This window comes from Strix uralensis, chromosome 5 (genome assembly GCF_047716275.1).
Source record: "Strix uralensis isolate ZFMK-TIS-50842 chromosome 5, bStrUra1, whole genome shotgun sequence".
Classification (NCBI taxonomy): domain Eukaryota; kingdom Metazoa; phylum Chordata; class Aves; order Strigiformes; family Strigidae; genus Strix; species Strix uralensis.
Genome location: NC_133976.1, coordinates 80,223,442 through 80,431,921, shown reverse-complemented (window position 1 = coordinate 80,431,921; position 208,480 = coordinate 80,223,442). Strand labels below are relative to the sequence as shown.

At 42.0% G+C, this 208,480-nt stretch overlaps 4 protein-coding genes and 1 long non-coding RNA gene across 16 annotated transcripts; 3 read left to right on the top strand and 2 right to left on the bottom strand.

Annotated features, from left to right (window-relative positions):
- Positions 1-9,886: 9,886 nt before the first annotated feature.
- POLR3B (RNA polymerase III subunit B) lies at positions 9,887-97,715 on the bottom strand. Of its 4 annotated transcripts, none has more exons than XM_074871918.1 (28): positions 97,589-97,715; positions 95,530-95,562; positions 93,062-93,118; positions 92,909-92,973; positions 92,335-92,410; positions 89,010-89,110; positions 85,297-85,388; positions 83,971-84,088; positions 82,854-82,962; positions 75,017-75,139; positions 73,423-73,539; positions 72,804-72,938; positions 67,165-67,326; positions 63,725-63,925; positions 62,482-62,644; positions 60,367-60,520; positions 58,269-58,343; positions 57,415-57,513; positions 53,713-53,840; positions 46,622-46,831; positions 44,599-44,757; positions 43,044-43,161; positions 41,209-41,351; positions 24,213-24,316; positions 23,130-23,296; positions 20,729-20,842; positions 15,286-15,459; positions 9,887-10,446 (listed from the first exon to the last, which is right to left on the bottom strand). In XM_074871918.1, exons 1-28 carry the CDS (start codon positions 97,691-97,693, stop codon positions 10,317-10,319), a joined length of 3,432 nt encoding a protein of 1,143 aa, XP_074728019.1. In that variant the 5' UTR covers positions 97,694-97,715; the 3' UTR covers positions 9,887-10,316. The 4 variants fall into 4 exon arrangements, with proteins under 4 accessions (XP_074728019.1, XP_074728020.1, XP_074728021.1 ...); XM_074871919.1 differs by lacking the exon at positions 97,589-97,715 and adding an exon at positions 96,865-96,982; XM_074871920.1 differs by lacking the exon at positions 97,589-97,715 and adding an exon at positions 96,493-96,513.
- An 892-nt stretch (positions 97,716-98,607) lies between these two features.
- Positions 98,608-115,218, bottom strand: TCP11L2 (t-complex 11 like 2). 8 transcript variants are annotated; one of them, XM_074871910.1, is made up of 11 exons: positions 115,108-115,203; positions 112,204-112,333; positions 110,050-110,219; positions 108,646-108,781; positions 107,566-107,686; positions 106,616-106,836; positions 105,541-105,677; positions 104,320-104,507; positions 102,814-102,995; positions 101,895-102,067; positions 98,608-101,305 (listed from the first exon to the last, which is right to left on the bottom strand). In XM_074871910.1, exons 3-11 carry the CDS (start codon positions 110,183-110,185, stop codon positions 101,067-101,069), a joined length of 1,533 nt encoding a protein of 510 aa, XP_074728011.1. In that variant the 5' UTR covers positions 110,186-110,219; positions 112,204-112,333; positions 115,108-115,203; the 3' UTR covers positions 98,608-101,066. The 8 variants fall into 8 exon arrangements, with proteins under 8 accessions (XP_074728011.1, XP_074728014.1, XP_074728010.1 ...); XM_074871913.1 differs by having other exon boundaries at positions 108,646-108,778; positions 115,001-115,140; XM_074871909.1 differs by having other exon boundaries at positions 115,001-115,139.
- Positions 115,219-122,756: 7,538 nt separating this feature from the next.
- On the top strand, positions 122,757-131,001 carry CKAP4 (cytoskeleton associated protein 4). The gene is made up of 2 exons (XM_074871908.1): positions 122,757-123,240; positions 127,865-131,001. Exons 1-2 carry the CDS (start codon positions 122,881-122,883, stop codon positions 129,194-129,196), a joined length of 1,692 nt encoding a protein of 563 aa, XP_074728009.1. The 5' UTR covers positions 122,757-122,880; the 3' UTR covers positions 129,197-131,001.
- Positions 131,002-146,130: 15,129 nt separating this feature from the next.
- LOC141943828 (uncharacterized) lies at positions 146,131-150,013 on the top strand. Its single transcript, XR_012629072.1, has 3 exons — positions 146,131-146,286; positions 149,021-149,172; positions 149,867-150,013. It is a non-coding gene; the product is annotated as an uncharacterized LOC141943828 (long non-coding RNA).
- Positions 150,014-155,820: 5,807 nt separating this feature from the next.
- Positions 155,821-205,503, top strand: NUAK1 (NUAK family kinase 1). Of its 2 annotated transcripts, XM_074871905.1 has the most exons (8): positions 175,765-175,794; positions 176,390-176,482; positions 180,455-180,575; positions 191,382-191,533; positions 192,821-192,886; positions 199,819-199,938; positions 200,241-200,373; positions 201,406-205,503. In XM_074871905.1, exons 3-8 carry the CDS (start codon positions 180,503-180,505, stop codon positions 202,557-202,559), a joined length of 1,698 nt encoding a protein of 565 aa, XP_074728006.1. In that variant the 5' UTR covers positions 175,765-175,794; positions 176,390-176,482; positions 180,455-180,502; the 3' UTR covers positions 202,560-205,503. The 2 variants fall into 2 exon arrangements, with proteins under 2 accessions (XP_074728005.1, XP_074728006.1); XM_074871904.1 differs by lacking the exons at positions 175,765-175,794; positions 176,390-176,482 and adding an exon at positions 155,821-156,146.
- The last annotated feature ends 2,977 nt before the right edge of the window (positions 205,504-208,480 follow it).

Here is a 208,480-nt window from a genome sequence, read left to right as displayed (position 1 = left end):
CCAGTGTCTGGGCGAGCGGTGCCGGCGTTGCTGACCGGCGCCGGGGACTCCCCCTGCGTCTCCCCGCGGCCCCGGGGAGCGGGAGGCAAGGCGGGGTGGGGGCCGCCCCGCCACCGGCCTGTCTGCCCGCGGAGAGCGGCTGGCCCGGAGAGCGTTCCGTGGGACCGGGAGCGGGGGGAGAGCGGGGCGGTGGGAGATCCCGATGGCCAAGAGAAATGAAGAACCAAAGGGGTGCGTTTTCGAACTCGTGTTCCCTTCCAGCTTCAGCCCGAGGATGCGAGGATCCCTTTTCGGGTTAGCACGTTGCGGGGGGAGAGGGGGGCAGGACGGAGGCTGGAAAAAGTTGCTTATTCTGCATGCGGTTGTATGTGCTGGAAGTGGAAGTAAAAGTGCAAAGCTAGGGCTCTGATAAAAGTGGCTGGTTTAGGGAAGGAAAAGCTGTGATTAGAATATGAATAGAGCTCCAGGAGAGGAAGAGAAAGGGGGATTATAGCTGAATTACTTTGACCATGGACAGAGCCAACGTTTTCCACTCTTCTCCCCCTCTCCCCTCCCTACACCCAGACTACCCCCCTTCCCTCTCCCCTTCGGCAACACACACACAAAAAAAAAAAACCAACCCAAAACCACCAACCCCACACAGCACAACAAGCGGCGAGGTTGCTGAAGAGGAAGCCCAGCGCTTCGCAGTGCCCTCGCGTCCCGGGCGGGCCGGCGGCGGGAGAGCCCCCGCCGCTCACCCCGCGGGACCCCGCCGGGGGCGGCCGCCCCAAACCCACCCCCCAGGCCGAGTTTTGGCGCGGGGAGCCCCGTGTGCCTGACCAGAAGGCCGGTAAAAATAATACCGGGGTGAGACAGTGCAAAAACCGAGAAGGCGGCCGATGGCGACTGAGAAGCGCTTGAGGCCGCGGCGGGGAGCAGAGGTCCGGCGAGGCGGGAGCAAGGCCCGGGGAGGCTGGCACTTCTCCTGCCTCTACTGCCCCCACCCCACCCCAAAAACAACCCCAACCCAAAGCAAGGGCTGTGCTTTTTCTCCCGGCTGCCATGGCTTTCCCACTGGAGCAGTCCCACTTCTCCCTTCCCTCCACCGCCCGTGTGCTGCCGGGCTGGCTCTGGCTCTGCTCCCGGTGGCACCGCACCGGGGACCCTACCGGCAGAGGAGCAGGGGGGTTGCAGGGCCGGCTCTGCGGCCGCCGCCCAGCCCTTCGACGGCGCGGCCCGCCGCTCCCGCCGGCCTCCGCCCGCGCCCCGCTCGCCCCCGCCCCGGCCTTCTCCGCCCGCGGTGCTCCGGCCTCCCCCGGCCACCTGCCCAGCGGCGGGTCGGGCTGCCGGGACCCCCCCGCCTCTCCGCCGGCGGGACCGGTGCTCCCTCCCTGTCCGTGAGGGGAACAGGCTCAGCCCCGCCGCCACGCCCCTGGGGGCCTTGCGGGTGCGTGTGAGGATATTTTTGATTGCCGCCGCCAAACCGGGGTCATTTCCCTGCCTTTCTAAGTTGTTGGGTTTTTTTCCCTTCCTTTTCCCCTAAGGTTTTACTGTGGGGTCGTGCCCGTGGGCTGAGGGGCCTTTGGGGCCTGCCTGCCCTCCTCGGGGTCGAGGGCCCTGCGGGGAAGCGGAAGCCCCGCGAAAACATGAGCGACATTTTGGGCCGTGAGCCGCGCTCGTCTCCGAGGCATTTTGAAATCAGCATAAACTTTAAAAAATGGGGAATGCTGACAGCGCTGCAGGGAGCTGTCTGTAAGCAGGGAGGTTACCTGGTGCTTGCATGGCTTCCAGTCGCGGCCCTGGCCCTGCGGCTGGTCGCGGCCCTCGGCAGCCCGGCGGGGAGGCTGAGGCACCCAGCCCCGGGCAGACACGAGCCCGCGGGCACTCGCCAACGCTGCCAGGAGGGCAGCGGCAGGCAGGGGCCTGACTTCTGGAAGCGTTGAAGACCTACAGTGGCAGCCGCCGCGTCTCCCTCCCAGGCACTCTGCACTTGTGGAAATCCGGCCTTCACCAGTTTAAAGCTTCGGAGAGCTGCTTCTGTGTTGTTGATGTCCCAGAGAGAAGCAAAATAAAAATACAGGATGTGTGAACGTAGGGATACGTTCTCTCTAGGGGGCTGAGAAGGATGGGATTTACCACAGCGTGGATGTCTAGAGGCTTGGGCTCTTCTTTGACATGATGCAGATGTACGTTCTCTATAGGTGATGATACATGGGCAGGGCCATCATCAGCACTTCTGTTAGACCAGAGGTACTTGCTGCAATCTGCTTACTCCCTGCCTCTCCAGATTAGTTCCCGTCCCCACATTGTTGTGGAATAGGTCAATGCTGTTGTCTTCCTGCTTACCTAATCCCCCATCAGTGGTGTACGTCCGTAGCTCAGTCATTGTTACTTGTTTGGGTTTTGCTTACCTTTTTAAAAAGCATCTCGTGCTTCTGGATATCCCATGTGACACTTAATAAAGTACTTTATTCCTCTGAAAGCGTGGAGCATCTCCTCCTGTGCTGCAGGTTGGCAGTCTACAGATGAAAGCACTGCAAGTCACTAGCCTTTTTTTTTTAATATGTAGGCTGCAGGATTTGATTTGATACAGAGTAAAGGGCAAGGATGCAAAAAGTATAAAACTGGGAATTTTCACTCCAGGTTCTTGCCTATGCAGAACATCTACAAGCCATAACATAAACAGTATAAACCTACACAGCATCAGATGGTGGATTTTTAGTGTAGAGGGACTCTTGCTATTGTGAAAAGACCACCACCTTTATTCAGAAAAGAACACAAATTTGTGCTGCTGCGTGGAGAGAAGAGCAGGGTCACCAAAGGAACAGAAGACATGTTCCAGACTGCATCTAAGCTGCTGAACAAGTGGATGTGACGCTGTCATATCCTTTTAGATGACCGACTGATAATGAGTTTCTTTTGATGGTTTAGCAAAGCAGAGGCAGAGTGAAAGTAATGACAGTCCGTATCAATTTATCACCCAGATAATTCGAGCTCTTTCAAAAAACACGTTTCTATGACTGTCTTCCACTCTGCAGTCAATTGTGCCAGTAGGCTGCGACCACACAAACTTTTCTTGCCATAAAAAGCTCCATATGCTGGTACTAGACTCTAACATCAGTATTTTGGGGGTAAACACCAAGAAGAGCTTTTTCAACAAAAGAGAACTGTTGGCACAGAAACAAAAAAGTATAAACAGTTATCTATTAATTTAGCTAGAATATCTGAGGCAACTTTAGGCTGAAGTTCTAGAGAAGTTTTCCCATGGACTGTCTGGGACAAGAGCCTGCATTAGTTTTAGGAATGAGCGTGAATGGCTTGTGAAAGGAGTCATGTAAAACAGTTGTCTGCAATACCAGGGATCTGAGTTCAATAACTCAGGGGATCCTTTCGAATCTGATGTATCTCTGCGCAGACTGTAAGATTGCTGGCAGCAGCCAAACACACAGTGACACTTCATTATTTTAGCAGTGGCTGCAGTCTGTGAGTGGTTCCATATTTTCTTACTTGCCTCAGCCAGCAGCCCCCTCCTCTCAGAATGAACCCTCACTTCTGTCCACCCTGCTTCCCAGCTCTGTTCCTCTCTTTCTGCTGTCTTCATCTATGAGGCAAATCCCATGGAAGAAACAGAGAAGGATCTTGTTTCTGTATTGGCTTCCCTTTCCCACTTGCTCATCTTTATTATCAGAACAGGAAATGTTAACTTTATTCTACATATATTATCACCCCCGAGGAAGCTATATGTATAGGTGAAAGACAGGATATGGAGTAAGCTGACAGATGTCTTCTGGAATCAACTCTCCCTATGTGCTTGGGGAGTGTGATGCTGACAGATGGAGGAACTGGAAGAGGAACATCAAAAGGCTGCCTAGGTAAACACGTGCACCGATTCCTTCAAAAGGCTTTAATTGACACAAGCACCAAGAGAAAGTGGCTAGGGCAGGCACATATGCAGGTATCTGGGAGAAAACGAGCAGACGAACTGAGGCATGCAAATGATGGATTGCACATGCACCGGGCAGGGGGTACCTTCTTTTTAGTTTGAAAGAAAAGTAACATGAATTGCAGATGGCTTGCTGTAACTGTAGACACGTCCGAAGCCGAGTTGTGTTGGGATGAGCGTAGGTCAGCCTTAAATGATCTCTTATTAATGCTTGTGAAAGGGAATTTGCTCAGCTCCAGTTCTCAGGTTCACAAAGTGCAGTGCCAGTGTTGCCAACAGGGATCAGTGGAAACATCCTTGTTCACACTGGTCAGCTTCAGTCTGCATGGAGGAAGGGAATTCACTCTTCAGGGTAGTATCAGTGTCCACAGGAGTCTAGAAGAAGCTCTGCCCCCAGGGCTGCTGCCCAGAACACTTGGCCTGCAAGGCTCTTGCTGACTTGAGTATGAGAAAAGGGCAAGCAGTCGTTGATTTCTGAGCTTACACCAGATTTAGCTGGCTTTTGTTGTGTGTGGCTGGTACTAGTTACCAGAGGATTTGTACTGTGTTGGAAGAAGAGCCAGCCCTAAAAGCTATTATAGACAACAGACACAGAAAAGATCCATTCCAGACTGCATCTAAGCTGCCGAACAACTGGATGTGAAGCTGTCATATCCTTTTAGATGAACGGCTGATAATGAATTTCTTTTGATCTCCCTGGAGCATGGAGAATTACCTTCAGTGCCTGCCTCTGGTGGGCAGGGTGAGGCCTGAATGCAGAGTTTAAGTTTCCAATTCACTAGGAGTTCAAGGGAAAACCATTTCCATTATTAGAACATAATTTTACCAAGAAATTAGAACTTTACTGTTTAGCACACCAATTTCTTTTCTTAGTTTTTGAGTTATTTTTCTGTTTATAGTGTTTTGTTGTTAAGTCTGAGCGGACACTAACTACCATGCACTGTCTGGAATGGTAAAGTGTATGCATAGGTCAAGTAGCTCCCCGAAACTCATGCTAACGAAAGACAAAAGGCTCCACTGCAGTTAGCAGCAGGGAATAGCTTTTGATTTGGAACTAACATGGTGTTTATATACTGACTGGGAGGAGGAGACAAAAGACATGCACAGTGAAGCTATTGGAAAAAATACATGGTCATTGGAACCACCTCAGAGGTACCTTTCTCAGGGAATACACAAATAAAGGGGTAACTGTAATCACAGGAAACATACAGTTGTTTGGTTTTTTCCCCCCCAGCAGCAAGATGCAAAGAGCAATGGACTGCTCACAAGCTTGGATTTTTCGGAAGATGGAACAAAGGCCCAAGTCCATTTGCAGGGTAGCCAACAGAAATTTTTGCTGTTGACTTCAAGACAGGAATAAAGCCATATAAACCACTTCTTTAAAAATCCAACTGCAAAAAAATCCCTATATTGGCTCTGACCTGGGTTTGGAGAGTTTAGCTGAGAGTTCTGGTGTTCTGGGACATATGTTCATAGGTATGGAAGGCAGAGAAGGTGTATTTGTCGCCTCCTGGGTCCAAATGGTGAGTTATTAAATGATTGCTGAGAGGCAAAACTGATCCACCGGCCAGTTCGTGCAGCCTTTGCTAACCTGGGAGAGTCTGACCGGGGCCACGTACATAGTGCGAAGTAAGGCTGACAGAGTAGCCAGTCCTTACCCCTGTGCCTCTCTACCCCTTCCCAAAGAGATAACTCCCCCACTGAAACTGGTGGGTCCAGGCTGAGATAGAAACATTTCATGAGAAGGATGGACCAAAGTCAGAACTTGGGTTCAAACATGCTCAAGTTTCTAGCAGCATGATCTAAAACATGGATCTATTTTCTGGGCTTCTGAGCCTTAGACACAGAAACCGGAATCCAGATCTTCACCGTGCCTTGCACACGTTAAGCCTCCCAGCACTGGTCCAGATAATAGCAAAGAGTCACCATCTGGCTGGATTTTACGGTTTGATGAAGTGCTCAGTTTTAAGGCAAGCACGTGTCTGGCACCTGGGGACTGCGGAGTCCTGATCCTAGTTTTGGCACGGGCTTTCTGTGGCCCTGGGCAAGTCACGTCCTCTTCAGAGGAGGGAATTCATCAAGTGCCCCATGGCCCTGCTGAATCGGCAGCGGGCTGTAAAACAATCCTCAGCTCCAACTGGAGGAGAGGCCGGCTGGAGGGGCCTCTCGGCAGCGCTGAGCCAGCCCTGTGCCACAGCCCAGAGACGCTGTGCTGGGACATGGCTGAGGAGGGCTTGTGCTCCCTGTACTGCTCCTGTGGGTCACTGTGGGAGGGCCGCAAGCCAGGAACGTCGTCTCAGGGCTTGTGCTCCCTCGTGCTAGGGCCATCCTAGCTCTCAAGAGCCTCGAGACAGAGAAAGGACAGACACATTTTCAGCCCCTCTGGCTTGGTTTTACAGCTGCACGACATGAGTTATTCTTACCATCGGGCTTTACAGGTGTGTTCTTGCAAGCCCATTGTCAGAGGAGCAGCACTACTCATGAGTTTGCCATTTGTTATCACTGACCAATGAAATAGTCTTCAGTCTTTTTAGGCTTTTAATTATGACACGCTCCCATTTTGCTATAAACCACAGATACTTTTCTATTTACCATCAGAAAACCCAAGAAAAGGCATACAGTAATTTCTCATCATCATAGGTCTATGTTTTTCATTGGTTCTCCTCCCTGTTTAAGCAACAAGTAGGGAGTCCAAAGAATGAAAAGCTCTTTGCTGCACGTTGAAGCTTCTTTGTAAGCAAAACTCTTAACAAGATACGGACATTACAAACAAAACCAATTGTGCTTAGTGGGAGCGCTTTACTTTCCACATCTTAAAATTATTAAATCTCAGTATGCCTATATTTCATATTATATCCTCTTTGCATGCCAAAATTGGCCAGTCTGGTTTCATTTTTCTTTATAGTTTGTTTTTCTAGTTTCTATGTTTGGAAACATTTACCTTAAAAAAAAACTTGTAAGGGTTATTATGTAAATGATTTGAAGTGAAGCTGTTTTTCTGAACTCTGAACAAGTGACCCACCTTGCCACAGTTCCAGAACTGGCTAAAAGACCTGTGCTTTGCTCTGCCCCGTAGCATCCTGCAGCCCAGCCCCAGCTCGATTCTGTTCTCACAACAGAACAGTAGAGCTGGACGTGTGTAGTGTCTGAAGGGGTAGCTTTTAATTAATATCTTGTTTTGCAGTGAAATAATAGACTTGGTTGCTGAACTCTAGGCCTTTTAATCCTAGCATTTAATCCTCTATCTGCAAAGTAATCGGCAACTTAAACATACTATATGGAGTTAGGTATCCCTTCCAGCAGCACACACCTCTAGCTTATCTCAGAAAGTGGACGGTATTTGACATTTCAGCTGGGACTAATGCTAGTGACCTTCATGCTGAATAGTACTTCTAGAAATCCCCTCCTGGACACTAACACAAGAGGTGTTTTCCAATAAGTTGCAGTGGAATGAAAACTTTATGGCAGTTTTCTAGCCACAGCTCCTTGTGCTAAAGCCTTAAGATTTAGTCAAGTCTTGTTCAGAATATTGTATCTCTTTCAGCAATTAGACAGAGTCATGGCAGGGTTGATTTGGGCAAGTCTAGTCTCAGCAGTACAGCCGTTATAGCTGACATAAGACCTCTTTGTGAAGGCATTCACTGTATTACAAAGGGGGGGAGGGGAGGTTGGCTAGGAAGATAATTCAAAGGGCTGCAAAGATGAGGCTCACCAGAGGAAAGTCGTGTGACAGCTCTGGGATTGCGAGAATGTATTTTACCTCATCAGTCCACACATCATAATTTTTCCTGGCTGCAGTAGGATTCCTTCCTTGAATTGCCATTTTGACCAACTGTATTCCAGGATCCATAGCTATTTGTTGTTTCTGCTGCTGGTTTTATAATGCTTATTCCATTGCCAAGAGATTACTTGCAGGTGTCTATTACGATGGAACATAGGTAGCCTCTTAAAGAGAGGCAAAAAGTAAAAATCAGAGTTTCAACTCAAATCTACACTCAAATAAGCCTCCAGTGTATGCACAGGCCTAAGTTAAACAGCAGTGATGGGTAAATGGAACTGATGTACGTATCACCAGAATAGCAGATAGTGGGTGACCCTCACTGCCAGACATAGCTAGTTTCTATGTTCTACTGGATCCATCATTGCTAAGGCTGCCCCTTTCTTCCTAAACTTCAGCTATCGCAGAGGATTTCCTTCACCCTCACAAAACCTTTCACCCCCACGCTTTCATCAGCTTGAGGTAAACTAGCTGCAAGGTTACCCCTCAGGGTCACTCACACACAGACCTGTTCTCTCAACAGGGTTACTCATGAGCACATTTGTTTGCTCCTCCTCCACCTCTGCTGTGTCTGCCTAAATTTCCACAGGTGTTAATTGTACACATAGCTCTAGTCTTTAATGCCCTGTAGCTCCGTCCATCTAACCTAGGAGACCATTTAAGAGAGGACTAGCTAGCAAGAACAACACCATACCCTCAGCGTCGTTTCCTTGATCCAGGTCAAAACTTTCCCCCACCAGCAGGCTGTAGCCTTTGAGGCTCACTCCCTCTGCTGGTGCACCCGAGCCTCAGTTTGGCAGTCTCAGGAGGCAAAGAGAAGGTTGATAATTTGGTTGGGGCTTTTGGTTAACTTCTTCCTCCAGTTTGAGGCAGTATGTCACTCTCTTAGAACTCTCTGTAAATAACCCATAGCTGTTCAGATCCTGGTAGAGGTGTTTCAGGAGTGTTTCCAACCCAAATGTGCTGTGTTGACATCTCTGTTGCCATACGTCCCATAGAAAAAAAAAAAAAAAAAGTAAACTCTTATCCCTTCAGACTCAATTTGTAAGCCCAGATACAAAACTACTAGTTTAAGCATTTTGGTGGAAGCTTAAAGAGCAAGCCTACTGGGGCTGATACATCCATGCTTCTTAAGCAGCTAAGAGAACAGCAGCAACATGACTGTAAGAACAGCGTCAGGATCGGCACGCGCAGGTCAGCCATACGAGGAGCCAAAGACTGTCTCGGGACTTCCCGATCGTAGGCAGTGTTCTGTATCCTCACTGATCTAGAGTGCTGCCTTTCTCTGAAGCACCTGAACATGCACATACTTCATCTCGACTTCAGTGGGACTACTCCTTTCCTTAAGAAGTAAACTATATGCTTCGCTGAGGAAGGGCTCAAGTGAGTATAGGGTACGAAGTGACTCAGTTCATCCACTGCTTTAGTTCTAGGCCTTAGACCTCATGAAAAAATTCATGTGTTCCAGTTCTAAATACTTCTTAAAAAAAAGTTTTAGCTATGCCCATATTTAAAAAAAGTTCTGAAGTCCTAGGACAGCATACCTAGCGTTTGCAGCCTGTTTTCAGGGCTTTGCACCAGTGTATTGTTAAATCCAGTATACTCAGTAAGAATTGAACGGATATCTGAAAGCTGTATCATGCACTTGCTCCACAGAATCACAGAATCATCTAGGTTGGAAGGGACCTTGAAGATCATCTAGTTCAACAATTAACCTAGCACTGACAGATCCCAACTACACCATATCCCTAAGCTCTATGTCAACCCACCTCTTGAACACCTCCAGGGATGGGGACTCCATCACCTCCCTGGGCAGCCCATTCCAACGCCTAACAACCCCTTCTGTAAAGAAATGCTTCCTAATATCTAGTCTTAAGATATTACTCTAAGATACAAGACTCCATATGCAGTCACGTCCCTTGAACTTCATGAAGACTGCGTATGTTTAGCTTAAAGTGGATTGACTGCATAACCACACCATTGCTTACACACAAATGCACCTGCATACTGAAATCTCACTCAAAACATCTGATTTCAAGTTCTCAAGAAAGTAGTTTCATTTCTCTAAGCCTGACACTAACAAAATTTTAATGCTTTAACAAAATGTTTTAGGAATAGGAAAATGGTTTAGACATTATAAGAAGGCTTTACCATCCTTACATAACCATTAACACATATTCAAGTAGTATTATTTAAAACCTTTATTAGTCTTTCGTATTACACTGGTCTGGAAAACGTTTTTAACCTCTGTGAATACGATGTACAAGCCCTAGTCCAGCAAAGCACTTTTCAAAACCGAGCATGGGGTTGTTTGAAGTGATGCAAGCGCTTTGCTGGATCATGGCCTTATTCCACAATTCCCACATGTCCTGTTCACTCAGACTAATCAAGGCTTTCAGAACTGCTCCTAGTGTATTCTACTGACAGAGTCTCCTCTGTCAACTTAAAAACAAGTAGGATCTGTAAGAAAGATTTCTTACACTGTCTTGCACTTCCCTTCTACCCACTCAGGTTTTAGTTATTCCTGTTCACCAAAAAAAAAAAAAATCTTCCAGTTATATATGCTGGATTTCAATTTCTGTAAAGTACTTTTTTCCATATTTTTCATCTTGTTCATTCATTGTACTTGGATAGTTTTAGCCTAGGTATGATGTTCATTGACTGCAGTTCTTGGAATAAGAGTTTACAGGCATAAGGTATGCGCAGAGAAGACACATGACATGATGATTTGCAGTAGTGGCACCTAGGGAAACAAACAAAAAGAAAGTCAGAGTTGGTGCATAAATGAAGCTCTGCAGAAAAAACCCCAGTTGCCACTATCTACTGGTTTCTTTGTCTGCCTGCATTTAAACATTAGGCTCAGTCCTAGAAAGAGCCAAGTGCTTGAGACACATTTTAGCGCTTAAGTCAGTCAAAAGTTTAAGCCCTTAAATAATCTGACTGAAGTCAATAGGAGCTTAATGTGAACCTGCACTTTTCCTGGAGGAGAATCACAATGCTCAGTAGCTAACAGGACTGACTTCTGCTTCTTCACCACCCACGTAACTGCCAACACAAACTCAGCATTGCGTAATGAGAGAAAGGAGGTGAACAAAACTTAAGTATTTCTGAGAACATTGTTAACGGTCCAGTTTCTGTCTTATATATGTCACAAAAAAGAGGCAGGAAGAAATAAGGTTCACACTTAGGTTTTTTTCCTCATATGCAGTTTCACCCTGTGATGTCTCAAATCAGTTCATATTCCAGAAAAGAGGCATCTCTCATCTTACCTCTCTCTATGTGAACAGCCAAAGTTTTAGTCAAGACGGGAAACAAGTAAAACTGCTTTCACACATATTCTTTGTGCTCTTTACTCAAATGATGATCTTAACATCATGGGGGAAAGGGTTTTTTGTCACATAGATATATTCTTGACCATATAAGGACTATATAGGCTGGTCACTCAGCCATCTTTCCAATATCAGGACTCAAATTCAGTAGTGGTAGCAGCTGTTTAAATGCTTTAATTTCATCCTCTGTGTACCCACAAAGGAAATCTTTCTTATAAATATCAGTTTCTAACCTCCCTATTTCCTCATTCTCCTGCATATGCCATCTTCTGGTTTTGGAGAGTTGAGAAAGCCAGGCCTTTGGGAACACAGAGTGACTCAGCATTTCCTAATGGTCTAACAAAGCTCTTTTTTGCTTCTATGTTTCAAATTTGTATTTCTGGCATAAAGTCATAACAGTCTGAAGATCCAAGTAAGGAGGAATTAGCAAAATTCCTACACGCTTCTGTGGTACAAAATGAGGCTGAGAGTCACCATTTACAATAAAGCCAGTGTCACTTGTTTTTATTACCAGTGAACTTGACCTAGAGCACATGGAAGTCAATGGAGGCAGGTCCAACAAAGCTGGTTAGTGTTAATAAGGTTCTTGGTTATGGGAGTTGGCATTAGACTTCCAGTTACTTTTTCAGACTCTGTAACCTCTGTTTTACAGACATACTTAAAGAGCATGTCAAAGAACTGGTAATTTTCCAAGAAAACTGTGGCTGCATTGACCTCCACATGCTCCATACTTGGGGTATTTATTTTTTTTTTTTTTAAACCAGGAGAGCTTTCAGCCAATGGTAGAGAAGCTTTAATTACATTTCTGCAGTTCATGATGAGTACTGAAGCTCCGCTTAGTCCCAGTAATTGCTTTGGCTTTGTCTAGATCTGACTACAGGCAGTAAGAAGGTAATAGACTGAACTAGGTGTTTCCCTGGAACATGCATCTCCTGTAGACACTGTTACATTGGGGAAATGTTACAGCTAGCATGCCTTTAAAACAGAATAGACCTCAAGTGCAGGTTTGCAACTACTCCCCTAGTGCAAATTTGCAGGGATAGGTACATTTTTGTGGTAGGACAAAGTGACCTAAGCAGAAGCCATTTTCTGATGATAACATAGTTGCTCTCAACAGAAGAAGCCTTACAAGGCCTGGAAGTCTGATGAGGCACTTTTCTGCTATGAGCAGATGTCTGGCATCTGATTACAGCTACTAGGCACTGAGGAGCAGAGACCACTCACCACACTCAGGCTCAAAGCTACACCATTCTGGGCCTGCTTTGTACTTGGATGGGGAGCACCTGGAAAGGTTAAGGTGCCATAAGCAAAAAGCACAAAGTTCTGTCAGAGATTACAGAAACCAAAAGACCATTTGGTACTAGGACTGATAATAAAACTGGATAGGAAAAGGCAACTATGCCAAGGCTGAATCTGGACCAGAAACAAAGTTTTTTTTCATGTATGTTTTAAAATGCTCATACTCTAGGCATCAGAATAACTTATCATCATCAAAAAAAGACCAAATGCTGCTCTTTGCATTCAGTGGAGTCCTGCCCCTGAGCACCTGTACAACAGCAAAGTTGGAAAATTTGTATAAAACTGGTACATCACAGTAAGTTTCTACTGTATTTTTTAATGGGGACAAATTCTGTCACTGCCACAACAGGGCCCTTCCCCTGCGACAGTACCAGTTCAGGCCCCAACACTGATCTGCTGTCACTATCTTGCAGAAAAACATACCCAGTGGCTAGTCCTTGTCTGGGAGGAAGGGCTCATCTTCCCTGAAACAAGTGCTCTTAATGCTGGCCACCAAACAATACGTTTCCAAAAGATTTCTTGTAGCAATGTCTTATTAATGTCAGAATAACTGAAAAGGCCCGTTTGGAAGTTTGTCTTAATGACTTGGTCTCTACTGTGATGCTCATTATAGGGCCACTTCCTTCAGCTACTGGTAGACACAGCATATCACTTAGCAGAAACTACCTCTTATTGATTACTCTCACACATCAGACAGCTTTGCACAGAATCAGATTGCAAGAATGTCTGGCTCTGTCTGAGAGAGTAGTTTCTTTCATGGTTATTTAAAAAGAGCTGCTAAACTTTGCTACAGACTTCAAAATATGAAATATATTAACACCACCTTAAAAATAAAATGCGATACTATTCCTAAAGTTCAAATCCCTAATTTTCTTCAAGGTGCCCTCACTTCCCGTGGTCTCTGAAAATCTTTAATGACTGCTCTGAAAGCCAACGTTTTATAAAAAAATAACTGAGCTACATCTGCATGTGAGTTTTTTTTAAGGCAGTGCTTTACACAGTTAGAAGTGGTTAGTTGTTTGACTTATGGCATGCCCTTCCTTTCAGACAACTTCCTTCAACTGTTATTTGCACTGCAGTAGTTTTAAGAGGCCTGGATGAGAAAAAGGCTTCACTTCTTACATACAGTGTACACACACTCAAGAAAAACAGGACTCTCAAAAATACTTACCGCACAAAAGCTGGTAGGCCAATGCTCAACTAAAAATCACCAACCACAGTAAGATGCACAGAGTAGGCCTTGTCTCTCCTCCGGATTTCGCATGTGTTTACCTACCTCTGTCTGAACTTCTGCTCCACAAGGAGCAGAACTGCTGCTGCTGTTAGCAGAAAAATGCAGTGCTTGGTTTCTGGCCAGAAGCCACACGCTTCAGAAGAAAGGTCTGACCAAGGGCAGAAACAGTAGCTGTCTCTTTTACACTACACTACAAACCGAGAATGTACCTTACTTTCCTACTTCATTATATCATGGAAAAGTCACTCTCAAAGCACTGAAGTGAATAAAGTCCGATTTCCTGCCTCTCCCAATAGATTGATATTAAGATCCAAGATGCAGCAAGTTTCCAACAATGTTCTTTCAAGGTTATTTAGAAATGAATCTTTCTGCTCCTCCTTCCAACTTCCCATCTTCCCCTGACAAAAATATTAGCATAACTTTTAACTTGAACTCGCACCGTTTATTTTTTCCTCCCTTAGCCATGGGGATTCCAGGTCACCTGTTTTCACAAAGCTTGCAAGAAAGTTGTATCTCAAATTCCTATTGGTCTGACAAGTCTGTTTTTCTTCCTGGCTAAAACAAAACCAAGCTAAAGCAAAACATTTCCCTCACCTCTAAAGAACATAAAAAGAAGTTCCCCTGTCTTCTAGTAATAGTGGTTTATTTCCAGCATGCTACAGGGCAACTTTAAATCTAGCATCTCAGAATGACTGTAGAGAAAAGATGGTTAGAGCAGAGCCCATAGTGTTACACATGGTGAGCTCCACATAGTTTTGACATCCGGTGTTACGCTTCCCCTACATGGAAAACCAGTTTGTTTGTAGGAGATAAACTCAGTACTGGCTTAGGACCCAGAGTAAGACAGCAAGACCATTAGCTAGTCTAGAGATAAGTTTCTTAGGGACAAGGCAGTTGGGCAGAAGCCAGCTGAATTTCCACCAGGCAGCTGCTTGTCTCTCAGGCTCCAACATGGGATTGGTGCATTTGTCTGACGCTTGGAAGCAAAAGGCATTTGGGAGAGGCACAGTCGAAGAAAGCGGTATGCATATGATTACGAACTCTACAGCTAGAGAACAAGAAAGCAGGAGATGTTGCTTTCTTCTCCCATTCTTCTGTGCTCACTTTCTCTCTTCAGCCTTGTGAGGTTCAACATGTGATTGTAGCAGGAAGATCTGTGACTAGCCTAGCTAGTAATCTCATTTCTGATGCCAGAAGAGTCAAGAATATTGTCATAGCTATTTTCTTCTTTTCAAAAAACAGATGATATACAGGATTGGGTGTTTGCTAATCCCCTGCAAGGGTCGGAAGGAAGGCAGCAGACAGAGCAAAAGTAACTTTTCGCACAAGCACAGCTGGCTGTGGAAGACAATACCTGTGCTCCCACAACAGGGAAGACTCCTGGCCCGTTGTCTACACACTCACTTTAGTCCTAACTTCAATCAGACCATAACAAAGAACCATCCCCTGTCACCACTTTTCCAAATACCAATTTTGAACGTTGACACTGGTTTTGATTAAGGCACATGGGACTGTTAATCAGTGACTGTGAGCACTTTAAAACTGAGAAGCACTATAACCAAGGGAAAGGTTCTCTTACATAGAGACATGTTTACTCTGTACCACTTTGCTTTATGCACCTGAGGTCAAGGGGTTTTTTTGAAATATGAAACATGTCACATGCACAAAGTGAGGAGGGGACACCGTGATTTACAAAAAGCATTACCGTTAGACAACTTACCAGCCAGAGTACCCCAGCAAGCCACACTGTCCACAAACATCCACTTCAAAGGCATCACTTGAAATCATCAGTCTCTCCAGTAAAAGCATGCTGGCTCCATAACCTATCAAACAATCCCGTTCCATCTCTCCAAGACGTAAACCTCCATCACGGGATCGACCTTCAGTGGGTTGCCTTTGAAAAAAATATTTGAAAAAAATGTATTAAGTATTCCAAAACATACATTCTACAACCATAGGAATGTGGGTCTTCAAACTGTAGGAACAGTACAGGATCAATGGACAAGAGCACTCTACAAATCAGAGTTGCTGATCTTGCAAATGTGTTATTCAAGCTGAAGCAATTAATCTTTGCTCCTGCACTGGCAGTATGATGTAGTTCTGTGAGTGGCAACTGCAGCGTCAGGCCACCACTCTTTACCTCACAGAATGTAGGAAGTAAGTGAAAACAGAAAGAGACCAAATAGTATCCAAGACAATCTGAACACAGATTTGGTACTCTTTTTTGATGATATTATTTAACATTATGACTGTTTAAGCCAATCTTTTTTTGTTGGACACAGTCAAAACTTTTAACCTCTTGTTTGTCATACTGCAATTTCATACAGTATCAGTTGTACTCTCATGTACTAGCACAATGCTGTAGAACTCTGGTTGCAAATATTAGAGTGAACCATGAAACCAAACCAATATTAAACTCCTGAAGCACTAATATATTGCATGCATTTTATCAAATATTTCCATCTTAGTATATTCCCTAAAACATGACAGCAAAGAGAAGGAATTAAAAAAATGTTATTTGCAATCATAAGAGGCTTCATTTCTCAGTGAAGTCCCATGTTTATGTGCTGTTTCTGATACCTGCAGCAGTGTAATCCACCTAGAATATCCAATGACAGATCTGGCCCATAACTTTTGGAGTATATTTTGTTTGTATTATTTCAAACAACTGAATTTGTTAAGCATACTAAATATATTAAAACCAAGTTTTTGCCAATTTATTGCAACTCAGCAAAAAGGATTTATAAAAGGCTTCAACATCTAATAGTATTTTGTAACAAGTGTAATTACCAGACCAAAATATCTTCTCATGATGCAAGTTTTATCTGTTTTTAGGGGAAAGTGGTTTCTCTTACCCTGACCACACTGGAACCTTAAAACTAATCTGCTTGTAATTCAAATAATCCTTTTCATTCATATAACCTTCTATTTTTCCCACTGTTGAGAGAATGGATAAAAGTTGTTTACATCCTGATTAAACTCTCTAGGGCCCCTTCCCCAGATGATGGCACCATCACTGTTCAGACATTGTTCTGAAGGACTAACCCTGTGGTGAATGCAGTTTCTCCTCTGAAGTCCCAAGAGGCAGATTTTAAAAGCAACTGAGACCTCCAAAGATACAGACATCTGCTGCAGTTCTGGAAGTGCCTGAGTTCCTTTTACCAACTGACTTCTGTAATATTAGTTAATGCACAAGCCTACTTTGAAAAGTTTCATCAGGTGCTGTTCCACAGAATGAAAGGACAAAATAGCTTTATAAATGTGAGCCCCAATAAAGTCTCAATCCAATTAAGGGAAGATAAAACTTCTTGAAAAATGATGGGGTCTCAACTCCAGCCCTTTTAAGAGTTGATATGCCATGGGTCTTCCAACAGATAGAGGATGAAGATTTCTAAGGCAGCTGAAATCCCATTAAAAAAACCCCACAAAAAGCCCCCCCCAAACAAAAAAACCCAGCTTGAGTCTTAAGCTCTTACGTGTTTTATTCCCACTGTCAAAGTGACCTCATTAAAAAACCAAAACAAATAAAATCCTCCCTCCCTAAAAAGTAGTTTCCTGAAGTACAAAAAATTTCAGTATTTGAGATTGGGCCTTTAGAAAGAATCTATCTCATGCTCCCTAGTTGATCAGATTTTTTTTCTTCCGGCTCACACGAGTCTGAAAATTCCTCACACCAAAGGTTGTTTAAAATGTTAAAACAGCATTTATAAAGCATTCGTGCTTCCCCTTTCCCACTATACACACGTATGCTGCAGCTGTTGCTCTGGGCAACTACTCCATTCTTTATCCTGAATATAACATTCTGAAAACAAGGCAGACTCTTGAAAATAAGATTGGGAACATCATTAAACAGAGATATTTTTCATATTTTTTAAAAAAAAGTTCTTAAAATTCTTAAATGCTAAATAAAATGCAGTGATTCTTCAAATAAAAAAATAAGGCCAAATGGTCTTCAACACTATTTAACTGCTGCATTTAGAAAAAGCATAAACCAGTTAACTTCAGCGTTTTTAAGCACATTAAGAATTTACTGGCATTAATTCTGCATTTTTTTGGAAGAACAGTGGGTTCAGCTTTATGGCCCTGTTGCTTACTTCATTGGCCAGTGAGGGGAAATAAGTCTACCCCCTTGAATAAGAGCAGGCCTTGTAGGTCTCAGCAGATCTCCCTTGTGCCCGTTATGAAAAAACAGTGGCTAACTCGAAATGGAGTCGTTGGCTGAAATACTGACCTCCAGAAGTGGAGTATTACCTAGAAAAATGCTGCCTGAAGGAGGAGAATGTACCATGCTCCCAAGAGCCCCAGAGTGCAGAGAGGAGCCCTGACCAGCGTCATCACATTACTCCCTTGCAGTATAATAGGAACTGGCATATCTGATAAGTTCAAAAGACATGCAGGTGGCAGCTCTGACAATGTCCATCAAAACAACTATGCATGCAGAAAGCTTATATTGATCTCTTGTAAGGAAAACTAAAAACAGTTTATCTATTAGAAAGATTTAGCAGGACTGGGTATCTAGGCAACACCATATATAGAACTATGTTTTAAATTAATTGTCAGCTACTCATGGCAAAATAAATTAAGTATTGCATTTCATTTAACAAATACCAATTCGGAGGGCAACATCCTGGTGGTTTTTGACTGTGTTGACAAAGACTGCTGCTTTGCAATTCTACAAAATCTTGTTTTAATCAAAACAGTATCTAGAATTGGTCACGTTCAAGGAATTCAAGTCTTCTGCCTTACTCCAGATGGAAATACAGCTTTGCTCTGTCAGTTAAGGTACATTTGATATATAATAAAATGCATTTCAAGACAATGACAGCCAAATTCCATGTTGGAAGCTGTTACAGGATTACTTTTAAAACCAAAAAACAATGTTAGAGGCAATCTACTCTCCAGGAAGTGCAATGGATGATAAAACAATAGCGAGTATGAAAGCTGGCAAAGCAGACTCTCAGTAGAGGCAATGGCAATAACAAAAGTTTAATTAGTTGAGGAGAAAAAAGAAAATTCCTAAAAGACTAGTCAAGAGGCAGCATAAACTGAACATTCATTAGCTTTCCTGAAAGTTAAATAAAGAGCCCTAGCTACGTAGTATGATGCTACTGACTGGAACAAAGAATTCAAAGAAAGTAAGGGGTGGGGGAAATCACATCACCTTCATCTTTACATGTAAACAATACCTCGACTTGGGATTTAGGTTTCCTTTAAATTCAGTATCTCTAAACAGCTGAGAAGTTGGGGAGACAATACGAAAACAGATCAAGGGATTTGGGTAATCTAGGAGCTCCAGTAAAGCAGCTGTGTCACCGTTAGCTAAGACAGCGAGTTTTCATTTTCACATGGAGCATCAATACAATGATTAACACACTGAAGAACAGAAAATGGGGCTGACAGTCCATTATTTGGGAATATCACTTATGTTCATATTGGCAAGCAGTCGTGGTAGGAAATAATGGTTGTGCTACACTTGCTCTTCTTAGTGGAAAAGTTCAGCCAAGAAGTACAAAAACTTAGTGATTTCTCTCCCAGTTCCAGCACTGGTATTTACTTCCATGGAAAGTGAGACAACTTCAGTTTGTCCTAGAGACAGCATGAGGTTGGAAAGCCAAAAGGCAAAGCAAATATGCAACGAAAAGCAAGAAAGATACTTCTGAATGAGGTACAGCAGAGACCTGCCCCTCCATTCTCTACTAGTACATCAAAAGGTGGAAGCTGCACCTATTAAAAGGACAGACTTGCTAACTTGTACAGGCAGACAAGGCAAGAGAAGTGGATCGGCACATGATAAGAGGCATAAACATAAATTAAGAATTAAAGAATATGAATCATGCTTGTTATAGGGAAGAATAAGGGCAAGATAGATGTGACTTTGTGCTTACATCTCAAAAACAGTACAAAAAGGACTGGTCAAAAAGAAGAGTACCACCACGCACCAGGTGAGGTATAAATGGTGTACATGATAGTCCAGAAAGACTGGCAAAGAACATTTGGAATAATCTTTGCTAGAATATTGAAGACTAGCTGGCAGTTAACTTTCTGGCAAGATTTAGCAAATAATCCTACTGTGATGGAGAGAGATGGACTAAACAATTCACTACAAACCTCCTCAAAGTAAAGCCTCTGGCACTGAAGTGCTTCTTGTGAGCCAGGAATATCAGCAATTTAGAACATGGGTGCAAGCAGCCATAGAGCTGAAATGCCAAAACGCTGGCTAGGCTTTAAGGAGGAAAGGTAAATAACATCAGTGAAAGCAGGGTGCTTCAAATTCTCCAAAGGTCCAGATAATATAAGCCCACCTCCAGGGGCTCATATTACCTATTACTCAGAGTACATCCGCTTGACTTCAAAATTCAATACCAGAAGATATCAACATGGTAATCAACCTTTTTGCTGGGAGAGAAAACCAAGTTCAGGCTTAGTGCAATGATCACGACTCCAAAGGAACTGAGGACATATCTTTAATTGGGCAAATAAAATGGAGATTTATTGTTGGTGCCTCTGTAAATTTTGCACTTTACTAGTGTGAAAGTGTTATTCTCCTGCATGGTATTGAACAATTGTGGACCAGCACATACAACCCTAAACTCAGTTTTAGAGTTGAATGGAAAGGTCTGCAAGGCAAAGTGCAGTATACCAGGGATGCACATTATTCTAATGCTTTTTTGCACGACACTAGGGCCAATGAATTTCGTTTGCCTTGACAGGTGAAGACATGGGCTACATCAGTATTAACCTGCTGAATACCAAAGGATGCTGAAATATTAAAAGAAATTTCTTCCTTCTACTCACACCTGATTTCGTAAAAGTACAAATGTTAAAGAAAAAAAAATCCTCCTAAAATACTTATGGTATGTACAATCTGACAGGAGACGCCCAGAGTGTGCACTGTGAATCAGCAGAAGGTATTTTTATCAACTGCTAACAAAAGTCTGAGAAGCAAACTCAGTTTTGCACCACACAGAGCACATCTGGACATTCAGAACAATCTCCTGCCACAGTCTACTGTGAGAGTTTTTAGTCTGTAACAGTATATTAACAGGTGGTTACATTTTGTGTCAAGTATCAAAAGGTAAACAAACTTAGTTTTATACCCATGAGTCAGCTGGGCAGACTTCTGAATATACATTAAGAATTTTGTGCTTAGCCTGTAACAATACCTGGTGAGCACTGCTCTGGGTCCTCGAGCTCTTGCATGCATTTTATCCAACACCATGTGCTTTAGTTTCTGGTAATACACCGGGCCAAAATAGATATATGCTTCCAGAGGCTCCCTGAAGGAATAAAAAAACCAAACCAAAACAAAACCAATATTCACAGTTAGCACATATTTACCTTGAGAGAGACAAGAGTGTGGTGTACAGGAGGAATCTGAAACAACTTGGGAATCATGAGTCCTAGAAAAATATCTTTGGGCTTTCAGGGCAATCTGTCTGAAGACCCCCCAGGGAACCCTTCTGAACACAAAAGCAGTACACTCCCAGCACCACATACTGCTGTATCCACTGTAGCGAGGAACAAGCTCTTGAACTCTGGCCATACGCTGTGCAGACATGCTGCTATAGCTGCAGGTACCTCTTTCAGCTGTGCCGTGTTAAGTCCTTCCTCTGCCTGTGCAGGAGTGTTTCAATAGTGTCATCAGTAACCGATAAAGACTGTAAACGCGTCAGACCCTGAAGAGTGACTTAATGTATTTCTATTTACATTGCTTCACTTTACATCATTCACACACAAACCAAAGGTAAGCATGTATGTAAACAAATACATGCAGCATAAATGCTCAAAACATCATTTTTATAGGAGCACTTTAAATCATTTGCATTTGCAAGGATAGATTAGCACTGGCACACTATGAGCTTGACAGTCTTCCCATCCGCTAATTCTCCCTGCGCACCACTTTGAAACACAACCCAAGACCCAGAGGGGTGAAAGTCGTCCCTGAGCGGCTGTGCATCAGCACGGCTGCCCCTGCAGCACTGCTCAGCAGCTGCATCCACAGGACAAAAATCGCTGCCCTGGCTGGCACAGGGGGCTCAGACGAGCCAGGTAAAAGGGCTCTTGAGAACCGTGTTTAGGCACTTGCATCAGCTTGGGAACATCTGTAATCAGTACAGAGGGTGTTACTCCATTCTATGAGCGGGTGTAATGGCTGAAGATTTCTGTGCTTAAAACACCCCCAATTGTAAGAACAGCGTAAGTGCCTAAAGATCAGAAAGCAACAGTTGAAAGCACTGTTATTTCCCAGCTATCATCTTCAGCACTAAGAACAATCAGATTTAACACAGACAAACTCAGCACTGACAATGATTTATTTTTTAAAAATGTATGTGCAATGTAAAAACAAACAGAAGACAACAGTATTGCACCTCCCATTCAGAGTCATTACTGACATGATGCAGTGTTACTCCAAACGCTGCCTATTGAAGAAACTAATAAAACTTAACTAGACATTTTGAATTTGCAAACTTCCACATTGTTATGCAATCTGCCTTCAAATTTCATAACAAACAGATTAAGCATGTGAAATTTGCTTGGAAGAATATCAGTATCCTAAAGTAAAGTCTCTAAATAGGGTACCACAAGGTTGGAAGTTTGGGGATGGGGATTTTTAGAGCTAGATGATTTTATTCTCCCTAGGAAACAAGATTAGTCAGATTTGTTAAAAGTTACAATGGTGTATGAACAGAAAGTGTTTCAAACACCAGGATACTTGATATACAATTTATGGAATATGGAGTAAGGAAAACAAAATCATCTCTCTGAAACAAAAAGCTAAACAGCATATGGAAGAAGTTGGTAGGAAAAGCAATTAAAATTAAAAGTATTAAAAAAAAAAATCCCTACAAAAGAGACCTAAACTTGTTCCTTGAAAAGAAGGGGATGGGGAGGATAATAAAAATAGCAGGAAGGTAGGATTAAGATACATTTTGGAAGGGCAGGCATGTGAAGCCATATGGCCTTTTCCTGTTCCTAAACTATCCTATGTTCTTTGAACTCTGTGTCTCAGAAGCCAGTCTGATCAACACAGCAGGAAGTTTGCAGATTAGAGTATTATGCCAGACTGAATCATTGTGTAATCGAAAGAAGAAAAAAAAAGAAAAAAGAGCACACACAAAATATTCCCAAGGAACAGACACCTGCCTCCAAATCCATATTTTACAGTACTATTAAAGTCAACATGAAAATGCTTATCTGATTTCAAGCATATATAAGATTTGCTGCCAAGAGAAACTTGAAATTTCTTAAAATCTCTCAAAAAGAAAACCTCGATTTTACCTTTTTCGTCATGCAGTAGAAGTTGGGAAATTTTTGTATGTACTACAAGGGCCATTCACATTACAACCGCACAAATACTAGTAATTCTTAAAATGTGGAGCCACAAAATACTTCTAAGAAAAAAAAAAAGTGCACCATTCTTCAGCCCCTTCCCTCCATCTCACAGAGCAGTTTGCAAATAAGAGAAAGTTCCTGAGCTCTGACACATGAAAAGATTTTCAGATGTGTCTCAACAGGATTTACCAACTCCCCTGAAATATCTAAATCTATACAGCAGATTCTTACCCAGTGATACCAGATGTTACGTAGTCTTTCCCTAGGTAGTTATAACCATGGCGAATAAGATCTTCACATACATCCTTAACTTTACTGCCTCCAAAAGCTGTTCCATAGTGAAATCTGCCATCAAGGACCCCAGCCTTTCCAGCCAGGAGTTCAATTAACTTTCCTACCTGTGAAAAGAAAAGCAGAGTTAACAGCCTGCTCACTAGCACGGGCACATTGCTGGATTGGTCACACAGTAAGTTAGCCACGCAAGTGTCCGAGATGGCAGCCTGGGTTATTGCATGCGATGGGAGGAGTGGAAGAAGCCCAAGAACAGGGAGTACTCCTCTGTGAAGGGGAAAAACCAGACTCATTGCAGCATCTGAGAACACCTTTAAGGTTCAAGAACACCTTTAAGGTCCAGAGTCAGGCAGCTCCATTTTTTCCAGTTGTCTGGAAAATAAGCAGGATCCAGTGTGGCCTTCTGCTTCAGGAAACAGCCTCAGAGATTGATGCGCTACACTGGAGCAGCAGGAACAGAAGGGAAGAAACTAACAAAGAAAAAAAGATCAGAGGCTGCATGAAATAATCAGTGGAGGTCCCATGTAAAGGCCAGGCCGTGAGGTATTTAGTGTGACCCTGCAGTACAGGTGCAAGAATTGCATCAGTTCCAGGGAGGAGTGTGTAATGTAGGAAGTTATATAGGTCTAGAACTGTTACGGAAGCTCCTCTCCAACCTTCACCTCAGTCTGCCCCAGCCAGCTTAGTGGGCACAGGCAATAGGGAAGGGAGAGGGAGAGCAAGAAGTTTTCAAACAGAAAGTGTGCAAGTGAGGTATTCAGTTGCTTTGCTATTAGCTTGATACAGAACAAAATGAGAATGATGCACAGCCAGCCTGCATACCTACTCCTTTCACAGTAGGATGTTTCAAAACATGCAAAACAGAGGGCTGAATACTTACAGGAGAGCAAGCGTGTGGCATGATGACTGGTGAATATTCTCAGTGAAACCATGTTTCAAACTTTTTTTTGTTTCTTCCAGCTAATCTACTTCACTTTCCCTATCAGGGGACACTGTCTCTTTAATTGTAACATAACCACTAACCGTCATACGCGATGGGAAGCCATGAGGGTTCATTATGATATCTGGACAGATTCCTGTATCACAAAATGGCATGTCTTCTTGAGGAACAATCAGTCCACACACCCCTGCAGAAGAGAAAACATTTCAATTCACAAATGGCAAACCACCAGCAGGGCTGACGCTCATCACCAGATTTTCTTTAGTGTTTTCCTCCTCCTCTCTTTCTCATGGATCACTTTTTACCCAGATTCATTACCATGACCAGTACTCACAACCTGCAGGCTAGAAGAGAGCCCTTGTGACAGGACTGGCAAAATTAGCATACCCTTACATAATGCTCCCAGTGATTTGTGAGTTAGCAAATTAGGGAAGAAAGCTTTAGATACAGTTTTCAGAGGCAACCAGAAACTTCTGACCAGTCAGACTGGAACATCTCAAGGGAAATCTATTTCTTAAAGCTGATGCTATAATTTCCTGAAAAAAAAAAAATTAAGAAATCGGACCTCTTACAGTATCTCTTTGGACATAAAAAATTATTGTTGATTTGAAATTTATCATATGTATCTTTGCTAAACACTACGAATAAAACCAAATCAAATCAGGACTTTGACAAGGACTTAGAGGAGATAAGTAGGGGAAAAGTAAAAAAAAAAAAACCACAAGATTTTTTCAGGTAGCATTCATTTGCTGAGCAAAGACTGCTTTTGATGAATTACAAAGCACAATCCACTCCCCCGATTGCTTATATTTTGTCAGTCCATGAACACAAACTGTACCTTTAAAAGTTTTGGAAACTTTTTTCAGTCTCCATCAGTATTTGATGTAAAACAAGCAAAACCCTCCAAATTCTAAAACTATTTAGGAAAGATTAAACTCATTTAAAACAGTCTATCATACATTCCAAAATTTTCCTTCCAACCCTTACAACTGTTTCTACAGTAAATTCTGCAGATAAAAATACTGCAGCTATAAATGACCAAGAGATCTAACATTCAAATTCAGGTGCTAAAATGCAGCTGCTTAAGCCCATACTCCTTTGAACCAAAGCTACTGTTTCAGTTGGACAATTTCTTCCAGAAGCCCTTAGAGCTGAAAAAGTCTGCAAGCTATTTGAGATCAGCCTGCTGCAACTGCCAGAGCACGCTTTGGGAACAGTCCTGGAGCGGAGGGGGCTCCTGGAAGACTGAGGGTGCTGGTTACATCCCTAAAAAGGCATCCCCCGACCAGCCAGTTCACAGGGGGATATTGGCGTCTGCTCAGGAGGGAGCTCCTCTTCCACTGTCCAAGCAAGACAGGGATAGGTGTATGGGACAGTAGTTAATAGAATGAGAATGGTTAAGTATGGGGGAAGGGAGCAGAAAAATATAGAGGATTGGAGCATCTGGGGCAAGGGGTGTGTGTGTGTCGTATTTAGTTTTAAACCTATTGAAACTAATTTTCATTGTTCTACTATGATAAATCAATAACATCCTTCTACCCTCCCCGCCAAGCAGCAATCACTCGCTGAAAATGAAAAAAAAAAAAAACTGCCTATCTCTTGTGTGCACAGCTTTTTTATCCTAAAATTGTATAAATAAATACTTTATTATATACATATTATGGCATGTACATTTTGCCTTATTCACATTTACTTCTAAGAAAGCATTAGGTTGCATCTGGACTTCACAGCACCTGTAAGCCAAAAATTAAATCTTAGCTAACTTAAAATTACTTTAGGCTCTGAAAACCTTTTATATGCCAAGCTGGTTCCCATAGCAGACAGCCACTGTGTTGTTTGTTTTGTGTGAAAGTGAATGATAAAAGATCCATGAAATCGACACAGAAAGGCAGAACAGCAGAAAGAACTGAGGGCTCTCCATCATAGCGGCTTCTACCCTCCGCTGACTTGTATAACAATGGGACCTACACACCCAACTGCAGATCTAACACAGCTGTGCATTTCATTAGATGAAGAGCACTAGTGACACAAGTAAATAATTAACTTATTCTGGTCCGCTGACTGTGGTTATGAGACCAGTCATAGCTGACAGATTTTAATACAAGTTAACACAAAGACAGCATAATGAGCTTAGAAGTTAAAAACAAAATATTTAGACAGAATCCAGCAATGTGAAGCTCACTAGGCCATTTATAAAGTTTCTGTTTTACAGAAGGGGGAAAAAAAAAAAGGGAAAAAAGAAAGCTATAAAACCTCAATTCTAAGCTTCTGTATTTTAAAAAGTCACTGAGTTTATAACAGATCTATAGCATGCCCATGTGTATTTAGAAAACAGGACAGAGACAAGCTGCTTCCTCCCCTATATTTTATGAAAGTTCACTCTTTCTCATAAAAAACTGTTAAAAATCTGAAAGGCATCTTTCCTATAATACACCACTACTTCTAAAAGCAAGTAACTGCAATTCATTTAAAAATGTAAACTTGATTTCATTTTGCAGTTACTTGCCTTCATAAGCTCTCCAGAGACTAACGCTTGCAGGTCTGCACTCGTAAGCTCCTGCATTTGCTACTCTGTCTCAGCCCCCATTGCTGAGCCAGGGCTTGAGCAGGGCAGTAAAAGGCAAGCCCAACAGTTCTGCATTGCTGAGCAGCTGCGAAAAAGTGATCAAGTGAATTAATCCATATAAGTGCAATTATCACTTGCAACTGGTTAATAAAACAGTAAAGGAGAAAAGAAGAGGCTGGATTTAAGACAGCCTCAAGTTCCAAATGTTGCACTGTCCAAGTATAAACTGTATTTCACAACTGAGCTGCTCAACTACTCCCCATCCAATATTCATAAATAGGACACAGTCAAACTAGTAGGTAACTTTGCTCTGTGGCTCTTACTACAGGTTATTAAGATTTCCTAACTGTTACTGATTTAGACATCACATGAAAATTGTTTCCCAGCATTCACACAGGACATACAAAATAATTTAGTTTCATTCATTTTTCTTCCTGTCACAATTTTTATATGCTGCATCTGAAATTTAGCAATACAATTTCAGATTAAATGCTACACTGCAACGGGCCTGAATCTGCTCTCACATATACACTCTGGAGTTCTCATCTAGGACCAGAATCAACTGTTAACCACAAGAAAAAGCTGCAACTATTTTTCCTGACAAAACAAAAAATAAATTTTTTTTTAACATGTGGACTAACAAGAAGGTTGTATGTTTGATCAAGAAAGCATCCAGCAGCTTGCTACATCTCATTTCTTTTCAATTGAAAACCAAATTGAATTCTAGAAAAAACCCTTTGTATATCAATTTCATAATGTCAACTTAGATGAAAAATTGTGAAAATGCTAACAAACTCTTTTAAGATATCCCTCTCAAAAAAAAAAGTGGATTAATAAGCATGGCAGTTTACTGCAATGATTACAGCTTAAATTAGAATCAACTTAAACGAGACCCTACAGTGGTTTAACATGCAAGTATAAAACAGCCATAGGCAGTGTTTCTCAATGCTATTGTATGCCAGCCAATAAATGACAGCCCTCTGACTATGCATGATGGCCCCCATCCTCACACATGCTATCTGCATCAATCCCTGCAGCATCTCAACACCCATGTACCTCCACAAGGCCCTGACAGAGCATAAAGACCCCCTCACCCCTGTACTTTTGTCCTTTAAGAGTTTCTTTTTCTAACCAGGAGAAATTCAGGTTTCCAGAATTGATAGGTGGTTGCTTTTACAGTTTGCTGACAAACACGAACATACACAGACTTGTAAAACAGCAGTTCAGCAGAGAGGGGGAAGGGGAGGGGGCAGGGACAAAACACAACAGTATGGGAAAGTTTTTCACCGGGCTACGGTAAGATGCCTTCTATACACACACATGCCAAATGAAAAAAAATCATCAAATAAGTCAAAACAACCTAATATAGAAAACTAATTACTGCCAGCAGGAGGGACATTAGAGAGCAAAGGAGACTAAGTGAATAGAAGCCGCAGTAATACCAGTTTCTATCAGCAAGATAAAAAGAAGTGCATTACTAAATGTGTTTGTTTACTTATTCTAATGATATGGTGGTAAAAGAGCCAAAAGTAACTTGAAAGGCATCTATTTTAGATTTACCAGATTTGCCAGAATTTAGAAATACTCTTGAGAACTAAGACTATGCTACATAACTAAGAGAAGCTATAACACAGCGCTGTATATTATGAACAAGTGACAAACGGATCTGCAAAAATTAGTAAGACTAAACAAAAATGTGCATCTGCTTCAGAACTCTCTAATTACATACTGTGGTGGCTAACTAAGCATAAAACAAGTGCAGAAGAAAAAAAGTGCTGCATCACATAAGCTTTGTTCAATATTGAATCATTCACTGATCTATCATATCACTTGCTACATCCCATTTGACATAAGAGGTAAAGAACAGAATTAAAATTAACAGATAAATAATGCATAAGTAAACTTGATTAGTTTTCTTATTAAAAACATCACTCTAAATGAGAGGAGGTGCTAGAAGACAATACAGTTTGTACACTGCTTTCCCATGAGCTGCTGAATGGTCTGATGTGATAAATTTGCATAGTCTGAAGCACACAAAGAGCTGATTAATTGAAACCCTTACAATGCTTCTGGAAGCAGCTATTGTAAAACAATAACCATAGGAACTTTACAAAATACACATGGCTGAATGAGTCAAGAGCTTAATAAAATGTGTGTTCAGGATACACTATTTGGAAACAGAATTAGAGATTTTTATTCTGTGCCATAAAATGCTAAATCACCCTAATTTCAGAGGTTCAGTTGAGGATTTACTGAAAAGGTCAGAAGGTTACCTGTTTGCTGCTTGAGATAAAAAATGCTGTAATTTTCTTAAGACAGCAAGCTAAGCAGCAGTTTTGTTAAAAATAAATAGAAAAATGGTGTAAGAAGTTTTAATGGCATTCTGACATCTCATTTTATCATATTCAACTTCTGCAGATAAAAATAAGGTAAGAAATTCCCGCATTTCCTGAAGCCTAATAACTACTAATCATCCCACATTCCTGCAGTCGATAACAGCAAATTCTTTTTAATGACACTTCAACCATTTAATTCCTATAAACCCACTGATGTTTTATTAGAGATAAAGTACTAAGTCTGACTTGTAACATGGGGGAAAAGGACACAAGTAGCCATTTAAAACTATATCTTACATGTTCTGCTTATACGTACTGTACAAGTGCCCATTAAAAGGAGAAAGATAAGTTGTTCTCAACTGTGAAGTTAAGCAAGCAGAAAGCAGATGCACAAACTAGTAAAAATTTTAAAAAGTAAGCAAGGTCAGACTTTGGTAGATAAGCAGTATTGTCATTAAGTTTATGTAGCTGACAATGCTGTGAATGGATTTTGTTTTGACACTGAAGAACATGGTTCATTTAGGAAAACAAAGACCATCTTTCATGAATTTAAACTTGCTTCCTTGTCTTTAGAGTTGTTTAAGTGCAGATACTTCAGAAAGGTTTAATCCTTTATCTTAGATCTTCAGCTATTAAAAAGCTTCTGTTTGCCAGTTCAAACAATCTCTTGCTTAAATACAGTTTTTCCACTCCTCAGGAATACTGTTCAGTATTGCTGCTTAGTTCTGTGATCTACAGGACCTTTGTTGGAGGTGTTAATCCTTTTTCACATGAGAGACTGAGAAATGTTCTTTCAGAGAAGTGATATATTGCTTTTTTTCACATCAAAGGAGCCCAACTTTTTCCTCATTGTGACTTGTAGCAAAGCAAGAGGAAATCTGGAAATATAATAATTTAGTTTGTATGGAACTCAGATGAAGCTTCTTTAGCTTAACAATCCTTTAGCCTTCTGTGCTTTGAAAGGTGACTTTGCTTGAAGAATGCAAGATTAAGAAAACAAAATAATTAACCAAAAAAGTTTCTTTATCCTTCTGGAAAATACATGATGCAATACAGTTAAAACAAAGTCCTACAGCTCAGGAGAAATCCTCCCTGGTAGGTAGATGTTTATTTGTGAGACAGCAGACGCTTAAGGGCTTTATAGAGTAAAGGGTCAGTCCCAGTCCCAAAGATCTTACTGCAACATCCAGTTCGAAGATGAATATTGAAATAGAGCAAAATATTTGCATTTCAGAACACAACCTGATGGCCTCATTTGTTTTTCTTCTTCTCCCCATATACTACTTTGTTGACAGGCTCTGAGGGAAAGGCTTGCTTTTACAGGCAGTTTGGAAGAAGTGTACTTAAAACATGGACTTGCACGAGAAGAGGGTGTGGTGGACAGGCCAGAAGTGGTGACCCTTGCCAATACCGTGTTGACATCCAAGAGGACACAAAGAAGGTAGCAAATACAGAGGCAATGGCATAGATCTATATTATTACAGAGGCCTACAGAATCTACCTACATATTTAACGAAAGGCCCTTCTGTAACAAAAGGCTAGAGCTGGTTTGTGAGATTTAATGTCATATCCCAGACAATTTCCAACGCTCTTATTCCGCTTCCTTCTGCCCCAGTGACAAAGTATAGTTTTGAAATACAAATCAATTTGGAATACAGGAAAAAGCCCATGAAAAAAATTTGAGAAACGTGATTTGTGCAATCTCTTATTTTGCACATATTTAATTACTTTAAAACTACTACTACAATTCCATGAAATCAAATCTCATCTTCATGTACTCCTCCTAGAAAAAAAAATTCACATAAAAGATTGACAATACAGAGAGAAATATGCTTTCTCTCCTTCTCAATGAACCAAGGTACTTGTTAGTTTAAGCTCATCATCATAGGTTTAAATGGCCCTATGATGGGCTTAAAGCTAACATTCACAAATTAAACTTGAAGTGGTAATCGCCTGCATTCAGACGAGATGAGAGAACGAATTCAGGGCTAATTAAAAATTCTCTCAATGGAAAATGTTTAACTGTTAGTATTACGATTTCTGCTTCACAATTGTTTATATTGCTCTGACGGATCCTTCCCCAATTTGATGTCAGGGAAGGATGATACTAGCTGTTTTTTAAACAGCTAGCAAAGGAGATTTTCTCTTTTCTTTTCATGCCTTTTCTCCAATTCTATCATTGCCTGTTGTATCGGGTCTGGCTGAGCCAGAATTGGTTTTCCCCTGTAGCAGCCCTCATGGTGCTGTGTTTTATGCTGGGAGCTGGCAGGGTGTTGATAGCACACTGGTGTTGTGGCTACTGCTGAGTAGTGCTTACACAGCACCAAGGCTCTTTCTGACATTTCCCCCCCCCCACAGTGGGACGGGGTGGGCAAGATCTTGGGAGGGGACACAACCAGGACAGCTGACCCGAACTGACCAAAGGGATATTCCATACCATATGACGTCTGCTCAGTATAAAGCTGGGAGAAAGGAGGAAGGGGGTGGGGTCACCCTTGGTCCTCCGAGGCAACCGCTACGCGTATCAAAGCCCTGCTTCCTGAGAAGGCCCGACATCGCCTGTTAATGGGAAGTAGAGAATAAATCTGTTTTCTTTTTTTGCTTCCGCGCGCGGACCTTTGCTTCGCTTTGCTTATATTAAAACTGCTGTTGTTTTACCCACAAGGGTTGTTTTGTTTTCCTATCTTATTTTCTTTCCCTTCTTTGCCCTATTGAGAAAAAAAGGGGAAAGGGGGGGAAGTGATAGAGCGACTTGGTGGGTACCTGGCATTTAGCCAAGGTCAAACCACCACAGTCTATTTTGGCGCCCAACGTGGGGCGGGACAACGGCAGTTTTATATTAATTGTGCTATAGCTATAGCAGTTAGTAAGCGACAAGCTCTTGTGCTGGTCACGGGTTTGTTTATTGCTCTGCTTATCTTTATTTTGCTAAGCTCGGGAACATGCTGGAAGAAATTGGGAACATCATGAGTGGTTTTATTCTGCAAGCTCCCGAAGTACTTATTAATCCTTATGTTAGCTCTTTGATACTGTTCATTAATGCTATTCGCCTATTGTGGGCTGTGTGGAGCTCGTTAGGTTTTTGGTGTAAGAGAAAGCAAATTTTGGGTGAGAGAATACCAAAATGTGCCCTGAGGCGGCCTGTCCCTGGGTGGCAGGGGGAGTGGAAGGATTTGGGCAGATTCCTAGGACGGTTATCACCTCCTGTAGCCTGGGATCTTACCCCTGAACAGGCAAGCAACCCCGCAAAACTGACACAACACCTGATAGAAGGGTGCCTTGTCTATCCCGATGAAAATCAGCAACTCCTAGCGCTGTACTGGGGCCTGGCCTATGCTTATCGAGCTGCAGTTCAGTGCTCTCAAAGGACTGTGGTGGAAACGGGAACTCAAACAAAAACAATAACAGCAGAGATTGCCCCAGTAGTAAAAAAGAAACAGGAATTTGCAGTCTGTGGAGACGGCTCCTTTCAAGTGTTAAAGCAAGATATCCTTTCAAGGAAGATCTTACGGGCAACTCCCCAGGGAAGTGGGCTACTGCGGATGAAGGTGTCCAGTACCTGAGAGAACTAGCAGTGCTGGAAGTCATCTATAGTGGTCCAGATAATGATGAAGCCCCTAAAAATCCAGAGGATGTCCTGTGCACACGGGCCATGTGGAGGAAGGTGATTAAAGGTGCACCATCCTCGTATTCTGCGGGCTTGGCTGCGATGTACTATCCAGAAATGGATATGGGAGAAGGACTAAGATGTACGCCAACTGTGGAGGCAGTCTCTTCCCGGCTTCAGAACTTTGAAGAGAGTCTTGGAACCTCCTCATCTCTACGGGCGAGTGCCTTAGATGTCAGGAGCACCCCAAGAAATCGGTTCTCTTCCACCCCAGTCAGAGGGAAAGGGAAACCTAGGCACATGACACGTGGAGAACTTTGGTTCTTCCTGCGTGACCAGGGGGAGGACATGAGGAAGTGGGACGGTCAACCCACCTTCAAATTGGAAGCTCGTGTACGTGAATTGCGAGGAAAGACCCCTGCCAAGAAGACAACATCCAAGAAGGTTGTTAATGTAGCTGGCGTGAAACCGCAAGAAAGTAATCAGCGATCTCCCAGATACAGGAAGACTGAGATCACCTCCCTTGGCTCTGATGAAGGAGTTTCCGGCCTGGCACAGCAAGGGTCAGACAGTGAATACTCTGACCAAGAACAGGAATAGAGGGCCCCTGCCTCCAGCCAGGAGGAGGAAAGGGATGATCGGGTGTATTGGACAGTGTGGATTCGATGGCCTGGCACATCAAATCCACAGAAGTACCAGGCTTTAATCGATACCGGGGCACAGTGTACATTAATGCCATCAAGTTATAGAGGGGCAGAACCTATCTGGATCTCAGGAGTGACAGGCGGATGTCAAGAACTGTCAGTACTGGAGGCCGAGGTTAGCTTGACCGGGGATAAGTGGGAAAAACATCCCATTGTAACTGGCCCAGAAGCCCCTTGTATCTTGGGCATTGACTACCTCAAGAGGGGGTATTTCAAAGACCCAAAAGGATACCGATGGGCTTTTGGTGTGGCCAGTGTGAACACAGAGAAGGTCAAACAGTTGTCTAATCTGCCTGGCCTCTCAGGAGATCCTTTTGTTGTAGGACTGTTGCGAGTTAAAGAACAACAGGTGCCAATTGCCATGAGGACCGTGCACCGACGGCAGTATCGCACGAACCGAGACTCTCTGGCTCCCATCCAAGAACTGATCCGTCAACTGGAGACCCAAGGTGTCATCAGTAAGACACATTCGCCTTTTAATAGCCCAATATGGCCAGTGCGAAAGTCTGACGGAGGGTGGAGGTTGACAGTAGACTATCGTGGCCTGAACGAAGTGACGCCACCACTGAGTGCTGCTGTACCAGATATGTTAGAGCTCCAGTATGAACTAGAGTCAAAGGCAGCCAAGTGGTACGCCACAATCGACATCGCCAATGCATTCTTTTCAATTCCTTTGGCAGAAGAGTGCAGGCCACAGTTTGCTTTCACGTGGAGGGGTGTCCAATATACCTGGAATCGACTACCCCAGGGGTGGAAGCACAGCCCCACTATTTGTCATGGACTAATTCAAACTGCACTGGAAAAGGGTGATGCCCCTGAACATCTACAGTACATCGATGACATCATTGTGTGGGGCAACAAGGCAGAAGAAGTGTTCAAGAAAGGACAAAAAGTAATTGAGATTCTTCTGAGAGCTGGGTTTGCCATAAAGAAAAGCAAGGTCAAGGGACCAGCACAGGAGATTCAGTTCTTGGGAATAAAATGGCAAGATGGACGCCGCCATGTGCCTATGGAGGTTGTCAACAAGATAGCAGCTATGTCTCCACCGACCAACAAGAAGGAAACACAAGCTTTCTTAGGACTTGTGGGATTTTGGAGGATGCACATTCCAGGTTACAGTCAGCTGGTGAGCCCTCTCTATCAAGTAACCCGAAAGAAGAACAATTTTGAGTGGGGTCTTGAGCAACAACAAGCCTTTGAGCACATCAAACAGGAGATAGCTCGGGCGGTAGCTCTTGGGCCTGTTCGGACAGGACCAGATGTGCAAAATGTACTTTACACATCAACTGGGGAGCATGGCCTCACATGGAGCCTCTGGCAGAAGGTAGCAGGTGAAACTCGGGGTCGACCATTAGGATTTTGGAGCCGGGGATATCGAGGATCAGAAGCCCACTACACTCCAACTGAAAAGGAGATTCTGGCAGCATATGAGGGGATTCGAGCCGCTTCCGAAGTTGTTGGTACAGAAGCACAGCTCCTCTTGGCACCGCGATTGCCTGTACTACATTGGATGTTCAAAGGAAACATCCCTTCTACACACCATGCAACCAGTGCTACCTGGAGTAAATGGGTAGCGTTAATCACGCAACGAGCTCGACTGGGAAAACCCAACCGTCCAGGAATCCTGGAAGAGATCATGGACTGGCCAGAAGGTAGAGATTTTGGAGCACTGCCTGAGGAGGTGGCTCGTGCCCAAGAAGCACCACCATATAACGAATTACCAGAAGATGAAAGGCGGTATGCTCTGTTTACTGATGGATCCTGTCGTGTGGTAGGAAACCATCGAAAGTGGAAAGCTGCTGTGTGGAGCCCCACAAGACAAGTCGTTGAGGCCACTGAAGGAGAGGGCGAGTCAAGTCAGTTTGCAGAAGTAAAAGCGATCCAACTAGCCCTAAAGATTGCTGAACGAGAAAAGTGGCCAGTACTGTATCTCTACACTGACTCCTGGATGGTGGCTAATGCCCTGTGGGGGTGGCTACAGGAGTGGAAGAAGACCAATTGGCAGCGCAGAGGTAAACCCATCTGGGCTGCTGCACTGTGGCAGGACATCGCTGCCCGAGTGGAAAACGTGGCTCTAAAGGTACGTCATGTAGATGCCCATGTGCCCAAAAGCCGTGCCACCGAAGAACATCAAAACAATGAGCAAGTAGACAAGGCTGCTAAAATTGAAGTAGCTCAGCTGGACCTGGACTGGGAGCGCAAGGGTGAGCTATTTGTAGCTCGATGGGCCCATGAAACATCCGGGCATCTCGGGAGAGATGCAACGTACAGATGGGCTCGTGATCGAGGGGTGGACCTGACCATGGAGGCCATCTCACAGGTCACTCATGAATGCGAAACATGTGCTGCAATCAAGCGAGCCACACGAGTAAAGTCTCCCTGGAACAGAGGGCGATGGCTGAGTTTTCGATATGGTGAGGCCTGGCAAATTGACTATATTGGACCATTGCCACGAACACGCCAAGGCAAGCGCTACATACTCACTATGGTGGAAGCAACTACTGGTTGGCTTGAGACGTACCCTGTAAATCATGCCACTGCTCGAAATACCATCTTAGGTCTTGAAAGGCAAATTTTATGGCGACATGGTACTCCTGAAAGAATCGAATCAGACAATGGAACCCATTTTCGAAATAATCTCATAAACTCCTGGGCAAAGAAACATGGCATTGAGTGGGTGTATCACATCCCTTATTACCCACAAGCGTCTGGAAAGATTGAAAGATACAATGGACTGTTGAAGACTATGTTGAGAGCATTGGACAATGGGGGATGGAAACACTGGGATATAAATTTAGCAGAAGCCACTTGGCTAATTAATACCAGAGGATCTGTTAACCGTCCTGGTCCTGCCCAAACAAAACCCCTTCATACTGTGGGAGGAGATAAGGTCCCTGTAGTACACACAGGGAAATGGCTGGGGAAGGCAGTATGGATTGCTCCTCCCTTGGGAAAAGGCAAGCCCACTCGTGGGATTGTTTTTGCTCAGGGACCTGGATGTACTTGGTGGGTAATGCGGGAGAATGGGGCTACTCAGTGTGTGCCTCAAGGAGATTTAACCTTGGGGGGGAAATAATCTGTGAGCTGAGTTGTATGTTGCAGGAAGTGATGGAGGAAGTAGGAACGACGAAGAGTGAACCAGATACATGCGATGATGACCCAAACCTAGCCGGTGCTGGAGTCCAACAGTCAAACATACTGCTCCTGTCCTGAACATCCACCTTGACAGATGGCAGCCAAGTCACTGAACATCTAGAGGAGTGAAGAAAGCTTACGGAATGAATAAATGAGTGTTATGTGGGACCTGGGCATGACGTAAATGGTATGGAATAAGGGGTGGAGATTGTATCGGGTCTGGCTGAGCCAGAATTGGTTTTCCCCTGTAGCAGCCCTCATGGTGCTGTGTTTTATGCTGGGAGCTGGCAGGGTGTTGATAGCACACTGGTGTTGTGGCTACTGCTGAGTAGTGCTTACACAGCACCAAGGCTCTTTCTGACATTTCCCCCCCCCCACAGTGGGACGGGGTGGGCAAGATCTTGGGAGGGGACACAACCAGGACAGCTGACCCGAACTGACCAAAGGGATATTCCATACCATATGACGTCTGCTCAGTATAAAGCTGGGAGAAAGGAGGAAGGGGGTGGGGTCACCCTTGGTCCTCCGAGGCAACCGCTACGCGTATCAAAGCCCTGCTTCCTGAGAAGGCCCGACATCGCCTGTTAATGGGAAGTAGAGAATAAATCTGTTTTCTTTTTTTGCTTCCGCGCGCGGACCTTTGCTTCGCTTTGCTTATATTAAAACTGCTGTTGTTTTACCCACAAGGGTTGTTTTGTTTTCCTATCTTATTTTCTTTCCCTTCTTTGCCCTATTGAGAAAAAAAGGGGAAAGGGGGGGAAGTGATAGAGCGACTTGGTGGGTACCTGGCATTTAGCCAAGGTCAAACCACCACACCTGTAATCTAACATTAATGTCAGTATCTGGTTCTTTACTGTATACCGAAGTTGCAAAATACTGAACTCCACCGTTCTTGTCAGTATTATTCTCCTTGGTGTCTAACACATGTATATTCTCCACTAAGCACATTTCTCCTTTCTCTCATTTATTTTAACACCTTCTCCCATAATGTACTACAAGCCAGTGAACTGAGAGCTTTACTACCAGGAGGACTATGTATCCTACTAGAATGTAGTCATTTAGAATATGATCACTCTCCCGATCCCAACTGATTACTACAGATCAATGTACTGGACAGATAACCAGCACATGCCTACAAGCTCTGTAACACAACTGTTGCAGTGTTCCCACTTGTATCTCCAAAACCAAGCTGAAAGGGACATTTGCTATTCTGAATAATTGATAGGTTTGGCTTATTATTATTACAGGTCCAAAGCACAGACCCATGGGGGATCAGTCATTCTATCTGCAATGCCAGGCGTAATTATGGGTGCCCTCAAAGTTCCCTACAGCATTTAGGATGTTGTTTTTCATTACGATGGGCTTTCCACAGGTATTTTACGTTGGAAAAAAAAATTGACTAACTTTCTATAGCTTTTGGGATATGAAAAAAAGTACCTCCAGATTCCAATACAGTGTGTATTAGTTGTTTCTACATTTGACCATGAATATGAGGGTTTGATGAGGAGCAAAAGTCTCATGAGATGTCTGTCTTTCAAGACCTCTAAAATGAGCTTTCTCTAGACTGAGGTGCTGTATGTGCATTTAGTGGTATGGAAGGCCCTCTGCTCCCTAAAGCCATACTGCAACCTGCCTGACACAATTCCGTTTCCTTCTGTCATTCTTCTACCTTTTCTCCTCTGATGGCTCTAGATTTGTGGAGCACCCTTCTGGGTTTTTGGTGAGATATGAAAATCAGTTCCATTTAAATCCTGTTCAACTAACTATTTCAACAGGTGCACAGCAATAGCTCAAACTAAGAGAAAAATCTTACCTGCTTAAATTTTTCATACAAACACCCATAAGTATTTATCATGATTAACCAAGAAGCTTCTTTAATATAATTTTTAGGCTTTTTAAAAAAAAATTCTAGTTAGAAAATTTGTCCTGCACAGTACTAATTGTATTGTTATATAATAACTTGCAGATAAAATGCTGCACGCCACTTAAAAGGATAAAGGAGTAATCAGATGAAGCTCAAAATATATGAAGAAATGGGCTTTGCTCTAAAAGCAGTCATAGGCTTAAAAGTACCACACACCTTCATTGTGTATGAGATTAAAAAATTATTTGAAAGAGACTCCACACAAAATCCTCCTGAAGGAAAATCTCGTGGAGAAAAGGAAGGAATGGGGCAGCTGAACCATTCCAAATGCTCAAGCCTTTCTGTTTGCCTCTGAAGGTAATGATCTTCCCTCTCACTTACTGAAACTATCCTACTGGATTTTAAAGGGAAAGTCAAGAACATACTGCTGCTTCTTTACTTTCTTTTTTTTTTTAACTGGTTTCCAAATTACTTGGGGACTCTGTGAGAATTGCTTCCTATTTTTAGATCAAAAGCCATTTTGAAAATGCAATCAGGAAAAATGTTTCAATACTTACCAGAAGAAACAATGAAAGGATTTCTTTAGAATACAGGGTTTCAAGAACCAGTTTTATGGGTCTAAGGAAATACATTGTGGAAGTAAGGTGATCTTGGAGAGAGCTGGACGTACTGAGAAAGCCTGTGTTGACTGTATTCCACAGAAAACACACACAAACTTGAGGCAACATCTGGTTAACAGCTGACATTATGATCAACTACTGCCTTTCGTACCCATTTCACCTCTTTTGATTGATAGGTTTGCTCTAGGTAGATGTCCTGATCATCAAACCTGGAGACTACAGAAATGAGGATTACTGTGGTTAGCTCTGCAGCTCATGACAGGGATGCCATCTTTCACTTCAGTTACACCTGGCCACCTCGTTGCCACTGATGGTTATGTACTTCCATAGCCAGAGAAGGTCATAAAGGACCTCAAGTTTGACTTCAGGCTATACATGTAAGTAAAGCAGTAAACAGTGGCATGGAGCATTATAAAAATGGCTTCTTGCTTGTGCCTGGGGTTCATCTGTAAGCAACTGCTCTTCATACCTCTTCCAATCACACAGGCACTGAATATGCTGGAGATGATTCTGTTTAAGCTTCATTTAAGAGAGCTCTAGAGCTGGACACTGCCTGAGTACTGGTGACATTTGTTGCAGTTTCATCCCTTTTCACTCCGTCAGATCTACATATGGATGTTGTGCAAGCACCAGCTCTCTGCTGACTAATGGGCATATTTGCCCACAGAGTTCTCTGGTTCTGCTCCAAGAATAGAGATGTGAACCAGCACAAGAGGGTCAAACCCAACATGATGCTGGGAGTAGAGTGGGACCGTGTCACAAAGTGCTGAAAGGGATGCTTTCAGGTAGCTCCTCCTAACAAAAAGCACTCTCTCTTTCATGTGTCTTCTGACAAAGAGAACACTGCTCACAAAAGGCCAGTTTGCAAGATGTCTCTTAGCTAGTATTGTAATTTGATGTATTACTGCAAAGTTCATTGACTACAACTAGTTTTAAGTATTAGTGTTTCAAATCTAAACAGTGTCCCCTGTTATTTCCTCAGTCCCCTCCCTCCGCCCTCCACACAAACCTAGCAGATACTTGTGTTACCAGATTTAAGAGGCTGGTGTGCTTTACACTCGATGCCTTGGTTCCAGCTCCTCAGAGATAAAAGCAAGGAAGTAAGAATTTTTTTGTTCCAGTAGTTAAGACAGTATCACATTTGCCCAGTAATAGGAAAGGAGTGTATGTGCTGCAATGGAAAGGATTTGGTAACATCAACCTCTTTGCCTCCCTACCACATCTGACAAGAGACAGCAATGTTCTCAAACCACTGAGACCTAAAAATGTAACAAGATTACAACATTCAGGTAATAGGTTTAGCATAGCACATACAGTAAGGCAGAAGGTCATGCTGAAAGTACTAAAAATCTAGATTTTCCAAGTGTACAGATAGATGAAAACATGTCAAAACCTGTCCCACATTGAGACCAGTGGGATCAAAACATGCTTTTAAGTCAGTTACAGTCAGACTGTTTTGTCACTTCTTTCTTAGCACCCCTCCTACACCCCCCAGTGCTTTGAGATTCAGAGAGGGTGGTCTGAGTCACGTTTTTTTGCCATTAAGGTCAAAGGGAGTCCACTTGTTTCTTCAACAGATATGGAAACAGGGTCCTGAATTTTGTCTTACTATTAACACTAGAGAGCTGCATGCCACCAAGAAGCTTCCTAGTAGGTACCCATTTTCAATTCTTGGTTTAAAGATCAGAGGTGTCCCAGATCATGTCCCAGGTGTATTTTTAAAAACATTTTCCACTTCTTTCCAGTCTCTGCTGGTGCACTCCTAGTTGCACTCCTGATTTGCCTTCTATTTACACCATGGCTCTGAACTATCTATCTGTTGTCTTGTCTTTAGAACAATATGTCTCCACAGATGATTTGCAGACATCCTGTTCCATCTCTGGTCTTTTCTGTCCATTCAGAACAGGCTCTTTCACACTTTCCTGCAATCTCTCTCTTGACAACCCATTGACAAACCTATCACCTAAAATCAAATTCACACTAGGAAAAAAACCCCAACCAACCTCAAAACCTTGTTCTTGTTAAAAATGGACTACTGTATTTTCCAGATTCGTAAGTCAACAGAGAGTTGTTTTTGCCGATTCCTCTCCTCAGTTTCAGAAACATCATTGCTAAATTAGGTGAACTTAACCAAAGAAAGGGATATGCTCAAAGCTGAACCAATCAATGGAAACATGCATGATGATATTATGTATGTATAGTAGGCATATCCAATGTGCATTTACTTTTATTAAATGTCTAGCTTACCTTTCTGCCCATGACGACTGCTAAATTTATCTCCAATTTCCGGACGTCTAGTTTGCCTCAACAACATTTTGATCAAGAAAGCATCCTCTGCATTTGATGAAATCATTACTTTTTCAATATAAGAATCAGTTGCACCTTTGTAGCTAGTACAAGAAGACAAAACATGAGTTTTACATCTATGAACCAAACACAAGTTACAAACAAGTATTTGTGTATTGGTAAGCTTCTGGCCAAACTGTAGTCTTCATGGAACTTATATATGGGAGACCAATGGAGCAAAGATTTTTTAAATCTATATCTATATCTATACCTATATCTATAAAGTTCCAGAGTATGGTATGTTTCTGGAAAAGAAAAGGCTTAAGAGATACAACAGAAACAAAGGGAGAATTAAGATGAAATTGTAAAGAACATGGTATATTTTTTTGTCACATGGGCTCTTCTTGACAGGAAAAAAGCTTCCTAGTATGTTGCAAATTTCTGGATCTTCAGTTAAACAAACAAAAGCGAAATAGAGAGTCGTAGTTGAAGAAAGGAGGTTAAGGAATATACCATGAGTATTTAAGAATAAAAGTAAGGTATAATTATCCTGACTGAAACTATTCATCAGGTGCACATGTGGAAATGAATCATGGGCAGAACTGAGGTACAGACAGAGATGAACTCTAGAGTCTGAGATGCAGAGATTTTGGAAGGAGAAGAAAAAAACCAAAAGCTAGCTAGGAGGGAAATTATTCTGGTATCAGCTTTTTTCTATATATTGCAGAATGAGGGCAGAGCAGATTTTAATACCTTATTTAGGAGATCATTTTTTCTCATTGTTCAGGTAGCTGAGATGGTCAAACTATGACACCTGAACTCAGAGCCCTGGATCCACGCCTTTAGCTGGCAGGATTACTTCTCTCCTCTTGAAAATTAAAATGTTGACTCACTTCTTTATTAATACCTTGTAAGAATAAACCTAGAGATTTCTATTGGTTTTGAAACACAAAGAAGTGCAGCAAAGCTAATTCTGCCTTTATGATCTGGGCACCAATTGCTTGCCTTGCCCTTGCTCTCTGCTAATTTACCAAACTGTCAAGGCTATTCCTGACAAAACAGTGAAAAAAACCTTCATTATTTATTCATTCATTCATTTATTTATTTCTACATTTAATGCAGAATTTTAATCTCACACCTCAGAAGTCCTCTCTTGTTCTTTCAGGACAGGATGGGAAAAACTCTTATTGACTGTCCTTTCCCATTCACCAGTGCCTTGGTAAAGGACATGTAACTGGAGTGACCAGAATGAGCTGACTGTTGACCTCTGAGATAGGAAGGCCTCCATTTCCTGGCCTCCTGCCTGGCAAAGTGAAGGCTGAGCACCAGTCAGCATTGGCCATTTTCTGTGGGAGCTGGTATGGAGGAGATGTGCCCCCTCACTAAGCACACGTGTTCTCTGCCTTCCCACTCATCCTGCTTTTCTCCTGTTTCTCCATTACTTCATTCATGAATGACTCCTCTCCCCTCCACCACTGTCTTAGCTCTCTTCTCGGTTTCTCCTGGGAACCTACTCAGCGATTCCTCTCTATACATACATCTACAGGAGGGTTCCTCCCTCTCTTTACAAATCCAGCCTTTCATTTGTTAGAATCTAACTTATTAGAGATTAAGTGGCCAAAAACTTCCAAAAATTACCTAGGCTCTGAAAAATCCTGTGAAGATTCAAGACCTAGAGAACTAGGTCTAATTTGCAGAGGGAAGTTTATTCTTTTGACTTTTCTAGAACTGAGTATTTTCTCAGATACCTTTCCTCTGTGTACCTTCCCCCACTATAAAGTTATGATGCAACATACGTTACTGGCACGTCTTTGTACTGTGGCTGCTGAGGCACACTACTTCCTTCCAGAGGCGTCTGGGTCACAGTTGGCATAGATTTGTTCACAAGGACTTGCTTATTTTCTACTTTTTCACCTATGAAGAACAAGAAAAAAAACATAATGAAAACATATCTGGTTACCTATGTTAGAAATACATTTTAAGCTTTAAAAAAAAGTAAGCTGGAAGACAAACCGGGAGGAACATGTCCAGGAAGTATGCCATGTTATTTTATTAAACGATGCACAGCAAGGCAATCATTAAACTAGCTTTTTTTGGTAAACCAAAACAGAACAGCTTGCAATCTGGGTGCACTATGAGAACAGGTATTCAACATACTCTGGGTCTAAAGAATACATAAAAGCATCTGAAGTCATCTGCGGTAAGTATGGACAAAATGAACAAGCAACACTAACTGACAAATTTTAGAAATTTACGTCTAAGTTCAGGGCATCACATCACTTCCACAGTGAGTTGTGCAAGACCACTTTCAGCCTCTCCTTGCAATTATTTTCTCCTATTGCTTCTGGTCCCGTACATCAGCTATTTTTCCCTCCATTCTTTTATCCTGCCCTTCACATAGAAAACCGGATCAGTAGCATGTCCCATGACACTAATGCACATCAAGTACCTGCCTCCCACCTCCTTCACAAAATTACACTGAACTTCAGTCTATGTCTCTTTTCTGTCCACATGAACTATTTCAAAGAGGTTTTTACCTACATGCTGAGAACAGCCTCAGTCTGGAGTCTGCCCCAGTCCTATCTATCCTAACACTTGAGAAGATTCTTGCCTTTTTCTTCTAATTAACTTTGAAAGCTCCATTGTGATGTGTTAAAGAGCAAAAGTGACCCAATTGTGTTGCTATAATGAAATTAAGTTTAGTGCCTTTTACAGCACCTTTTTTGTTAGATCCCAGCTGACCTATCAAGCTGTTTCCTAATTGAAGGATGACAGTATGGGAGGATTCTTTCTGAAATTTATTTCCATTGGAAAGTTATACACCTATCCTCCTCACTGAATGTAGTTGTATTTATTTTCTTATCTCTCTACAAACTTATTTCTAAAGTGTTAAAAACACAAGGTTTTACTTCCTCAAACAACTGCATTAACTGACAGCATGCTAGGAGGTTTTGATGTATGAAATAAAAATAATAAGGAATCTATCCTTAAAAAACAACAATGACAGAACATATGAGAGACAAAGAGTAAAAAACTACGGTATTAAAAGTTTGCCAGTTTGGGGATATAAGAAGAATACAAGTTCTAATGCTTCAATAGATTCACACTGTTAAGGACTCACTCTTCTACTTAAATATGAAGCCCCCTTCTCTCATGAACAGCAAAACCTCCAGACTGGGTACCACATTGCTTTCAGAAACTAACATTTTCTAATTCTCCATTACAATGCTGTCATCTTCAAGAAAAAAAAGATACACTAAATATAAAACAAGGTGCCCAAAAAATATTAACAACATTAATTTCTACTTCAGATTATGAACATGCCATGACTGAACATGTAGTTTGACATACCTGGAGAGCAGATACCATCAGCATCTAAAATTTCATGGCGCCAGATTGGTTTACGGGTAGCTGCATCCAACATTGGACCCATAACTTTATCAAATGTCTGGTTTGTGTAACGCTTCAGTGTACACTTGGCATTCTTGTATACAAGACACCTTCCAAAACCTAAAATGTAACACAAACTCATCTGCCTAGGAGTTCAAAAATTCTTTGTAACACGTTACCAGAACAAAACAAGAATGCTGATCCACCTGCTGAGCTACAGAATATAAATATTTTTTTTATTAGTTAGATTATTCATTGCCTTGAATATGCATAACATTGTACATGGATACCTAGTAGCTCACAATTTAAAAATCAGATCATGCATGCTACTTTTTTTAAGACATTGGACTATGGTCCAATTCTGAAGTTGTGCCAATCTGCTTCTATACCTCTGCACACACACGCACGCATCATTTCTCTTACCTTTGGTGGTCCACAGGGAGACATAACATAGGAGAAGAGACGGTAACAGGATGAGAACAGCACCTCTTCCTTTCAGGAGTTCTAAGAAATCTGAACTTTTACTCATGTTTGTGGCTGACACAAGCTAGACTACCAGGAGAGTACCAATTGAGGGTTTCATATAATCACCCCATTACTCACTTTTTTCCCAGCTAAAAGAATTCTGAATTACATATATTGTTATTAATCAGGTTTGGTTTGGGTTTTAGATGATAAAAGTAGCATCTCTAGAATTTCTCTCCAAGTACAGCAACTAGCCACAATACTAAACATTTTCATCACATTTAGAATTACAGACAGCCAAGAGCAAGGATTTCTAATAATCCTACATTATTTTAGTTCATTTGAAAGATGGTTGCAGTCACATACAGTACATCTATATCTTTAGATTATGTCAAGTAACTCCTGACAAGCACCACAGCTCTCCCTGTAAATGTTACCAGTCTACCAGAAAAGAAAACATTCCGTTTTAAATCATGCCTGTTGTTGTTTTAGAAAAGGAGGCATAAATTAAATGCGGCAGACATTAATGCCAAAGATACATGTCTAGGAATACTATTATTGCTGCCTAGCAACTAGGAGGAAGGGAGTGTGGGGGGGAATAAAGTGATGGAAGAATCTGATTTTGGCCACCCGACACTAAAACCAATTTGATCACACTGCACTATGTCTTCTCTCAAGGGAATTTATTTAGAAAAGAGAGAGAAGAGAGACTAAGTTTTCAGGCAACGCTCCTCCAACCCCAAGCAGCATTAACATAAAGTGCTGAAGAACTGTAAAGAGAGTGAGACAGGACAGACAGGCACAAATGTAGGTTTCACTTAGTTACCCTCTATTTGGTGATTATGTACTTTTACTTAAAATACACTGCACAGATTTTTATTTTCTTAAGGAAGTGGGTCATTAGTTTACGTCCGAGTAAACACTAAATTATTTTCCTTTAGACACTACTGTTATTTTCTCTCAGAAAGTAGGCAATACTGCTATTGCTCCCTCAGAGCATCAGGTTCACAATGACACAAACTGCCACGTGTTCCATTCCCTTCCCAAATACATTCAGGAGCCTAATTTCATCTATTGCTTTTGTTACTGGCAAAAAAAATGAGACCCCTCTGTTAGCAATGAACAAAGGTTCAAGTAACCACCTAAAAAGCAAGCCCAACAGAACAGATTATCTCTTACATTTTTTGTAAAGAAAATATTTTCAAAAAGGGACCATTTACACTTTTTTATTTGGGGTCAAAAGTTAGCAATTTTTTCGTATAATATCCATTCTCAGAAGTTTATTCGCACGTTTGCAACTTCTCCGCATTATTGAAAGCATGGAATTACAATCACTTGTCATGTAGAAAACAAACAAAAGCATTCAAAAGCTGTTTTGGAATTCAGTTTCTTAATTGGAGATGTACTGTTCATAACTGCAATAAGAGTTATTACAGGATAACACCACAAGACAACAAACTTACTAAAACATGTATTAGAACACACACTAGAGAAGTGGGAGAGAATTGATGGTTCTTACCTCTGTCCAAAGAGGCCTTGTTTAAGACAAGAGCATCTTCAATATCGTAACCACTGTAGCTCATCACAGCGACTGTGGCATTCTGACCAGCAGGCAGTTTCTCAAAGTCTATCAGTTCAATTGTTTTTGTTTTTACCATTGGCTTCTGTGGATAGGCTAGAAGATACATAAGAGTATCTATCCTGTTTCTTTGATTGTATCCAATCGTACCTGTACGTAAAAGAAAAACAGAAGTGTGTGAACATTAGTGAGTTTCCTAGAAATGTTTTGGCTAAAAAATTACCAAAATGAAAATTAACTAAATCCAGAAACCGAGGATTTTCATCTAATAATAGAAAATCTTCAAGAAAAGAAGGAAAAAAAAAAATCATAAGAGAGACCGAACAAAAACAACTTTACATCGTTATATTTAAAGATGTAAATGGGTTCTTAATTTAAGCTTCCAGAAATAATTATTGTTCTTAAACAGGAAAAACCTAAGCATCAAGACAAAAAGAACGACAACAAAAGAAATCAAAGTCAGGTCCTCTATGACTGAATGCAAGTAAGATCTCTTTTTTAATCATGGCACTGAATAAAACCGTGAGTATGAAGTTTGCTTTTATTATTCTAATAGCCATAGGTTTTTTTGGAGAGCTGAACTTCTGTTCCATAGACCTGATCCAAAATTTCATGAGAATCAATAGAAAGACTCCCATTGAGTTCAAGAGGAGCTGTGGATCAAGTACACCGTCTTCCACATCATATTTCCTTCCTTTTCTGGGCAATAATTAGTTCAACAGCAGCCTGTGTTAAAATGTCACAAAGCATGAACAAAGCATACAGTTAGTAGCAGCCAAGACTGATTTACTTTCTGAAATTAGAGGCATCATTGCTAGAAAGACTACAGTAGAAGTTCACTCACAATATATTTGTCTTTTTACATGAAATTAATTTTAAATTTACGGTTCAGAATTCAATCCTTTGTATAGACCTCCCAGCTTGAGACTGAATTTTTGGCCCTGTCCCATCAGACTGCCAAAGTGTCTTCTGAAATCTGAGGAAAAAATAATTAACACCCAGCAGGGAAACATAAACCGTTGTGTAGCAGAACAAAAGTTAAGGCAATCATACGTTATTAGAGTTTGCTGTACCAGGACTATGCTATGTCTCTAAGCAATTAAGAAATTATAGTCTGAAAAGTTAAAGTTTTAAGCACTAAATATTCTGCAGTACTTGTGCTTAGGAGGTAAATCTTTCAAAATGTTTCCATTTTCTTCAGCAGTATCAGAGACTGGCTGCTTTCAAGGAAAGGTCAAAGCAGGCAGTGTATAAATGAAGATTTCACATAGCCAGAATATAGTGCAGCTGAACACAAATGTGCTCTTGGGGGAGGCCAGTTTCATGTTTTATATGCATCTACTTGCAAAAAAAATGTATAGAAAATCAAGTATCTAAAACCAGTCATCATCACAGGCATTTCCAAAGACCTATCCTGTCCTTGGCACTAAGCTCTCTCTCTTAAACCACCACAGGTCTACCCTTTCCAAGGATGAGAACAGGGAGACAGCTCAACAGATACTGTCTGAAAATAAACTGTTACAACCAGCTCTTACATGCCTGGACTTTCCTTGGTTCTAGAAAGTGGATTTGAAGCCACAGGCACAGCATTTTCAAATGGCAAGGAAGATTGGTTACTTGTCTCTTTCTTTTGAGCAGTTGCTTTTCTGTCTCTTTCTTGAAGAAGTAAATTAATCATCCCTGAGCAGTATTTTCTGTCTTCAGTAGGAAGCAAGCTGGTGAGACCTGGATTCATCAACACTCAAGACCTTCCTGGTCACCATTTGAAAGCCCTATTACTTCTCTTAGCCTAAGTAATAGACATTGTTTTCATTGTACTTTGATAAAAAAAAAACCAAACTGGTTTTGCCATTATACAGCTAAGAAAATTTATTTCCAAATTTAAAACTTAGCAGTTTAGACCTTTATTCCCTCTTCACCTAGAATGAATAATCTGTGTGCTTTCAGGACAGGTTGTCTGCTGTAAAGCTCATCTTAACAGTTTCACGGATAGGTACATATTCCTGTTGTCGAGAGAAATCTTCTCCCGAGTAAGCCATGCCAACTTTCACTTTTGAAATGCTTGCAATCTTTTTCTCCCCTGAGATGCTTATATGCTGTACCTGCTATGGTTCACTGGTTAGGGGTGCTAAGACAGGATGAAGCCTGGAGCACCTGATCAGATTTATACCCCAGTAACAATCTGCGGTAGTTCGCTACATATCAAGGATTACACTTTTACATATTTCAGGTAATGCATATTATTTCTCTCTCAGATGCTTCACGTATTTCAAAGCTGGCATTTTTATCAGAGGTTCAGATAAGCCTAACAAAACTGTTACTGTTTGTATCAGACCAGGAACCATGAGCAACTGACATTACTGAGATTTTGAGCCTCAATAATAATAAAACGTATTCAGGCAATTCTTCAGGAGTTGAATGCTGTACCGTATCAAATGGAAAACATATACATATATACTAATGATGGACATCCTAGCAGAAAAGAAACTCGTTAGAGAATGATTCAAGAGCAGAAGTGAAATAAATTAACCAAAAAGCATGCCATACATCAGCAGTATTTGTCCTAATTGCTACAATTTAATGGTTACACAAATAACATCTTCTCTAGACTGGTTTGACAAACCGCAGCCTTAAACCACAATCTGCTTATTTAAAATTAAGAAGCAACTCTCTTCTTCTGAAGACTGGTGTGTTGGGACGAGACCTCTGTGTAGGCGTCAAAATGAAAGAAGTCACTAGCTTTATTTCTGTTTTCTCTCTGAAAGAACAGAGCCCTTGTTTGCTTCAGCCAAACAGCCAAGCAAAAGTAAAGTGTAATTAAAGTTCACCATAACAAACCCTGCTCACAATGACCCACATTTATAATTATCCCACCAGCAAGAACCAATTTTTTTCATTGGTAATTAGCCCTGTTTAAAGCAAAACACACAAGGCTGACCTGGATACAACAAAGATCATTTTCTTGCTTTTCTCAGTGCTTGGTATATTGTGAATGCACGTGTGCATTCTTTCCTTTTTTCCATTTCCTCCATTTCCTGACAAGTTGTTTTTTTCTTTTAAAGTATCATTTGATCATTCTTCAGCGCAAAGTAATTACTATAAAAATGCTATCTATTGATATTTAGCATAAATGGGATATTGTTATTCTGACGCAGAAAGTTTTGAGAACTCACCAGAACAAACAGTCAGCTAAAATAAGGGTTTATCCAATTCTCTGGTGTATTCCTTACAGCAACATTAAACTGTACAATCAAAATTAACAAGGATACAGAAATCAATCTACTTTATGAGCCAAAAGGGCTATTATTGCCCATGCCAAGAAAAGAATTGCTGTACTTCTGTATTTCCCCTGATTTCACCATTGATTTTCTACTATTCTGTCCTTTCATATGTGCACAAACCAACAGAGAAAGAAGTACAGGTTTTAAACACTGCACTGAACCTTGTGGAGGGGGATCCAACTCAGCTCAGAGAGATTTTCACAGTATATGTATTAAGTGATCTGGATGCTCAACATTTGAAATACTCTTTTCACCGCAGAAAGATTAGGAAGTCAGTTAAAAAGATTATGGGTACACTAGGGGAAGTAGTCTGGCTCGTTTCTGTCTCAGCACTTCTGTGCCTGCTACAAGGGAAAGAAGAGCTGGCAAAAGAGACTGTGTTGCAGAGCGCAAACACTGCTCCTCAAAGAGCAGCGGCAGAACTGAGCCCTGGCCACAAAGCACCCAGGTCCAGCTGTGATGACCAGCAACAGCTGGTTCTGCTTTGACGTTTGTTTTGGTTCTCTGCCAATCGGCTAGCTATACAAAATTTGGGAGCACTTCAGCTCTCAGCCCACCAACAGGCCCTTCACAACTGTCAAAAACCAACAACCCCCAGCACTCGGTTCCTTGAAGCACATTTGTCTTCTCAACTCAATTTTAACACATTCAGCTGGTTATAGCCCACGGCAAAGCAGTACCTAAAGGGCTTTGTTATTTCACAGAAGCAAAGCACAACATACATGATACAGTAAGAAGGGGGTTTTTGTAATATCAAAGAAGTTGCTTCAACATCTGCAACAAAGCTCTCATCCACCTACTACCATCCCCTCAAATACTTTCTGCTCTTTCACAGATTAAAGTAATAATTAACAGCCTAACTTTCCTTACTCAAGACTTGCATTATGACATTTGGGTTGAAACTGCAGTGCACAGTTGGGCTGTGAGAGCGTACAGCTTGCTTTGTGTACCCACATTGCCACTTTCACAGATGCGCATGTGTAATATGGTGAATTACTGGCAGGAAAATGTGTATGTTTTAATTTCTAACATTGGGCTTTTATACAACACTTCACAGTCACAGAGGTACACTGTATAAACCTGACTAATTTTCTATGTCTAAACGGAACTGAAAAGCTCCATTTAAAATTATTTCTCTCATTGTAGGAGCCTTTGATCCTCTTAAACATTATTTTTGCAACACTTGGAATGCAAACAGTACAGACTCTTGTATTTTAATATTAATATTGTCAGATTTTAAGCTACAACTGTTAACTTTGCACCGAAATGTCAACGTTCAACTGAGGTCCTTGCAGCTGCTGTTGTATTTGCCACCTAATCATAACTTCCCCTCAGTCTTACAGTTCAACCTGCAACATATGGTAAATTATCTATGCCAAAACAGAGGGATTTCATTTCAATTTCATTTCACTGGAATCCAGTCTGCTCACTAAGCGCAGCCCTAGTCCTCCAACAAGATGATTCATTCTGCCCATGACAGAGAGGTATTTTTCAGGACATTTAATGTTATCCTGCAGAAACATTGATATTTTAATACCTAATACTTGTCAGGGATACTGGATTACATACACCATTGCAAGGTCTGATGTCCACCCTCTGTTTACTTGTGCTTTCACACCTTTACTAGCTTGATGTTGCTTAAAAAAGAGCAAAGACTGTCCAAAGCAGCTGGCACAGTCCTGTGACGTGGTCAGAGGGGGTCAGCGTTGAGTAGCACAAGGCTCTCCTTTCCCAGTCTGAGCCCCGGGGCTCCCTCCATGCCCCCAGGTTTTGACAGCGGAGTGACACAGTGGACTTGGACATGAGACTTTCCACATGGCAATGTTGTACCAGGAGCTGCTCTGCAATTTCAGCATGGGGAAGGAAAGCAAGAAGGGTGGATGGGTACTTAAAGGTGGGGGTTTGAAGCACTACATCACACCTCTTCATAAATACAAACAGAAAAAAGTATGTGAGATGTTTCAGGAATATCCCCTAGGTCTCATTTGATCAATAAGTGTAAAGAAAAATCTCTGCTGCCTCTACAGATTGCCACTTATGGTGGCTTTTTTTTAAGCAGTTATTACAAAAAGCTTCAGGTGTTTGCAGATACTTCAGGCAGAGCAAAATATAGCTCAGGTCATGTGCCAACTTTTAAAATGTACTTTTATCTAGCTGCTTATTCTTTGAGTCAGGTGTTTTGTCATAACAAACCGAAACAAAGACTTTTTTTATTGCTCAAGATATTCAATGGCTTTTGTGTTCCTAGCGTCAGCAGGAACGTCAGAGGATTGTATCCAAGGAGCTAAATGTGCAAGACCTAGGGTCAAAGCAGCTGAATACACCAACCTCAGAAAACACAGACAATGAATTGCAAATGACACTCAAAACAAAACGGGAAAAAAACCTTCACACAGAAAACTACAAAAGAACTCCACAGATACTGAATTGGCTTTCTGTACACACTGATCCTGCTTAACTGTGTGTGGTAACTAACCAAGCCTTCTGAGACTAATAGTCATAAAATAGAGACTCGGGGGTGGGGGAAAGATAATGGGATGGGGGAGAACTGTAAGGAGAAAGATTGCATCTCTCCTCTTTTTTTTTTTTTTCTTTTTTTCTTTTTTTTTTTAATTAAAAGGAGGACATGCATCTGTTGCTATTTTCTGCTATTTTGATGTGCTGAACATGACAGTTCAGCACAAGGCAGTTACTTTGCTATTAATTCTGCTGGAGAAGTTTCACAAAAGGTGCAGCCTTTCAGTTTCGAACATACAGCACAAAACAAATGGTTTAGTAAACGTAACAGAAGTGGTAGTTTTTTCATGACAGAGTTGTTCTACTTGCGAGCAAGCCATCAATACAAGACATAAAACTGGCATGTACAGCACAAGTCTGAATATAGCTGTCTGAATTGATGTACTACTGGTCAGGCTCTTCTTGGGACTCACTCTGTCTTGCTCATGGGCCGTATGACTCGGATGCTTTAATGCTAGTTTAGCTGCATATTAAAGGAACGATTAGAATTTATTGAGTGTCACTTACCCACAACAGCAAATTTACAAAATGGTTGGTTTTTAATGTCCAGCTATCACATTTGTAAAAAGAATTATTAAGCGATCAGCAAATGAATTTTGTTTCAGTTGTTCTGCTGAGGGGCCGTTATTTGCCCTCTTCAACCAAAACAGAAAAAGCCCAAAATCTAAACCACTGCAGGAAACGTTCAAGTAACTAAGCACTCTCTTTCACATCTTGATTCCTCTTATTCTCTAATGTCAATGTAACTATTTATTTATTTATTTTTAGGGCATCTACTCAACTATTCAGGGAAATTCTCCTCTCTCCATGTTCTGTCCCTCTTTGTGATAACAATTTTCAACTTTTTTTGTCTGGAAACCCACAGCATATCACAGCATAAAGAGAAAAAAAAAAAACCACTTTGCCAATCCTGCAGCTATGCTGAAAACTTGAAAGCCATGGCGATTATCCAAAAAAACCAACAAAAAAGCAATAGTGTTCCGGTTTCTCCAATTTTTCTTTTAAGACCTGCATGTATGGTCTCCATTCAGCAAAACTGACTGGTATTTTTTTCCTTTTAATTTTTCCAACTTTCAGAGGTAAGTTCTTTCTCAGAGCTAAAGAGGTGCTCTTTTCCTCTTTCTAGCAAAGCTTTTATGTGAACTAGAAAAGAAAGTATTTCTGTTTTGTCACTCTTGCTACATAGCTTCAAAAACTATGTAATACTCCAAAAATTAATAAAAAGAGTCTTACCCATTGCTTGTTTTCCCATGGCACACTGATAAGTGTTTCTTGGGGATTGGTTGTGGTGAGGATATGGAATCAGCCCAGCACAGACACCAAGAAGCGTGAAAGGCTCAATCTCCAAATGTGTTGTATCTCTTAAAAGAAAAAGTACCAATTATAGCAGCTTTGTGAACAAACATCTTAACTAGAATTTATTTAATTTAGCAGTATCTCATACTACTTCAATTCAATTCTGTTCAGGAAAATGTAAGTCAGTAGGACCTCAAAATATGGATTCACTATGCAATTTTTATTTTTAAAGAAACACTAACTTTCTTTTGGCTTTAAGTGTTTCCACATGAAAAGAAATGAAGGAGAAATAAATGAGGGTTTATGAATTTCCATCATGAAGAAAAAGCCTCCAGATAACGACAACCTGAGGGAGCTCAGTAAGACAATAGACCATCAGTTTATACAGTAAGACCCAAAATGCCTTCAGGAATGTCTTCTCATGTAATGAGACTCCTCTGCATCAGATTACCAATCTCAGAGATCTAGAAATCCACTGGGGAGGTGGAGGAAGGAAGAGCAAGACAGATTCAGGTATTGAAAAAAATGAAAGTGTAGTTTTAGTTTTCCAAGGTCAGTTATATAATATAAGTTAGAGGGAAAACATCTGTGTCCAAACCAGATCCAGTGCCATGGGTGATATGGCATAATAAAACACTATTTGGAAAGCTCTGCAAATATTTTGCAAATGATTATGTTGTTAAAAGGCAGTAATGATGAGAAGTAAAAAGCCAGGGACAAGGAGTAAAGATTGAGAGATAACAAAATTTGTTCCACCTGGCATGAGCTTCACAGGAGAAAGTCCATGCTCAATAAAGACAATTAAATCATAGCGTGCATTGGGATGCAAGTGGAGTGCTAATAACTAAGGATGGAGTGAGTGTATAATAAACCCTGGCTGGAGCAGATCTGCTTTTTAAATCCAGATAAGTAAGTAGAAAATGGAGAATTTTGAAATAAAGAAAATTATAGCTAAACCTATCCAAAGCATATCTTTCACAATGTTCTGGAGTTAGCACACAGAGCTTGGGTTTAGGCATACGATTGCTTCTCCCATACACCTAAATCCACTGCATTCTGAAAATCCCATCTTTAATGTTTGACTTCTCTTAGAAGTCTTTTGGAAGAATTTTTTTAATTAGTTAAATTAATTTGATTATTAAACTTCAAGACCTTGTAAAGGAAATGACTGGAAAAATCTTCATTATAACACCACTCAAAAGACAGCAAAGCATCACAAGCTCAAAAAGGCTGAGGAATTACTCTCAAGTACATACAGACTGAAGAAAAAGATCAGCAGGAACTTACATAAACAATGTATGTACTGCTGGAAAAAATGAAATCTGAAAAAAACCTGGAAAGCCTGAGAAGCAAGCCTAGTGAATTTATCTATCAGTCCCAGAAATCTTTATAAATCACAAATATGCTTGAGCAACCTAAAAATCACCTGCTGGCCAGAGGATAGCCACTATTTTTCTCCACTTGATAAAATGCAGCTATGTTAATTGAGGCCTGTCTTAAGAAAATACGAAGGGTAGAATCCCAGTTGCAGTCAACTAATTGTAAAATGGTCTGAAGAGCCAGTAGCAAACTTAAAGCACAGACTGCCCCCCTCCATTCTGTAGAACTTCACAGAACTGCTAACACTTCTCAAACAATAAAACAAGAGGCTTAAGACTTACTGATAGTGAAGTTAGCAAATGTCTTCAAAAGGTACTAGTGCATGGAACTACATATACATTTTCAGACAGGGTATTCAACACAAGTATTTTTCCATTGAAGTCAATCCTATTTCAAGCAAAGAAGATGCAACATATGTGGATCCTTGTATCTTATGAAGTATTCCACAGTGCTAATGAGATACCTTCAAACTTTACAGAGCGGTTCAATTTCTACAAGTCAAAATGCCACTGCCAGAAATGGGCCCAAGAAAGGAAGGCAACCTTGTGAGTTTGAAAATCAGTTACAAATGGGTAAGGAAGAAACTCAACACGAGTCAAATCCTCCAAAGCAAAAACCCTAATTGGATTGGAAAGGTAAAGAGAGGATACTGTAGCTAAAAGAAGCCTACATTACAAAAGCAAGAATGTTAATAGGATATTCCACGATAGTGATTGTATCAGTTGCATTACCAAAGCAAGTTGTGCCAACACGGTTGCACCATTTAAAATGCAAGATGATCAGCTGGTGGAAGGGGGATACACAAATCAACTCTTCAGGATGTAGGGAATATCATTACTAAAGTCAAGGAGCAATGTGCTCAAATGGTGCAAGCTCAGATGCTTACGGCACCATCAGCTACAAGCACTGAAGCTAAACTCAAAACAACTTGATGGACAACACAAGAATCTCCCAAACTTTTTGGCAGTTATTGTGGAATCATTTCCTCACACTAGTCCATTGGAAGTTCACTGTCTCCTATTTTTGACTAAACAGTGATTTCCTGTGATATGCTCCCATTAATCTTCCTAGCTGAGTCAGGTGTCCTGTAACTTAAACTTTTCAGCTCTGGTGCTTTGTGGAAGTTATTTAATTTTGGCACAAGTGACAGCAATTGTGTGTGCTCTTCTTTGCTCACGTATGCTTAAGCCAGCAAAGAGCATGCAAGAGTAGTTTCTTAAAGTCTTCAAAACCCTGGCAGAAGCAATACAATTTAATTAGCAGAGTTAATGCATTTCATCTGGCAAAGGTTAAAGATAACTGAAGGTCTCATCCAGCTCCACTGAAATCAATGATGTATTTCTATTGGCTTCTGTAAGTACTTGACCAGGACAGAACATTCACAAAACACATTCACTGCATAAATCTACTGATCAAATGTGTCATGGAGAGAGAACTTCTAACATCTTACACGCGGCCTTCAGTTGACAGGATATTGTCAGAGAAACATTTAAAAAAATTAAAAAGATAGGGGGACTTAAAAATTTAAAGGAATCCTTCCTTTAATGTGGACTCTTTAATCACAGTCACAAGACAGAGGGAAAAAACCAAAGCACCAGGTCCTTCACATATGTGGAAAACACAACAAATCTGGGAATCTTTCTAAAGGAAAATCACATACCAGGAATGGGTTTAACATATATGGTAAAGAACACACAGAATGATACAAACATTTTTTTATCAGGGCCTATAATATAGCCAAAAGTCAAAGGGAAGGTCTCATTCTAATATTTCAGACATTCAGTGTAAACTGGTTGTCTAAGGTCCCTCTACAGACATAAGAGAGATATTTTTCCAAATGACATGCTAAGATCATCATTTGACATGTGGAACCATTTGCCTTCTGGATTCCTATTGTATAAAATTATTTATGATACACAGCCCAAAGATTAGAACAATTAGAACAAAATAGAAAGAAAATTAGAACAAAGAGAAACAAAGTATGTACCTTTAAGTATTTCATATTTTTGAGAGTTAGAAGCAGGAACAGATCTCCCAAAACCCAAAAGTTAAACAATTTTTTTGTAACTATTCCATGGATAATTTGGGATGCATGTAAACAGATTTCTTTCTTTAGCCTTCATCTGGAGTTGTTTCAACCATTAGCAAGGGAGCAGTGTGTACGTGTGAAAACAGTAACATTATTAATATGTTTGCATTTCAGAGTCCACCCTATGAAAGTTTTGCCTGTACCAGTGTTTAGTCTGAATGCATACTTACTTATTAATTGTATGCTCATACAGTGCAATGTTACAGTCATTTTCTTCATTCACATCCAAATATTCAACAAGGCCTTCGTGCAAGAAGTCTTCAAAATTCCTACAGTTAAATTAAAAAATTACAGCAGAAGTACTGTCTTTTCTAGTATTTCTGTAAAAATAAAACTACATAATACGTATATTGAAGGAATGTAATGTGTAGAGGTTAAACAAGAGAAATACCTTTACATGAAAAGTTCTGTGCATTTTACATATTTAAAGCAAAAGTATATTTTTAAAAATTAATCCCCTCGCCCATTCACTGCTTCACAGTCTGACTGACCAATGTTACTTATTTGAACAACTAAATAAAATCTTCCTGTATGCAATCGTCACTATAAACACAGGCAAATATAAGGGTAATCTAGTAAGTTTTTGTGATGATTTTGCAAAATTTAGTTAAATTTAAATGCTTTTTTGTGTGTTTTCTTAAACATCCAAACTAAGAATTTGCAAGCAGTTTCAAAACTAATTCTGAATGTGCCTAGTTTAGGGTAGTCGAGTTGATATTCCTCTGAAGTGTTTGATTTTTCAATCAGAAGGATGATACTGCCTCAGGGCTTCCACTTGCAGAAAGCTGAGGCTGTGAGATTATTTATTCTGTATAATCACCAAATTTCATAGCAGTAACAAAATAAGACGACCAGACTTCATTTGACTTTAAACAGAAAACCTCCAATAGACCGATTATTAATTTATATAGGGGTGTAGACTTCTCTACATAGCTAATGCCAAGACCGAAATACTGACTGACTGAATTATTTCCACACAGTATTTACTTAGTGAATATGAATATGGTCTACTTGAATTGTGTACCTGTATCCCTGAGCCAGTTCTTCCATATGCTTGTTTGTAACTGCAGGTTTTTGCTTCTTGACAATTATGTAGGGTCTACAATTTAATTAAAAAAAAAAAAAAAAAAAAAAGGATTATCATAGCAAATACTTAAGCAGGTAACTTAATTTATACCTACAGTAAGAACCCTGCCTATGCACAACCTATTTTTTAGACCTCTTTTAAAATTTATCCACCTCTAACTGATATAGCCACATAAATACAATCAGTCATTATTCAGATCTTGGTTTGATACACTGATATCCTCAACTGACATGTTATCTACAAAGTACCTAAAAAGTGTGCAAGAAAAATTAAGATTTCAATTTTGAGGAGAAAGTCTCCCCCCCCCCCCCCCTTTAAACTAACATTTTGTAAGTTTTATACACATTTTGTTGATGGCTTTAAAAGATTTACGATTCCCCAATCTACAAAACTAAGACCAGCATTAAGTTCTATGGATATTGCAGGGACTTCATACAACACTGAGAGAACGGTTTGTGCTCAAGTGTCCACATGCAAGAATGTATTTTGCCGTTACTTACATGATGCAAAGTACAGGCATTTACTATGGGTGACCTCAGATGAATCCATAAATTTCAACAGCACATGGATCTCTGAAGGCTTCTTTACCACAAGAAAACACTGACACAAAGGATGGCATGCAAGAATGAAACGTCAAGTGCTGTTGCTATTTGGACAAGTTGCTCTTATAAAGAGCTGCAAATAGCTACATGATACTTGTGGAGTCCACTCTGAAGTCTAAATAACTGTTTGAAGACTAATGAGCACTTTTAAATGGTTAATAGGGATATCTGAACAATTCCAGGGTGGGTGGGTGCCACAAAGCAAACTCAGTAAACTCCTGGAAATCCACGTGATTTCACTTGTCTTTATTTTACAAATCAGAAGTTTTGCTGCATCTCCAAACCTGCAAAATGGCTGATGTTAGCCCTGACTGGAAAAGTGATTTCTCTGCCACTGAATATGCCCCTACTCTGTATTTCTTGACTAGGTATGATTAACTGATGGTTTGTACATATACTATATTTTTTTTTTTTTGGAGCTTCTAGTTGCCTCAAACTGCATTCAACGTGCTCTGAAATTCAGTTAATGAATAAGGTGGAATGCCAACTGTAGTTGTGACTGCTGCTTCTTTAAAGTACGCACAAAATATGCACACAGGTAGTCAATGCTAAAATATGCATATATTTATTAACTCATTCTGCCTCTCCCAATCTCTGCTTTGTTCATCAGGCTGGCTACTTGGGCCTGGAGACGTTTTACTTGTAAATAACCCGGGACAGTGCTGCCATAACCTGACTGGAGTCTCTAGCCTCTACTATAAATCAACCTCCTTTTCTGTTTCAAAATATTGTTATGTTTCACTCTTTCTCACTTTAGCGACCCAATTCCTTTTTGCTTTCCTCTGTGACATGACTGTTATTCAGGCACTCTTTCTGTCTAATAAAGAACATAAGCATCTCAAGTTGGAGACCTTCCTTATAGGTTTATTGAATTCCCTACCTACTTAAGGGTAAGCAATGAAATAAACCAAAATTGTGAGACATACTTCTTGGTATTATAGCAAACAGCTATACATGCCTGAGGAAACTTTGCACCAGAAGTAAAGGCCCTTGAAGACGAAGAGTAGCTTCTCATTCTAAAATGTGATATCACACCCATGGGATATCAGGCAAGTGGCTGCTTGTTTCTCGCTTCGCAGGAAGTAAAAAACCCTCTGAGGACATTGGACATTACTAAAGTTGCCAATCAGGTTGATCCTAATCCCCCTCTTTCCTTTTTTTTTTTTTTTAAAAAAGAGGATAGATGAAACATTTTGTTTTGGCTTTTGTGTACAGATAAAATGGATTTATCTGGGCTTTTTTTAAGTTGCTTGACTATACAGTATGTTTCTCTGTCTGTTTTGAATGATGGCTATTTAAGGAGAAAAGAGATGCTCAAGTCCTACTGAATTTGCTTAATCTGTACTCGTGAAAGTCTTAGTCCAACGTTTATAGTGCTTAAAACAGAATTTATAGTAAGTTCACTAGTGAGGTAATTCTGATGAGATGTTTACCTGCACAATCTCCCTCCATCAGAGGAAATGTAGACACATCTGTCAGAAAGATTTGTAGAGATGGAAACGAATTCATTGATATAACCCGCTCGACGCATTATGCGAAATGTGTTGACTAATTTCTGATGATCACGTATGACACCAAGGATGTTACCTATTCAGAAAGACAATAAATATATGGCACATTCTTTGCACATCTGAAACTCTACTTACAAATTCTGATCACGTCTAGCATGCATAGAAGTACTTCTTACTTCTTGCAAATAGTAAGAGTTGTCATAAAATTTCCCTCTTCTGACATGAATAAGAATTGGATCTTTTTTTCTCTCAGTAAACAAAAAAAAAGTGTCAGAATTTCACAGGTCTTCTATCTGTTTGCCTCCAAATTGCTTCAGAAACCAAATGGTGTGCTTCATCCAGCTTTCTTCAAACATGTTTCTGCTCAGGTGCCCATTCACCTATTAGTGTACAAGCAAACAACACTTCTGAAGTCTGCAATTTCACCTGTACTGAAATGGGTCCAAGGTCTCCAAGAACAGACCAACTGTCCTGCTGCCTTGTCAGAAATTTTAGAAAGACCTGGTATTTCTGATATATGTAACCACCCACAACAGCACCAGATTTCCTCTTTCAGGAACTTAGCTCAACAAGCTATTGCTATCTTAGCAGGGCACTGTGGCACATACTTAAGTATTCTGATGTACAATGAACAAACAAGAGAGTAAAATCCATTTAAAGAGTCACCTGACCAAAGTAATCTTAATATATAAAATAAAAGTAAGTATGCTGTCATTTTAAACAACACTTTAAAAGAGCAGACAAAGCATGATAGTTTAGGGACTTTTTAAGGCAATACAAAGGCCTTTACAACGTAAAGGATTTGTACTTAACAGATTTTCTGCCCTCTTAGGTCACAAGTTTAAATCAGAATCAAGTCAGCCATCCACAAGCCTGAAATTTTTTATGGATTAAACCCACAAACTAGTATATTGAACAGTAAATTGTTTTGCCTCACTTACTACTAGATCATCTAAGTTTGGGAACATAACTATCTTGTTCCATACCACAGACTGAACTCGTGAAGGGGAAGTCCAATATTTCTGCTCTGTGCTCCCCTTTGGAACATAAAACGAGACAGAAAAGAGTGCATGTGGTTTCACTGAACCTTATCTTTAACACACTGCTACAGAAAAGCAGAGCAAAGGAATGCAGTTTGGTAAAGTGTTGCTTTTATGTTACTGGGAAAAGGCAGGATTGAAGAATAACTGCTGTTTAATTCAAAGGTAAATTAAGAACTTATGTATGGTGACAGACATTAAATAGTAGTACCTGGAAGTGGATGCTGTTGACAAAAGGCTATTTTTAAATCACAGTTGTAGTTTTTAAAATGTCAGTTTTTTGAAATCTGGTATCAGTACCTGTTGACTTAGAAATCCTACAACATCAGTTGTAAAAGGAGCGTTAAGCGTGCAGATGCAAAGCACAAATGCCAAATCATCCCTTTAACAGAGGCCTGTTTTCCAAGGTCTAATTTTTTAATCATTCACAATGCAAGTTGCCATTTAAAAAGTAGTTTTAAAGAGAACAGCATTGCTCAACATTGCAAACAACTGATGTTTCCTTTCTGTTTTTAAAGGCACTTGCATGAATGTATATAAAAACACACAAAGATTACAGTAAAACTAAACAGTTTCTGTGAATGAAGCGCTGAATTTGTAAATTTAAGCTATTACAAATTTAGCAGTTATTCTCTTTTAAAAGAGTACTTTATGAATGGCACCTGAAAAAATGAACAAATCTGTAACAGAATGTACATATTTTTGTGCCTATTTATGGAAGTGTGCTTAAACACAGTACTGAAATTTGAAAAGCGTCGATTTCCCAGCTATGCACATCTGCAGTCGGAGTTCTGAGGACGCAACTTCAGACAACTAAGTGCCATCATCTGGTCTGTCTACTCTGCCTAACCCTATCAAAATATTTACAGCTGAAATTATCTACACGTGGAAAACAGCATCTGTGATTGACTGTGCTCCAAAAATTGCTGGAGGGTTTCCGAAGCCTAACTCTCCATCAGTAACAAATCAGAGTCAAGACTGCTGGAAAGTGACATACCATTCAGAAAGACAAGGAACACATTTGGATATGAAAGTTCTTCACCACAGAGCAAGTTGACATCTTCAACTCCAAGATTACTGGCTAATTTAATAATTGGACCATCTTCCATATCTGTAGTAATGTGAGTCATGAGGGCAAGGTTTTTAACCAAACCACAAGCCTAAAATAAAAAAATACATCTTTTATCCATTTTATTTCAAAGTATTAATACCATACATATCTTTTTCTGCCAAAACCATACTTACAAACAACCACTAAAGAAAGTTGAAGTATAAAGTGAAAGAAATGAAAAATTAACTACACTGAAAATTCAGAAGGAAGAAAGGAAGAATTTTCTATGTCACACTGAAATGTAATATTTTAGCATTTACAAACTAATAAAAAAATATAGGCGATGAAGTTGTAGTTCTTAAGTTACCCAACCATGTATAACCCTATATTTCTCTCCTCAAAGCAACAGCTACTTAGAAGCATAACGGAAATACAAAATCAGTCTGTTTATTACTTTGCCAGATACCCTGTACGTCCTAACACAAACTTTAACATATTAAAAATAAAAATACCCAAATATCTTGTACAGTGCAATTTTATTTCAGCTGCTTAATGAGACTAGCTCATATTGACTACATATTTATGCCAGAAAGTTCAGAGTTCCCCTAGTACTTTCTATTCAGGAAAAAAAAGAAAAAAAGTGAAACAAAAAAAGAGACTGTCAGCATCAATCATTTGGTTGCAATAGTTGGATGATGTCTTTGAAGTAAAGCATACAAAGGTTTTTTTCTTCCTCAGGCTAAAGGCTAAAGCTGTTTCTGTAATAATAATGTATGTTTCTAGAAAAATTGCAGATTTATGCTGCAACTTCAAAACAGAACACTTATTGTAGAACAAAGGAATAAGAGTTTAGGACTCCTCTTTCTCTGCTCTGATCAAACAAGAGCAAGTAGCTCTGCTGCAAAAATGGGAGGCCTCACGTCATTCTCATATAGCCAAATGGTTTCTCAACAGCTTCCAGTCAGTGCACTCAGGTAGGAGAAAAAAGGCAATACAGTAAGGAGGACCAGTATGTAAACAGATGGGATGTGAGAAGACACACAAGTTGTGTTATCAGGCTAAGGATAATTTCTCTCTCCAGAAATCCCATCAGAATTCTTCCACTGATGGAGGATCACCTGTTTCAAAATAAACACCGTCTCCACTCCTCAGGACAGGAAATACTGAAAGAAAAATAGAAGTTCCTCACCTCTCCTTCAGGAGTGTCAGATGGGCAGAGCATCCCCCACTGAGATGGCTGCAGTGACCGAGGACCACTCACTTTCCTTGTCTTTTCAAACTGAGAGGAGATTCTAGTCATCATTCCCAGAGCAGAGATATAAGACAAGCGGGACAATACTTGCGTCACGCCTTGGCGGTCCATTTTGAATCTCTTCAGAGACCAATTTCCCTGTACAATAAAATGAACATTTCAAAAAAGTTATTGCAGTTTATCCCTGTCTTGACACTACATGTCTTTTCTCAGTATCTAGACAGAATGATACCTGAGGAGTTTTGCACAGCAAATGTTGCCCATTTATATAAAACAACTTTCTAATTACATATCTGCATATAAACTACTAGTTATAACGTACTTGTACTAAGTATTAAAAAAAGTTGAAACGAACTGCTCTTTTAGATGAGAGGATACTTTTGCTGTTATATATTCAATCACACAAAGATTCTTCATCATCTGTCCCTCACAGGTAAATTAATACTCAAATTTAGCTAAATTAAATTATTTTCTGTTCTTCCTTTACAGATTTTTCCAAGTATTTTAAAAAAAGGTATTTTGAGTAAAATACACTTTTACAACAGATCCTACAAACTTTCAGTTCTGCCTTTTTCGTGATTTGTTATTTCTGTAGGAAACAGACATTTACGCTGGAGAAGTCTGACATGAAAGCCGTCTGCACTTTCTTGAAGCCTTTTGTTTTTAGAATCCAGAGGAAAAAGACCCACTGATATGTCTTCTCACAGAAGACGACTGGGGGGGGGGAATTAGGTCTATCGAACTTCTCTGGTAGGATTACACCAAATAAGAAATGCAAGATCCATGCAGATGTCAGAGGCTTCATGTTTCAGGACTGTCACAGGCAGTAGCACTTGTGGTTTTCATTAGGAGAACACAGGAGTTCAGAGAATATTCTAGGACACAATTATGTTTCCATGACCATCAGATTTAGTAATCTTTACTGTAAGATCTTGAAATTTGGTGCTACAATTTTTGACTTCATGACATCCACTCCATATGGAGTTTCCAGCACCTGAGTCAGTGGGTACAGCAAGTTTCTGTCTCAATTACTACTATTTACCCCAGCCACTGTGTTACTGGTCAGTCCAAAGGCAATTAATAACTCAAAGGTAACACTTTCCCAAGGATTGATTTCTGTTAATTCCTGTAGCCCTTTTGATAAACTCAGCTCACCAATGTTAACAAATAATTTGAAGCTTGCTTGCTGTACTACACTGAAATCCTTTTAGAGGGTGATTTGCTTGGCTTCTTTACTTATACATTAACAGTACAATCCCAATTTGTGATGAACAGCAAGAAACCACCACCCATCCAAATGATTTGGCTATTTGCTTCCACTGGAGAGACTATCAAACTGTCTGCAGAACTTCCCTTTTTTCCTTATTACAGAAGGTGAGAAGACATAATGCCCAATGGTAAGTCAGTCAAAGAAACCTGTCCACTTGCTCAGCCTTCTAGGGAAGGGTTTACTCACTAACCATTTCATTCTTTAAGGACTGGGAAGTGGAAGAATACAATAAATGAGTAGCTTTTCCTCACGCTAGAAATGATTGCATCTGTAGTCTAAACTAGCATGTGGTTTTTTCTTCACTGCCCAGAAGACTGTGAAATCTCAAAGACTAGAGAAAAGGGGAGGTAAAAAGGCTGCCTGAAGAAGTAATAGGAAAAATTCTTTGTGCTTTGGAAGTGACAGAGTGACTGCTTCAAAGGTTGTTAAAAAAACCCAAAAATGGGGCCAGGGCTGTTGTGAGACCATCCCCAGTGGAGGACTTCCTACTGAAAACTTCTATGAACTAAAAGTTGCTCCCTCAGTGGCACTGGATGATTCTGCAGATGCTGAAATGTCTATTAGGCCTGTGGCACTACTGCCTGACCTACCCTCTCTTCTGCTATTTTCCAGGGTAAAAAGACCTATAGCAAATATCACTGAACACCACTGTCCATGATGCAGTAGTGCTACGAATTCTTTTGCATGCTACTGGTGTAATTATGAATGTGCTGAGTTATTTCATGCTCTCTGAGACTATCATTGAAGCATTCTGGTGAGATTGGAGATTGTTGTTTCCAAGACTGATTTTTATGGTATTTGCTTAATCTCTTGAATAGTATGCACTGGGCATTGTTCCTGAGAAATTATTTTCAATGCTTAAGAGCAGATGGTGTTTAACTGCTTATGTGGCAGTAAAAAAAAAAGTCCAAAGATAGTGGAAGAAGGAAGACTTTACAACATGTACTGAATACTTTGCAGATTTATCTCTGTCAGTCCAAATGGAAAAACTGGCACCGGCTAGAAGAAAGCACTAGCATTTAGAGAAACAAATCTCTCAATTGTTTTGGTTACGTGCACTGTAGAGATTTAACTACATTTGGGGCACTCATAAAATTAAGCTTTAACACTGGGATTTGTAAGTAACAGACTGTTGGTGGTTTTGGATACAATTTGTGGAGTTAATTTTGTTTACAAGAACTGAAGAAAAACCTCAGTTTCATGCTAGGCAGAAAAGCTGTCTCAAGAGCTCCAAAGACTAAAAATTAAGTTGCACAATTTTTACCAGCTACTAAAATACTTAGACTAATCTAATTTCTTAAAAAATCATGGATTTCAAAGTCATTTACAAGCTAGTCGCTAGATTTCAGCAACCATCTCACAAATTGCTCTTGGAGATGTGTCAGGTAAGAAACAAAGTTAGTAACTGTATTTTTGTTCTTGTCCACTGGCACAAATTAAAAAAATCCATTCTAGTAGAAGGCAGACACAGGCTAAAATCTAACCAAGACAAATATTTAAAGGCTTTCCCTGTTAAATAGTTCAGTGTCATTAGCAGAGAAGTACTAATTTCTATGCTGCAAATTTGCTCATATTAGCAACTTCATATGAATAAAAAGGCACTGCCCTGAAAGAGCTCACAACTTAGGTGGTGTTGTTTTTCCCTACCTACCCCCCACTCCCCCCCAGCTGTCTTCTGTTCACGATGTTTTCCTGCTGCTTTTCAACCACCTTTTGGACATATGATGTAACCTGACCCTAGCTAAATCCAGATAACAAAAAATACCATGAACCACATAGTCAAGTAGAACCTAGAAGACAGCAAATTGGATAAACACAAACATGATCTCTATTTTAAATTTGCTTGATTCTACCATTCCTTCACAAACACTAAAACATCATTTTGAAATAAATGGTGAAATAAAAAATGGTTTGATGATCAATGATTCTTCAATTCCAAAAGCCCTGCCCATGACAAGAGTCTTGCAATTTTAATCTATAAAGAATGTTAAATAGATTTGCTTTTACAACGAAAGATAGTAGAGTCATCAGAACAAAATTTACACATTTCCATCATTCACTATGGTGGAAAAACTTTACATACTAGAATGAAAACAGAAATACTTACTGTGGAGATGGCATTGACCATGCCATTGGTGATCTGATCTTGACGCATATGCTTCACTACATCAAACTGAGCTGCACGTTGCTTGGGGATTACCTGGTCAGCAATCTTTTTCAGTTCAGAGTTAAATTTTTTGAACAAATCTTCAAATAGAAGAGAAAGAAGCTGGAAATACACAACAACTGGATTAAGGGAAAAATTATACTTTTCCAAGTCTGGGAAATGGGGGGGGGGGGGGGGGAGGGGGGCACGTTTAACATTTCTACCTTTACACTTGTCAGTTAAATAATATCCTCTCTGTTTCTTAAATATTTTTATCACATTTGCCTTGTTAAAGTGCAATATTAGAGAATAATAGAAAGCAAATTAAGTAGAAGAATGGTCTAAGCCTATGTATTTATTCATTTTGGTTTGCTTTAATCCTTTCTTTGCAATATCTTGGCATACCCATCCACCTCTACACTATCAATTTACTAATCATTTTCCCTAATCTGCTACATTATAATCCACCTGATCTATTTCTTCCTTCCTAAAGTCACAAATTCTTTTAAAGATTTAATGCCCTAAATGTACAACCCTGAATTACACTCAAGATTTGGAGGCAAGACCAGCTTCTATTCTAATTCTGGATGAAATAACTGCAGTAAAGCAATAAGTGAAGTGTAACTTTTAGATATTCTATTATTAAAAGTGAAAAATGCTGCTTAAAGTGCCCCTTCCCAGGAGCTACTTAAAAGACAAGACAAACATCCAAGTGACTGTAAGGGGCCCTTAGGGGAAGCAACTCAGCAGCACAGAGTTTGGAAGCAGGGCACAGTTTGCAAGACTAGAATGAAGCACAAAACGTGCACTGTTACCATTGCTTCTGGACAAGTAGAACTAAAAGACTTTTTTATGGGCCCAGAAGCTACCTCTGCTCTTGACAGCTGGCAAGACATATCTCAGGTTACGTAGGCAGCTTCCTCACTAAGATACACTTTTATCCTGCTACTTTCTGCCAATCACAATCTATGGAAAACCAATTACACCCACAGAGAGTCCACCTGGTTCCACACCTGCCATCCTTTTCTAGAAGTGCTACTACGGAAAGTGCAATGCTCTTCTACATCTCGCCCTTAAAAAAAATAGAAAGTCTACAGTTTAAGCAAAGAAGCTACATAACACAGCTGAATTAGAAAAAAACCCCACAGCAATACAAACCAAAAAGTGCTGCAGTTTAAGCCAGTTAGTTTCCTGTATATGTATACTAATTACTTCTATTTCTTAAAATAGCCATAAAAGGAAATGGCTACCAAAATGTGTGATCTTTTTTTGCTCTCCAATCTGCTTTGCCTCTGCAGTTTGCTCAGCCTCTCCTTGCTGATACTAATAGCTTCCCAAACACTTAAATCTGCATTACATGATACATTTTAAGTGTTCACAATTATTAGCTTTGGAAGCAAGCAGTGTAAATTCTAAAGCCTGGCAGTCCTGTCCTGGGACTCTATTTTCCAGCAGCTACAAGTGTCAGAAGAACTAAAAATGCAGCAGCTACCAATGCCAGAAATGGTAGTTCCCAGTGTACAACTCATTGTAGGGCTGAACAAGCTAGGTATTCAGCCACCACAAGCTAAGACATTCTGGAGTCAGTTGTACAATTTAATTTCTGTTTGTGCAGAATTAAACTGAGTTTTAACTGTCTCCATCAGACATAGTCCCAACTTTTCCTCACCTTCTGGAAACAAGACAGCAAACCACTCATTCCTCTATCAATGGGATGGGCCACTAGTTTTCATTTGTTTTTCTCTATGTACATGCCCAGCTGGGCTGACCAAAGCATTTGGCAAATGACACTGTAAAGCAGCCAACTAAATAATAAGCTACCCTTTTCACTGGCATCACAAATTCATTTAAGAATAAAAAACCCAACAAATTACACCTGGAAACTCAAGACAGACATCTGATTTGCTATAAAACACTCCCACTGGCCTTCATGGAGAGCAAGACTGGATTATACTTGACAGTCTACTCCACAAGACATAAGGAACATTTAGTGTTCGGTCACTAAACTGTAAAACCAGTGATAACACACACTGTATGCTAACCCTTGACAAAAATGGAATCTTACTTCCACTCTGGACAGAGAGTTTTTGCTTTAAAACTGGTTAAGTGGGTTTTTTTAGACCTGACCTTAGCATGAGAAGAAGGTGTTGTAGACCCTCTTTCCCTTCCTGATGCTTGTAGTACCATTAACATTTACAAGACGATACCCTATCACCACTGTCAAAAGAAATCTAGTCACCTGCAACTCACAGCTCTTTTAAATCAGATTTCCATCAGAAATAAAAGCATCTTCTATGAAACATCATGTAATGAAGGAGAACCCATAGGACTCTCCAAAAACTACATTATGAGGGAAGTTATTTCAAAAGTAGGGAAAAAAAGTAAAAGTAATGTGCACAGTTTTAAGATGTCTGATAGCTCTAGTTAAGGACTAGACTTTTGAAATCAATCATGATATGCATTCGATCTCAACAGGTTTGAGCAGGACTTACACATTTGACAAAACATTTAACTGAACATTTAAAAAAATTCACTCATGTTTTCATATTTGATTTCTTGAGCATAAAATTGCAAAAATCTCCAAATTCCACATGCCATAGGGATTATAAAGCCATGCCATCCTTCCTCTTCTCTGAACTAATAAAGTACATTACACCCCAAGTACCCCAACTTGCTAGAAAAGTGTCATACTTTGCTAATTTCGCTCACAGACTCTCAGTCTGTAACAACTCTGACTATCTGGCAAAGCAGAATCTCACAATAACCACATTATTTAGGTTGAGTAAGAAACTAAAGAAAAAGGATGGAATGCCAGTGATAATATTCAATGGATTTCATGGTTAGTCCAGGGCCTTTCAGCCTGCTTCAGACAGGAGCACTAAAGAGCAAATTATATTTAAGAAAAAAAAATACTGACAGCTCATCAATTGATTTTCATTGAAAATCCTAAGAAAAATTAATAAAGAAGTTAAGCTGCTGAAATACAGTTTCACCAATTAGCTTAATGTCAGAGAATTCTAATTAGGCGCCTTGAGATTGCTATTTAGCGTTTAAGCCTTTAGAGTGCCAAATTCTCCCTTTCACACAAACTGGTTGCAAAATTAAAGACATTAGGCAGCCTTAATTATATTATCAGAACAGCTGGGATTAGGCAATCTCTGAAGTCAAGGCGGTATTCTTTTGTCACAGGGTAGAAATCCCTTGCTTTCCAGGGTGCCGGATTTTGGTGCTGTTCCATATCTCACCCATACAAAGCAAGCTGCATTAGAAACAAAAAAAAAATGAGGACAAAGAACAGAGTAATGCTTAGCAAATAATGAACACATTAAGGAAAGAGAAAAGGTAGGTGAAAAGATTAAGCCTGAAATCGGTAGGTTTTGCTAACACCTCAGCTGGCACCTGGCCTACCAAGCCTCTAGTGGCAGAAAGACTAAGAGAAAGCTCTGTAAACCAGCTTGGCTAATGGATACAACTCTGTTATCTAAAGCTAAAGCACATTTCGTACTCTCTTGTCCCATGGGGTGTGAAATTAGCAGCTATTGTTTTCACACATTTTTATAAACACAATGCCTTTTATGTCTTTACATTGTTTAGACCGCTATGTTTTTCTCCTCATATGGGAATCTTTTCTTTTTTTTCTTTATTCAAATTTTAAATCACCAGGATTTTTATTCCAGGAACATGCTGGCATTAAAAACAAGCACCAACCATTTTATCCATGCAAACTTTAACTAAACACAAACATTTAGAAACTGGCAAAAAACCTCTACACTTTTTAGTCTGTAATCCAATCAAATTAATATACACTGATAATGTGGCAGAGAGGAATTCAAGTGTTCAGCTTGAAATGAGCTTTTAAAATATCACAAGAGAGCCAGAACTACTCTTAATCAAGTGTTATACCCCCCTTGCCTAGTTCTCCTTGATGTAGAAAAAATACGCATTGGCTTTGTTATGATGATCCTCTACATTTAAAACCCCTTCCCAGTTAATTTAAAATGACTTTGGTTGTTAACATCTGTGTGAGCAGAGACTTTTTTCTTCCAGCTTGTAGAAAAGTTTTTACCTGCTCTACTTTCCGCCTCTAAAAATATTAGGAAAAAACAAACTACTCCTTCAGTTCAGTTAAATAAGAACAATACAGTGACAAACCAACAACTAATTTTACTGATTACAGTCATACTGAACCACAGCAACATTACAGCAGAAACCAAACAACCATTACAGCTTAAAATACTTGCTCCATTAGAATATTGCACTAATGTCCTCTTACTCCTCCTTACACTTTAGAAATATGTTCTGTTTCAGCACAAAGGTTTGATAACAGTCAACATATTAATTTAAAGAAAGATTTATTTTTTTCCTACCAGGTTAAGAAGTCATTTTTCCTTGTATTTGTGCTTAGAGTGTGTTGAAGAGTATCATCTTAGTTTTTTCAGAAAACTAGGAAGCAAAGCACATGTTTTTATTCTGAAATGATTCTGCGCTCTGTGTGTGTTCACATGTGTGCATGGAGGACAGGGCAGGGTGGGAAGGAGAACAGGAGTATGAGACAATATACAAGCACACACCTTAAAAAGTGCAGTAAGATGAGAATTCCCACTGGATACGAACAAAAAGGAATGGATACTGTTACTTGCGCTGCACCAGAAATCCCAATACAAATTATATGGGGAGCAGAGATGCATAGTTTCTCCAACCTGGTGCATTATGTGTACTTGTCTGAATTTCTGATGCATCATCAATAATCAGAGATGATACTGACTGCCAAAATTTCAACTTAAGTTAATACAGAGCACAGCAAAGAAGTCCAATCCTAATCTAAATTGGTTAATCAAATAACCAGACATGACAAGGAAAAAATCCATGCCATGGTAACTAGGCAGTTCCTTCACCTACTAGGCAAATTCCCACTGCATTAGGAGAACACAGGTTGGCCAACAGCTGTGAACTGCCATCCTCTCTGCAAAAAAACGGTGCCAGACACCTCAAACCATTCCCTCCTTCACAACCCTTTGTCACTGCTTCTACCTCCAAGCAGAGAAGTCCATGCAATCCACTTTCATTAGTTGCTCAAATTAACTTTAAACCACTTACTTTGTTAATTCATGCTACTCTAGAGGCTAGAAAGGCAGCTGACAACAAATAAGCAATCTTACAGGCTTCTCCAAATGACAGGAGGCTTGAGTGGCTGTTTTGTGAGCAGCTACACAAGCTGGGTTCTCCACAGTGGGACAGCGTGGATGTGACACTCAGGCACCTACTTGGTCCCAGTTTATTCCCTTACCCAGTTGCTTAGAGGGGGACACTGGAAGATGGATCTTACCGCTGCCTTCTTGGCACTAACAGTGTTATAATGGGACTAGAACTGATGCCGTATTTACAATGCTCTGTCCTTTTAGCTGGTATAAAGAGAAGTAAGAACATAATTTATTTGTCTCAATCAGGGAAGCATAGCTAAGTCAACGCAGAAAAGTCAACAAAAATAAAATGAGAAGAAAAACACTTCAATTGAAAAGACAGGGATGCTCCTTACTCTGCATCTTTTAAAAGCAGATAGTGACTCCAAAGAAGCACTTTGCTCTGAAGTAAAAACTCACCTGCCCTGCCAACTCCAAACGTTTATTTCCATAGTAGTCTCTGTCATCTACTTTATTTTCTCCTTGAGCCAAAATTACTCTGCGTACCATCACTGCTGTGTATATGCACTTGGCACGAAAATTGAACTCCTTCACCTGTAAACAAAACAAAAAAACCCTATACTGATGTTTCAGGATCAGTTCCTTAGTTCTTATTCAGACAAACACATCCATTTAAATCAATGGGTAATCTGGGCTGACTGAGGAGTTACAAAAGAGATCTGTGCACTTTACCTTCTTAATGCTAAAAGTAATACACATTAGTGACATTGAAACAGATAGTAAATGAAAACAAATCAGAATAAAGGTATAGGTCATGAGAATAAGGTCCTGAACTAACAGCTCATACTACCTGGCTATGCAGCAAAAATGCATAATATGGTAAGTAGTTCAATGGTACAGCATTTCATAAACATAAAGATTACTTCTGACTCAATCCAAATCTTCCCCTGTATTTTGAAGATGGTTTATTTTATCTCAGCTAAAACCAATCAAAGACGTTTTTCCCTGCCAACAAACCTCACACCATAAATAACCACATAAATTTACTCCAGTTTAAAAAAACCCCAACATTACATACAAGAACATGGGTCAGAATAGTTGATGCTAGCAGCTCTCGTGCTTCTTCCATCTTTGTTTTCTTTGGGCCTCCCCACATCCTTTGCCTTCGTACTTTGTTTCCGATGTACTTCAATGCCTGTCAAGGCAGGGAATTAACTTGAGTTAATATCAGAACTATAACCTATACAAATATAAACACACAGAGAGATCTGTATGTTCAGTCAGTGCAATCCCACTAGTCACAGATGATAACAAACTTCAGGCAAAGTGCAAAATACCACACATGTAAGTGATACTAATAAAAAAATATTGAAAATTGACATAATTTATTATAATTAAACATACAAAATGTTGGTTATCATATGTTGATAACATCTGGAATGGGAAGTGGTGAAGGAGCATGATTAATACATTAAAAGAAAGGGAACTGCAGAGATGTAAGAAAAAGGATTACATAATTTCCAAAGATATCTAGTTTATCTTTTCACCTATGGTTCTTTTGTGTACTTGCTAAGTTTCATTCACATATTAAACTGCGAGGTGGCACTCGCTGTTTAACAGGCAGAAACACTACTGTGTGGCATCCACATCTGTCTCCAAGTCTCTTATCAGTTGTCCAATAAATTGAATCAATTTGCAGAATTCAGGGTCAGACAAGTCAAAGAAACTACCCAGGTCCACACAGGAAGTTCATGTCTGGAAATGAAGCCATGCCCCCTATGCCAAAGAATTATCCTCTCCACTAAATGACAGACTATCCTTTCCATCTGTTACCTTCTTCCCTAAACAGCTCTTTCTTTTCATTTCATTTGACATTTCTTGCACAGAGTAACTTCTGTATTTCTGTTTTTCCACTTTCCTCTGTGGCCCTCTGGCATCACCATTTTAGCCTTCTGACTCTGAATTAGGCGGCCTTCGTGCTACCTCTAACCCTGAAAAGCCCCAAAAGATGCAAACTAGAAAGATGTTCACTTTACAACACTCAACATCACACATGGAAAGATTCAATAAAGTTTACAATGAAATATCAGAAATAAGACTAATCTTCAAAAGCTTCTTCTAGCACATTAATAGGTACATGATGGAAATGCTGACAGCAAAATGGGCTGTGCTCTGGCTCATTAAAAAAGTACACATGAGCTGAAGAGAATTCTGGCAAGTCTTTGGCAGGACAGAGAGTGGCTATTACTGAGGGCTTTATACAGGAGATTAGAATTGGAGGAGAACATCTACTCATGAGACAAACGGTCACGTCCACATCAGTGGGGCTTCTGCGAAATGGGGCATGCGATTCCTTTTAAAAAAAAAAAAGGGAATCATCCTCAACAAAAAACCCTAATCTTATGGATATCACTACTTGTCACATACATTAAAACATAACCCTGGGCTCTGAAAACAAAGCATTTCTTGACTTTGGAGTTTTTTTCAGTTAGGCAATGAGAGCAAAGCCTGACTTTTCACAAGTCCTGTCCCCTTAAAAAACCCTCATCTTAGAATAACCCCAAAAAACAAACCTCAAAGCACAAAGTGTATGTCAATTGCTGACATGGCAAAGTGGTCAATACCCACCGTCTTTAGATTTTTATGGCCTCTGGCCATGTGAAAAGACACACCTGCATCTGTGTAAAAATCTGAGCTTTTTGGCATTCTTCCAGACTAGGAGCAAATGCAGCCATCACATGTTCCTCTGTGCCAATCATTTGTACAATCTCTTGGTCACTCTCAACACCCATGGCCTAGGAACAGAAGAAAAGATAGAAATAGCACAGGCTTTATGTTAACTCACTGACATTTGCTTATGCTAATTTGGTATTGTTTGTCTGCATTACTACTAAGCAAGAGCTAGTTCTTCTCTAAGAAACTGTGCCATCTGGCACTGGCAGCACATATTCTAGCTATGGAAGAACGTTAAATGGAAATCTTGATAAGCAGCAGGAACACACACACACACTTTTTGAAGAGCCTTTTTTTAATTCACTGACGGGAGTTAAATTTTCTGTTTTTTCTTAAGAAAGAAATAAATACCAGGTAATAACAACCCTACATGTGCAACAATGAAAACCAAGTCGGAATCTACAATAAATAATGTGAAATTTCTTAAAAGATTACATATGGTCTCTTACCACAAGCAATTTTGCAAACTCAGTTGACTGTGATGCAGCACGTCCTATTTGAGAAATGTTTACAATTTACCTCCATTTAGAAGATGACTTCACTACACAATTCCACTTGAAAGCCATTCTATTATTTCACTGATCCTTGGACACCTTTTTAGACTTTATATTGCGGAAAAAGCTTAATAAACTAAGAAAGCGCTTAACAGATTTAGAAAAATCTTTCTATCAGTAAGTGTTTCAAGGTGGCAGCCAGCAGTGAAGGCCTTTGTGGATTCCAGATGGTGCTAAAGCTCCCCCCTTCACACATTTGCCTGGAGCTCTGCCATATCAAGAAATGGAATAATCTCTCTAAACCTCTTCTGGCTGAGTTATAATATGTTTCTCAGAACTTTGTGAGGAAGTTACGTTTGCATTCATATTATTCTTCAAGCTGCCTGCCACAAAGACCATTGTAAATAACGGCCTATGTAGACCCAAGTATTCTGGTTCTCATTAAAAACTGGCAGTGTCCCAAAAAGTCACATTTTCCTCAAAAATGCACAAATACCTTCCTTTCTTATTGCCTTCATTGGGTGTCATTCTGCTTAACACCTACCTAACGCTATGCCCTTGCAAAACTGTTGCTCTAATTCTGAAGTATCCAGCTCTTTTTTTTTTTTTCTTTTTTTCTTTCATTTCTTCTTTCTTTTTCAACAAAGTGGTTGGGTGAAGTTCGTTTAACTTAAAACTCTGTCTCTTCACCTTGTGGTTTATTATAAATTAAAAGCAGTGCAAAAGTAGCACACACCCATAACAGTGTGAGAACATTGCTGGTTTAGTGCAAAGCACAGATCACAATTCCACCATCTCGGACAGGCTTGAGTGCCAAATCAAGATACAGTTACTTCACCAGGTAAGAGTGTTTCATCATATTTGCTCCCACTAAGTAGTCACCCCTCTGATCTCAAGGCTCTTCTCAGAACCAGAATTTGTCCATGATATTGCTGTAGTTCAGACTGTTTTTCAAATACTATTACGCTTCCTCACCGTTTTAAATAAGGTCACACAGTAGTTAAAAAACCTCAGCGGAGAAGTTAACAAAATCCCTCCTGACCTGAGAGCTAGACTCGCAAGAAAGTCTACAAAAGCATAAAAGGTTCACAATAGTCTTTTTCCATGTGTCTAGGACTTAATAGCTGACCAGCAAACCAGTTTAGGAACCGCAACTGTATTCATACAATTACTGCACTTAGCCTACCGAAGAACATTTTATTCAGGGGATCTTTGTGCCATTTTAGGCACATATTCCAGGAATACATTTATCCAAAGCACAACAAATGCAAGCTGATACCACCCTACTTCTGTCCACCAGGTTAATTTTAAGATGGCAACCAGATCATAAGAGTCATGTAAAAACTGAACAAAACAAGTGGGGGAAAAAAAAAAGTCAACCTGCAGTTTTATTATGCTCTTTCATCCATTAAAAAACAGAGGCATAGTACATTAAAGGGATTGACAATTTCTTGTAACTTGATGAATTCTCTGATCTGAAGTCTGACAACAAGATGAAAATAGGACATATCATTATGCCCATATAGACTTTCCAGTTGAAGTTGCTAGCAGCAAATTCACTTGAGAATTCTGAATTTGTGTGTGGGAAAGGCTGAGATCTGCCACCAGACAACATATGTTATATTGTTAGATAAGTGCAAATTGGGGGAAATTGATTTGAGTAATAACTAAAAACTTAGGCAAATGGCTGAAAAAGATGTGCTGATACAGTAACCTAAAAGTAAACCCATATTTCTTCTCCATACTCTCAACAATCAAGGGCAGAGCTGCACACACAAATTCACCTACAAGCAACACTAACAGGGCAAGCAACAGGCCCATGCTGGTATCAGATTTGTAATCTTCACATTTTCTTTTTTAGTAAATTTGTCCCTGGTGTTGCATGTCTACCAAAAAAAAAAAAAAAAAAAGTAAAGTACTCCAGAATTAGCCTGTAACATCAGTAGGATAGTAACAAAATATTCCTGTGTTGTTGCTTGTGTTATGGAAACACTAAGGACATGAGAAGCAGGAATGGGTCCTATGCTTAAAGTGCTCATGATCCCAGGGCAAAGCTGAGGGAAAGGGAATTAACATAAAAGCAAAGCAGGAAACCAGATGTCTCGTTTATTTTTGATTGGAAGGCAATGTCACAAAGGGATAATTTTACAGGGGGCAGAGGAGAGGGAGACATTGCAAGGGGATAACTTATCAGTAGCAGTGAAAGGATGAGGAAGGAGATGGCAGCGGGCTGTTGAAGATCATGGCTGGAAGGCTAGTAGTCAATGGATATATGACAGACAAGTCAGAGCAAACAGAATATTCATATCATCTGGAGTTCCAAGTAGGAGAAAGTGGTCCAACTGGGGTCAACTGGTTCCAAGGGTTGGGCAGGTTCCACATGTGTGTGCATATGTGCGTATGTGTGTGCACACGTACATATGAGAGAGTGTGCATTGAGAGAGTGTGAGCCCAGCTCTTCCTCCCCCAGCTCCAGTCTTAATGATGATGTCTAGGCGTTTCCATGGCACTTCCCTAGAATGTAGTTCTGCAGTCCATCAGGCTAAATTACAGAATGGAGACAGGCAGATGACTGGATTAAAAAGATGTCAGGGAAGTTCAAGGTTGACATCACAGGCAGAATTGGTCTGCAGCTTTCATAATTCAAAAGATACGAGCTATGAAACTGCAGCCATGGGAACCCATAATTCTGCAGATCCAGTAAGACCACCATTCAGCTGTTCCTCTAGAGTTGCATCTTAACAGTTCCAAGACTAACACAGGTTTGTAAAAATGAAACTCGACCTGCTGTTCAAATCTTTTGCCGCAGGTCCTAGAGCAGCTCCTTATAGCTCCCACATAAACTAAAGATACTTCACCTAGTGATTCAGGTTGTAAAATTCAACTTTTAAGTCCCCCTCGGTTACTTAGAATTCTCTTCCTTCCCCAACCAGTTTTGGTGCAGCATGCAACCTTCATTTACTTCAGCTCCCAGGACTCACTCAAGTCTAATGAATCAAGATCACAAACCCAAAAGAAAAATAGCCCTTACCTTAAAACAGCTCTAACTACCTGCAATGTAGGGAGCTCCTTGCAAAAGCAGCAGCACCACCTCACCTGTAACCCTGATGTTTTTCAGGTCAGAAACACCCGTAACTACTACACAAATATTCCACACCTCCTCTAATGCTCATTGCTAACTAAAACTGTCCAAGCCTCCCAGGTAGTGTACGGAGCTCATAGCCTGACATGCTAAAAACCCACTATGCACAGTTCACACATGACCTATGCACAACTGACACACAGCTAAAACAAAAGTCTCTTGGGGTTTCAAGTCAACTCAGGACATCCTAAATACCACTCTGGTTGCATGTATATATTAACTAATGAAATAGTGTTACACAGTAAGCAGGAAGCAAATTAGTTGTGTCTGTTTCCCATTACAAGGCAGTTAACAGCCCTTTAAAAACCTCGACAAAGACATACTTTGGGGGCAAAATTGTCCAATTTATATTACTACTTCAAACCAAAAACTGCATTTACATATATAGGGGCTGCACAAATGCTTCTGTCACTTTCAAGAAAGGTTAGAGCAGAAGTGTTTAAGCTAGCACAGCAACAAAGCACTAACTCCCCCACATCTGAAGAGCAGACACTTTGAGTCTGTCCTAGAATAGTGCCAGGACCATGCCTTTTGTAGCCTATCAAATTTCAGCTAGCTGTGGTCAATGTGCTAAACTTCACAAAACCACAACTTACATATGTTTGGCACAACTAGCTGTTAAATCTCTGAATATGTCAATCACAAAGATCCTTACAGGTCTGGGTGGCAGAAAAGCAAAGCAGCAGAACAAGGTCATTCAGGCTTGCAGTTTAGAAGAGACTACGGATAAGGATGAACTGCAAGTCAGATGCTCCCCTTAGGGTGACCCTACATAGTCCAGTCCCCCCACCTACCGAGATCAAGGAACCTTTAGTTCCACACTATCTCCAACCCTCCCCACAGCCCATGCACTGGGGTTTCCTTCCTCCCCGTGAAAAAAAAAAGAAAGGATGGGGAATACTGTATGTTCAGGTCTTCCCCTAGCATGCAGCTGAGATGTGTCCATGACTCATGCCTAAAACATGAAAGTACTTTTAGATTCTAGTCAAAGGGAGCTGTTTCTGTATCTTAGGCCTCAGCTGTCAGTGGGTGGTGTTGGTAATGCTCCCTACTTCACAGTCCTTGCTTTTGGGATGCAGATGTCTAAGGGATATTAGTACACCTCCACTTTACAGTTGCAATAGCTTTAAATGGACATTAAATCCGCGATCTCCAATAGCTGCTTTCTTTTCTACAAAGTTACAATGATTTTCTGTACCTGATCTACATCTTAAGTCATCTGCAGGAACACTGTGTCATTTAAAGCTATTGGGACTAGAAAGACAATTCAAAATTGCCCAACTTTCTCACACTGACTCTCAGATAGTCCCTGACAAAACCATCCGCTGTAGCTGGCCTGTGCATTGGATAGCAGCCCTCTACCAATTACTAGCCATTTTTTTAGTCAAAACACAGAGATCTGTGGAACTTGGTTGCAGCCTGGATGCTGGTCTGGGCAGAAATGCAGAGCAATGGATTTTTGTCATTGCTTTCTCAGTTTATTTTTTGATGGGAAATTATACAAGCAGTTGCTCCAGTAAAAGTTAAGGATGCAAAGGCAACCAAAACTTCAGACTTTAGGTCGTATGTACAGCTTAACTTTGCCCCTTGCAGATGTGTATCTCCACGTTACGAGAAGCAGAACACTTAATAGTAACAAGGAGGACCCATGCTCCATACCCAAGGTTTGGGTCTCAGCAGAATGAAATTATTCCCCTTGCTTTTCCAACAAATTTCCTATGTATAATACTGCCATGTGAGAGAGCTGAGGTTACATGGGAATCCCTAAGTTAGGGATTTTCCAGTTTCAGGACAATAGCGTTTTTAACCTTGCTTCTAGTAGTTAAATACAACAAATACCATATTACAGCAATGCCCAAGAAAGAAAGATCAGAGGCTGGTGCCTGCCTAAGAATCCATTGAAAAGACTATCTGGGATTTTTAGTTTCCAGCTGGAGACTCATCAAAAGTGGACAGAAGGATCCCTGAAGTTCACATGTCATTAAAGGAAAGGTAAGAAAAATGACTGCTCAGGAGCACAGTTAAGTGCCAGTCAAGAATGGAACATTCAGAATAGTTAAAATGGGTGCAGCTAATTTGCTACTGGATTAAATCAATATAAAATCTTTGTAAAGCACTGCTGCCAAGAGCTTCTAACTGTAACCTTTTATTCAATAAATAAATGAAAAATTATGCAACATTATCTAGAATATAAAAGATACATATAGGCAGAGGGATACTTATAGCAAGCATTGTTAGAAAGTGATCAAATAGTCAGTACAACGCTGCTTAAAAAAGCCCCCAACAACCACACCCTCAGATTTAATAACCCAGAGCAGTTACTCTTCTGTGAGCAGGTATTTATCTATACCAGCAGGGGGTGACAAAATGTAATAAAAGTCTGTAAGTGAAGGTGGAATCCAGCTGTTTGGTACGGGAGCAAATGGATTAAGAGCCACATTAACACTTTCCTGCAACAGAAAAGTTGTGAACTTAATCCTGACACTTTTATGTGCATTTCTGTCCATGAGTAATTGCTCAACCTCCTTTATCACTGATCACTAAATCTAGATGATCTCCTCCAACTATTTGAAGAGATCAGTTTACTCGGAGATAACAGACATTTGTTTCTCAAATCTAAATCCAATTATTAAACTATTTTCTAGTACCAAACCCAAAGCACCTCCTACAAGAAAACAGATTCTTACAACTCTCAATCAGCCAAAGAGCTGTGGTAACACAGAAAAGTCTGTAGTTGTGGACACCAACAAATCAGCGCTGCTCCCAGAACTATTTGGATGCTGTGAGCAAGTGCTGCCCTCTCCTGGCAATTTATTTCCTCGAGTGATTATCACATCCCCAAATCTGTCCTGTAAACCATTACAGTGAAGATGAAAAGGGAGCTATAGGATTTACTTATATAGGTTGCTAGATCCAGTCAGAGGCATTTTTTGTGCCCTAAGCCACCCTCCCTATGAACAGTGCCTCCAAGACTGCTGCCCAATTTCCTTCTGCGCACACAGTGCACCAGGCTGCAAACCCACAGGCAGCAGGAAGCCCACAGGACAGGAAGGAGCTACCAGCTGTTGGGAGGACAGGTCCTAGCCTAAGGCCTGGCCATGCCCCGCTCTCCTCTCCAGCAGCCGGACAGTGCCTGTCCACCCACCACCTTTACTGGCTGCGGCCCATGCATGCGATATCACAGACAGATGGGATCCCAGCCTGCTTCCAGTCCTGCTGGGCAGCTAGGGAGAAGTCATCGTTACGCCTCCAGTTGTGTGCACCCTTGAGTGAATTACAATGAGAGAAGCAGAGGGGAAAAGAAAAGCAGTTCTGGCAGTTTCACAGGCAGCAAGAGCCAAGGCATGACACTGTCACCAGCTCAGCTGGCAGGGCAAATACTCCCCAATTCTAGCCCAGAATCAGGGGTGAATGCCTCTCACAGCTCTTTATTGCTTCAAAGCTACGATGCCTGTCTGTGCATTCACTGCACTGAAGATACCGGTGAGTGTTCCTGAGTCAGGCAGGGATTCTGCAGTAGTCTGAGAGAGGCAGAGTTCAGTCACAGATAAAGGAAGTAAACTGCCAAGAAATGCAAGCCACTCGAGTAATCTTAAAGGATTTAGGAATAGGTCTAAGAATTGCAAGACTTCACCAAAGGCTATCAGTTCTGTTTACAGTTATGACTGGAAGTCATGTATTACAAGCTCATGGCTATGTCATGTCCCCAGATCTGAAGCAAAGGGTGTTGAGCTACTCAGCAGTCCACAAGTTGGAGGTAGGGGTGGGGGGGACCAAAACCAGAAATGAAGAGCCTGAACTGTAACAGCTCATAACAAAAGAAACCAAAACCCTTCTGACCTTCTGGAGCAGCAGGAGCATAGGGAGCAGTGCAGAGGGAGCTTACAAAGCAGTAAGGGGGTGGCAGCATTTGTCTTGGCACAGCAATGCTCTCCTTGCAGAAAAATGCAGCGCTTTTTCTCCTTTTTGCTGTACAATAAAGATGACTTCCCAAGGGAAAAAAGCTTGCATTCTCTAAGCCCTGACAAGCCCTTCTGTACGTATTAATTTCTGAGAGCTGCTGTCAATCTTCATTCTTGAGCTACAGCACTTTCTTTTTTTTTTTTTCTTTTTTTTTTTCCAAACCAACAGTTGTATTACCTTAAATATGATAGCAATGGGAATATCTTCTGACAAAGTGTTGTGCCTCAGGTAAAATCTTCCTTGTTTCACAACCATATTTGTTCTGCTCTTCTTCTCATGAGTGGAACTGAAGTTAAAAAATATATTATGTCCAACAGAAAGTTTGCACTGACACTCCTAAAATCTTCTGTATAAAACTTATCAAGTGTGAGAAATCTTTCATCTGAATTAATCCCACTTTCTCCTCTTTTAAAAATTACATTAAAACAGCCAGACATCACCCCGTAACTCCAAGCTAATAGGGTATTATCACTTGTGATGGGGAAGGTCAATATTTGACTTAAGCAAGTAGAAGCCTGTACTTTTCAAAATCATCTTTGCATGCTTTTATCATCGACTTGGATGTAACCAGCAAGGTCAAACTGTGCACAAGTACAACAGTAATGAGATAACAGTACTTTGTGTTGTACGTTTAACCTCATCTAGGCTTACTGTGAAACAGTAAAGGAGCCAGGAGAGACGTGTAAGAGGCCTCTGGAGAAATAAAAACAGCCCTCACACTGAACAAGTGACAAGCACCATATTATACCAGTGTGCAGCTTAAAAAAAACACCAAAAGGCAAACAAAATATAAATAAAACTCATGCAAGGAGGAAAGACCAAATTTAGACTACCTTGCCATTTTCAATAATTCGTGTAGTACAAAAATATTTGATTTTTGTTTCCTTCTCAACTGCCTTTAAAAGATTTTATACTGATTTGATTTAGACAGCCAGTCAAAATGTTACATCCAATTTCCACTGCAGTAACTTGATGTTACTTGCTGCAAAATGAGAGCAAACACCCTCAATTAGGAAGTGTACTTTGTAATGTTAAAAATTAGAACTTGCTTTTCCTAGTCTGGGATGAATCCTGAAGCATTTGAGCAACTCCCACTGATTTTTTTAGGAATACTGTATCAACTGATTTGGGGATTGATGTTTTAACATACAAAATGACAGCAGCAAGAGAGGGTCACTGAATGTCCCTCTAAAACTATACTAGGAAGAAAACTACATAGCTGCTTCAACTACAACAATGATCTTTTAAAGCTTTGGTTTTATCTCCTTTATGTAACTGCAAGCATTTACCATACCTGGTAACAGAAGCACCAACTGTGCCTTTTCTATCAGCTTCCACGATGATTCTGTTTTTGGATAACTGCTCTTGAATAAGAATGACTTTCTCTACACCTTTAACGATGAAATAGCCACCTGTTCAACAGAAAAGATTTTGCATGTCAGTACCCTTGCGCCTTACCTGCCTCCTTCAATATGCCCTTAAATATAAATTATTAGAAAATAAACAGTAAGTACACAAAGGACAAAGCAGGAGAGTAAACTCTCAGCAGAGTAAAGAACAAACTCTGTGTGGAACCCATGATAACTAGGAAAATGTTCCACTAGCCTGAACAGATCTTTTGCTAGGCTCACACAGACTATTTGGGATCTAAGACTTTATTTGGGAAGTACTTGGACAGAAAGAACTCACAGGCAGACCAAAAACTGTAAAGCTGTAAAAAGAACCCCAAACATGTAAGGTTAAACTTATTAAAAGATGGTATAGAATTGTTAGTTCTACAAATTAGGTAAAAATATTGCCTGCCAGAAGAGTAGTTCATAAGGATATCAAAAAAGAACTGGCCATTTCAGATGCTTGGCATCAAATAAAAAGAATAAGTCTTCCATAATTACCGACTTGTTCTCTCCAGCACCCCAGGGAGAAATTTAATTTGTATTACTTTTTAAAATGTATTTTAATGCCCTTGTTGTATCTAAGACAATATAAGGAATCTGCACGAGCCATGTTAGATTCCTCTCTTAAACTGTAGCTGTCTATTAATGCTCCTCCAGCACAGCACGTCACATCACTGTATCTTGCCATCACAAGAAAGCACAGCATATGTCTAGTGCATACTTCAAAAGTAGCAAATAAAAAGCAAAGTTGCTTGTTATAATCCTTCATCTCTACATTTCAAATATTATCATATATAACACTTTATTCTTCCTTTATTAAGCGAGAGTTCCCACTCTGGAGGACACCATTGTACTCCGCTCTCCCTCGATGCACTTCATTTCCATGAACCAACTCCATCTCTACCCCCATATGATACATCACTGTACAATACTGTACACACTTCTCAACTTTTTCAAAATTTTGGTTTATCATTTTTGTTTGGTTTGGTTTATCATTTTTATCATTTGTGGTTGAAAACCCTGTCTGCAAATACAAACATTCCAAGCTGTCAACCATTTTTTATTATTTTCAAAAGCCTGTTGATTTCTTTTAGTTACGGGCATACACTTGAGAAGTTCCCATGACTTCACAGTGGCAGGAAACACCAATGAGCTATTTCTTTGCTGAAAAAGATTTAAAACTAAAAGCACAGATGGGAAAAAAAAGAATGTGAGTGCAAACGTACCTGGATCTAAAGGACATTCATTAAGTTTGGCAAATTCTGCTGGAGTTTTCCCAGTAAGAACACAATTGGAGCTACGCAGCATTATAGGCATTCTGCAAGAAAACCAGTCAAAATTTTACTTTAGATTCAGATAGAAAAATACGTATAGTCAAATTCAGAACAAAAACTATGCTAAACAAACTGGAGAAAACACACATTTAAGATAATTAGAACACATGCAAGCTATGAACAACAGGTTTTTCCTTTAATCCCACCTTGTTTCACTGATCATGTAGTTTGAAAAGAGACCTGAAATTGGAAATCTACTGGCAGAAACTGTAGACTTCCTATCTAATTTTTATGCAGCTACTACAGGCACCCATGACAAGCACAGTCACCAAGGCCAATGATTACTAGTGCAAAGACACCTGGTTCCCAAAACCAGTACAGTCTGCGCTGAAGAACATTCCATTAAACCTGTTATCAGTTTTAATTAGGAAAAGCTAGTTCAGGTGTGATTTCCCACATAGCAATCACACCTTATGGCTGCAGACAGATAGTGCCTCTAATACATAACCTAGGCATGAAGTTTCCCCAGTAGTAGCTCCAATTTCTCTGGTGTCTTAGCACAGAAGTCTGCAGCAAGCATTTTGTGAAGCAACATGAAGGGGTGGAAAAATATTCCAAAAAATTAAAAACAAATTCTATGCTTAGGGAGGAAAAAAAGAGAAACTAAAGATGCAAAGACTGGATATAAGGCAAAACTTCTTCACCATGAGGGCAGTCAAGCAGTGGAACAAGCTGCACAGAGAAGCTGGGCAGGCCCCATCCATGGAGGTCTTCAAGACCTGACAGGCTAAAGCACTGAGCAACCCGGTCTGATCACAGAGCTGACCCCATTTTGAGCGGGAGTTTGTACCAGAGACCTCCTGAGGACTCTTCCAACCTAAATTATTCTACCGCCCTGTGATGAAGTCAGGGAATGTTCACATTCATTTGGTTTTGTGTGTTTATACTGCAGTCTTACTAGGGATTTGGCTTATTCCAAAACCAACTAGCAATGATTTTGCAGTTATTATTAAAAAGAATACTTTTATAGTCAGCTCCATAACATACCTTTCCACTCTCAAATTTTTCATTAACACTTTTGAAAGAGAGCATATTTTACTTCCAAAAGTTGCATTTTGCACAAGATAAAACACCTTATCACTAGATCTACCAAAAGACCTCCATGTCCTTTAGTCTCTTCTACAAAAGCAGGCTTTCGATCCAGTTTACAGAATTTCACTCCTTGGTGGACAGCCTTTGTAACATGTTCCAGGTCCTTGCTAAGGTGTATTTTGACAAAATTTAACCATGAGTTCTACTATGCAACTATTCACAACCTCAGAGATATTCCATTCAAAATTACACCAATAAAAATAAAGATTAGGCAGCTCTTGCTAATGAAGTTATATCTCTTTTATTCAAATCTTATCAATTATTTGAATGTTTTGGCGTTTTCATATTCTTATATTTTAGAAGAAAACTGATGAACTCAAAATTCTATATTTTTGAAGAGGATAAAAAGCTATCTTGTCACTACAGTGCTCTATACAGATAACCTACTTGCTTCAGTCATTTCACTGAGAGTGTTTCCTAGAGATAAGAAGCTTCATATGACTATCATAATCTTGTATCACACACACAATAAGCCTAATGCATTGATTATTTATATCAGAAACAGTAACCAGTTGGCATAAACTCAAAATGGAGTACATAAATGCCATCACTGAAAACTCCAGTGAAACAGATGGCACCAAGTATCCATTCTTTATTTCATTTGCAAGGAACAAATATTTTGCAACTAGTGTAAGACACTATAGTAAGTTATCCTCCTTTTGAGGACAGAATCTATTTTTTTAAATATCTGAAGTTATCAGGAAGAATAGGAAGAAAATTTTAAGAAAGGAAAAATAAAGTTATTGAATTTCTCTATCCCAGCTGAAACCAGGACAGTATAAATACACAGAAAATGGGTACACTAGTTTGGAATGGTATTATGCATTCAAAGGAAATCTTCCTTTTTAAAGACACAAAAGGTGGGGTTTTTTGTTTCTAACACACATAGGTTATTAGTGACTCTGCCAAACAACAGAAATAACAGAGGAAAGAGCATACAGCTTTCCTGTCCCAGTCTGAACTGCATGTTAAACAAGAACATTGTATATACTCACCTGGCAAAAGGAAACCATCATGAGACTAGGGACAGACGAGGAAAATTATTTCCCATGGAAATAATACCTGGATATTAACATTTTTTAACAGCAAGAAGACTTTTTGCATGTATGCCCTTAAAACCAGTTGGATGATATAACTTTAATTTTTAATGGAGAATATTTACTTTTTTTTTTGCAGTGACTTCACTTCATAGGAGAAAGAGAAGAATTTACAGGAACAGACCTTAATGTAAGATGCAACACACTAGTGCTGTGCAGTCTTTTCCAGTATATTATGGATGCTTTACAAGTCTTCTTCACCACATTTTTTTTAAAAAAAGAGATGTAAACAAATACCTAGAGTAGTTTTTTGTTGTGCTTCTTTTAGCCATAACTTATCCTTTAAGGTTCTGTCTTTTGATACAAATTGATAATGTATTTTGGTGAAAATGCACATTTACTTAAACTTTTTTATTTGCCTATAGCACACACCATGAAATAATTCAAGGACTCAAATTTAGATGGTCTTTTAAAAACTCTTCTTAAGAAATTACTTAGAACAATAAACTGTTACCACAGCTACAGAAGCTTGGTTTCGTAAATGCACTGCTGTGTATCATGTTCTATTGACAGAGTTAAAGTATTTTTTTTAAATGAAAGCTTAAACTTTCACTCCAAAAATTGTAGCTCCTTAAGTATCTATCTTCTCTTTCCTGCCAGTGTTCCATCTTTGGCAAGATGCACAGTCACACAGTAAACGATCTCTGTAAGGCACTGACCCTTCAAGCTAGCAGGGTTGGCCTTTAAAAAACCTTGTCTACAAAAGACAGACATCTTTATTGCCTTTAAAATGGAATTTTGTTTTTAATCAATGCTAGAACTACCAGGTATTTTGCCTTTTTGGTATGGGTAAGAGCTTGTTTTTCTCCCTATGGCACACTGTTTTTTCTTTAAGAAATTAGCTATCCTTCACAATACTAATAACCTCAAGTTATTTGACAGCCTTTAGAAGAACAAAACCAGTAAAAAATCCTCAACATTTCTCCACAAAGCTCAGCCTTGGCTCTAAATTGAACCAATTTTAAAGGAGAGCTTAACATCGTACAGAAGAACTAATGCTTGCTTTACTAGTTTTATCATCCACCTTCCACAGATGTATCTTTACATATTATGTATGAAAGACTGAGTAACTTGGCTAAAAAGCAAACATTATTGTTTTCATTTTGCAACAATGCCACTTGCAGCTTCAGTATTCTTTCACATATTTCCCTCTTTGGTTTTATATCAATACAAACATAGACAACATCCATCCTTATATTCATCCTTCTTTGGAAGGAAACAGATCTCCAGAAGCTTTTGCAAAACAAAATCTTGTAACAGAACCTAACAATCACATCCTGTACAGCAGTTCATCAAGATTTGCCTGGTCACTGTTTCTTTTAATGAGGAAGCAAGGTTAGCCTACATTTATTTTCCAGTAAAAACTCTTCCCAACACAGCAGCAAATGAAAACTAATACCAGCTCAACACACTTACCTGCCAATGGGTAATGCATTGCGTATGATCCTCTGGCTACCTCGTGTATATTCAATGTCCACTGTAATTGGGGCAGAATAAGTCATGTCTCTCAGGCGGCACTAAAAGGAGAACAATCATGTGGTTAGATGTTGGCTTACAGGCTGAAGAGTCTCTCTTAAAACATTCCATGTTTGTCCTGTCTCCTGTAAGTCCTCACAAAGAAATCAAGCAAAGCAAAGCTTGACCAAGCTCTTCATGGTACTGTACTATGTTTCACAGAGACTCCTGTTTAAAAGAAAACCAAAAAAACCCCAAATGCAATTATTATGTGTTTCAAAAGCAGCCAGTGGATCTCTGTCTTCAGAAGCCAGCACTGTGGAACATAACTTCTAAACTGTTTAATTAAACAAACAGGCCCAATCAGCAGAGCTGACACAAAGACCACACTATAGCACAGGCTCTGAGGAGTGCTCAGCTCAGGGACACTGCTATATGAAGACTCTCAACAGCTGAAGAGTTGTGTTGTCGTATGAAGTTTGATAGAAGGGAAAAAACACAAGAGTGACACTGCACTACCTTATTAATCAAATGGGCAAATCTCACTGTATGGTACCATTTCTAAAGATGAGTTACAGAAGGCTCACTACAGTATCACTTCCTGTACAAGATTCCCAGAATTTGTTTGCAAATTCTTTGGACAGCAAGAGAAGCAGGATATATACGTATCTAGGACATCATATAGCTCAAGGCTCAATCATTTCTAATCTGCTCTTTCTGGTCTGCTCTCCCCAGCCTCACTCTATGACTCTGCAGCCAGCCCTTAAGGTATTGCCTATCTTCATGCAAGATGAGATTTATTGTATTTGCTGACTACACAGAGCAACTCACAGCAGGTCATTCGTGACCTCACTGAGCATTCCACACCTTTGAGCTCCAGGATTATAGGTTTATCAGTATTCAGACTTGTACATTTATGGTTCTATAGTCATTCAGTGTATTGATTATGCATTAATATAAGGCAATTAAGATTGTGCTGTGCATTGAAGATGGAACTGTATGGAAAAATATATCTCAAGAATCATTGCCAACTGGATGCTCCTTCTCTCCACATTAAAAAGTAAACCACTTCTCTAGTAATAAAATACTGATGTGCACCACCAGTTTTCAAGCTATGACTTGTAGGAAACTAGGTCCCATTGTGCTCCCAGCCACTTCACCAAATTTAAAAGTAACTGAGAATATTTCCATTTTCTAATTACTTTAAATTCATCTGTACGAACGGTTCATGAAACTCCCATAAGAACTGTGTGAGAAGGAGAGTTAGACAGCTTCATTAGTTCTACTTGGGGAAAAAAAGGCTTTGTGATTCTTTGTGTGTGCTTTGTCGACACAAGACACAGATATAAACTAAGAATTACACAGTGTAATATTCCAGCACTTGTATTTTTGTATCACGTTCCTTGAGGTAACCTCTCCTTACGTTAGACACCTAGAGGTAAAAGACAGGCAGAACTTGATCTTCAAGGAAACCAAGGACATAAAAACTCCCAAATTTGGTTAAAAATATATAAAATACTCAGACCCTTATGAAAATCTGATCATTTTAGGAGTTTTTGGGAAGGAATTTTATAAGCCTCTAACAGAGAAATGTAATGGTATAAGCATCCAATTTGTTTGGTTTGGTTTATTTTTTTTCAAATTGCACCCTTGGTTTGACCTGATCAGCATCCTATGTAATAAAATAACTATGGCCTTCACGTGTATATAACACACTAATAAAATAAAAAAAAAGATAAATGATGCACTACCATGAAGCATCAATGAGGATATATCTGAGGTGCAAGAGTACGTTATTCTAAATTCAGGGTCAATATGCTCTATGAAGCACTTTGCCCTCTTCTGCACGTACAGTCACTTTAGTTATAAAGCAAGCAAACATTTTAATACCTGAGTTCTTGGATATGAGCTGTTGGCCACAATTTTTTGCATGCAATTTCATTCATAGATAAAAAAATCTTTCCCACTGCATTTTGTGAATGTTTGTATCTACTGATTTAATGTTAGCTACACATTTGCAAGACGCATGACCTGTCCTGTTATTACATTTAACTGCACTGTTGATGGCTGAGTTATTGGCCTTACTTAAAATCTTTCCATCGAACTAAAAGAGATTTGGGTCAAGTCACTGGAGACAGAAACGTGGCTATGCACAAGAGGCAGCTACTAGATGGCTTGTTTTTAAAGAATTTCTCCAAAGCATAGAATGTATTTCATGATAAGAGTCTCAAGTGTGACACATACACCACTTGAAAAAAAACAATCCAATGTCAAGTATCAAGAAAAAAAGCAAGAAAAAAAGCATCTTATATGTGAACTGATTTATTCAGACAACAACAGGCTCTGTGTAGGTAAATGAGTGCAAGTTCCAAGCTCAGTTCCCGTTCTGAGGCCAAAAAGAGGTTGTCAGTACCTCTGTTGCAGTGGTATAAATCTCAAAGCACAGCAGCTGGAGAAGAATACTTTGTTCCTCGGCAATTTCTGAAGGGAACTGAATGGCTTTAGATAACTGGAAGCAATCTTAAAAGGTCCAAACCTTATCTGAGTTTATGGCTTTCTTATTTGTACAGAAGCTACCTTATATCCTGCCAAAAGCAACACACTGATTTCAGTCACAGCAGCCTTCATTCTCCAACATGCATCTTTATCCCAGAAGTACACAATCCATTTGTTAACCTACATGCTTACAGCAGTGCAAAGAGGTTAAATATACTCCCCATAAGGCTAACGTTCTTCTGCAGTTTTATAACTTTATCAACTTCCATCTTTTCCTCCTCAAAGTTTCCATGTTTGCTGTCTGACTCAGACTTAAAAACTATGAGCAAAAAAGAGATACATTCCCAAAGAAGACTGGCAGGGAAAGTGAGGCTGAAGCGACCTACAGTGCAGAGAGTAGCAAGGCTAATATTTAAAAGAAGTTAATAAAAACATCAAAGAACACTACACTGTAGTCTGAGGACTTCAGCTCTGTCATAAGGAGAGACATAAGATTAAGCAAGAGAAATACTTTTCACTACTTTCATGGAAGTCCACTCAAATACAGCTACCATGAAACACTACATACAGCTATTCACAAACGGCAGAAAAAAAAAAGTAAAATTAAAAAAAAAATTTAAAAAATTATCGCACGATGCTTAAATCTGAGGCTTCTTTCTACAGTGATGGTGGCATGCATTTTATCACCTAATGTAGCACACACGTACTCGAAATAAAGTTATATTCAACTACTATCGAAGACATTCCCCAGATCAAATAAACAAACAAAACCAGATGCAAACATTAATACCTCATGAGGTGATACAGGTCGTGTCACATTGAAGCTTTCTTCCACATCTGGAGTACCCACATAGATATTGAGATACCTGTAATACAAACAGTTCCAAAATGACCAATGAGCCAAATATTTTTCAGGCAACCTGAAGGAAGCAGAATTCTACATATACTGAAAAATGAAGTTACTTTGATGACCGTAGGTTGATTAATAATAAGCAATGATTCTTCCCAAAGTAACTCACTGTATTTGAGCTGTGTTCTAATTAGTTAAAATTTAAGCTACACATGCAATAAACCCCAAGTTAACTTCACAAATAGACAAGAGAAACTCCCATCTGTCATCTAATATTACTAGATTACAGAAAAATGGTGACATAAGGTACTCTTAACAGCTAGGTATTAGGTCTGCTTCACATTATTTTTCTTTAAATGTTCCCATCTTTTAATGCTCCAAATAAGAGGTAAGTCATGGAAAATACTCTCTTGGTTTATAACTATACAGGTGCCCATAAACATTTTATAGACAATAACAAGCCCATGAGATAGTATGCATGCTACTACTGACGTGGAAATTGTTTCATGCTTACTTCAAGTACCACATTGGGTCAGCATCACTTGTAACTTTTTCATTGGCCTTCATGATTTTCTTTATCTGGAGGGGAAAAAAAAAAATTAAAAAAATAGAATCACGTGCCTTTTCTGAGTACTAAGAACCACCCTTTTCCACCAAGAAAGCATACCTCTACGTTGATGAAATAGTTGAATGAGTCTATGTGCTGCTTCACAAGTCCTTTCACCTGGAAAATACATGTATGCAGCAAATAAAATTAGCTTCAACAGTATTAATCATACAAGGCAGAAATTAAGATGTAAGCATTTATAAGTGCTTTTGGATCTGTGCTAAATTCTTTCAGTTGACAAACTTCCAAGAAGTGTCTAGGCAGTCGGTCTGGTTCTACACTGCACGTTTCCAGGTTTACACCAGAGCTGCCGCTGTTCTCTGAATCAGAAAAGTAATTTGGTAACTATACAAAGTAAACACCCAATAGACTTTGAAATTCATATAAAAACCAAGAGCCATTGCAAGTCAAAATATTTTATCAGTTTGACATTATTCTGAAATAATTTTAGTTGTTTATAGTGTAATTAACCATGTGTGCTGCTTGAGAAAGAGGTTGTCTGCACCCTAACAAGAGCAGCTGGCATAAAGAAGAATGAGAGGGAGGGACAATGAGACAGGGGAGACGGAACAGAAGTGAGGTGTGAAAGAGAGAAGTCAATAAGCAAGGAAACAGTTGCAGGAGGGCACAACACTCATAAGAAATCTGAGCTTGATTTGTAGGCAGGAAGAGAGAGAATATGCCTAGGGGTAATATCACACAGAATAAACAGTACCCCGTTCCCCCAGGTAATGAGTTGATACAGTACATTTCAAGGATTTAAGGCATTTAGAGCAATCAAAAGAAGGGGGGTTATGCTAAATAAAATGATCTGGGATTAAAGAAAAAAAAATATGTTGGCTTGAAGGAATACATTCATTTTGTTAATGGATTGGCGTTTGCAGAAATAAAAGCTGTAACTATCCAAACTACAGTGCAAAGTCCAGCCTTGAAAAGGAAAGACAGCTAGTTGATACTGAGACACATACTTTCACAGAAGGCTTTAAGCTTTGAAACATCCCATGACAACTAACACATTACAAGACTTAAAACTTCATATAGAAAACAGATGCATTTACATATTTTGCATGATAGGCAACAGTTCATTTTGAAATTATTAGAAAGAAATGGGAAGCTTAGAATGACAAATCCAGCTACTTCATGAAACCTCTGTGGGTTAAGACAAAAAAGGAATGACTCCAGAGTAAAGTTCTTTAGATAAGAGTTTTCCTGATTTACAAAAACACTGCATATCATATGATATAAGGAAAAAAATATTACGGATTTATTAGTGTCTAGAAACCAGGCTGGTAGTTCTTTCCATTTTTTTATGAGGCAATATCAACAGCTTTATTGAAAGAAAACTCCACTATAGAAGCTGTGATGCAAAACATCAGCTTTGTGTAACCGTATCACTGCTGGCATAAATAAACCAACATGCAGCAGAAAGGCCAGACCATCAGCAGCAGCCCTAAAGTAAAGGGTTCACTGGCTGGAAATAATGTGGGATGGATACACTTGGCATAAAGCACAGAGTAAATTGCACCTCACAATCAGCAGCCCTCCCTTCTTCACAGACTCAAGAATTCAGACAATATCACGAGCTCAAGTTCGTGATGGAAGTTCACGTGGTTGCTAGGAGAGACACAGAAACAGGATTCATTAGGGCCCTGAAGCATCTCCACAGCCCTGAACCAAAGTGAAAACGTGCACAATCCGTAAATGACTTCTGAACTTTGTTTTCCTGCCAGGATCGAACATTCAAGGGTGCAACAAAAAGAGAAATACAGGTTTTGAAACTGCAAAAGAAAGGAATTAACAAAGTGAGGCTGAAAAGAACCTTGCTGAAGTGGGCAACATTTCTGAAGACTGATGATGGGTGCAGAGGTGGCGGCAATTCCCTAAAGGTACCTATGCACATCACAGCCTTTACCTGCCATCTGTATGACACAATTTTCATTACTGCCTTTCTCCTTGCTCAGTTCCAACTGTTTGTTAGTCCTCTTATTACATCAATGGCATTTTATATAGAACTGTGCCTTCAACTAATGCCAGATTATATGAGTAGCACTGAAATTAAGTCACTAGTAATCTTTGAGTCAAGCTCTGATTTCATGAGGGAAGACGTACATATATTCAAGCCTTTGCAGAATCCAGATCCGTGGTTCTATGCTTTCTATGACAAACACAACTACAAACCTAACACCACAGTCTTATATAAAAGACCATGAATAGGGTCTTTGAGTGCCAGTAAAACAGTAAAATAATCTGGAAACATTACATATATACATTGTTCATTGAGAATAGCCACAGAAAAATGCAAACCTCTAAAAGGATGCCTCCACAAATTAATCTGTAAATTAACTGAGAAACTAATCTATGTAACAAGTTTATCCATAATTGCATGGACCTAGAAAAAAAATAATTGCAAAATCCACACACCAGGTGAGGACAGGTATTCTGGAAAACTGCAAAAGCTAGAAGAGGGGAATGTGAAGTTAGAAAGGAGATGAAGTATTCATGTCATGAAATGAGTGCGTAACACTGACCTTCAGAAATGCTGGAAGAAGTCTCCATTTTTCCTGTAACAGAAAACAGCTTGAAATATCTTTCCAAAGAGTGACCAAACATCTAAGATGTTGAGCTTTTTTGTTTGTTTTATTATTATTATTATTATTTTTAAACAGTAACATTATTTCAATCAGATCCATTTAGAAAAAAAAGACTGTCCAAAGCCAACCTAGACGAGTAAAAACAAGGCAGGGAGATGACTTGGATCATCTTATAAAGCCATCTGTGCTATGCAGTATTCACTCAGGACACAATGGGACACTGTCTTCCCTAAAAGCAACTTATGTGAGTACATATATGTTAGAAAATTCCTTACTACCATGTCCTCATTTAAGAGCAACTAACTTTTTTTTTTTGTCCTGTTAACACTGTAATTATATTCCTAGCAAGGGAAGACTTGCTACAACTTTTACTTTACAAAATACATGCAAGAATCTCAGTCCTGGGAGCAGTACTTCCAGACATGAGTGTCTGTGAAACCCATCAGTTCCCTAGCTCCTACAGAGATTTGGCAAAACTATCTAAACAAAGTACTGACAAGCATAGGTATATCAAGGTTCCTACACAGTCTTCCCCATGTCTATTCTTTGATGATCACAGGGAACATCACCTTACCTTCTCCCCCCATGGCATGAGGAGCCCACCCCACATTTGGGATGAGATGCAGGTGGAAGGCAAAGGTGAGGAGGACCAGACAGCACAGAATGAGGCTGCATTACTTAGCTCCAGGAGAGAGTATACTATAATAATCACAGAGCATTAGCACCTCCTAATTTCAGTTCGACATTCAGTATTGATAAGTACATGGTAATGCTGTAGTTGTGGCGTAACTTTGTCCCTCACGCTGCAGGAGCATCTATTCATGGCAAAACACAGCACCATGCTCTTAGACGCCATTTCTGACGTGCTCTTTCTACACAGAAAAGTCCAGCCAAAGAGACCTGAAACACTGCCTTCATCCCCATCTCCCCACGCAAGGCAGTTCGCAAACCTTAAAGGAACTGCCACTGAGGGCAGACACCTCTTTGCTCGTGTTTGCAGGACACAGGCCGAGGGGCGGCAGGCGGCACCCAGGCAGGCCGAGGCCGCGCCGTGAGGGTCAGAGCCCCCCGCCCAGAGGCACCGCGCATGCGCTCTAGACCCCTCCGCGCCCACCTGAGCAGGCAGGTGGGGGCCGCTGCGCATGCGCGCAGGGAGGGGGTCGCCTTCCGCCTCACCTCAGCCCAGCCCAACCCCTCCGGGGGGCCGGACGCGCGTCGCCCCTTCCCCAGCGCCCCGCCGGTCCCCGCTGCCCGCCCCAGGCCGCCGCTAACCTCCACCGTATTCACAGGAGCCGCCACTTGCTCCGGAGTCAGGGCCCCCAGCTCCGTGGCCAGCGCCTCCATCACCAGCCCGGCAGAGAAGCCCCAGCGGAGGCTGACGGCGAGGGACCCGCGGTGTCTCAGCCAAACGCCTCCCCCCGCCGCACCCGCGCGGCGCCCGCAGGTTCCGGGCCCAGGGAGTCCCGGGGCGGGGAGTGTAGGCACACAGACAGACGCACAGACGCGGAAAGGGGGCGGTGGCTGTGCTGAGGGCAGTCGAGCTCTCCAGACCCGTTACCTGACTCCTCGTAGGGGACTTTAATACCTTTCCGCGTTCGGGGGTTACCCCCCTGGATCCTGGAGCTGGTAACCACCAGGCCAAGGGCCGGCGGGTGGAGGCGACAGAGGAGGGCACGGAGGGATTAGGGTACAAACGTTTTTTTTTAGAATTTTTAGCACGCAAAGCTACGTGGAGCATAAGCTTTAAGCATTATTATTGTCTTTTTCCGATCTTAGTGTTGAATTGCTGTAGCTGGATCACCTACAAACTTTTTTTTTTCCAAGTGTTGGTGCTATAGAGACACTAAAATCCCGAATAGGGGACTACTCATCTTCCGTGTAAGATTTAAGAAGAAACATTAGTGATCCTTGAACATTCTTGTGGCAGTAAGTTTTTGTCAGCTCACATATAATTGCTGCATATGTTTTAAAAACAGAGTGTGAAAACAGTACTTACATCTGCTCTGGCATAGATTCTGCGTGAATAAAGTTCACTGACTTTGGTCTGGGCTCCACATATCCTGGTCATGAATGCCCAGGTTAAACATGAGAGTAGCAACATTTCAGACCACTTCCATTCAGTTTCCTGCCTAAAGCAGACAGGAATGGAGAGTTTGTTTAGTACATGGCAATGCCACATCCTACACAGCCTTCCATCTAACTAACTACATGCTCACCAAACAATTATTTCAGTCCGATGACCTGCATTACCCTGCAACCTGGTCTGCTAGCTGTGGTTAGTATGTAATCAGAAATCGTGATTACTTCCACAATAGAAAACTGTAATAAATTAAAAGTGGGAGTTACAGGACTAAGAGTTCCTTCTTACGTTTCTGAAACAAGCACCTATTAGAGTTGGTTAAGTTCTTAGCCCATTTTTTATCACTTATAGGAAGCCCAAGCTCTATCAGACAGCACAAGCTTTCAGCCGTAAGTTTACTCCAAAATGTTTGTTCCTACTGTATAACTTAAAAAAAAAAAAGACTTTATTAGAAGCAATTTTTTCTGATTTTACAGATCTGAAAATTCAGCACTATGTACTTTTCAGGTATTCTTTAGTGAAACTTTTCCTTTACAACTCCTCCACTGACCTGGGTGTCTACAGAGTTGTTTCTCTCGCATATTTTCACTCCTCTGTTCTGGCTGCCATTGTGGTGTTTTTTTCCCCCTCCTCCTTACATATGTTATCACAGAGGCCCTACCACCGTCACTGATGGGCTGGGCCTTGGCCAGCGGTGGGTCCAGCTCGGAGGCGGCTGGCACTGGCTCTGTCAGCTTCTAGCAGCTTCTCACAGAAGCCACCCCTGTAGCCCCCCACTACCAAAACCTTGCCACACAAACCCAATACAACCTTCTTCCAAGGAGTCAGGTTTAAGCAAGTGACTGTTGTGAATGTTATTTGTGCAGCTGGATTAAAGTCAGTACTCTACACTCTAGCTGCAACTGAGAAATTACAGAAAAAGAAGAGTCAGAACATATTATTAGTGCAGTCATTTATCTTTAGCATTTAACAATCCATTACATTTAAGAAAGTTTGCATAAATGACTTTTCACCACCAGCGGTATCACAAACAAAATTTAATTCTTACAAAGCCTCAAATATTTGTATTTCAACAAAGAAAGCTGCTACAGAATGGCATCTTGTTTCACAAGGACAACTTCAGAGTAGAGGCAAGTGCTTTTCAGCCACAGTAGCGTAAACAGCATGCAACACATGACATTAAACAGATGCAATGTCCATGTTTGAAACATTAAATAAAAATTAAGATACATTAGACAATCACTTGGAACATAGGCCATGCTATAAAATGCCCTTTGCAAGTCACCTTAATCACAAAAAACCCCCAAGGAATCCACATTTTTTGAGTAATTACTGGTAAAAACTAGCATGATAGTTTCCCCAGTACATTAAAGATCTATAGTTTCATATTTATTTTTACAATAGAATGCATATAAAGTATTATGATAAAAGGTTCAAAATCATGTTTCAAATGTTCATAAAATCCTCTTTTAGCTGAAGCTCCTAAGTTTAGGTATTTCTAAAGATGTAGCAAATCACTAAGATTTAATTTCCTGTAATTGCTTTTGAAATGCATTCTTCTCCATGATTTTTGAGTTGCATAGCAAAATTTCATATTCATCTGAGCAAGCCTGCTTTACCTAGTGGCACAATTCCTGTATTCTAAGAGTTCCTTTCTCTTAGGTTTTTCAGGCTTCAGGGAACACCTCCTTTTAAAATATGTATTCATCTATTTTGTGCAATGTTTTTACAAGGGATAGAGCAGAAGTGCACTAGAGAGATTTCTTTTCTAGAAAGGCATGTTGAAAAAAGTTTCTTACCATGTACATGTAACCAAAGTCCTTGGACACTGAGGAACAACTGACTAGAAGTCATTTCCCTTACTAAAAGAGTACACAATTCTGTAAAAATGGACTACAAAACCACAGTGCTAATAATGCCCCGTTGTTTAGACCTCTATGATAGACATAGTAATGTACATACACAATTTGTGTGACACATTAAGCTTTTATGGGCAATTTTTTGTCTCTTCATAAAAAATAGATTGTAGTATAAAATATTAAAAACAAGCTATGTAACTTGTACCACATGGAGGTTTTTTTATATATATATGACATTTTAAAAAGACTATTATATGGTAATATATTAAAAGATCATCTTCAAGTAAATTACGATTCAATTTCATAGACAAGAACATGTCAATAATATGTATTCCAGCAGTATCTATTCCCAGTAATCTGAAATATGCAAAATAAAGCCTGTGTAAACTTACAGAAGTTTACTTCCATATTTCTCAGTTTCAAGCCTATACATATTCTGTATGCAAGACTCCTGATGCCTTAAATGGGACTAAGTATTGGGGCCTATTCTAAAGGAATTGGAAGGAAACCGCAGTATTTCTCACAGACTCAGTGAAAGTGAATCTAATCACATTTTAAAGAATGACTAATCATTTGAGTTCTTGCTTTCACAACCAAGAACATTTTGAAAAGCTTATGCCCTCATCCAACAACATATAAAAGGAGAAGTTGCTCTGTGGTACTCTGTAAGGTGAAGTGCTTTTGGGAATAAAGGTCAGAAAGACCTAACAAAAATACTTAATACCCATTAAGATCAAAGATCAGTACATACACATATTGGAGATTAGATTTAAGATCTGTATGACCTCCACTGGATAAACAAAATGCTTATAAACATTATATACAGACATTTAGTCCACCCCCCACCAACATCATGTTTCTTAGGTGGTTACCATTAATCTCAATTATAGCTGAGAATTTCTGAATGATTCCTACTTTTAAGTGGTGAATGTTTCTTCTGTTAACTGCTATACTCTAAACAGTATATAATACTGGCAATTCCTTAATGTAACAAGCAAAGTTCTGGTTCAAGTAATTGCGGGAGTACCAGAACTTGGCCTAGGATGAACCTGGTTTTGGTTACAAAAGCAGTTATGCTATACTTTTTTGCTTCAAAAGTCTTTTCAGAAACGTGTTTTATTAGATGTTGCTCTACAAAAATACTATGTAAGCATAGTACATTTTATCTACAATTGTTACGTCATTTCATAATTGCATTGCTGTATGTAAATATATTTAAGTTGAAAAATAACATTATGTTTTAATGATGGCAAGACAGTAAGTACTTTGCCAGCTTTCCCACTGCAAATAAATGCTTGCCTTGAAAACTAATAATTCATTGGTTATTACAAGTGACACAATGCATTAAACAAATTTAGTCTATTAAAATGCATGTCCTTGAAATTAATTTATTTCCAGTGAATTTCAGAAACTATCTGCATAAATTTTATAAGCTCTCACTCATTAATAGTCACTGGAGTGGACTGTTCTTAGTGAGAAAGTCAAATCACTGTCTTGGAGGGTAAAAAAAGAGGGAGAGAAATAGGTCATAGTTTTTAATTGGTAGGTGTTTCTGCTTTCCCCATTGGTGCCTCAGGAAAAAGTAGTTTTCTGAGTATGTTTGCATAGAATGGTCCATACACTTGTTTATTAAAGTTTACAATGCTCGCATACTGAGATCCAATCAGCTCCATCTCCATCTGAATCACCGAAAGGCCTCCTGGTATAGTAGGCATACACTTCTGAAAACTCGGAAGAGCAAGCAAGCTTCTCATGAAGAACTGGATTCGTTTGTCTGAAACGGAATATAAAGTGTGCTCAGAACAAGTGTAAACTCAAGATGAAGCCATATTCACTTTCTAAGCACCCTGCACATCGGAACAGTAAAAAAAACCCACCCCAACCAACAACGTAGGTAACAACTCTTTCCCCAGCCTGTGCTGCAGCGGGAAACAATACTGAAAGCTTCTTAAAGCTGGCTCCTGCAAGGTGGACACAGCATAAACCTGCTGCAACAAGTTACATTACCTAATATGAAGCAGACTCAAAGGAAAAGCACTAGATTTAAACCCAGAACCGGACGGGAGACTGAACAGCACTCATTTTTCTAAATTCTTCTCAAAATACTAGCATGACTAGGCTCCTTTGTACAGACACTTTTATAATTATTTCTAGCTGCAACTAACCATGCTCTGCAGCATACCAAGAACACCATCTATAAGTAAACAACATTTCCTTACTCTGAAGTTGACCTAGTAATAATACTGCAGTATTTTACTGCAGTAAGAAAGTGCTTTAAAAAAATAATTAGCTGATTAAGCTTGCTGGGAGTAAGTTTATATACAGACACATACAATAAGACAATTATGTGTTATCTTACTAACCAATCAATGAACTGACAGGATTATTCTCCTCAACAATATGAGCAATTTGACCCATTAAATTATTCTGCATTTCTTCAGTAAGAGTGGGAAGACCTCTTTCAGTTAGAGACCTGTTCACTTTGCTGCAAATCTGGACACCAATACCATTCAGAGCCTCTTTCAAATCAAAAGTTCTGAAAGAAAGAAACAGAAGAACATTAACTTTTGCAGTTTCTGTAGCACAGGTTGTAAGGTGACCTCACTTGTTTCCTTTCCCTTCTATTTTCAACCTGCTCTCTGCAATGAGAGCATTTAGAAGAGTTATCTTTTGCAGATTTATGTACATCTACAGATACATGACAAATGTCCATGTGGTAGATAAAATAAGGATTTGTGATTCAAACCGGAAAAATCATGTCAAGTATGCAGCAGTGACACCAGTTCATTTTGCCCTTATGCTTAGGTGTTTTCCTGGGCCACATGCATAGCATTTAATTAGAAAAAGCAAAGTGGAAAACTATTTTATAAGACACTCTTTCAGATCACAGACTTGCTTGTAGTGCAAGTGGCAGCAGAAATAAGCTAATAGCTTAAACTACCTACAAGAAGTTTGAAGCAACTGGCAAGACAATTTAGTGAGTGTATTGCCACAATCTCTCTAGTATTACGAACGTACTAATGAACTTTAGTATTAGGCTCCAAATTCTGCAGACTAATATCAAGATTTCACTAAAATATAACTTTGAAAACATGTGCCTAACATACAGTAGACTTATATTGTAAAAGGAATATAGACACAGATTATTAAAAATTGTTATCTATTATTAACAAGCACTGGCCATGACATTTGAATTGTTTCCAAGGGTTTTCAGATCCACCTGGTATTTCCTATTAAAAAAAAACCCCCAACATATGAAGAGTGATAAAAACAAGGACTTACTTCTTGTTCATGCCTTCAAGAAGAGGAACAGAGATCCTTTTCAGCTGGTCAGCAAAATCAGGCACATCTACAATTGCTGCACCCACCATATTGTTTGTTATGAGACAAACACAAGCTATGATTTTTAACTGATTGAGCTTTTCTCTCAACTCCTGAAGACGAGCTTCATCTGTTATTAGAGTCTAAAATTGAAACAGTAATACTAATTTAGGAATATGGAGGGAGAGAGGCAGGGAAAGGACAGATACAGGATGTAGTCATGAAGCATTAATAATCACAAATATGCAAAGTCAGAATATACAGCAGCTGAAATACCCTGAGTATGTATTGCACAAAGTGGTATTACGTACGAGTACCAGAAGGAAGCCTGTGGTGGGAAAGAAAGGTAATGCCTTCAACACAGAGGACAGTGCATCTTATTCCTCATCACTGCTGACAGAAATCTGCAACCAATAATTCAGCCTGTGATGTGGAATGCTCAGGGGATCCAGAGGACATTGTAGTGATCAAGGTTACAGACAGAATAGTCTTCTGAATTCAGCTGTCCTTCAAAAAATGCCATAATCTGTAACTGACAGACAGTGATGAACAACTGTGCATGACAAGCACCAGTTCAACCACCAGAGCAGGTTCTGCAAGCGATACATGGCCTGCTATAGGCAAAAAGCCAGTTGATCACACCAAGAATATACGTAATTCCCCCAGCAAGATGTAGCTGGACTTCATCCTAACCAAATCCCTCCTCTAAGCAGCACAGGGGCATTAACATTCAACTGCTGGATAGTAATTTCATAGTATGACAAACTAGGTCCACCAGAGGATACCTCTGTGTAGTTTTTGTTCAGAACTGTTCAAAGGAAGGTGAGAATGAGGTGGTTTCCCTTCCATCCACTGACCAATACATCCCCATATATTTAGCAAATTCTCTGCCAGGCCACCCTAAGTATAGCTAAGGTGCTCACTGCAGATGCTGATTTTAGGCCTGACTGATGACCAATTTCAAGTTGGCTTTATGGAAAGTTGCAGAGGTCAGTAATCAGGAGCTGGAGGGAAAAAAATGAACGCTGATTCCTGAAGAATATGCACTGAGAAAGGGTGAATATCTACTTCAGAGAGCTTCAAGTTTTTACCGTTTTAAAGCAAGAGTGATCCCACCAATTCCTGCTGCTGTTAGAAAAATAGGATACTATAGTCAGTTCTCTCAAAGACAGATTGAGCCAAGTACTCTGCCCTGCTTTTGACCATGGCCCAGACTGCTCTTAGGGTGGAGCTGGTGAGCTATGACTAGATAGATGGGAAACAACCTTCACCTTGTTCTTTTCTAGTTGTTAACTTGCCCATCTCTTATTTCAGAAACTAGACGCATATACCCTCCAAATTCACTATTCAGAAATTTAACAAGTGCAAGAGAATACTTCACATATTGTCATCAAAAGCAGGATTATTAAGCTACACCAATGTTTTCATATAGCTACAAATCTGAAGACACTGAAATACACTTCTTACCTCTGGAATCGTTTTGCAATAATCCCACTGTAACAGTTTCAAGTAGCCATTGTTTAGCACCAGTGTAGGACTAATAATTGGTTTAGAGCTACTATCAGCACCAGAGGATGATGAAGATTCATCAGAAATAGATGACAATTCATCTTCTATTGATTCCTTTATCCATTCCGTTGTGAGATCCAGGGCACCTAAGCATTGCAAAACAGCATAAATTTACAGTGTGCTTTCAAAAGAAGCAATACCTTGAGGGGAAGAGTTGTACATATAAACAAGAGTACTGCAGTTCTGAAAACTAAACAAACATAGTGGACAGCTGAATCTTCACACACTTAAATTCTCTCACTTTTTTCCACTGATCATCTTCCGTTGGTCACCTTAATATTCTAGCTATCTTGTACAAACCCAACAACAGATTGTTAGACTTCAGTCAAGACTTTGGGGTAAAAAAGCACCTCGAAGTCCAAGTTCCCAAAGAATTTTTTCCCCTTTTTCACGGAGGCCACTTAATAGTTGGGGCATAGGAGTGGAGAGTAGAGGTGAAGAGAGATAAACTACATTAACAGCAAATGAAATGGTTTTAAAGTTTTTTCTGCATATATAAACACTGCAGGCTGTATCAGTGGCTCACAGTTCCCATTTTAGAAGCCCATGCTCCAGATGTTAGTAAGTTTACTACTTCTTCTTGGAAAATACGTTTTCCTGAACACTGTTTAGCCACACTACACAAAACCTGTAATAGTGGATCAAGTTGACTTTACATTACCTAAGAAGTCTTCCTCAGAGCCTGCCTTTTGTTTATTAGAAAATTGATCCTCTCCCTTCCAACTTTCAGGCACGCTAACTGGCTTTACATGTTTGCTTCAGACTAACAACAGACTTGCTGCATACAAAAAAAATAAAGTCTCATCTTTCAGTATTTAGGACTCCTGCCTCCATACAGTAAGAGCCTTTGTTTGCTTGTTTGTTTTTCAGATACCAAACAATTTATCAAATATAAATTTGTCCAAAAGCACCCCAGGTTACAGATAAACATACTTTATAGCAAGTTAAGCAATTGCCCATTGGTAGCTTGCTTGTCAAAGAATTTTTGCAATAGTTAGATCCAGACAAGAAATTGAAGTTTTCCTCCAAATTAACTGTAACTGATAGATTTTATAACATGTCTTTAAATACTCTGCTTTTTAAAAGAAAGATTTAAATTAAATACAGCATGATACCTACTGGGTGTTTCTTCAAGAATTTCCTGGAATTTTGTTCTTTCATAGTCCACCAAATTACGCTGAAGGTATGGCCTAAGATTTTGAATTGTGTAATTAGCCATATCCACTTTCATCAGGTCCAAAACACGGAATATTTGTCTGAAAGGAGTTTAAAATTTGACAATTACAATAGTCTACTGATTTTAACCAGCACATGTGAGATACACCTACGTTAGCACTTTAATTCCAGTTCTGGGAGAAGTTCATTGGTATTTCAGTGTAACAGACATGCTACCTATCTTCCAGGATACTTGAAGGAGTATGGTGTATAAAGCTTGGTGTAAGCTACGAAGAACAGGACAAATATGTAGCATCACTAACAGAAAGAGAAGGATTTTTAAGAACTCTATCAACTGGTACATTTTAGCCTAAATGAACACATTTTAACTTTTTAGTCACTCCTATTGCACCAAAAGAAGAAAAAACCTTCTCACCCAGTTGCTTTGGTCCCTGTATACGATCCAAGTTTCAATAAAACAACAGAACAACAACTACCATTTACTCTTAGTATTTCAGCGTACCTAAGGAGCAATAAACTGATTTCTGCCCTTTTATGCAAGTGTTTTACTCAAGTTTAAGTAATCAGAGCTTTACTGAAGAGATTTTAAATCCAAAGTTTGGTCTCCTAGACGAAGCATGCAATAAACAGTTCAAGAAGAAACAGTACAAATGCGATGTTTAAATTTTGTAAGAATGAACAAGGCTGAAAAAGCAGTCTCCAAAACACAGATTTTTGCAAGAGTGCTTTTTTTCTTGTTCAGTGGCTTAGATATTCTGAGCTGGTAGTGTTTGATGCAGGCATTCTACCCATTTCATTACAAAGTAAGATACACATAATATTCTGGTCAGTGTGTCACAGCTCCTCCCCTTTAACGCTTCCATACAAAAATAAGTTTTCCTATAGTTTGAGAACAGGTGTATGTAAATTGACACAATTTTAAGACTTCTTTTTAAGACCTTACTCCCCTCCTTCCACTGCCCAGTACTCTTCCAGAGAAGAGGTTTTTCCTCTAAAAAAAAAAAATCCAAATACCAACCTCAGTAATTCTACGATATTGTCAGTTGCTTTTAACTGTTTTATATCGTTGTCTCTTATTGGAGCACATAACTTTCCCATAGTGTTGATGATATAGTTAGCTAGCCCATGAATGTCAACAGCATTATGTTCTGCCTGCTGTCTTATAAGATCTGTATCTAGAACTTCACAAATTTGATTTTGAATCCTGTTTGCTCCAGGAGTCAGGAAGGAAAGAAGAATCTAAATTAGGGGATGAAGGAAAAAAAAAAGCTTATCAATAAAAACCAAACCATTTATCAAATACGCTGAAGTAAGATTTTAATATTAATGTCAAGTGTATTTAGCTACCTGACTATAACAAGACAGACATATTAAGACTGAACATTATCTAAGGTAGCAGGAAAAAAGGACTGTTAAAAGGATCACAGTACAGTTCTGCAGAAATGCTCAAAGCCAGTGAAACAGAAAGCATGTCAACAATGAGACTCTTTCAGAAATGTGAGGCTGCCCCATAAAACAAACATTTACTTACTTAAAATTTTGAAAGACTTTGTATTGTGCCAGGATTGAAGATTTGTATGCTCCCTTGTGCAATGATCATTAAAAAATAAAGTCTGTTTGGGCAGGTGCAGTCACGTTTAAGACTCCTGCTCATGCCCTAAGCTCACAGTATGTCACTGAAAAGAAGCTAGTAGAGATGTGAAGCTTTGAGGAAAGAGCTGACTTGCAACTAACCCTCATGCAATGAAAGCTGAGTGGACATAGCACTGGGCAGTTGTGGCCATAGCCTTGGTTAGTATAAATATACTATAAATAGACACCTATTTCCGGTTCTGAATAATTATGGTTTCATCTTAAAAGAAAGAACTTGAAGGTGTTGGCTTGGCTGAGTTAGCAGACCCTTCAGTTAAGTAAGAGACTCTCAGACCTAAGTTGACAAAACAATACTGGGATAGGGAGGAATGTTACCTCCTTAATTTCCTCAAAGAGCTTGATAGCATGTTCATATTCTGGAGGATCTTCATTCAGTTCCGATTCCAAATGATCCCAAAATGCCTTGTGTACAATTCGTTTCACTGTGCCTGCAAAGCTGTGGAATAAGTCAATTAGATACAGAAAAGACTCCCAACTAGCTTTCACCCTTGGTAAAAGTGTTTTAGATTAGCCTAATCACTTGTTGGGAAACACACACCACTTCACCACCTATTGTGCCCAGCAACTGTATCTTTCTTGGGCTGTGGATTATCAGCTTCCAAAGCGTGGTCTAGACTGACAAGTCTTTCCTAAAACACCTGTATTTTATAAAGTGGTGCTAGCAATTCAGAAGTAGGTAAAGAGATACTACATTTCCTTTTTCCTTATCAAATTTTGTAATCATTGTCCTAACCTGGTATGTTATGTGCTAAGCTTTCTCAAAAAATATTCTCTGCCATATAACCAATTAGCAGTTAAAGGACTTGTGCAATTAAAAAACTGTTTGTTTTTTAGGTAAGTTTTCTCAAAGTAAAACCCAGGGTCATTTTTAAGTTAGACATGTCCGTAAGCAAGAACACTGTAGCTACCTACATTAGGGAAGTTATTTCTCACTTCCTCTGGATCTCCAGATATTTTTGCATCTCTTCTGGAGCTAGTAATAGAGCTATGTTCATGATGAGCTCTATCTTCTGATCACTATGGCACCAACGAGCTACTACAGACAACTGCATAGAAGGCCACCATTTCATCTTTCCACAGGGCTTGGAACTGCACAGAACAGACAGATACTCATCTTCACTATGGGCATTCATACTGCATTAGCCTTTTATCTTCCACATACATTTAAGACAGAGCAATATGCTCCAAGACAGTGTATCAACTCAGCTAGACTGCAACACTTATTCCAAGCAAGATAGCTTTGACAGTGACACCTGGAGGTGCAGGATAAAAATCAGTGGCCTTCCAATATGTTTTGGTTTGGGGATTTTGTGTTTGTTTGTTTTTTAAATTTCCGGCTCCATTCATTTCTCTTCCCAACTCCAGCGCTGCTTTTTGCAAAGTTCAGGCTCTTACCTGTTCTGTGGGAAGTCTTCATGTTTTATGCAAAAATTTGCATTTACAGCAATTTCATGAGCTAGAGTCAAGTCTGACAAATTTCTCGCAGCTGCCATCAGTTCATCAAATGTAATAATCTTGGGAGGGCTTGCTGCTGGAAGAAACAAGATCAATTCAAGACAAATATCCATAGTTGATAAGTGCAACTGAAAATATTAAAGTTCAGAAATTTTACTGCTTGCTAATTGGACTCCAGTACTCTAGAAGAAACAACCTAGGATTACCAAGTCTTTATATCATTTTAAAACACTAACTCAGGAAACTCCCATCTTATCAGGGGTGTGTGTGGGGGTAATACCACACAAGCCTCATAACATTTTGAAGAGCAATTTCATATTTCTGCATCTTAACTAAGGTATCTTTTTTCCTTTAAAACAGGATCTTGCATTCCACAGATTTCCTGTCGACTGTTCTGTAAAATCCACCAGACCAAAAGCATGGGCAACAACAGATACCAGATGGTCCTTACAATTCTGAGCATATAATGGTTATATTGTGGTTTTATTGCCTGCAGAGAAGGTTCTGTAAGTTACTGACTTGGGAACCCCCCCACTTATGATGCATCAGCTATGGGATGTAAGTTACAGTCCCTTTTTACAAGTAAGTATTAACAACATAACAGAAACTCTACATTGGAAAGCAAGAGTAAATTCCCAAAGTTTCTAGATCCCCAAATTCTGTCATTTAGTTTAGTATTTGGGATTAAGCCTTTTAAGACTGGTAATAAAGAAAGATAAAGAGCCAGCTGCCAATTGCAGTTCCACTAACAAGCTTGTTTTAATGTAAGACTTCACTTATAGATGCTAAAAAGTATGCAGGGTCTGAGAATGCTTACAGACACGAACATGAAGGACATCTTGACTAAGGCTTTATTTATCATTACTCAAAATACCTTACTTGTGCAAACGGGTGTTTTCTGTTTGATCCTAATAATTATGAGAGAAAAAAATTGAGATTCATTTCATGTTAACTCAATGTAATATTATAAATCTGTTAAGTTACAGATTTAAGTGTATGGAGCAAACAGAAGAAACCCACCCCTTGCACAAAGCCGTATCTGGTTGAGTGGGAGACTGCTACCAACATCAAAATTAGCACGAGATTAGGATGTCCATGGTGGCACACTTTTCTTACACTTTCTGAAGGGAAGGAGTGCACAGGGAGACCCCCACGGATACAGCTGCTGGTGGTGTTCCACACAAGGAGATGCGCTGCTTCATAGCAGAGAAAAAGCCATGCCTTTCTCTCAATACTCTTAAACAGATTCAGAATCCCAGGTTCTACCCATGACAGCAAAGAGAAACGAGATAAGTTAGCCTTATCTGCCTATGAACAATGCAGGCAAGGCTAAAATAGGCTTACACGCTGGGGAACTGGGTTTGCTTGAAGAATCACTGTTAAAGCTTTGTCTTGAATATTCAGAGTCGCTAGAAGAAGCTGTGCTTTCAGAGAGGCGTGAAGAATCTGAATCACTGTTCTGGTCATCATTGAGAGGCATTCTGATTCACTCTAGCTGCTACAGTAAACAAGACCTAGAAAGACAAATACACTTCCCATAAAACCAACATTTTTTGTTTGTTTCTCAAAAATCGGATACTGATCATTATATTGTGAATGAAGAACAAGTAGCTGCCATTCTTAAAAGGTGTTATAGAAGGGATCTGGCTTGACATGCAGAATCATAGTTATCAACAACTACACCTGTTCTGCAAGAAAATTTGGTGCCTTCTGCTGTTTCATACCTTAATGGTTATGTTAGAGACAGTCTGTAAATCAGTTGTATTTAAAATATAAGACTACCTACAGTAACCCCTGAAGTTGCTTGTTGTCAGAATTTTGAAAGTTCTCAACATCCATAAAGTCATCTCATGATGTTACCATCCCCCACCTGACTTCACCAACAAGCCATGTTTAGCAATTAGCTTCCTTCCACATAACGACTGCACTGAGTGTAACAACTCTGAAGCAAACAACGAAGTTGCTGGAGGAGAATAGGCAAATAATTCTGAATACTACATTTCTGACAGGGTGTAGCTGAAAGTCTGGCCTGCTGCTTTAGGTGGGTCTTTGCTCAGGATCAGATCAACAATGGCACAGACCCAAAAAGTACTCCTCCAAGAAGGGAGGGTAGATGGATTTTCTGTTTTAAATCAAACAGTAACTCTGAGCTTCTAACATTACATTCAGCGTACATGACAAATAACACTGAGAAGTGTCATGCTTCATAGTGCTTCTGCCTACATCAAGAAACTGCCTCCCAGGCAGATAATCTGCAACTGCAGAGAATTTGGACAGCTGCATAGTGCGATAGAGATGATTAATAGTTGTACGACAGGAAGTGAAAAGTATGTTCATAATCATATTAAAAATGAGAAACCGGCAGTCAGCCATAATTACTACCAAAGGAATTTGGCCCAGATACCAAAAGTAGCTGTCCATCTTTGCTTACAGCCATGAAGCATTCTGTAGCAGACTTTATGAAGAGACCTAGCCAACGATGCTTTCTCTCAGCAAATTTAAGTGACACAACTTCATTAATGATTAAACTGCAACAGCTTCAGCAGGCAAGCACTTTGCAACTGCTGAACTTGGAAAAAAAGCCACTTTTGGCAGGAAAAGGATGATCTTTGTATGTACTCATGTGAATCAACGTATTGTGGGATCAAGAGATAGACAAAAGGGAGCAGGAATGAAGATTTCTTCATGCTGGCACATAGTTACAGCTTAGAGCATTTGAATTTTTGGGTACCAGCTCATCCTGAATAGGCCTTTATAACTTGATGAGGTATTACACTGATGAGTACTCCCCTGTTAATTGAAGTGATTAACATTTTTTAAGTGTATGTTTACTCTTCCTCCTCTCCCAAGAGGAAAGAGGTACATTGGAGTGTCTTATTTATGTAATGTTTTATGCTGTTTTTTATTAAAAGAATTAATCACGTCAGCAAGAACACAGCAGACAGTTGATTACCTTACTGGAAAAGCCAGTAAGGGAGAATTTTGATCAGGATATAGAGGTCATTGGTTCAAGACTTACAGTATTAGTGGTGATCATTAACATCATGACTCTTTTATTAGAACAGCAATTTTATAATTTCTAACAAGCAACTGAAAACAAGCAGATATTTAAAATAGTATTGACCAAGCAAGACTGAGACTTGCAAGAGAACCTAGAAAACCAAAAGGCTGAGATATTTTTGACTCAAAAGTTGTATTTAAGTTACAATGAGAAACGAGTCACTAGTTAATGTTACACGAGAGACTAAAACCATTTATTCGATTAAGATCTGTGTTACAGATCTCAAAGATCTCACTGACTATAAATTAGTTGTGATGAGTAACCTACCTATAGAATGCACTCCAGGTTCTTATTGTGGAACCACTCACTTAAATACAGTAACCCTACAGAGCCTGCAAAACTATTACTCTCCCGCTATTGTTTCTGGATCAGCATCAGAACACTGTATTTCCAGGCTTTAATCATGTATAAAACCCCTTTATATATAAATAACTAACCTCCAAAAGGTTAATGTTGCACGTGGTCCATCGAAAGAACTGATTAATGTTGTTAGAGTGTACTGGCCCAAAAGGTCTTGTAAATCACTTGCTTAGTATGAGTACTTCAAGATGTGTCTAGTGCTTCAGTCTAGGTGTTAAGAACATGGAATGGTTAAATGACCATTAAAAACCCCCAAAGTCTCACACAATTTACATATCATTTCAAGAACTTCCTCTGAACTGTCATTATGATAATTGTAATAAATATTAAAATATTCAAATTCACAAGGTGCTCCTGACAAAAGTATTAAACCAGCCATAGAGGAAAGTCAGCATTGCCATTTTCTACCCCAATCTTGATTCCCAAGACCACCAAATCGTTAAGGTAGAAATTAAAATTCTATATGCATTAAGTCTTTACATACTAGTCCCAGCAAAGGATCTTTTGTGCATTTTAAGGAGGCCTATGACATATTTTGATGTACCAAGACCATACCTGTTCCTACAATACATGCACACACAGCTGTCAGTAGACAGCTTCAGAAGGCTTAATTTAAGTAAGTTTCAACAATGCAACAGGAGATGACACATTGAAAAAACACTGAAATCTTTGCCACAGTAAATATATTTCCTAGTAGGATGCCTCAAATGGACTGGTAAGGAAGAATGGGTGTATTCTGCAGATTCAGAACATTACTACTAAATTCTAAGTTTAAAAGATAAACAAGGCAGCAAGCACATCAAAGTAAACACATTAATACACAAGCAGAATTTGGATATGCCATCTACAGTTTTTAAATATGTTGCCCAACAGCTAAAAAGCTTAGGAAAAAGTACATTCATTGAGCATATCAAACAGCAGTACAAACCAAAAAAGGCATTTCTAATTAGTCACAAAAATAAACAACTGAGTTACTTAGTCCTTTCTTTATAGTATACGCTGGAAGAGCTGCTTTTCCTTATGCTTTTGTAGACAGCATAGAGCTTCCCATAAATTATTAAGGGCCAAGTTCACATGTAATTTTAAGTTTAGATTAATATAATTCCCAAATAAAAAGACTTCAGAAAGCCCTTCAGCCTTCCAAGATCTCTTTGTAATTCACCATCTTGAATAGACAACACCATCTTTTTTTTTTTTTTTTTGTGAGTTGTTCATTAGGCATTACATATTAGGCTATTGTTTTAACACACAAGTTAATATTCTACCTATTCTATTAAAGGGTCAGCCTTGGTTACAACCTGCTTTACTCCTTAAGAACAACTGATGTTTACTTTTATACTAGGTTGGATACCTTCACAGTGGGCTTCATTACACTGTTTGCTTTATTTCGCGTTTTTTAAAGGATGAACTCTAAATGGGAGACCAAGCTAAAAATATCTTCTCAATGTACAAAACCCAAGATTCCAGTTAATTTAACAAGGAAGAACTGAATTGTCATGGTCCCTGCTGCTATTTAGACAGTTTTGGATTATTCTTTTTAGTAAAGATGCAATGAATACAATGAACACTGTAGATGCCTAAAGACATCTTGCTCTTATAGTCACCTCATAACCAGACCCGATCACTCAGAACTGATCCAGATTGCAAGATCAGATTAGTTTTAGAGAGCACAAACATGCTTTTTATTTCTGAAGGTTTCCTTTAGAAGTTATTTTATGAAGCACCTGGGAAAAAAAAGACAGTATGGAAGGTATTTTTTTTCTTCAAGATACCATCTTCAAGAAAAGTTTTTCCACAGCCCTGCTTTGTTCAAATAAGTCCCTCCATCCACACAAACTTTTTAAGTGCTCTGTCCAGTTTTACCACTGTGTCTTAACTTTGTTTATTCTACTGGGCTTACATCCTTACTATCTTCAAGCTGGCACCGACTGAATCTCATTTGGGCTCGAGTTTCCCTTTCACTGGCTCCACCTTTGCCAACACTCACGGCACAGGAGCAGAAAAGAGCCTTTGTTAAGAATTACAGAATTTCCTCATGCCTCATTTTTGACAGCTTATAGCCCACATTTCGCTCCTTTTGCTTTCTAGTTCCACAGCTCTTCCCTTTATACCCAGGCTTCTCTTGATGAAGGCTTAAAAATAATCGAAGATCAAGATGAGTACGTGCCCCCCAAGATCTGTGCGCGGGACAGCCATGGGAGCTGCCCTCACATTTAGGCAACGCGCTCCCACCCCCCCGGGCCGTGACGAGGGCCCGCAACCCCCCGAGGGGAGGCCGAGGACACCCTTCCCGCCCCCTCCCCTCAGCGGGGCGCGGGGGGAGCGGCGGCGCCGGCTCCTCCTCTTCCTCCATCTGTTTCGCTGTCTGTCTCCTCCCCTGGCCCCATGTTTTTAACAGTTACCAGAGGCAGGAGTTTGGCACTCGCCGACCAAAACAAACAGCGTTTCCAAGGACAGGCCCGGGGGGTGGAAGGGAGGAGGAGAAGGGAAGGGGGAACCCTCTCTCTGCCAGCCCAGGGAGGTCGAGCCCGGCTGCCCGCCTCCAAGCGTCCCGGCCCCGCATGCCCCGCGGTGGGGGGGGGGCCGGGGTGTCCTTGCTCTGCGCTGCTGGAGCGGGGCTGCAGGGGTGAAGGGCGGGGGGAACCCCCGCGGCTGCGCCCGTCGGGCCGGATCGTCCCGGTGGACAGCGGACACTGAAGGACGGAGACAGCTCAGGAGACACGGGGCAAGGGGTGAGCTACCGCCCCGGAGCAAGGGCTGCGAAACCCACCGACTGCAGCGGGAGCCCCACCGCGGCGGCGGCGGAGCAGAGCGCCAGCCCGTAACCCCCCCGGGAGGGCGGCAGCCCCCGGGCCAGCCCTGACCCGGACTCACCCCGCAGCTCATCGCGTGGACGTGCCCGGACACCCAGGCGTGTGCCGCCCCGCACGGGACCGCCGTCGGACAGTGCAGCTCGGCCCCCGCTCACCCCAGTCACTCACCGCGGCCCGGCGGCGGCCACTCGCCCTCCTGCGCGGCTCAGCGGGGCTTTAAAGAGCCCCCCCGGGTTTATACACCCAGCCAGGACTATTAGTGTCTTCCTTGGGCGTGTCCATCTCTGCCGGTGATGGGGGGGGAGGCGTGTAACCGTTTCCTGCCTCCCAGCGGCGAGTCAGCCCGAGGGACGTGGGTCAGCCTGCGCCTATCCCCGCAGAAATAGCCCGTGTCTCCTCATCCTGCCCGGGGCCGAGCATTAAGCGGGGAAAAACGTGGCGTGACAAGGGAAGCCGGTCCCGCGAACTCCCCCGCACTGAATGGGCCCTGCCCGGGGGGGGGAGGCGGGGGGAAGGGCTGGGTGGTGTTTACGGAAGAGCCGCGTCGATCTGGACTGGCCCCGCCCCTTCCCCGGCGCGGGGCGGGGTCTCCGCGTTAGCCCCGCCCCGCGGCCGCCTCGGGGACTAGGGGGGACAGGCCGGCCCCGCAGAGGCCGGCGGGGCAGGGAGTGGGCAAAGCGCCCGTTCCCGTCAGGGGAAGTGGCAGCGCTTCAGGGCGTGTTTGTCCGTCTCTCTGTTCACTTCGGTGCCGAGGAAGCTTTAAATATAACCCCACGAGCCTTCCTGCCCTGGTTTCCTTGTCTATCGACGGCGCGGTGAGGCGCCCCCTCCACCCCCCTCCCGCCATCTTGCCCCCCCACTGCCACCCCCCATCTCAGCCTCAGGGGAGCCACTCAGGACTGTGCCGAGTTTAGTCACCAGCCATGCTCATGGCTGTGGTGTCAGGAGGCCTGCTGAGCGCCCACTGAGGAACGCAGCATGAAGCCATCCAGCACTATTATTATAAATGCTTTGCTTATTGACCTCATCCACCTGGCAGCTTCACGCACCCACTGGGTCAGCCAGTACCTGTCAGGGTCATCATCTCTTCCTGCCCCAGGAGTTACGTGCCACCATTGCTTCACCTACCCGGACACACAGAGGGCAAAACACTGGCAGTCATCTCTGAGGCAGGAGCTAACTAAATCAAGCCCTGGTCATCACGAAGACACAAAGCTCCCTTTCATGCAGGTAATTACATCACCTTTAGCATGCATGATGAACTATACGGGTTAGATGCTGTATTCGCATGGACCAAAGCCCACTGTAGGTCCTATTAATAGAGCCTCTGCTATAAAAGCAAGGGCTCAAAGCTGGGAAGGGTTTGGCTATGCAAGTGCCAAGTGCCCTGCTCAAGCGGGAGCGCTTGCTCCCAGCGATACAGAGCACCTGTCAGCCCTGCTGCTCTGAGCCCGGCCTTTAGAGACATTAAATGGGATTAAATCCAACAGCCTAATCCGACAGCTTCCATAAAGGAGACGATGTTTTAAATAACTGTGTTTGCGCTACTTTGCCCCAGTTTGTGCATGTCACATGGCAACGACAATCTGAGAACAGCTCAGAAGAGCTTTGGAGAAGACTGACTGTGATGGCGTACAAATGGACTGTCTTGTACAGGTCTGTTTTCACTTCCAAGGACATTATTATTATTATTTTTTACATCCATTTTGGCTTAAATGCCATCTGAAAGATGGGGGAAACCTGAGTTCCAGTCTTTGCTGTGATGGCTGCTGACACCTTTTATTAATCAACGAGCTATATCATCTAAAACTGCACAAAGAATACTTGCAGCAAACATTAGGGCCAATGACTCAGGGTCCATTTTGTGTGCTGTGTGGACTGGCCATTGCAGGAACCTGTGGTGCTCAGTGGCCTAGCTTCTGCAGGGAGGGAAAGGGATGCCCCAGCCTCACCAAGTAAACTAGCTTCTATTTATATGAAAGATCAACTTTAAAGGAAAAATTATCTCAGGGGTATCACCCTACATCACAGAGTAAGAGATGGAATTCCAGAAAGGGATGGCTTTAATAGCTGTAGCAATACCCTTCTCCCACAGCACACCAACTGTTTTGGAGCCCATTCTTAAGTACCTAGCTCGCTCTTGCTCTCTCTCTCTCTCTCTCTCACAGATGTGCAACTGTATATATAGCTAAGGCACTGAAGACATTCTTCAAGATTCCAGTCCAAAGACAGCAAGAATAAATTAGACAATGCAGTACTCAGCACTTAACCTCATTTTTCGTTTCAATTTCTGACCCAGAGGCACTGAAGGTATAGGCCATTATATGGATCTTGAGGTAGATTACCTATTGTGGAGATTTGCTCCACAGAGAAACATCACTTATTTCTCATTGTCTGTGTCTTCCACAATGTCAGCCAGGAAAATAATTGTACAACCTTTAAATTTGTTCTGCTCAATTAAGAAGATCAATGTCCCTGTGTCCTATATAGGACATGCAGGTCTGTGCTGGCTTTGGCTGGGATAGAGTTAATTTTCTTAATTGTAGCTAGTATGGGGCTATGTTTTGGATTTGTGCTGAAAACAGTGTTGATAACAGAGGGATGTTTTTGTTATTGCTGAGCAGTGCTTACTCAACCTCAAGGCCTTTTCTGCTTCTCACTCCACCCCACGAGCAAGCAGGCTGGGGGTGCACAGAAAGTTGTGAGGGGACACAGTCAGGACAGCTGACCCCAACTGACCACAGGGATATTCCATACCATAGGACGTCGTGCTGAACAATAAAACTAGGGGGGAGGTTGGCAGAGGGGCACGGCTCAGGAACTGGCTGGGCATTGGTCAGTTGATGATGAGCGATTGTTTTCATTTGCATCACCTGTCTTGGGTTTTATTTCTCTCTCTTTGTTATTTTCCTTTTCATTACAATTTATTATTATTTTATTTTATTTCAAGTATTAAACTCTTTTTATCTCAACCCACAAGTTTTCTCACTTTTACCCTTCTCGTTGTCTTCCCCCATCCCGCTGCGGGAAGTGAGCGAGTGGCTGTGTGGTGCTTAGTTGCTGGCTGGGGTTAAACCATGACAAGGTACAAATTTGGAATTTTGACTAGTGTCTCAAGTTGGCCTTAATTCTTGGCCTTTCACTACAGAATCTCTGTTAATTGAAATGAAGGACTAGTCTGTGCTCAGCCTTTGCAGAAAGTTAGTTCATAACCTTTCCTTACTGTTACCAGTAAAACTGGCAAAGACAATAAAGCCTACAATTAATACACTGCTTTATGCAGCAAACAGCAACGCAGCTACTGAGTGGGTAAGACATGCAGCTGCATTTGGCCCCGTAGGTCAGAAATGTCCCAGTATGTGACTAACTGATGGTTAGAGTGGGAGGAAAGGGAAAGGGCAAGGGATGTTATTGTTTATACCAGGGCCCATGACAACTAAGTTGAGAACATAACTTGAAGTCACAAGATATTTTGTCCTAATCCTAATAACTGAGCCAGGCAGACTGGCTTTAGTGCTAACAGATGGGTGTTAAGACTCTGGGTTGACTGAGACCATCAGGCCCAGATTTGGTAATAGGCTCAAGGGTACAACAAAAAGTCTACAAGGCAGGTGTAAGGATGCTTTCTCAGCTTGCTCTTCTGTGGAGTTTCCTCTGTTCCAAGGAGAAATAAGTCTTGTGAGAGGCAAACAGGATTGCTGCTTCTCCCCACCAAAGTATTCAGCTTCAAATTCACACAGAGGCAAAACAGAATATTGGAACTTCTGAGAGAAAATGGTGTATCAGTAAACTCCCCAACTGCACCAGTCTGCGGTGTCTAGCTACTTTACCACCTCAGCAAATTCTTAATGCACACTCCCCTCAGCACTAGTGGTCTCTCTTTCTGTACATAGGAAATAAAGAGTTTGACCTGCTGTGTCAAATCCAATGAGAAGCTGCTTGTAGAGTGGTACTCTTGGTCAGAAATAGTTTGTATCAGTTCCTTAGTGAGAAAAAGCCTTAGCTAGTACATTGCTAACATCTTCCTTGTCACTACCAAGCTGGAGAAGGAGAAATGGTATGACAGTTACCTATGCTGCCTTACTACCTGAAACAGATTTACATCCCTTGATGCTTAACATTGATGATCCTCTTGATTATTGTATCTGGTAATGTCCATATGACTCCAGCATCCTCTCCAGATAGTGACTTTTGGCCTCGGGTCTGTGCATCTGACAGAATTGTGCTGACAAAATGCCTGAGACAATCAACTGTAAATTCTCCTTCTATCACCCACGCTAGTAGTTACTGACTAGAACGCCATGTACAGACCAAACAGTTCAGTTAATCCTAAACCTTGGCAGAAGTATTGAATGGAAATGGATTTGCTGGGCTGACATAAGGGGCTGTGATCCTGCCTAGGTTTAAGATTTACTGTTTCTGAAGAATACTCAACCTAAAATTTATTAAAAAAAGAGAATGTACTGGGAATCAAAGGAAAGACCAAGACAAAACTTGATTGGATTTCTTGCTGTAATCAAACAGTGAAACAGATACATTAGCACCTCAAGCTTTTATCTTGCAAGGAGTTATGGCTTGCACATTAATGTAATGAACTTCCACTCATGGAATGACTCTTGGCCAGCAATGCATTTCAGTGTAACATTCAGCATAACACTGAAGCAGTGGAGAAGACTTTTTAGCATGTTTTTATTTTTAGGATTCTCCAGTACAAACTCAGTCCCTTTGAGTCCCATTCTGACACTTTGTCATGACACTGTCCTGTGTCCAAATGCCTCATGGAAGCTGCCAGCAGTATGCAGTCTCCACCTGATTGCAGGCTCTCTTCTACTAACTCTGAAATAGCAACTTCCAATATGCGTCTTGCTTTGAATCTTCAGGCAACTCATGAAACAGAGTTTCTGGACAGGAGAAGTCTTGCTTCCAATTTCAAAGGGAGCAGTGAAGAGGATATTGGGACAGGGGACTCAAGAACTGAAGAAGGCCAAGCAAATACAAGTGCAATGTACTCCATCAGCTAGTATACGAAGAAGTTGGTATTGCTGTTGCCTGCAATGTACCTATTGAGGTTAAAAGAAAATATGCCCCAGGCCTTTCTTGTCAAAATTAAGACTCCCAGAATTGTAACCCATAGTTACAAAAATCAGATGCAGTGACACACCTTGGCCTTGGACTGTGCATGTGTGGACAACTTTACATAAAAGGTTACAAAACCCCTTCCCTGTAAACCATCAGTGATTAAGGGTCTAGACTCAAAACATGATAAAATTCTTTAGTGACCTGCCAGAGCAGTTAGATGTCTATCAGACAACAGTCACTGTGTTAACTTGTTCAGTTAGGGCTAAAGGACATTAAAAGAGGTACAATACAGATGAATTCAAGGTGTATTTTTGAAAGAGTTAAGTTTTTCTGCGCTATCATCTGTCCTGTCATCTGGCCCTGCGGTGGTCCAACCAGCCCTCTCTTGGGCTGCTCTACTCTTGGTGCAATTCCCTCCACTCCGGCCACACGCCAACCCAAGATGAACAGGGAAAGGTAGTGAACAAGAGCATAAAGGCACCCCCTTAACGCCCTGACTCCTACCTCCCCTATCGCTGGGGAACCGACCACATGCAGCTCAAATGGCTTGGGAAGGGCAGCAGACCAGAGCATTAAGGAACCCCCTTAGCCCACTTGGTTTCTGCCCTGCTCTCTTACTGTTTAAGAACAGTAAGAACCATCAGTACCTCCTCAGCCTAGTACATCTGTACATGGGTTGTGGCCCAAAGGGGGTGATACCAGAACTCCCAAGATCGAGCAAGTTCTGGGCTTGTACAACTGGTAGAAAGTACCAGAATATTCCGTCATCCGAGTTGGGCTGAAATGGGAAAGTACCTGATGAAAGTCAATTACCTTAGACCCCAGAAGCAGTGATTCTAAGCGAGACCCTTTGAGCTCTCCTGGATCGCAGCAGGCTGTGTCCAGCAGCTCCCCTGAGCTGGGATGCCTCTCAGGCTCAAAATTCTCAAAGTTTGAAGATTGTCTGCCCACAAAGCCAACAGAAGGCCAGGGTGAAGTTAAGACTTCTTCCTGACTCTCCGTTATCGCCCATTGAGAAATACGAATGCATTGTATTTGCTCCAAACTCGAGAAGAGAGAAATTTTAACTATAGGCGAGCCTCTTCCATCACCTCTTTACCTATGTGCTGGAATACACACATTTGCTGTTACGAGTGTGGATGTCTATATATTTCACTGGATATCCAAATATTTCCACGCTGTGTGTGTTTTGCGTGTTTACCTATATACATATATTTTTTGATTTAGAATACCTTGTAGTTAGTGTAAATCTTGTCATTCTCAAATCTGTAATCAAGTCACTATTTTAATAATATATTTTCCTAAATCACTTTGTTAATCTTTAAATCGATCAACCATTAAGTGTTGCTAAAATTTAACCTTTGGTCTACCTCACACCACGAATTAATCTTAAATTGTTATTACATCATAACTGTGAGAGATACTTTCATCCGCGACAGACCTAAAGCAGTAGGCAGACAGTAGAAGGGGACTTACGTTGTACTTTTTCAAGTTTCCACAATCAAGGAAGTATATGATAATTTAAGATGCAACTACTCGGTTTCTGAAAAGGGTTTAAGCAGCTCTTTGGGATGCTGGAAAATTTGAGGGATTTTTAAAAGAGGTTTTAAAGTTATTCCCATATATCTCCCTCCCACCCACACAGAGGTGTAGAGCACGTTCTCCTCCCCTTTCCACCATGTGGAGGAGTACCAGCCCTCTACTACCAGGGCCCTAAAACTGCAGCCTCAAGCCCACCCAGTTCCCTTGCGTAAGGATCCTGTTGCACGATCAGATGCAGTTTTTCCCCCCGATATGATCACTAATTAACTCAATGCACAGCAGACCGTCCCCTCCACCACCGCCTTATCCCTTCGCTCTGCCCTGCTCTCTCCTTCCCCAACTCTCCTTTTCTTGCCGGCACATCCAAACCCGCCAGCTCCCACCTCCCTCTAATCTGCCTCCTTACTAGCAGGAGAAAAATGGAGAGCAGGCAGACGAGCAAATGGCGGGCTGGTGCTCCGCACCCTGGCAGGCCCCAGCCGGAGGAGCCGTGCCGGGGAAGGCCTGGCTCAGCCTTCCCTCCCCTCTGCCGGGACCAGCGCTGCGGGGAGGATGAAGGCGGCAGCGGCCTCACGCCGGCGCGGCGAGGCAGAAGAACACGCTCGGGGCGGAGAGACTGTGCGGGGGGTTTCGGTGCGGAGCCCCCGGCCTCCACCGAAGCGCGGGGACAAAGCAGTGCCTGGAGGCGACGGGAGTTGGGGCCGGGCCGCGGCCTTCCTGCCAGCCGAGGCAGCTGTCGTGTGCCCGAGGGATCAGCCCGGTGCCAAGGCTCTGCCCTAGAGGCGCTGCAGACAGCGGGGGTGGGTTGCGTGTGCAGAAAACAACTTTTTCTCCGCGCCGGGCTCTCGGAGCTCGCTGCGGTCGTTCCAGCCGAAATCACGGTCACGCAAAACCGTGTTTTGCTTGAGTTGTGTGAGGCGGGAGTTCGCCGCGCTCTGCCACCAAACCTACACGCCAGACTAAACACCGGGACGGAGCGGGGCTGGGGGACACCCGGGGGCTGCGAGGGCGCAGGGCCCGGCGGCCGGGAGAGGGTTTGCCGCCCGGGGGCTGGGCGGGGGCTGTCCCTCCGCCCTTCCGCCCCGTCGCCGCTCCCTCGGACCGGGGCCGAACCCGCGTGCGTGGCGGCTCCCCCCGGCAGCGACCGGGGCCGTCCCCGTGTGCGTGGCGGCTCCCCGGGGCGGGGGCCGGGGCGGGGCGGGGAGCGCGGCGCTGCCCGGGCCGGCGCCCCCGCCCGCCTTCCCTCCATCCCTCCCTCCCTCCTTCCCTCGCCCGCTCCCGCTGCTCCCGCTCCGCGCACGACGGCGGCGGCCTCCCGCCATGTCGGCCGCCAAGCACCGGGGCCCTAAGGGGGGCAGCCCGCCCGCCGCCGCCGCCGCCGCTAATGAGAGGGGCGCGCAGCCCGGCGGCGCCGAGGAGGCGGCGGCGGCGAAGAAGCCGGCAGCGGCGGCGGCGCACGGCCGGGGCGGCAGGGCCGCGGCGGGGGGCCGCTCCGGCGCTGGCCCCCGTCGCGGCTGGGCGCTGCTGCTGGGCGCCGCGGTGGTGCTGGGCGCCGCGCTGCCCGCCGGCTGGTACGTGCGGCAGTTGCGGGAGGAGGTCGGGCGGAGCGCCCGGGAGAGGGAGGCCTCCGGCCGGCAGCGGCAGGAGCTGGCCGCCACCCTGGACGCCGTGGTGCAGAAGGTAGCGCGGCGCCGGGCACCGGCGGGGGGCGGGCGGGGTGCCCGGCGGGGGCCGCTCCGCGGTGGCGCCGCCGGCAGCGGGCGGGCTGGGGTGCGGGGCAGCGTCGAGGCGCCCGGCGGGACGGGGGCGCAGCAGCCGCCCCCGCGGAAGGGGGGGGTGTGGTGTGAGCGCTTCAGCCCCTTAAATAAGCAGCCGCGCAGCTCTCGATAGCCCGGCTTGCGGGAAGTGAACGTGTCCCGTGCCTCTGCCCCCCCGCCCCCCCCCCCCCCCTTCTCTCCGTAAAGATGCTTTCATGGCATTAGAGCCACAAATCGAGGCTGGGCCGCGGGTTTTCTCCGCCGCCTGCAAACGTGGCCTCGGTACGGCGAGAAATCCCTGGCAGGCAGCGCAGAGCGGGGCCGGGGCGGGCGGCCCCCGGGACAGCCCCGCAGCCGGCTCCTTGCCCAGTTTGCTCCTCCAGGGCTTGGGCGCGAAGCCATTTTATGTAACGCAGTCAGCACGCTTACGTGCTGGCAGGAGCGCGGACCTGCAGTTTCGAGAGCCTGCTTGGCGGTAATTTTATATCTTCGACTCTTGCAAATCATTTAAAACCGAGCGTGGCGGATGGGCGGCTCTTTGTCGCCGCGTCGAGCGGGCAGGTGCGAGCGCCAAGGGAGATGGTGCGGCAGCGCGCTGGGACGTGGCAGGATCCTGCCTCGACGTTGCTGAACGCTCTAGAAGACAAAACTTGTGGCAGGTTCCCCGAAGAGCAGAGGCCGTGCCAGAAGCGCCGCTCCCGCCATCCCCTGCCTTCCACCTTCCCGCTGCTGCCGCTGGCCCCCCGAGGGAGCGGGACTCGCGGTGTCCATGGCAGTCCAGGACCGCAGAAGGGCTGTGAAGTTGTTGGCAAAGGGTGTGGCTCAAAGGAAGCAAAAGGAATGCTCATTTCTCTCCTAGTTTTTTCACTCAGGCTTTATTAGCCCCTGAGCTAGAGTTTCACAAACGGCAGTGTCCATCTGGATATGTCTTACGGTGCATAAAATTTTTGAAAAATAGCACATGTGAAAGCATCATCAACATATAACCAGGTTCCTGTCTAGGGAGTAGGTAAATGGGTTGGAAAGCAGTATGTAAAGTTATGACTGAGTCAGATCAAAGAAAAGGAAATTCTTGTCTCAGCTTGACTGCTTTCTGCACAGCGAGCTGTGCAGATTCCCTGTATTCCCTGCGAGCTTGGGCCCAGGCCAGCGGTGAGGGGACAGGGTGGTGGGACAGGCATGGGCAGGGATCCTGTGGCTGTTCCGTGCTGCTCCCAGAAGCGCAGCAGCCTTCACACGTGGAGTTTGTAGAGCCAGTTTTGGCATTTCCTCTCCCTTACAACAAGGAGGAAAAGGGAGCCTCGCGTGGACAGGGGAAAGGGTTGTAAAATTCAGGGCTATAGTATTGTTTCTGAAGCTGATTTTAAATCCTAGGGTTTTTGCTCACTGATGACTGGGCCATGATTTGAACTAGCAAGGGTTGTTGTTTTTTTCCTAGATTTTAAGCCATTTTTACAGACTCTTTGTAGGAAGGAAGAAATTGCAATGGCAGGACATGCAGGACGTAAGATTACAATACATGAGTATAGAACCCAGGTGTATGTGCAATATGTAAGCCTTTCTGAGCAGCGTAGGAATGGGTATAACATGCTGCCTCCCATCTCCATGTCGTAGAAAATTGTAGGTGTATGCTACATATTCTAGGAGACAGGTATGTAACAGACGTTTATAAATAGTTGGTTTCAAAGAGAACTGAAACTTTATTTGCCTGTGTATAGCAGGTGGCTGATGGTATAGACATAGTAGTGCAAGGATTAAAGGCGGGGGAAAGAGATCACAAAGAGTTTCGATGTAGCTCTTGAAAGCTTTGCTTGCTGTGATTTGGTGGTGTCTTTACAGAAGAATGTACTTGAGGGAGAAGAGACCAGGCTGTATTTCATTGCTTTACAAATGTGCAGGGTCCTGCATTGTAGTTACAGAGTGCCATCAGTGCAGGCTGCTGTGTAGAACTGGCTTTGCCCTTCAGTCTTTTGCTGCAGAGAGCTCCTGTCAGGAGTAAGCGTTATATAAACTCATCTGCTTTACACATCAGCAGTAGGAGGAGAAAGGAAATGATGTGGAATTTTAGTCTTTAATATAGCACAGTTCTCAGAGAGGCCAAGCTCATTTGGTGTTTAAACACAAGATAGTATGACCAGTTAGAGAAGACATAGTTATTAGCTACAGAAATATTTTAATGTGTTATTTATCATATTAAACCTTTCAAGGGCTGTGGCTTCAAACCTTACCAGCCATGAACACTACACAGGCAAGCTCACACGTAGGTGCACACACAAACCAACTGTGTAGTGAATATGAACTACTGTTTTTAAGTTGTGAGTTTTACCCCTCTCGTGAAACAGGTTTGCTTTGGGCTCTGGTGGCTCTTGGTTAGGACAGAGCAGATTAGAAGCTGGTCTAACTTGAAGACCCTCATCCATTTTATTATGTCAGAGCTCTCTGATCTTCAAGTGGCTGGCCGAGCTGGAATCATAGGAGAATAGCTTCAAGTTATACCATGAGCATTGCTCGAATGCCGTGGAGGAGCAGGTATAAAATACTTCCACTGCGGAGGGGTGGGATCTGTCTCTGTCAAACGTACAGCAGCAGAGTGCTTCTGGCCCTCTGGAGCATTCTCCTGGCCATTTCTGATGCCTTTTCTTAGACAAACAATTGAAGATAGTTAATTGCAAGTACAAATTTGGTGATTGGGTTGGAATGTGTCAAAGAAAGTAAGTTCTGTCATAAGAGGGGGATGAGAACTTTCCTGTGCCCTCCTTTTAGATTTCTGAAGTCTATTTATAGTGATACAGAAAAAGCTCTCTATGTGGAAAAAATCAGAATGAAGCTAAGATATAATGAAAATTAGGTTGGTAAGTCAGTGTAATGGCTGGTGCCCTGCTGTAATACATAGGACAGTATTACCTGCTTCCCCCCCACCCCTTAGCTCATTTCTAATTTTGTATGTGAGCACTAGAGAATACAGGAATGTAAAGTCATTACAAACCTTCTTGTGGAAGAGGGGGAAAAAGAAGTTATCTTTATGGGTATTCTTCAACCTGCAGGGATCTATTGGAGCAAGGGCAAGTCTCATGGCCAAACTCTACATTCTTTACACAGCGTAGACTTAGATGAAAACCAAGGATTTCATTTGCAGAAATACAGATGAATAACTTAAGTTCTAATTAGTAAGTCTGTTAGGTCTTTTGAAAATAATTTCTGGGTTCAGGGTCTGACTGGAAACTGCTGGGGTCTCCTTCAGTTAAAAAGAAAAAAAATAGAAGCTCTGTATATTTCTTTCTAAGAATATGTAAGATGTACTTCCTTCTATTTATAAAATAAAACCGCCCTCCAGCTGTGTATCTAATCATAAACATGGCGACCCATGTGGCACGACTGATTAATATACCCCTCAGACATAGGGAGTAGCATGAGGCAAGGCAACATGCATTACTCAGCACTTGCCATCCTGCCAAAGCCTTGAGGTATTTTCTGCATGATGGATTCCTGTTGCATCCGGTGGGAGTTCTTACATTGCTTTACAAAGTTTAAAAAAATACAACCCACACATGCACAAAAAGATTTCTCCAGTCTTGAGACTGATACTCTGCTTGGCCCCAGAATTGAGTATTACGTGCTTCCCTGGCTTCCCTTTAAATGTGAGAGTAAATCAATGTGGTGGCCACTCACCCCTTGACCTTTTCCCTCTTGCTGCTGCTAAAACCAACTGTAAAGATAGTTTTTGTAATTGGGAAGCTTAATATCATACCTGATGCAGTGGTAACAACTTTTGTATTAACCTGAGATAGATGCAAGTCAGTCCCCTTTGCAGCTGCTATAGCTTTGTTTTCTGCCTGTGTACGTATGTGTGCCCCCGTTGACAGAAAGCATGTGAGTGTATGTATGTGAGGTACTAAGTATTTGGAACATTAAAGCATTTCTATGTTTTTTATCTTAAAAATAGTTAACAAGAAGAACCTTCATTGTCTCCATTGCCTCGGAGCAGCAGAATGTCATGGTTACAACTCCCATTCCCTAGCCATTCCCTGCTCCCCTTTCCCCCTAATTTTTTTTGTTACTCTCTCTTGTCTTCTGTGAAACTTCTTTCATGTTCAGGAATTGGCCTTGGGTATTACTGCCTGCTAAAGTCTAATTCCAGGTTTTCTGTATTCAGAAGCTGATGCCAGATGTTCTTTAGGGGTTTTTCCCCCTCCCGTTCCTCCCTTATGGACTTGTGGCCTGTAGAACGAGGAATCATACAGGGGAGGGATGGCTCAGGGGTCTGGATGCAAACTTTGGAGGCTTGAGTTTGATTTTCACTGTCACGGATATCTTGGATCATCTGTGGCAGGTCAGTGAGGCCAGGGATCCTCAGTGGATGTATGTAGAGCTGCAAGGCTCTAGATGCTGGGCTTTTTGTGCCTTCCATATCTGCATGCCACAGGGTCACCTCAGGGAGCATGAAGGATCACAAGGTGATCAAGGGCCTTAAAGATCTTAGTCACAAAGGTTAAGGATGTAGGTAAGGATGAAATGGCACGTATTAACCATGTGGATTTCTGTTTTAGGTACGTTCCCTACAAACCACATTTGGAGAATTTGAATCCATGATGAAAATTGCTCAGCAGAAGCAGGAGGTTACTGAGAAGGCTGTTAAACAAGGGGAGAGTGAAATAAACCGCATCAGTGAAGTGCTTCAGAAGCTGCAAAATGAAATTTTGAAAGACTTGTCTGATGGCATCCACATGGTGAAGGATGCAAGGGAACGAGACTTCACATCTCTGGAAAACACAGTGGAAGAGAGACTAACAGAGCTAACCAAGTCTATAAATGATAACATTGCTGTGTTCACTGAAGTGCAGCAAAGGAGCCAAGACGAAATCAACAATATGAAAGCAAAGGTTGATTCACTAGAAGAGACAGATGCATATAAAAATGAAATTAAGGTGCTAAAAAATGCTTTTGATGAGATGCAAGCGTCCATGAAAACCAAAGAAAAGGACATAGAGACCTTGAAGAGTACAATAGACTCCATGGAGTCTGATGTGTACACTGAAGTGAAAGAGCTAGTCAACCTCAGACAAGAGCATGAGAAATTCAAAGAGGCTGCAGACACTGAACACCTTTCATTAAAAGCTTTGCAAGAGAAAGTTCTGAGAGCTGAGGATTCTATTAAGCAGCTCCCTAGTGACATTAAAAAACTTGGTGAAGATTTACTGCAAGTGAAAGCCAACCTCCACAAATGGGAAGAAAACGAACTCTTCAGAAAAGCATTAGAAACTTTTGGGAAGAACAGTGAAGGACTGGAGTCTCGACTGAGGCACATAGAAGACAGCCTGGAGTCTCTAACTTCTGTTGCTGCTCAAAACAGTGAAAAGTTGCAATCTTTCCTTTCTAAGGAGGCAGAATACGAGAACAAGCTCAGCACCTTAGAACAAAGCATTACTGCTCTTCAAGGAATCTCAGGTATGGATGTAACTTCAGTCACAGACGTTCTGAAAAATCTTGGCGAATCACAGACCTCACTGTACAATGATGTGGAAAACTTGAGGAGAAGCATCAGTGATCTGCCATCCTCTGGTGCTCTTCAGGATGTCCAGAAGCAAATTAGTACTTTGTTGGATCAAGGAAATCTTCAGACGGGTCAAGCACATTCTCAAGGCTATCTTGAAAAATTTTCTTCTGTGGAAGGCTCTGTAGATGAACTGAGATCTTCGGTCAGCCAGGTCGATGCCGATTTGAAAATGATAAGAACTGCAGTGGATAGTTTAGTCTCCTACTCAGTGAAAATTGAAAATAATGAGAACAACTTGGAGTCTGTGAAGAGCTCAATAGATGACCTGAGGAATGATCTGGAAAGGTTGTTTGTGAAAGTAGAAAAAATACATGAAAAAGTTTAGACAGCGGTGCTCCTTGTGCAAATAATGGATTAAGGAGAATAGCTTTTGTATGCCCAGTTTTTTACTCTTTTTAAAAGCAATTTGATACCTCCAAAGAGAATAAGAATACTTTAATAATAGAGACAGTTCTGCTTATTTCCTTTATTTCTCTTTTGTGTAGTGTTGTGGGGTTTTTTGTTTTTTTAAATTTCATTTTAAAAACCCATGAGTTTAGTTGGGGGTTGAGTTTCTAAGGGCTCATCTTCTCTATAAAGTTGTACCGCTGTAACAGTAGTGGTGTAACTAAAGCACTACAGCCTCCTTAGCATGGGCACATATTTAATGGCATGAAGGTGTTTCGCACTATGACACTAGATATCCCACACAGAAGGGCTACAGCTCTTCTGGTGTGAAAAGTGTACTGCTGTGCACACTGAGAATTTTACTGGTATGTTGTGGTTTAAGAAACAAATGAACAAAACTACACCCCTATCTTAAACTGTTTAGACCAGTAAACTTAAGTGTGGACCAGGTTTGAAGCAACTCATCTGTTCATGCAGTTTGGCACTCAGCCATGTGGTCAGTTTACCAGGTGTCAGCTGAGCTGTAGTGTATTTCTGTGAGTCCTTAATCTGTACCAAGGAGCTAATAGGGGGTTTGCTGAACACCTCCCCGCCCCCCCCCCCCCAACCCGAAGGGAAGGTTCGAGGTAGGTGGCATTGCTTGGGGCTAAGACCTAAGAGAGGTGTTCCACCACGTGGCTGGAGAGATTCATTCCGTGTGATCACAGGCTGCTTTCCCAGAATCTTCAGCTGCTGGTATAGAAACTGAGTGCTTGGAAGGGACATCTGAAGCATGGAATTAGTTTCCAGAGGGTACTGTAATATTTTTGTCATGTTTTTGGGTTGTTTACATGATGAGGCTATGTCTTTCCTGGAAAGGTCTAATTTTCCTGTGATAACAGGATTTTCTCAAAAAATGAGCACAAATTTGAATAAGGAAAGAGATGGACTAAAATTGCACCTCTTGTGTTCCATGTATAGCAAGCATGTTAATGATAATAGTACACTCCAAAACACACAAGGGGGAAAATCACCATGAAATCAGCAGAATTGCTTCAAAGGCATATACATTTCCAAGTTTTCACACAGCTGACAGTGACCTGAACTCTTGTTACATATTCAGGACTTGGTGCCTGATTCTTGTCACCATTGTTGTCACCTTGTCACCGGGTGCATGCCTGAGGCATTGGTAGCAAAGGATCCTTCTAGGAACTGGTTGAGAGTGAGGGAAAAGTGTTGTAATTCTCTAGATGTTAATTTGAAAACCACTTTCTCATGGAGCTTTTTTGGTTTTCTGTCTTTTTGGAAAGGATTTCTAATATCCCTCCTTTTCAAGTTTACTTTTGAACTTTATCCAAAGATTTGGTAAAGGAGTCTGCACATGGACACCTTGGAAATAGGTCTTGGGCATCGTGCTCACCTCAGCCTGCACTAGCCAGATCCGTGGCTACATTAGAAGAAGAATTCCTAGAAACGGCACCTCCCAGAAGCGGTGTGCTCGTGGGAACAGTGGAGGTGAAAAGGAGTTCTCCTGGGTAAATAAGACACTGCACCATTTCTAGTGTTGTTCCCACCGTAAACACGAAAGAACTGGCAAAGAGGGACCCACGGCATTAAGGTAACTGTTGTCACTGTCGGAACTGCACTGTTCTTTGTTGACTTCTCAAGTTCTTGGACAATGTTGTTTAGGTTACTGTGAAATGAACTGTATGGCTTATTTGCAGTATTTTTAATACATAATAAACATTTGGAATATTCTTTGCACCTTTTTTTGATTGCTGCCTACTTAATGTTTTGTGTCCCAGGATGCTTCCCGTGGGGTACAGGAAAGGGCTTGGGGGAAGAACCAGACGTGACTCAGCCCTGTACTTGTTCTCAGCTTTCAGAGGGGAGCGTGGAGGCAGTCCTATCCATTGTGGTTACAGAGGAACTCTTGAAAACAGGATTTGAGCCAGTTCAATGCAGTGACATGGGCCAGAGTGCAGGAAAGTCTGAGATGCGAGGCGTGAAGTAGGTGATTTATGCAATGAATGAATGCCATGTCTGACACTGCCAGCAATGCCTTAGTAAGACTTTCGGAATGCCTGAAGCATGTAGAACAGAAATAATGTACAGAAAGGACCTACATAATCTTTCCAAAGCGGCTGCACCTTTTGGATAGCTTTGAACGCTGGATTACAAGGCCTGTATACTGGTACCATCTTCATGAAGGATGCCTGGCTTTCAAAACTTTGGGAAAGGGTGATTTCATTTTGATTGCCCGCAAAGATGATCCCAGGCTCGCCATAGAAGCAGCTTTGAATGGTGAGAGCCAAATCTTGTTTCCCCTGTACTGTTCATAGTGTTTGTAAAGCAGTGTGGGCATCATCATGTCCTGGCAGTTCCTGAGGCCAGATTCATAGAGATCAGTAATACCTGTTACTAGACTACCTATATGTTCAACAAAACAGGGAAGCACACAAGCCCTTCTGTCTGAAAGAGATTTGACATAACCTGTTCACCAGGTTGACTTGAAGCTGGTGATGAGCACACAGTGACTTTGAAGAGCAGGAGCAGCATGATGAGGGAACTTAAAAGCTGCTCTAAAGCCAGCAGTGCAGCTGGGCCAAGTTGGATCTCAAAGATCAAATGGAAAATTACTGGTTACACTTCTAGTAACTTAAATTCTATGGCAAACTACTGAAATGACCTATTTCACTGAATAAGAATAATAATTCTCTGTAAATAATATGGCTGGAGGCAGGCATAGTGGCAAGGATCCCTTGGTGGGCTGGAGGTTCAGCTTTTATATTTGGCTTGACAGCCTCACTGAACACAAATACTTCCTAATTCCCTTATAAATGCTCATGGAGCACATCCAGTCCTAGTGCTGCTCTTTACTGTTGTTTTTACTTTACAATAAAAGCAGTGGAGAAGGTCTCAAGCAAGCCATAAATCTGTGTTGCCAGTGTTCTCTTACATTATCAGTAGTTGATCAACAACATGCTGCTACAGTAACAAATTTCAAGGGAAACTGTCCACCTGATTGATGAGGTGTCGATTGAGCCAATTTGTCTTAATTTTCAGCTCTCATTTTATAAATAGAGAAGCCATTAGGCTGAGGTGCCTTGATCACACTTGAAAGGGCTTCCCCAAATAGCTATGCTGGCAAACGGGATGGAGATCGATCTTGTCCTAAATGTGTATCTTGGAGGTTTCATTAAGACATGGATTAGTGATTTAATCTTTCTGCCATCTTATTTGATATAACTCAGCTGTAGTGTAAGCAAAGCTGCAAAGTTGAATGACTGCTGGAAAAACGGCTTCCTGAGATGTACAAACACCAGAATAGCCTAAAAACACCCAGCGTGGGCCCTCCGTTCTACTCCGCGCTGCCGAGGACACGGTTTGGGGCAGTTCGAGAAAGGTGTGGCTGGGCTGGAGGGACTCTCGAAGAGGAATACGGTGATCAGAGGTAAAATGTTCTCGGAGAAAGAGATCCATTGGGCCTGTTTAGACTTGAAAAAAGTGGAGGGAGGGCTGAAGGGAAAACAGGTTTGAAAGAAACAATCTTCAACTACCTAAAGGGCTGCTCCGTAGAAAGGACGAAGCCTTTCGCTTCTTGCGGAGGGGCGAGGCGTTACGGGCGGGGCAGGGCAGGGATGGCGGCGCGGCAGCGGGCAGGGAGAGCCGGGCCGAGGGGCAAGAGCCTTGACGGCGCCGGAGGGACCGTGGCTGCTCCCGCTGCCGCCGGGCCGGCCGGGATCCCGCGGAGGACACAGCCGGGACGGTGCGGCACGGCGGCCGGGAGCTGGCAGCGGAGCCGGCAGCGGGGCCGGCAGGGGGGCGGGCGCCCCCCGGTGGCGGCGGCGCGGAGCGGCAGCCGGCGGCTCGGGGAGGGCTGTGTGCGCCTGTCCGCCCGTCTGTCCCTCTGTCCGTCCCTCCGCCCGCCCAGCGTGGCGCCGCCCGCTCCCCCCCCGCCTCCCTTCGCCGGGTCCCGCAGCGGCGTCCGCTCGTGTCCCCTGTTCACTGCCTCCGCCTGTGGTATCGCCCCCCTGAAGAAACCTTCACCCGGTGCCGCGCTGACTCCAGAAGCGGCGGCTGCTTATTCTGCCCAGTTTAGCCATTTTGCTAATAAGTGGTCCCTGGCCCATTTGTTGCGTCATCATCTGCTTAGTTTATAGATGTTAGGGAAGGGGAAGCTGTGGCTGATTTGGTTTTGGTTTTGGTTGTAATATCAGCCGTGTATGAGATTTAGCATGGTGAGATGTTAATCCCTGTTGGTCCTCTGAGTGCTCATGTATTGCTGCTACCCTGCCCTCCCCGCGTACATTTTGGTCATTGTCACCCTCTGCCATCCATGAGCAGATATTCACTGGTGTCAGAATCAGAATACTTGCATGCAGGACTTTATCAGCACTTATTTGTAAATCCTGGCATGAAATGGTCAAACAGCCTACAAAACAATTTCTTCAAAGAACTCATTTGGTCTAACACTGACCAAAGATGCTGAAAGAGCAATTCTGCCTCGGACACCAAAGCAAAACGTGTATTTTTTGCTTGCTCACATACCAAAACCTATCTGGAATCTCATATCCAATATGTTACAAGCTCCCAATATATATCTACTCAGGAGTCAATGCTTGTTCACACACTGAGAAAGGCAAATCAGAAATCTCTTTATAAGAGCAGAGCTTGATGATTCCTGCATTTATAATGCAAATACTAAAACCCGGAGCTATTCAGAGTTAATGCAGCATCACAGTTGTAGCCTGCTAGACCTCAGACAAAGAGATCCCTGAACTCTGCTTTTTTTTTTTTTTTTTTTTTTTTTTTTATATTAGAGCTTATGGAGCAGGTGTTCCTTTGGCTGCTACACATATACAAATAATACATCTCAAAATCTTTTCAAGGCGATGCTGTCTAGATGCTAAGCTTAGCACTGGGGGACAAATCTTTTCTCAAGTGAATCCAGTTTTACTGTGACAGGAATAAAAGCCAGAGAAGCAATTTCTCATTTTACTACATACCCTGTTTAGAAAAAAATAGTTTCGATGAAATACTTATTACCCAGTTAACTCCTGTGCCCCACCCTGGTGTCCATCCACAATTCTAGAGGAAGAAGCTAGTTCAAATAAGGCCGGCTTTGTTCCACTCTGAAAGATTTTCCTTTGGCACTGTCTAGATCTAAATATGTCAAATTCCTGTGGATAATCCTTTCCTGTCAATACTGCTTAGGTTGGGGTTGGGATAGAGTCCTACAGTTATGAGTAAGGATGGAAAACATAACAAGTGGAGAAAGAATCAGGGTTACCTTGAAACTTTCAATTTTTTTTTAGTGCTCTGACTTTCAGACAAAGTTCTGATAATGTTTTCTTTTCCCCTCCTTTCTCCCTTTTTACCAAACTTCCCACCAATATATACATGTCAGGGGGATGCAGAATACGATGCTTAGATATTATTTGCTTTACAAGTAATAATTTGAAGCCATAAGCAAAAACAGGGCTTGAGATGATAGCCACTGCAGAGCCACCTGTTTAGAGAGAACACTGCAAGAGACATGATCTAAACAAATGAGTTGACATTGTTGCTAGTGGCAGGTAAGAACAAAACATTGCAGTTCCCAGAGTGTGTTTGGATAGTTCACGCTTTGGTGTCACTCGGGCCAAAAAACTTTACTGTCAAGTATTTCCCTGCCCTGGAAACTCAAAATGTCAGGGGGGGTGGGGTCCAACCTGCAAGGTGTCTGCCCGGGAGCCAGAAACCTGGGGAGGGCAGTGGGCTACCTCCGAGGTGCACAGCCTAGGGAACCTCCCTTGGATGACCTCTGTGGAGTGCTCAAAGTCTGTAAATTGAAAACAGTGAGGTCTTAAAAGAAAATTTCCAACCCAATGGGAAACTTAGAAATTACAGAGCAACAAGGGTCCTGATCCAGATCCCACTGAAATCAGTAGCTGCGCTCCCATTTCCTTTCCTGGTACAAAATCAAGGCCAAAGCACTTCGCCCAAAGCCACACAGAAAATGTGTAATATACCCAGCAATGATTTCCAGTACCTAAAGCTCCAAAAATCTTCTCCTTTCCTTCGAGTGCATCAGAGCTGTTTACCAGAATACCTAATAGCTAACAGATCTTCCCATACTGAGCAAGCCTTTCCATTTTGAAGTCCTCTTCTCAGGGTCTGGACACAGCACTGTAAGAACATTATCAAAGGAGGTACTACTGGCTTGTATGGTTTATGGTTTAAACAATGTAGTTTATGGTGTTGGGGAAGCAGGCTGGGCCTCAGTGCATATTTACTAGCTCTTTCTGTTCAAAATATTGCAGACATTAACAGTATGATGCTCATCATTAAGCCCCAGAGTGAACACCTAACTGAGGGTCAGCCCTCTCGATGCGATTGTTTCAGGCAGGTTGAAGTTTCAGGCAGAGCAGCTACACTGGTACACATTCAGCTGATGCCTTCAGAGATCCCATCACCACCCCTTAGAGCTGGAAACAAAAGGGACCTTGACTGATCTGAACGTAGCACCCTGAATGAATGAAGCCATTGTTAGTCCTATGTCATGCATATAACGTCATCGCCCAGAGGTTCAAACCCTATCCTAACTAGGCACCTGTCCACTGGAACATTTTGGGCACTAAACCCCTCTTCCAATGGCATATTTTGTAGGATTAAATGTGGTCTTCAAGCATCCCATTCTGATAATTTTTGCTTCATTCCCATACCAGATTTCTAACATCGTACATTCAGGTCTGAAGATGGTATTGTTCTTACCGCTTTCATTAAGTATTACACATTCTTAGCATGGTTTCTAAGAGAGGGAAAAAACCCCTCAGTTCTGTCTAATGTGTTTAACATTTAAAAATAAGATATGCAAGAAAAAGGGCAACTTTTCCATTCAGGAAGGAGATATTTGCATTGCTAAAAATAGCCTTACTAAGCTTTTGTGAACATGAGATTGATGGAGGGATAATTAACTTTTGCTAGAGTCTGAATCTTTACAGATAATTAACTGAGGTGATAATAACCTCTTAGAGCCATGAAAAATACCTCTGTACTTGAATGTGTTCAGTGATCAAACTGCATTACAGCATCCCAGAAGAATGTCACAGCCTTCCAGTGACTGCAGGTTGGTGGCACGACTGGAAAAAGCCCTGTACCTTTTCCCTAGGTCATTGGGGTTCTAAAGCCACAGCAGCTGTAGAGACAGCAGAATGACTCCTCAAGGCCTCCTTTGGGTTCAGGGGAATCTCCTTTGATTAAGTCAGGCCAGGACATCATAGAGTCTTCAGAACGTATTATCACACATGCACTTTTGGGTTATCCTGTAACAACACAGGGGAAAATTTAGCTGTGGAGCTGTAGGAAGAGAGGGTGCAGGTTACACTTATCCTTTGTGTCACTGTTCCCTCCCTCCACTGTAGTCATGTAAGAGACTACCTGCCCAAAGGAGCTGATCAACCAAAGACAGCAGAGGGACAAAGATGCAGTGGGCTAAAACAACGAGGCCCACAGCAGAGATTAACCAGTCCAGGTGGCTGGTGGCAACTGCTGTGCCTGTTACTTTTCTATAATGTTAACTTTTAGGTGTTTCTGCACCTTCCCCTTCCTGTCTTCTGTGGCGTCACATCTTCATACAATATGATCTGAGGTCCATGGGCACGGATAGATCCTTCTCTGTTGATTTCCATAGTAATTGGATGAGTTGTGTGGGGGATGGGGATAGGGGAAGGTAAAGAATTCAGTTACAAAGCAAAAATTACAAGGACCAAATAGAATAGATACCTGCTGCTTTCCAGCCTCCAGCCCCGTTACAGATTTTCCAGCGTTTGGGGAGCTTTATTTGTAACTTTTTCCCAGGGCAAAGAATCTTCTATTTCTTCTGCCCATTCTTTCAGAATGGACAGGGAATACTTATAATGCTGTTGGCAACAGATAGTGGTATCACTTATTAAATACAACCCTCAAAAATAGCTTTTGGTTCAGGTCACGGAAGAAGATCAAGGACTTTAAGCGTTGCAACTAAGTGCTCCAGAAGTGCGGGCAGCTCCATAATGCAAGACAGAAATCACGTGTTTGAACATTCTAGAATTAAGTGTATTTTCACCAAAGTCCACAGGAATCACCTGGAGTTGGGTGAGGGGTTGCGTTTAAATTTCACCCATTTGTTCATCTGCTTTGGGGGGTCACTGCTCACGTGTAATGTTGCTGTTGTAGCAGAAGCTCTGCAAATACTTCTGGCAGAGAAGTATGTGTCTCATATTAATGTCTTAGGGTTCCTGCCCTTTGCAGCATGAATGCTGACTCTCTACTTAACATGGCTCAGTAATGCAGCTCTTGTGCATGTGGGGGTCTGTCCCCAAACCTCAAACAGTTGGAGTAAAGACTTAATCTATGCAAGAGTCCTACTACATTGTCCTTTGTTAGGATCCTGATTTGCCTTCATTTGCCTTCACAAAGCTCTTTAGTTTCCGTAGGTTTGCTATTTTGTATTCATTAGAACTGGTAGAATTGACTGCTTTACCTATAAAACTAATTCAGTAACAGAGCTGCTGTTTCAAATGATTGCACAGAGCTAAATCCCTGTTTGTGAGAGTATTTGAACTATAAAAAGAAGCACATCTATTAAAAAGAGTTTTTGGAGTGCTGTTTATTGTTCTTTTCAATTTCTCTCACGTCACGGTAACAAAAAGTTATCCTGCGCCTGAGGAGCAATGAAATAAATCTAAGTACTCCCAACCTTCACTGCACAATTCAAGTTCAGGACTAGGTGTGCTTTTTTGCATTGGCAACAGAAGCAAACTGAGAAAAGATGCACTGTAGCAAGTGAAGTTCAGTATTTGCGTTTTTGTCTGAAGTATTAGAAGCAGCCAGGTGGTTAATATAGCCCTGATTTCAACATTTCCTGGATGAAATTTGGAGGCAAGTTTGTCTCAGGATGATGGCTGAGCCTAGTGATCTGCACTTGATTCGTGCCAAAAGGAATCAAGAATGCAACATCGCCATGTTCTTTGGTGAATCCAGCTGACCCTGATACCTTTGCCTGCAAAAGGGAAGGGAGTTTCAGAGGGTGCAGCTATACTGTATCTTGAGTGTGAGCCCAAACTTCCTTCATGCCTAAACCACTTGGAAAAAAGCCTGTGCTCAGGAGTGGGGTTTAGTATGTACTTGAGCAGAGGAGCCTAGAGGAGCTCCTTTCCTTCCCTCCCTTCCAGTCTGCAACCCTCAAGCAGAAGCAGAGATTTACTATGGGTTTATACAGGCAAAGGGGGCTTGAGGGCTCAGACTAGCAGCACAGTCAAAACTCCCAGCCCCAATTCAAAGTGCTTACATCCCTCCAAAGTTTGTACTGAGTAAAGATAAACACACCCTGAAATGCTTTGTTAATACCACAGGGATGGGCTTGACACAGGGACCTGGTTTGAGAGAGGAGTTCTCCACTCCAAATGAAAAAATCTAGTCACTAGGTGATTTATTAGTCCCTCTTCAATGATACTTTTGTTTTAAAAGGGCTTCAGTTACCCTCTGCTGACTGGAATTTTTCATTTATGTTGGAGAAGTATTGCTCCTTGACTTGAAAAATTACTTCCAGTGAGCAATAAATGCTGCGGGCCTCATCCTGTGGCTTTGGGCATGACAGCTCACCACCGGTCACTTTGCCACAGGATCCTTGCCATTCTTTCCCTGTTTTCTTTTTCTTGCCTTATGCTTTACACATGTTTGTAATTAGCTTTTTTTTTTTTTTTTTTTTTTTTTTTTTTAAGTTGCCTTATTACATCTCCTCTGTTCTAGGCTGTCAGCTATGGGTTTCCCTATATTCAAGTCCCAGGCATTCCTCATCAATGCACTCACTGAAATGCTTTTAGTGTGGGAGAAATCCTTTTCCCGCATTGTTTCCAGTACAGTGAGGTAGAGTGAGTCCTTCCAGTTAAGGAAAATTCCTTCTGGGGAAAGATCCTCAGTGCAGTGAAAGTCTCAAGACCACCAATTAACCTGCTTTCAAAAATACTGACAACGTTTAAGGTGTGGCTGAAATTCTTCTTGTACATTTTGATCTTGGATATTATATGCACATTTCTGATATTGAAACCTCTGTCTGGCTGTATTTTTGAGTCTCCTTCACAGTTCTCAAGGAAAAAGGCTGGGTATTTTGGCAGATCTCTAATGCAGGTTCTACCTGTAAGTTTATTCAAAATAATTGTTTTTTTTTAAAATATGAGTTCTGATCTTTTGGAGAATCTTACAGCTTTCTGTGCTTCCACCACAATATTGCTCTACCTTCTATTAACCCTTGGCAGGGACCTGTGGGGTCTGTCTGTTCTTCCCCTGCCTTCTCCCGCTCCTTTCAGTAGGAGTATTTGTTACAGACAAGCAGTCTATTTCAAGGCAGTTCAACTCCGTTTACTCTTTTCAAGGTCAAAATTAAACCATTTTAAAGTAGGTTTTTACTTGTCAAAGAAACTCTTGCATACTTAGAGACAGGAAGAAACCAGCACGCTGTTATGATGCTCTAATGATGTTAAATGTCTAAAAGTGAGTAAGCAGCTGTGTGGGAGACCTTCCCGGAGCACCTGGGTTCAGCAGGGTGCAGAGCTTTATCCCTGCCTCGTGACCCTCGTGCACTGCTCCAGCAGCAGAGGGCAAAGGAAGATTGCAGTGCCCACAGGATGAGGGGTAATGCTGAAGCCCCTAACGCTGCAGCTTGGTTTGCTGAGACATGGGAGGCCTTTCTCATCATTCTGGCAGTGTAAATGTACTTTAAAGTTAAAATAATTCCATAATCAGTCAAGAACTTGCATTACTGAAGATGTTGTGTAGATCAGGTCTGGTAGTGCCCATCTTTGGGCTAAACATGTTGATTAACTGCCTCTTGCTGTCCCAAATCCCATAGTAGTCTCAAACTGAGGCAGAGTTTCCCATGTGCTGCTGTAGAGGTGCACAGGGAGGCTAGCTTCTCTTGACCAGGCTTTCTGTGGTGATTGAAGAGATCACATGAGTAATTCAGCATTTGCTAAAGTGCATGTGGATCTCTGAAGAACACGGATCACTTTTTATAAATATAGTATAATTATAAACATGTACAAGTCTTCCCAAATACAAGAATATATTGCAGTTATTGTTCTGGCTTATCTGCCTATACATATTTGGACAGATCTTCAATACTCTGATAATATCTTCTGACAGTGCCTGAAATTCTCATTATATTTCCTTATATATATCTTTACATAGGATAATGGGAGTTGTGCCTGGGGATCCTTCCACAGCCTCCAGCTCAGCTGCTGCAATAGCAATGAACAGTACTCAGTCCTGTGGGAGTAACAGTGCATCTTACTTCAAGCAAGATTTAGACTTCAGCTTTGTGCTGACACTTCTTCAAAGGTGGCCAGGAAGAGCAAGGCTGCCAGACCTCACTGCAATGCTAATGGCATTCAGTCATCCAGCTCCCCTAGGCTGCTGTGAAAACCCCACTCTCAGCTCCATATCTTGCTATTTGCATAATGTTCACACCCCCATGCTGCAGCTGGAATAGCATCAGGCCCTAGGAGGCAACTTGTCTTTGGTGGTCTTAAAGAGCTGCAATTTAGTTGATGTGCCCAAAGAAAACACAGAAAACAGAGTAAAGAAGGAAATCAAGAGAAAATCAGATAACACTCATCCTCAGCATTGCCTTGAAAGAAATGAGTCAGATGCAGAGAACAGAAGGAGCAGCCACCAACTAGATAGGTCAGGTTACCAGCATGAGGCTCTTTAGACAGTGATAGTAGGAATGGTGATCAGATATGCAAAGCTTTTGAGATGTAGTTTTAAATTCCCCTGGTCAATGGCATGGCTCCAGATGTTCTCTAGTGTAGCGGGGCAGAATTTTTTCCACTGTAATCCTGCTTTCTCCTCCAGGTTTCACTGAACATAAACTTTTCATTAGTGCCCTTACCATGAGGCACAAAAGTCTTCAAACTAACACCTGTTGCATATATTTTTATAAGCCAAGGGACTGATCAGTTCCACAGGGGATTCAAGAATAAAACATATTTAGTAGCCACAAAGGTTTTCTATTAACTTTATGTTTCTTTTCCTTTCAAAATTTAGGATTATAGACCCTATATGTACCGCCTGCCGCTGTTCCTTTTTGACATAAAACTCTTGATTTGCTCCTTTAAACTCAGTGCCAGATTCGGCTCGTGCTTGTGCCCATGTAGATCCAAAATAACTCCTTGGACGCTCATGAGGCAATTCCAGGCTCTCTCTGAGGTAACTGAGAATAGGAGCTGGCCCTTGTCGGTTCAAATTTACCCTTGATGCAACTTCATTGAGGGTGAAGGAGCTGCCATGAGGGTATTTTGGCCTCACTGCCCTGTGACACTAAGTGTTTCCTGCAGGCTGCAAACAGTTGGAGTGTTGTCCAGCCAAACACAGTGAGTGCAGCTGGTCACATACCTCTCATAAAGCTCTGGAGCTAAACTGGGTCAGCGGAGGCATGACAGTCCGCATCAGCTACAGAGTGGCCCATGTTATTTATGTGAAGGAAGAAAAATATGCACGGATGCATCCATCCAAACCTGTAACTGGAAGTGACAGAGGTGAGGGGAGTTCCCCGCTCCACTCTCTCATCAGAGATCCTCAATAATAACCCCTGATGGAGAAAGCCTCTTCCTGGGCAGCTGCAGATTTAATTTTGGTCTTTGTCCAGCCAAAGCAGCTCAGATCTCTAAAGAAGTGGATTTTCTATACAATAGGGGTGGGGTGCACTGAAGCGTGAGGAGGAGGCGGGACACCAGGTGTCTATGAATGAGCTAACGAGGAGTCCGAAATGCCTCAGTATCCCTCCCCTGCCCCCTTGTTCTGCCCTTGGACTGTAACACAGAGCAGCACAATGAATCAGTATTAGTCCCGGTGCAGCTGCGAGAGGTCAGGCCCTGCACTTTTGCACAGGCATCTTTAATTTAGGCTCCTCAGGGACTCATTTTTCAGCCGAGGAGAGGGCTAATGCTCAAACTATCAGGGGAAATGACATCAGTTGGTGAGAGGACAGGCGTTTAAGGCAGCTTGTACTTTAACCTCACCTACCACACCCTCAGTGTGGTGCTTAGGTAGCCTTTTCTGCCTTGGTCTCTTTTTAGTAGGCTGTATAAAGTCAATACCCCAAATCTGTTCATCTATTCTGCCACTGATTTCCAGGAATGCAAAACTTAAGGAAATAGGGGTTTGCTTTTGGTGGCACTCAGTGCAAGGCTAAGTCCAGAGACGCGAAGTCTGACAGTAAAAGAGGCACAGACAGATGTGTGCTTTTTGCTAACTGCATCATAGGGAGAGTTAAGATTACCTTCATTCTGGTCTGTTCTCCTGACCACTAAATATTAAGCTCTTTTGATCAGTTCTGATGCTCTTCAATGCTGCCTGCTACTTTCATGCTATGATTTTCTACCTAGTTTTATTGACATGGCCTGTGTTATTAACTGCAAGCTATTTCTCCAGGGAAAATTAGGTTGTCCAGCTAACCCACAAGGAAGAGAGGGGATGCCTCATGCGCATGGAGCAGAAGCCCTCTGTATCCAGTCTTTGGACAATTAACAAGTATAATTAATGAACTAGTGGAGGGTGCAGCCCTTCCCCGCTGGAATGGTGGTGGCCGTGACTGTGGTAGGAGAGAAATGCCGGTGAAAGCAACAGGGCAATCCTCAGCACCAGGAATGGGATAGGCACTGGGGAAAAACATCCACTCTAAGGAGCGGGTACTGGATGTTGGCACTGAAGACCTTCTCACTGAGACTAAGGCAATCTGAAGTAAATGTAGAAAAATCAGAGGAACAGCACCTGCAGGAAAGCTACAGTAAAGTAGAAAAGGAAACAGGCTATGAAAGCAAAAATAAAAATTTTTGACACTTTCACTGGTATAAATTAGTATTATTCCTACCAAGGTAAGTGGAGTTACACAGGCATAAACACAAAGAAAAATGAGGTCTCATAAAGAACAACGGTGTTTGGATTAAATCCATTACTGGTGTAAGCAAATATATTCCACAGACCTCAAAGGAGCCATTCCTGTTTGTACCCACAGTGAATTTAGTTCATTTTCCCCAGAGGCCTTCTTCCATTTTAAATATATTGTGCATGCAGATGGCCAGAGCTACAATGAAGTGCCCAGCTTTGTATTACAACAGGCAGCTTGACTTCAGCTTGAACGTAGTGACATGCTCCACTGTGATTATATTTTTAGAGCTATCAGTGAACAAGACTTCAACTCCTTGCCAGATTTGGCTTTCAGATCCTCAAGCATCAAGATGAACATAAAAGGATGTTTCATATTGATGGCTAATATTGACAGGATTCCTGCTATAACTATTTAAGCAATATGAGCTTGCATGTGTACATACATACATATATGTAGATATTATTGTTTATATATAGTCAAATACATATGCTGCTGTTTATTATATCATGGACACACATGCACAAATGCACAGTTATTGATTACAATAATCCCTCAGAAATTAGACACTGCCATCTGTTTTGACTCAATTTATCTGCTTTTCTTCAGGGTCAACCTAGCATTCTCTTCAGGAGTGCTGAATAGCCACTGCTCCCATTAAACGCTGTGGCAGCCATGCATAATCACCTCCTCTGAAAATCACATTTAGCTCTCACAAGTTTGCTTATAATAGGTCCTGGTCTGTTGGTGCTTCTCTTCTTTTCAGATAAAAATATTCCCATTATACATCTGCAGTATTTTGCTGGAGGATGAGTCCAACAACCAACAACCACTGGCAGCTGCTCTTCTTGAAATGAAACTCTGCAAAGCTTCACCTCAGACTTCACCTCAGGCCCCTTTCAGCTTTGCCTGTCATGCTAAGAAATGTATTTTTGAAATCATATCTCTGCTATTAGGAACGCTGTGTCTTCTGCTGTTTTTCCAAACAGCAGCACCTCAGGCATCTCGGGCTGTGTTGCAGGTTTGCAGGCACGCAAACAGAATGGCCACTGAGCACCTGCTTTATTAATTACAGAAGCATTAGCTGGTACAGAAGAAGGTGGCCTTTTATTCCTCCTGGGGCTCTTCTCACCTGAGTGGCTCCTGTGAAGGGCAGAGATGCCTTTACTCTCCCCTGTTCCTGGAGGTAGAAGGGAGCTAGTGTTGCTGTGGCGCTGCAAAAGATCAGTGATGAACACAAGCTTCAGTGTCCTCCTTTTTGGCTAGGAAGCAAGTAGGGGTCATTGGCTGAGACCTACTGATACCTACAATTGATGAATGCAGTGATTAAAGGGGGACATGATAGCTGAGAGGCATATTACACAGTGTGCCTTTCTAAGGGCTAATTACTGCAGATGCAAGGGCTCTGCTCCTGCACTAAAACCTGCTTAAATCAGTTTTACGCAGATGTAGCCTGATGGTCTCATCCCAGGAGCAGTACTTTTAGTTTTTCCATGAGTCAGATTTGTGGGTTCATTTAAGCTGTGATCAGGGCAATACCAGTTGCTTGGGCTCTTATGCTAGATGCTTGTGTGCTCCGAGGACCATGTTGGGAACCAGGTTTTACAAAGGACATCCCTTTGCCTGCAAGCCTCTTTGTGGCGGGGGTGAGCTTGAGCAACCAAGCTGTTACAGGCCTCTCTACATCATAAGAAGAAGACTCAAGGCAAAGGAATCCTACCCTGAAGGGTAGAGCAGTAACAGCTTATAACATGTCATATGAAAAGGTTTCACTGATCATTTATCACTGGCACAGGGCAATTTTACATCAGGAGCCTTTCATGGAACCAGGAACCAGACCCTGTCTTCATTTCTGATCTCAACCCCTTTCATACATGTTCAAATTGGTTTATAAATTCACATAGATTTTTTTTTTTTTTCAGGAGAAGAAAAGTGAATTCAGCTCAAAAAGCATGGAAAGATCTTGCCTATCTCCGATTCCGGATACCACTTACCAGTGAAAAATTTGTCAAAGATCTGCCTATCATTCCCTGCCTGTAGCACTCCTAATGCAACCAGGTCCTGGTTCACAGCTCAAGACATCTGCCCACCCACAACAACAGATAAGCATTAAGGCTTTGTCAGTTCTTCTGATAGCTTTGAGTGCAACACGTCTAATACTGTCTTCACCCACACTCTGGTCAGCTTCTGTGATGCTAATCCCAATTATGCCAAAAATCATATTTACCGCTTAAAAGACTGTAAAGTGATTAAAAAATGTTGCTGTGCAGCACTGCTGCATGCTTGTTTTGCAGACAGATTTTTCTACGGATGCTCAACCACTTGGTGGTGCTACAGAAAGTGTCTACTTTGCTTCCCAGAGCAAAGCAGATTTCTTTCATCAATGGTAACCAGACATCACATTAGATGTAGCAAGAAGCACCTTTCTTCCTTTCTCTTTTCTCAAATGAGTATTGCCATTGCAATGGTCAAGTTGAAATCTTAGAAATCTAGCTATCGTATTTCCCCACCAAATGGGTGTGTAAAGTTACAACCACAGCTCATTCATTTCCCTCTATCGGATATTTGATCTACACATTTCCAGCGGAGCTGAAAATTGTGGTAGAGGGGGCATCCAGGAAGAATTCACCCATTTAAAAATGAACATGCCCGATGCCACCTCATGCTTGCTTTTCTTGATGATCTAGTGCTAATTTTTGTTTTTCTCTGGACTCTTTACCAGGGAGTGTAGTGATAGCACAAGGGGTAATAGTTTTAAACGGAAAGAGGGTAGATTTAGATTAGGTGTAAGGAAGAAATTCTTTACTGTGAGGGTGGTGAGACACTGGCACAGGTTGCCCAGAGGAGTTGTGGCTGCCCCCTCCCTGGCAGTGTTCAAGGCCAGGTTGGACGGGGCTTTGAGCAACCTGGGTTAGTGGAAGGTGTCCCTGACCATGGCAGGGAGGCTGGGACTGGATGATCTTTAAGGTCCCTTCCAACCCAAACCATTCTATGATTACCACTTGCAGAAAGTACATGTTCAGATTGCACACTCAAAGAGTTCACGCTGCAGTGACGCAGAGCAGAGGATGTGTGTCAGTCGGTGCAAAGCCAGTGAGATCCAGGCGCCGGCACCCCTTCACCTCCTTGGAAAACTCCAGGTACACATACTCTGTAGGTGTCAGTTGGCACACAGGGATGAAAGGCAAAACCCCTCCTTTTTATGAAGCCAGGGCAGAAAGGTGATGAAAGCCCTGATGGAGCAAAGTTCTTGAGCTTCATGTCTAGGTCCTAAGGGGGAAATGCCCACAACAAACCTGCTGCATCTGCCCCAGCAAGTGAGAGTGCTTTGGGAACCAAGGGAAGGGAACAGAAGCAGGGAGGGAGGAGACACAAGACCTCAGGCAGTATGGGATGAATGTGGAGGGAGAAGATTAGTAATTTCCAGCTGTTTTGCAGCAGCATCTGATTGATTCTAGGCAGCCTGGCTGGTGTTGTTCATAGGCCCCAGTGCTGGCAAAGGCTCCTGTGCATGGAGCCCTCATGGAGCTTAGCGCAAGCTGAGGTAAAGTGAGAAGGATTGGCCTTGCTAAAGCAATGGGAACTATGCAGAGGCCACATTGCTCCTCTTATTAAATTTTAATATTTTTTTCATCTTGGTAACAGACCTTCAAACATGTTCTTTAGAAATGAGTGTCCTGTTCCATTAAAAATAAATCTGTTTCTTTCTTATAACACAATTAGTGTCAGCAAAGCATTCTGCAGAACTGAGAAGATTTATTTTTGTATAATTCTTGGGAAGCAGGAGAGTATTCTAGTTCTGGAGGAGAGATAAGGAGACACACGTTTAAAAGTGTTTTTAGGCCCTGGGCCAGATTTTCTGATTCACCATAGCTCACGGAAGAGAGGGAGGCATCTCTTCAAACCTCTGTGGACTTGCTGGGGAAGGTTGCTCTTTCCTACAGCTAGCACTACCCAAAGTGTTGTGTGCTTTGCACTGATACAGGGAAGCCAGTGGCACCAACGTCTTGCCTTGCTTCTCCCTGTAGGATTGTGGCTGCATCTTCTCTTGAGATCTGTATTGTCTTCTTGGGGTTGTCAAACTGTGACTGTCTGTGGCCTCAGTGCAGGCTGGAGAAGCCTAGAGGTGGCTGTTATGTGGACCAGCTAGCATCAGCTCCAAAGAAAATGACCTGTCATCTTGGCATAGCAAGAACATCTCTTTCCCAACCCTAAACCCCCCCCACCCCAGCCCTGACGCTCACCCTGCTGTGGGCCCGGCAATGTTGGAGTCAGAGGGGCTGTCACTGTCCTCCTGGAGACCAATGCACGAGGGGGTGGTGTCCTCTGCTCCCCTATGCCTGCTATGGGGGTTTTGGAAATTTGCAATTCCCTTTATACTGCAGGAGAAGCACAAAGGAAACAGAGAGCCGTGAAACCTTCCCCCTAGCAATTCCCTAGCCAGCAAAATGAAATTTTCATGCATAATGAGGCTTTGATCAAGTTTGTCACTTAGCCAATTTGCTATTGATTTAAAGAGTTCTCTCTGCTAGCAAACAGGCATAAAAGATGGGATTTTAAAAAGATCTAATGGAAAATTATATTTGCTTCTCGGTCATCTATACATAAACAGATTCATTTTCCATTTAACTGCTCTTTGTAGTTTGCTGCCCCAGATTTCTGGGTATGTCCTTTTCCTGTGAAAGTTGTGCTGTATCATTGGTACACATCCTAAAGTCATCATATTCTGTTTATATCTTTCTAATCACTTGCCATAAAATGATTATATTGCCATTAACAGTTTTTATTATTTGACCTAATTTTATTTACAAGTCATAGACAACACTGTTTTCTAGAGCCAGGAAGTGGCTGTAGACAAATGAAAAGTAAACAAAATAAAGCTAAAGGAAGCTGGCAGCCTCTGCACTGAATCTATTTTCTAATTTAATATTGTTTTGGCTTTAACAAACTAATAATCGGTGAAAGAAAAATGCAGTCAGTCTTACAGCTATGAAGCCATGATGCACACTATGTGAATTCCAGTATTTCAGTGGGAATTTAGAGGGAGGTGAGAGTGGGAGATGATTTCTCAGGGCCAGGTTACGTCCCTAGGGTGGAGCCCATGGCAAGGGGTGGAGTTCTCCACTGTTCCCCAAAACACCCCCAGGAGGGGAAAGGGCTGCAATTTGGGAAGGCACAATTCAGCCCTTGCTCCTCTTTGTCTGTGGAAGGAAGGAGGTTGCTGGCCAGTCTGCAGCACATGGAAAGAGGGAATAGAGAGCCACATTACCATCTGTTCCCCACAGATTTGTCTCCTAACAGGAGTAAGGTGGCACACAGTGCTCTTTCCTCCTCCACACTTGAACCGCATACCCACACTGCCAAGCCAGGGTTGTACCCAGGGAAGTGATGCATGTTATCAGTTGAATATAAAAAATGCTGTTCTTTCTGATGACGTATGTTGTATATTTATCATAACATAGTAGATGTTATGCTCTAAGTGTCATGCCATCCATTTTCAGTAACTGGGCGGGATTTGCTGCCACTATCCCAGATATCTGCAGGTCAGTGACAGTCTTTGGGAAACACTTGTACAGATGAGTGCATCCAAACACATGAACATCCAGTAACTCATTGATGCTACACACAGCGTGAGTTTTAATGTAACAGCTTGTGCTTAACCTTCTTCACTCAAAGAAATACATATATTTAAGAAAAAAAAAGTCTTTTTTGCTTCCTGTATTATTGGAATAGCCTTACCCTTGTATTTCCAAGAAAACTGGTTATGCATCCAATAGCCACGTGTAAAGAGCTATACAGTCTAGACACAGATCCACAGACCTCAACATCAAAACATCTTGTGCAAAACATACTTTTGGGTTTTTTTCATCACAGGCATCATCGCAATGAACGCCACATAAAAGCCACAACCGAGGCTAAAACGCCGCTCCTTGTAGGATCTACCCAGTGGCTGTGATATCTCCATTTGATCGGACTGCGCAGGAAATCCCAGAGTCCTGGAGGGATGTATCTGCCCCATCTCATCCGTGAGTCATCCAGGATGAAGGGGTCACAATGGCAAAAGTTCGTGCTTCCCCATTATGTTCCCATACAAACGTCTCTGAGCGAAGGCCCCTGCAGCACGCAGCTCCCCGGTGCGGGCCGGCAGGCCCTGGCAGGATGCCCTCGAGCCTACCAGCACCTGGGCTGCATTTTACTTCCCCCACCTTTGCTCTGGCTGCCTCCCGGCCCCAACCCAACTGGCAGCCACACAGCTCCACCCTTTTCCGCCACAACCCACAGGCACTGCCAAAATCTGCCCGTGTTTACCAGCTAAGAGCTTGGGGTTGCAGCACCAAAAAACAAAGTTAAGACACCTCATTTGCATGCCCTGTTGTGCTGGAGGAGTTGGGGCTGGAGGCACTGCGAAACGGGGGCTGCAGGACAACTGCTCTCAGTGATGCTTCAGAGAAGCCATGTGTGTATAAGCTGCACCAAGAGTGGCTGTTCCGTATGTGGGAGCTGGCGACGGGTAAAATGCACCAGGTGGAGAGATCCGGCTGCCTACACGTGGCCTAACGTGCTGATGGTTGAAAGTGATGCAATCAGTCAGTCTCAAAATAAGGGCAAAAAACCAGAAGCGGAGGAAGGGAGGGGACCGAGGGCAAAGAAGGGAAGTGATGAGAGGAGGGGGGCGTACTGCTGAGTGACTTAATTACTTTTCTCACTTCTTTTTTGCAGTTTGCATTGGTGAGATGCGCAATCCAGTGACCGTGGCCCACCACAACTCCCTGCTCATGATGATGAAAGCTGCAATGTTGGTTTTCCTTTTCACAGCTTGCTGATATACACAGACTTTAATCCGGAAAGGATTAATGTGCAGGGGGAAAGAAGGGGGGGCTGCTGGTTTGGATTTTATGGCTCATTTATTTAATAAAAATAATATATAAATAACAAAATAAACACATCATCACAGAGTTTCAGTGAAAGAATATCTAAGCTGAACAAGAAATAGGAAAGCAACAGAAGAAGAAGGAATTGTGTGTGCTCAATCCTTCTGGAAACCCTGCAACAGAAGAGACCCTGAGCCTCAGCCCCTACATTTCAGTTTTCTCTGCTGTGTGGTTTGGGTTGTTTCTCCTCACTTCTCAGTGGTGTTGAGTGCCCCAGTTTAGCAATAGTGGTGGTGAGTTCAGGTATCATACAGAACTGTTGAGTGTAGAAAGGCAGATTTTACATGGCACACAATAAGTATGTAAATATGTAAATGAATTTTTAGATCTGGAGATGTAAATTCAGCAGGCAATTGGTATCCTCTGTGCTATGGATATTCCAATAAAACATACCAAGCAGTAGAAGAAATTACCAGTATTACAGGAAAAAGTGATAACATGTTCATTGTTCTCAGTGAAAGCCACTGAAGCAAAGGCTTGAGGTTTGGAAATGGAATTTTAAAAGATGTTTTATGGACATAGAACTCTTATCCTATTGAAGGTCTTATACTACTATAAAGAACAGCAGCCTAAATTCCAGACCCCTCTCCTAACAGACTTACAAGTATTCCTCAGTTTCTTCATTGCCCATAAAACTCTGTAATGGGTCCAGGATCCAGATTGAGACGGCTTAACTCCATCTAAGCCTCTATATTTCCTATTGCGTTGACATCTCAAGAGGCCTAGAGACAATCAAATAACAAGAGGACGTACATGAATTTAGATGGAAGTTATAACCTCTGAACCTGGGCCCTGATTCCAGATCCAGGGTGTGAGTATTCATTACTTGATTGAAGTATTGTTTTAATAGTGAACTGACATCCGTGGGATGCAAACAAGACTCACCTCAAAAGACCACTACTTGTCAAGGTAAAGTTTTTTATACGGCTCACTACAGAGAAAATCAGCGTTAGTCTTAACCCTGCGCTTGTGTGACTCCTGCAATTTTCATAAAGCGTGCAATTTCAAGGGCTGGATGTGATCTGCCAGGGCAGATAATACGCAGATACCTGCTGCAGGAAACAGATGGATGCCAGTTGTCTCTGCCAGCTGCCTCTTTCTAAAGGATAATCCCTATCATTGAGTGAAACACATTAACATGCTTTCACTTCACTTCATCAGACCAAAAAGCTCTCTCTCAGCAGGTACTTGTACAGAGGAGAAAGTTCAACTGAGAGGATGTCCTCTGGTTTCGCCTGCCAGCATCTTCCAAATATTTGCAGTTATATCATCTTTAGATTTGCAGACTGGACAATGCTGAGCACTTCAGCTTGGTCCAGCAAATGTGTATGCCTATGCTTCGCTTGATCATCAAGCATGAGCAGTCAAAGCAACTCAGTTGACTTTAAGGCTATGGGTGTGTTTTTCTCCACATAAAGACTAGAGCTCAGCAGAGAGGACTGAAACCTAAGAGAGCAGCACATTAGTATCGGAGAATACAGGTCCGCTGCCTCCAGGAATCTCTTTAGTACTCATTTCTCCTCCTTCCTCTATCTTATGCTGTAGGGAACAGTCAAAGAAGGTATTCCAGCCCTCCAGCAGCCACCTGGAAGCCAACCCATGTAAGGGTGGTAACAACGCTGTTGAACACTTTACTGAAGAGTGCTTATGAGCAAAAAGACTGTTTGTGTACAAATGATACCATCTCACCAAGTTAAGCTGCAATATGCATAATTGTTGCACAGAAAGTACCTGGCCTCTGTTTCTAAAATAAGTATTTGTAGCAAGTATCTTTGAAATCCAGCATTTATTTTCTTATTTAGCTAAATATATGGAATGAATTAACATCAGTTCTATGAATCTTATGTCTCCTTACAGGCGTTGTAGGCTTTCTGAGGAGACCTAAACATTTGACTGAGAGCTATTAAGCCAGTGTTTTTTTTTATCCTGAGTGTCTCTATGCCTGATAACACGTTGTGCCATTTTGAAAGTTCATGGCAAAAATTAATCCTAAAAATGTACTGAGTTTTATGATAAATTTATATTGCTAACATATTGCAATCTTTCAAGATTGTTTTCCAACTCACACTGCCTTCAGGAAGGTAAGCCTACTGAAACCAGTGGTTTTGTCGTTGTCATTGTGATTATCTGTATAGTTTAGATTTGGTACAACGTGTCCTCCAATACTGTTGTGCGAATTGGAGCCTAATCCTATTTCCTTTGAAGCTGGCTAGCAGAAATCTGCTGGTTTCAGTGGGAGGATAATTCCTTTTTTTGAGTAAGGAAAAGCATTTATGTAAAATAATACTGTCAGAAATGAAGAATTCCCTAGTGGTGTCTATAAACTCAGAGAGCTGAAATTCTCACCAAATGTTTATTTCAGAAACAATGAAGCACTGCATGTTTTACACTGACATGAACAGCGAGAACGATGCAAATTGCCTACAAACGTAATTATTTAAGATTTTCTATGTCCATTATAACATTGTCTCGTCTCCCCTCTGTGATTTTTACTTCTTGGTATTCTTGTATCTGTTGTGAAGGATACTGGTTTACCATTTGCTCTAGTGATCTTTATTCCTGTAGTGACAAGTATAATACTGAGTGCAAAGCTAACAATATGCTAACAATTAAAAGGAAATATCTCTATATGTCAGTGATAGACTCAGTCATATGTGTACTTCTATATTTATCATTATTTTCAATTCCCATTGCTATTACATAAGAGCACTGAAAGTTTCTTGTGTCCAGTTTAAATTTATCTATGTAATTTGCTTAATGCCCTCTGGCTTCACATTTAAGAGTGTGGAAATTTAAAAGAAAAAGTGGTATTACTAATGCTACATAGTACCTGTGCTTATTCCATTATAAAATTGGCATTTTTCATTTTGGAACTTCTGGTATTTTATTATGCCTTATATCTCTCTAATCACAATATATAGCAATGATTCATGACATATTTCCTTATGGAACTGGTGATGTATGCTTCCAAGCAGCTAGAAGAGAATACTCTTGGGAATATTAACAATGCTCATGAGTATAACATAATGAAACCTATTTTCATCACTGGCATTCATGCTTTTAGGCTATTCAAGAGGTATAAAGGACCTGGATATAGGCTATAATGAATTCCAGCCTGAAGGGAGCTTCCAGACAGACAACCATAGCTGGACACTCTTCCCTGCTGCCTCTGGGGGGACCGAGCTATTTCTGAGCCGCTCATGCAGTCCAGCGCGCAGTCAGCTGGCCCAGATGAGAGCAGGACCCAGGCTGCTCTCATCTTTGGTGGGACTAGGGCTTGCACTGGACATGCAAAACCACCAGGCAGTTGTTAGTGTCATCTTGACAGACTGCTGTACCCTTGGCACTCAGCAAGATTGAGTCTCTGATTTAATCTATTTAAGTGAAATTGCACTGAGGTGAACACATGCCAGGACAATTTTTCACTTCTCCTGGCAATCAAAGGCATCTCTCCTGTTCTCTGTGTTGCCAGTCCCTCTCCTAGCTCCCTCCTGCCTCTTGGTGCTGCTGCATCCCCGTCCCATGCCTGTGCCAATCCCTACTTACAGCAGGTCTGCCCTTTGTTCCTTTGTGTGGATGTTTCTTGGGGCATCCCCTCAGTTTGAGAAGAGCTACACAAGTGGGTTTCAAACCAGGGGCACTGCAGGCAGCTGATGCAGTAGCAGATCTCCCTCTCCTGCATGTTCGGGTAGCCCAGGCATTGCTTTATTCTGTGCCAGCTAGTGGGAATGCAATAGTGCTTCAGAGCACTAAAATAAAACAACAAAAACATGAAAGCTATCAATGTAATCTTGTTTCTTACAAAGAGGAGGCCACAGAATTTTTGTCCTTTCCACAATTAAAACAAAGGAAGGGGCTACAGGAGGACACGGCGCTCTTTTTTTTGTATAGTAAGAGTGAGGCTTCCCTTACCCTTTCTGCTTTGGAATAGCCAGTTTGTGGTGTAGTCTGTGAAGGAGATGTTAAATTTCATGCTCCAGAGCTTAAGCCAATGTCAGGCTCCAAAGATCAAGACGTGGGATGTGTTACTTCTGACCACTGCAGGATTCCTTCTGTCTTCTTCAACTGTGTGGTGTGGGGACAGCTCCTGCCAGGAGCTGGGTACTGCACTCGGCAGACTTGCCTTGAGCCCGTTGGGCACTTCTGCTGATCCTGAAATGAAGGTGCAGAGATGGCAATTACAGAGAAACTTGTGTTTTCAAGTTCATCAAGTCAGAGGGGCTAAGGCTCCAGCCTCAGAGCAGTGTGTTCACTATCTCAGGAAGAAACCTTGAGGAAGTCCAGCCTTACACCCCGGCCCAGTGAGCTAGAGGGACCAAACAAGAGTCCTCACCAAAGCTGGTGCCTGGGTATCAGCCCATCACCTGGACACTCCTGAATTAGTTACCTCTGACAAACCTGAGCCTTCGCAGGAGTCAGGCAATCAAACTGGCTGAGCACACAGACCAACTCCTGCGTTAACACTCCCCCAGCGAGACGGAGGGATGGGGTTACTGAGTCCCGAAATTCTGTGCTTTGACATCGCTGTGATCATGAAGCTGAACCCAGGATTTCGGAAGATCTGTACCATATTCTTGCAGAGAGACAATCCCAACTGTAACTTGCACCTTAAGGACAGTCAGAGGGGAAGAGACATGGAGCCAAGACTCTCACATGAAGGCCTGTCGGTCCAGCAAATTGCCTGTACTGGAGCATGCCAAAATGATTTCACCCCACGCCAATTTCCCATTTCTGCTAATGGGAAAGAGACCATCTAATGCTAGAGACCATCTGCCTTCTCTGGCCATGGGCATGGGGATGGCTTCTTTCCTAAAGGAAACATCTGATTTGTCTTAACCCTGGCCACAATTTATACGTCTGCACTGGTTTAAGTTTTCAAGACGTCTTTGTGAAAGAAATAATCACCTTACTTTAAAATGAAGAAAAACGTAAAACCGATGCATTCCTTTGTATTTCAAAGATCCTGAAAGCAGAGGTGAGGGGTCCCTCAGCTCTAAGCCCTTGGTGCTCATTTCCAGGTCCACCACAGCAGGACAGGCCCAGGAGGGTTTCTTAGACGTGAAAACCTCCCGGAGCAGGCAGGCAGCGCCTGGGTGTGCCCGTGTTTTTCTGCCAGTTCCAGGCCCATGGAAACCGTACAGGAAACCCTCGCCCGCTTGGCGAATGGGGAAAATTCACCTTTTTTCTGGAAAAACTTTCCAGACCTGAATTTGGTGCAGGCTCCACCGGGGCCCTGCCCGCCGTCGGCGCGGCCCCGCTCCCGCCGGGCTCTGCAGGTGCACACGCCAGACCCTCGGCCTCGCCTCAGCCCGGCCCCGCAGAGCCCGGCGGGGCTCAGCCCCGGGGCGAGGCCGCCCGGCCCGCGGCCTGTGCGGCGGGGGCCGGGGGCTGTGGGCAGGCCGCCCTCCGCGCCGCGCCGGGGGGCTCAGCCCCGCTGAGGCACTTTCCAGCGGGCCGGGAGAGCGGCCGGGGAGCCCCGTCCCCTCAGCGCAACAAAAGCGAGCCCGGCCCGGCCGCCCGCAGGGCAGCGGGGGCGGCCCGGCCGGCCGGGGCGGGGCGGAGGGCCCGCCCCACGCCTGGGCCGCCGCCGCTGCCGCCGGGGCGGGCGGCGGGGAAGGGGAGGAGATCGCGGGGCGCCACCGCCCCCCGCCCCGCCGCGCCGCGCCGCGCCCCGCCCCGCCGCGCCCCATGGTGCCGGCGCGGGCGCGGGGCCGAGGCAGAGGCTGCGGGGCCGGCGGGGCGCTCACACGCCGCGCCCGCCGCCGCCCGGCATGGAGGGCGCTGAGGCGGCCGCCCGCGGCAGCAGCAGCAGCAGCAGCCTCAGCCCCGCGCAGCCCCGCTGCGGCTCCGGGCCAGGCGAGGCGGCGGCAGCGGCAGCAGCGGCCATGGAGGAGCCGCTCGGGGAGGCTCCGTCCGCGGAGGTAACGGCGGCGGCGAGGAAGCAGCAGGGGGTGAAGCGGCATCACCACAAGCACAACCTGAAGCATCGCTACGAGCTGCAGGAGACCTTGGGCAAAGGCACCTATGGCAAAGTCAAGCGGGCCATCGAGAGGTTTTCTGGCAGAGTGGTAAGGCAGGCGGAGGGGCTTCTCTTTGCTTTTCTATTATATATATATATATATATATATATACACACCTATATAACAGTTTTCTCTCCAGCACCTACTCCGGAGCGGAGCCGGGCGGGTGCATCCCCTCAGGGACCCGTTAGCAGCCCCGTCCGTGGTTCGGTGGGCAGGAGCCCGGTGTGGCTGTATCCCGTGGGGGCCCGGGGCAGCATCCCACCCGTGCCAGTGGTCGCTTGGGTCCAGGGCTTTGTCTGGAGTGCAAATCCTATACAGAAACTTTATTTTTTTCTTTTCAGGGGGAGTGGTGGTGGTATTGTAGTCACACATAGGTACATTTTAAAAGCATGTGTTATTATTGGAAAAATGGGATGGCTTATTGTTTTTGTTTTGTTTTTGCATGCGGGTCCACTGTGAACAGTTGTTCCTTCCCCACTGGAAATTCAGTTTCGCGAAACCTGTCACATCCCCTGGCTAACCAAAGCCTCCCACAAAGTACTGTCAGAAGGGCAAACGTTGGTTCTCTGGTTCAAAATGCCGTGATTCAGTCATACTTTTGTGACCTGAACTTTGCTGACACATAAGAAAATTGCGGGGACTACAACCCAGCCCCATTGGTTTTTACGATCCGTTTCAGTGCTCAGTGGTGCCGGCTGGCTCGAGACTTCAAGCAGCCCGGAGGTTGTCCAGCAATAACTCAGCTTCAGCATTTCCTCATGGGTACAGCGCTCCAGCAGGGCGCAGAAATGCAATTGAAGAGATGTACACATTAGTCAGAGTTATTGTCATTTTTCCTTCCCCAAACTACGTAACTATTCACAGAAGGCAAGTGAATGAGGGACAGGCGTTGCATTAAAGATTGTCCAGAGAAATAGATGGTTTTCTAAAGAGTTCTTAATGCTGCTTTTCATATGAAGTAACTGAGTTTTCACTAGACTTCAGCTAAAAGCAAGACATTTCCCTAGTGACGTTACAGGTTTTGTCTCGTTTATCTTTCCTTTTTGGTTGCCTGGAAGCTCAACGTGCACCCAGAGGCAGAAGCAACTGTAAAACAGAAAATGCAATTGCAGATGCCATGGCTTTAATAAGGGACACTTACTTTGCAACTGAATATCTTTGTGTCGACAGTGGAAATGAGAGTTTCAGCCAAGTTGTAGAGTCATATCATGTATGCTTTCAGTTTATTAGCTCATTTGGAGGCTGGCTGAAGAGAAACCAGAGATGGACATCTCTGCACATGCTCACTCCAAGTCCATGATTTTTAAAGTTTGCTGTCTTGGCTGTTTTACAATTTCAGGCTAACAAAAGCTCCAGGGCTATGTTATATACTATTTATTCTGTAAGTAGGTAGATTATTTTTGAGTTGCGTTACAAATGTAGTAAATAAGCAAATACATCAAAAAGTCCTTTTTTAAAAGACTTGATAAATTTAAAAAAAAGGTGACTATTGTAAATGAGATTTGTCTTTGGGAAGGGCCTTCACAGAGGAAAGGATGTAGTGCAGATGTGTATCTCCTCTAAATCAACAACACACCAGGTCTTTCTGTATTTTGCTGACTGTCAAGCACTTCAGCCACACAGCTAAGGATACTTAGATGATGCGGTCTGAACTGAATTTATACAGCTGATGCCATCTTGAAATGGAGAGAGTGAAAATCAGAATACCCATGCAATCTTAAATGCAATAAAAGTGTTACACTCGCTCTATCAGCTGGTATGTAGAAGCTAAACAAATCCTTACTGGGGTGTGAGTTTTATACTGTAGTAATACAAGCCTTGGCGTGTGGCTCTTTATAATTATTAACTAGTCTGCAGGCGAGTTCTGGTGTAACGTGTCTGTTTGAACTTTAACATCTGTGAGTGTATGTAAAATACCCACATTTTGTCTGCTTACAGAATAAAACCTAGTTGTCAGGAATCCAGCCAGAGCTAAGTGAATGGAAGATGCTTCTTGTTTTCTGACAGTTCCCTTGTCTGACTGGTGCAGTGAACACCGATAGCTTTCCATGGGTGAGATGAGAGCACCGACAGGACAATTGATCAGAGAGAGGCAGAGTTGTCCTTCAGCTCCCCCTCGCACCATTCTCTTCCCTTTCCTCTCCTCAGTTCTCATTAGTGGGCAGTGTTAATGAGCGGGTTGGGCTGGGTGTCCGTGTCCAGCAGAGGATGCACAGAGTGAGTGATCTTGCATCACTTCCAGTGCAAATCACCTCACAGCCAGCAGCCAGGTAGTGAGAGTCCCAAGGTTGCTCTGGTCCCATCTGTATTCTGCTACTGGTTTAGCTAATCATCTTTTTCTTTGCTCAGTGGTAAGCAGGTATTTGAAGCTGTATAGTAACAGATTGCAAAGCCGGACCTTGGCAGCCGCATTGTGTTCCCAGTCATCAGCCTTGTCCAAGCGATTCTCCTATTTGGCCTTTCTGCTTCTTTTGTCCGTTAACAATCTCTTTAGCTGTATGGCATTTCATAAAGATATTTGTGTGATTAGCCAGGCTTTTCATATGAAGCACAAACTTAGGATTTGCCATCATCTGTATAAATAGAGAGCTCAGGAATGAAATAGAAATTGGCAGATTTGAGTTAGTGAAGTAAAACAAAGGTGAGAAGACAGTTCAATCCAAGGTACAGATGTGCTTTAGTCCTGTGCCATTGGAAATCAATAGCAGGATTTCTGTTGACTTGAATGAAAGTAGTATTTGGCACTTACTAACAGATTGCAGGTTTATTCAGATTGTTATAATTTCTTTGTCTTTCCTCTTAAGTCAGTGGAACGTGATCATAAAGCTTCCTGCCATAAAGCTCCAGGGTAGATTGTATGATACATTTAGTTTGTTATTGGAAACAACTTCTGTGGATTTGTGTATTGGTTACCACAGTGACTACAGACAGTATTGCATGCTGCATGAAGCAGTTAAAATATTGCCCACTACATGATGTATGAAGTGCCTGATTTTGCCAGCAAGATTTCCTTCATTAGTACTGGCTCAGTATACACTGTAACTTATGGTATTTTAAATTAAGGCACCTGTTAGTAAGTGTAAGGATGAAGAGATGATATCACAAGCCTGTGAAGTAGCACTCATGTTGACATTTCTGTGGGTATTTTCTCCACTTGTCATCTTGCACGTTAAACCGAAGAACTGAGCTTTTGTCATGTTACGTATTCAATGTTTGTTAGCCAAGAAATCCAGTTACACTTATGTCAGCCTTAGATAAGCTGTGTATTGACCACCTCTGGCCGGTCATGCATGGTGCATGAGGATGGTAGATGCTGCTGGGTTCTTTGAGTAAATGATTCCAGTGGAGTAAATACTCCTTATAATGCAACTTTAAATTGCAGACAGGTGTTTTCAGTCTTGTTATTTGTGTGTTCCTGACATCATACAGAAAGCAATGCCTGGAATCAGAAATGCGTTAATATTAATTAAATTAATGTTAGTAAAGAAGCACGTAGCTCTCTAAAACATGGAAGACACCAGGTAAACCCTGTTAGGCTTCCTGGAGCACTCCCAGCAGAGTTTAACCCAGGGGTTTGATACCCCAGCTGGTTTGCAGCTGCCTGTGGGTGCCCTCCTGAGAGGTGCTCTGCTGGGAGTCATTTGTTCTCCTGCCACCACTGGACCTGGAGCTTGCTAACATTGCTGGTCGGTTGTTACAGCCTCTCATAAGGACTCTGTATTATTTGAGCTTAATTTCGGTTACTGTTTGTACTCAGGAGAGATTTTGCAGTTTGCAAAAGCCAGGAGCTTTTCTCCCTTTCTTTCTTTAGGCTGCACTTGGGCCTCCCCTCCGCCTTCACCCCCCTTTCTCTGCCTGAGAGCCAGGACATCTTTTCTTCCTCCTCACCAGCAGGTGGAGGAAGCACTATTCTCCTCCAGCCGTTCCTCCGGAAAGTTAATTATTTTGGGAATTGATGACAAGCTGCAGCCCAACATGAAAAACAGGCGTGCGGTGCATATTTGTGCAGGCTTGTTATGTGTGGTGGTACTCGTTTATCTCTTTCGCTTGGAAGTGCAGGTAGAAGGATGTTGCCAAATGAAATTGGTTTCCAAATTAAAATCTTGTAAAGAGTTCCCAAACTGTAGAGCAACAGAAATATTTTTAGTGGCAACTCCAGTGCAAATTAACGCTTTGAAACAGCTCTGCTTCATGATGCTTTTGGAGAGTCGCACAGGCTTTTTGAAACCCTGAAACAGCAACAGATTACGTGAAAGGAGGACCTTCGCTTTGCTGACTGTATTTCTCCGTATCATGACAAAACCAAAACATGAGTATCAACAATGACAGCTCTGTCATGTCAGTAATTAAGGCCTTGTTGGCCACACTACCATTTGTTTGTTTGCGGTGTGGTTTTTAAGGGTTCCAAATAACAAGATAAAAACATGCTCGTGGGTCACTGAGGACAGTGAAAGCCAGGTGGAATGTTTGTCCCAACTCTCTGGTCTGCTTTGCTGATATCGTAGAAAATGTCAGTACCCCTTTCTTCCCTCCTATGCACATGAATTCTCTTATCTTTAATGACATGTTATATTTCCATTTTTTTTTTTCTGAGAATTTGTGCTTCAGATAGCACTTGGGTCACTACTTAATATTGATTTTTTTTTTTTTTTTTAATCTTTCTCAGTGTGCATCTTCTGCAGGATAATATCCAAATCTGATGTGGAACTGTTTTGTTTTTTTTTTTTTTTTTTGAGGTTCTTTGTTGTTCTTATTAAAATATCTTCCTTTATTGCAGACACCGGTGGAAGTATCTCCACAACACTGCTGTGATGTGAAGTGCTTGTACAGTACTTTGCACAGCAGGATCCTGATTGTGAATGTGGCTTCCACAGCTATGATAATACACTTGAATAATACTAACAGTGGCTTGTATCACTACCTAGTTTTATACAGGAGAAAGAAAAACTTGACGATTAAAGCCAAAATCATCAGAAGTATTGGCTACTTTTGAGTGCACAACCTAATACCTGCTTTTTCCAGAAATGTAGAGTATATAGCATCAGGGTCCTACGGATGACAGCCGCCTCCTCCAGATCTCAGTCTCTCCTGCCTCCTGGGCGCTCTCTTTACCCTGGGCTTTTGTTCCTGTGTGATGTTCAGCTTCGGTCTCCGTTCCTGGCCTTTTCGTAGTCTACTTGCGCTGCTGCCTCCCGCTTTGTTCTGCATGCCAGCGCTGTGACCCGTGCAGAGAGCGCTGCCTTGCTCCCTGCTTCCGAGCTGGTAGCTGCTAGCAGGATCTGTGCAGCCTGTGGTGGGTGCTGCTTGCACCTCTCCTGCCATGCGGCACATATGTGGGGCCAGAGGTTCCTCAGTGGAAGATGGATTCTTGCAATATGTATTGCCAAAACCCTTATTTATTTAAGATGTGCAAACTGACTTCCTTTAGGGACTCAGGATGTGACTAAATCTGGACGATGTTTTCATGGTGCTGAAGGCATGTTAGTGAAATTCAGGTCATCCTCTGTAAAAATTGTACCAAAGCATGCATGGAAATTCTATGTTTGGAATGAATAGAAGTTGGAAAGCATATATGGGCTTGAAAATTGTTTTGCTGTTAATTTGTTGATGGTGCCACCCTTAATTATTAGATGTTCTGAGACTCTGGTTAAAAAAAAAAAAAAAGGAAAAAGAAAAAATCACTGGATTTAATCTAATGTAATTCACAGTGAATATTGTGGGCTTATTACAACAGGAGTTACTACCTGGTTGTATAAAATTACTACAGTCTTCACAATAAACACCTGTATAACTGAAATGCCAAAAAAGACCTGAACATCAAGGGCTGCAAACAGAAATAACTGATTGCAGCGTGCAGGTCATTAGGGGAAAGGCACTAATACAAAATACTTGCTTTCTGCACTGAGGATTCTTGTTGAAGAAGCAGATTTTTTTCAGGGAAGTATGGTTCAGTGGTATGAAAGTCTGAATTAATGACTAGCCAGTAAGGGGTCTTCTGAATACGTTACCTTGTCAAATCTTTTACCAAATTAAAGAACAGCATGTTCTTTCTGAATTCCTTCAATGATGTTGGACTCTCTTACAGGTGAAGAAATTAAGTTTGAGAGACTGTTGCTCCTCCCCCCCCCCCATTGGATTGAACAAATTTGGGCAGGTCAGTTGACTTCCCTGTGTCTCAGTGTATCCCTTTCTGGAGGGATACTACTTAATATAGGGAAGTTAGACTAATTGACAGGGAACATTTGGGCCTGATACATACCTAGTGTGATCCCTCTAAATGTGAAATTTGCAACAGAATTTGAGCCAATGTTTATAAGGCAGCCTTCAGCTAAAAACACCATAAAATGCCTAAGCGTTATTACAAATGGTTTCACAGCACCATATGCTAGAGAAGACAACAGAATGGGAGTTGCTTGTACAAAGTCTTTCATTAGATATGGCTAAAATATACTGCGTTTTTTGGTGGCATGTGTTCTAAAAATTATTATTATTTTTTAAGAACCGAAATGTGGATTTGCCACATGGAGACAATTATTGTATATGTTGTAGTTTGGGGTCATACATGTTGAATAAAACTGTGTGGAATGTGCAGTTCTTGTGAGCAATTGTTTATTCTTTAGGGAATTGTAATTGTAGTTAGTCTGTGTTTTGTCTGGTAAATAAATAACTAGAGAGTCTTTGCTGGAGTGAGGAATTGGGAGGAGGCACGTGGTGGTCACGACAGTGCCAAGGAAGAATGTCGAATGTGGGTTGAAAACCAGTTCCAGGTATATCAGCCTTGAACAGCAGCAGGTCAGCATGTGTACAGCCATGGTAATCCAAATGCAAAGCATATGGCATGTGTTTCCAAACCCCACATACCAGGGATTTGGAAATTGGCTGCTGACCTTTGCTTTGACGTGGGCATCTCCCTGGCTTGAGTCTCCGCCTCCTGTACCATGCTTGCATACCCTCTTGTCTACATGAGCCAGGATGCTTCTTACTGTACAACCATGCTCCTCTCAGCAGGACACTGTTTTCCTCATTGTCATCTTGTACACTCTTCCTGTGTAAAGTGGGACCATAGCCTATGTTTTCCGCAGCAGCCCTGGATGACGATCCAAAGCCAGAAGTGCAGGTTTGCCTCTGGTCTTGGGGTGGGATAGGAGCTTGCAGCATGCATGGCAAGAAGTGGTGGTGGCAGCTGCCAACTCCTCCTCTGTGCAGAGTGGCCAGAGCCTCAGCAGCTCCTGACCTGGGCAGGGGTGGGGATGCTGCTGGTGCCCAGCTCTGGCATACAGTTTTTGTGGTTTGCGTGCCACCAGTGATGGGTGTGTTGGTGTGGGAATCTCTGACCTACAGAGAATATTGATCTTGTCTCTTCTTGCCTCCTCCATAAGTCAGGATTTGTCTCTAATTCTCCCAGGTGTGCACCGGACACTTCATAGAAAAAACTCTCATCATTAGCCTTGATAGGTTGATGTGCTTGAGATAGTTGGTATGTCAGAGGAAATGTCTTAGATGAAAAGGTCTCTGACTAAATATGCAAATGATATTTGTCAGCGTTTCCCTCAAATATCTTCGAACAGATGTGAGTACCATGTGTGTCCATTTAATAAACTAAACTCAAAATAATTTCCACTTTGCTAGATATATGGGGAATAGCTGGGGGGAGGCAGGGAGCAAACTACAAAGCAAGGTAAAAACTGCATATGTGTGGTGTTATATTTGATGACCAATTCATTAAAGCCATAAGTGTATCCAGGCTTTCAATAGTGTTCTCCTTCCTGTTGCTTCCTGTACTCCCTGGCTACAAAATCAGTCTCTATGGCTCTCATTTGTCTTACCCACATGAAAGACTTTGAGCATCTGCAAGTTATGATTTGAGAAGTATCTGCTTTTAAACAGAATATATTTATCACTGTGTCCTCACAGGCAACATTGTACATTATATAAATTAGGGGATTCTAGACCTTTGAACACTAGGGGGCTGGGTGAGATACTCTGTGAGCGTACGGTGTCTGGCCATACCCATCAAACATCCTGGACTCACACCAAAAATGCCAGATGTTCAATAGATGTGGAGGCCCTCCTGTAACCTTTGCTGCATGTTGCAAAGGGGGGAGGGGGCGAGGTTGTAGGCATCCCTTGCTCTTGCTCTGTTTTAGTCCTCTCATTTGAACTCAGTATTTTTTTATGTTTGCACTGAAGACCATGAGCCAACCCTCAATTCAGTCTGTTAAACTATTGTATGGTATAAATGCTTAGTGTTCCCTCGCTCTCCAAAGGCAGACAGGATTTGCTTCTAGCTCTGGTGGTTTACGAGACATCAGTCCTTAAAGCTGCCACTGACCCACGACGGGATGGAAGTCCTGGGTCTTGCTCAAGTGTGTACTTTTTCAGGCTCTGCTCTTACCAGTGGAGGAAAATAATACAGTACTTTAATGGATGGTTCCCTTAATTAAAAAAAAAAAACTCCAGACACACAGCAGCTCTAGGAAAAGGGATTGGCATGGCTGGCATTTTCAAAACTGTCCTGGCCAGTTGTAGGTGAATGCAAAATCACAAAATAAACACAGGTCTTGTGGTTTGTAAGTATTAGGAATACAGCTGAGGTTGCTTAGGTTAATGTGCAACCAATGTAACTGTTAATTTCTGGGCCCCTCCTTGGCTTTTCCCTCTCCCTGCCAGCATTTCCTACCTCACCTCAATCACACCTCCGGCTTGGTGCCTGAGACCCTTTGCTGTTGGGTCTCCTGAGCTGCCAGCCTGGTGAAGGGGAGGGTTCCCTGCACCTTGTGTGGGGCTGGCTGCCTCCGTGATGAAGCATTGGTGCTTAGTGGGCTGTTCCATCCCTGTTGCCTCGCCTTCCTGGGGAACGTTGGCTGATCCCAGAGCCCCTCAACTACCCTGGCCCAGGGGCCGACATGTGGGACGACTTAAGCAGAGAGGTTGGAGGAGCTGAGTGTCTTTGTTCTGAGGTCTGGCGGCTTGAGGAACTTGCAATTATCCTAATGTCTCACTGTGCTGAGGGGCTTAGTCAGCATATTTGGGCTTGAGTGCTACTGCCTTGGAATAAAGACACTAGTTAAGGGATAGTAGTCTTAAAAAAAAAAAAAAAAAAAAAAAAAATTCATTGTTTCTGTGAAAAGATACCATGCCAAGTTTGGAGACTAAATTTAGCCATTCATGGGTAGACCAGAAAGATTTGGGTCCTGGTGTTGATGGAGATCTCAAAGCCCCCATATCATGTTTCCCGTACACAAAAAGGCATTTAATCTCTGCTACAATTTCTAATCTCCATGAAACGCCTGATGGTGAATGATATCTCCCTTTATTTGAGGTACAATTGTGATTTTAAAAGTGAGTGTGAATATTTTTTAATCACAAAAGGTAGCAATGAAGGTTGAATAAAAATACCTGTTTGAGTCATGTGGTATCTAAACATGTTCCTTTTTGTTAAATGGTGTTTTGTTGTGGTTTTTTGTCATTGATGCAAAAAGATTAAGTCTTTTGCACACAAGCTCGACAGGAGAAGATGGCAAAGCTTTTTTTTAAAAAAACCAGCTCCTGAGGCACATGTTTGGAGCTGTCATTTATTTGCGTATTTTTGCCATTGCACTCCGCACAAATCAAATCTTGTAGCTTCCCTAGCGGAGTTTGGCTCAGGAAGGAGGAGCAAAGGCCAGCCAGTCCCTCAGGTGGCTGGGGACCCCTGGTGCAATGCTGTACTCGACAGCAGTTTTGACAGGGCCCTATTGCAGGTCATTGTTTTGGCATGGGGGAAAAAGAAAGCCTTTGGGAGAAGAAGAGGGGAGAGTGCCACCTTCCCAGCTTGTGCATGCTGTAATGCCATGTGGCCTGGAGCATGAGATAGCTGCACCCCAGTGCAAGATGGAAATGTCTGTAAAATACCTGCTGGAGGTAACATAGGCTTAGCTGACCTGTGTAGGGATACATCTGGGAGGCATCCACGTTGCCCTCTTGGGAAGACACATTTTTAACCAGGCCTGCACATGGGGCATAGCATCCTTTGCACTCCTTTCCTTGTCACGTTTAATTCTCTTCACGGTGCTGAAATGATGTGAAATAATGAAATGGTGATCTGTGGGTTTAAGCTCCATCTCCTGTAGGAGTTGGTTGTCACAGCTGTGCTTTGGGTGCCCAGGGGGTGAGTGGTTTCCCTGAGGTTCATCTGGAAAGTCTGTGGTGGAGCTGCGGGGGGAGCTTAGGTCGACCACAGCTCCAGTGCTGCACTGAGCCAAGCCGGTCCTTGTATGGGTGTAACCATCTCAGGAAGGTCACTCAGAAAGTGGATGTCCTCTTTCATAGTTGTAGTAACACTTTGAAGGGATGGCGCCAGTTTTTTAAAAGCCTGACAGCTGTTGTGTCTCAGAGCCTGGTCGCTACTGCATACCACTGTTGATCACCAATTGGTACCACTCGGTCATTGTTGTGTCCTCAAAACCTGGGAGGAGCAAGGGCCTTCAGCTAGACCATGCAGTGCATTTACATCCAGGCCAGGGACTAGCCATCTTTTTCAACAATAGGGTTTTCTCTGAGTACAGTTTGAGAGTTTTCTACCTGCCTCTCTGTTTCAGTAAAACAAATGTATTCTCCCATCCTGTCTGGCATTTCATGATGAAAATGTGGTCTAATGGGACCTGTGAAATGCCTCGTTGTGGGTTGCGTATTGCTTGCGAGGAATTCATCAGGGAGAAGGATTTCATGCTGTACTTTAACGTCCTTCCAGCCTTTCTTGGATGAAAGCAAAACTCTGCAGCCGCGAATGTAACTGGTTATCATTATTGGATGTCATTACTCACTCACTCCGAGTGTAAAACAAAAAAAATTGCATCCCCTGTGATGTCCATGGGTAAAATGCTGCTCTCGGTTACATTAACACTGTTGTAAACCAAAGAGTAGAGTTCGGCCCTTTGTTTCAATTGAAATATTTGTTTAACACAGGCAAGGACTAAACAATACACTTGAAAGCGATTTGTGTTATTGTCTGTAGAGCAGAGCTTGTATTTTATGAACTGGCTGATCATAAAGACAACATAAATCATGTAAAGCATTCTCATTTACTTTTTCTTTCTTTTTTTCTTTTTGCAGATGGGGCTTGTAGAGTAGAGTTGCAGTCAAATGTCTGCTCCAGGATATTTTAGTTGAACTGTGTGAGTCCATTAAACAAATGTAATGGCTTTTTGGAAAGAAGCGCTGCGTGTTTCAAACCAAATGTTTTACATAGAGAACATCTGGGTAGTTCTGGGTGTTTGTATGTAGAGCACATCAGACAGCAGCCGTAGTGAGCTCAGCTGGGAGGTTGCCTGGGATGTAGTTGTAGGATATGACAGTTCAGTTATTATGGGGAATAATTCCTATGAAGTATTGCCATAAACTGAATGTTTGGCACAAACAACTATATCTTCGTTTTACTGTACACCCAAGTTATTCTTCTTATCTGCCCAGCAAAACTCTAAACGATGTTTAAACAACCCAGTAAATGTTGGCACTTCTGAGCTGCGGCATGCGTATTAAAGCAAGCTTGAGGAAGCCGTTACCATTAAGGGGAAAACGAAGCTTGCTGTGTTTTCAACGACGGGCAATGCAGTGTGAGTGAGCGATGAATGCAATATGTGCAGATGGTTTGTGGGGTTGAGTTGGAAATGATCGATGTTGCAGTGGTGTTGGGTGTTGTTGCTTTGAGGAATGTGAAAATGCAAAACTGGTGAAATGCATGTAATTAGCCTGACATTAGAGTTTATTTGGGCTACTGGAAGAGCTTTAACCTGGTTAAATTAATAAGCCTGCTTTTGCTTCACAGCATCAGAGGTAATAGATTTCCAGGAAATGTAGGAAATGTTGAAAAATGTCTTATCTGGGAGTCAGTTCTTAAATTATTTCTGCAGTTTAACTGAGGAATGCGTGGTTTAAATGAGATTAAAGTTGTAATTTCCAGAGTAGCAATGCAGCTTCCTCTTTCAGGATTGTTTAAGTAAAAAGTTAAACAAAGTGGGTTAGGCAGTCTCTTGCTCCAGTCCCTTGTGGACAGCAATTCACATTGCGCAGTACTGCTTTAATAGTCCTGGTCGGTCTGACATGATTTGTGGTATTTGCTGAGATGAATTTCTGGACTGAGCAGTGTGAGAGGGAATTGCTCCTCATCGTGAGGAAGGTGGTATGTCCAAGTCTGTGTGAAGGTCACAGGCAGGGTGAAGTGGGAAGCCTGTGCTGCTGCTGTTGCACTACCTAACAGCTTAGTTTTTGGCAAGAGGATCCCAGAAATCTGAGTGCTAACTCTCCCTTGTTCAGCTGACCCCAGCCAAAACACGTGCCAAAAAAGGTGTTTGTGCATGTTGAAAAAGGGGGCAACAGTTTTGCAGATCACAGGGTCTGGAGGAGTTCTTTGCCAAAAGCTTTCCATCTAGAAAAAAAATGGCTTTGCAGTTTCTCCCCTCCAAAGTTAACCCTCCCCATAACTACTTATAACAACTGCCTGCAGTTGTGAACTCCTCTTCTAGCAAGGAAAGCTAGAATTATGCGTTTAAGGCTGCAAAATAGCTTGATCGCCAAGCACTTAATTGTAGGAAAGCGTAATTCATTCCTCGCCCTCTCACGTCTGTTCCAAGCCCAGCTGGCCACAGGGAGCAAGAGTGTTCCTGTTCCTGTGTTACTCTCTCCACTGAGCCATTAGGGTGGCCCTGGTAATTTACTTTCAATAAATAGAAGGGAACAACAGGAGGTTCCTCTACCTTCAGGGGTATAAATATTTCTCAGAAATCAGAGACGGATGGGGAAGAAATGTTAGCAAACTCCTTTCCTCCCTCTGTAGCAATTCCACCACGTTCTGTCATAAATTCTAGGACAGTCCCTTCCAAAAAGAGACCATTAAATAGGTAACGTCCAAGGCTGAACAATGTAATACTGAAGCAGTGCTTTTATAAAAACAAATTTAATATTGCAAAGTGATCTGCAAGCCCTGGAGCAAAATAACCTGGGTGAGGCTTTGATACACAATTGCCAATCTTTGTTTTCAAAGAGTATTTTTCCAGATAGGATGTGGGTTTATGGTTCACTAGATTCTCACCAGGAAGTGGCATTTATATTTTGATCCATTTTAGATCAATTTAGAAAAATATACTAGATATAGGTGCTTCTGAGAGTTCTGTGTCATTAACCCTTCCAACTGTGCTGTTTACACACATCTGTATACTTTCTGTGATATCATCTCTGTGGCCCACCATCCTTGTGCAATGAATCTCTGCTCACAGAATCACAGAATCGTCTAGGTTGGAAAAGACCTTGAAGATCATCTAGTCCAACCATTAGCCTAACATTGACAGTTCCCAACTCCACCATATCCCTCAGCGCTATGTCAACTCTACTCTTAAACACCTCCAGTGATGGGGACTCCACCACCTCCCTGGGCAACCTACTCCAATGCCTGACTACCCGTTCTGTAAAGAAATACTTCCTAATATCTAGTCTAAACCTTCCCTGGCGCAACTTGAAAAGCCTAAACTCTATAAACTCAATTTTAAAATCTCTCCACACTTCAAAATTCCACTGGGTTAATTAAGAATTTGAGGTGGTCAAGCAATATGGTGTTGGGTTTCAATGAGCATTGGGGTGCCTGAAGGTATGGACATTTCTTTGAAAGAAGAAAGACTCTTCCCAAGTTTTCCTTGTACTATTGTAATTCTCATGGTGAAATAGCACTTCCTTTTTTCTTCAAACAACTGCAGAATCAGGAGAGCAAAAATTAAAAGATCCACACAATACCAGACTTTGCATTTGTGGTAGAAGAGGCATTGTAAAGATGTGCATAGTTCTCAGTGGTTCTGAGGTTTCTCTGAACTCGTAGAAACTTTGGTGAAAGAGAGAGAATAAGCTGGGTTACCTTTATTTAACCACAACTTCCTCAAGCAGAACGTACCAATGAATGAAAATGCGCTGTCAGGTGGCTTCTTGGAAAAAAATAGTTCTAAGAAGGAGTTTAAACAATGTCCAGCCCCCTTCCTTGTTTAATGTGAAATACAGCCTTGCGCTGATATAGCACCTTTCACCTAAACATGTGCAAAATCACTTTAGAAACTCTGGTAACTGCTGAGGTTACCATTATTTAGCAATTATTTAACAGAACGTTGCAATAGTTTGCAACAGTTGCTTAGAGGGTGTGAAAAACTTCATTTCCAATTTAAATTATTGGGAGGAATTACAGGAGACTGTCATTTTCAAACTGGAACTAGATCCAGGCACCAGGGCTTTATACCTTTCTTATTAAGAACGTCATAAAGGGCTTTTTCTAACGAAGTAGCCAGGATCTTGGTTTTGCATTTCATCCCCAAATCAGTGCCTTGAACAGTGTGCACTCCTGCTTTGGAGGATTACTTCAGTGTGGTTCACTGCTTATTCACAATGGAAGAAAAACATTGAATTAAAGTCCCTCTCTGCTGCCCCAGGTTAGCATTTTGCATTACATCAGCAGCTGTGGTGGCTGTGAGATCAAGCCTCAAAATTAATGTGAAATCTATCTTCCAGTTTTTGAAGGGGGAATCTGTAATACCCATGTAACACTGAGAACAGTAAACTTGGGGCTTGTGAATTCTTTCACTCCTCTTTAACCTGACTTGCCAGTAATTTAATTAGTGCTAAACAGTCTGCACACAGACTTGCAGAAGTTAAAAGACTGACACAGGATTCGCTTCCAGTGACTGTTCCTCTTTTGCACATGTGCTGGATGGAGCTGTGCTGTGTTTGGAAGTTGATCAATAATGATTGCACAATTCTAACCTTATTTAAACTATGATATAAACAGACATGATAGAAACGGATGCTACCAGGTTTTTTCCTACTTAAAAATGAAGTCAGCTTTTTTTTTTTCTGCCTTTTTTTCTCCCTTCTTTTTTTTTTTTTTTTTTTCCTTTTTGGTTCCAACAAAATTGTAACCTGGAAGAAAAGCAGTTAGACTTTGTGAAATCCCAATTCAGTGTAGCATTTGGCTTCAGTAAATGTGGAAGCCAAAAATAAACATCTGTTTGGCAACTTCACCAGAAGTTAACTGTAAATGCAGTTTTCATCTTTTCAGTGAATGTGGCATTCAGTGCTGGTTAACATCTATTAAGGAGGAACGATCCATAGTTGAGGTTGTAAAACATTTTTTTTTTTCTTTTAATTACAGTTATGAACCTCCTTTGCCTCGGGGAAATCCCCTACCCCAGTTTCTTTCCAGATATAATTTCTTATGTGCCAAAACATGAACTTCCTTTGAAAGCTAGAAGGTAGTTGGATGGGATATTTGTGAATTATTAGACTTTGGAAAAGAGATGGTCTTCAATCGATCTGTGCGTGACAGCCCCGAAACTTCAACTTGGCCATTTTTTTTCTCTTTCCTTTAGTCCTTCAGAATTAAATCATAAGCCTCTTTTTTTTTTTTTTTTTTTTTTTTTTTCTCTTCAGGCTGAGTTATGAACATTTTAAAGTATTAGGTATTGCATCTTTGGATATTCAGAAGGATATATGGAGTTACACTTAGAAGTAAATTAGGAAAAATGTAAGCAGTCCCACTTTTTTCTCCAGGAAGGTAAAATCTGCACATGACAGGGACTCTCCCAGGATGCCAGCTTTGGGCTCCACTCCTGGCAGGCTGTGGCTGCGAACATCCTTAACAACCTCATCTTGTCAGATCTCTGCTTTTCAGCAAATCCTTTGCAACCTCTGCTGCTACCAGGGCAAATTCGTTTCACTGTGGGTCAGGGAGGATTGAAGTGGATGCAGATTTGTGGTAGTGTGCTATTGGGACAGTGGGAAGGGGTGAGAAGGGGCAACTTGAGGCAGAACTATGGGACATGCTTTGTTATTGCAAGAGGTGATGATTAGTTGTAGGATCTTCTAAAACTGAACAGTCCTATGACTTGGGACTTCAGTAATGCTGTATGGAAAACTTTTATTTTGGGAAGGCAGAAGTTTTTTGGTAGATTTCTGACATAAATCAGTGAACTGTTCATTTTTGAATTCTGCAGCCCTCCCTTCTTGTTTCCAAGATTCACTGCCTCACTATGAAAAATCAATAAGCATGTTGCTAGCTTGTGTTTTTAAATGCTCTCAGAAATCAGGTCTATGCTAAACCAGATGAGTGCTTTTTTTCATTCCTAGTGGTAAATCAGTCCTGAAATGATTAATACAGAACTGTAAGATCCGTCTGGTAGTCAGGATGACTCAAACCCAGGATTCTCAGCGTTAAATGAAGAAAGGTCTGCCAGGTAAATTTGTCAGAGGATGTGTGGTGTAAATATGCCAGGCTTCATATACATAGCTGAGGATAGCCGGTACCAAACAATGAAGGGATATAAATTTTCCAGTAAGGCAGTAATTACTCAGGAAATGCACTCACAAATCCTGTTAACAGACACCGTATGCGGGAGTGAAGAAAGCAGTGGAGAAAGGGTGTTGTATGTTCCTCCTGGCACCCACTTTGTGTATGTGCAGCATAAATGTGTTCATATGGTGCCGGATACTGCTTATTGAAACTTGGTTCCACAGGCATTTTTCTCTGAGAATAAAGGGGGAACTAGAAAGATGATATAACCTCCTTGCCTAGTGTTTGTGATTAGTTAATTTCTCTTCACTTGATGAATCATCATTTATCATATGATAACAGCAACAATGTCCAGCAGAACCAGAAAAGGAAAATTAAACCTGAGGTAATCATACTCTAGTTCTTCAAGAGGCACTGGCACATTGTGCCTCAACTTACGCAAACAGAATTTTGATTTAACTTTTATCACACTGACTTGGGACTTCTAGCGCCTTGGTGCGAGGGAGAGTTTCTCTACAGGTAGTGAGTGATAGAGTGGCAGTAAATCAGCTTTGGGTTTTAGAAATATAATCTCTTTTATGTGATACATTGGGAGGAGGGGAATGAAGCAGAGAGTCACAGATGTTTGCTATATGCTTTTACCATACAGAGTGAGGCAGCTGTAAAAAATACCCTTGCCTCTTAAAAGCAAATGAACTTGAAAGGTGCATCGTGGCACGTGCATCCTCGCCCTTTATGTGTGCAGCTGCTGGCTCACAACAACAATAACAGCATTTTGTCTTTGGTAACATCCATGACACGAGTGAACATGCAATGGAACAGAGTAATGGGCAGAAGCCCTGAGATTTAAATCAGCAGAGTCTCACTGGGTGCAGATGGCACCGGTTACCGCTTCGAGCAACTCCCCTGATTACCACATAGTTTGCCAACATATCAAACAATAGAATTGGGCTGTTGATAAATAATTAATAAGGATTTTGTTGCATGCTTGTCTCCTGGGCAGTATCACCATAGAGATGATCTGGCTTTTAGGATCTGAAAAGTAACAATCTCCAAAACAATGGCATTGTGTTGACCTTACTCTTTCTCTGAAAGAGAGAGCTCTCAGAGATGTGTTAGCAAAATGCACAACACCAGCCACTAATTTTGCTTCAACTCACAGTGGCCTTTTGTCCAACTTTTCAGTGAGTGCATGGAGTGTTTTCTATGACCGTGCAGAAGCTTGTTCTTAGAATTACATGTCCTGCATGATGCTTTTTATTACTTCATTTGGCCTGGGATTGGAGTCTCAAGATAGATTGCTTTTTTCCTAGCAAATGGACACAGCAAAGATATACTTGTGTGTGAAGAGGCTTACAAGAAGAAGTCTGCATGAGAATACCTTTGCAGAACCCTTTGGATACTTGGCTCCTGTGTAGGGATATCTGTCCATGGCTCCTTCTTCCCACCTGGACGGTCCAGAGGCCAGATAGACAGTTATTCAGCCCATCCCCTGCCTTTTCTTTCTTTCCTTTGTGCAACCTCTGGAAGTGCCATTTCAATACAACTGCATTATCAGCATCCCACTCCTTATCATTTGATTGCAGCAACCTCAGGGACCACCCAATTTCATAGCTTTGTTTCTCTTCCTCTTGTGTTGGTGATGTCTGGGCCAAGAGCCATAAGCAGAGACTCCCCTGGAAAAAACATCATACAGTGCCAGGCTTTATTCTTTCTTGCTCAGCTCCATGGAGCTGGAGGAAGAACAATGTGCCTTTTCTCTCCCCACCCCCAAACATCCTCTGCTCTCCCTTTCTCTTCCCCCATGGTTGATCCACCCATTCTTTACCTCCCCGCCTCTGTTGGCACTTGGCGCATTGCACTTCCCACCTCAGAGTCTCAAAGAAAGGAAACGGAGCTGTGAAACCGGCTGGGCTCACCCACTTCCCATTGCTGGGTGGGGATGGCCTCAGTTCACAGCTTTCAGAAAGGAGAGGTTTATGTGTGTGTAACCCTCCCCTCCCTCTTCACCCAAAGAAAATAGTTCTTAATAATTTTCTTTAAGCTGCGTTTCTGACATATGTCTCAGTGTCAGCAAGCTGGTTTCCCTTTCTCCAGGGACTGCACTCTGTGTCCTGATGTCATTTTTCTGACTCTCCACAATAGTATTGCAAGAGCCCATTGGAATTTGCTCGTGCATGGGTGGTATGTACAAGCGCTGGAACCAGCTTAAAAGTCACAGCCCCCATGGTGGAAAAAAGCAGTTTGTTCATATCTCACCTAAAAATAGCCTTGATAGATAACAAAGAGTGGAAGATTGTTTTCAGTGGGACTGAATGTACTGCATGCAGAAGTTGCTGGGGAAGGTTCAGTGATTTGTGGCATTCAGGTGGTCAGCCTTGGTTACAGCACTAGCTGACTTAAAAATCTGTGGCTTTCTTCACTGTGGCTAATTCTGCCTTTGTTTATATTCACACATCTCAGCTGGAAATGAGGCAAATGTATTTTCATTAGATTAAAACAGACACATGAACCAACTTCCTGAAATCCAGAGAAACAGCTTTACGCTTTGATGAAAATATAGCTGCTTTGCTCATCCCATAAGTGCCCATCTCATGATGCCAGCAGTGACTCAGCAGGCACAGAAATTTGATATGGAAACGGGCACCTACCGCCTGCCATGCCCTTTGCCAGATGTTTAGACTTTGAGATATTTTTCTGTACGCGATGGTCTTGATCTGCCTCTGTAAAAGAAAATTCCACCCGTCTTGCTCTGCCCAGCAGCCGAGAAGCTCATAAAGGAGGAAAGACATTTCTCTTACAGATAGGACTGAATGTACAGAAACCTTTGTAGCCGTCATCTTTTTGATGTATTTATAGTTCAATTCGTTATTTGTACCAAACAAAAGCAAAAAAGCATGAAGTGTCTTGGAAAATACTTGATAATCTCTCTACACCAGTTCAGAAAGTGAGTATAAATCCTCTTTCCAGCAAATGGAGACAGGTAATTTATTGCAGCCTTGAAGACAGCAGCTTATTTCTTCATGCTTCCTGCCCAGCAAACTTTGTAAGCTGACTCATGGAGGGATGGGAAGCCAAAAGCTGTGCTCCCTGTTTCCTATCTGCTCCTGGAAGGCAGAGTAGTGGTGGTGAGGATGCTGTGCTCATGCAGAGCTGTTTGGAAATGCCTGGCGATATTAGAGGTTCACAATCCCCTGCTTTCTCTCCCCTGTGCCATAGGTTTTGGAGAGGGTATTCCCTCTACCTGCTTCTGAGCAGAGGCTGGTGCCAGCACTGGCAGTGAAGGTGGAGGTGGTTTCAGTCCATCGCTGATGCTCCTTTCTCCCCCTCTAACCCCGTGAATGGGACCATGTTGCCATCAGAGCTACAGAAGAGATACCGAGGATGTTACTGGTGCGGACAGTCAGTAGTGATCCCCAGAGGGACCATCACGTGGCCTAGTTTTGAGCTGTGACCTTGGTGCTTATGCATATATTTAACTTTACATGTGTGAGCTATCCCACAAAAGTCTGGCCTACTCACATGTGTGAAGTTAGGCATGTGTTAAAGTGTTTTGCCAGATTGGGTGCTCTGTCTATAGGGGCTTTGGGTGAACTTGAACCTGTTTTGTTGGGGTGAGAGGCTTTAGATTTCATTATTAAGAATGTGATATGTTACTCTGTCTGAGTGCAAGGTCTTGGAGTTATCTGAAATTCTCATTAAGACAAGAAGCTAGGAAAAATACGAATTCCTCCACTAGTAAAGTTACTAAAAATACTATAATTAAATTATCTAAGTCTTAAAACCAGTAAAATATATTGAGAAAGTGTGGTCGAAATATAAGTGCAGTGTTTTGAGAGTACCAAAGGGACTAACAGCACTTTCTCTGCAGATCTTGAGCTGGAATATTTGGAGTAGTTAATGTAGCTGATGTAAAAAAGCATGTTGCTTTTGTCCTACTCTTGATTCATAGCCTGTGACCCTTAATAAATTTTGATGTTGCACACAGTGGAGCTGTTGCTTTCAGAGAAAGCAAGGAAAGTAAGCAGGCAAGCAAGAAAGAAAAGGACCTAAAGAATGAACAAACAAGTTCTTTCATAAGGTATTTCTCAGTTGAGATTATTTCTTATTAAGCTTAAGTTGTTCAGGCTCATCATGTACCGTATCTGGCAGCAGTCCTGTGAGTGGGGTTTTAAAAAACGGAGCCAGCTCTGTCTGGTGTTAAAAGCATAAGTGCACTTTAAAAATGTATTTTCTGGACTATATTTATGAGTAAAATACATTTCATGAAAGAAATTCCATTATTCATATTTTAGAATACCTGGAAGAGAGTCTTGTTTTACAGCCTTATACCATAACATAGGGGATCTTATTTTGCACAGAGAGATGAAAACAATGAAATACATAATAAATACCTAAAATGTGATGATGACTCATAATGTTTCCATGAAATACTAAAAAAAGCCCAAAGCTGGACTGCTGTCTTGTTTGTGTTGTTTTTTTCACATCAGTAGATTTAAGCCTAAGTACCCTTGCTGACACGGTCTGAGCAGACTGATACAGGTGAAAGACACTTGGCTGGCAGAAATCCCTTTCTTAGAGGCAAAGAGCTGTAACGAACGCTGTCCTGCTGCTCCGCTAATCCTGCTTTGGGATGCTACCTCTGACAGTGACAGTCTTCTGACAGCAATCGCTTGCTGTTTGGTCTTTTGGACCAGGTCACCAGCAAGGCTGTGCACTCTTGGTAGCCTTTGAGACATGGAGCCTACCCACTTGGGGATTGTGCAGGCCGCCAGGCAGACAGCATGGGGTAAGAAGTATTTATTGAGGTGCCTTTGAACCTTTCACTTCCCTGATGCTGTTTTTGAGGGGAAAAAAATAGCAATTGAACATGGGGAAAGGTATCAGAAATCAGCCTTTAATAATCAGATGGTTTGTTAAGCAAGTCACTCCTGTGGTGAGTTGCACCATTTGGGAGGGAGAGGCAGGCAGCAGTTTCTGAGATGCTACAATCCTTTGTTTCCCTTAGGAGTCATGTCAGCTTTCCATTTCACAGAATCATCTAGGTTGGAAAAGACCTTGAAGATCATCTAGTCCAACCATTAACCTAATGCTGACCATTCTCAACTACACCATATCCCATTTTGATTTCCTTGTCTTCTAAAAGCAGATGAATAGTGCTGTTTCACCACTTGCCTCCCAAGGCTTAATTAATAAATGGCAGCACTGTGCTTTGAGCGTGCTCATTTGCTATGCAAATAGACAGTGATATTATTTCATCAGTACGTGTGAGTGTCTGAAGCCTTGCTCCAATACGGAGTGCTTGTACGGGTATCGTGCTGTGCCCTGGTGTAGGGGCATTGCCTCCTCCACAGCACTCCTGCAGTTTGGCAGGATTGCAGGGTATGGTCTGAGCGTGGGCAGGCGGCTGCTGAGCAGGATCCGTGGACATCACTGGAGTTAAGATAGTTCATACCTGCCGAGGGTCTTTCCGTGTTTCTAAATGCCAGTCACTGTGATCTGAAGTAGCTGAGGGAGGGAAGAGAAAGTCTTGAATCTTAAAAGCTGAGAAATGTTTGGCATGCATTCTCTCCTTGTGCTGGGATGAGATCTTGCAGCCTGGATGTCGCTGGCAAAATCCCAAGTACTTCGGCTGGGCTGCTGAATTCTACCCCTGCAAGTGGGAAGTGATGTTTTCAGGAGAGCTTAAGTACCATCTTCAAAATTTGGTTAAACTTTTAGGAATAGCCTATATAAATTAAGGCTCCTAGGTGCCTTAACCACTTTTCAACGCAGGTTGTGAGACTGTAAACTCTGGTCCTGTTGAAAAATATGTTAGCAGGCAACACATCTGTTTGCATTTGAATATTAATCCAAACATATATTTAGAATGTTGCCACGCTTTTCAATCACATTTGCATTTTTGTATCTAAAAATATATGTTTTCACATGTGCCGTTATTTCACAGAGGCCGTTTGCAGTAACTATGTGTAGACTTACAAAAAGTCCTGTCTGTGAAGCACAGAGTCAAGTTAGTAGGAGATTGGCATGCCCTCTGGGGTGCTGTTATTACTTTGCCCGCCATGAATGGTGAAGAATTTGCCCGCCGTTGTATATTTGACAATGAAACCGTTCTTAAATTCTTCCTCAGAGCCAAGTACAAGCCTGTCTTTTAATAAAAAAAATGTGTTTTTACCCATGTCTATATTTATTTCTTGCAGGAATGCACATGCTGCTCCAAGAGCCACCCACATCCTTCTTGTATACAGGGTGTATTTGCATTTGCAGCCTGTCTCAGTGCAAACATGGGAAGGGGGAAAAATCCAGCCTCATCTTTAGTGTTAGTTGCCTTCTCCATCTCTAGAATTACTTGAAGATTATCTTGATCACTCATTCAATTAAAATCTCTTGTATTACCTTTTATAGAAATATGTGCCATGTAGATAAGACCATGGTTATGTTGTTACTTTTAAAATCTCTATACCAAATGTTTGGGTCAAGAGAAAGAAAAGAATTATTTTGGTTTTGACATGCAAATTGGTTTGTCCCTTGAGCTCTACTTTTTGTTCTGCTGTTCCAAAGTAGGATAGCACTTGAGCATGAGCTTAATTTTAAGCATGTTCTGAAATCTTTGGGAATTCAAGGGATGGGGCCTGTGCTTAATGCTTTTCTGAACAATGTTGCTTTTCAGAGTTGAAGGCTTTGTAGGAAACCTGACCCTTTAAACTAGCTCCTGTTTATGTACATTTCAGTTTTATAATATTGTAAGTTTTTCTCTTCTTTCTTCAATATCCTTGATGCTACTTCATATAATGAAAACAATACTGGTCATGCCACTTGCGATTACTGAAGTAGGCAGTGAAATTATTTTTTTCTGAAGGAACTAGGGAAATCATGTAAATCACAGATTTACAAATGTTTTCCCAGGAGAGGTCCACAGTAGTTGGCTGCATAGAATGACAAAAGTTTTGTTTACCCATAAAAGGGTGGTCATCTCAGCAGGTCAGTGATGTTTTTCAAAGACGTATTGTTGATTTTAAACTAGCTGGTAATTTATTCCTTGAACTCTGGCTTATAAAAATAAAGGAGGGTAAATATTGAGTATAATAAAGGCCATGCTGCCATTCAGTATGCACAATGCCCTCACCTTCCCTCTCCCACTAGCTTCTCTCCATTGTTGGTTTCTGCATTTCTCGTAGGGCATGAGCTGACCTCCATGATTATTTATGGTGTTGTTCAGATAAGCCCTTTTTTTCACAGGCAACACACATACACACACACTCATAAGGGCTGTTATAATTTGAATTTATATTGCAAGTTCAGCTATCACTTCCTCTGTTCCCACCCTGCCTTTTGGAAAGATACCCAGTCACACGATGTGCTTGAAAAAAGGTTGCTGATTGAGGAAGGATGCAGGAAGGATATGGTTTTGCAGTGATTGCATAAGTGCTGTGTAGGACCTGAAAGCCTTGGGTTTATATGAGGACGAGTTTAGATGTGAATTTCAAAATTTAATTCTTCTGATTTTTAAATAAGTCATAACTCCTGAGCAGTTTGCCTGCTTTAGAGAACCATGGAGCAACCCATGTTGATGTGATACTCTATGTATTAACATGGACAAATATAAATCTGTAATCAGCGCCCTGGATTCCCTGCATCTCTTCCATCAGAGATCTCAGAGAAATTGTCTCCAAAGCTTCTGTTTGAAATCGTCAGGTGCAATCATGTCTAAGCAAATGTACTTCCCATCAAAATCTTTTGGGAGTTCTGCCATTTGCCTCGGATAGAGAGTACTTAGGCTAACACAGAGATCCTTCCAAAAGATGCTGTTTCCCCTCAGTAAAGTCCTAAGACCTGAAGATCCTAACACTTCATGTCACCCATTACTGTAAAGTGTATTTATTGCTGTAAAATGAAGGAGCTGGGGCATGGAGGTTTGTATTTTAAAGCTTTGTTTTTGCCATTCCAAGTTCTGCCAACATCTAACATCTGTATTTATTTTTTGAATTCTCCTTAATGGATTATATACATCTGTTCAGTTCCAAGAATAACGCTTGATTTCCTGAATTTATAGGTTGCAATAAAATCCATTCGTAAGGACAAAATTAAGGATGAACAAGATATGGTTCACATCAGACGGGAGATTGAGATCATGTCATCCCTCAGCCACCCTCATATCATCACCATATATGAAGGTTAGTGAATGCACTTCTCCTCCCTGACTGCTCTGTTACGTTCCTGCAGACCTGATATTCATGTTTCTTGAGATCATGCACCAAACAAACCCCTACTCCGAGTGTAATCCATCCGTTACCAAAGAGATTGTTTTGAGCTCTACCTTCCCTCTGAATCACCAGTGTTTCACAGATGCATAACCCCTTGCCTGGAGGAGCTTCTTCACGTGCAAGTTAAGCAGGAGTTAAACTGGACTTCGACAGTCCCGTTTAATTTCACCCTTGCTTATGCACCAGCCTGATGCCCATTTCTGTCTCCATCCCCTAAACCAGTCCTCACATGCTTTATTTTCCCTGGACTGCACAAGACCAGTCTTGTCTGCTCTAGGCCCTTGGTCTTCCTTTACGTGCCTGTTAGTCTTGCTGGTTCTGTCATTGCTGCTTTTCCCCCTGAATCCCAGCACCCGCTTCCTGTTCACCTCTGCATGCTTTCCTGTCAGTCTGGTTGCTGGCTTATCATTCCTGTTTCCTTATCCTGTCTTCCCCCTCTAACCCCTTTCTTCCTGGGACACAGCTGGGAAGCCTGCTAATTTCTGCCTCCAGGAGCTGCTCCCTGGTTCTACAGCAAAGAGCAGGAAGCCCGGGGCATTCCTCCCTGATTTGCCTGTTTGTTTGTTTATATATTTATAGAGTGTCACTCTGTAGTAAAATCTCCTCCTTCCTTCCTTCCTTCCTTCCTCAAGTAACATCCCAGCTCTAGCACCGGGTACGTGCTAAAAGACACCAGCCAAGAGGTCTGTTGCTGCAAGGAGGGAGGCCGCATGGCGGACCTGGGGTGTGGATTCCAGAGGTTTGGAGGGACTTGGGCCGGGCAACCTTGTCCCCAGGGATCACCTCTTCCCCTGTGTGCAGAACAGGCAGCCCGAATTTAGCCCTACGTATTTACATACCCGTGAGGTAAACGCGCAAGGTGATGATATGTATATGGCAGCTCCACTCTGAGAGTTGATACGACTGATTAAAACAAGGGCTGGCTTGGCGTACTGTTACAGTATCGCATATTGAGTTATTCAAAAGCATGTTCTTGTACTTGAAAAGAGATGAATATCTGTCTTTTTATTGAATAAACTCATAACAGGATCTGGGAACAGAAAAGGGGAGGGATGCTGTGTCAGCATGTGGGTTGCAAATGGAACAAAAGTTATTTCGAATGTGCACGGGAACTCAGAAAGAAAAAAGATTAAGCATGCTGTGGTCCTTTGACCAATTGCCCTTCTCGTCCTTGCTTTAAATACTTTTTACTGAGTTAAAACTTTCGTAAAAGTTAAAAAGATGACAGCATTTTTAAGAAGCAGACAATAAAGTCCCGTGGGAGCAAAACCTTCCCCTCTGGCCCCGCACAGGGAGGAGCAGTGCTTCTGCAGCAGCGCCAGTCAGGCTCCGTGATGGAGGGTTCATCCTGTCTGCAGGAGCACAAGCACCTGTGGCAGGTGATGTTGAGGTCCTCTTACGGTCCGTCAGCCAGCAACAGCACTTTGCGGCAACAAACCTGGGGGCAGGTTTTTTCTCTCATTTCTAAGAAGTTTTCTGTTCTGTTACTGGTTAGTTTCCTTTTCTTTTTCTAGAAAGCAGAGCAGCCTTTCATGGTTTCTTATGTTTAATTCCTAGCCTGAAGGGATGGGCAGTGGAAGTCAGCTTTTTGGTTGGACTGTCCATTGGAAGGAGTTACACAGAGCTGAGCTATAGCAGCTATACAGCTCACCCAGCCTTTCCAAGCAGTCGCAGTCAATAGTTGGCCTTTAGCAGCCAATGCTGTAACTTCGATATTGTAGCACTGGGAAGACGTGTGGTTGCACAGCTGAACACAGAGCAGCAGTTACGTACTGCCCAGAGATAAGGATGTGATCTCAGGGATCTTTAAGCATGTGCTTCATTTTAAGCTGAAGAGCACTTGTAGTGAAGTTAAGGGACTACGTCTAGGACTGAAGTATTTGTATCTTCTTGAAGTTGGATTTTAAACACATGGCTATTCCTCTTGAGTGATGCATAAAGAGTGATAATACTGCTATCCTCTAACAAAATGTTGAAGTTACTCAATCCTCAGGGATGGGCTTAATCTCACCAAATTTCAGCCATCCGACATTTTGGCAGTTGGTGTACACTAAAAGTCTAGTGTTCCTCTCCAGTCAAGAGAGATCAGCGTCTACACAGGGTGATTTGCTCCTTCCTGGGAGAATTTTTTCAGGTAGGTGGGATAAATGACATACTGGAGGCTCCCGATGGCTATAGATGGAGTCTAACTGACTAACTTAGATCAGATGCTTAACTTTTAAACTGAAGCAACCCCACAGATACTTTTCTCCCCTCTCACTAATTTTTACTGTAGGTTTTCAGACTGCCACTGCATGTCTGACAGTGCTTTCTGTAGGTGACAGGTTGCACAGTTCTATCTAAGCATGGGCAATGCTGTATCTCCCTGTAATATCTTTGAAAGCTCTTTGTATTGCATTTACAAACATGTTTTTCTTAAGTAGGATCCTTGTTTAGGTATCCTTTTGACCTGCCTGCTTAAAAGCAATTAACCTCTGAATTTGTCAACTTGATGTAAACACAAGCTTATCTTTTTTTTTTGATACTGAGCAAATTCATATGTGTGGAAACAAAGCTTTCCAGTTTAGAGATATTTTTTTTTTTTGTTAACCTAATCAAAAGGCACATACCTTGCCCGTTACTGCGAGGGCAGACGTTCAGTTGTGACTCCAAAGAAATTCCATCCTCTCAGCAGGGCTGTAATTGGCAATCTGTCGAGCGCGGCTGTGAGGGAAATGCTCTTTCAAGTGACTTTAAACTCCTTGAAAGGGACTGGATAAATGAAGCTGGCTTTGCTAGCAGTGTTCTGATTTCAGCACATAAATTTTAATTTATAGAATAATGCCTCTGTCCATTCATCTGTCTGTGTCCCCCCACCCTTCCCCTGCCCTGTTTCTTTTTTGCCTTGAAAACTCCAGGATTTGATAATAAAGCCTTTGAGAGCTAACATATTTTTCCAGGGGTAGCCTGAGTGCAAAATCTGTCTCATCTGGCAATACTTTATGATTAAACCAGGGAGAGAGCATCAGGCCTGATTCTGCAAACATTTAAACATGTGTTGGACCAATTATGAGAGTGAAGTTGCGCTTGGTACATTCAGGAGTGAGCTCTTGAGTCTTTGTAGTGTGAAATACAGTGCCTACGTGAGTGTTTCTGTGCTGAAAGGAGTTGTCCTTGGTCAGCATAACCATCCAGAAAAGTCCACACATTTGCAAAATGCACTTAAAAATGAACAGATTGTTAGGTAACATGCTTGTAGAAATAGATTAAGGAAGATATTCCCTGAAGAATGAATAAATATTAGGATCACAATTCGGTGCCCATGGAACACGATGGCATTAATGTGAACAACTAACTGAAGGAAAGCATGTGCTGAAGTGCTTTGCTGGATTAGCGCCAGGATGCTTAGAACAGTGTTGGATCCTTCACAGCAACAAGGCACAAAAAATGGATTTGTCATGTAAGAGGGACTTACTTTCTTTTTAGGTTACACTTTTGATACTCTTAAGAAAAAGCACAGATATTCTCCATCATTTATCTACCAGTCCACAATGACTTGAGCTAGGTTGCATGCTTTGGTTAATCAGGAAACTGGTTCAGCTCTTCTGTACTTTCAGATCCCAAATCTAACAGAAGAAGATCTGACTGTGTATAATGGTGGTGGCATGGTATTCCAGGATAGCCATCTTACTTGCCAAATACATGTTCAATGTCACACTGAAACCTCGACACACACTTTGTGCCAGACTTCGTGCAACAAAAAGCAGATGCATGCTTGGTGTTTCAGACACACATAAGCCTGTCTCCAAAGCAGGGCTCCTTGAGTTGTGTCAGTCAAGTCACCATGTCCTCAGTGAAAGCAGCTATGTTGCCAAAAATCTGCCTGGGTGTCAGCTGGTGAGGTGCGTGGACGCGAGCCATTGCTGACAAACTGCGTCTCCCCCAGCAGCAGCAGCTCAGGGAAGTGTCCCCTGCCATCAGCTGCAGGGTGCACCCCTCGATGGGGCCAGCAGCTGGGGACCGAGGTGGCAGCTCACACCATTGGTGGGTTTGTGCCGGGGCAGAACCGAGTTACCTGTCTCAGGCTGACAGTGCTGGGGAGGCAATCCCAGCCTCTGTCCCAGCCTCTGCTGTCTCCTGGTTTTCAGATGTAATCAAAACAAACATTGGTGCCTAATGACTTCATCCCTTCTGTGTGCAAAACACCTGAAAAAGTCAAAAGTCCCTCAAAACATCACGTGGATGACTGGGCTTTAAACAAGAATGATGCAAGTTGGAAGGCTGGAATGATTATTTTTTTTTTTTTTTTTTTTTTACTTAGCCAAGAGAAACCACTTCAGCAGTGACACTATTTAACCACATTTCTGATTGATTTCCTCTAATTATGTAGGCTTTTGACCTCTGAGTGCTTTATTCCCATTGTTTTCAGTTGATAATGTCCAAGAACATAAAGTAATATTTTGAGAGTCTGGCGATAGTAATGAAACAAGTATAAACAAACTTAACCCTTTGGTTACCATACCCCACCTTTATGAATTTCCTGGCATTCAGGGTGATCGCCTAAACAACACTTTGTTGGACATGACTCAAATGTGTGAGATCACTGTCAGGTCCAATTCAGATGTCAAAATGATTGCAAGCAATGATGAAATTTATTCTGTCTTTCTATTTACATAGTCCTCCCACTGCAATGTAAATGTTTGCTTGTCTGAAGTTCCTCAGCAGTGTGTAATGATAATTAAAAAAAAAGGGGAATTAGCTCTTGTATTCTTTGCTGAAACAAAAGACAATTAGTGTAACATGTTATTGTGGCTGAATTAGCAACTCTCATTTTTCCTTCCTTTTTAAAGAGTAGACCATCAAAATCTGCATATCCTCAGTCTCATCTCTGAGAAACAACCTCGGCAAGGATAATGGCTCTCATTCTGATTTAATCTCCTCACTGGGGAGTAAATGCTAGCATGCTGTCTGATTTAAAATGTTTATTGCAGGATCTTAACTACATTCCTTTAATTGACGAAGAGATGCAATTTGGCTGAATAAGGCCGTATTTCAGGAAAACAACTTAACACAAGCTTAACTTTAAAAGACATATTTTATATCTCACTATCTTCAATTATAATTAAGCGTATGTATAAATTTGTGCATATGCATACAAATGGTTCTGTACATTGGACCTTGGATATTTTCATATCTGCTGTATGCTCTGTTAAAAAAGCAGTCATAAAATAATAATAATAACAATAATAATAAAAAACCAAAATAAAAAATATGCCAAGGGGCTGTAAAGCTTTCAAAGCAGTCAAGAATATAGAAGACGCATCGAGCTGAATTTCCAAGATAAAAAGTACTTTTCAGTACTCGCATGTCTTTTTGAAGAATAATTCGAGCCTTATTACACAAGTGAGGTAATTGGGTCATACATGACTTTTCTGAATGAAAAGGTTATTCTAGTCTGCATCTCCAAAATTAAAAACAAACTCGCTTGTTCTTTTGATTTGGCTGACCTTTAATAAAAGAGCATTTTGTAGCAGTGGAAAGGTACTTCTGTCTGCGGCTGTTAGGAGAGTAATAAAAATACCGCTGAATGGAAAGACACCAGATGGAAGGAATGTCAACATACTGGAACTAATTTAGGAGATTGCTCTGATAGAGAGCAAAGGCATGAGGAGAATTCAAATGGTTTCAGTGCGAAGAGATTGGCCGCCCCTCTTAAACTAACAAACTAAAATCCTTACCCCAGGGTTACATGTAAACCAAATGGAATCAGCCCACAAGGAGGTAGTCCATTAAGGGGGGAAAAAAAAAATCCACCCCCCTCGGCACTCGCTGTGACTTTAGCATCCTGTAGGTTTGGAGGAAGGGCAGAAGTCTTCTGCTTTGTTTTACTTTTTGAATTTGGTAGAAATAAGTCTAAAGTGAACTGTCCTAATAGAGGTGTATAATGTACTATTAAGTCTTTCTGATGATGTTTGCAAAACCATGCCTGTGTGGGCTTTCAATGCTTTTAGGGTGAAGTCCATCTTAGCATTTAAGAGGGATAGTGAAAATGTTCATCCGGTGTCAAACTTGTCCCGTGAAGTTTCAGTGGAGGTGACTTCGGTGTAGCTAAAGGGAAGAATTTAGCAGTAGGATTGAAAAGAAGACTGCTGATCAGCAAGATGTCCCTACCCAATGAGTGCTATTTGGAAAATGGAAAGCTGTAGATAGAAGCTGAGTTCATCATTTCACGGCCTCTAAATATAAATAAGTGGAGAGATTATATCCAAGAATTATTGCTATAGTAGAACAGCCTGTGAAAGAGACAGATTGTTGATGTTACAAAATGTACTTTGTCTCAGATATGTCTTTGGTAGCGAGAAGTGAAGTTCTTTCCCAGTTTCACATTTATATTCTTCAATGAGCTCTGAAGCCAGCAGATTTGGTTTCAATTATCTGCCTAGAAGTATAGAACTTTATTTCTGTAATTGTTTTAAAAACCAACCAAACAAACATATTAGAGTTAAGGGAGGAGTTTAAAGAAAAACTGTAAGAAACCTTTCCTTGACCACTGCATCTTAAACACCCTTTGCTGCATGGGTGGAGTGCTGCTCTTAGCCTCTGCTAAGGCTCTTGGGGTGAACAGACCAAGCCCAAACAAGCTTGTAGCCCACTGGAAAATGCTGTTTCTCCACTTTGCTGTGACCTGTGTGTTAGTACATTAACACAGTACTCTTGCTCATCTCCTGGGCATACAATCACGTTGTTCCTCACACCTTGTGCTACATCCTGTTCCTGCTCCCTGATCCCTGAGGTGCTCTCACAGTGCTGTCCCTCCCTCCTCCCCTGTGGCCAGGTGGAAGTGTAGCCATCTCAGAAGTCAGTCCTTCATCCTGCAGGCTCTTTCTGCAAAGGAGTACTAATGTTTTGCAACCACTACCCTGCATCACTTGACCACTATGACTGAGGTAGTGCAGCAGGCCTCCCACCACACCGAGGTCTTGCTGCAGCTCTCTCAGCGTAACTCAGCTTGCAGAGTGGCAGAAATAAACACAGTGTCTCAAGAGTAAATGACACACAGTTTGTAGCAAGCGTTTCTCCTGCTGCTGTCTCCTCTAACACATGGAGCTCATGCCTCGTATCTAAGCAACCCCCATCTCTTGATTTGTGATTGACAGACCATCTTTCCTGCTACCATGTTGGGCTGTTGATACTGACAGTTCTCCACTTACCTTATTTGGCCAGCTGTTTGCAGAGTATTGACGGTTTGAAAGAAGCAAGAGCAGCCCCACCTTTCTTAGACATAACATCCCTCCTTCCCTTGACCTTGGTCAGGGTTGAGGAACAGGCTTGTACGACACGGCCGTCCCATCAGTAGCAAGCTGCGGGATGTTCCTGGGGCGCAGCATCCTGCTGAAGCTGTGCTTTTCCGTCAGCAGTAGCTGCAGCCAGGGTTCAGGCACACTTCTAGGTGGGGGTGAGTTTTGGAATGAATATGCAGTAGGATGGCAGGTAATAAATCATCCACAACAAAAACAAAGAGTGAACCAAACAGTCCCAGAAGCTATATGGAGGCAATCCGTCCATCATCAGCCCGCAGGTTACAGCCCAGGTGTTAACAGGGCAGTATATTTATTACCTCATTATTATTTGCAGTAAGTCAATCCAGCCTTTAATTAATGCCCTCCTCTCTTCCCCCAGCCGTTGGCCACAATGCTTTCTTGGAGTATATGTTTATAAAACTACATACTGTGCTCAGAAGGGAAATTCAGAAGTGTCTGTATGAAACCTGCCTGGCATCCTAACTACTACTGTGAAAATTCGTGGTGTACATGGCTGATGGTCTGAGACTTGCCAGAATACCACCTTGTCATGTGCCTGATAGTCTTGACCACTGAATTCCTCTTTAAGACTGTGTGTGTGTGTAGACATAAATCCTACTGCCTTTCCACTCCCTCGTCCTTCAGTGGCAGCTCTCATTTAAGGTGTTTTTGTCAGCTGTTCAGTTCCCTCTCTGTAGGAAAGTAGCTGTGTGCCCTCTTATGAGATTCAGCTGATATGACGGAGGTGCTCTGAACTGAAATGGTGCAGTTGTAAAAAAATACTTCCCACCTTCCTGGAAAAAGAAAGATTCTCTGTTCACCTCTGCTTCTAGGTGAAGAGATAAATTGCTGTTTAATTCTATAATCGTTCAGCTGTGATGATGCTGAGGAGACCTCTGTAATGTCATCTAAGTCCAAGGATAGTGTCCTTCTCACAGTGCTCCCTTGTGAAGAAAAAGAATGCACCAGTTTGTCCTGAGTGTGCTGGTAAACTGAAACCTGAATACGAGTTACTGGGATGCTTCTATTCTTACTGATTCTAGTGCGGTTTTGTGACAAAATTTCAAAATTTGGATCAGTGATTTATGCTTTCTTAAATTTTAAGTTTAAGATATTATCTCAGTTTCCTAGAGGGCATAAGAGAAAATTTGAAATGGACGTTCCTCCAAACCGACTGCTTTCCACTTCATTCCTGTAGAAATGCAGGAAAGTATAGCAAATTTTAGTCCAGAAAAATTAGATTTTGGAATTTAAAACTTCAGAACATCAAGGATGATTTGAGAAAGCTCTCATGACTAAGTGATAAAGGTTTTTTAATAAAAACCCAGGCTGGAAGAACGCTCCATCATAGCAGGGCTGTTATGGCTGTTACTGTCACCATCAGCACTGAACACCTGGTAGGGCATCAGCAGATGGGGGAGCAGGGTGGGAAGAGCCAAGGGCCCCTTTGCCCCCATCTGTGCCCCTCTGGTGAGGCAAATGTCCTCCTGAGCTCAGGGTGGTCCTTGCCTGGTATATGATATAGTAACCCCTAACTCATTGAATCAGCTGCTTTTTTGGGGGCAGGGGATTTGTTTTGGTTTGTTTTGTAAAATCCAATCTCTTAAATAAAAGCACTTTTAGTGATTTCTCTCAGCTTACTGAAACTATTTCTTTTTGCCTTCCTGAACAACCCTGTATCTAACAAGCCTTTCCAAGCTTAGAGAAAGGAATGTGTGCATTACTGCTTTATTGGTAACACATCACAGCACTTCCCTGTATGACACAGGACATGTTCAGTTTTTCCCAGACAATATCAGTCTGTCATTCTTGGAGAGGATACTGTAAGTATAATCCATCCAGAGACAGCTCTGCCAGTTTCCGAAGTTTATTGCTAATGAGGATGCACATAGGATGTAATCACTGGCAGGAGCCTCTGTTTTGGGGTACATTGAGGCCAGCAGACAAGTAAGCGGCCAATTTTATCTGGCTATTTGCTCTCCCTTTTATCAGAGCTGTTTGGCTGAGGTTCAGGGGTGTTAGAGGGAACTGCAGAGGCTCTGGCTTGTAGAGTGGAGTGACAAGGTGTGAGAGGACATGAGACAAAGCCTCAGAGCAGCAAATATCTGTGTGTTGAGAGAGACAGCTTCACATTTCACTGCAAAAGCCGAAGTTGTGGGGTTTTTTTTAATTAAAAACACTAAGGACTACTGGCTGAGCTTTGCTAAAGAGATATAGGAAGGCATCATTCCAGTAGGGCTGGTCAAAACTAGCATCCATTTGTAATAACCCCTGTAACCTTATTAATTTGCAGATGCTTTGCTGCCAGTGTGACCTAGCCTCAGCAGGCTGCTGCCACAGATAAAAAGAAAAGGAAAATCACCATGTTTTAATATGAGCAGAGGTTATTTATGGCAGGTGCAGGAAGTTTCCAGTGGGTTGCAGTGGATTTTCTGTGTCAGAAGGGAAAAACTATTTAGCAGCCAGAGCATTATGGCGATTCGAGGCTACTCACAGTCTGCTTTACTAGATTAAATGTTTAGTTATTTGCAACTCCCAGCGAAATCCTTGACAGCATATGGCACAGAGTACCCTCAGCCCCAAAGAACAGTCAAGTTGTGACGTGTATTGAATGAATGTTCCTTGCACTGCTTACATGGGAGTTGTGCATTGCTGCCGGCTCTGTGCAAGTGGCAGAGGAGGTATCTACAGTGTGCAATGGGACATGCGGTGGGGGCAGGAGATAAGTAAGCTTGAGGGTGAGTTGGGTGCATGAGACAGGGTGCAGAGCCATACTGACAAGAGCTGTACAACTGTGGAGACATTGCAGCCACTGCTAGCTCAAGTGTCCATGCCCACCATGCTGTTGCACAGAGTTGATCTGGAAGAGGACACATACATTAGTTCGCTTCTTGGATTTTGATGGTAGGTGAAAGCCAAACCACAGTCATAATAAGCCAAATAGCAATCCTGTATCAACCAGTCATTGAAGGCAGAGTTTATTATGCCTTCTATTAACCCTTTCCAAATGATGTGAGAGCTCCTTTTTCCTTCTGTCCTCTGGCCTCAAGAGGACTACTAGGAGGCAGTCCTGTTGGAGTGGGGATTAGTGTTCAGATGTCGCTGGCACAAGTGGCCACCTCACCTCTTTAGGATCAAGTTGACTTTACCACCCTGTGATCCCATATTTTAGAGGCAAAGATCTTCTTTCATGCAGCCATATGAAAGTGAAGATAGCCTGAACTTCCTTCTCCTGATCTCAAATGTAATCTTTCTCTGGAAAGATTTAGCATTGGAACTTACATTTTGCAGTGGGGTTGATAGTACATATCTCCAGGCTACAGTGATTATACAGGATGTGTTCTGTCTTCCTGAGTCTTCTTCACTCTTTAAAGTGTCAGTTTTCAAACATATTGGATCAACTGTGGTGTTTTTTCTCTTCTTTTATCCTGTGCAGTGTTTGAAAATAAAGATAAGATTGTGATCATCATGGAGTATGCAAGTAAAGGAGAGTTGTATGATTACATCAGTGAGAGGCGGCGATTAAGCGAAAGAGAGACAAGGCACTTCTTTCGACAAATAGTCTCTGCTGTACATTACTGCCACAAGGTGAGCAAAGGCTTTGATACTAAAAAATGTTATTTGAAGGCTGATTAGTGACTTACATATTTCAAAGCATGTCTGAGGCAATGGCATTCGTTATTAAGTATCACAGCATGTGATTATATCAGTGCAACAGGAGATCTTCATTAGAAGTGCTACAGTAGTTCACTGCCTGTTTTTAAAGACTAAGGATATTTTCCTGTATTATGGCAGATACCAGCCACTCCCTTACATTAGCCCTACATTGCATTTTTGCTTTGGAAATAATTTTCCTGACATAAAACCCCCCCCCCAACATTAACTAGAAAAGGCATCCCATAGAACTTCTACAACATTAATATTAATACATTCAGATGAATACTAGTTTGCAATTTGTATATGAAAGTGAACAACTTTAGAATAGGAGATAAACTAAAGGGTACGAGTGTTGACGTATGAGCTTTAGTGTGTACTCATTCTGGATAGGCAAAAGTAACTTTTCCAGATGTAGTGGGAGCACTAGAAAGATACCCTTTGCTAATGACTTTATCCATGATGGTACCCACTAGAATGACAGTGTATGCAATTAAACCCAAGGTAGCTCACTGGTTGTCATCACGGACCTTTTATCCCTGCTTATGAGCCAACTGCATAGAGCCAAGACTTGCATGAGGGTAAAGGCAATGAGCAGCTAACACAATTTTTTATTTGAATTCCTAAACACTTTAATCTCCACTTGAATTCTGATAAACAAGAAAGGTTTTCAAAGTCCTCACTGTGCAGCGCTGAAAAGCTGCAGCGCCCTTCCCTGTGCAGTTAATTTTTCCCAAATTTCTTTAAAGAAGGCTCTGGCCTAAACCCAGCTTGTTCACTTCCATCCCTAACATTTACAGTCCTTTAGGATTATAACTCCCCCAATCCACGTGGCTGCACATTGGAGGAATGAGGGCTTTTGTAAGGACTAACGTCACTGACAAATATTGTTTTCTGGTGCCTGGGAAGAATATATTGCTTTCACGCAGTGGGGGCAGGATTCAGGCTGGAATTAAGTTCCAAAAAGACAGCCCCCAGCCCCCCACCCCGCCGACCCCCCTGCTGTTTTAGAGGCTTTGTGGGAGGACAGATTCCAGTCATTCTTCCCTTAACCACACACCAAGTGACTAATACATTGCCTGTCACTAGTCGCTGGGCCGTGAGTGTTATGACAGTGAAATCAGCCCTGAAATGTAGATGCAAAGACCACCCTGCCAGCTCACCTTTAATTTTCCCAATATTTTCTCATGTTCTCCACCATTTTTTTCTTCCTTGTTTCAGAACGGTGTTGTCCACAGGGACCTAAAATTGGAAAACATCCTTCTTGATGACAATTTTAATATTAAGGTAGGATTCTTTTTCTCAGCTTCTCAGAATGGAGTTGCATGTTTTGTAACAATTTTATCCAAAGTATTAGAAGAGCCAGTGTTATGGCAACAGCTACTAAGCAACAGCATCTGGCAAGAGACTCAGGGGTTTGGAGGTTGGGGAAAAAGCACCACTGGTGGCCAGTCATACACAGTAAATGAAGCTTTGCATAATTTGGGGGAGAAGGGCCTGTCCTGCCACACAAGGGCCACGATTCCCAAAGCAGTATCTATTTACTGGTAGGAAACAGCAGAGCATTTCATGCAGTTAGGTTTATTGTACGAGTGATATTATTGCTGGCTGCTGCTGGGGCTAGGAAAAAACTCTCCTGGTCTACAGAGTTCAAGTGTCTCCTACAGAACACTCTGAATGTCCTTTTGATCATGGCTGGAAAATAAGCAAATACAGTTTCAAAATAAACCTAGTAAAGCACATGTGCTTCATTAGGAAATGGCCTTGGAACTCCAGACACAAACGTATACTTTGGATAGTGATGTCAGTGATGTCATTTCCATGTCATTTCTCCCCAGTGAAAGCATGGGAATGACCTTTTTTCCCTTCTTCTTCTTTTTTTCCTAATAGCTGTAGCACAAAGATAAATAATGCAGAGATAAGTGTAGTTTCCAGGTGGCTGAACCTGTTTCACTTTCAACTTTGTTCCTCCCTGGGTAGCTGGATGTGAGGGTGGCTGGGTGTGCTCATCTATGGGCAAACAAACAGAGGGAGGGACGCTGAAGAGTTTCTGCTGACGCTTGGGCATCTTTGGTTAATTAACAGAGTAATGGAGGAGCTCTCTGCATAGCCAAATATTTAAATAGCCTGGATCTTCATTTTGTCTTCACTAAAAGCCATGGGGCTGCATGTACTGCCTTCTGCGCTTCACACTGGAGAGACTGTCTTCATTTTAAGCTGATGTGCAATGGAAATGGAAAGTAACATATGGTAGCTGCCATCTGTGTAACGCTGATGACAGAAGCTAACTTGGATCAACTAGTGGATTAAAGGCACATAAATATGTGGTTTCTAAAAATAGTCTTTTACGGAAGGCCCATCCAATGCAATACTTGGATGTTTTGCTGTTAACATCCAGTGTTAGAGCAAACCTCCCCACTCCTGTTCCTACAGGGACACTGGCTGCAGCAGCCCGAGCTGTTCTCAGCAGCGCTGAAAACAAAAAGTAGCCTTTCTAGGACATTGTATACGAAACAGGCTTCCGCAGGCAGGATGACCTTTCTTTCCGCATTACACGCCAAACTATCTTCCCAGCTAATCAGAGAATTCTTGAGAGAAAAGAGGAATTTGGGGAATTTGCTAGCTGCGTGGCCTGGATCTCCGCACTGTGGTCCTCATATGCAAAACCAATCACTTCCCCAAGCCTCTGGGGAGCTGTGCTCTGTCAGAATGCTCTGCTCCCTCTTTCTGGGAGTCTAACGGTCCTGCAGAGAGAGTGGGAGGATGGGGCAGGGATGCGTGGCTTTGTGTTTGTGTCCAGACCGTGGAGCTGACTCAGGGGCTTCAAAACCACAGGTGCATTTCAGCTGCCATAGCGAGTGACACTGCTGTGGAAGAGATTTGGGTAGCTGTAACACCCCACATTCCTTCCAATCATTTGGACATCTTTTTCTTGAAGGCTTCCCTTTCCTGAACTGCATTGTGTTTAAGCTGCCGTGTAGGTATTTTGCATATTTCCAGCCTTCCTCAGTTACTTCTCTGCAAACTGCAAGGCACGCCTCTGAGTGGGCAAGGCTGCCTTGGCGTGGGTAGGTGGCTGCAAGCTTCCTTGCTGTACCCTGGTAACTATTTCTGCAAAGGTTTCATGAAGCTAAAAAATAGATTGAACTTGGGAAGCAGTTGGTATTTCGTACATCTTACTATCAGTAGCATTTGAATTTGGATTACTTAAAGACATGACTTTTTGTACTGTTCTTGTTTTTCTCCCTGCTCTTTTTTTTACACCTTGTGACTAAGATCAGCTTTGAATACTTAATGTTAAGCACACTGCCACTGTTTCTCTGATGCTGAAGCTTTGAATATGTTACTGTGGTTTCTATGTTACTTGCACAGAATTTTACTTTCCACTTTTTCTTTGTTTCACTAAACAGTAACCGTTGGCAAGGAAACACATAGGAGCTGTAAATTATTTATTAGGAGTAAATTTATCAGGTCCTCATTCTGAGAATATTTATGTATGGCTTATTCAGGCAGAAAAAAGAAATGTGCAGTCCGGGGTTTGGTATTGACTGATGGCTTCAAATACTCAGTGATAGGCATTTTCTAGAAATGGAGTGATAGTCTTATCTGTACTTTCCCAGTATTTATATTTCATTCAGTGGATTACAAAGCACTTACAAAATTGGCAAGTTGATTTTAAGAATGAGAAAATGAAAGGAATCCCTTTGTTCTTGGGTGCAATGTGCAATTAAATACATGTTTCTGAAGAAGCCGGTGAGCTATACATTATGGTACACACAAACATGTCATAGTAATGCGAAGGAAAAAATAAGATGTTGTAAAAATAGATCCTTGTATAGCAACTTAAGCAATACTTTTAGAACAGGAAATAGAGGACAAGTAATCCATTAGAAATTATTATCTGACCTAAAAGGGCCCCAAGCCATTTTACATGATACTACACTAACTGGCAAACCATTCTTAAATTTTAGCTAATTAAATGAAGGTCATGAAACATGTATGGAGACATAATCAGCTTCTTTTTAAGAGTTACGATAGAGTAAAAGTCTCTGGAAACTGAGGCATGTGTTGGAGTGCAGCAACTAGGAAATACAAGCGTCTGGAAGCTGACAAAAAATAACATGTTTTGAAGAGTTCTGCAGGTCCACAGGCCAGAGGTGCAGGGTGATGAGGGGAAGAAAGTGATCTGATCTGTGGTATATAATTATGTTTTTCAGGGACTTGGTGTATGTGGTAATATTTCCTGCAAACTGTTACGTAATGAAGCAAACACAAGTGAATAAAATGAGTTTTAAACAGTTGTGAAACTGAACATACACGTGGATCTGTGGTGTACAAGGAGTTCATCCAGCCAATTAATCAAACAGTACCTTGCTGTGCTTCCCACATACGCACCCAACTATCTAGCAGAAACCCTGAGTGTGAATGTTTCTCCTGGGACTTAGCCTGTCTGTGGAGGTCAACAGTGGGGCACAATCCTAGAGCCAAACCTTACCAAGACACTGCAGCCTCCCACAGGGCAGAAGAGCGTTACTTGCTTTCTTTCCTTGTTCATGGTGCCGTGTTCCTTAAAGAAATAATGTGGCAATGAAATTAGGGTTTCTGCAGCATGTACAAGCCTCTCCTTCACATTCATGTGCCAGCTGCCAACAGCACAGTTCACCTTAAAATTTACTCTGTTCTCCTTTGAACTGCCTGCACTTGGTGACTTCCACCCTCCAGCTCGAGGTAACCTGGAGCTGTTGCCTCTGCTTGCTCCGGGTTCCAGGGGGTGGGTACAGCTGCTGCCCCCGCCGTGCAGTGACAGAGCAGCCTCTCGCTGGCATGTTCATCCCATCAGGAGGATATCATCGCTCATAATGTTAACACAGCTGGAGGTGGGCAGGGTCAAACAGTCAGCAGGGCTAAGGCAGCCCCAAAGCACCCGAAGAGCTGCCCTGAGCTGATGAGTTAGAAAGTCCTTTGTGGGAAGAGATTTGCAATGGCTTTAGGCATCTGGCTTTGGTGGTCTTCAAAAAAGCCTTCTGGTGGTGCCTTCTTCTCTTCACTAGTTTTAAAAGGGCAGAGGATGCTAGTTTTTGGTTCATTGTAGGTATGAATTTACTAGAAGAAATAGCAGCAGGGCGAGGATGTAGCTGCTGCCGTTCGCCCATAGCTCCTGCAGTTTGGCCTGATGAGCACCACATGTCCCCAAGCACTGCAGCTCTCCCCAGTGCCTAAATCCCCAAAACTGCACGCAGGAGGTGGAGAGAAGCTGCTGCTCAGTGCAGCAGCCAGGGAGTTAGTGCCTCTTGCTGGCTGATCTGAATAGCGTGTCCCTGCCCCATGCCCTAACCTACCCCCCAGGACACCTCTGTCACGGAGCCTGGCAGGATGGAGGGGGCCTCCTGGTTCACAGTAGGGCTGTGGCAGCTCCTGGGCTGGGAATTGCACCTAAAAGAGATGTCTAGCAGAGGCTGACGTAAACCGTATGATCAACCCCAAAGTGATAGAAGGAGAGAAAAATGCAAGTATAATAGTAACATAATCCTACTAACTGCACTTTCTCTTGGGCTGGTAAGAGGACACCAATCAGACTAACCACTAAAAACCCATGAGGGTTTCATATATACAGAGTAAGCGTATGTATTTGGGATTTACCTTGCTGGAAGTCTCACCAACTGCACATACATTTGCTTTAAGAGACCTAATTATTTCTCTATCTACAGTACAAAGAGACAGATTTTTAAGTGGGATAAACCTGACAATTTTCATGAGTGTGAACTTCATGGAATTTATAGTCCGCACTTAAACAATAAATTACATCTGGTTTATCATAGCTAACAGTAAATATGAAACACACACCTCCTGAAGCGAGGGAAATAAAAGTCCATTTCCCCACTCCTCCCAATTTAGGAAGTTTTTTTGACTTGATGCCTTAGTTCCATTTAAGTGCCAAGAACATGAAGTAATGTTGGCTTCTATTAATCTTGTTTTGGGGGGCATGACAGTTTTAATGGGAAAAGCTGATAAACATCAGTCTCTGAGTATGGGAGTGGACTGTAACATAAATACTCTTTTCCTGAATGGTCAAAATGAAAACATGAATGCCCAAGTCTGAGAGTTTCTTAGTGTGAACAATGGTATGTGTATCCCTATATATATATTCATGCACATCCACATGCATTTTATACATTCCATGGTGTTAAGGGAATGTATTTTCTTAAGGAATCACACTGTGCAGTGTTTGTCCTTGTCTTAGCTGCATCCTGAACTAAAATAAAACTCAATGACCAGCACGAATTTTTAACACTGAAATGATCCCATTCTTCTCCTGATTGACAGGGCACACTTCATAAGGCTTAAAACCAACTTCCTGCAAGCCAGGCAGGGTGACTTGATAAGAAAGTGGAATTTAGGGCAATTAAGTGCAATCTGAGCCATGAGAATATATTTGCAGACTGTAATTGTACACCAGCTGTTTTCAATGACATTCCAGCCATACAATGAAGATTTTACAAACCACATTTATTTAAGGGTTGAATTTTCTGCTGTGGCTTGATAATACGCTGTTTGAGGGACTGAGTGAATTCAAACTATGAATGGACATGGTGAGATGAATTAACATTAATGAACAGGAATCAGCTGCTCTTTGAGCAGGATATTATGAGTCCATATTGTCAGTGGAACACCTGCACAAGCAGAACGTCAAAATAGGAGAGGGTGAATATTTGCTCTATGACTTGAAAAGTGTTGTGAAAATGATTTTTTTAAAAAAGTTTATATTTCTGACATGAAATTGTCTAATATCTATATCTATTTATAAAGTGTGTATATATATATATTTCTATTACGGGGTAAAGAAAGAAAACTGGGAACTTCTGTCCATACTTCACCGACCTTGTTCATTTTGGTCTCAACTGTGACATTTTAGGTGTAGCTGTAGGAGTTTAGATAGTAGAGATAAAGACGTTATGTCTCCCAAGAGTGCACTAGACACTGCAATTAAACAGGTATTAGAGGCACTGATGATACACATTTTAGAAAGCCGGGAGTGAATGATGCTGCTGGTAAATCCTTCTCTTTTCCATTCACTTTGTGTTTTCTTGAATTTTCTCTTGAAAATTCCTGCGATTTAATTTCTTTCTAGTAGAAAAGACATGAATAAGGTGAAGAAAACCCAGAGGAAACTCCTGTCTCTTATAGCTATAATACCTTTTTTATGCCGTGCTTTATGTCTTTTATGTATGCCTTATGTCGATAGTAGGCAGTAATAAAAGTATCTCTGGGAAACAGAAGCGTTTGGGTTTTAAACAAGATAAAAAATGAGATGTGTTGCCTTGTGCTAGAGAAACAAAGGAAATGCAAAGGTTGTGGGAGTATTTAGTGTTGCTATCCTCAGCCTTTGTTTTGTAAGAACAAGAGCAGAGAATTGAAGTAAACAAAATATTTGGACCTGATCCTGCAATTCCTACATGGGCAAAATTCCCGACAGTCTCAAGGGAAGTCTTGTTTGTGTTGGGAAAGCCGGATTTGGGCCCATTGTTTCCAGTTAGGAACCAGACTTGTGTTTATTATCTCATGATAGACATCTCATGTGCTTAACAGCTCAGATTCCTCAGCCAGAGTCCCTGAATCTGGAAGAGTTAGCAAGTGCCTCACTTTCCCCCTCCTTCAAGTGTAGCTAAGTTCCAGGTGATTTCAAAAATCACTTTCTTCTGTAATGCTTAGTTTCCTGTGACACTGCTGCCTCACTCCTCCTGTTGGATTTAAAGGTCTTGGTTTTCAGCTTGCACGTGTGCGATAAGAACAGTAGTATTTTCTGCTTGCTTTCCTTTGGTATTAATGATTATACAAGATGAAGAGCAATCAGTGGACAGCAGGTCCAGTGCCTCCCAGTATGAGAGTGTCTTTGCAAGCACGTGCAATTCATCCAGGATAAAATTACTGACTGATGGTTCTGCAGTCAGTGACCTGTCTGTGAATGGAACCAAAGCATCCTTGTTCCTAATCAAGAGGATTTAACCTGGGGACCCTTCTCCTTCTCTGGAGGATCTTTAGAGAGAAAAGTCAAAAAATCATAGAATAATGGGTTGGCCAGGGAACTTGAGAGATTATCCATGTTGAGATCCGTGTCCTACAGCAGCGTCAAATACAGTCAAGTCTTTCCTGATAAAGGATTTTCTTTTGCATTAAGATATTGTTAGTACTACAGATGCCTTGTGCAATTCTATTTGCAGATTGCTGATTTTGGACTCTCTAACCTTTATCACAAAGACAAGTTTCTGCAGACCTTTTGCGGAAGCCCACTGTATGCTTCCCCTGAAATAGTTAATGGACGACCTTACAGAGGCCCAGAGGTAAGAAGGGTCAGCTTTTCTGTGGTGGTATGGGGATGTCTTTGATGATAATGTTCTTGAGGGTTAGTCTTAATGCTAGTGTTACTGCACATGTGGGTTCGCTTGGGTCTCTCCCATATTGAAAGTTCTCAAGCTGCCTTCATTTGCTTTCATTTGCTTTGCCTGTGGTTAGTCAGATGTTAGATACCGGTTTGCCCATGTAGGTGCAGCTGTTCGTGATGTTTCTCTTGTGGTGCTAATGGCAGGGAAAAGGGTGGGGATCAGCTTTCCTGGGCTTCACATGCATTGTCTCTGTATTTCAGGTTGACAGCTGGGCCCTTGGTGTATTGCTTTACACTCTGGTTTATGGAACGATGCCCTTTGATGGCTTTGATCACAAAAATCTCATCAGGCAGATCAGCAGTGGAGAATATCGTGAGCCAACACAGACCTCAGGTATAAAAAAGGGTTGAGCTGACAGGAGTTCAGAATGGAGGATTTGCCTGGCCTCTTCCAGCATGTTTTGGTGTCACATTAGAATGATGAAGAAAAAAACCCCACCTCATTACCGTACTGACTTCATCTGCTATTCCCATCTGGGTGCAGCATTTACCAAAAGCCCTTTTGAAATTAAAGTTTTGTAGCCCATAGATTTTATTGCCTTGGGGAAGCTGTAACGGGCTCTTTTAACTAGATCTATGACAGTGGAAGGTCTGTTAGCTATTGCAAGTGGAATTGTTCAGACAAGCTGTAAAGGAGTTCAACATACCGGTACAGATCAGTCCTCTACAGTGTGGTATATCACAAGCAGAGATAAGATGAATGGTCAGAGCGATGCAGTCTCTTATCCAAGAAGGCAGGCCAAAATCTGAATTAATGCCACTATGTTTGCATTTACTTCTACTTAGATGATAACACATTAAGCAGTCACCTGACAGAAAAGCATCAATCAAGTCCAGGTCATTGATTATAATGACTTCTTCCAGCCTTAAACATCTATGTATATATTAGATTTAACTGCATATTTATCTTGTGTCATTTGTTTGCCATCCCTTCCGATTTTCTGCCTTCTTGCTCTCTTTGTGAAAACATACCTTTAAAATATACAGAAACTGTTTATGGAAAAAGTAAATACAAAAGCAATAATGTGTATATCATTTAAAATATCCCAAGTCCCCTTTGTTTTCCTCTTGTAATTATTAGGGTTGATAGGTTGGTGTCTTCTTTCAGTAATATGAAACTCTTCACTGACTAATGCGGTACAAATATTAATTTCTTTGATAACCCAGTGTATATTTCCCAGGGTGAATCATATTCTTCTGATGGCCAAACTGATGACTGATGGCCAAAGTCTTGCCCCTTTTCACTTCTCCTGTTGTAAGAAGCATTATTTTTGCTCATTTGATTGGCTTCACACTTCCATTTTAAACTGACAAAACTAAGAATGCCCATATTCTAAATATTTTATATTCCATTTTTTGTCTATAGATGCTCGTGGTCTTATCAGATGGATGCTGATGGTGAACCCTGAACGCCGAGCAACCATTGAAGACATTGCCAACCACTGGTGGGTTAACTGGGGCTACAAGAGTAGTGTTTGTGACTGTGATGCCATGAGGGACTCTGAGTCCCCGTTGCTGGCAAGGTTCATTGATTGGCATCACCGTTCTACCGGCCTCCAACCAGAAACTGATACCAAAATGAAGTGCCTTTCTAAGCCCAAAGGTCCCGAAGTCACACTAGAGAGACAAAGGTCTCTGAAAAAATCAAAAAAGGAAAATGACATTGCACAGTCCATCCAGGAAGGAGGAGCTGAAAATGCATCCAAACCCACCTCTAAGAGACCCAAAGGCATCCTGAAGAAAAGGAGCAACAGTGAACATCGATCTCATAGTGCAGGTTTCATTGAAGGAGTAGTCAGCCCAGTGTTACCCTCTGCTTTTAAGCTGGAGCAAGAGTTGTGTAGGACTGGTGTAGCCATTAAAAGTGTAGTGGAGGGAGAGGTAGCAGGCAAATATGGCACTAAGCAGTCTTCACTAATGCCAAAAAAAGGAATCTTAAAGAAGACTCAGCAGAGGGAGTCCGGCTATTACTCCTCTCCAGAACGAAGTGAATCTTCTGAACTCTTGGACAATAATGATGAGACAGTAAGCAGTGACACTTCTCCAGGGGTCACAGAGCCATCCAGAAATGGGTCTTACAGCCATTCCTGCAGGCGTAAGGGCATCTTGAAACATAACAGCAAGTATTCTACCAGCAGCACTGAATCTGCTTTGATTAGCCCTGACACACCAACGCTGGAGGCCATGGAAGAAGTGGTCCTGCCTGGGGATGCATTACCTCGAAGTTACAGTCGCCCTTCCAGCGTGATTAGTGATGACAGTATTTTGTCCAGTGACTCCTTTGATTTGCTGGATTTGCAAGAGAACAGACCAAACAGACAGAGGATACGGAGCTGTGTCTCTGCTGAAAATTTCCTCCAGATCCAAGACTTCGAAGGACTTCAGAACCGCCCGCGGCCACAGTATCTAAAACGTTACCGCAACCGTCTGGGGGACAGCAGTTTTTCCCTTCTCACAGACATGGATGATGTGACTCAGGTCTACAAAAAAGCCCTAGAGATCTGCAACAAGCTCAACTAGCAGAGGGAAGATGGAAAGGGAGGGATGGGAGTTTTTCTGTGTACCTTTATGATGGAGTAAGCCAGGTCACTGATTTGCTGACAATGGTAGGTTGTGCTTCAAAGGAGCCAACTGTACCTACTTAGCTGAATTCCTAGTAAAGTAGCCCCAAAGCCATCTCACACTTCTCTGATTTTGTGTCCTCAAAATATTACCTACCTGACCAGAGAAAAACCTTTGGTTTTTACATGGTGAAATACATGATGAAAGCACATCAAGATCTAGCAGACAAAAGCATCACAATTTGATGGCTCAAAGTCGAAGCTAGACAGTATTAAAACTGGAAGTGAGGGACACATGTTTTGAGACGTTTGTAATTAATATTAGATTAGCTTTATCCAGAGATGAGCTGTATTCTTTAAGTCAAATTTGGATGTCTTTTAGAAGGAGAGCCTTTATTTCCCCCTGAAGTTATTCATCTGGATACAGTCATTGCACATTGGGAGTCTTTGGCTTGCATTATGCAGGAGGCCAGGCTCGGTGGTCACCATGGTCCCTCCCACCAGGGTGACCTGAGAGGTTCTGAGTGCATTCTGGGACAGATAATTTGAGAGACTCACCCCAGAGTCACCTCACAAGGTGTATGTGGACAAGTGGTGGAGCAGGCATTCCGATCTGGCCCCTGCTGAGGGGGCCATTGCTCTTTGGTGAGCAGGAGGCCCTAAAATTGTTCCCAACTACTGCTCCTACCAGTGAAAACAGAGTCACAGAAACGATAATGGGAACTGGAAGGAATGGATGTTATCACCAGCTAAATGACCTTTTAAGGCCTTCCAACCTGTGTGTTCAATTTGTGACTCTTTAAAAATGGCCAGCCAGATGAATGCCCAGACAAAGATCTAACACAGGGTCTCAAGTGTTAACTGACCCTTCAATCTAGAGTTCAGTCACTGTCAGCAAATGGTGCCACCTTGTTGTTAGCTTGTAGTATTTGAGGGTGACAGGTAGTTTGCGATCAGAATGTTAGGTAGGGAAAAGGTTGTAGCATGTAGGAAATGGATAGAGGTCGGAAAGTTAGTGGGAAGATGCCTTTCTCCAAATGAAAATGTTTCTAGGTAGATAGTAATGGAGCAGAAAGAATTGAGCGATGAAATGATAATGGTAGATTTGGTAACAGAGTTAGCATAAAATTGGGAGCCTCTATGTAGTGTAGCTGGTACTGCGTGTGCAATGATACCAGTTTGAAAAAAAAGAGAAGGATATGTGTTTGTGTTCTCAGACATATCTAGCTATCCAGACTGAAGGCTTCAACTCCCATAAAGGTATCACATGGGTCTACTGGATTACCTGAATGTAAGCCTACGTCAGAAAGGCACTGTGTGTTTGACAGGCCTGGGCAAACTGGAATCTTAAGGCCCGTTTCAGACTCATTTCCGTGAGCACATAGCCCCTGGCTTTCTTGGAGGTGCACTGGTGCGAATAAGTGGGTTTCAGCCTATGATGTCAGATGATCCACAGCTGCAAAATTTGTCTACACTCATACCCAGAGCAGAGGAGCATGGGGCAAGCTCTGTTCTCACTCCTGCCCTGTAACTAGAACTGAAAGCAGAATTTGGCCCACTGTGTCCCAAATCCTAGAGATTGCATGGAAATGGCATAGAGTTCCTCTGGGGATTTCCTCGGAATTGGGGATAACCCCATAAATTGTTGGCATCTGGGTCAGGGAGCTATTTCACTTGCAGATTCTTTATTTGGTGTATCATGGTACTTAAGTCTGCCGGTTCCTCCTAAAAATCAACTGGGCTGCCTAGCATAAAGGAGGATGATCTTGAATTTCCTAAATTGGTTAATCTGCCTCTATGGAGAATCTTTACTTATTGTGAAACACTGGACCAAATTTGGCCCTGGAGTAAACGGCATCAGTACCATGAAATCTGTGAGATGTGCTCTCAGGCGTCAAGTGAAATTTGGCTCACTACGTTTGCTCAGGAAGGGCAAGTGCAGGTCATTTCTCTACAGATGTGTACCTCTCTGTACATTATTCAGATGCCCCATCTTCTCACAGGCCCTGCATGCGCTCTTTTAGCCCATCCCAAATCAACACGCCGTTTTGCAGTGTATTAAGTTAACAGGTTTGCTGTGGTGCATTTTAAAACAACTCGACACAGTCTCCATGGCCTTTCTGAAACAAGGATGGATGTGCTTTGCAGCCACGGCTTTTAACTCATGCCCCGGAGCATAAGAGCCAGATCCTCAGCTGGTGTAAATCAGCACAGTCCCATTGACATGATGGAACATTACTTTGGTGGGGTTACGCTGGCTGACACCTTCCCTGCAGATCTGGCGCTAAACCTTGAAGGGATTTATAGAAGTTTCAGGAGGAAGGGAAGGGAGTTCAGCTGGCTGTGGCAGGGAAGTGAGGAGCATCCCGAAGGCTCATTTCTCCCGAGGCTTTTGCCCAGGTCTGCTTCCTTGTGACAAATGTGAATGAGTGAATGACTGCTTGCTGCCAAACTGGAAATGTTATGTAGGGATTTACTGGCATGTTACTGGCATGTTACATGTTTACTGGCATGTTATCATTCCTAGAAGAGAAGAAAAAAAAAAAACTTGACTGCACATTGTTATTATTAGTGTTGTGATTTTTATTTAATTTTTTTGTAATACAAAGTTGACTTTTTTATTTGAATTTGTCTTTTTTTTTTTTTTTTATTTATTGGTCTGAAAGCCATTTCAAAGGTATAATAATATATTTGGTGTAATTTAATTGGTGCAACATTATTTTACAGCTCCGGCCAAAATTGTTTGGTGTTATTTTTTTTTTGTTGTTTTTTCTCCCAATCCTTGGTTGGTTTGAGCTCTACGAGGCACACAGGGGAAAACGCTGGATAATCACCCAAAGTGTTTGTATTTTTAATCTGATACTGTTTTTTATTAAATAAAATGAAATTAATGTAACTGTGAAGAGTCTTTCTCTCTCCCTTTTCTTTTTCACTGTACATCAGCATAAGCTGAGGCCAAACAGTAATGAACTCGTCATGCAGAAATACAGCAGCATCTCAGCACATTGTACCAAGTTGTTTATGCAAAGCTTCTTGGCTCGTTTGTGCATTTGAATATCATGTGGGTGGCCACAGAGACTCCTGTGCTACGAAGCGTTTGGCACTGCATAACACACAAAGCTTTCAGCTATAGAAATGTTTGCTGGAGAAGAATATCTGACTGGGGTTTCTCTGCTGGAGAAGAATGAGGTTTGTGGGCCAGGTGTGCTGCAGGGGAGACAGAGCAGTCTGTCTGACCAGACAGGGCACAACTCATTTGTAGCCCAGAGACAGATGGTCATGGTCCTTTCCCCTCTCTGGTGGGGAGAGGGACAATTTGTTGACAATGTTAATGCTCCTGTTGGTATAATTCAGGGGTTATTTGGGAAAAAAAGACTGGTGGCCATCCGCTGCTGTCAAATATGGGATGATTTCAGTCAGATGGCTTTGAGCAGCCAGCATAATCAGCTGGTGTGAGGGAAAAAGGGAGTCAGTTTTCATTTTTTTGGAGTTCCCTTGATAACCAGAAGGCTTTAGATTGTTTTTCTTGGAAAACAGGTGGGCATCGTAAGGGAAACTGGGTGTTAGGTATTCTGTGTGTGCTGGGGACTTGTTAAAATAAGGGAAATGGTTGGCAATGTCCTAATGTTGGCTCTGAGTAAGACACCATTAAACTTTACCCTTGATGCAGCCAGCCAAGATACCTGTGGTGTATATTCTACTTTTTAAATTACAGGCGGTTTGGATTAGGATCCAAGGTTTGGATATCATGCAAAAAAGGCTTTCATTTTTCTAATTCATTTTCTCTCTCTTGAGCTTTTTAAAGCAAGAAGCCATGAGTATAGATGCTAGATTTATTCATTATGACCACTTAAAAACCAGTGGAAGTAAAGGGAAAAAGCCAATGTTGCAGGAAGGCAAACAGCCGTTAATACATTACAAAGGGAATACTTGCTGTATGCTAATTGAGTCAGAAATTGTAAGGTATGTATTCAAAGTCAGCACGTGTGTTCTTGTACCTGAGGTGAATGAGGTCTAACTGTGTGGGTGCTGGGTGGTGGAAAATGTAATGCAAGTCTCTTCTGTAATAGCAATTATGAAACAACTGGGGTTTTTTTAATACACTTGGAAAAAAAGTGAAGTTGAGGACAAACCATTTTGTTCTAAAAATAATAACTTTTAGAAAGAAAGTTCTGGATGGCTAGGTATGGTGCGTGTATGTGGCAAGCACTGAGAAGTAATTATGTACGTGTTTGTACAGCTCTGAGAGCGCACGCTTCTGGGGTGGGGTGGACAGGTGGGCGTCTTAATTTTCCTATTAATTAAAGGAGATAAGTGTACAGCGATATGTCTTAGCTGGAGTTACATAGTAAGTCTGTAGCTAGACCTGGTCTTCTTTCATGCTTGCTCCATGGGGATTCCAGTGTTTCTCAGGAATTGTTGAAGTTTTATGGATCGGGCAAGACAGGAACAAGGAAGCAAGACAGGAGCCCTGGAAGCTACACAGTCAAGTGACAAAAGCAGTAGTGGGGTTTTTATACAGCCACAAATAGTCTTGTCCATTATAACCCTTCCTTTAACTCTAAAAGCAACAATCTCAATTTCTGATCCTGCAAAGCCTGCGCATGTGCCTGAAGTGATAATGTCAGGGATCCCTCTCACTTCTGTGACAGGCTTGCTGAAGTCCAGGGGCCAGCTCACGCGAGCGGCGCTGCCTGATGCTGAGCGACGCTTCCGTTTATCAGTAGAACACTTGGAGGCCAGCACAAAAACTTGCAGGAGAGCCTGACGCTGATTCTCAAAACTCACCAGCCCCAAGTCACTGGTGCAGAGGGAGAGGACTAGTGCCGATGTAGCGGGAGGCAGCTCTCTTCCAGTGCTGTCACAGCCTCTGAGGTGGTGCCCACAGCCACCCTGTATGCTGGCAAGAGAAGCAAAATTCAGTGCGAAGTGATACAGCACAATTTCTAGCCAGAGAAGTTTGCATTTGATTTGTAGTTGTGTCTCTTCTCACAGAAGAGATGGGTCTCCATTAAGAGACTTCAGGGGCTGTGAAAGTAAAGCACTACATTGAGGTGAAGAGATGGCATTTTTAGTTACTGCAGACAAATGTATTTACAGACAAATTTGCTAGTGATTCCATAAGCATGTGCAATAATAAGCTTTGCAACACCAGAGCCTCAGTTATAGCTGCAGGGTAAGTCATAACCAGTCCAATGAAGGGAGAAGTCCAATGCTCATGTAAATTTGGTGTATATGAGAAGCTTATTAGTTTAGTTAAGCATTTATCTCAGTGATTCACATCTCATTTTAATGAGATGCTTCTGGAGACAAAGCTGCAGGAATGCTTTTGTTGAGCCAATAGAAACTCTGGTGTTTGCTAGCATCAGCCCAGGCTCTCCAGTACCTGTCCCAGGGTTACTGGTTTCAGGGTTTCAGCTGGAAGTTTTACCACAGAAGAGAACAAGTCATGTTTCCCCTGGATTAATGGTATTTGGTATTAAAGTAGGGCTTTTTTTTATTATTATTATTGTCTGTTGGAGCTGTCTTTTTTTTCCTCCTTGCCAAACTAAGACATCTTTCTCATAAAAGACTGAGTAATTTGGCTGGAGAAGCAGCTCTTTTGGATAGATGATCTGAGTATTTTGTTTCTGGCTGTCTCTTGCTAGACCTTACCCCTGCCCCATATTTCCTGGAATTTCATCAGTGCAGAAAACCCTTTGATTTGCGTATCATCTGGCCATACAGAACACTGCACTTTTAAAAGACATTATATGTATTTGCACTGATGCTTAATTGTTCCTTGGAAAAGTATTTTACAAGACAATTTTATGCGTCAGCAGAAGTCTCCTCGCCCCAACTCATGTGTTGGGCTCAGAGCTCACACTGAGAAGCAGCGCA

Excerpts from the sequence above, each read along its gene's own strand:
- POLR3B (XM_074871918.1), bottom strand. The coding sequence starts at position 97,693 with ATGTTGCTACTCTCATGTTTAACCTGGGCATTCATGACCAGGATATGT. Across the intron at positions 58,344-60,366 it reads GATGGAGGGAGATTGTGCAG|ACCCTACATAATTGTCAAGA; the intron begins GTAAACATCTCA and ends ATTAAATTGTAG. Across the intron at positions 20,843-23,129 it reads GTAACATCTGGTATCACTGG|GGAGCCTCTGGAAGCATATA; the intron begins GTAAGAATCTGC and ends TTATTCCTTCAG.
- TCP11L2 (XM_074871912.1), bottom strand. The coding sequence starts at position 110,185 with ATGCCTCTCAATGATGACCAGAACAGTGATTCAGATTCTTCACGCCTC. Across the intron at positions 108,782-110,049 it reads CAAACCCAGTTCCCCAGCGT|CAGCAAGCCCTCCCAAGATT; the intron begins GTAAGCCTATTT and ends TGTTTCTTCCAG. Across the intron at positions 101,306-101,894 it reads TCCTGTCAGTTCATTGATTG|ACAAACGAATCCAGTTCTTC; the intron begins GTTAGTAAGATA and ends ATTCCGTTTCAG.
- CKAP4 (XM_074871908.1), top strand. The coding sequence starts at position 122,881 with ATGTCGGCCGCCAAGCACCGGGGCCCTAAGGGGGGCAGCCCGCCCGCC. Across the intron at positions 123,241-127,864 it reads TGGACGCCGTGGTGCAGAAG|GTACGTTCCCTACAAACCAC; the intron begins GTAGCGCGGCGC and ends TTTCTGTTTTAG.
- NUAK1 (XM_074871904.1), top strand. The coding sequence starts at position 155,850 with ATGGAGGGCGCTGAGGCGGCCGCCCGCGGCAGCAGCAGCAGCAGCAGC. Across the intron at positions 192,887-199,818 it reads ATGACAATTTTAATATTAAG|ATTGCTGATTTTGGACTCTC; the intron begins GTAGGATTCTTT and ends TTCTATTTGCAG. Across the intron at positions 199,939-200,240 it reads GACCTTACAGAGGCCCAGAG|GTTGACAGCTGGGCCCTTGG; the intron begins GTAAGAAGGGTC and ends TCTGTATTTCAG.